The 209,846-nt window shown below is 43.2% G+C and overlaps 1 protein-coding gene, 1 long non-coding RNA gene and 2 pseudogenes across 10 annotated transcripts; 1 reads left to right on the top strand and 3 right to left on the bottom strand.

Moving 5' to 3' along the window:
* The first annotated feature begins 17,350 nt into the window (after positions 1 to 17,350).
* On the top strand, positions 17,351 to 131,898 carry LOC102959166 (ankyrin repeat domain-containing protein 62-like). 5 transcript variants are annotated; one of them, XM_042977118.1, is made up of 25 exons: positions 17,351 to 17,771; positions 22,513 to 22,627; positions 22,775 to 22,948; positions 28,840 to 28,946; positions 32,877 to 32,944; positions 41,218 to 41,254; positions 41,777 to 41,830; positions 46,617 to 46,689; positions 53,424 to 53,553; positions 53,874 to 53,935; positions 59,877 to 60,043; positions 70,893 to 71,063; positions 73,051 to 73,084; positions 73,662 to 73,803; positions 91,839 to 92,052; positions 93,892 to 94,075; positions 96,152 to 97,108; positions 98,881 to 99,027; positions 102,972 to 103,042; positions 103,373 to 103,466; positions 122,030 to 122,320; positions 122,856 to 123,073; positions 124,319 to 124,547; positions 130,233 to 130,278; positions 131,676 to 131,898. In XM_042977118.1, the coding sequence occupies exons 1-25, from the start codon at positions 17,521 to 17,523 to the stop codon at positions 131,807 to 131,809; spliced, it is 4,170 nt and encodes a 1,389-aa protein (XP_042833052.1). In that variant the 5' UTR covers positions 17,351 to 17,520; the 3' UTR covers positions 131,810 to 131,898. The 5 variants fall into 5 exon arrangements, with proteins under 5 accessions (XP_042833052.1, XP_042833051.1, XP_042833053.1 ...); XM_042977117.1 differs by having other exon boundaries at positions 32,874 to 32,944; positions 41,780 to 41,830; XM_042977119.1 differs by having other exon boundaries at positions 32,874 to 32,944; positions 59,895 to 60,043.
* On the bottom strand, positions 74,914 to 75,295 carry LOC122236231 (annotated as a pseudogene).
* On the bottom strand, positions 85,480 to 88,166 carry LOC122236228 (annotated as a pseudogene).
* Positions 125,975 to 144,949, bottom strand: LOC122236232. Of its 5 annotated transcripts, none has more exons than XR_006214324.1 (3): positions 144,620 to 144,949; positions 126,585 to 126,714; positions 125,975 to 126,387 (listed from the first exon to the last, which is right to left on the bottom strand). It is a non-coding gene; the product is annotated as an uncharacterized LOC122236232 (long non-coding RNA). The 5 variants fall into 5 exon arrangements; XR_006214325.1 differs by lacking the exon at positions 144,620 to 144,949 and adding an exon at positions 136,840 to 136,982; XR_006214328.1 differs by lacking the exon at positions 144,620 to 144,949 and adding an exon at positions 132,857 to 133,102.
* Between the last annotated feature and the right edge of the window lie 64,897 nt (positions 144,950 to 209,846).

Here is a 209,846-nt window from a genome sequence, read left to right as displayed (position 1 = left end):
ACCTAAAGACACCTTCAGATTGAAAATAAGGGGATGGAGAACCATCTATCATGCTAATGGTCAACAAAAGAAAGCTAGAGTAGCCATACTTATATCAGACAATCTAGATTTTAAAATGAAGACTGTAGCAAGAGATGCAGAAGGGCATGATGTCATAATCAAGGGGTCTATCCACCAAGAAGACCTAACAATTGTAAACATTTATGCGCCACATGTGACAGCACCCAAATATGTAAATCCATTAATCACAAACATAAAGAAACTCATCGATAGTAATACCATAATAGTAGGAGACTTCAACACCCCACTCACAGCAATGGACAGATCATCTAATCAAAACAATCAACAAGGAAACAATGGCTTTGAATGACACACTGGACCCGATGGACTTAACAGATATATTCAGAACATTTCATCCTAAACCAGCAGAATATACATCCTTCTCCAGTGCACACGGATGTTCTCCAGAATAGACCATATACTGGGACATAAATCAGCCCTAAGTAAGTACAAAAAGATCGAGATCATACCGTGCATATTTTCAGACCACAACACTATGAAACTCGAAATCAACCACAAGAAACAATTGGGAAAGGTAACACATACTTGGAGACTGAAGAACATCCTACTAAAGAATGAATGGGCCAACCAAGCAGTGAAAGAGGAAATTGAAAAGTATATGGAAGTCAATGAAAGGGATCACACCACAACCCAAAACCTCTGGGACGCAGCAAAGGTGGTCATAAGAGGAAAATAGATAGCAATCCAGGCCTTCCTAAAGAAGGAAGAGAGATCTCAGATACACAACCTAACCTTATGCCTTAAGGAGCTGGAAAAAGAACAGCAAATAAAACCCCAAACCAGCAGAAGACAGGAAATAATAAGGATTACAGCAGAAATCAATGCTATCGAAAGAAACAAACAAACAAACAAACAACCCCACAAAAATACCAGTTGAACAGATCAATCAAGCCAGAATCTGGTGCCTTGAAAGAATTAACAAAATTGATAAACCACTAGCCAGTCTGGTCAAAAAAGAAAAAAAGGAAAGGACCGAAATAAATAAAATCAAGAATGAAAGAGGAGACATCACAACCAACACAGCAGAAATAAAAACAATAATAAGAGAATAGTATGAGCAATTATATGCCAATAAAATGGGTAATCTGAAAGAAATGGACAAATTCCTAGAAACATATACACTACCAACACTGAAACAGGAAGAAATAGAACATTTGAACAGACCCATAACCAGTCAGGAAATCGAATTAGTAATCAAAACTCTGCCAAAAAACAAGAGTCCAGGGCCAGATGGCTTTCCAGGGGGAATTCTCCCAAACATTTAAGGAAGAGTTAGCACCTATTCTCTTGAAAGTGTTCCAAAACATAGAAATGGAAGGAAAACTTGCAAACTCTTTCTATGAAGCCAGCATTACCTTGATTCCAAAAGCAGACAGAGACCCCACTAAAAAGGATAACTATACACCACTTTCCCTGAGGAACATGGATGCAAAAATTCTCAACAAGATATTAGCCAACCGGATCCAACAATACATGAAAAGTATTACTCACCACGACCAAGCGGGATTTATACCTGGGATGCGGGGCTGGTTCAATATCCGCAAAACAATTAACGTGATTCATCACGTCAAGAAAAGAAAGGGCAAGAACCATAGGACCCTCTCAATAGACGCAGAGAAAGCATTTGACACAACACAGCATCCTTTCTTGATAAAAACCCTCAAGAAAGTAGGGAGAGAAGGAGCATACCTCGACATCCTAAAAGCCATATATGAACAACCCGACGCTAATATTATCCTCAGTGGGGAAAAATGGGAGAGTCTCCCCCTAAGGTCAGGAACAAGACAGGGATGTCCACTCTCGCCACTGTTACTCAACATAGCATTGGAAGTCTTAGCCTCTGCAATCAGACAACCCAAAGAAATAAACGGCATCCACATCGGCCAGGAGGAGGTCAAACTTTCCCTCTTCGCAGATGACACGATAATCTATACGGAAAACCTCAAAGATGCCACCACAGAAAGGCTCGAATGGATTCATGAATTCGGCAAAGTTGCAGGATATAAAATCAGTGCGCAGAAATCGGTTGCATTCCTATACACCAACAATGAAGCAACAGAAAGAGAAATCAAGGAATCGATCCCATTTACAGTTGCACAAAAAGCCACAAAATACGTGGGAATAAATCTAACCAAAGAGGTGGAAAACGTATGCACTGGAAACTATAGAAAGCTTATGAAAGAAATGGAAGAAGACACAAAAAAATGGAAAAAGTGTCCATGCTCCTGGATAGGAAGAACAAATATTGTTAAAAGGTCGATACTACCCAAAGCAATCTACATGTTCAATGCAATCCCTATCAAAGTAACACCAGCATTCTTTACAGAGCTAGAACATATAATCCTAAAATGTGTATGGAACCAGAAAAGGGCCCGAAGAGCCAAAGCAATCTTGAGAAAGAAAACCAAAGCAGGAGGCATCACAATCCCAGACTTCAAGCTATACTACAAAGCTGTAATCATCAAGACAGTATGGTACTGGCACTAGAACAGACACTCAGATCAATGGAACAGAATACAGAACCCAGACATGGACCCACCAACGTATGGCCAACTGATCTTTCACAGAGCAGGAAAGAATATCCAACGGCGTAAAGACAGTCTCTCCAGCAAGCGGTGCTGGGAAAACTGGACAGCGACATGCAGAAGAATGAACCTGGACCACTTGCTTACGCCATACACAAAAATAAACTCAAAATGGATGGAAGACCTCAATGCAAGACAGGAAGCCATCAAAATCCTCGAGTTGAAAGCAGGCAAAAACCTCTTTGATCTTGGCCGCAGCAACTTCTTATTCAACACGTCTCCGGAGGCAAGGGAAACAAAAGCAAAAATGAACTACTGGGACCTCATCAGACTAAAAGGCTTCTGCACAGCGAAGGAAACAATCAGCAAAACGAAAAGGCAACTGACAGAAGGGGAGAAGGTATTTGCAAATGACATATCAGATAAAGGGTTAGTATCCAAAATCTACCAAGAACGTCTCAAACTCAATACCCAAACAACAAATAATCCCGTGAAGAAATGGGCAAAAGACATGAGTAGACACTTCTCCAAAGAAGACATCCAGATGGCCAACCGACACATGAAAAAATGCTCCACATCACTCATCATCAGGGAACTACAAATCAAAACCACACTGAGCTACCACCTTACGCCTGTCAGAATGGCTCACATTAACAACTCAGGCAACAACAGATGTTGGCGACGATGTGGAGAAGGAGGATCTCTTTTGCATTGTTGGTGGCACTGCAAGCTGGTGCAGCCACTCTGGAAAACGGTATGGAGTTTCCTCAAAACACGAAAAATAGAACTACCCAACGACCCAGCAATTGCACTACTAGGCATTTATCCACGAGATACAGGTGTGCTGTTTCGAAGGGACACATGCACCCCATGTCTATAGCAGCACTATCAACAATAGCCAAAGTATGCAAAGGAGCCCAAATGTCCATCGATGGATGAAAGGATACAGAAGATGTGGTATCTAGATACAACAGAGTATTCCTTGGCAATCAAAAAGAATGAAATCTTGCCATTTGCACCTACGTGGATGGAACTGGAGGGTATTATGCTACGTGAAATTAGTCAGTCAGAGAAAGACAAAAATCATATGACTTCACTCGTATGAGGACTGTAAGAGACAAAACAGATGAACATAAGGGAAGGGAAACAAACATAATATGAAAACAGGGAGGGGGACAAAACAGAAGAGACTCACCAATATGGAGAACAAACTGAGGGTTGCTGGAGGGGTAGTGGGAGGGGGGATGGGCTAAATGGGCAGGGGCACTAAGGAATCTACTCCTGAAATCATTGTTTCACTCTATGCTAACTAATTTGCATGTAAATGCTAAAAAATAAAAAATTAAGCTAAAAAAGTAAAAATAAAAAAATAAAATAAAGTATTTGTTACTGTGGGGAATTACATTATTTGCTCATGTTAAACCAACTTTGCATTTCTCAGATTAACTGAATATAGTTGTCATTTCATTCGTTTTTTTTTCATTATTTTATTTTATTTTTTTATGTTTATTTCTGAGAGAGAGAGAGCCTGAGCGTGGGCAGGGGAGGGGCAGAGAGAGAGGGAAACGCGGAATCTGAAGCAGGCTCCAGGCTCTGAGCTGTCAGCACAGAGCCCGACGCAGAGCTCAAACTCACGAACTTCGGTATCATGACCTGAGCAGAAGTGGTCACCCAAGTGAGCCACCCAGGTGCCCCTATTTTATTTTCTTTGGGGGAAAGAGAGAGAGAGAGAGCGAGCACACAACAAGAGTGGGGGAGGGGGGCAGAGGGAGAGAGAGAGATTCTTAAGCAAGCTCCGGGCTCGATGTGGAGCCAGACGCAGGGCTCAATCCCATAACCCTGGACTCCTGACCTGAGCAGAAATCAAGAGTCGCATGCTTAACCCATTGAGACACCCAGGCGCCCCTGGGGGCCTACATTTTCATTTGGCACTGGGCCCCACAAATTCTGTCACTGCAAAGTCCCCACCAGGCCACCTCCCCCCTCCCCTCAATCCCACCCGCACACTAGTCTCCCTCAGAATGAAATGCAAACTCCTCTCTGGGCGCACAGACCCCGCCAAGCTGGTCCTCGAATCTTTGCTGCCCTCCCGACCTCGTCCACAGGGCTCCAGTCACAGTCCCCACCTTTCAGTCGCAGGGTCCTCCCACTGGCTGCTCCTTGGCCTGGAATGTGGCTGCCTGCTCAGAGGGGCCCTCCTGGCCCTCCAGCTACAGCGGCTGTCCCCTGCCTGGGTCTTCTGCTCCCCAGCACTCACAGCGGAAGCTAGCCGGTTCCTTGTTTACCTGTTCATGGTCTGTCTCCCCCACCCACACCCTGGCGCTCAGAATGTCAACAGGAGAGCAGGGTCATCTTAAGCCTATAAGCCTCAGTCACAGGTCACTGGTCTCGGTGGCGCCCCACCCCCAACCTCCTAGGACAAAGCCTGGCCCAGAGCAGCGCTCCCTCAACAACTGTTGCGTGAAGACACACCTTGCCTGAGAAGTGATGACAGACTCTGAGTGCCAAGTACCATCTAGTGTGGGGCGGCAGGCCCGGCCAGTGCGAGCCCAACCCGGCAGGGTGTTCTCCCCTGATCCCAGGCCCAGAGAACCCGCCCCGCCCCCGCACCCCGCACTCCCCACCTGGATCCTCAGTGCCCCTGAGATCAGCACAGGGGGTCGGGCAGTGCCAGCCCCTCCCACCAGACTCCCCCCTCCCCCAGGGGGACAATGTACAAAGGGCCACTTCAGCATGCAGCTTCAGCTCCATCTCTAGCCCACAGGCCTGAGGTGGGGGAGGGGAGGGGAGGGTGTGCCCCAGCCTTCTCCTGTCCTCAAGGAGCCTGCTCTAGCACAGGGCCAGGAGGGTGACAGATTCAAGCTGTAGTGGGGAGAGGCTTTGTTCCAGGAGCTGCGCCTTGAGGCGTGGGGGGGATGCCCTTGCACAAGGAGGGGATGAGACACATCAAAGAACAGGGTTGGCATGCCGGGTCAGAGGGTGGTCCCCGTGGACCCAGGCAGCAGGAGTGGAGTGGCGCTCCCCCATGTGGACAGGGCACAGTTGCGAGGTGCAGCCTTGCACTCAAGAGGCTAAAGTGCCTGTAGGGTTAAGGGAGAGAGAGGAGCAGACCCGGCGGGGTCTGGGCCAAGCTGGAGGGCAGAGGCCTGGGCACAGAGTCGGCTCCCATTCTGCCTGGGACCCTCTGCCGCAAGACCGGCCACAAAGAACTCGCTCAAATAGTGCTTCCTGAAACCTGAGCTGATAACCCAAGATGTGACCATCCACCCAGTCTCCCAGGCCAGGAGCCCGGCAGTCATCCTGAATCTGGCTTCTCGCTGACCTCGTGCTCCCCATCGCTAGGCATGTCACTTCCATGCCCAGGTACTTGTCGTCCCACCCGGCCCCCTGTGCCACTGTCCCACGCTGCCTGCGCCACCATCCACGCTCACCTGGACAACAGCAGCAGCCTTGCCAGGGAAGGGGCTCCTGGCTTGAGCCCCACGAGCCAAGCGAAAGCCACATCTGATGCTGCCCCTCTCAGCTTCGAACACCTGCTCCCAGGATAAAGTCCAAATCCTCTAGGAGGCTCCAAGTTTCTGTGTAATCTTTCACTCCTTGCCCAGGGAGGCTCAGCTGAACTGCACTTCCCCCAGGCTGAGGAAGGACTGAGCTGCCTCACCCTACACTGGGCAGTGCTGCCCAACTCTCCTGGGGCCCCACACAGAGCCTGATGCAAAGGAGGCGCTGACCTTGGCCTGTTGAATGAATAAATGACACCCCCCCATCCGCCCCCAAATTCACACACCTGCACCTGCAGTCAGTGCTGCTGGGCTCTCAGAACTGGTCTGGGGTTCGAAAAAGTCTAGTCCTGCCTGGGCAAGGCACACCCCGATGAGGTGGCTCATGTGCAGGAACTCGACGGGTCCCCCACAATGGGAGGGAAGTGGTGGAGAGCGGAGACACGGGGAAGGACTCCAGCCTTCCAAGCACTCTGAGCAGGATGGCTGATGGTCCGGAGGAGACCCGGCAAGGAAGGAGGGGAAACAGGAAGGGATCTCGGTTCCCACCTGGGTGCTCAGTGCCTGGCACCATGCCCGGCTGCTGCTGCCTCAAAGCATGGGCTGGAACCCTGGCTCCAATGCCCCCCGCCCGCAACTCTGGAATCCTGCTCTCATGGAGGCAGAAAAGCGGGGGCTGGTAGCGCCGCCTCACAGGGATCTGGGGAAGTGACCGGGCTGCTCCTGGCCCAGATCCTACAGCTCCAGCTCTCTGGGAGCCCGAGCAAGGTCGTCCACCTCCTTCAGGAGAGGTGGCCTGGAGCACGTGCCCCTGTGGAGCCTCCGTGGAACTGGAACAATGAGCCCTTTCTCTTTTCCCTTCCCAATCCACCTCTGCCCACCCCTGACTTCGAGGGGCTGCGGCGTCCTCAGCTCAGGACCCGACCGTCTCCACCAGGGGACACTCAAGAAGCCCTCACCAAATGGCACAGGGCACCATGAAGGGCTGTGGGCACCGGGCCCCTGCTCCTTCATATGGAGCCGCCAGTCTGTTCTTGCTCCTCTGATTAGTTAGTCTTTTCCCTCTGCTAGACCCCGAGAGCATTCCGGAAAAGGGCCGCAAGTGCCCAAATGTCCCACTGAGTGTGAGAAAGAAGAGAAAGGAACAGCAGTGACCAGACCATCACCACAAGGGGACAGAGTCATTCAGGAGTCAGGTGGCCAGGGTCCAGGCCTTAGCCGTGCCACTAGCTTGCCGGGAGAGCCTGAGCACCAGGTGAAGTGCTCCATCTTGCCTCACCGTCACGTGACCATTTCACAGAGGGGGAAACTGAGGTTTGGAGAGGGGACGGGACTCACCCGAGGTCTGGCAGCAGCCAGCTGTGGGGAGGTCCTGGCTCAGCAGAGACCACGTGCGTGCCACTGCAGCTCACCAATGCTCAAGGCCTCCCCGTTCCTGCCGGACCTCAGTTTCCCCCACTGACCACCGGGGGCACAGACTGGGTCTTCCAGCTTCCGGCCGACGTGAGTGTTCCAGGTTCTAGAAGGCCCACATTCTAGGTCTGCTGCTCCGTCTTCCTCCTCTAAGTTCCGTGATCCCGCTTCTCTGGTCTGGATCACGGGGTTCTACTTTCCAGGTGCTGTGTTCCGGTGCCTGGTCCCCAAGTTCGCCTCTAGAAAGGTCTGCAGCCCAGGCAGGTTCTCCAGCCAACAGGCTTCATTTTCATTTCCTGTATTCTCTCCCAGCCCCCAGCAGTCGGGGCCCACGGGTCACCACCTGGAGCTCCGGTTCCGTCGGCCCTCGGGGCTGCTTTAGGGCATGAAAATGGCCGGGGAGGCCTGTCCCAGGCCCCAGATCACTGGGCTGAAGGGGATACTGGAGATCATCCTCACAGCTGGGCAGGAACACCCTTCCCCGTGTCTCCAGGACCACGTTTCTGACCACCCCCAGCCCTGCCGGCCTCTGCCCCCACCAGCCCGCACTGAGACAGCCCCCAACACGGCACTTCCCCAGGACAGAGACCTTGGGTCATGTTTCTTTGGGGTCAGAGCCTGGTACTTCCTTAGTGGGTGTCTGTTAAACACTTGCAGAATGAATCAACCACGTGTGCCCAGAGTCCCGGCAGGATTACACACTGTCACAGCCTCAAAGACCAGAGTTCACATATGACAGAGATGCTCACGCTGTGTGTGCGTGCAGGCGATGTGCACAAAACACGTGCTCAAAAACACACACACGTCACACCCTCAAGTCAGCAGATCTGTGCCCCTGGCACGTAGCCTGGGCCCTGGCACTTGGCTGAATAACAGCTGACCGAATGAATGGGTGCTCTGTACTAGGTACATGGGGGAGACGGAGATTGAATCCTCACCCAGGATCAAGGCTCAGCTGTGATTCCAAAGACCATTTCCACGAGGTCGAACTTGACTACATTGTAGGAGGACCCCCTGGAAAGGCACTTTGGGGCCGGAGTCGGTAAGGAAGGCAGTCAACAGTGCTACGCACCCACCTGGGCACCCGGATGGAGGTGAAGCAAATAGCCCTAGGGCCACCTCTGGCTGGGAGGGGCAGAGGGCAGCCTGGGGTGGGGTGGGGTGGGGTGGCTTTCCAGGTGGAGGTGGGAAGGCGAGGGCCCTGAGGCCTAACCAGCACGACAGGAAGGACAGCAGAGGTTTGAATGGAATTCTGGGTGTGCTACATCCCAGTAGCCCCAGGTCTGGACTCTCGCTGACCCAAATTCCGAGAAAGAGAGACACACGGGCTAAGCTGTCTGCCCTAGGCACGCCTGTTCTGGGGGATGGGCCCGGGGCCAGGGTCCCTCTGGAAGCCACTCACACATGGTGACCCCAGAGTCTCATGAATGGGGAGCTGGCTGTTTTCAGGGCACCTTTTCTTAGACCTCTCTCCTTTCCATGGTAACTTCATTTTTCTTGTTATAAAGGTTTCACCTACAACCTAGGAAATGTGAAAATCACAGCAAAAGAAGGCTAATATCGCCCACCATCCCCAGGGCTAACATTTTGGCCTAAGTTCTCACAGGCTTTCCGCCCCCCCCCCCCCCCCGCCCTGCACCTTCTTGCTGGAATGAGCTATCGAGGTACATTTCCTGCCAGCTTTAGGACAGCAAGCATTTTCTCTAAGGAGCTTTGTCCTCCATGTGGGAAGACCGAGTGCAGGCCTGAGCCCTGGGGACTTTGCTCTCCTGGGCTTCTTCCCATCCCCCCCAGACCTGACCTGGATCCTGCAGACAAATGCTCCAGCTGGGGACCGGAGTGGGGCAGGGGTACGGCCACATAGCCCTGGGCTCTCCTCTTACAAGCCACAAAGGGACTACCAACCACTCCCCAGGGTGCTCTAGGTCAGTCCCAAGGACCTCGGGCCTTCAACGTTCCCTCTGTGAAATGGGCATGTTTGGCTAGCTATCTGGCCTCAAGGCTCCCCAGCCTGGTCTCCTCTCTGGGCTGCAGGGACAGTCGCCTGAACTGGGCTGCACCTTACAGCTGCTTTCCCTGTCCACTCCACTGCCATCTCAGACCAGGCCCTCAAGGTTTTCAGCATCCTGTGGAGCAGCCAGATGGAAATCCTGGCAGGGCAGATCAGCCTGGCCCTTGGGGTGGGAGTCAGGCAGAGCTTCCTGGAGGGGTCTTAAAGGATGAGCCAGCACCTTCCAGGAGAGGAGGGGAAGGCCACTGCAGACAGAGGGATAGCATCTGCAAAGGCCCAGCGGCGGGGCGGGGCGGGGCGGGGGTGAGGGAGGTGTGTGTGGGGGAAGCCAGCACCTGGATTTCTAGTCTGGGTGGGGTGCTGGTGCATTTCGCCCTCCCTACATGCCAGTGCCTGGAGGCAGACCACAGAGTCTGTTACATCCCCCACTGGTGGCTACAGGACCACTGCCCCTACTCAGGTATGGCCCCAAACTTCCGTGACAGCAATAACACGCCAGGCCCCACAGCAGTCCTGGACACCCCTGAGAGGGGTTTGCCTGGGGACCCTTTGGGGCCAGGCTCTGTGGTTGATTGGCTCTGACAGAGGTCATCCCGCACAGACAGAATCCCCCTGACCCATTCCCTGGACCTCTCGGCCGTGGTGGAGCAGCCTCACACCCTCTGCTCTAGTCCTTATGGCAGGTATGACCTTGGACCCGTCACTCACACCCTGTGGGCCTTGGCTCAAAGACTGAAGACTGATCTGGGCTGTTCCAAGGTCCAGATGGGACCAGAGCTGGCTCTGCCTGAACTGACCACAGGGGTCCCCAAACACCTACTATGTGCCAGAGCCCCCAACACTGCGTCTTTGTTTCTCTCTCCGGCCAGCGCAGAGGCGGGATCTCTTCCCACCACCGCCCCTTACAGACACAGAAGGCCCCTGGATGCAGGTTTTCTGACGCTGGGATATGTGCATAGGTGAAAACGTAGAGCCAAGCCTCCAAGCCACAGCTGGAACCAACTGAGATAAGGTGTTACTGCTTCATCAACTGTAGAGTACAGACTCATTGATTTTTTTTTGCACAACGGGCAAGGCTCCGTTCTGCAGGACCCCCTCCCAGCTGTGTGACCCTACTAAGTCACCTGTCTAGGGCTCAGTTTCCATTGAACGAAATAAGGATTACATCAGCACCCCCTCCCAGGGCTCCTGAGATACTGAAATGAAATCAAGCAAGAAAGCACCAGCCCCACTCCCATCCGAGCCATAAATGAGTTCGGACCATTAATATTCACGGTCCTCAGAGATGGCCCGGAAGGCACCTTCTCCATCTTTTGCCTAAACCGGCCAATCTGCACTGCTGACGAAAGTGGCTCTCACCTGTCACACGACCCATCACCATTCATTAAGCAGTTAAGAAACAGTCATCAACTGCCTTTTGCATGTTAGGCAAGGTGCCGGCCCCCAGAGAGTGCCTGTGCGCCCAGCCTAGAAGCCCCACCTGTCATGGGAAGCCCTCCCTTGTTCCACCTTCCCCGACCACCATCGCTCACCCACCACGATTCCCCCAGGCTGTGTGCCGGGCCCGGGCTAGCAAGAGCGGGGCTGCGATCGACCAGTCCAGAGTATTACACAAGCTCTGTGGGGTCCTTGGCCAGCTGGGACCTGTTTCCAGAAGGAAACAGGGGCAGCAGGTGCCTGGATAAAGGCAAATTGGGGCGTGGGGGGTCAGTGTGGTGTGGTGTGTGCAGAGCTGGGTTAGGGTAGCAGGGGGCAGAGGCTGAGAACACAAGTGGGGGCAGGGTCATAGGGATCTGGGTTAAGGGCAAGGGAGTCTCTTAAAGCAGCCTGAACACCACTGGGCCGGGCAGTGATTCTGGGAGTCCACAGGCCTCTGTATCCCCAGGACAACATTTTAAAATCTGGGTTTCCAGCCCCCTCTCCTGCAGTGGGATTCTGACTCAGCAGGGTGTGGCAGGGCCTGGGAAATCTGTATTTTCCCCAAGCCGCCCAGGTGAGGCTACACGGGGCTTCCAGAGGCAGAGCCCCAGGACTATGGGGAAGAAGGGAGTGGCAATCAGGGCCACAAGGAGGGTGGCCTGGAGGCCAGGACACCAGTGACGTGGTTGTCTCGGGCATCCAGGCTTCAGAGACTGTTCCCTTTTGAGTGACTGAGGGGCCTATCCGAGGGGCCCCTTCAGGCTCTGGGGGTCCTACAGGCTGGATACAATCCCAGCCCCGCCACTTCCCGGCCCCCAGGCACCCTCAAACTGCCAAATGGGGAGAATAATAGTACCTGCTTCAAGGGAAGTTAGCAGGCATAGCTGGGATGATGCAGACAAAGTGCTTGGCCCAGCGCCCAGCACATAGTAAGTGCTCGATATAGCAGCAAATTATCATGACTCAGAGGTCGAGGTGGGGTAGAACAGCCTGGGAAGTCATCCATTATGGGTCTCAGTCAACCAGAATCCTACAGACTGCCTCTGGCCACCCTCCCTCGCTCAGACCCCCATCTGGGCTGCTGCTTCTGGGAAGTTCCCAGCCTGCTAGGAGAGGGCAACTGCAGGGCAGACCCTGAGGAGGCCCCAGTGTCAGCGCAGACTCTGGCCTCCTGCCTTGGCCCTCACCCTGCCCCTCCCAGGGGATTCCTCCTTCAGCAGGAGCCAAAGTCTAGAGCCAAACCGGCTCTAAATTCAGAAAGCAACGGAGTAATTAGGGTGTGTGAATGATTATTTCCAACTTTATTTTTCTAGATAAAACGAAAATAAGTGGGGCCAACAGGGGAATTTCCACTTGGGGCGGTGCAAGAAAAAGTATTTGGGGACCCCGTTAACTTCCTGGGTTACAGGCAGGGCTGTGGGCCCATGTCAGCCCCACTCTAGACCACAGGAGGGTGGTCCACTACCCTTCTACCATGCCTGCTTTCGGCCCCGCCCGAAGCCTCATTTCCCTTCCCTCTGGCAGGTGTGGCTAAGCAGGGTCCCTGTGACCATCCCTCCATGGTGTGAGGCTGTCCTCTGGAGGGTCCGTCTCCTCCCACAGGGATGAAGAGGGAGGAGGAATGGGTAAAAGAACAGGGATGCTCCCTGGGGCTGAAAGTCATTCACTCACTCATTCATTTTCATTCATTCACTCATTCATTCACTCATTCATTCATTCATTCATTCATTCGAGCTCCTATAGGATAGGGAACTCACGGCCAAGTGGAACACGCCACAGCAAACACACTGAAGAAAGAGAAGTGGTGCTCTGCCCAGCCCACAGCAAGGAGCCTCCCTGCACAACGAACGGATGCTCAAGCCGAGAGGCAAAGGATGGGTGATCGTTAACAAGACAGAGCCTTCATTCCCCCATCTACAAAAGGGATTATCACGGTACCTCTATCACACGTTGCTGTACAGATGCAATGTTAGCTACTAATATTTTTGTGGGCAGGCAGGGTGCACACGAGAGGGGCTGTAAGGCCAGAGGAACAGCAGAAGGGGAGAAGGGTCTGTGGGATTTGGGGTGGAGGAGGCTTTTGAAGGGTGACAGAGTTTCAGGGCACATAGGAAGAGGTGGGTGGAACAGACATTCAGGCAGAGGGAACAGCATAAGCAAGGGAATAGAATCTGACGTTTGAGACCCGTCTGGACCATTTCTCAGAGCTCTGTCAGGTTAATGCTTGGGATCCAGCTAGGTCCTTCTGTGCAGACAGCCCAAACCAGGCCAAGGTCAAGAGGATCCAGAGCAGAAGTGACGCAGGGTCAGAGGTACAGAGGTTCCCAGGAAGGGAGGACATCAGTCCTCCTTCCCCTCTGCCCTCCATCTCACCACGGGTTACTTGTTCAGAGTGGTCTCTTGTCCTGGCCTCAGCCTGTCTGATGCCTCCCTCTCTCAGCTACAGTATGGCCTGGCAGCTCTCCAAGTCTTCGGAGCCTTCTGTCCTTATTCAACCATCATTTATTAAGCACCTACTGAATGCCTGGGTGCTAAAGCTGGCATGGACCAGCTCCCACTGCCAGATGGTGAAGCTGTTGGTAGCCTCAAATGGGCCTTGCTGGAAGATTTGCACCATGGAAACCTGCCAACGCTGTTGATCAGGTACCTTTTTCTCCCAGAGGGCCTGTTGCCAGCACACCATTGCCCCCTGCCCAAGCAACGGACACAGAAAGGCAGGCCCCCGCCTATAGGGACTCACACACAAAAGGAAGACGATAGCCTACTGGAGCAGGCTGTGTAGTCTTCCAGGAGGCAGGGGTGAACTGGGAGACCCATTCTGGAAAAGGGGGTGTAAATGCCCACTAGAAACTGAACCAAGCTGTTCAAATAGCACTAGTGTGCCTCGTTCCCATTTCAGAAGCAAGGAAACAGAGGCACGGAGAGGCAGAGTCACCAGTCCACGTTCACACAGTAAGAAGTGGCAGAGTTGAGATTTGAACCTGGGCCACTGGATCTGGAGTCCTTGCTTTTCACTTCTGCCCTTGACTGTCCCATGGTGCAATTATTGCATCTCCCAACCCCCCACCCCCCCACCACCGCCCTCCGCCACACACACCCCTAAGCAGCCAGCACAGGGCTACGCAAGACCATGGAGACCCGACTGGTCTTGCTGCCCAACTACATTCCATTCTCCTGGGGCTAAGGTCTGTGTCCTCTCCACCCGGCTGCCCATGACAGTGCCCCTCACAGTGAGATATTGTGTTTGTTGGTCTCAGTGTCTGAAGACCCTTCTGGAAGGGAGCCCTGGTCCCCCATGTGCAGGGTTAGGGCTGACTAGGAGGAAGGGGTGCATCGTGCAGCATGGAGAACAAAGAGGCTTTGGCCTTGGGGAACACATCAGGGTCCGTTGAATGCCATGGCTAAGGTGCCCATGGGGGCACAAGGAGGACCACCCCGCCCCGGCCACCGCCCGCTGCTTCTCTCTTCTTCCAAGAATAGCATGAGCACACGGACTTGCAGTGCCCCCAGCCCCTGGCTTCCCCGGGTCACATCCAGCCCTCACAGGATCCTCATCGCCACCAGGTAAAGTGAGCCTGGCCCACCAGCTGACATCAAGGCCCCCGTTTTCCAGGTACGCAAACTGGCACAGCGGCCAAGGATTTCCCGAGGCTTTCTCAGGTGCTGGGCTCCCTACACTCATCACCTCATGCAGACCTCCCCACAACCCTGTGGAGGAGTCTCCCCGTTTGACAGACGTGGACACTGAGACTCAGAAAGCAGACTTGCTTGGGGTAGTCCAGCCACCGGCAGATGTGGGCCAAGCAGCCCTGACCACAGCAGGGACCCTGGGCAGACTCCCAGAGGGCCTGCTGTGCCAGATGCCAGCACTGCCCGCCCCATCCGCGCCTCGCTGTCCTTGGGAGCTTGCTTGTGCCAGCTCGCTGGGATGGCCTGACACCTCACCTCCACCTGGCCCTCCTTCCCTTCGTTCACGAGGGTCATTCCCGTGCCTGACCAGCGCCCCACTTCCACAACTCTTCACCCCGACCAGGCGCTCACATCTCACTGCTTCTGCTCCAGCCATTCCCTCTACCTAGAGTGCCCTTCCCTTCAGTGCTGAGCAAGCCAACTCTTCCAGCAACTTCTCTCTCCTCCCTGGGCTGCCAGAACCTCTTCCAAACTTTCCCAAGACCCTGTGCCTATCTCCTCAGCACCCGGAGGCCTGGATCTTCAGTACCTGCCCTGCCTGGGGAGGTGACCTGCCAGTATCCACAGCTCCCATCAAGGCAGGTCAGGACTGGTGTCCCAGGAGTGCCAAGGAGTGCTATGGGGATGGGGCAGTGCCAGTTCTGGGGGGCCATGGAGGGGGTCTCTCTGGGCTAGTATTCCTGCCCACAGGCCTTCTAGGGAGTCTTCCAGAGACAGGAGAGTCACCTGACCTCCCACTACTAGGGCTGGCTGAGACCCACCTCTGCTTCTCTTGGCACCCCACCCAGCTCAGGCGCCACCGTTCCCACTTACACACAAGCTCTCCTCCCCACCCCAGCTTCTAGAACTCACTATCTGCAGATACTCATAGCGCCCTCCCCCAGCCAGGTTCCCTTCCCCACCCTGGGCAGTGCAGTGAAAAGCGCCTGAGCCTCGCCGCGCCCCGCCCCCGCCCCAACCCCAAGGAAAGGACTAGGGGTGCTCTCCCCACGCCCCTCCGCCTGGACCCCACAAGCAGCCCCATTCCCAGCCTCCGCACCCGCCCTGTTCCGGAACCGCTCCGGAGGCTTGGGTGGTGGGGGGCACAGCGCACAAAGCGCCTTTTGAGTCCCGCGCCTCGGGGACGCCCCCCGCCCAGGCCTAGGGAGGGTATCTAAGGCATGAGGCTTTGCCCTCTGGGGCCTGGGAAAGTTCCTGGGGCCAGCCAGGCTGGGGGAGGGGGCGTCAGAGCCCAGTAGTCTCCCTGGAATCCCGTCCCCACTTCCCTGTCTCGACGCCCACAACCCCCGGTCCCGGGGCTCCCACTCCCACCCCTAGAGTCACGCTCAGGAGGGAGGGGGCTGTGGGAGCCCTGACGGCTTGGCGGGGTGGGTGTTGGGCCCGGAGCGCTGAGATGGAAGCAGAGGGCCATGAGTGCCTGGATGGAAGGGCTGCAGTGCGGGTCCCCCGGGACGCCAGGGTCAACTCACCCATCTCTAGTCTGGTCTCAGCAGCCGAGGCAGAAGCGGTGGGGGCGGCGGCGACTCCGCAGCCCCCAGGGCCCCCGGCAGAGAGATGCTGGCATCTGCCACCGCCTCTTGCCCCATCTCAGTCTCTGGTGGCGGCTGCGTCTGGCGCCCTGCATCGCGGGCGTCGCGGACCCGGGCTGGCCCTTATCCCCGTCACACGCCCCCACCTCCACCCCTTCCCGCGGTCCAGGCACGGCCGCCTGGCTGCGCCCCGGGACGCGGCGTGGGGAAGGGGCCCCCTGGGAGGCGAGCGTGGGGCGAGAAGGGTGCCCAGGCAAGACCCGAGCACGGCGAGCAGAGGTGCTGGCTCTCGCTGGGTTCCGCCGCTTGCCCCCCCCCCTCACTGGAGCCCCCTCCCCTCCGTTCGCTGCACTGCGCTGGGCCTGGGTGGGGGCGCGTCGGAGCTGAGTAGTCTCCCTGGCATCCCGCCCCCACCTCCCTGTCTCGAAGCGCCCAACCCTAGGGCCTGGGACTCCCGCTCCCGCTGCCGTACCTGGGGTCACTCTCAGGGAGGGAGGGGGCTGTGGGAGCCCTGACGGCGTGGGGTGGGGGTTGTGCCGGGAGCACGGAGATGGAGGCGGAGGGCCAGGAGTGCGTGGATGGAGGGGCTGCAGCGCGGGTCCCCCGGGACGCCAGGGTCAACTCACCCATCTCCAGCCTGGTCTCAGCAGTGGAGGCGGCGGCGGCGGCGGCGGCGGCGGCGGCGGCGGCATCGTTGGCTCCGCGGCCCCGGAGCCCCAGGCTGGGAGATGCTGGCTTCCGCCGCAGCCTCTCGCCCCATCCCGGGATCCGGTGGCGGCTGCAGCGGGCTCCAGGCTTCGCGGGCATCGCCGGGCCCGGTCCCTATCCCCGCCTCACGCCCCCACCTCCACCCCTTCCCGCGGTCCGGGCACGGCCGCCTGGCTGCACCCCGGGCTGCGGCGCGGGGGAGGGGCCCCCCGGAGGCGCGCGTGGGGCGAGAAGTGTGCCGAGGTGACACCGGAGTGTAGCGAGCAAGCTGCTGGCTCCCGCTTGGGTTCCGCGGCCTGGGCCCCCGCCCCACCCCCTACTCCCCACCGGAGCCCCCTCCCCTCCGTTCGCTGCGCCGCGCTGGGCGTGGGGGGGTGGGCGTCGGGGCTGTGGGTACCGTTGACAGTTAGGCCTCTGTGCGCACGCGCCGTGACTGCCTCTTCTGAAGTGCGCAAGCGCGCTTGTGTTTGGCGGTATTGCTTGCGGCGGGTTTCTGAGAAGTGGCAGCTACCCAAACGCGGCTCCTCACTGCTGGGGTGTTGTGGCCAGGCGGGTTTGGCCTATCTCCGGCGCTAGTGTTGGGCTCGGGAGGTAGTGGAAAGGGAGGGCGGGGTGAAGTCTCTGGGGAGCCCGCAGGCTTCGCAATGAAGAGGGTTTCGGGGTTCGGGAGGGAGAAAGGCCCGTCGCCCTTGGGCTCCGCTTCTGGCTTGCCGAGGCAGGGCGGGGGCGTTGGGCAGAAGAATAATAGAATTGACAACTCGCTGCTGGGTTACCACGTCCGAGACAGAGATCTCAGAAAGATCCACAAGGCTGCCTGCGTGGGCAACGTAGCGCAAGTGCAGCAGATTCTGTTCTTGGGGGAAAATGGCGTGGATGATAGAGACAAGATGAACAGGTAATAGGGGCTTGGAGGCTGGCAGGGAGGAGGCGGGACGGACCTGGGAGAAGAGCACACCTGGCCTAGCTCTGCCTGTGCGTCCGAGCCCTCCCTCGGGGATCTGGGTTCTCTTCCCTCCTGAGGTCCTGCTGCCCCTCGGTCGTGGGAACCCTACGTGGTCTAGCACCCAGGCCGACAGCGTGAGCGGCAAAAACAAAATCTTCAGCTGCCCTGGCACGTACACGTTAATTCCTGAATAGACCACTTGACTCTCAAGTTTGACGTGATTTACCCAAATTTCAATAGTAATACACACGAAATTAAGTGTCGGCAACATGTTGTTTTTAATGGACTCATTTTCATACCATAATGTCATACATAGAAAAGTGCGTAATGGGAGAAATAATTCCTGTAATCAACTTCTGGGCTAGAAATTCTTGGGACAGAATCCAGTATCCAGTTTATGTCTGTGTACACTTAGGTATGTGTGCTGTTTACTGAGGGGCCTTGGAAGGACCTTTTGAAGTGGAAGATGGCTCTGAATAGGAGGACTCCTTTTTCTCAAAATGTGTACCCTTCCTGTATTTGTCAGTTTTAGGTAAAGCAAATGAAAGCATCCTGGTTTTAAGAATTTTGAGCTACACAGGCTCTTGTTGTGATGTCATTAAGGAAATTTTTGGACTCACTGTCTTGTACATCTGAAACTGATAGAACACTGTATGTTAACGAACTGGAATTAACCTAAGAACTTATGTTTTTATATAGGAGGTAGATTTGCCCTTCCAGATATCCAAATGTACCTGAAATTTCCACAAATTATTCATTTACAAACAGCTGAAAAGACAGATAAAGGAGTGGTGCAGAGTAGAACATGACCAACGCTCAAATATACATAAGACTTTAGAATTTGATACTGGTGACCTTTCATATTAGTAGGAAAAGGTGAATTATTCGTAAGTAGTGGAAAAACAGCCGATTTGGAGAAAACTTGTTAGAATTTTATCTCCCTAAAATAGGTTCCAGATGGGATATAAATTTAAAAATTGTAATATGCAAAATAAGAAAAGTAACAGAAAAAACACCCACAAATGCCTCTTTACCCATCCTAAAAATGACTTGAAAAGCAAGACTTTCGGGGGGTGCCTGGGTGGCTCAGTCAGTTAAGCCTCTGACTCTTGATTTCGGCTCAGGTCATCATCTCAGGGGTTCGTGGGTTCAAGCCCTTCACCGAGCTCCCTGCTGTCAATGTGGAGCATGCTTGGGATTCTGTTTGGCCTCTCTCTCTCTCTTTCCTTCTCTCTCTCTCTCTCTCCCTCCCGCTCTCTCTCTCTCTCTATTTCTCTCTCTCAAAAAAAAAAAAAAAAAATCGGGGCCCCTGGGTGGCTCAGTCGGTTGAGCGGTCTGACTTTGGCCCAGGTCATGATCCCGTGCTTTGTGGGTTCGAGCCCCGCTTCAGGCTCTGTGCTGACAGCTCAGATTCTGTGTCTCCCTCTCCCTCTGCCCCTCCCTTGCTTGCACGCTGTGTCTCTGTCTCCCAAAAATAAATAAATATTAAAAAAAATTTAAATCAAGAATTCTGGAGATTGGTTTAGCAACATAAAAACCTAAAAGCCTCTATCAGAAAATAATATTATTAAAATAAAAGACAATGCACTTGCAAATATTTACAACATATTTGTATCAGACAACAGGATATATCTTCGTTTTACAGGGAAGTCTTTGAAATCAAAACGAACAAAAAATCTGTAATTTGAAATCGTGCAAAGTACTTCTTTGCATATCTACAAGGGGCCAGTGGACATAGGGAAATATAGTGTCCCTGGGAAAAAAGAAATTTAAGTTAAAAAGGGACTGAAATACCGTTTTCCATCTACAACCTTTGTGAAAATAGAGTGATGGTGCTTATACTGCCGCTTAAAGTTTAAGTTGTTTTCGGCTTTCCAATAGACAATTTGGTGTAAGTACCACATTTAAAAAATATGTATTCCTTTTACCCATCAATTTTATTTCTACTAAAATATCTTTAAGAAATCACTAGGGATAAATGACATACACTTTGCTTTTCTCAGCACTATTTAAAGCAGCAATGTATTAAGAAGAACTCGTCTAATGGCTTTTATAAGTAAATGGCATTACATCCATAAGATGGATATGTGATCATTGAAGGTGGCATAGATAATAGATATACACAGAGACGCAGAGCTGTGCTTTAGTTGATCATCAAGTGAGAACAAAAATCAGTGTGATCATAGGTACACACAAGCAGACTATGGTTTTATGTTAAGCCCAAAAATGCACAAAATGTGATGACATTTGTGATTTCTGAACCTTTGTATTTACATGCATTTGTCTTTTCCTTCAAAGAAACTCTGTGCTTTCTACAGGAAAAGGTGTATAAAGGTCCTATTAAAAGTTTATTATCAACAGAAAGGGTTTATTATCGTTGAAGTAGTCCTGGAGAAGAGCAAGAATATGAATCTTATATACATAAAAATAATTTCTCACTTTGTGTTACAAAATGTTTTTGGATGTAAAATAAGAAAAATGAGTTAATTAAAATGTCTTTTGAGGATTGGCATATCTGGACAACTTTTGGCCTCTTCAGAAGTAAAGGGAGTATTTTTATTTGCACTTGCAGATTTTATTATGCATATATTAAGCATATACATATGTTTTCTGTTATAGGTAGCTTTATTACATGTAATAGGTAAATGATTTATATTAATCATGAAAATAAAATATATTAGTTGTGTGCTTATGAAAAAAAATAAGCCCTAGCAAATATAAGTGATTATTTACTGTTTCAGAAGTATGCTTTCCTTTATATACCTTTTCTTTAAAACTATTGAACTCTCCAACTGTATTTATCCACTCTTTCCATCCATTTATTTATCAACTAGAACCTGCACATATATTATATAGCGGACATGCTCTACCCGAGATCCTTTTGTTCTCAAAGACTTCATTTTGCACAGTATGAGCAGGATGAGAAATTTTATTGATTTATTTTCTAAAGATTTTATTTTTGTAAGTTTATTTATTTATTTATTTTTTGAGAGGGGTGGGGTGGGGGTGGGGGGTGGGGGGAATGGAGGGACAGAGAGAGAATGCCAAGCAGACCCCGTGCTGAAAGCAGGAACTTTTCCAATACACTTTTCAAAGAGTCCCAGCACGGGGCTTGAGCCAGTGAACATGAGCTCGTGACTTGAGCCCAAATCAAGAGCTGCACGCTTAACAGACTGAGCCACCCAGCAGGTGCCCCAGCTTTTATCTTGTTTACTTTATGTTTTAAGTGTTGTTTATTGTTGAGGGTGAAAGCATGAGCAGGGGGAGGGGGACAGGGAGAGGAGGGACAGAGCATCGAAAGCAGGCTCTGCACCAGATTTTATTTTTAAGTAATGTCTATACCCATCGTGGGGCGAATTTACAACCCTGAGATCAAGGTCCTATGCTCTACTGACTGAACCGGCAAGGCACCCCTAAGATGAGAAATTTTACATTGAAGTATTAGGACTTAATCTCAATGGAAGTTTTCCTCCTTCCTTTCAAAGTTTCTGAAGCTAGGAAATTGTAAAAGATAACCTTTACCTGCCCTTTTGAAATTTATGAGAGGAGTAAGTACTAATATTGATCATTGGAAATACTTGATTTTCGTACAATCTGTAGACCTCAATATTTAATAAAATGAGCTCTTCCTGGTCATTGGAATCCTGAGTTTCCTTTGGCTTAAACTTTCTTGAGAGGCAAAGTAAGAAGTCCTTAAAAATGTTTTCCTTTTGTTAATTTAGTCCTCTTTTCCTATAATGCTTTTCAGAACTAAAATTTATTTAAATGCCAATCATATGACTAGAACTGCAATAGACCTATTGTATATACCATCATTTCACATAATGGAAGGCACCAAGATTCTATGGTGTCCCACTATTCTATGTACCAATAAATTTTTTTTAAAGTCCTGCCAGTTACAGTTGTAAGACATTGTGAGTTATAAATTGCATTCCAATGTCAGAGATATTAAAATGTGACAAAATGAGCATCTTAGAATCATTGGAATGCAGTATTCTTGCTAATCCTTAAAACATGTCTGCAAAGTAGGTGTAATTGTATCAAGGTACCTAATTGAAGTGTTGTCTATGTAAAGCAGTAGTAATGGTAAAAATTATATTATCCAACAACTATTGAGATGTTATTTGTGCTAGGAAGTGTTCTAAATACTTGCATAGATCCTCACTTAAGCATCACAACGAGGTCTTGTGAGATAACTACTATGTATTTTATTTTATTTTATTTCATTTCATTTTATTTTATTTTATTTTGTTATTTTTTTTTATTTTTATTTTTTTAGTAATCTCTACACCTACCGTGGGGCTTCAAACTCACGACCCTGAGATCAAGAGTTACATGCTCTTCAGACTGAGCTAGCCAGGTGACCCGAGACAACGACTGTTTTTATCCCCTTTTGTTGAGGCCATTGAGGATAAGTCTAAGCAATAACTAGTGAGTGGCAGAGTTAAACTAGGACTGAAACCCTAGTGGAGCTGAATCCCGAGGTCATGCTCTTTCTCTTCAAACAGGCTGCTCTTTTATTAGTGTGAGGAGTCATCACTACCAAATATTGTACTTTCTCCAGAGGAAAACTGAATCTTTGTTTTGGAGGCATAGGAATAACATGCTACCTAATGTTTACAATTTCCTGAATTAACTGCATGTTTTGAGAGAGTGCACTATCATTTCCTAAAAAGTCCTCTCACTTTTTTAGGACTGCTCTCCATTTGGCCTGTGCCAATGGCCATCCAGAAGTGGTGACCCTCCTAGTAGAGAGGAAATGCCATCTTAACCTCTGTGATCATGAAAACAGGACAGCTCTCATGAAGGTGTGTAGTAGCAGCTGTGTCTGCCTGAGATGGATTTGATGTCATTACTTGGAATGAAATGAACTTATTGCCTTGAAACAAAACGAATCGGTGAAACCTGTGGCATGCTTACTTTAAATTCTCTGTTTCTTGGCATATCACTGACAGGCCGTACAGTGCCAGGAAGAGAAATGTGTAAACATACTATTGGAAAATGGTGCCGATCCAAATATTAGGGATGTGAGTGGCAACACTGCTCTCCACTATGCGGCCTTTGGTGATAATATATCCATAATAGAGACGCTGCTGCTATACAATGCGAATACTGAAGCAAGAAATAAGGTAAAGAACTAATTTATACGTTATTTGAAATTTTATATATATATATATATATATATACATGAATATTTTACCCTCAAAATGTTTTATTTCACACACACACACACACACACACACACACACACATACACACTCACTCACTGAATTCTATCCATCAGGCCCTGTCATCATAGAAATAACTCCAATGCCAAGTCAGGGAGGGCTAGAAAAAGGTAGTGCCCACAGAAAGGGCAAAGTTGTATCTCCCAGCCACCGTTCCACCCCTGAAAGAAAATGTTTCCATTAGTGCCTATAAGTGGATGGTAGTCTCAGAGCCCATAAAGGACTAAAGGTCTAGTGAGGGGAGTGAGGTGATGATGGAGGCTGGGTGCTATGCAGGGGCTTAGGCAAGGGGTGCTGCTGGGGATAGGTGGGAGGAGGAATGGAGACCCAGACCCAGCAGGGAGAGCTTGGATGTGTGCAAGCGGGAGGAGAAAGCAACAGGTTGTAGGTGCTGGGCACTGCAGGCCCCGGTGCTCTGAAGATGAGGGCATTGGGGTCAGGTCATGTCTTGACATCCAGCAAGGCATCTACTTGTGTTGGGAGCCACTCGGCCAGCCATGTACCATGTTGGGGTGTCCCACTTCAGAGAGTAGCTCCCGCTCAACCTTGTGTAGCTCCTCAGCAGGGTTGTAGCTGTACATGGGGAGTAGATGATGGCCATACTTGCTGGCCCACCTGCCTTTTCTTTGACATGCATTACCTCTCACTGCTGAAGCCCCTGAAGGAACACCCTTGGTTGACACGGGTAGAGTCAATTTTACGTATTTGGAAGTTCAAGTATTCCCTGAATGAAACTATTTGGAAACAACTTATTTATCTAAGATTTCTTCTTTCTTTCTTTCTTTCTTTCTTTCGTTCTTTCGTTCTTTCGTTCTTTCTTTCGTTCTTTGTTTCGTTCTTTCTTCCTTCTTATTATTTTTTATTTGTTTTTGAGAGAGAGAGACAGAGACAGAACAAGAGTGGGAGAGGGGCAGAGAGAGAGAGGGAGACACAGAATCGGAAGCAGGCTCCAGGCTCCCAGCTGTCAGCACAGAGCCCAATGCAGGTCATGAACTCATGAGCCGTGAGATCAAGACCTGAGTCGAAGTTGGATGCTCTACCAACTGAGCCACCTAGGCACCCCTAAGATTTCATTTTAAATAAGGATACTTCTAAAGAAACATTAGAGAATACTGCTTTGTTTTATGTATTTATGGCAAATATTTATGAAAACAATATATTTGCTAAAGGTAAAACTTATTTTGTTTTCAAATATTTTTTCCCATCCAATTTTTTTTATTAGTGAAAAACAACACAGGAAAGCAAAATTTGCCCTAGGCTTTGTCTTAAAACTCAAAGAAAACAAATGCATTTTACAATAAAAAATATTGCTGCTGTTGACAAGTTCACATTTGATAAAAAAGTGATTTATAAAAATGGGATTTATCTTTTATTGGCCAAGGCTTAAGAGGAAAAAGGGGAAAGGAGGGAGCAGTAAGAACTAAGTGGGCCAATTTGGAAATTTGGCAAGTGAGAGAAAATAACAAGAAGAGGCTGTTTGTTTTATTATTTTTTTTCCCTTCAGTTTATATGTTTAGTCAAGGAGTCTTCAATTTTCGAGGGGAATAATTGTTACTTAGGGAAAGAGTGAGTTGTAAACCTGCCTAGAGACCAAGTGTAAGAGGACTCAGAGGAAATCAGATTGGCACTGAGCAGGTGGTTGATGAAGTGGGCAAGGAGAGGAAAGAACAAATAATTAACTGTCATATAATCCTATTCTGGCAGAAACAGCCACTTAGATAAGAGTCTAAACTCTGTTCTGAAATCTAGAATATCTTGGTGGGAAGTAAGAAGTTTAAAAGTAATGAAATCAAGTTGCATTTTGTCTTTACATTTAGTCCCTGTTCTACCTCTGCTCAGGGAAATTAAAGGCAGTTTTGATAAGTCATTCTTTTGGCTAAATCTTCAAATGATAGAGGGAGTTGGCCACATAGATGAGACTGATGTGATTGGCTGCTGCACCAGCTCTCACCTAGAATCGTGGTGGTGAATCCCAGTGCCCTGGGGAAGTTGCAATTTTTTTTTTTACAAGCCTAAACTCTCCCCTGAAGAGTTTGAGTAAATCTCGTAACATGTATACATAGACATGGATATTTAGAAATATTTTTTTTTGAGACTGTGCTACAACTCTTGGTTAAGAACTACTGGAGTGTGTGGGTGGCTCAGTCGGTTAAGCGTCTGACTTCAGGCTCAGGTCATCATCTCACGGTTCACAAGTTCTAGCCCCGTGTTGGGCTCTGTGCTGACAGCTTAGAGCCTGGAACCTGCTTCATATTCTGTAGTCTCCCTCTCTTTTTGCCCCTCCCCTGCTCGTGCTCTTTCTCTCTCTTTCACAAATAAGTGGACATTTAAAAAAGAAAAAAAAAAGCTAACTACTGAAGGGAGGGGTACCCGGGTTGTTCGGTTGATTAAACATCCGACTTCCACTCAGGTTGTGATCTCATGGTTTGTGAGTTTGAGCCCCACATTGGGCTCTGCACTGATGGTGCAGAGACACATGAGTCTCTCTCCCTGCCCCTCCCCCACTCACTCACACTTGCTCTCTCTCTCTCTCTCTCTCTCTCTCATATTCATAGCCATTTGGTTATTACAAGCAGTGTTTTCATGACTGCAATAGGAGAAAATCTTGAATCTTTTTTATTAGTTGAAGTTATGTGACAGACTGTCTTATGATGTCTGTTAAGTTCATATAGCCGTGGCATAATCCAAATGGTAGTTTTAAACATGGAAATGTAGTTAGTGACAATAGAGTTGGGAATTGTTTTAATAATTTAGTTTCAGCATAGTTGTGAACTAATTTGTCTATTTAACAGTCTGGGAGAATTAAACACAGATAGATTGCAGTTTTAATAAGCGTTGGAAAAAATCTTAAAGTGGGTGTTACGAGTCTTTTTGTTGTGATTCTTTTAGACAGAGAGAGTGTGAGTGGGGGAGAGGGGCAGAGGGAGAGAGGGAGAACCTCAAGCAGGCTCCAAGCTCAGTGCCAAGCCTGATGCAGGACTCAGGCCCACAATCCTGGGATCATGACCTGACCTGAAGTCAAGCGTCAGATGCTCAATTGACTAAGCCACCCAGGCTCCCCTCTTATGAGTCTGAATAGCAATTTTTATTACATGTTGGGGCCTAAGTGTTTGGTAAAACGTGATACTGATACTTCAGGAAACATTTACAGACAAATATTTACTTTATGCATAACCAAAATACCCGTGGGCTATTGACTAAATTTGGCCCCTGGATGTGTTTAGTTTCCTCCATAAATTGAGTCAACGTTACAAATTATGGCACTCATGCAGAAATCTGGATTTCAGACTTTTCTTATAGAATTATACCTGGTACTTTGAGCCCATACTACTGTTTGGTATGCATTCCAGTGGCTGCCTTTTTATATGAGGCGTGTGTGTCTCCAGTTTGCTACTGTCCCCACTTAGGTTCTTCACTTACTCGAGTCACCTACTTTGCCTCCATAAGCATTGCGTTTGCAATTACTGTTTTATGATCTATCTATCTATATACATATACATATACATATACACACACATATACATATATATACGTATATACATATATACATATATATGTACATATATACATATACATGTACATATACATACATATACATGTATATGTATATATCTAAGCTACCAGGCGCCTGAGCTACCCAGGCGCCTCTGTTTTATGGTCTATTTTGATAAAGATTTCAAGGTTTTCAAGGCAATCCATTTTGATTTCTAATATATATTTTGTATTTTATGTTAATGTCTTCGGAATAGGATTGAATTTTCCAAGTTAGACTTTCTAAGTTGTTTTTGTATTGTATTTATTTTTTTAATGTTTATTGATTTTTGAAGGAGAGAGAGCACGTGCATGAGTGGGGGAGGGGCAGAGAGAAAGGGAGACACAGAATCCCAAGCAGGCTCCAGGCTGAGCTGTCAGCATAGAGCCCAATGCAGGTCTTGAACTCACAAACCATGACATCATGACCTGAGCCAAAGTCGGCCTTTTAACTGACTGAGCCACCCAGGTGCCCCATAAGTCAGTTTGAAAACAAGACACTTTTTCCTTCTGTGTACTGTAAATCATCGTATTCCTGGGGCGCCTGGGTGGCTCAGTCGGTTGAGCGTCCGACTTCGGCTCAGGTCATGATCTCGTGGTCTGTGAGTTCGAGCCCCGTGTGGGGCTCTGTGCTGACAGCTCAGAGCCTGTAGCCTGCTTTGGATTCTGTGTCTCCCTCTCTCTCTGCCCCTTGCCCGCTCATGCTCTGTCTCTCTCTCTCTCTGTCAAAAATAAATAAACATTAACAGAAACAAAATTTGAATAATCGTATTCCTATTGGAATATTTGCAAACCGTATTACATTAATCATGGTTACGGTTGAATAGGTTATGCCTATTGCAGGCAATATTCTCTTTCTCCTCATCATTGTTCCCTAAAAATGCAAATAATGTAGTCACTTTCATTATGCTAAAAATGATCTGTAGAAACCAGTGTTTGAATTTTTATTGATAAGCCATTATATTTTTATTTCCGATTTATATGTTGCCTAAAATATAAAGTAAGTAGCTATTCCAGTGGAAACTGGAATACCGCTAGGATACAAACAGTTTTTTTTTAGAAGTAGATATGCGTTAGGGTCCCAGGATTATTATAATTGAGAATAAAATTTCATATTGAGCTTCCTAACAGTTAAGATAAAACTTTAGCATTTTATAATAGGAGAAAGCCCAGGGGCTATTTAATGTTAAGGAATCAAAGTTCATTTGAAGCTTATCTCTTGGAGTTCTGAGCCCATCTCCTTAGTGACCCATTTGGAGCAGGAATGCCTTACGTTGACATCTCGGATGTCAGTGGATCCTGATACCGCTGACAGAAGACAAGCAAGTTTGTATAACTTGGGGAAAAGCTTCACCTTTATCGGAAAGCTCTCCAAACTATATCCCTGAAACTCTGATTCCTCAAATGTGAATGTTTGCCACAAAAAGGATTGTCAAATGGGGATTGGGCAGATTTAAATGGATTTCTGTAATGCCAGACATATAATGCAGTTTTATAATATTTCTCAAACATAGGTGATCATGAAATCTTTCCATTGGGACATAGTACTTACCTTCTGGCAAAGTATGTATTCTTTGGAAGATAATTTAAGAAACACAACTCCAAAGATCATCATTTAGGTTATTAGTTCAGTACAAGTACTTAAAGCATTTACCGCTGTGTTTTGGAGTTTGGAGATATAGAGATAAGAAATAGCCCCTGCTCTCAAGAAGCTCTTGGTTTAGACAGGGAACAATAACTACAGTATACCATCATAAGTACTGTGATAGAAGCAACGATCTTGGAACCAGTCAGTGTTTGAAGTGAGTTTGGGAGAATGACTGCATATAATCTGTTGAAGAAGGTGGAGGAGGGCTATTTTATTAAAAACAATTTTTAATGTGTATTTCTTTTTGAGAGAGAGAGAGAGAGAGAGAGAGAGAGAGGGCGGGGGGGGGGAGACACAGAATCTGGAACATGCTACAGGCTGTGCGTGGTCAGCATAGAGCACAATGCAGGGATCAAACTCACAAACCCTGAGATCATGACCTGAGCTGCAGTTGGTCACCTAACCAACTGAGCCACCCAGGTGCCCCAGTGGAGGAGGGCTATTTTAAAGAGGAGCAGCAGCAGGTGAAAGCACAGGGGTGGGAAGGAAGAGGCCATTTTTTATTTACTTTTTGTATTATATGTTTAAGTTTAGAGGATCTTTTGTATGTTTTAAAATTCCGTATGGAAAGGTGTAATTTTGTAAATTCTAAATTGTTTTTGCTCTTTTACAGGATAACTTCACACCACTTCTAGTTGCTGTAAATGAAAACAAACAGCAAATAGTGGAAGTTTTAGTAGAAAAGGCAGCAAATATACATGCAGAGGATAAATCAAAAAGGTGCAGTAGTTTTCTTTTAAACCTTAGGATGGTTCTAGAGTGGTAATAATTACTCAAGTCAGGAAGATTAACTTCAGAAGAAGAAGATTAATTTATAATTATATAGTGAAAACTGTCAACACATCACCAGTTAGACAGAAAGCAATTATTCTGACTGGGCCACATGAAGAACAGGGTATAGCAGAATTCATATTCCTTGATGATGTTGACTCGTGTCATTTGCAGTGTTTATTTTTAAGCAGGTTCCATGCTCGGCCTGGAGTCCAACGCTGGGCCTGAACTCATGACTCTGAGATCAAGACCCGAGCTGAGGTCAGGAGTCTGATGCTCAACCAACTGAGTCCCCCAGTTGCTCCTGCAGTGGGTTTTTCTGTTTGTGTGTTTGTTTTTTCTGCCACATGATTTTGTGTTAACTAAAGGGATTTCATATTAGTTTTATAAAGGGTGGACTCTCAGCTCTTAACTTACTTTATGACACAATATTGGCCTTCTTAACCCTTTTATGGTATTGTTTTAAACTTCTACTTCATAGAGGCACCTGGGTGGCTCAGTTAGGTAAACATCCAACTTTGGCTCAGGTGATCATCTCATGGTTCGTGGGTTGAACCCCACATCAGGCTCTGTGCTGACAGTGCAGAGCCTGCTTCAGATTCTCAATCTCTCTCTCTGTCTCTCTGTCTCTCTATCTCTCTCTCTGTCTCTGCCCCTTGCCCACATTCTCGCGTGCACTCTCTCTCTTTCTCAAAATAAAGCGTAAATAAACTTAAAACAAAAAGAACTTCTACTTCATATAGATTTTTCCTTCAAAGATGTATATTGGGGTGCCTGGGTGGCTCAGTTGGTTAAGTCTATGACTTTGGCTGTGGTCATGGTGTCATGGTTCGTGGGTTCGAGCCCCACGTCGGGCTCTGAGCTGACGGCTCGGAGCCTGGAGCTGCTTTGGATTCTGTGTATCCCTCTCTCTCTCTCCCTCTCCCTTGCTTGAGCTCTGTCTCTCAAAAGCAAATAAATGTTTGAAAAAAGATGCGTATTAAATATAAATAGGAGTTGTTTTGTCTTTTGGATGACGCTTTTCTTTAAATTGCTTTTTTTTTCTTTTTTGAGGAATACTGATGTCGTTAGGTGATCTCTAAGTGATGATTAATTGCTATTACCAGGTCTCATCAGGTTTTACCCTTTTTCATGTCCAGTATATGTATTTTTGATTTTATTTTTAATTGGTAGGAGTAGAAAGATGAAAGATAACTTTAACTGAATAGACTTTTCCTTTAATGAGGATAAGTTATAGGTGGGTGATAAAGAAGGAAGAGATGTGCTTTAGATTCACACAAGACTAGGTTGATTCATAGCTTTCCTACTGGCTAGGTGTTGTGACCTTGGGAGAGTTACGTATCATCACTAGATATGTTTCCTGATATGAAAAGGATGATGATAATATATCCTTCAAGGGTGGTTGTGCGTAAATAACATTTTATATACATAGCATTTAACTTAGTGCCTACCATACGCTTATCAGCATTGTTAACTATAATTATGCCTATTTTGTTAGCATTCGCATTAAAATATTATCATTTTAAGCCTGCAGATAGTTTCTATACTTACGTGACCTCTAGATGGCTTTGAAGTGCACTGTATCAGATTAAGGAAGACATGGGGAATTCGTTTTTAAAATCTTTACCTGTTCGGATAAGTGACCTCAGCATAGTTTCTTGTTTATCAAAGGACTTTAAATTAGCAGCTCTATAATACATCACCCAAGTGGGACAAGAAGCTTCCTTTTTGTCCCTTCATTTTAGCCTTGGAGATCATTTACAAAGATGAACACTGAAACATGTAAGTGGTCGATTCTGAACAGAGAGGCAAGATATTAACCTGATAAAGTGTATCAAATTAGCTGTTTAAACAACTCTAGATTCCTAAGAGTGGAGTTATCTCTGTTATTTTAGAACAGCCTTCATGCTTGCTGTAAATTATGACTCAACAAATGTAGTCAGGCTTCTTCTTCAGCAAGGTATTGACCCTTTTCCTCAGGATGTATATGGATGGGCTGCAGATGAATATGCTTATGTTAAGGGTTTTAATCTGTAAGTGTTTGTATTAAAATGCTAGTTATTACTAAACTGAGGTTTAAAATAATTTAACTGTTATCTTCGTATGTAACAGATGGGATTTCGTAGTTTGGTCAGGCAGTTTTGGAATGGCAGTCGGCTAGTCCACAACATGAGCCAGAAATCAAGCAAAGCACTAGACTAGTTGGAAGTAGGAATGTGTGCAGGATTCTTTATCTCAGGACTTTTGAGACCTTTAGCCTCCAGGATTATGCATTTCATTTCAAGTATAACCCCTCTGCATGGGGCACAAATAATGTTACATCTCTGTGTTTTCTAACTAGTAACCTGGGTCTTGAAATGTTCAGTTTTGTAGAAGACCCTATACTTTCCTTTGAGGGCTATCTCCTGTACTCTGTCCCTTGAATTTTCCAAGAACCTAAGGAGCACCCTAAGACCAAAGAGACAGTCCTCTTTCACAAGTCATTTGGAGGGGACAAAAGGGCATCTGATCATTCTACAGTTTTGTTTGATTCTGTTTCTGCGGCATTGCTGTTGAAACTGGTGCTGCAGTCTGGTCGTGATTGACCTTTGCTCCCAGGATTCCCTGGCTGATCCAGATTTTTCAGTCTTCATGGTGATCCACACTTAGATTTCAAAGTTACAAAGTTTCTTTTGTTCACTGCACATGCACATATGCTCAGCAGCTATCCCAAAGCACCAGCACCCTGTTGGGGCAGCTGGGCCTCCTGGCTTTTGCCATACACCCCTGTCCCTCCACGCTCAAAGACCTTATGTGGAACCCATACCTTAGCCTAGACTTTCCTTATGAGTTACCCTTTGAGGATCTTGTTTGTCTTTTTTTGTCCAGAAGATGTTGGGAACATTCTAAGCTGTCAGAGAGGTTCAAATGATGCTGCAGGAAGAGATCGGACTTCCCTTTCTCCTTTGTTAGTAGATCTGTACACCTGCCTTTTTTTTTTAAGTAGGCTCCATGCCCAGCGTGGAGTCCACCATGGGGCTCGAACTCACGAGCCTGAGATCAAGACCCAAGCTGAGATCAAGAGTTGGATGCCCAACGGACTGAGCCACCGGGGTCCCCCTGGACCACCGCTTTAAATCCTGTGGAGCATCTTTTCTGAGGTCATGGAAGGTCTCATCTTTCCCTTCCCAGAGTAAAGAGCATCACCTAAGAGGCCATGGCCTGACAGGCCATGTTTTGGGTATAATATCTCATTAAACCTTCTTATCAACCTTGTAAACTAAGGCAGTAATTTCCCTTGTTTTATAGAGGGAGATTTTGAGCCAAAGAGAAGTGGCTTCTCTAAGAACAAATAGCTATAGGTTATAGAGCTAGGACTTCTGAGTTCCAAACACTTTCCATTCTGGCAAGCGAATTCTAATTATTCTCATTACTATTTGATGTGTATTTACTTTTGATAGAGGGAGATGGAGTACGAGCTGGGGTGGGGGGTGGTTGCAGAGAGAGAGGGAGACACAGAATCCAAAGCTGGCTCCAGGCTCTGCGCTATCAGCACAGAGCCCGACGTGGGGCTCAAAGGCATAAACCGTGAGATCGTGACCTGAGCTAAAGTTGGGCGCTTACCTACCCAGGTGCCCCGGGCAAGCTAGTTCTAATTTACTAAGCTAGAATGCCCTCAATTCATGACTGGCTCATCTTCCTGTTTTTTTCTTCTTTAAGTACAGACTTAATGAAAAGCTTCTAGAATGTACAAATTTGAAGTATATGGGGTAATTCAAGTTTTGGTATTTGCTCTGATATTATTTGAAATACTCTAAGAATTTGATGTATTTGGTAAATGTTTTTCATGTCAGCATTAAAATAGTAATATTATTTATCACCCTTTTTTATACATAGCAGTTACGAAATAATTTGCCACCATAAAGAAGAAATCATGCTTAAAAATTCTTTGCAAAATAGCAACCCAGGTAAGACTTTACATAGTGAATTGCTCTTGGTGGTCCTAACATAGGTAAAGTCAGAGTAAGGGTGTTTTGATAATGAAAGAACAATGAAGAAAAGAACACCAATGTGTAAATTGCATGTGTATTTATTTTCTTTCTTAATTTCTTTCTTTAGAGTCTAATGTTCAGAATGATTTAAGAAGTTAACTGTAGGTAATTGAAAATATGAGGCAGTATTATCTGAGAAGAAATTCATTATTTTAGTCATGACCCCTAAAATACCATGTGACATCTTTGTGTAATAAATACGAAAATGCTTTGTTAACTGTGTATTTAATTTTGAGAGAGAGAGAGAGAGAGAGAGAGAGAGACAGAGAGAGACAGAGAGAGAGCAGGAGTGGGGCAGAGGGAGGTAGACAGAGGATCCAAAGCAGGCTCCACCACTGACAGCAGAGAGACCAATGTGCGGCTCGAACTCGTGAGCTGCGAGATCACGACCTGAGCCAAGGTCAGATGCTTCACCAACTGAGCCATCCAGGTGCCCAGAGGAAAAAAGATTTTTAAGTTAGTATGTTTTATGTTTCCTCCATAAACATATTATAACAAATTGCACTTGCTATAAAAATGGATCTTTTATAAAATGTTTACAAATGGATTATATTTAGTAAATATTGTTACCTAGTGATTTGTCTCATTAAAAAATGAACCAGCCCTAAAACTGGGAATTCTACAGTACTTTCCTGGTACCATAAACACATGGCAAATCATAAGAACTGCAAAACTTAGCTAGTGTGCAGCAATGCCAACGAGATTGTTTTTTACAGATAGCTGCCAGTAGTGCCGAAGAAAAGCAATGCCCTGTGGAGAGGCATAGGTTATTTCACATACTGTATCAACAAGGTCTCACCATTATCAACTTCACTCCTCATAAATCAAAACAGAAAGAGAGGGGTGCTTGGGTGGCTGCGCCGGTTAGGTGTCCAACTCTTGATTTCAGCTCAGGTCATCATCATCTCACAGTTGGTGAGTTGGAGTCCTGTGTCAGACTTCTCTGTCGGGCTCTTTGCTGACAGCTCAGAGCCTGTGTGGCATTTTCCCTTTTCCTTCTCTCTCTGCCCCTCCCCTGTACATGCATGCTCTGTCTCTCTCAAAATAAATAAACATTTAAAAACAACAACAACAACAAATCCAGAATGAGATATGTTGACTTCATTAGAACAATGTTTTCTTCTGTTTCTTGGAGAATTGTCATGACACTGTAATTTTGTTAGAATCAGATACTCCGTTGCCATTAGTCAAAATTTTATCTTCATAAGTATTCAAGTAGGGCAACTTGGGCTCCAGGAATTATAATAAAAGCACAAAGATGTTTCACAATCACACACACACACACACACACACACACACACACACACAAATGCTACTGTTGCTCCCTAGTTGTGGCACCTAGTGCACTGTACAATCTGAAAAGTAGGAAGAAAGCTTTAACTTGGTAGACTGTTACCAAAGACCTTCTGTAAGTCAGTTTTGGAAGTTACAGGAAAGGCAAAGATCGAGCAGACAGCGTTTGGACCACGAAGGTGCTCATAACAGAATAGAGCTGTCCCTGCGGTTTTTGAAACAGAAAAGTTTCTGTGGTTTTTAAAAATAATTTTCAAAGGAATCATTTTTATTCACGTCCATTTGTTAACTTCACAAGTCACTCTTAAGTGCCTTTTAGCTACTAAGTGTTATCCCGTTGTGGAATACAAACATTCAAAAACCAGTCTCTGCACCCGAGGAGTTTGTTGTTATCCCTGTCATTTGTATTATTTACTCTCTTTAGTGCTTACTAGGTGCCAGAGTCTCGTGGAGCTTATAATTACCATTGTTACTTTGTATTGGCATTTGTTCCAGTTACCGTAAGTTCATGGTGAGGAATCAGAGTTTTCAAAGACTGGGTAGAATCTACGGTAAGCATGCAGGGTGAGTAGTTCAGTTTGCCAGGTAGAGAGGCAGAATGACAATGTTTGGCAGGACCAACATTTGTATGTTTGACAATGTTTGTAAAGTGTCACGATTACGTGTTTGGCGGAGTACACAGCAGTGCAGAGGCGAAGGTGTACGAGTGAACTTAGCAGGATTTATGAGCAGTTGGGTTTTGCTGGTAGAAAACGTGTGCTATGGGAATGGTTGGGAATGAGGTGAAGACCTAGGTAAGACAAGCTTATGGAAGTTTGTTAGTGCTATAGAAAGGAGTAGATCTTACCCGATGGGCCTTGGGAAGTTTCTTCGGTAGAATGCTTTTAGCGGCAAATAATAGGTGACTTCTAACAGTGACGAAAACAGTAGGAACCAGAAATGTTTTGATGGTTCGGTGATGTCATCAGGATCCCCGTCGTCTCTTGTTCAGTTTTGGAGTTGGTGGTGTTTTTATTTCTCCTTTCCGGGGTGGCTAATTAGCAACTGCTCCAGGTATCATATTCTCACATGGCAACATCCAGTGGGTGGGAAGGACTGCTTTTCTTTAGGTGTTTCTTTTCACTAGGAAGAGTCTTGCAGTAGACTTCCTCTAGCATTTTAAAGACTAGGTTACATCACACACTCACTCCTAAACTGGTCCCTGGGAAATCAGGTACTGTGATTAGCTTAGAATAATCCTTTCTCTTTTTGAAGCCAGGGTGAGGCCACCTTCTTTGTGTATGGAGACAGTAATGTCCAAATAAAGTTGTGATTCTCTAGCAAGAATGAAGAATATGGAATGGCTCTTAGGGAGGGAGGCAGCAGTATTTGATGCAGGGATTTTGGAGAATTTGAAGCAGAAGACTAAGAAGATTAGATTTGAGTTAGGACACTCTGGTTATGGCATAAAATACAGATCACCAAGCCTTTTTCCTAAAGAGCCAGTGAATATTTTAGGTGATGTGGTCTCTCAGCTCTGCCCTTGTAGTGTGAAAGCAGCCGTAGCAATATGTAAGTGAAGACATGGGACTAGGCCCCAATAAAACATCATTTACAGAACCAGATGGCAGGTTGGATTTGGCCTGTGGCTGCAGTTTGCTGAACCCTCATATGGAGGATAGGTTATAGGAAACCACATAAAGAGACTGGGAGGCAAAGGAAGCTCTTGTTTTCTTAGCCTGGTATTAGTCCATTGTGAAACTTTCAGCTGTGTAGATTGAAAACGTCAGGGGGTTCAGTTTATTCCATTAATTTTTTTTTTCTGGGCCTTGTGTCTTTCTCATTTGTTTTGCTGAAAATTTTTTATTCGTTTAAGAAATAACAATAATATTTGGTGGCTTTTTTTTCCCTGTGAAAATCATCAGTTAAGAACTCATGTTTGACTAGGGCAGTAGCAGGGGAAACATAAAGCAGAGACAGAAACAGTACAGTTAATATGAGTTTGTGATTCCTGAATATAAAAAGTTAGGGGGTGAGAGAGAACTCTCAGAAGATTCAGAGGTTTCCAGGTTGTGCGCCAGCATTTAAATTGGACATGAAGAATGAGTAGGACTTTATCAGATGAACAGAGGAGAGCAGCAGGAATGAGGAAGACCAGTAGTTTTCTGTATATGTTGACTTTGATGGAATATCCATGTAGGATATTCTCAGTCATTGGATAATTGAATAATAGGAGTTTCCAGCTGGAGATAGACCTTCAAGATTGGAGGTGCAGATTTGAAATAATCTGCTGAGAATTATTAGGCAGAGTCATAGCTTGGATAAAGATTGAGCTTGTCCATGATGGAGAACATGGAGAATGCGAAGGCCAGTGAACAAACCCTGGGAATACCAATTTAGAGAGAATGGATGGAAGAATGGCAGTTAGTAAAGAAGACTGAGGAGTGCTAGGGAAAAAGTAGGCGAGGAATTAGAGGAAGTGATGTTGAGAAAATTTTTAAAAATTTCAAGCAGGAGTATTTCATCAAATTACTACCAAGAAAGTTGGATTTAACTTTTAAAAGTTCTCTGGTGGTAACCTTTTCAAAAGAACAATTTGTGAGTTGTAAGGCCTTTTATTTACGTGGTTGGTGCTTTCGGTGTCCAAATGTGGAAAAATAACATATCCACCAAGGTCCTATCTAACTTTTTGTAAATGCAACACCTACCCAGGTAGGGTCAAGGGAAAATGGTCTAGCCTGGTGAGTATACTTGCCCAGCGTTTTTCCATAATCGTCAAAACCTAGGAGTCAAGTGTGAGGAAAAGTGTTGTCGTTCTTACATGCTTCTTGTGGGAGTACTTGAGGTTTTCCTCAAGTCTTTGAATGACTCTTCTGGATGAATACTGAGACAAAAATCTGGCAGCAACAGCTGGAAGCCACTGTCAGGCCCTGTCTCTGGAATGGAATCCCGAGACAGCTGTATTTTTAATAGTTTGAAGTTTTGATCAGAAATAGTTTCCAGAGCAGCAGATTGGAGAAACTGACCTCGTGTCAATATGTTATTGCAGAAAACTAATGTCATAACAAGGAGAAAATGTCAGGTGATGCGCTGAACCTACTAGTTCTCAGTAGTTTGGGAATTCTAGTGATGTCAGTAAAAAAGTCAATACGGGATTATTTTTGCTTGTGTCTTTTTTGTTATGTTGGAATACCTGACTGTATTTTGTTAGTGCTGTCTCTCTTTATTTTCTTTTGATTGGCCTTCTTCTGATATCTCTCCTTTTAGTCTGCCTTTCTGAATCTCATCCCTAAAGAAAGCTCTAAGGAAAATTGTCTTGGAATCTACTACTATTAGAATACATTTCCACCATATGCATGTTGAACGTATATGTATGTTTCCTTCTAAGGCATTGGTCTACCTAATCTCAAGGTTGTGTCATCTTTATGAGTTTCTTAGGCAAAACGACTTTCTACCTGTACACACAGTGATAGTGATAGTGTCAGTGATGATGTTCTGTCAGGAGTGAAAGCATTTTCTGGATCGTCAGGTAGAAATTTTTGTAGGGTACAGTTTTAAAGTGAACTGCTTTAATATTTTTTTCAGAAATTGGTAAGCTGTGACTTAACAAGAATACATGCCCAATTGGAATACCAAGTTTTGAACCAATTATATATAAGATAACTCACTTTGCCTTCCCCCAAAAGGGTCCTATTGATCTTTAATTCTCAAATCTGCTGTTTTCAGGGTGGAGTGGATAATTCCCCTGACAATTTGGACACAGTAATTATGACTTTTTGATTATTTTGGCAATAACTGCCTTTAATAGGTGAACTATATTTTTAATTTTCTAAGACATTAAGGAAAAGAAACAAAAAAAATATAATCGGTAGTATGTTTTTATACTGGGTCTGATAGTTCTGTTTTTTCTAGAACGATCCCTGTTACTTCTTTGATTCCTATCTGCCAGAAAAATGAACTAAGTCCTAGTGAGTTGGAGAAAATGAACAGATTTTTCATATTTGAGAGGAACTTGTATATGGTAGAACATAGTGGCAACCACCAGGATTCTCTCTCTTTTGTTTTTCTGAGTAAAATAGGATTGTTGCTTGTTTCACACTTTCTGACATCATGATTTCACCTATTCCTTTGAAACCTTTCTTCAAATGGATATATAGGAATGTAGGAATTTTCTAGGCAAATACCAAGAAAAAGAGATTCCAGGACAGGTATTCTGTGACATAACCTTCTGACTGTAACCACGTGTAAGACATCAACCCAAATAATAAAAATGTCATATAACACAGTTGTGTTAGAGGCACCCCAACGACACCCAGATTTGATTATTCACTAGAAGAGCTCACAGGACTCAGCATATAGTTGTACTCATGCCTGTGGTTTGGTATGGGGACAGGCTAGAAAGGCCAATCAGCACAGAGAAAAGGTGCATGGGGTGAAGTCCAGAGGAGACCAAGCGCAGGCTTCCAGGAATCCTTTCTCTATGGAGTTAGCAGGATGTGCTTAACTCCTCCAGCATGAAATTAGGACAGCACAAGTGAAATGTTGTCTGCCAGTACGAGGCTTACGGATACTCAGTGCCCAAGGTTTTCATCAAACGCTAATCACATAGGCATCTTCTCCTTAGCATGTGCCAAAATTCCAGGTTTCCAGAAGGAAATCAAGTGTACGGCCTTAAGCACATTGATTGTACCAGCACTTAGGCACAGTGAGCCACTCTTGACCAGCTAGGAAATGGTGGGAACCCTCCTTAAGTCCAAGATCCCAGGGAACAACCAAGGGCCAGTCATTCAAGTAGGATGTTCTGAGGGTATCCATCTTTGGCCTGCTGGATGAAACCTGTTCTGCATAGGAATTATAGCCCTGACTTAATATTTGGTGGTGTCTTAAAATTTTATTTTACTAGCAAGTAATATGATGGTTACCATGGTACTGGTTTCAGTTTTATCATCCATATGAAGTAGGTATTTGTACAAAAAAGACTAGGGCCATATTAGGTCATTATAATCTTTTTTGATGGGATTAAGCTTTCCTTATGATTCTTAGATACGATCAACATAATGATTTTTTATTTAAAATTAGAATAAAATCTCTTAATTATATGCAAAACCCAGGTTTGATTCATATAGTACTGAATTCCTGTGTATAGTTATAAGATATTTGATCCTATTCACCAATTGTTTTCTTTCCTAAGTATACAAATAACTTTTGTATTTTTGTATGTTGCCTTATGTATTTTCATATAATTCCATATGGGAGACAGCACCCCTACTGTGTTACTTTCATATCTATCTTAATTTTCAAGGTGACTGTATCATGCGTTAATATATGGTAAGAGTAGCTTCAATGGATACCGTGTTTTGTTGTTGTTGTTGTTGTTGTTGTTGTTGTTGTTGTTTACATTTAATGAGCCTTATTGTTACAGCAGTTTTAAGTTCACAGCAAAATATAATAGAAAGTACAGAGAGTCTCCATATGCCATACCATGCTCCCGTACACGCCTAGCCTCCCCTGTTGTCAACATCTTGCATGACAGTGGTCCATTTTGAGTAGTATCTTTTTCTCAGTTCCTTTGTTTAGTTTTGAGTGAGAGAGCATGCATGCGTGTGAGCAGCAAAGGGGCAGAGGGAGAGAGGAGAAAGAATCCTGTGCTGTCAGCAAAGAGCCTGATGCAGGACTTGATCCCATGAACTGTGAGGTCATGACCTGAGCTCAGATCCAGACTTGGACGCTGAACCAACTGAGCCACCCAGGCACCCTGACAACAGTGGTGCATTTTATACGGACACTAACTCATCATTTTCAGGCAAAGTCTCTAATTTGCATTAGTGTTCAGCCTTGGTGTTATATATTCTATGAGTTTTAACAAATGTGTAATGATGTGAATCCACCTTTGCGGTATCGTGTGAAAGAGCTTCACTGCCTTCAAGGTCCTCTGTGCTGTGCCCCTTTATCCCTACATTCACCCCAACCCTTACCTCCATAGTCTTGCTCTTTCCAGAGTGTCATATAGTAAGAATCATGCAGTGGGCATCTTGAATGTTTAGAAAATTAAAATTCCCCCGTACTTGAATGTAGGCATTCCAGATATTCTTTGCCCTTGGTTTTGTTTTGTTGCTCATCAGGAGAGGATCTGATAATATATGCCTTCCATGAAAAAAAAGCATGATTTCTCTAGATGTGTGTGACCTAATGGGGAGGGTTGAGAAAAAGGACATCATGAACCACTACATAGCATTGGGATCATTGGGATCATCCTCCTCTGCGATGTGCGGTGGGACTAGACAGACTCTCTAGCAATGGAAGGAGACAGTCTCAAGAGGTTAGAACTTTATCAAACTGGAATGCCAAATCCTTCTTCCTTAACTTCCCATTGGAAATAAGGCCAGGGAGAGTCTGTTTGCTATGGTTTGGCCATGCTGCAAAGTACAATAGCTATAGAGCACACTTTGTGAGGGGGTGTTTCATCCTAAAACTGAACAGTCTCTACTGAAGGGCTGGGGAAGTTCTGCCGTGTTAGAGCAAAATAAAGATACTCTCTTTTAACTCCTCTAGTAGTGGAAGTCCAGAAAAACCATGCTAGTTTCAGTTTGACATTGTCAGCTTAGGATAATCATTCTCCTAATGATACCATTTTCCTTCAGTGTCATAGAGTCGGTCAGTGATGGTCATTGTAAACATCAGTCCACCTGTAAGTGCCAAATTCCGATAAAACCCATTCTTGCTTTTGGTCAATATAGAGGAGAAAGTCAGATTTCTTAGTGCTTTAAGCCTACCAATGGTATAATTACCATTCAGTGTAGTGTGGTTTCCAGGTGTGGTCCCAAAGGAAGACTTTTGAACAAATCATTAGCCATACACTTGTAATTTCCTATATTTTTCGATTGTTGATTAAACATGTATTTTGCTTTTTTCTTTAGGAGCAGATAAGAATGCTGAGGAAGACTCTATCACCAGGTAGGATTTTTATGGATTTGTAATCATGGCATTTATTGGGGCACCTGGGTGGCTCAGTCAGTTAAGGGTGTGACTCTTGATTTCAACTCAGGTTTGTGAGTTCAAGCCCCACATCGGGATTTGCGCTGACAGCCTCCTCGTGGTATCTTTCCCTCTTTCTGTGTGCACTCACTCTCAAAGTATAAAGGAATGAAATGAAAGGAAACGGAAAATGAAAGGAAAGGAAAGGAAATGAATGAACTGAAAATTATGTGTTTCCTAAGGGAACGCAGACAACAAAAGCAGTTTTGAGTCTTCTACCCTTGACTGGACATTATATCATATGCATAACATCTGTTAAGTTATATAGTCATTGCATAGCTTTGCAAAGTAGCTGTGTTATTGTAGCCTACTTTTAATTACTCTGGCAACTGTGGTTCAGGGAGGTTGATTACTCGCCCCATGATTCCATAGTTAATGAGTAGCTGAGGGGGTTTGGCCATCAGCCTGTGTAGCTTCCACATCCATTCTCTGGTTCCTCAGCAGCACTGAGATGAAGACACAGATCGCAGGACAGATCAACTCAGAATGTCAAAGGTAATGATGTCGGAACTCTAATTTGGGGTTTTCTTAAGAAACCAGGTTAGTCCAAGCATTTGCCCTTATATGTTTGACCACTAGTTCTCACAAAAGTAATTAGTGCAGTGGTAACTAGTCCCTTGTTTTTGCCATCAGAGATTTTAGGGTGGATGTCAGCTATGGCCATGGTGTCACGCTTTATACATAATAAGCAAGATCGAGTCAGGCAGGTCCTTAGATGTGGTGATATCCCATCTTCTTGAGACAAATGAGTTTTCTGTAAGGGAAGGATACCTAGTTGTAGACCATGTTACGTTAATTAAATTCAGCCTCTATCTCGAAGATATTGCTGTAAGATTCTCTGTTGCCTAAGTTCCCAGTCTGGTTTCCTTTTGGGCTAGTACCCTTGACTAGTTCTAGGAAACTTTTTCTTTTTTTCGAGATTTCTTTCCCCATGACTTTTCCGTACTGTGGTTTTACCTTTTTACTTTCTTCTCTGGTTTTCTTGGTATTTCTTTTTTTTTCCATTAACTTTTCCACTTCTGCCAGCTAAGGACTCTCCATTTTTCCAGAGGCCAAATCAAAAGCACTTAGAATCTCAAGATGTAGGGAACCTCAGAGATTAACTCATCAAAATACCCTCTGGTACTTCAACCTATGTTTAACCTCCTTGCCCAATGGTTGTTTCCATGGAGAATTTGAAACTCAAAAGAGATTGAAGTGACCTATTGGATATGATAACTGACAGAAATGAGATTTAAATTCGGGTTTTCTTTGTTTCTTTCTTTCTTTCTTTCTTTCTTTCTTTCTTTCTTTCTTTCCTTTCTTTGGTTTTGTCTTCATCTTGCAGGCAAATGTCTTAATAAGAGAAAGCTGGGGAGTGGGTCTAATGAATACAATGAAGGAGGGTAAGAATTGAATTAGCAGAGGAGACCAGGTTTCAAGAAGGACAACACTGAGTTGGATAGGAATAAGAGTTTTAGAAAAGATGTCAGAATATGGGGTTTATGCCAAGTGAGATAAAGGTGAATGACAGGAATGAAGGACCCAGGATCAGGGGAGTTGTTTAGAAAGGCATATTCAAATAGAGAGTTCAAGAGGATCCTGACCAGGTTTCTGCTTTTGTGTGTGTTGGTTTCATTGAAGGTGCGAGCATACCTCAGATTTTCTGAGGAGAGAGATGAAAAATCATTTGAGCTGCTGGGAAGAGTCTGTTTACAGCAAATAGAAATATGATATCCTCTCCTTCCACCCCCACTAAGGGAGGAAGGCTTAGATCGTCTCAAGGAATTGGGGGTGGGGGGGTGGAGATTCTGAACTACAGAGATGTATGGCCCAAGGCAAGCTGTCTCCTCACTCCACCTCTGTTCCTAAATCTGTGATGCCCTTCCCATGTACCTGTAGGGCTGGGCAGGGGTAGGACTGACTTGTCAAATCAGTAGGGGAGCTTCATCTGGATAGGTGATAACATGCCTAAGTTGAGGTGACTGTGTGGATGACTGAGACTCTCAATTAGCTTGTTCCCCAGGAGCAGGACATGGCTCCTACCCTCGGTCATTTGAGCCCATCCTTGTTGTAGGAGTCTGTGCCTTCCTAGGCTAAAGATTGAAAGGTTGGAGAATGTCACTGAACCATGCCGAAGAGTGATGGAGGAGTGGGAGCTCACAGGGAAGAAAATATTCAGGCAGCATAGAGAGAAATGGAGGCACAACTACCAGGACCATTTTGATCGCAGTCTCTCTCCTTGGGTAGCTGAATGCCCCTGAAGGCTTGGAAGGTCTTGCTAGTTATTATGGACCTCAATAAGGCAAGACCAGTGTAGGAACAAAGTTGGCCTTGGGAACTTTTAATCTTTTAATCTCTAGTTAGTACTTCCACTCATAACATAGAAACCTTCACTTTGGCATATTTACTTAAACGGAGGTCTACCGGACACACAATGTAATAGGTGATGCAACAACTCTGGATGTTCCACCATGCTCGCCATAAGTGTCGCTCCCATCTGTTAATGTATAATGCTATTACGATATCACTGACTAGATTCTCTATGGTGTACCTTTGAGCCTTGTGATTTATTTACTCTGTAACTGGAACCCTGATCTTCCCTTTCCCCTTCACCCATTTTGTCCATCCCCCCTCCCTCCTGGCAACAGTCAATTCTCTGCATTTATGGGTCTGTTTCTGCTTTTTCTCTGTTTGTTCATTTGTTCCCCTTTGTAGATTCTACATAGAAGTGAAATCATATAGGATTTGTCTTTCTCTGTCTGACTTATTTCACTTAGCCTCATACCGTCTGGGTATGTCCATGATGTTGCAGATGGCAAGATCTCATTCTGTTTTATAGCTGCGTAATATTCCAGTGTGTGTGTGTGTGTGTGTGTGTGTGTGTGTGTGTGTATGGGTGTGTGTGTACGTGGTCTGTTCATGTATTGATGGACACTTGGGTTGCTTCCATATCTTGTCTATTGTCAATAATGCTATAATAAATATATGGGTGCATATATCTTTTCAAATTAGTATTTCCATTTCCCTTGGGTAAATAAATACCCAGTAGTGGAATTACTGGATCCTATGGTATTTGAGTTTTTAATTTGCTGAGGCCCCCCCATACTGGCTTTCGCTGTGGCGATACCAATTTACATCCCATGACCAGTGCACAAGGGTTTTTTTTCTCCACACCCTGAGCAACCCTTGTTGTTTCCTGTGTGTTGAAACTGAGCCGTTCTGACAGATGTGAGGTGAGAAGTCATTGTGGTAACTTTTATACATTTAATTCTCAACCATTTCAGAAAATTCCCTGCCTGTCACACTTGGTTATGGAAACTCAGACTGGGTCTTTCCTGGAGATTTCACAGGTTAGGAGAGGTGGAGGCAAAATAGCGAACTGAAAGCTTTTTTAACACAGGGTCCAAAGTATGAAAGACCTGTACCCTGGAAATCGTAAAACACTGACGAAAGAAATTGAAGATGACGGAAAGAAAGAGAAAGACATCCGATGCTCACAGATGGGAAGAATACATATTTTTAAAGTGTCGACACTACCCAAAGCGATCTACCGATGTAATGCAGTCCCGGTCAACATACCAACAGCATTTGCCACAGAGCTAGACAAACAATCCTAAACGTTGTATAGAACCACAAAACCTTGAATGGCCAAAGCAATATTGCAAAAGAGGAAAACTGGAGGTATCGCAATCTCAGATTTCAAGTTTTATTCCAAAGCTGTAGTAATCCAAACAGTATGGTGGGTCCTGGTGTAAAAAATAGCCACACAGCTCAATGGAATAGAACCGAAAACCCAGAAAGAAATCCACAACTGTATGGGCAGTTAACCCTCCACACACAGGAAAGACTATCGAGTGGGGAAAAGGCAGTCTCTTCACCAAATGGTGCTGGGAAAACTGGACAAGCCACATGCCAAAGAATGAACCTGGACCAATTTCTTTACCATAGACAGAAATAAACTCAAAATGAATTAAAGACCTAAGTGTGAGACCTGAAACCATAAAAAATCCTTGAAGAGGGCACAGGCCGTCATTTCTCTGACATTTGGCTGTAGCAACATTTTACTAGTTATGTCTCCTGAGCCAAGGGAAATAAAGCAAGAATAAACTATGGGGACTACATCAAACTACAAAGCTTTCGCACAGTGAAGGAAACTGTCAAAACTAAAAGGCAACCTCTGGGATGGGAGAACACATTTGCAAATGTTTTGCAAATCCTGTAAAGGGTTAGTATCCACAATGTATAAAAAATTGATACAAGGCAACATACCCCCCTCCAAAAAAGCCCAGTTTAAAAATGAGCAGAAGACATAGCCAGACATTTTTCCAAAGACAACATGCAGATGGTCAACAGACACATGAAAAGATGTTCCCCAAAACTACAACGAGATACGCCGTTCACACCTGTCAGAATGGCTAAACTCCAAGACACGAGAAGCAAGTGTTTGCGAGGATGTGGAGACAAAGGAAACCTCTGGCACTGTTGGTGGAAATGCAAATGGGTGAGGCCCCTGTGGAAAACAGTATAGAGGTTCCTCAAAAAATTGAAAACAGAACTATCCTATGATCCAGTAATTGCACTACTGGATACTACCCAAAAGAATACAAAAACTCGAATTCCATGAGACACATGCACCCCTGTGTTTATTGCAGCATTATTTCCAATAGGCAGCACAAGTGTCCATGGACAAACGAGTGAACGAAGAAGTCCTATATTTATGTATGTGTGTGTATAAGTATATCCGTACACACACACACACACACACACACACACACACACACACTGGAATATTACTCAACCATAAAACAATGAAATCTTGTCATTTGCAATGGCCTGGTTGAAGCCCAAGAGTAGTATGGTAAGCAAAGTCAGGGAAAGAAAAATACCATATGATTTTACTCATGTAGCACTTAAGAAACAACAAATGAGCAAAGGGAGAAAAAAAAGGGAGAGACAAACCAAGAAATAGGCTCTTAACTGCAGAGAACAAACAGATGGTTCCCAGAGGAGGTGAGTGGTGGGAGGGGTGGAAGAGGTGATGGAGATGAAGGAGTGCCCTTGTCATGATGAGCACAGGGTGAGTATGGAGTTGGTGAATCACTATATTCATAAACTAATATAACACTGGATGTTACTATTACTGGAATTAAAGTAAAACTTAATGAAGAAAACAGAGGCCAACGTTTAATTATACCAAGAAACTTGGTTGAAGAAACAGGTAGCCGACCTTTCCCTTAATTTTTGAAATTTTGTTTTTCAATAAATGAACATGTTTTTGTTGTATATTTTTGCTCTAAAGGCTTTCCGAGAAACCTGGTCCTGATGATTCATGGCCTACATCAGCTAGCCAAGACTTCGATTTTGGTACCGAGGTAAAGTACCCTCCTGTGAAACTCACTTTCCTGCTCTGAATTTAGTTTTCTCTCTTACTTACTCTGAAAATTTAACAGTAGCCTGTGTATCATCATTTTACGTGTGTAACGGAAAGTTAGCAAGAACAAACCACTTTACAGATACATGACGCGTTGAATGTTTTGTTTTGTTTGGTTTTCCTTTGGTAAATCCTAGAGGTGGAGGCTGATCAAAGAATGGGCTGGAAAATATATAATGACCGTGCAATTATATTGGGAAAAGCTTTCCCATAATGGAGGAAATATGACATTTGGTTAAGGATAAGGATTCTTACTGTGATACTAACATGACTGATAATACTCATGACTAAATGAAATCTTATTGGATCCAAGTATCTATTGTAGGTTGCGCTCCGCCCCAGGCAATTTTTATTTTGGTGAGATACAGGATCTTCCCTTGTCTCTATCCTTTGTTCTACATTTAGACTAAAATAATATTAGAAAATGTAGAAATTTAGGTGTTTACCTTATTTCTCAACATTTACCTTACAAAAGTGTTCCCCTGTATTTTTGAGATAACTCCACGAAGAGTAAGTTACAATTGTGCATCTCCCTGAAGAATACGTATTTTGCTGAAGAGAGTAGCTCTATGAGCAGAGGCTCTTCATAGCCAAGTTGTCAAATTTCTAATTTCAGAAATCTTTCCTATTCTAGCTTTTAAAACTATCTCCTCCTAGTCCTTGTGTCAGATTCTAAAATTTAAAGTTTCAGACATCTGATATTTATTTAAATATTCATTCCAAAGCCCCGAAATCATTAGAAGCTACTGCAGGTTAGGAAACATACTTGTTTGACTCGTGGAGCTCCTAGAATAAAGTCTTGCTTGGAAGAAGCAATGTCATAGTTTTTGAATGTGAATAAATGAGTAGGGAAATGGAATTCCGTAGAATGGAATTTGAAAAGTAACGAAATACACATGATATATCACAATTAAATATGTGAATTTAAAAAGTAAGGCTTCAGTTTATATTCCGTTTTGGTGTTTTATATGTAAAAACGCAAATGAATTCTATTGAGGAAATCAGCAGTTACATAAGAAAGAAGGTTACAGTATATTTTTAGTATCCTCCCATTGTGAGCTTAGAATTGCAGAGAAAAACTCCTCAGCCTTTGTTTTGTTAACCCCATCTGTGTCCCATTACATACATCCTTTGAAGGTTCACATTTCTTCCTAGAATTCTCATTCCCAATTCTTTCTCCATAGTGAAAGTTGATGTGTTAGGAACCTTTCTTGTTCTGTTCTTTTGTTAGTGTAGTAATAATTTATAGCTCTTAGGAAGTGATAGATGCCAGTAATTGAACAATTTCTTTTAGAGTGAAAAAAATTAAATTCTTTATTACAGTATTTATAACCAGATAACTGTAGAGTGATAAAAGTCAGTATTATCAGGGGTATTCTGTGAATCAAAGACTCTGTTTTATGTATACACTATATATATATATATATGGGGCTCAAACCCACAATCCGTGAGATCATGACTCATGAGCTGAAGGTGGACGTTGAACTGACTGAGCCACCTATGTGTTTCCCCCACCATGCTCTTTTTTAATCGTTTACCCGTAGCCTAATGTTTCCTTGCAGAAACCATTTCTTTAGTGTCTGTTCTTTTAGTACATCACTTTCTGTCAACTCCCTTGTCAACATATTGGTTATGGAATTCTACGGTCTGTGTGTGGTTTTCGTCCATGACTCATTGCCCCACAAGGTTTATTATTCTTTTTTCCTCTTCGTTGGAAGGAGCTGAGCTAAATGTTTTTGTAATGTTTGTATTTCTCTTGGAAAGGGAGGGAGAGAGGGAAAGAATGAGCAAGTGCTCGTTGTTGTGATCTGAAAATATGCAAGGTATGATCTCAGTCCTTTTGTATTTATGGAGGGCTGTTTTGTGACCCAGGATGTCATTGGTATTGGAGAATGTTCTATGTACACTTAAGAAGAATGTGCATTCTACTGCTGTTAAATGAAAAGATCTCACTACATCTGTATTGATATCCATGTATCTAAATGCATATGTTAAGTCCAATATATATCTATGTATATCTGAATACATCTGGTCCAATGACACATTGGATCTGTGTTTCCTTACTGATTTTCTACCTTGATGATCCGCCTGTTGCCATGCGTGGAGTCTTAAAGTCGGCTACAACCATGGTATTTGTATGTATACATTTATTCATGTTTGTGATTAATGGATTCATCTGTGTGGGCCTTTCACTTTGGGGACATAAACATTTGCAATTGTTAGCTCCTCTTGATGGATAGACCCCTTAATTATGATTAAATGCCCTTCTGAATCTGTTACTACAGTCTTTGGTTTAAAATCTAGTCTGTCTGGTGGAAGTATGGCGACTCCAGCTTTCTTTTGACTTCTAGTAGTATGATAGGTGGCTCCCATTACCTTCACTTTGAATCTGGAGGTGTCCTGGGGTCAAAAATCAGTGTCTTGTTGACAGCATGTAGATGGATCTTGTTCTTTGGTTTTGTTTTGTGTTTTATCCATTCTGATTCCCTGTGTCTTTTGATTGGGGCATTGAGTGCATTCACATGCAGAGTGATTAGTGAAAGATACGGATTTAGTGTCATTGTGTTATCTGAAGGCTTCATGCTTTAGGTGAGGCCTCTGGTCCTTCTTAGTCTCTGCTGCTTTCCACTCACAGAGTCGCCCCTTAGGATCTCCTGCAGGGCTGGTTTAGTGGTCATGAACTCCATTAGGTTTTGTCTGTCTGGGAGAGCCTTTCTCTCTCTTTCGATTCTGAATGACAGCCTCGCTGGGGAAAGGATTCTTCGCTGCATATGTTCCCATTCAGCACATTGACCGTTTCCTACCCCTCCCTTCTGCCCTGCCAAGTTTCATGGGACAGGTCTCCTGCTACCCTTATGTGTCTTCCCTTGTAGATTAAGTAAGACCCGTTTGTCCCTAGCTGCTTTCAGAATTCGCTCTTTATCTTTGTAGTTTTCCGGTTTCGCTATGACATGTCGTGGTGTTGACCTGGTTTTGTTGATTTGGAAGGGAATTCTCTGTGCCGCCAGGACTTGGATGCCTGTTTCCTTCCCCAGATGAGGGAAGGTCTCAGCTATAAGTTGTTCAAATAAACCTTCTGCCCCTTTCTCTCACTCTTCTTCTTCTGGGGCTCCTGTGATGTGGCTATTATTTCATCTCACCGAATCACTTAGGTCTCTGGTACCTGCCTCGTAGTCTAGTAATTTCCTTTCTTTCCTTTCTCTGCTTCATCTTTGTCCATAATTGTATCTTCTATTTCACCTATTCTGTCTGCTGCTTCTCCCATCCTTGCTGTCACTGCATCTAGTTTATTTTGTATCTCCTTTACAACATTTCATTTTCAGCATTCATCGTGATGATTCGTTAGGTCCTTGATCTCTGAAGCAGCTTGGTTTCAAGCCCAGCTATGAGTCTTCTGAGTGTTATTCCAAAACCTTGATGAGATATATTGTTTCTGTCTCTTTCGAGCACTTCTCTGGCTGTCTTTCTTCCTGGAATTTTTTTTTTTTTTGAGGAGAATTCTTCTGATTTGTCGTTTTGGCTAGTTTCCTGTCCTTTATGTGTTTTACTAGCTTGTTCTGTGTCCCACACCTGCGAGTACTATTATATTACAAAGGGGTCCTACACTCTCCAGGGCCTGACAGTTGAACACGTGTTTTTGGAGTGTGTCGTGTGCACTCTGTTGGTGCGTCTTTGGCTGCTTTTCTCGCTACTTGGAGTGGTGGTTTGGGCCTTCCACCCAGTGTGCTTTGATTTGTTTGTTGAAGTAATCTTGGAAAAAAGGAGAAGAGGGTGGTGAAGAATCCTTAGCCCAAACAAGAGAGAAATGACAGGAGTGGAAAAAGAGACCAGGCAGTGACTCAAAGGAGCTATAGGGCTTAATCCAGAAACAGAGGGAGGAAAATGAAGAAGGAGATCTGGAAAAGTATAGAGAACGTCCCCGATGAAACCAACAAACAAAGAACCAGAACAGAAGAACAGAGGGGAAATATAAATACATATAAATAGCTTTGACCCAAAGTCAACCCGAGACTACTGGGCTGATTCCCAAGGGAGAAGAGGAAAGAGGAGAGTAGAAAGAGAAAAAAGGGAAAAGAGAAGAAAGGGAAAGAAAAGGAGAGAAAAGATGGGCTCCTGGGTGGCTCAGTTGGTGAAGCGTCTGACTCTTGAATTTGGCTCAGGTCATGTTGTCGCTGTAGGTGGGTTAGAAACCCCCATCGGGCTCTGCAGTGAGAGCATGGATCCTGCTCGGATTCTCTCTCTCTCCCTCTGTCGGCACCTCTCCTGCTTGATCACTGTCTCTCTCTCTCTCCAAATAAAGAAATAAACATTCAAAACGAAAAGAAAAAAGAATAATAATTCAAATGAAAACAAACAAACAAACAAACAAACAAACAAACTAACTAAGATAGAAAACCAGAGGAGCGTTGTCTGTTGGTGCCTGGGACTGGTGGCTGTGCTGGTCTAGGGGAGGGGCTGTCTGGTCCCATCAGTGTCAGTCTCACTCCCATAGAGAAGCAGTTACCAGGCACAGAGAGGCAAGGTTTGGTGTAATGGGCCTGCCTCCACTGAGGCTCACTGTCCATCCCCTGAAGCCCCACGATGTTGGTCATGGGGAGAGAAATGGCGACACCCCAGTCTCTCCTGCCCACACGAGGTGTCTCAAAACTCACTGTTTAGGCCGTCCTCACAGAATAGCCTGGGGGGCCAGCTTGCCTTGCTGCACAGTCTCCTGTGCTCCCTGAGCGCTGAGCTGGAATTCAAAACCCTGTAGGATCCCGCTTTGCTCAGACCTGGTTCTGGAATAGCGCCACTCTGCGCAGTGGACAAAGGGCCTCTGGGTCGTGCCTGCAGGTTCTTTTTCCCTTGGGGAGGGCAATACCTCCTCTTTCCACCATACTCAAGGTGTTCTCTCCCAGTGTTGCCCTGAGAGCCTACGGGCGACTCCCTCCCCACCAGGCATGGGAGGTGGCAGCTCTGGTCCAGAGAAAGTCTGGCAGCCTTGAAAATTTTTTTTTTTTAGCTTCTAAGGCTGTTTTGCAAAGTAGAAACTGGCTCTCTGGACATCTCCTTGGTCTGTGGCCCGGACAGGTTTTCTCATATCCAAATACACTTCCCACAGCCTCTCTCTCTCTTCCTTTCGTTGTTCCACCAAAGGACTTCCCCCACTCCATGCCTGAGCTGTCCATTTTATTTCTGCCAATTCGCATACACACCCTTCTGTCCTGCCACGCTGTCTCTTTGCACCTGTGGAGATTTTCCTGTCCCTCTGCAGCCTGTATTGCTGGTATTCCAAGTGTTGTGACCTCAATACTGCTGTGTTTGAGGGACAAGGGAAATTCTGATCCCCCTCCTCTGCCATCCTAACACCTCCCGCCTCCTTTTACTTTCCGTTTCACAATTTCACAGTTCTGTGTAGGATTGCATTATTATATCAGTTTAATATGTTTTATAGATATTTCAGATGGCCTTTTCTTACTTGAAATTCATTGATCTGAACTTTCTTTTTGTTTTTTTAAAGTTTATTCATTTATTAATTGGAGAGAGAGACAGAGAGAGCACACGTGGGGAGGGGTAGAGAGACAGAGGGTGAGAGAGAAAATCGCAAGCAGACCCTGCACTGTCAGCGCAGAACCAGACGGGGGCCTTGAACCCTTGAACTGTGAGATCATGACTGGAGCCAAAATCAAGAGTCAGGTGCTAACTGAATGAGGCATTCAGGCGGCCCTAACATTTTCTTTGGAAGTCCCCTGGGCACTTTAAATTTAATATGCCCTAGTTTCAAGACATTGTTTCTGACCCTTTCCCTTTCCTCTTTCCTGACTGTAATCTGCTCTGTCCTTTGTGTTCCCTAGCCTAAAAAATAACAGCCCTGAAACAGGAAAAGTCCTGGACTCTGAACTGCCCTGAAATGACCGCATCCAGTCACTCACCACATTCGATATTTTGTACCTGCTTACCATTTTTCATATGTTATTCCTGTAATTCACTCGCTCACCTATAATTTTGCAGTACTCTTCTGGTTTTGCTTCCTTTACGTTCATCCTACATTGCTGCCAGGGTGACCTTTCTAAAATATACTTGTGACGATGTCACTCCTCTGCTTATTCAATGCATCCCCATTACCTGAAGGAGAAAATTCATGTTCTAGCATAACACTGCTCTTTGTTTTTTTTTTTTTTTTTGGTTTCGTCCTGATGTTCCAGTAATATCTCTCTATCTATCCCATTCCCAATAACTCTGTTCCAGTTTTGCCATATTGCATAGGTGTTGTCACTTACTATATTATTTCATAGTTGATCCTTTTGCTCATTCTAGAATGCCCTTCACACCCTCCCCGTGTACTTTGTCTGTCTTTTAAGATACAGCCCTATCTTCCCAGCTGAGCTGGGAAGTTTGCTGAGCTTCCCAAATGTAAGTGTTTTCTCCTTTGTGCGTTCACTGTACGTGATTCACTTCCCTTGCAGAACTAGTGGATGGTATTGTTCTGTCCTTACCTGTTTTCATGCATCTCTACCGCTACTAGCATATAGAACAGACTCTGTCTTTTATTTATATTTCCAGCTCGTCCCCGGATCGTGGCTATGACTTGACAGATACAGTGTGTGCTTGTCTTTCTGAGTGGGTGAGTGCGTGAAAAAGAATTAATGTGATGTTTTTCTGAAGTTGGGTTTTTGTTTTGTGCTGTTTTTCTAGGAAGGAACAGCAAAGTCAGCAATGGAAGCAAAGGAAGATGGTGTTGGTATTATTGAAAATGTGCCACCAGAGCAAACAGTTAATGACAGTTTGACTTCTGCTGGTGGAGTGCATGAAAATTACACAAGTGGTAAGCTAGTGAATCTCTGTGAGCTGTTTTCCTATGATTAAATGCCAGTATGAGAAAAATCTGAAAGTATGTAGATCCAAATATATTATCCTTTTTTTCTTGAAGATATTTTTCTGTTGCTATCTTTCTTTATAAGTATCCCAGGTACTGCCCCCTTTTGCTTCCGGAAAATCTTGAACCCCCTGAACATCTTTTCTGCTATTGCTTTTATTTTATTGAAATAGTCATGAACGGAGATAGACATGTGTCTGTGTTTAAAATTCATAGTAACACATATTTTTCCTGTAACACATTAATTTATCTGTGACCGTATCCTATAGATATGATGTCAGCATTAGAATTGGGAGAAGAGGAAGATGTAGAATCACCTTCTCTTCCTGAGGTACTGTCTTCTTCTTATTTTTAAGTATAAGCATGGAGGAGTGATGGTAAAACGTCCACGAGGTGCTTTGACTTTGACTTTTGGATAATTAAAATAACATCGCAGTCATACTTGTAGTAATATAAGTAAAGTAATGATGACCTATTCTAAGGTGACAACTAGGGAAGGAGGTAAAAAGGTCCTGATCTCTTAGGCCCAGGCAGCTGCTGCATAATGCTGCAAGCACTGTATTTGAAATCAAAAGACATGCTAGCATCTTGGTTCCGTCACTTCCTAGCTGTGGGACCTTGGAAAAACTTGCTTGAATGTCAATGACCTCGTTCCTAAAAATGGCACTAATACCCACCTCTTGGTTGTGTGTAATGAACAAATGTGGCAACGTTTTGTAACCTGTAAAGGGTGCTATAGAAATAGAAGACAAAATGATCACAGTGGCATATATTGACTTAGTAAATATTGAGGATACTTTTTTTTGGTGAATGTTTGTTTAGTGTTGAGAGGGGGTGGGGGGACAGAAGATCCGAAGCAGGCTCTGCACTGAGAGCAAGGAGCCCAATGCAGGACTTGAACTCATGAACTGTGAGAACACGAGCTGAGCCAAAGTTGGGCGCCTAAGTGACTAAGTCACCCAGGCCCGCCAAGAATACTTGTCTTAAATGTGAAGATGTCTGAAGGCCAATAAAATGGCAGTAGTGTCCAGAAAAGAATGGGAAAGTAGGAATGGGTGTTTGATTTTCTAATCTGGGGCTATGTGAAGTTCCTGTAGTCTCTTAGTGGAGACATCATATAGGTATACAGTTGACCCTTGAACCAGATGGGTTTGGACTGTGGGAGTCCACTTACACACAGATATTTTTCAGTAAATAGAGTGCCATCCTGTAAATGTATTTTCTGTGCCTTATGATTTCTTTTTCTTTTCATTATTTCTTTTGAGAGAGAGAGTGAGGACAGAGCACGTGGGTAGGTGAGGGCAGGGTGAGAGAGAGAATCTTAAGCCGATTCACACTGCCAGCGCATTTCTTTCTCTTTGATATTAATTGATTTGGCTGCTAATAATTTAAAGTTATCCAATTCTCTCGTTATTAATCTTTAAAAAGTACTCAAATGCACTTTAGTGCTTGTTATAAGGGATGGTAAGCTAAATAGTTTTTAAGGTTTGTAACATTAAAAACCATCTAACTTAATTTTTTGGTCGATTTAACATGTAATGAATTGTTCAATTCCAAAAACTGACAAGCTTAAGTTTATGAGTTCATATTTTTCTTCTGTCTTAGGCTGAGGCAAGTTAGTTTTCACTTCTTACAGGAAGTTACAATCCAGTGACTTGGGAACAACTGAACATAGATTAAGAAAGTTAACAGTAAAATTGTAATTATTTTCTCATTTTTCTTTGTCCGTACTTGATTACTTAAGGATAAGGTGTTTTTACAAACATGTATCCTGGCAGAAAATTCATGTGAAAGTCAAAACAAGGAAGTTAACCATCCATTTTTGCAACTGCAAAAAGTGACTCAAGGACCAGCAATGGATAAGGAATGTGATAGGGAGAATGATATATCTGTATATTTAAGACATGCTTCTATGCAAAACTTTGAGGAAATGTGGATCAAATAAGGCAAATTAGACTGGAAAAAGAGCTTAAAACTCATCGCCAGTGAGTGAAAGCAGAAGTTTGGTGAAATTTGTTAACAATACAGCATTCCTACTCATCTTGAAGAACCACCACCACAGGGTCACTCTAACAAGGAACCAACTGAAAGGAAATCCCTTCGAATTGGACAAATACGGAAGAAGATGCATTTGGAGTGTCTGCCTCGGTAGTATTTCAGGCATTTCCTGAACAAAAAGAGCCTAGTCTTGAAAATGTCATTCTCTCTCATTCATACTCTGGGTCCCCAGAATATGCTTGCCAGTCATCTTCTAAGCTTTCTTTAAATGAAAGCAAATCATCAGGGACATATAAATCAAACCCACACTGAGCTATCACCTCACACCGGTCAAGAGTGGCTAAATGAACAAATCGGGAGACTATGGATGCTGGCGAGGATTGTGGAGAAACAAGAACCCTCTTGCACTGTTGGTGGGAATGCAAACTGGTGCAGCCACTCTGGAAAACAGTGTGGAGGTTCCTCAAAAAATGAAAAATAGATCTACCCTATGACCCAGCAATAGCACTGCTAGGAATTTGCCCAGGGGATACAGGAGTGCTGATGCGTAGGGGCACTTGTAACCCCATGTTTATAGCAGCACTTTCTTTTTCTTTTCTTTTCTTTTTTTAACGTTTTTATTTATTTTTGAGACAGAGAGAGACAGAGCATGAGCAGGGGAGAGGCAGAGAGAGAGGGAGACACAGAATGCGAAGCAGGCTCCAGGCTCTGAGCTGTCAGCACAGAGCCTGACGTGGGGCTCGAACCCACAGACTGTGAGATCATGACCTGAGCTGAAGTCGGACGTTTAACCGACTGAGCCACCCAGGTGCCCCTATAGCAGCACTTTCAACAATCGCCAAATTATGGAAGGAGTCTAAATGTCCATCACCCGATGAATGGATAAAGAAATTGTGGTTTATATACACAATGGAATACTACTTGGCCATGAGAAAGAATGAAATATGGTCTTTTGTAGCAACGTGGATGGAACTGGAGAGTGTGATGCTAAGTGAAATAAGCCATACAGAGAAAGACAGATACCGTATGTTTTCACTCTTTTGTGGTTCCTGAGAAACTTAACAGAAGACCATGAGGGAGGGGAAGTGAAAACAAAAACAAAAAAACAACAAAAACAACCTTAGAGAGGGAGAGAGCCAAACCATAAGAGACTCTTACAAACTGAGAATAAACTGAGGATTGATGGGGGATGGGAGGGAGGGAAGGGTGGGTGATGGGCACTGAGGAGGGCACCTGTTGGGATGAACCCTGGGTGTTGTATGGAAACCAATTTGACAATACATTTCATATTAAAAAAAGAGAAAGAAAGAAAGTAATCAGACTATGAAAATGAGAACAAACCAGACATTGAGCATCTTTTTAACAACAATGAGGATTTTTAAAATGATATAGAAAATAAAAAAAGCAAGGAACCCACTAGTTACATTTAAAGTGAAGGAAGGCCAAGAGTTTGACATGCAAATGGCAAAAAATATGGACCCAAACACCACCGATTGTAAATTAGACCTCAGTCTAGTGATTCAGAGAGCCTTTTTGATTTGTGGCTTGCCTGCTGCGATGTGATGAAACGCACGGTTCAAACAAAAAGGGATGATATTTCTGCTGTCACAAACACTTACGAGAAAACAAACCAGTACAAGACTTTTTTCCAGAAGCCATTATATACAGATAATGCCAGTACTCATAACTATAAAAGTATTGATTCTGAATTAGAAATTGTGAGTTCTTCTTCAGCATCTCGTTTTCCAGCATCTGAAGTATATCTAAGTGAAGAATTACATCAAGATATGCAAAGGTTTAAGAATGAGATAGGCATGTCACAAGTAGAGTTCCTGTCTTTGGAAAGAGAGAAAGTTCAACCTCCAAAAGAGATAGAGGTCCGCCTTGCTGTTACTCTTGTTTTTTCTCTTTAGCAATTATCTGATCCATTCTGATTTTCCACTCAAGAGAACAAGAGTGTGCATACAATGGAATTGTCTAAATAAGTAATTGTGTCTGGAAATAGATTATTTCTGCTATCTAACAAATAGGAGTTCAGGAAAACATTCTTATGATTTGTTTTCCTTAAAGTTTCTGTGTCAGTCTTCCAAGTAGTATATGAACTGGGAAACCAACTTAGCTATGTAAGTACCATGTGACCTCATGAACCAGAATAACCAATAAAGAAACTGCTTAAAAAACATAATAATCTCCAGGTTTTTTACAAAACATATTGGCTTAAATATAAATTGCATTTCCATAAACAATAAAATGGGAAAGAAGCAATAACTAAGAGAAGGAATATACACAAATGTTCCCAGCTAAAGCAGTCTATTTATTGCTTCAGTATGTGTCTGTAGACTCTGGGTCTAGGGTTCTTGCTTGTCTAGCAAGACAGCAGCGGGATGGAGGGTTACAATGGGAGAGACAGCTAATGTCCCCGAGAACACAGGAGCCCGGATTAAGGGTCCTTGCTCTGTTTTTATTAGGATCAGAAGGCTTCCAAACATGGTGATGGACGTGCACAAAGAGACAACCAATCTGTGAACATGAACTCATGGGCATGAGGGAAAGGGGGTTTGAAGATACAGGGTGTTGGGGGTTTGGGTCAATATAAAACAAAATCCTGGCGCCTGGCAGATGGTTGTTAACAGCAGACCTGAGGCAGCTTCTCTGTTTATCTTAGCTAGTCTAGGGGAGAAGAGGGATGCTACCTCAGGATCCACAAGGCACCTTTCTTTTGCTAATTAGCTCCCCTCTGGGCATCTTCACCCTGCAGCCTACAGCCTATAGCCCTATTTACCTGTCTACCTAATTTGGTCCTTCCTTCCTGTGAAAGCAGCTTTCTGCCATAGTACTAAATTGGGGAGTGTGTCCTCCTGCATATCTAATCTGGTTTCCCTCACACACCTTTGTCTTGGAGCCTTTGCCCCGCCCTCTCTCTACTTAGTTACCTAATCTTGTTTACCCAAACTTGGGTGTGAGCATCCTATGGCTTTGTAATATTTTATGCCTGGTTCACCCATCAGTGCTGGCTCAGGGAATTCCTAAGCTTATTGCCCACAAATATATGCAGTCTTGTCTGCTTTACTCACAATCTTGGAACTTAGAATTTCAACATGACCCCTTTGAGATAGGCTCAATAACAGCTATTTGTATTATCACTGCTTTTTTCCCCACATTTTTAAAATCATCATTCTCAGATGTTTCTGTTGAGTCAACCCTTCACTTTATGTTCAATAAAGTATGATACCTTTTGGCCTGTATGATTTTTACCATGTAGGTAGCACAAACCTTCGGCAAAGCTTCAGTATTGAACTCCAAGGGAGAAAACTGAGTTTTGAGATGTGTGGAGTTTAGAAATAGACAAAACCTAGAGATACCCTCCTTTAGAAGAATAAGTAGCTAATCCCCTCGTGCCCTATCAAGGTATTAATTTACTGTGCCAAAGGCACACTTTTCATGCGTCTGATTAATTTAATGAATTTGTGGTCATTTCTCTGAGTCAGCATTCAAGAATTGTATCATCTCTTTTGGCGCCATAGAATGCTAGGTAATGCCACTTTAGGAACTTGGGACAAATCATTTAACCTTTTCGAGTTTTACTCGCGTTATCAGTAGCAAATGGAATTACAGGTGATCATTACGTTTATACCCTCTCCCTATAAAATGTTATGGTTATTGAATGTGAGATTCGGAGAGCATTACTAATGTCCCAGAATTCCACCCTAACGTCCGTTTCACTTTGTTCCTTTTGTGTTGTGGCAAACTTTGGTTCATAAATTTTAGGGGACACTGTCACTGTTTTTGAGAACCTTAGGATCCGAAAGAAAAAGAATTGTAAAAGGCAGTCAGGGAAAGAATAGCTCCGTGCAGAAAGAGGAAAGCTCCCTGTTTTTGTTACTGGAGCACCTCCATGTCCCATGTTTTAAATCTGGCTGTTGTGTAAAACCCAGGTGGTAAGGATAGAAAAGGACAAATTTTGTCTTTTGTCTTTTTATTTCTTTGTATCTCTTGGTCAGATGGGGTGGGGGTGGGTGGGGAATTCTCGGTAGCAAAGTGTGGATATGAATAAGAGTACAAAATTAAGAAAGCCCTTTTAGAAATATTGGTAACTTTTGCTTTTTTTAAATTTCAACAGAAATGAAGCAGAGTTTATAAAAATTACAGTTACTTGTAATGATAAAGTAAACACAAAATATTTTCCTCCATTGAATTTATGACAAACTAAGTGTCAACTGATGAAACTAATGAAAAAACTTCTTTTTATTGACTAAAGTAACAATTACCTTTAGTATCAAGTTCCATTAAAGGTTGAAGAAAAAAAGAAGCACAGAGGAAGTGACATGGAAGTATCAGAAAACATACATGATGCTGCGGCTGCTGGATTAATTCCACAAAGACAGAATGGAAAAACTGATAACCATCAATTGCCTATTGGAGAAAAAAAAGATTCCGATAGGTAAGCCTATAGCAATATTTAAATAGTAGGTCATTGTTATTTTCCTATGCAACAAACTTTTCTAGTTTGAGCTAATGTTCACGATGAACAAATTTCGTATTTTTCGTGGAGATATTTCATCCTACGTGCTAATGAGAAAAATGTAAATACCAACGAGATACCATTTTTTGCAGTCATAGTGATAAATATTTTATTAAAAAAATAACCAAAGTTACGAAATGTGAGGAAAATGACATTCTTAGACACTGTGGCTGGATGAAATTGGTAACTCCTTTTGGAAAGGTGATTTAACGGTGTATTTCAAAATTTCAAATATGTCGGGGCACCTGGGTGGCTCAGTTGGTTAAGCGTCCAACTTCGGCTCAGGTCATGATCTTGCACTTCACGAGCTTGAGCCTTGCGTCAGGCTCTGTGCTAACAGCTCAGAGCCTGGAGCCTGCTTCAGATTCTGTGTCTCCCTCTCTCTCTGCCCCTCCCCTGCTTGTGCTCTGTCTCTGTCACTGTCAAAAATAAATAATATAACATGAGAAAAATATTTCAGGTAGGTCATCCCTTTATTCCAATGGTTTCGTTGCCAGGACTGGGTCCTTCTGAAATACGTGACTTCTACAAGCAAGGGCGTGCACCTGTGCGTGCAAACACACACACACGCGCACACACACACACTGTAAGGGCATTTATTATATATTATTACATATACAAAATAGGACAGATATATTAAGGTTACTTATATAAATATGTTACGTGTATATGTGAAGGATATTTATTATAGCATTCCCATGTCAAACATTTGGAGACAGTCTAAATGTTTATTTTCTTCTTTTGAGAGACAGACAGAGAATGTGCACACTCAGAAGCCCAAGCATCGAGGGGGGGCAGAGACTGAGAGGGAGAGAGAGAGAATCCCAAGGAGACTCCACGTTAACAGTGCAGAGGCCAACACAGGGCTCGATCTCACGACCACAAGATCATGACCTGAGCCAACATCAACAGTCGGATGCTCACCAGACTGAGCCACCTAGGTGCCCCAGAGATAGGCGAAATATCCATTCATTAATAAGGAAGTTAAGTTTCACTTCTCTAAAGTAATGGAATAGGTGACCATTTTAAAAAATGAATTTAGGTCTATGTGTCCTGCTGGTTTAACAAAGTATATTTAAAGCATTTGGTTTGGTTTGATGTCATGTCTTATGCACATTTTGTTAGAATACTTTTAATATCTACTGAATTGCAAAAGGAAGTTCCCTGCTACACTGGCAGTCTACTTCATTACCAACAAAATTGCTAGCTATTAGATTTTTGGTTTTGTTTCCCAGTGCATGAGTGCTCCAATGTTGGACCCTCAGCTTAATCTGAATATTGCCAAGAGGTTTCACGTGGCAACATGTCTCATATTCTATATAAACATTTCATGACCCCTGTGCTATAAACCAAGATGCTGATAATGCAATGAATCGTTTTCATAAAGGTACCTTGCTTGCATTCCATTATCCTGCCTTTTTAGAGAATATATTTCAACATGCACCACACCAATTTTTCAACAGTGCCTTCATGTTATACAATTGATGACAATTCAGTTCCCAAAGTAGGACTATTTTCTGCATTCCCACCCCCTTTTACTTCTGTGTATAAAATTTTAATGGGACTAATTACTTTGGATAGTATGTAATAGCCTGGAGTTAGGTGACTTTTTTAAAAGTGTTTGTTTATTTTGAGAGAGAGAGTGAGCGAGCATGCACACATGAGTGGGGGAGGGGCAAAGAGAGAGGGAGAGAGAGAATCCCAAGGAGGCTCCGTGCTGTCAGTGCAGAGCTCGATGCTAGAGATCCTAGAGATCATGACCTGAGCCGAAATCAAGAGCTGGATGCTTCATGGACTGGGCCACCCAGGTGCCCTTAGAGTTCCATAATTTTTATCAAGCACAAAATACTGCCCTTGAAACTTAGTTTTTCCGTGGTCTTTCTAAGCATGAGAAAAATGGTAATCAGCTTATATAATATTATATATCTAGAAAAATTTTAAGGATTCTTCTCATTGTATAATTTTGTGAGTTATTTAGTACCTTGGTGTGGCATTTAAAAAAAGCAAAACACACACAAAAAAAACTAGTGTCACATATATGCAATTTTAAGACTTCCAAATATTGCAAATTACTACCTAATCATTATGTAACAATTGAAAACTACAGCAATAATAGAAAATTAGATCAACCATGACCATTCCACTTAGCTATGAAATCCTTCAAGAGCCTTCTTCACTCTTTGATCCTGATTTCCCTCCCTCCCATCCACTCTTGAATTCATTGTAGCAATTTTCCCTCTCACTCCTCCAGAATTGTTTTTTCAAGGTTACCACCGATTTTCACTTTACTAAATCTAAACCTAATTTCATACATCTCATTTGACTTAACCTTTCAGAAATATTACACCCAATGGAAAACTCTCTCCTCCCAAGTTCTGTCTCCATGTTGCTTGTAGGATATCACTCACTCACCTGATTTTGCCGCTGCCTTTCTAGTCTGTACACCTCAGCCTGATTTGCTTGTTTCTCCTCGTCCCCCACCTTTTAACCCATTGATGTCTTCCAGGAATTGGCCTTTGATTTTCCTTCTCTTGACTTTTACTATCTTGTATATTCTAATGATCCTCAAGTTTATATCTCCAGCCCGGTTCTCTCTCCATAATTCCAGGCCCGCATATCAAACTGCCTACTTGATACCTCTTTCTGGATAGCTATTGCAAACTTAACATGTCCCAAATTGAACTCCTGATATTCTTTCTTAATATTTGCCTTTCATGTCTTTCCTAATTGGGTTAATAACAGTTCTATGAGTTGCTCTGCTAAAAAACTTGGTATTATCTTTGAGTCCTGTCTTTCTTTTTCTTTCTATTTTTCTTTCTATTTTTCTTTCTCTTTTTCATACACATCACATCTCATCTGTCAGCGAATCTTGTCCGGTCTTCCTTCAAATATATCCAGAATCCAAACACATCTTCCATGGCCAAGAGACTATCATCTGTTGTTTATATTGGAGTACTAGGTAACTAACTGGTCTTCTTGTTTGTTTCTTCTTTTGTTTTTCCTCTGTTTCCGTTAATTCTAAACACATTGGATCTAGTAAAATGTAAGTCAGATTGTGTCCTTCCTCTGCTCAAGCCTAATTGCCTTCCATTTCACTCAGAGTACATGCCAAAACTCTTCCTAATGCCGACAAGGCCTATATATGATCAGGTGTCTCCTCCTCTCTCTCTCTCTCTCTCTGATTTGAACTTTTTTCTACCCCTTTCATTCTGTCCAGCCATACTGAATTTCTCACTACTCTTTCAGTACTTTGGACATATGTCTGTACTTGCTGTTGACTCTATCTGGAATGCTTTCCCTCAGATACCTCATGGCTTGCTTTTTCCTTTTTTGTTTGTTTTTTCTTTCAGGTTTTTGCTTAAAAGTCACTTTCTCAGCAAGGCCTTTCTTGGCCATCCTGACTAGTACTTCAACTCCCCTTTTCCCTATAACACCTCAAAATGTGATTTCTCTGCTTTAGTTTTTCTCCTCTAATACTGCATGTTTGGCCTGTGTAGCTTATTGTTATTGTAGGTTTACTTCACTCATGAGTAGGATTGTTATCTGTTCATTGCCATGTCCTCAGTGCCTAGAAAATGTTCTAGTCTATATAGTACTTATTCGGTAATGTTTATTGAGTGAACAGAGTTTAACCTGTGTGTATTGTTTCTAACATAATACTAGTCCTCACTTTTACAAAGTTTGGCATGGGTTCATTCTGACAACTAAACCTGCCAGTTATATACATCTTTGGGGGGGGTTTGGGCGGCCCAATATTGTGTTTACTTGCGACTTATTCTTTTAGTTGTATTTATGTTAGTTTTAATTATGGTGAAATGTATCAAAGGAATAGCAAACTTCCTTTATATTTATTAAGGAAACTAAAATATGGTGGCAAATTATTATACGACTTTAAAGATTCTTGCCAAAGGATTCTGAGCCCTCAAGATCCGAAATAAAAAGATGAAGTTGGAATTTATCGCTTACAAATAAGAGCGAGCTATGCTGGTTAGGTATAGTCTTTTCTAACAGAGGAGTCTGCTATTCTTATACAGGGTTTGGGGAAGAGTGGAGTTTAAGGATTGGGGGACTTTCAGAAAATTAAATGGTTTGTCATCATTGGAAGCACCATGCTTATTCAGGTGCTTGGAGACTGTTGTGGATTGGTTGGCAGCACACGCTGAAGCATGTGTATTGGAGTGGTTTTTGTCCTTTATTGGCTGTCTTTCAGAAGGAAGGAGCTGAAATGGATTGGTTGGTGAGTAGGGCTGGTGGGCATTGATTAACACATTTAAAACTGATTCTGGTGGCTTCTTGTTACCATGGCTACGTGTTAGGGGGGGTTTGTTTTGTTTTGTTTTGTTTTGTTTTTTTCTAAGTTTGCGGTGGCTTTCACCAGATGTTTTCTACTTAAAAGTTGCTTGTATTGACTGGGTTCAAAATGAAAGCCATTTTAAATTCTATAATTACAGATTCATTTTTGATGTTTGGGTCGAGAGGAATTGTTTGATAATTGCTTTCAGAAAGATTCTTCTTTTCTTGGATGTTATTTCAACAAGAAAAGTTATCTGTATAACAGTTTTTTGAAAAAAACACAATTGCTAGTTTTGTTTCTGTTTTTGGTGCTCTTCGGGGCTCATGTTTAAGTCCTAAATAATCTGTGGGAAATTTCATTCTTTTTGGAAATGTACGTAGCTGTATGGTAATAATATTCTGTTGCATGCATTTAGCCCATGAAAAAAGAATTATAATTTTCTTTTTGGTGAATCTCCCAGTATTTTCTATCAGGACTAGATATTAGGCTAAAAGTATACAAAAGTTACCAAATCATTTTTTTTAAATTTTTTTAAACGTTTATTCATTTGGAGAGAGACAAAGTGAGAGTGGGGGAGGGGCAGAGGGAGGGTTCCGAAGCAGGCTCCAGGCTCTGGGCTGTCAGCACACAGCCCGATGTGGGGCTCGAAGCCACAAACCCTTAGATCACAAACTGAGCCAAAGTCATACACTTAATGGACTCAGCCAATATGAGTACTTTTGAATTTTTGAAGTTTTTCCAGATTTATGAGATATAAGTAACATACATCTGTGTAACTGTAAGGTATACCTGTATTAATTTGATACACTTTTATATTGTCAAATGATTACCACAATAGTGTTAATACTTCCATCACCTCACATAATTATCCTTTCTTGTTTGTGATGATCTACTCTTGTAGCAACTTTCAAATGATATGATACAGTATTGTCCACTGTAATCACCATCCTGCACATTAAATCCCCAGAATTTATTAATCTTGTAACAGGTAGTTTGTACCCTTTGACCAATATCTACCCATTTCTCACAGCCTCCTAACCCTGGCAACACCAGTCTGTTCTGTTTTCCGTGCATTTTTTTTTTAATTCCACATATAAGTCAGATCATACAGTATTTGTCTTCCTGTGTCTGACTTCTTTTCACTAAGCATAAAGCCCTCAAGTTTCACTCATGTTGTCACAAATGGCAGGATTTCCTTCTTGCTTGTGGCTGAAAGTATTCCATTGTAAATATATACCATATTTTTTAATGCATGGATCCATTGATGGATGCTTAGGTTGTTTCTTGACTATTGTAAATAATGCTGCAATAAACAGAGGGCTGCAGCTATCTCTCCAAGGTAAGGATGTCATGTCTTTAAGATATATACCCAGAAATGGGATTATTGGCTCATATGGAGGTTCTATTTTTAGTGTGTTGAGGAGCCACCATACTGTTTTACATAGTGGCTGTCCCAATTTACAGTCCTGCAGCAGTACAAGGAATTCCTTTCCTGTACATCCTTGCCAACGATATCTCTTGTCTTTTTGGCAATAGCCATTTTAATAGGGCAAAGTGATATCTATATACTGCAGTTTTGATTTGCATTGCCCTGATGAATAGTGATATCGAGCACCTTCTTGTGTACCCTTGGCCATCTGAATATGTTCTGAGGAGAGACGTCTATGAAGGTGCCTTGCCCAGTTTTTAATTATATTTGTTTTTAGCTGTTGAGTTGTACGAATTCGTTACACATTTTAGATATTGACGTTTTTCATATTTGTAGCTTGCGAATGTTTTCATCCTTTCCATAGGTTGCCTTTCCGTCATGTTGCTTGTTTCTTTTGCTGTGCGGAAACATTGTTGATTGCGTCGGTTGTTTTTGCTTTTATTGCTTGTACTTTGGATGTCCTATCCTAAATCATTCGTAAGATCTGTGCCAAGGAGCTTTTATCCTGTGTTTTCTTCTAGGAGTTTTATGATTTAAGATTTTATATGGAAGTCGTTATTTGAGTTTGGGTTAACTTTTGTGAGTGGTGTAAGGTAGAGGCACAGTTTTATTCTGTTGCATGTTAATGTCCACTTTTCTCAGCATCATGTATTGAAGAGATTACCTTTTCTCTTGTGAGTATTCTCGGGTCTCTTAACAAAGAGACTTTATGCATGGGTTTTTAGTTGACTTCATGCATGGGTTTATTTCTGGGTTCTTGATTCTGTTTCATTCATGTTTGTGTTTGTTTTTGTGCAACTTCATACGGTTTTTATTACCATAACTTTGTAATAGTTTGACACCAGCAAGTGTGATGCTTCCAGCTTTGTTCTTCTTTCTTAGGATTGCTTTGGCTATTTGGGGTCTTTTTTGTTCCTTACACATTTGAGGAATGCTTTTCCTATTTCTGTGAAAAAGGTCATTGGAATTTTGACAAGGATTGCATTGACTCTGTAGGTGGTTTCAGGTAATGTGGATATTTAATGATACTAATTTTTCTAATCCATAAACAACGGGGTATCTTCCCATTTGTTTGTGTCTCTGCTGTTTCTTTTCCAATGTCTTGTAGTCTTTACTGTACCTATCTTTCAGAAAGTCCTTGATTAAATTTATTCCAAAGTATTTTGTTCTTTTTGATGTTTGGGGGAAGGGGATTTTTTCCTTATATTTCTTTTTCAGCTATTTCATTGTTAGTGTGTAGAAATGCAACTGATTTCTTGATGTTGATTTCGTAATTTTTTTTACTAAATATAATCTATTGTCAAATTGGTTTCCATACAACACCCACTGCTCGTCCCAACAGGTGCCCTTCTCAATGCCCATCACCCACTTTCCCCTCTCCCCCATCTCCTATCAACCCTTAGTTGCTTCTCAGTGTTTACGAGTCTCTTATTGTTTGCCTCCCTCCCTCTCTGTAACATTTTCCCCCTGCCCCACCCCCCCATGGTCTCCTGTTAAGTTTCTCAGGATCCAGATATAAGTGAAAACATATGGTATCTGTCTTTCTCTGCCTGACTTATTTCACTTCGCATAATACCCTCCAGTTCCATCCACGTTGTTGCAAATGGTCAGATTTCACTGTTTCTCATTGCCAAGTAGTATTCCACTGTATATATAAACCACATCTTCTTTCTCCATTCGTCGGGTGATGGACATTTAGGCTCTTCCCATAATTTGGCGATTGTTGAAAGTGCTGCTGTAAACATTGGGGTACATGTGCCCCTATGCATCAGCACTCCTTATCCGTTGGGTAAATTCCCAGCAGTGCTATTGCTGGGTCATAGGGTAGTTCTATTTGTAATCATTTGAGGAACCTCCACATTGTTTTCCAGAGTGGCTGCACCAGTTTGCATTGCCACCAACAGTGCAAGAGGGTTCCTGTTTCTCCACATCTTCGCCAGCATCTATAGTCTCCTGATTTGTTCATTTTAGCCGCTCTGACCAGCGTGAGGTGGTATCTCAGTGTGGTTTTGATTTGTATTTCCCTGATGAGGAGTGACATTGAGCATCTTTCCATGTGTCTGTTGTCCATCTGGATGTCTTCTTTGGAAAAGTGTCTATTCATGTCTTCTGCCCATTTCTTCCCTGGATTATTTGTTTTGTGGGTGTGGAGTTTGGTGAGTTCTTTACAGATTCTGGACATTAGCCCTTCCTTTATCCGATATGTCATTTGCAAATATCTTCTCCCATTCTGTCGGTTACTTTTTGGTTTTGTTGATTGATTCCTTTGCAGTGCAGAAGCTTTTTATCTTGACGAGGTCCCAATAGTTCATTTTTGCTTTTAATTCCCTTGCCTTTTGAGATGTGTTGAGTAAGAAATTGCTGCAGCGGAGGTCAAAGAGGTTTTTCCAGCTTTCTCCTCTAGGGTTTTGATGGTTTCCTGTCTCACATTCAGGTCCTTCATCCATTTTGAGTTTATTTGTGTGTATGGTGTAAGAAAGTGGTCTAGTTCCATTCTTCTGCATATTGCTGTCCAGTTCTCCCAGAAGAAAGAGACTGTCTTTTTTTTTTTCCGTTGGATACTCTTTCCTGCTTTGTCAGTGCTTAGTTGGCCATACATTTGTGACCCCAGAATAGAGACTTCTGGGGTCTCTATTCTATTCCATTGGTCTGTGTGTCTGTTTTTGTGCCAATACCATACTGTCTTGATGATCACAGCTTTGTAGTAGAGGCTAAAGAGACAGAGTGTGGACAGGGGAGGGGCAGAGAGAGAGAGAGAGAGAGAGAGAGAGAGAGAGAATCCAAAGCAGGCTCCAGGCTCTGAGCTGTCAGCACAGAGCCCAATAGAGGGCTTGAACCACAAACCACGAGATCATGACCTTAGCCGACGTCAGAAGCTTAACTGACTGAGCCACCCAGGCACCCCTGCATCTTTATGTTAATTTTGTATGCTTCATCCTTTGAAAAGAAAAGCTTTTTGGTGGTATCTTCAGGATTTTCTATATATAAGAACATATAATCTGCAAACAAAGATGGTTTTATGTCTTCTTTTCTGATTTGGATGCCTTTCATTTCCTTTTCTTGCCTGACTGCTTTGGCTAGGACTTCCCGTATCCTGTTGAATAGGAGTGGTCAAGTGGGCAACTTTGCCTTGTTCTTGAACTTAGAGTAAAAGCTTTCAGTTTTTTACCACTGCATATGATGTTGGCCATGGGCTTATCATATTGGACTTCACTATGTCCAGGTGTGATAATTCAGTACCCACTTTATTGAGAGTTTTTATCCTGAAAAGATGTTGAATTTTGTCAAATGCTTTTTCCTCACATGCTGGGATGATCATATGATTTTTTTTATCCTGTTAATGCAGTGTATCAAATGTATTTATTTGACTTGATTTCCGAAGGGTAATTTTGCTGAGTAAAGTATTCTTGATTGGTAGTCTTTTTTCTCTTAGCACTTTGAATATGTATAATCCCACTGCCTCCTGGTATGTAAGGTTTCTGCTGAGAAATTGCTAGTAGCCTTATGAGGGTTCACTTGTAGTCACATAGTCTTCCCTCACTCTTTTTCATTCTTTTCACTTTGTTTTCTGCTGACTGGATAATTTGATAGTTCCTGTCTTTAAATTCACATTTTTTTTTTGCTTGATCCATTTCCTGTCAGTGATCACTCTTGCTTTATTCATCTCCTTCATTATACACTTCAGCTCCAGGATTTTTGTTTAGTCAGTTTTTACTATTTCCAGCTCTTTGTTAAGCTTCTCATTTTATTCATAGAGTGTTTTTCTGATTTTAATGAGTTGGCTTTTTGTGTTTTTCTTGTAGCTCACTGAGTTTCCTGAAAACTGCTGTTTTTGAATTCTCTTTTGAATAAATTACAGATCTCCATGTGTTTCCGATTGATTCCTGGAAGATTATTGTGATCCTTTGATGGTATCATATTTCCTTGATATTTTATATTCTTTGCAATTTTGCATTGCTGTCTTTGCATTTGAAGTAGCAGTCACCTCCTCCAGTCTTTAATGACTACCTCTTCAGTGTGTCCAACCCTGATTTTTTTGCTCCAGTGGTATGCTGGAAATTCTCTGCAGGACACCTGGTTTTCCAAAAAAGGCTCTCTCATCCGCGGCTGATTATCCTAGACAGTGTTTTCTAGGGAGGGACTCCCAGATGTGGCTGAGAGGGAGGGACTGGAGGCACTTTATGGGCTATTGCTAGGTCCACAGTTTAGACTGTAGTATGTATGCCTGTTACCTGATGCACGGGTAGGCAAGACTTTTCCTCGGTCCCTCGGAATATGGTGCTAGATTCCCACAGCTCCTGCAAAGGTAGTTTTGCCCTTGGGTGGATAAGATGCCAGTTTGTTGCAGGTGGGGAGACGCAACAAGGTACATCTTACTCAGCTATGATACTGATATCACTCTGACATATTGGGTATTTTAAAAGTAGTTTTGCCCCTAAGATATTTCCCTGATTTCTTCTTTCATGTTATATGGACCTCATGCTATTTCAAAACTTTGTTGAAATGAAGCATTTTTATATTTAAAACAAAAGCCGAAAATATAGCACAAATCTAGTTATTACTCCCATGTCTGAGTCAGAATTTCTTTCCTGACTCTTACTACTTGGTTCCATGTATCTTATGCTTTTTTTCCAGGTTCCTAAAAGTATACTTTTCCTTTCAAGGCACCTAGATGACATCTATGTAATCTTTGTGCTTACATTCTAATCTCTAAGAAAATGGTTTTCTCCCGTTTCTTTTCCTGGTGACCTCTCCTGTTTCCTTTCCCTCTTCAATAAAGCCTTTCTTGTTCTCACTTACAGCTTTTCACATGTCAATTCTTACAAATCACATTGTATTATAATTGTATATTTATCTGTGTTTGAAGCAACAGATGAGTATTTCCTTGTATGTGGTTGGTATTTCAGCACTGTCCTCTGAATTAATAAATTAAGTCAGAATGGTAAAATTCAGAACTTGATGAAAATTGTCTTTTTATTCTTTATCAGCAAAATTATTAGAAAACTTTGGCTTTTTTATGGCTTTTTAATGGCTTTTTTTTTAAGGAGTGAAACTGGTTTACATATGAAGAAGTTAAAGGAAGGTGAAAATGAAAAAGGGACATCAAAAGGATCTGTGATCACACCAGTGTTGAAGAAGGCCGATTCCCTAACTGGTGGTCCACTACAAAAGAATGATGGCAGCCATTTCAGTGAAAAGGATCAGCATGAAAGCAGGTAAAATCTATAAATTCTTTATGTGCCTGTGAAGGAATTTTAGCAGTGATTACCTTTTGTGGAAATAAGATGCTGTAGTGTAGGTAGGTCCAAGCTAAAGCAAGAAATAACTCAACATATCAAACACACTGCTTGAAAAGTTGTGATGAGGGTAAGTGACTTTGTCAAGGAGCAGTTTCAGTAGTCACCATGGAAGCGTGGAAGATGAGTAAGTGTAAACAACTCCTTAGAGCATTTTAATTGGGAAAGGTAATAGAGAAATGGATGATAACTGAAAAAGAATGTGAGTTGCAAAGGCATTTTCTTGCTCTTTTTATTTTAAGATGGGAGCTTTTAGAGTATGTATGCTGTTGGAAATGATCAATAGAGATAGACATGGTTAGTTAATTTAATTTTGTTTGCGTTTCCAAACATTAGGAAGTTTGTTGAGTGTATTACAGTATCTTTTAAAGATTATAGTAACTGTCTTTAGTACTCCTATTCATGTAATTTTGTGGAAGAAGTTGGTTTATTCAGAATTGGTTCCACAATGGGGTATTCTCCTATAATTGAATGTGCAGATTTAAAAATATATATATGTATGTATGCAAGTATATATATATATATATGTATGTATATATATATATATATATATATATATATATATATAATGTATACCTGTGTATAAATTCTATATGTATATTTAAGTATTTGTGTGTGTGTATGTGTATATATATATATATATATATATACACACACACACACACTCACACTTATAATAAATGTATGCAAACACTGAGGCCATTCTGAACAGAACTAATCCTTCCTTGATGATTTTAGATATTCAGTGCCTTTGATAGCGTCATGAATAGCTATGATTTTGTTAGGGACTTGAAAGTATCTGGTTATATCAAGTTAATATTTATTTACTTTCTGGGGAAAGGGGAAGATTTTGTTTCTTTACAATTGGAAAATAAACTAGTAACCCATGACAGATTATTCCTTTTGGACTGGAAAGCTCTAAATTACAAAAGCCATGCTTCCTGTACCAACAGTGTCATTGACACAGATTATATGTTCAAGAAGTATGTGTTGAATGTGGGAATAAACAGTTGAATGAACAAATGAATGCCTGTTGATGAACTTCTGTAGAAGAAGCAAATCTGCAGTTTATTGAAAGTAGATTTCCAATATTGCCTAGGCATAAAGTCTCTTAAAAGAATGTGTAAGATTCAGAAATTGTTATGTACAGCTATAGCTAGAAATAGAATAATAATGTAGATTCATTTGCTATTATATTAGTTAGAAACACTTAAGTATTACTTTAACCACATGTTATCAAACACATGCTTTGAAGGCACATTCCTGGGTTTGAATTCAGGGTGTGTTCTTGGCCAGCGATTAGGGCTTCTTGGGCAAGTCACTTCGACTTTCTGTGCCTCATTTTCTTCCTGTGTACAATACCGACTATAATATCCTACTTCATAAGATTGTTGTGGGGCTTCAAATACCTTGAAGACATGTAAAGTGCTCATAGTAATGCCTAGAGAGTAGTTGCACAGTGAGTCTTCAACACGTTAATATCACGATTGTTAAAAAGGGGTCCTTTCATATAGGGACTTAACTTGCACTTTCCAAATAGGTTTAGTGCTTGTAAAAGCTTATTTTTAGTAAAAATGGCCACAACAAAAACAATGGTATCATGCCTATCAAATAATGCAAGTAGCCTTAGGATTTTCCTTTGCTTTTGTTAGTTTTTATCTAAATTTAGTACTTTGTTGTTCTCGCTTCAGCAGCACATATATTACAACTGGATACGTCTAATCCTTTGTTAATATTAGTAGTAGTATATTTTCTATGCTGTTTAATGTTACTCTATTGTTTAATCCCCTTTGTAGAAAATTAGTTTCAAATGCAGAGATTTTATATCAGAAACAATAGGTTTAAGTATTCTTTGTATTTTAAGTATTTAATATTTGCCTGAAAAGAATTGTTGGGTTTTTTTCAGACCTGCAAAGAAAATTTCTAAGAAAAAGAACAAGGTAAGAAAAATAGACAATGTAATTTTATTTTATTTATTTATTTTATTATTATTTTATTATATTATTTTGATAAATATTTATTAGAGATATTGTTCGGTGGTAAAAAAAATACTTTATGAAAGATGTAGTGAAAAAACAGAAAATCTTCCTTTGTTGTAGAGACATTTGCTGTGAAAAAGTTACTTAGAAATACTAGCTATTGATAACGGTGTCTGTTTGATAAAAATCCGTTCTTTTAAAAAGTCTCTGTGATTTCGCTTTTAAATGTTTATTCACTTATTTTTAAAATGTATTTTGAGAGAGAGCATGCACAAGGGGGGGAGGGGCAGGGGGAGAGGGGGAGAGAGAATCCCAAGCAGGCTCCATGCTGACATTGTGGAGGTCAACGTGGGACTCAAACTCAGGAACCCTGAGGTCATGACCTGAGCCACAATGGAGTCGGATGCTCAACCGACTGAGCCACTCAGGTGCCCCTGTGTTTGCTTTTATAAAAAGATGGGTATTTATCGCTTCTCTACACCCTGTATATTTTATAAATATTTGGGGGACATTTTGAAATGGTATTCTTTATTTGTAGGTCAAAAAGCAAATTACTTCTATGGATGACCTTGTCGACTTCATTCAGTCATCTGAATCTGAAACAGCCTCAGAGGATTGTGAGTTGCCTTACTCTAAGAATTTCATGTTGCTGATTGAACAACTTGGCATGGATTGTAAAGGTAGGAAGGCTTTTTACGTATATGGCTGTAGTGATAGGTGCACACCTTGCCTAGTACTGCACCATAGAACACTGCTGTATTGTAGAGCTGCTCATCTCAGAAATATGTTTTATATTAAAATAAAAGGAGAACTATTGTATCCTCTCAGCCAAAGAGTCATCATTTCTACTGTACCTTTCTTAGTGGAAATGGCACATCTAACGTGTTTGTTAACTCTGCTTCTCTTCTGTGCCTTCACCCAGGTCAGGTCATTATTTTTCTCCTAGATGACTGAGATAACCTCAGGACCGTTCTCCCTGCCGTTCAACCTCCCAGGACCTTGGTCTGCACTGCAACCATAATTATTATATATTTTTTAAAAAATGTGTATTTCTTCATGTTACCTCCTTGCTTAAAGCTTAGCTGTTACTTCTCATTGCTATTAGGTTAAAAGGCCACAGTCCTCTGGCTTCATCTTGCATTGTTTGACATCCTTCTTTCCGTCTGTGTCTTATCCACTGTTTTAGACGTTTCTTCCTGTGAAAGAGCTTTTCGTTTCCAACAGCTTTAGTTAGGTAAACTGCACATATATGAAGTGTGTCATTTGATAGTTTTGACATATGTTTACACGTATGAAACGATAACCGCAATCCAGACAATTAACATATTCATCACCCTTAAAAATCTCATGTCCCTTTATATTCCCTTATTATGAAGCTGCCAAATCGTTTTCTAAAGGAGTTGTACCGTTTTCCATTCCCACCAGCAGTCTGTGAGAGCACCAATTCCTACATACATATTCATGAACACTTAATATTGTCAGCTTTTTAAATCCTAGCCATTCGGATGGATATTTTATATATCATTATGGTTTGAATATACATTTTCCTAATAACTGACGATGTTGACCATATTTTCACATGCTTGCTTGCCATCTGTATATCTTCTTTGAATTGTCCAAATCGTTTTTTATTTTAAAAATTTGTTTGTTTTCTTACTTGTTGAGTTTTCAGAATTCTTTGTATATTCTAGACACAGTTCCTTCTTATTTTGTTTTCTTTTTTTTTTTTGTGGTTGTTTTTGTTTTTGTTTTCCATTGAGGCATTTTATTTGCACATACGTATTACATCCCTAGAAAAAGAATCCCAGGATTTCTCCTTCTGTGTGTTTTCATCTTGCTTCTTCATGGTCCATGACTGTAGCTGAGGTGGTCAGTATAATGAAATCAAACTGAGCAGATTATTCTGCCATTTTTCTAGATCTTTGCATTGTCCATCAGTTCTGGGGCCAGTCACTCGATGCTTGCTTAACCTGCCTGTGAGGTTCACAACAATTTTCCCAACTCTGTGATCATCAATGATTTTAAATTCACCAGTGTAACCATGCTTCATCATCACAGTTAGAAAGTGGACAATGTCTTTGGAGCACGGCCTAGTAAGAACCTGGCGTTTGCTTCTCTTTTCAGTATTGTTATGCTTTGGGGAGCATCTGCCATGACATTCACATGCATCATGATGGTGGCACAGAAAGATGGTGGAAAGAGCTAGATACAGTTCCTTTATCACCTCTCTTTTTTTTTTTTGCAAGGTTTTTCTTGTCCCAGTCTGTGACTTTTCCTTCTCTCAACAGTGTTTTTGAAGAGCAGTTTTTCTTTTTGGTGAAGTCCAGTGTACGCATTCATTTGTTCTTGTATGATTGTAGGTTTTGGTTTCCATATCTAAGAAATCTTTGCCTAGCACAAGGTCACAAAGTTTTTCTCTCATGCTTTCTTTTAGAAGTGTTATAGTTTGAGGTCTCACATTTAGATCTATGACCCATTTTATATTCTTTTTTTATGATATAAAGTATGGATACAAGTTCATTCTTTTGCATATGGATATCCAGTTGTTCCAGCACCGTTTATTGAAAAGGCTGTGTTTTCTCCACTTTATGCCATTGCTCCTTTGTCATAATCAGTTGGCCATATATGTGTGGGTTTATTTATGGGCTCTATTCTGTCTCATTGATCTCTTTGGCCATCTTTGGACCAATATTATGCTGTTTTAATCACTGCCAGCTTATAAGAATTTTTGAAATCAGGTAGTGTTAGTCGTCCTGCTTGGTTCTTTTCAGTGTTCTTTTGCTACACTGGATCCTTTGCATTTCCATGTGAATTTTAGAATAGTTTGTCAGTTTCTTAAAAAAACAAACAAACAAAAAAACCCCCAACTCTGGTGGTCTCCGGGAAATGAAGTTTAGATTATGTTGAATCTACAGATTTATTTGGGGAGAATTGACTTCTTGACAATATTGAATTTTTTAACCCCTGAACAGAGGATGTATCTCTCCCTTGATATAGGTCTTTTAAAATTTTCTCAGTAATATTTTGTAGTTTTTAATGTATAGGTCTTTCTGTCTTTTATGATATTAACTGTGATTATTTTTTATTTTCAGTGCAGTTGTAAATAATATATCTTAAATTTAAATTTTTTTGTACTGTTTACCCTTGAGAGAGAGACAGAGCATGAGTTGGGGAGGGGCAGAGAGAGAGGGAGACAGAATCTGAAGCAGGCTCCAGGCTCCAAGCTGTCAGTACAGAGCCGACGTGGGGCTTGAACTCACCAACGTTGAGCTCATGACCTTAGCCAGAGCCCAGCGCTTAACCAACTGAGGCACACGGGCGCCGTGAAATTTTAATTTTTGATTCTTTATAGCTAGTATATAGAAATACAGTTGATTTTTGTGTAATGATTCTGTATCTTCCAACCTTGATAAATTTATATGTATACATATATTTAATTTAATTTTTTTTTTCAACGTTTTTTATTTATTTTTGGGACAGAGAGAGACAGAGCATGAACGGGGGAGGGGCAGAGAGAGAGGGAGACACAGAATCGGAAACAGGCTCCAGGCTCTGAGCCATCAGCCCAGAGCCCGACGCGGGGCTCGAACTCACGGACCGCGAGATCGTGACCTGGCTGAAGTCGGACGCTTAACCGACTGCACCACCCAGGCGCCCCAATATATATTTAATTTTAGAGAGAGTACATGAGCAGGGGAGAGGGGCAGAGAGAGAGAGACAGAGAGAGAGAGAGAGACAGAGAGAGAGAGAGAGACAGGGAGAATCTTAAGCAGTCTCCATGCTCAGTGCGAGCCTGTCATAGGGCTCCATCCCATGACTCTGGGATCATAGCCTGAGCTGAAATCAAGAGACACTCAACCGACTGAGTCATCCATGTACCGCTATAAATTCATTAATTCTAGTAGCATTTTTCTTAATTCTGTCAGATTTTCTACATAAGCAAAGTTCATTAAAATTCATTTTTAATTACTATTTTACTAACAATGGTAAATATTGTAGACTTGTAGCTAATACATTCTCTGTCGCAACTAAACAGCTTTGCCATTGTACTATAAGGTTAGTCAATAGATACTGCATACATTAATGGACATGGCTGTATTGTGATAAAATTTAATTTACCAAAACAAGTAACGTGGCCCACAGGTGGGAGTTTGCCAACTTCTATTTTGTGACCATGGCATTGCTATAGAGACAGTTTCACTTCATTTTCTATTTGGATGTCCTTTGTTGCTTCCTCTTGTTTGATTGCGTTGGCTAGAACTGCTAGTATAGTGCTGAAGAGAAGAAGTCATTCAGTGAATGTCCTACTTGTCTTCTTCCTGATCTTCTAAATGCATTCAGTTTTTTACCATTACATGTAACGTTAGCTGTAGAGTTATCATGAGTTGTTTTGTTTTGTTTTAAATCATATTGAAGTTCCCTTGTATTCCAGGACTGCTGAAAGTTTTTATCTGGAATGCGATGTTGAATTTTGACAAGGGACTTATTTAACCTACGGAGATGATCATATAATTTTCCTTTTTTAAAAGTTTGTTAATATGGTGAATAACACTAATTGGTTTTTGAATCTTAAACCAACTCTGCATTTCTTGGATAAAAACCATTTGGTCATAACAAATTTTCCCTTAGTGTATTGTTAGATTCCACCCCCCCCCCACACACACACACATGGCTATAGTTTAATTAATTAATTAATTAAATATAATTTATTGTCAAGTTAGCTAACATACAGTGTATACATTGTGCTCTTGGCTTTGGGAGTATATTCCCATGATTCATTACTTACATACAACACCCAGTGCTCATCCCAACAAGTGCCCTCCTCAATGCTCATCACCCATTCTCCCCTTTACCCAACCCTCCATGAACCTTCAGTTTGTTCTCTGCATTTAAGTGTTTCTCATGGTTTGCCTCCCTGTCTGAAATGATTTTTCCCTCTTCTGTTCCCCCATGTTCTTCTGTTACGTTTCTCAAAATCCACATATGAGTGAAAACATGGTATCTGTTTTTCTCTGACTGCCTTATTTCACTTCACATACTACCCTCCAATTCCATCCATGTTGTTGCAAATGGCACGATTTCATTCTTTCTCACTGCCAAGTAATATCCATCGTATATATGAACCATGTCTTCTTTACCCATTCATCAGTGGATGGACATTTGGGCTCTTTCCATAATATGGCAATTGTTGATAGTGCTGCTATACACGTTGGGGTACATGTGCCCCTTTGAATCAGCACTCCCGTATCCCTTGGATAAATGCCTAGTAGTGCAATTCCTGGGTTGTAGGGTAATTCTATTTTTATTTTTTTGAGGAACCTCCACACTGTTTTCCAGAGCAGCTGCACCAACTGTGCATTCCCATCGACAGTACAAGAGAGTTCCCATTTCTGCACATCCTCACCAACATCTGTTGTTTCCTGAGCTGTTAATTTTATCGACTCTGACCGGTGTGAGGTGGTATCTCAATGTGGTTTTGATTTGTATTTCCCTGATGATGAGCGACGTTGAACATCCTTTCATGTGCCTGTTGGCCATCTGGATGTCTTCTTTGGAAAAGTGTCTATTCATGTCTTCTGCCCATTCTTTCCCTGGATTATTTGTTTTTCAGGTGTTGAGTTTGGTAAATTCTTTATAGAGTATGGATACTAATCCTTTATGTCATTTGCAAATATCTTCTCCCGTCCCATTGGTGCCTTTTAATTTTGTGGATTGTTTCCTTTGCAGTGCAGAAGCTTTTTACCTCGATGAGGTCCCAATAGTCCAATTTTGCTTTTATGTCCCTTGCCTTCAGAGATGTGTTGAGTAGAAGTTGCTGTGGCCAAGGTCAAAGAGGTTGTGGCCTGTGTTCTCCTCTAGGGTTTTGATGGTTTCCTCTCTCACATTGAGGTCTTTCATCCATTATGAGTTTATGTATGGCGTAAGAAACTGGTCCAGTTTCATTCTTCCGCATGGTGCTGTCCAGCTCTCCCAGCACCATTTGCTAAAGAACCTATCTTTTTTCCATTGGATACTCTTTCCTGCTTTGCCAAGGTTTAGTTGGCCATACATTTGTGGGTCCATTTCTGGATTCTCTATTCGGTTCCATTCGCCTTTGTGTCTCTTTTTGTGCCGATAGTATACTCTCTTGATGATTGCAGCTTTGTAGTAGAGGCTAAAGTCTGCAATTGTGACGCCTCCAGCTTTGGTTTTCTTTTTCAACATTACTTTGGCTATCTGGGATCTTTTGTGGTTCCATACAAATTTTAGGATTGTTTGTTCTAGCTCTGAGAAGAGTGCCAGTGCAGTGTTGATTGGGATTGCATGGAATGTGTAGATTGCTTTGGGTCGTATCGACATTTTCATAATATTTCTTCTTCTAGTCCATGAGCATGGAATGTTTTTCCATTTCTTTGTGTCTTCTTCAATTTCTTTGATATTTTTCTATAGTTTTCAGGATACAAATCTCTTATATCTTTGGTTAGGTTGATTCCTAGGTATTTTATGGTTCTTGGTGTAATTGTAAATGAGCTCAGTTTCTTGATTTCTCTTTCTGTGGCTTCATTATTGGTATATAGAAGTGCAATCAATTTCTGTGTGTTGATTTTTGTATCCTGTGACTTTGCTGAATTCATGTATCAGTTCGAGCAGCTTTTTGGTGGAGTCTTTCAGGTTTTCCATGTAGAGTATCATGTCATCTGCGAAAAGTGAAAGTTTAACTTCTTCTTTGCCAATTTGGATGAGTTTTATTTCATTTTGTTGGGATTGCTGAGGCTAGGACTTCCAACACTATGGTAAACAACACTGGTGAGAGTGGACATCCCTTTCATGTTCCTTATCTCCGGTGGGGGTGGGGCAGGAAGTTCTCTGTTTCTCCCCATTGAGGATGCTATTAGCAGCGAGCTTCTCATATATGGCTTTTATGATGTTAAGGTATGTTCCTTCTATCCCAACTTTCTTGAAGGTTTTTCTTAACAAAGGATGCCGTAGTTTGTCAAATGTTTTTTTCTGCATTTATTGACAGGATCATATGGATGATCGTATCCTTTCTTCTATTAATGTGATGTATCATTTTGATTGATTTGCGAATATTGAACCAGCCCTGTAGCCCAGGAATGAATCCCACTTGATCATGGTGAAGAGTTCTTTCATGCACTGCCGAATTGGATTTGCTAGTGTCTTGTTAAGAATTTTGGCATCCATGTTCATCAGGAACATTGGCCTGTCATTCTCCTTTTTAGTGGGGTCTCTATCTGTTGGGGAATCAAGGGAATGCTAGTTTCACAGAGTGAGTCCGGAAGCTTTTCTTCCATTTCTTTGTTCAACAGATTGAAAAGTATAGGTATTAACTCTGCTTTCAATGTCTTGTAGAATTCCCCTGGGAAGACTTCTGGCCCAGGACTCCTATTTATTGGGAGATTTTTGATAACTGATTGGATTTCTTTGCTGGTTATGGGTCTGTTCAAATTTTCTATTTCTTCCCATTTGAGTTTGGGTAGTGTGTGGTTGTCTAGGTATTTGTCCATTTCTTCCAGGTTGTCCAGTTTGTTGGCATATAAATTTTCGTAGTATTCTCTAATAATTGAATTTCTGTGGTGTTGATTGTGATCTCTCCTCTTTCATTCATGATTTCATCTCTTTGGATTCTCTTTTCTTTCTGAGAAAGCTGGCTAGGGGGTTATCAAGTTTATTTCTTCGTTAAAAAAAAAGCAGCTCTTAGATTCACTGATCTGTTCTACCCTTTTGTGTTTTGTGTTTTGTTTTTTGGGGGTTTTTTTTGGATTCTATAGTGTTTATTTCTGCTCTAATCTTTATTATTTCTTCTAATGGCTGTAGGGTTTCTTTGCTCTTCTTCTTCTAGTTTCTTTAGGTGTGAGGTTCGATTTTGTATTTTGGATTGTTCTTATTTCTTGAGAAATGCCTGGATTGCAATGTGTTTTCCTTTTAGGGATGCCTTTGCTGCATCCCAAAGGGTTTGGACTGTCATGTTTTCATTTTCATTTGCCTCCATATTTTTTAAATTTCTCTTTTCATCGTCTGGTCGACCCATTCTTTCTCCAATAGGATGTTCTTTAACCTCCATGCGTTCAGAGGCTTTCCAAACTTTTTCTTTTGTTTGATTTCAAGTTTCATAGTGTTGTGATCTGAAAATATGCATGGTATGATCTCAGTTCTTTTATATTTATTGAGGGCTGTTTTGTGACCCGCTGTGTGACCTGTTTTGTAGAATGTTCCACGTGTACTCGAGAAGAATGTGTATTCTGCTGCTGTTGGATGAAAAATTCTGAATAGATCTGTCAAATCCATCTGGTCCAGTGTATCCTTCAAAGCCTTTGTTTCTTTCTTGATTTTCTGCCTAGATGATCTGTCCATTGTTGTAAGGGAGTATTAAAGTCACCTACAATTTCCATATGATTATCAATAAGATTGCTTATGTTTGTGATTAATCGATTTATATATTTGTGGGGTCTCAAGTTGGGGCCACCAACATTTACAATTGTTAGCTCTTCTTGATGGATAGATCCCTCAACTATGACATATTGCCCTTCTTCATCTCTTGTTAGAGTCTGTAGTTTGAAATCTCATTTGTCTCATCTAAGTATGGCTACTCCAGCTTTCTTTTGACTTCCAGTAGCATAATACATGGTACTCCATTCCCTAACCTTCAATCTAATGGTGTCCTCATGTCTAAAATAAGTCTCTTGGGGCGCCTGGGTGGCTCAGTCGGTTAAGCGTCCGACTTCAGCTCAGGTCACGATCTCGCGGTCCGTGAGTTCGAGCCCCGCGTCGGGCTCTGGGCTGATGGCTCAGAGCCTGGAGCCTGTTTCCGGTTCTGTGTCTCCCTCTCTCTCTGCCCCTCGCCCGTTCATGCTCTGTCTCTCTCTGTCTCAAAAATAAACATTTTTAAAAAATTAAAAAAAATAAATAAAATAAAATAAAATAAGTCTCTTGTAGACAGCATATAGATGGATTTTGTTGCTGTTGTTGTTGTTGTTGTTTTAATCCATTCTGATACCCTGTGTGTTTTGATAGGGGCATTTAGTCCATTCACATTCAGAGTGATTATTTAAAGATATGGATTTAGTGTCATTGTGTTGTCTGTAGGTTTCATGCTTGTGGTGATGTTTCTGGTCCTTTGTAGACTTGGCAACATTCCATTCACGTAGTCTTCCTGCGGATCTCCTGCAGGGCTGGTTTAGTGGTCATGAGCCCTTTTAGTGTTTTTCTGGGAAAGCTCATCTCTCCTATTCTGAATGACAGCCTTGCTGGAGAAAGGATTCTTAGCTGCATATTTTCCTATTCAGCACATGGACTTTCTCCTACCATCCCCTCCTGGCCTGCCAAGTTTCAGTGGACAGGTCTGCTACTACCCATATGTGTCTACCCTTGTATGTTAAGGCCCGTTTGTCCCTTGCTGCTTTCAGAATTCTCTCTTTCTCTTTGTAACTTGCCAGTTTCACTATGATATGCTGTGGAGAAGACCTATTCCTGTTGAATCTGAAGGGAGTTGTCTGTGCCTGCTGGATTTGGATGTCTGCTTCCTTCTCCAGATTAAGGAAGTTGTCACCTATAGTTTGTTCAAGTAAACCTTCTGCCCTTTTCTCTCTCTCTTATGCTGGAACTTTGATGATATGGATATTATTACATTTCATTGAATCACTTAGTTTTCTAATACTCCCCTCATGGTCTAATATTTTCTTATCACCCTTTTTCTTGGCTTCATCATTTTCCATAATTTCATCCTCTATGTCACTTATTCTCCCCTCTGTTTCCTCCATCCTTGCCATTACTGCATCTAGTTTATTTTGCATCTTATTTCCAATATTTCTTAATTGTTGTGACTATTTCTTAGTTCCTTGATCCCTGCAGCAATAGATTCTCTGCTGTCTTCTATGCTTTTTTGTAAACTCAGCTGTTAATCTTACAACTATTATTCTAAATTCTTGAACCAATATATTTATTGTCTATATCTGTTTTGAGCAGTTCTCTAGCTGTCATTTCTTCCTGGAGTTTCTTTTGATGAGAATTCTTCCATTTCATCAGTGTTCAGTACTTTATGTGTTTTCCTACTTGTCATGTGTCCTGCACCTGAAAGCACTACTATTTTAAAAAGGGGTCATACACTGTCCAGGGCCTGGCCCTTCAACAGGTATTTTTGGAGTGTGTTTCATACTCTCTGTTGTTGTGACTCTGGTTGCTTTATTTCCCTACTCCTATTGGTGGGTTGGCCATTCCACTAGGTGTGCTTAGATTTCTTCATAATGTAACCTTGGAAAAGAATTTAAAGAGGGGGGGGGCGGTGGTGATGGAAGATGTCTTATCCCATACAAAGGGAGAAATGACAGGGGCAAGGGAAAAGAGAAGAAGACAAAAAATTGACCAGGCAGAGAATCAGAGAAACTATACAACTTAATCCAAGGAGGGAAGAGAGAGACACACAAACACACACACACAGAGAGAGAGAGAGAGAGAGAGAGAGAGAGAGAGAGAGAAAGAGAGAGAAAAGTAAAGAAGAAGGAGATACAGAAGAGGTGCAGAAAATATAGATTAAAAATCTCCATGACCTGGCAAGTTGTCCCCCTGGGCCCCTGGAGATGTTTATGTCACTCTGTAGCCCGGATTCCTATATTTCCACATCTTCTTGCCTCACTGCTGTGTTTGAGGGATGCGGTAATTTCACGTCCCCCTACTTCTCTGTCATGCTGACTCACCCCCTCTTTAATGTAGTGTTAGATTTGATTTGTGGATGGTTTCTTCAGAAATTTTACTCCCATGTTTATGACAGAATTTTCTTTCTTATAGTATCTTTGTCTAGTTTTGGTTTCAGGTAATGCTAGCATTATAGAATGAGGGGAGAAATATTTCTCCCCTCCATTTTTGGGGGAGACTTTGTGTAGAATAGATGACATCTGTTCCTAAAATGTTGGTTGAATTTACCAGAGTAGCCACGTGGCCCTGGAATTGTTTTGTGTGGAAAGATCTTTAACTAAGACTTTAGTTTCTTTTATAGTTATAGAGTTAGTTAGCTAATCTATTCTTTTTTTTCCTTTATTCTATTTTTTATTTCATTTCATTTCATTTCATTTTACTTTATTTTATTTTTAAGCAATCTTTATACCCAACATGGGGCTTGAACTCACAATCCAGAGATCAAGAGTCACATGCTCTACCAACTGAGCCAGCCAGGTACCCCTTATTCTTGATTGAGCTTTGCTAATTTCTGTCTTCCACGGGATTTACCCACTGCATCTGAGTTGTCGAATTAATTATATAAAGTTCATAATATTACTTTGTTATTTTTTTAGTATCTGTGAATCTCTAGTAATGGTACATTACTAATTTCTCATATATTGTTAATATTTCCTTTGTTTCTCTTCATTTCAGGATCAGTCTTGGTAGAAATTTATCCCTTTTTTCACCTCCTGAAAGCATTTAGTTTCATCGGTTATTCTCTATCATTTTTCTGCTTTCTTTCATGTGATTTTGTCTTTGAGTTTTATTAGTTCCTTTTGTCTGCTTGGTTGGCTTTAATTTGTTTTCTTTTTCTAGTTTCTAAAGGTGGAACCAACAGACCTCTCTTCTTCCTCATCCTCTTCTTCTTCTTCCTCTTCTTCCTCTCCTTCTTCCTCCCTCCCCTCCTTCTTCGTCCCCCTCCCATTCTTCTTCTTCTTCTTCTTCTTCTTCTTCTTCTTCTTCTTTCTTCTCCTTCTTCTTGCAGATGCTGTAGAAATCTATTGGAGTTATGTTACCAAAATTTTTCTCAATTGTGAAAAATTAAATTCAGTTCTTCAACCTTTAGAAAGAAAGAAGAAGAAAATCTCTTCACTAAAATACAGCATGAAAATCAGGTATCTGCTGGCCACATGGTGGCCATTTCACACAATTTTTAAGACAGGTAACTAAATACCAAGTTATTTCCTTTCAGGCCAGCCACAAAACTTTAAGGAATAGACCCTAGACGTATATGTACATGACAGAGCAGGCTCCTGTTTGAGCCAGGCAGTTTTAGTATCATTTCCAGGGCTTAGCAATCTATGGCCCATGGAATGAATGTGGCTTGGCCTGTTTGTGTATGGCCCTGAGCCAAGAAAAGTTTTCAGACTTTTTAAAGGGTTGTAAACAAAGCAAAAACAAAGGACTATGTGACAAATGTACATGGTCTACAAAGCCTAAAATATTTACAGTTTGGCCTTTCACAGAAAAAGCTTGCAGACCCTTCATTTATACCAATGTTGTACAGAATTCAGATGGTGCGATTCCACTTCTGAGATAATGTTCCTTTATTCCGACCCAGAATGTAGCAACATCCTACAAAGTTGATCCTCTGATGTCATGTGTTAGAATTCCTTTTCTCTTTTTTCTTCATCTTCACATCATTAAAGTTCATCCTTATCTCTCTTTCCATGAGTGTGGAGATTTTTCAGTTTTTCATATATTAAGGCAGCGATCGCTTTTGCATCTCTGGCATCTATTTGCTCTCCCCAAATGTTTCTCTTTGCTTTTGCGTAGGGATAACATTTAACAGTCGGATAGGCTCTGATGCCAGCTTTCTGGCATGTTTGAGCGTAAGCCTGACAGTCAACTTTTCTAGCTTTCACTTTTCCTTTCATCATCCTAGCCAAGAGCTCAAACTCGGGAGCAAAATTTTGGCAAGGTCCACACCAAGGAGCATAGAATTCAATCCCCCGGTGATTTTTCCCTTGCATAACTTTTTCATCGAAATTCTGAGGCATTAGATCTGTGGATGCTTGAGGTAGAAATCCTAGACGCCAAGTCTCTCTTCTAACCATTGTAACTGTGATACTTAAAAGCTTTATTTGGTTTGGGGGGAAAAATCTTATCTCAGGGTATCCCTGAACATTTTCTTGGGCACAAAAAGAACGATACTGTTGGCAGTCTATACTGCCCACAGTAACTGTCCAGTTAGTGTCCGGGCCATTCTTTTCCATTGTGGCATTAGGCCTTGACATGGATGACACCATGGGGAGTAGAAGTCAACCATCCAGACTTCATCATGTTTTCTTTGTTTAACTAGTTCATTGGAAGTGGTGGGCGTCAGGGAGATCACTGAAGGAGTCCTAAGATCCTCTATGAATTCCAAGATCTGTTGTTCAGCAGAGTGATGTCTTTCATATTCATGAACCTTGGATTGGTTCAATACCACTGTTGTTGGATCCGCCTGAATGCTTTATGTGTTACAGGGTCCCTCGTGAACCGTACAATCTAGTGTACCAAACGTAAGCTGACCACACAGATGCTTTGAGGCTTTTTGTAACTCTGGCAATAAAGCTCGACATGGTGGACAACATGGCACAAACAAATCAACAAGCCACGGTTCCTTGTCATCGGCAGGAAAAATTTGAGGTCCAGGCGTGGCAACATGAGAATTACCACTTTCTTTGGCAAAGGCCAGTATATCATATAGAATCTTCTTTCCGTGATGAATTTCATATTCTTTGCTTCCTTGTCCTTTAAATACTGCTAGACATGGCTGAAATACAGAGAGATTACTACAGATGTCTGGTGCAGAGGCACAGTCAGCCTTGCCAACTTGAATATGTTCACTTTGGAGTAGAGTTTTGAGTTTCTTCAACTCAGGATCACTTGAATTTTCATGTTTTCCAAAACTAAACAATAAGAGCCACCAATGACGAGCCAATCGACCCGTTAGTGTATTTGCCGAAAGCAGTTCAAAATCTGGAAGACGATGCACGATTTCCAAATATATTTCTCTAGCATCCAATGAATTAAGGAACAAAACGCTGCTTTTCTCTCTGTTATTTAATGTGGCGCCAGGAGGAAAATAGGCAGTAATACTTGTCATAATACCAAACTTTTACACAGTTTGTCCTGGGTGGCACAGTCCATCCGTCCTACATTAACAACACTATCCAACATGCCCCTGAGCCTGAGTCGTGTCTATGAAGTTAAACAATCTCCTCCTTTGCAACAAAAAATGATCAGCCGACCAATGCCAGCAGCAAAAGCAGTTTCTATGGAGTGAACAAAATTTCCTGTCCATAATTCCGTCACTGTGCTTCTAACACGCTGCATGGCTAAACTCACCAAACTTTCCTTTGATCTGTCACCGTGATATTTCACTGTGGCCATTCCAGACCTGAAAGGGAAGAGGCTGGGAGATCCGTTGACTCCTTTCATTCGGCAAAGCAGTCTATCATCACCACAGTTAACAGCACCAATTCGAAGTAATCCATCTACTTCTGTAGCACAGTCTCTCCATGTGGGAGCTAATTCATGGCAGTGTGAACATCCTGGGGAGTAAAAGTTCACAAACCACAGTTCTCCAGAATTAACAGCAGCCTCCACTTCTCTTCTATCCAATGTTCTGCTTTCAGGATCATCGTCATAAATACCAAAGTCATAACAACCATAATCCCAGCTTTCATACGGGCCATTTTCTGGATTATCTGTAAGTCCCTTTTCTCCATATTTGTCATACTTTTCCCACAGATCTTCATCTTTGAGTACCTCATATGCTCTATTTATTTTTGAAAAATCACTCCGTACTTTAGGGTTATTCATTTGTTTGTTTGGTTGATTTATTTATTTATTTATTATTTTTTTAATGTTTATTTACTTTTGAGAGAGGCAGAGACGGAATGCAAGTGGGTTGGGGCAGAGAGAGACGGAGACACAGAATCCAAAGCAGGCCCCTGGCTCCAAGGCATCAGCACAGAGCAGGACGCGGGGCTCCAACCCACGACCTGTGAGATCATGACCCGAGTGAGCAGGAGGTGGACGCTCTGATTGAGCCACCCAGGCGCCCCCGGTTATTTGTGGTTTTTTTTTTCTTTTTTTAATCAGGATGTAGCTTCAATGCCAATTTCATGAAAGCTTGTCTTATTTCTCTACTGCTTGCAGTGCTGGATACTCCAAGTAAACTGTAAAAATCCCAATCTGTGCCCACTAAAATGTCCATATACACTATTAGGAACCAGAATGACCCTTTTCAGGTCCCGGACGTAGTCATTTTTGTTGAACCAGACTCCCATTCTTTCTCTTATACAAGTTCTGATGGAAGTGAACATTCAGATATACAGCTGGTTCCAGCTGAGAGAATATGCAGGTTTGAGAACTTGTGTTTACGTTACTCCAAGAGCGAATCAAGCATCATGAAATTTTCTCCCAAAGTGTCAATCTGTGTAGGGTCAGTAATCTGCACTTCCTCAGATCACAAAAGATATCAAAATACTTTGAGAAATCTAACCTTCTTAACATTCTGTTTCTCCTTTCTTCCTTTAATCCTAAATGTCGAAGTCTTCTCCTTGCCTGCAAATGGTCTCTGGCTCATTTCTAACTCCTTGTCATGCAACCAGAACATACCTTTGTAAAGTATAGCGGTGGAGAGTAACAAGTATTCAGACTAAAATAAACAACCCCAGGAAAACAGAGAACATCTTGTCCAATACCACCATGGGACAAGTGGTTCTCCTAGGGGTCCTTCGCGGCGTGGGCGTGGGCGTGGTGGACTTGATCTGCGCCAAGCCTCAGGGCCAGGTGGAAACTGCCGGTAAACGCAATAGGAAGGGTTCCTGGCTGCCATCAGCCCCGAATAGGATGTGGGGAGAGGGGAAGGACGGGGACATCCCATGAAAGAGACTATTAAGTGCTGCTGGTTGTGCGAAGTCTCTGGCAGGACTAGGGTAAAAAGAGCCTGAGTAACTGAGGCTTAAGTGAGAGAAACTGTGGCAAGAAGCTGGGAAACGAGGCCGGCTGGAAGAAGGGTGATGATGTAGGTAATCAGAAAAAGATGGGAGCTAGAACACAAAACCCATGGCAGGGGTGGAGAGGAAGGGAGGGGAGACAGGTGCACAGACATTGGGCTCTCCCTTCCAGAAGGGCCCATGCCTCTGCCACTGTCGCCGCCTGGGCTCCAGCAGAAGCGGGGAGGGTGGCGGGGGCGGGCGTTGGCGCTGGCGGGGTGGTGGGGGTGGGGAGTGGTGGGGGGGTGGCGGGGCCTGGTGGAGTGGGGGGCGGGGGGGTCCGTCCCCTGCCCACCTCAGGGTAGGGTGGTCGCCTCCTGCAGCTACTCCCCCACCTTCAATTCCGGGCAGGTGGCGCACCCCGCCCCCACCAGGCTGAAAGCCAGCTCTGTGGGCAGGTGAACAAAGTTCTAGCTCTCCAGCTGCCACAGGGGCAGGGTGGGGAGGGGCGCCTGGGAAGCAGCGGAGGAGCCACAAAGGCAGCAAGGAGCATCGCACTTCCCTCTTCTTTTTTAATGTATACATTCAGTGCCATCAGTCTTCATGTGAGTGCTACTAAAGCAGGACTCTACAAATTCTACTGTGGTTTCATTCTCATTCAGTTCAGAATCCTTTCTAATTTTGTTCTCTTTTCATTACTTCTTTGACCCAGGGGATATTTCGATGTGTTGTGTAGTTCGCAAATAGTTGAGTATTTTCCAGAGATATTTTTGTTCTTGATTTCTGATTTGATTGCTTTGTGGTCAGGGGACACACTTTTATGACTTCAGGCCTCTTCTTCCTTTTATTAAGATTTATTTTATGACCCAGAGTATAGTCTCTTTTGGAAAGTGTTCCATGGATCCTTGGGAAGAATTGTGGTGGTCAAGTCTACTGTGTCCTTGCTGATGTTGTGCCTATTGAAATATCAGACTATAATTGTGAATTGGCCTATTTCGCTTTTCAGTTCTATCAATTTTTGCTCCAGGTACTTTGAAGCTATTAACAGAGCCATGAACATTTAAGATTGCTATTCATTGACCCTTTTATGATTATACAATGACCTGTTGTTTATTGCTGGTAATAATTTTTTGTTTTGAAACTGTTTTGTCTGGTATTCATATAGCCACTCTAGCTCAGCCTTCTTTGGTCAAGTGTTAGTGTGCTATATCATATTTCTGCCTTTTGAACAAATTTCCGTCTTGACATTTTAAGTGCATTTTGTATAGGTAGCATATAGCTGAGTCTTCCTTTTTTATCCATTCTGACACTCTGCGTCTTAGTTGAGGCTTTTAGACCGTTTTCATTTGCTGTGGTTATTGATATAGTTGATTTGAATCTGTCATCATGCTGTTTGATTTGCATTTGTTTGATTTGAATCTGTCATCATGCTGTTTGAATGCATTTGCATTTGTCCTATCTGCTCCTTGTTCCTGTTCTCTTCTTTTTCCGCTTTCTTTTAATCGAGTCATTCTTATGATTCAGTTTTATCCATTTCTTATTTATTTATTTATTTATTTATTCACTTATTCACTTATTTATTTAGGTTTCCTAGCTAGAACTTTTCAGTTTTGCTATTGTGGTGGTTGGTTTAGGTTTTATAGTCTGTGGGTTAAACAACACAGTCTAGCTTCCATTAATGTTATACCACATCGTATATAGTTTAGGAAAATTACAAGAGTTGACTTCCATTTCTTCTTTCCTAGACAGATCCTTCCTGGGTTGGTGGGATTATCGTTTTCATGAGGTTTAGGAATATTTGGGCCATTTTTTTCCCTGTCCCTTTCCCCTGCCTCTTTGGGCAATTGTGTATTTCCCCCTTGAAGTTTTCTTCCAGGTTTCCAATGTTAAACTTCAGTCTTTTGTTTTGTGATGTCTAACATGTGTTTATTCCTGTCCATCGTATTGTTCATGTCTAACATAATTCACATCTCTGTAAGTGCTATTTGGTTTTTAAAACAGTAGCTTCTATGCCTCTAGTTATCTTTTCATGCTTTGTTTGGAGATATAGTTAGGTTACTTACAAACAGATGGATCCTTTAGTGTTGCTATTACGAATTATTGGATGAATCCAAAGAGGTGATCAGCCTAAAGCAAATTATGAGTTTTTCTATCCTAGCTAATGTGAATAGATACTGTCTCTAGTGCTGTGGGAGCACCAGGCAGTGTTTCCTCTATCTTTTCAGATTTTTTTCCCTTGATGACTTCCTTCCATGTATGCATTGGTTGTTACTCTGCTGAGTAGCCAAAGGGGACCCTCTGCAGATGTCCAGGGTTCTTTCTGTGTTCTGCTTTCTCCTCTCCTGGATGCTGACCTGTCATCTCTATGTGCCTTGAATTCACGAGACTCTCAGTTTCGTCACCTCGACTCAAGGAGTCTGGTGGAGTCTATTTAAATCATTTATGTCTCCTGGGTCGTAGCCTGAAAACTCTCTCAAGGCAGTGAGCTTGGGCATGTGTTAGGCTAACGTGTTTTGTTTTCAGGGATCATTGTCCTTCATTGTCTGAAGTTCTGTGTCTTGAAAATCATGTTAAGATTCTAATTTGTCTGTTTTGGTTTTGCCTGCTTCAGGTAGGAAGATCAATCAGTACGTGTTACTCCATGTCGGCCAGAAGCAGGTTACAGTGGAACTTCGGCACATGCTCTAGACTGTCGAGAGTGCTTGTCTTCCTCCTTTGCTTAATTGCCTCCTGCTCATCCTTCATTCCTCAGTATAGTTACCTCTTCTTCAGGGAAATCTATCTTTCTTGGGCCCAATCTGGATCAAGTTATGATCACAAAACTCTGTTTTCTAATAGGAACTATCTGAATTTAGACTTATCATTTGAGTTGTCTTTCTCCTTCACTAAACTTTAAGCTAATCGAGAACCAGGGGTCTTCTCTAGTGTATCTGTAGAGCTGACTATAATGTCTTCCATTGAAGGTATATATTTATTCAATGTGTGGATGAGTGAATTGAAGATGCACCGTCCTGTATATGCAAGAAGTACTCATATATTTTATTTCTGTTTCTGTTTCTCCTCTGATGCAGATTCTGCTGGCTTCTTAAATATCCAAAATATACTTGTTTCCTATGAAAGATTAAAGAAACGTAACAAAAATCACTGTAAACTACTTACCGGAAAAATTAAAAAAATGGAAAAAACGGTTAGTGCACTACAAAACGAGCTACGAGAAGCCAAAGACGTGATATCACGGTTAGAGCATCAAAAAGTGGAATGGGAACATGAAGTATGCAGTTTGAGGTATAGCATCTCGGTTTTAAAGAAATATTTGAACTCTTTACTTTTGTACGACAGATGTGTAGGGGCAGTTTTGTAACTGCAAACTTAACCTTATAGGATTTTCCAGGAAAGAAACCTTCTTTAGTGTTGTGAAGTGTGAGATTCTTGGAAATAACACAGCACGTTCTTAACAGTGAATACTTCTAATAATTTAATGTCTATTCCAAATCACAATTTTAATGGCCATGGAAAAGTCCACCATAGTCCAAGAAACATCATTATTTAACCGATTGAATTGTGCTTGTTTTTCATCTTTCTGTATTTTAATTAGTGCTGTCAAGAATGTCTTTTATATAAATCTGTTTCTGCATTTCTGGTTACTTGGAATAAATTCTTCAATGTAATATAATTTGGTTAAAGTATAAAAATTTTAAAAAAGGTCTTTGATCCATATTTTTAAATTGTTCTCAGGAAACCTTATATTAATTTCTGTACCTACCAACAGAGTATAAAATGGTCATTTTTCTCAAGACAGTAAAATTCCCGAAAATTGATTCCATTAGATTCTTAACATGCAGGGGTTAAAAGGTAAAGTGGAGGTGCCTGGGTGGCTCAGTTGGTTAAGCATCTGGCTTCGGCTCAGGTGATGATCTCGTGAGTTTGAGCCCAGCTTTGGGTGGGCTCAAGCCCTGCTTGGGGTGAGCACGAGCCCCACTTCGGGGGAGCCCCTCTTCTCTCTCTCTCTCTCTCTGTCTCTCCTTCGCTCTCTGCCCCTCGTGGGATTCTGTCTCTCTTTCTCTCTCTCTGCCCTCGTTCACTTGTGTCATCTCTCCCTCAAGAAAAAATTTAAACAAAGGAAAATGGGGGTGCCTGGGTGGCTCAGTCATTCAAGCGTCTGACTTTGGCTGAGGTCATGATCTCAGGGTTCGTGAGTTCGAGCCCCGCATTGAGCTCTCTGCTGTCAGTGCAGAGCCCACTTTGGATTTTCTGTCTCCCTCTCTCTCTCTCTCTCTCTGCCCCTCCTGTGTTTGCATGGGCTCTCCCTTTCTCTCTCAAAAATGAATAAACATTTTTAAAAAAAGTAATACGGAAAGTGATTACTGATAAGTTTTTCCAACATCTCTGTCATAAGTAGATAAAATTAATTCAAAAGTGTATGCTGAAAGCTCATATTACTCTCTATTGTTTACTTAATTGATATGTATCCTGTGTTGTTCTAGAAGGGATTTTTAAGTGATTCATAAAGTAGGTAATCATCAACAAGGTAAGTTGCAAGTGTTGGGAAGAAGAAACAAAATGTATAGGGCAACAGATATTAGACTTGCTAGCCTAGACTTGGATGACAGTAATCTGCATGGGTATGTTGTGTAAACAACATCTGCAGATGCTCTCTTACACTGCACATCGTTTTTGGAGGTACCTGTAATGTTTCGTCAAGTGGAAATTGTATTTCCAGTGAATTGATAAACTTGTTTATAAACAGCAACTTCTCTTTTTAATGAGTAACTGAATTATCTGTCCTGTGGAGGAATAATTATACCTGTGGGAAAAGGGGTAATTTTCAACTCTCACTTTCTTGAATAATTTCAAACTTCTTTCCTACAACATCTACCAGAGTTATTACTGACTAAAAGTAACTAAGTTGCATAATGCTTTGTCCTTGCTTCTTTCCAATGGTATATATGTTTTGGAAGAGATTGAAGTGACAAATTAAATCATGAGCCCTAGAAAGGAAAAAAAAAAACTTGAGAACATAGAAATTTCATTTGGACAGTAAGCCAACATATGTGGAACCAGATCATAAGAGGAAATTTTTATTTCTATCAAAACAAATTTTAAAATAAGCACATTTAATTGCAGATTTACTTTAAAACAAGAGGAAGAAAAAAGAAGAAATGCTGATATGTTGTATGAAAAAATTAGGGAGAAGTTAAGAAGAATAGAAGACCAATATAAGGAAGAAGTTGAAGCAAAACAAGAATTTGAACTCACTCTTAGAACACTAAACATGGAATTGAAGGCCGCAAAAGATAATTTGAATCAGGTAAATTAGTTTTTGATAAAAAATTGTATATTTCCATCAATATTATATAGTGTATTATACGTATATTTTATGGTATCCCTTTGATTCAATATATATTATTTAGGTTTAAAATAAATTAAAACATGGGATCATGTTCCTTGGAACATTTGTTTAAAGCTTTCCTCTTCAGCTTTTGACTTTTTTTTTAACGGTATGAGACCAAAATCGTGATGAAATGTATCTCCAGGTTGTAGAAAAGCGCAGTGACAGTGGCAACTCTCTCCAGTGGCCAGAGTATTACAAGATGGAAGGCTAAACAATCACTTTTACAAGCAAAAGGTGCTAGAAATGGCTCATAAGAAAACGAATTCTGAAATATCTTCTTTAGTCATTTTGAAGTACATGTGTGTATGTATTTGTATACATTCTATTTTTTAATTATTATTACTTTTTCTCCATGTATGTATATATAAATTTTAAAAACCCAACACTGTACATCATGGAAACTACAGAGGGTTTTAAGAGCACATATATTTTTGGGGAGGGGCATGGGGGACGGTGGCATTTTTGTTTCATCGGATAAAATAATATTCTTGATTAAATGCATTTGTCTGCAACAACTAGTGACATTCATAATGTCCTCACCCAAAGGAGAGGCTTTTATTACTTTCTGTAGGAATCGATGAGCTTTCCCTAATCTCAAAACTATTGCTACTAGCAACATGTGTTTTGGTTTTGAACAGTTACTTCACTGCCTTGATATATTAATAGATCAGTTGAACACTTCCGCTAATGGACAGGAGGATGAATATAGCCAGTTCCCAGATCATATTTTCGGTATCAAGTCTCCTACTTTTGAGAAAAGTAACAGTTTGCTTCAAGTAGCATCCTCTTTCATTACAAGGAACTTTTGAAAACAATGGTATGCTACAGTATACACTTGATGACAATTTATTGATAGGTATTTTATTCCTAATAAAATAGTGGAGTGTCTCTCCCCTCTTTTATATTTATTACTATTTTCAACATGAAGAGGAAATACAAGGTATTGCAGCAGTAAATAATTTCATGATTTTCTAAGAGATGTATAAATTTCACCTTATTTCCTGTCAGCAGTTTGAAATCCAAGACTTCTTTCATATTTGTGTATTTACACTAGAGAAGTAGCAGTGGTTGGTGCAAGAGCACTAGTTGTGGAGTGAGAAGACCTGGGGAGAGTCCTGCAGCTCACCGTTTTAATCTCTCCATTCTAGAATTGTGATAACCAAATGAGTTCTTTGATATATGGAGAAGTGTTTATATTATAATACATTGCCTAGATTTGTCAGTTATCAATAGATCTCTTCTTATAACTGACTATAGAAATGTTAGCAAAGTAGATATCTATGAAATATTCTCAGGAAGAAAAGAATTTTAGGAAATGTAATCTGTCCAAGTAGATGCAGAGCTAACGATTTTACTGTGGGGTAGCTGTGTTTTTGATATCTACTGTAAACTCAATTTTTAAGTGTAGTCAGAGTTATTAATCTTTTATTTCAGGCCTTCTGGTTTGTTGTAAATCAGAGAAAGGCTTTTCCAATTCTGAGATTCTGAAAACTTGTCACGAATTCTTTTTTACTTTTATGCCTTCATTATCTTCAGTTAAAGTTCTGAACTTTTGGGAACTTATGCTTGTATAAAATTTGAGATTTGGAGCCAACTTCATTTTTTTCCAGTTGGATATTCACTTACTGTAATCTTTCTTTCTTCCTTCCTTCCTTCCTTCCTTCCTTCCTTCCTTCCTTCCTTCCTATGAGTCTTTTTTCATTAGAGAGAGAGAGAGAACGCAAGCAGAGGAGGGGCAGGGAGAGGGAGAGCGAGAATCCTGAGCAGGCTCCTGACTGTCAGCACAGAGCCTGACGTGGGGCTTGAACCCACAGAATGTGAGATCATTCCCTGAGCCAAAATCAAGAGTCAGACACTTAACCAACTGAGCCACCCTGGCACCTCCTGTAACCTTTTCATTGTTTAAACATAGATTATGCTTTAATTTCAAAGAAAAGCATGATAATGTCATTTTATTGAATGTGATCTGAAAATGTCCTTTGTTTTACCTAGCTTTCTGATAGTCGTGAGAAAATACAAGATCTGTTGCATGAAAACTACATGTTGCAGGATGAAATCGCCATGCTAAGACTGGAAAGAGACACCATAAAAAATCAGAACCAGAGAAAGGAAATGAAATATTGTGAAGACATTGAAAGTGTAAAGGAAAAGAATGACAACCTTCAAAAGACCATAAAACAGAATGAGGAAACATTATCAAAAACAATATTCCGATATAGTGGACAGCTTAATGTTCTGACTGCTGAGATTACGATGCTAAAGTCTAAACTGGAGAATGAAAAACAAAACAAAGAGAGCCTGGAAGCAGAAGTTGAATCATACCGTGCTAGACTGGCTACTGCTGTACACGATCATGATCAGAGTCAGACATCAAGAAGAGACCTAGAACTTGCTTTCCAGAGAGCAAGAGATGAATGGTTTCACTTACAGGACAAGATGAATTTTGATGTGTCTAAACTACAAGATAACAATGAAGTTCTTTCTCGGCAACTTTCTCAAGATGAAAGTAAATTCAATGCCCTGGAAATTGAGCTCCGTCACATAAAAGATGCTCTCCGAGAAAAGACTTTACTTTTAGAATGTGTACAAAGGGACCTAAGCCAAACACAATGCCAGAAGATGGAAATTGAACACATGTATCAGAAGGAACAAAGTAAAGTGGATAACTACATTGCAAAGCAGGAATCCTTCGAGGAAAGGTTATCTCAACTACAAAGTGAAAATATGTTGCTTAGACAGCAACTAGATGATGCTCACAACGAAGCTGACAGTAAAGAAAAGCTAGGGATTAATATCCAAGACCCGTTTCAGAATATCCAAAAAAACCTTAAAGCTAAACGTGGAGAACAAGGTCTTATGCTGGGAGAAAGAAATAAAGAGTTAATTGATGAATGTAAACACTTAAAAGAAAGAATATATAAGTATAAAAATGAGAAAGCAAAATTAAAAGTAAGTATCCAGAAAGATAAAAATTTTTCAGATTTCCAGAAAGAAAACTCAGGTAATATTTGATGATGGCTGACTTGTGAATCTAGTTGAATATTAAAAAAAAGACTATAAATCAACAAAAAGCATAACTCGTATGCAGCAAATAAAAATTAGACCTGAGAGGTGTTTTGATTTGAGTACAGATACTATGTCACCTATGAAACTTTAAGAGGTTAAGTTATACACTGTTACTAGTCTTATACTGCTATAAAAATATTTTTTTTAAGTTTCTTTTGAGAGAGAGTCGGAGAGAGAACATGAGCTGGGGAGGGGCAGAGAGAGAGAATGCCAAGGAGGCTCTGCACTGCCAGCGTGGAGCCCGACACAGGACTCTCAAAGTCAGGAGCTGTGAGATTCATGACCTGAGCCGAAATCAAGAGTTGCTTGCTTAATCGAGAAAGCCACCCAGGCACCCCTACAATAATAATTGTAATCTTTGCCACCGCATTTTATTACTGTGGTGAGCTGGTAACTGAAAATGCTGAAAGGTAAAATGAGTATTTTGAAACTTAGATTCAATTAATTGAGTTAACTGGACAGTCACTTCAGATTTCCCAGATGAAATGAAGTGTAGGTGCTCTTTCTGGTAGTACTTTTCCTTTGGTAGCTTTTTATACATTTTAAGTTGGTATGATTTTATTTTTATTCACATAAATTTCAATTTTCAGTCTCAAATCATGTGTTCCTACAACCTCCTAATTCTTTAAAGGTATCTACTTTTCACTAAATCATAATTTGGGACAACTGTGGTGAGTGTCAGGAAAGCCATGTTTGAGTAATCTTCCCACTGCTGTTTATAACTTATTTTAAATATTTTTACAAATAATTTGCTCATTTCGAAGCTCAGTTACTGTCATGTGGGCATAAGTTTGTCCAGTACAAAGAGAATTGTATCTCTCTGTGATTTATTAATTTGGCATTGGATCTCCATTTTCAGACCAAGGAGGGGTTGCAGGATTCTTGCTTAGCAGGAATGGAGTGAGTAGGGGAGAGAGCTGTAGGAGCTGAGGTCAGGGGAGGGGGGTGGAAGCAGGGGCCATTGGAATGACTTTACTTTGGTTCCGAGATAGGAGTCTATTAGAAGGATAAGAGCAGAGGATTGGATATGTGAGGAACTCTGACGGTAACTTAAGCCTGCCATAAAAAAAAGAGAGAAAACCTTTCATAATAAAGAATTTACGACTGCTGTGCCCACTATGTCCCCATTTCTTTTTGAGACTTCCATAGGTTATGAAGCTTTGCAAATTCACCAGTGGAGAATGGATAGTGAGGCTGAATTCATTATCTAAGTGACATCATCCTGACTAGGCAGGGAGATAACACTTTTTGTTCTTTAACTGAATTCAGTGACCAGGAAAGTGTATGTGTTGCTAAAAGAAGGTGAATTGGGGCGCCTGGGTGGCTTGGTCGGCTAGGCGTCCGACTTCGGCTCAGGTCATGATTTCACGGTCCGTGATTTCGAGCCCCGCGTCGGGCTCTGTGCTGACGGCTCAGAGCCTGGAGCCTGTTTCAGATTCTGTGTCTCCCTCTCTCTCTGCCCCTCTCCTGTTCATGCTCTGTCTCTCTCTGTCTCAAGAATGAATAAACGTTAAAAAAATTAAAAAAAAAATAAAAGAAGGTGAATTGATGTATGTGGTGATATTTCTCAAAGTACGCATGTTAGAGTTGTCTATTATTAACATAATTTAATAATAAGATGATTTAGAAAATCAGTAACAGAAATGTCTTCTTAGGTAGTTGTGAGACAACTTCAACAAGGACTGGCTGATACTCTGAAGAAACAGTCTATGTCAGAGGCTTCCCCCGAGGTTACGTCACATCTTCGTCTGGAAGATGAGACACGGGATCTCAAGAAGAAATTAGGTCGAATCAGAAGTCAGGTATGTAGTAAATGTAACCTGTCAACAGTTAACTTATAGCTGGTTAAATAATATAAGGTGTTTTAGAATACTAATTTCCATGGACCGCTTTCTTTTGTATTTTCATTATAATTAATTTATTATGCTTTTAGTATCTTTCCAATACATTTATTTCGTAAACTCTGACTTTCATTCTACTATTTGCGTTATACGTTTTTTTCTTATCATACTTAGAAAGTTGAGGCTTTTGTATCCTTCCTCACAGAAATTGAGAGACTTTTTTCTTTCTTTCCTTAATGTAAAACTTTTTTTACAGTTGATTTATTTATTTTGAGAGAGAAAGAGCGAGAGAGAGTGTGTGCGTGCATGTTAACAGGGGAGGGGCAGAGAGAGGAGAGGGAGAGAGAATCCCAAGCAGGCTCCATGCTGTCAGTGTAGAGCCAAGGTGGGGCTCAGTCTCATGAACCGTGAGATCATGACCTGAGCTGAAAGCAAGAATTGGACGCTTAACTGACGTAGCCACCCAGATGCCCCAAGAGATTTTTGTCCCCTGCTAAACAATGTTTTTTAATGATATCTCTATTACCATGATGAGGCAAGCTGGATAAAATCAGAAGAAAATGTTTAATGGAATGTTTCAGATAATTGTCTTAGTTCTCATCTTCACTTTCGGGAAGACTCTGTATTGATTTCAGGATGACTTGTACAGAAAGATCACTTAACAAACCACTTGAACTTAGGCATTTCCTTCATTTTCTTTGCCTTTTAGACATGTTGTCAAAGCACGGAAATATTCAGATCATGTATAGTATGTACGCCCAAAAGCGAGAATTAAGGACATTATCTGTGTCCTGCCATTGGGTTTTTTTAAAGCCTTTTTGAGGTCCAATACACATCCCATAAAAGTCACCCATTTGACACGCACAGTTCACTGTCTCTGTGTACGCTCGTGCAACCATCACTGCCATCAAGTAGAATGCTTTCCTCACCCTGAAAGGAAACCCTTACCCGTTGCCCCCAGCCTCAGGCAACCACCAGTCTACTACTTGGCCTCTCACTGGAGTTGCCTCTTGTGAATATTTCATATAAATGGAGTCACACAACGTGTGGTCCCTTGGGACTAGCTAGCTTCACTTAATGTTTTCCGGGTTCATCTGTGTTGGTTACAGCTTATATCAGTGCTTCATTTCTTTTTATTGTCAAACAGTACTCCATTGTGGGCTAAGGCCCTTGTCCATTCATCAGTTGATGGACCTTTGGGTTGTGTCCACTTTTTGCCTGTTAATACTGCTGCTTATGAACATTCACGTAGTTCTTGTGTGGACACCTGTTTTTAATGTCTCTGTCATCAGATTTTATCCTCCGAGTTAACTGAGTTGATTTCACCATCTCTCTGCCGTTTACTCATGCTGTCTTTTTAGTTTCTGTTCCTCTTGCCTAAACCTATGTTATTCAGACTTGTCTCACAGTCTCCTTTCCTATGAACTTTCTCTGACTGTTCTAACTCCCATTAGCCTTAACTCTCTTGACACTTGTCATCTAGCCTGCGCAGAACAATTTAGTCCTTTATTCGATGTTGTTTTTATTTTTTTATGACAGGTAATTTCGTCTTCCTAAGTATAAATTTAAGGGATAATAATATTTGATACGTGTGGTACTTATCCTTGTATAAATTGAAAATATTTTAACTTAACAGTTTTTCCGATAAAATTAAGTACTTTATACCGTATCAATAAATTCTTCTTGGAAACATTGGTATAACAAAGCTTTTATTCTAAATGTATGCTAAGAAATGAAATACAAAATTGAGGGGTGCCTGGCTGTCTCCAGTCCTATCAGAGTCTGCCTTTGGCTCAGGTCATGATCTCCACGTTCTTGAGACTGAGCCCTGCATCGGACTCTCTGCTGTCAGCAGAGCCTGCGTTGGATCCATTGTGTCCCTCACGTTCTGCGTCACTCAGACTCGTGCTCTCTATCAAAAAATAAATGTTAAAAAAATGTGTGTATATCTACACACACACACACACACACACACACACACTTATATAAGTAAAATTATTAATAAAAGCACTTAATCAAATAGAGGAGAAATGTTCAATCAAATGTTTGGGTTTTTTTTCCCTCTCACTATGAGAAAGCTCTCTAAATTTGTCTTTCTTCCTTACACAGCCAGAACTGGGATTTACAGATTTATAACACTTTACCAACTGCAAAGATCTGGGTACAGCTTTTCTGATATGCTTTTACCACAAAGCCTTAATGTCTTCATCAGAGTACATGTTAAAGCAGCCTAACGTAAACAGTATATACGGACATGAAATGATTGAGGAACTTTAGTTTAGCAAGACTCGATTATTTCCATGTCAGTGGCTTTCCCTTGCCTCTGATGGTCATGTAAAGGATCTACTACTCAGTCAAGGAGGTGCTATTTGTACCTTGGTCTGTGAACATTGTCCACTGAGTGGTATAGAGAGGAATAAGTTAAAAGGATTATAAATGGAAAAAGTACTGTTGGCTAGTGGCATTGGCGAAAGTTGTGTGAAGTACTGAGGAGAGATTCTGGGCCTCATGCTCCCCATTTGCTGCCACTTGCGGTGGAATGAAGAATAACTTCAGTATAATTTGTATAGGGGAACACTTGTGTTGGCAGGCCACCTGCCTAAACTATCACATTGTATTGGAACGCAAAATACAGCATCAGTAATCATGCTAAATGCAGACACTTAGAGCTGACTATGTGCCACGTACCCTTCTAAGTTGTTCATCTGTTATTTCCTAATTTAATCTTCCCAACATCCCAGTGGGGTAGATACTATTAGTATTTATTTTGAGATCACTTTTTTAAGGGCCTTTGTTTTGAGAGAGAGAAAGACAGAGAGATTGTGGGGAAGGGCATGTGGGGAGAGAGAGAAAAAGGGAGAGAGAGAAAGAGAGAGAGGGAGAGAGAGGGAGAGAGAATCCCAAGCAGGCTCCTCGCTGTCCATGCAGAGCTCAATGTGGGGCTCAATTACATGACCCTGAGATCATGTCCTGAGCTGACATCAAAAGCCAGACACTGAACCGACTGAGCCACTCAGGTGTCCCAGTAGGTGCTATTACTACCTTCTATTTACAGATGCAGAGACTGAGACATGGAAGTTTTAGGTAGTGTGCTCAAGGTCATACAGCTCATAACGAGCAGAACTGGGAATTCAGACCCAGGCATTCTGGCCCCTACTAGGATATTGCTTCTCAAATTCTTCCATGAAATATCTTGTTGTCACTGAAGGCAGCATGTTCAGTTTTATAATCATGAGAATAGCGACGTCAACACCTATGTGAATATATAAAATCATAGTTGATGTGGTGCTTGGGATATGAAAATAGAAATGTTTACCATAAGGTAAATTCCTATATTTCCTCCATTTGACCAATAGATACATTTGTACATTTATCTGATCATATATAATTTAAAAACATTAACAATGTTATGTTTTGTAGGAGAGTAAGGTTAGTAAACTATTCTGTAAGAGTATTGAAACATTTCGTTTTGTCGGCCATAGTCTCTGTGTAGCAGTTCAACTCTCCTGTTATGACCTCAGAGTAGCCATCAATCAGCATGTAGAGGAGAGTGTGGCTGGCTCCAAAAAGATTTTAGTTACAGGGACACTTGGGCGGCTTAGTTGTTTGAGCGTCCTCTTAATTTCCACTCGGGTCATGATCCCAAACCCCACATCATGAGACCGGTCATGAGACCGGTCATGAGACCGAGCCCCATATCAGGCTTCACCCTGAGCTTGCAGCCTGCTTACCATTTTCTCTGTCTCTCCCTCTGCCTCTCTTCCCCACTTCTGCATGCTCTCTCTCTGTCTCTCTCTCAAGTCAAGTCAAGTCAAAAAAAAAAAAAAAACGTTTAGTTACAGAAACAGGTGATGGTGTTCTACGAGATTTTCAGAAGTTAAAATTATTTTTTTTCTTTATTTTAGTTGCAAGAAGCACAGGAACGACATGCAGAGGCCGTAAGATATGCTGAGGAGATGAAAGATCATATGCAAAAGTATAATTTAAACCTCACAGAAAATAACTTGTTTACTTATAAAGCAGATAAGCAGTGTAGTATGGGAAATGTATTACTTATGCCAGTATATCATTGTTCAGCTGGATACAAATTCCAGCTTTGAGCTATTTTGAAATGCAGAATTGTGGCATCTCATCTCTCAATGTTGCACCTTGTCCACAAAACACAATGAGAAAAATGGCACAATTCCCAAATCTTCCTCTTGACACCATTTTAAGAATTTATGTAATACCCTCATTTGTTCAGAAATTATACGGTGTTGTTTTAAATTTATGTGTGAGCATAATTATCTTAAGATCTGCATTTTAGGCTACAGGTGAAAAATGCCAGGCAAGAAGAAACCATCAAACATCAAGCGGCCCAAATTCAAGATCTTGAGAGCAACGTGATAAAGACAAGTTTGGTAAGTCGATCTCTTAATGTCTATCCTACTGAAAAGGAATCCTTATTTCACTAGTGGTACATAAGAATGTTTTGGATCATATGAAAAATCTCACAGATCAAAACAGTAGGTTCATATTGTTCCTACTTGCTACTAGTGATGTAATTCTTCTATATAGATGAAGTTGATTGAATTCATAAAGTAATGATGTTTATAGTGAGATTTTCATAAAAAAACATTGTGAGAGTCTAAAAAAACCAACATTTTGTATATACCATAGTGAGCATTTGGTTTAGTCCACCTTTGGCTACTGTTAATAATGCTGCTGTGAACGTTGGCATACAGGTGTGCGAGTCCCTGGTAATATTTCTCTGCGTGTTTCAAACGTCCCCAATCTTTGAGTGATCATTTCATCTTGAATTCTGACTTCCTCTTGTAATCTCATCCCTTCAGTGAGAGTTTGAGTTGGGTTATTTTAATGATGATTTGTTGTAATTTGTAATTACAAATCTGCAATTTATTCTCTTCATCAACAATGACTAGAGGTCATTACGCAAACGTCCTTCTCAAAGGAATGGACTTTTCTCCTTGTTGGATTTTGTAAAGGAAAAGAAATGCCAGTGAAAAAGTAGAAATGGCTGCTCGGTCAGGGCCTTACCTAGAAACATAGGGCTCCTACCATTGCAAGTTCAGAAGCTCTTTTTCTTTTTTTTTCCGTTCACTTGAGTTGATCAGCCTTTCAGAGATTTCACAATTCGATCTCAAAAAAGACTAATGTGCCATTCAGGATTCTAATTTATCGATATGTAGTGAAACCCCAAATGTTTTCCAAGCAGAACAGTTAATGTCATCCCACTCTCACCCTCCTTTGTAGGACTCACATTGTAAATCCTAAGTGGGAGCAATGAGGTAGATACACTGACCAACTCGTTTCTGTCAGTCACAAAAGCTATATAATATACATGCAAGTTTCATTGGACAGCTATACCCGTCAGGGGAACTAGAACATTCTGTTGACTGGTCCTTTTTGTGGCTGAAGAGACATTGAAAATTATTTTCTTTTCTAGACCTCTTATCAATGAGTCACATTGTATTAGGGAACTTCTCATGCGAGTAACATGACACTCTGTTGATCAGTCTTCTATGAATGAGAGTGCCAGGCGTTGTCCTGCTGCTGTGTCCTAAAGAAATCTTTAAGGTCTCTAAAACTAAAATTTGTAAGAATATCCGATACTGATGAAGCTTAGTAAAGAATAATGAGGGATTTTCTGTAGATGCCTATAGAAAGGAATTAGGGTTATGGCATGAAATTATCCGCCACTTTAAAGTCTTCCCTGTGAAACAAAAACTTAGATAGCTTTCAGCCAACTCATTCCATAGCTCTGACTTCTCTAGAAGGTCCTTATCTCCTGAATCCCCAAACCAGAGGCTTCCTGGGTTAGAAAGTTTTGGTGGGCGGGGGGCGTTATTCTTTTTGTTGTATCTTAGTTTCTATTTTTTTTAAATTTGCATCCAAATTAGTTAGCATTTAGTGAAGCAATGATTTCCGGAGTAGATTCCTTAGTGCCCCTTACCCGTTTAGCACATCCCCTCTCCCACACCCCTCCAGCAACCCTCAGTTTGTTCTCCATATTTATGAGTCTCCTCTGTTTGTCCTCCTCCCTGTTTTTATATTATTTTTGTTTCCCTTCCCTTTTGTTCATCTGTTTTGACTCTGAAAGTCCTCATACGAGGCAAGTCCTATGAATTTTGTCTTTCTCCGACTGAGTAATTTCACTTAGCGTAATCCCTCCAGTTCCATCCACGTAGTTGCAAATGGCAAGATTTCATTCTTTTTGATTGCCGAGTAATAATCCATGGAATCTATATACCGCATCTTCTTTTTTTTTTAATTTTTTTAATGTTTTATTCATTTTTGAGACAGGGAGAGACAGCATGAACAGGGGAGGGTCAGAGAGAGGGAGACACAGAATCTGGAAAAGGCTCCAGGCTCTGAGCTGTCAGCACAGAGCCCGACGCCGGGCTTGAGCTCACGGACCGCGAGATCATGACCTGAGCCGAAGTTGGCCGCTTAACCGACTGAGCCACCCAGGCGCCCCATACCACATCTTCTTTATCCATTCATCCATCAGTGGACAGTTGGGCTCTTTGCATACTGTGGCTATTGTTGAGAGTGCTGCTATAAACATGGCGGTGCATGTGTCCCTTTGAAACAGCACACCTGTATCCCTTGCATAAATGCCTAGTAGTGCAATTGCTGGGTGGTAGGGTAGGTCTCATTTTGGTTTTTGGAGGAAACTCCATACTGTTTTCCAGAGTGGCTGCACCAGCTTGCATTGCCACCAACAATGGAAAAGAGATCCTCTTCTCTGCATCCTCGCCAACATCTGTTGTTGCCTGAGTTGTTAATGTGAGCCATTCTGACAGACGCAAGGTGGTATCTCAGTGTGGTTTTGATTTGTATGACCATCTGGATGTCTTCTTTCGAGCAGTGTCTATTCATGTCTTTTGCCCGTTACTTCACTGGATTACTTGTGTTTCGGGTGTTGAGTTTGAGAAATTCTTTGTAGATTTTGGATACTAACCCTTTATCTGATATGTCATTTGCAAATACCTTCTCCCATTCTGTCGGTTGCCTTTTCGTTTTGGTGATTGTTTCCTTCGCCGTGCAGAAGCTTTTTATTTTGATGAGGTCCCCCTAGTTCATTTGTGCCTTTGTTTCCCTTGCCTCCGGAGACGTTTTGAATAAGAAGCTGCTGCAGGCAAGATCTAAGAGGGTTTTGCCTGCTTTCTCCTCGAGGATTTTGATGGCTTCCTGTCTTCCATTGAGGTCTTTCATCCATTTTGAGGTTATTTTCTGTGTAATGAACAACTTTTTATGTGAACATGTTTTGATTTCTCTTGGGTATATACCTATAAATACAGTTGCTGGTTCATATGGTAACTCTGTTAAATAAACCTTTTTTGTTTGTTTGTTTTTGTTTTGTTTTTTCAACCTTTTGAGGAGGGGCAGGCACCTGGGTGGCTCAGCCGGTTGAGTGGCCAGCTCTTGATTTCAGCTCATGTCATGATCTCAGGGTTGTGGAATCGAGCCCTACATTGGGCTCTGCCCTGAGCCTGGCGCCTGCTTGGGGTTCTCTCCCTCCCTCTCCTCTGTCCCTCTACCCCACTTGTGCACTCTCTCTCAAATATGTTTAGAAAAATTGTTTTTCTAGTTTAACCTTTTGAGGAACTGCCAGACTGTTTCCAAAGTGGCAGCAACATTACATTTTCATCAGCAGTTTTTGAGAGTTCCCGTTTTCCTGGTTCTTGCCAATGTTTGTCATTATCTGTTGCTTTTATGATAGCAATTCTAGTGGGTATGAAATGGCATCTTGTGGTTTTTGGTTTGCATTTTCTTATAACTAATGATGTTGAACATGTCTCTTTTATTTTTGAGAGAGACAGTGTGAGCAGGGGAGGGACAGAGAGAGAGGGAGACACAGAATCTGAAACAGGCTCCAGGCTGCGAGCTGTCAGCACAGAGCCCGATGCGGGGCTCGAACCCACGAACAGTGAGATCATGACCTGAGCCCAAGTCAGAAGCTTAACTGACTGAGCCACCCAGGCACCCCGAACATCTCCCTTTGAACGTGATTATTATCCATTTCTATATCATCTTGAAAGAACTAATCCATTCTTTTGCCCGTTTTTATATTGGATTGTCTTTTCATTATTGGAAGAGTTATTTAAATAGCCTACATACCAATCCCTTAGCAGATATGGGATTGTCAGGTATTTTCTCCTATTTAGTCACTTGCCTTTTCACTTTCTTGATGGTGATATTTGAAGCATAGAAGTTTTTAATTTTGATGAAGTAAACTTAATCCGCTTTTGTCTTTTGGTGTCATGTCTAAGAAATCATTGCCAAATCCAGTCACAAACATATACACGTCAGCTTTTGTCTAAGAATTTTATCATTTTAGCTCTTAGATTTTAAGTTAATTTTGTATATATGCTATGGGGTAGAGGTCTGATTTTATTACTTTGCATGTGGATATCCATTTGTCCCAGTACCATTTGTTACAATTGTTACAATACTGTAACTATTCTCATTCCATTTAATTGTCTGGCACCCTTGTGGTAAATCAGTTCACTGTAACGTGAGAGTTTATTTTTAGATTCTCAATGTTAATACATTGGTCTATATGTCTGTCCTTATGCCAGTACCGTATCAAATTTTATGAAAACTTTTTCCTAGTTATCTTGCAAATTACCAGTCACTTATGTAATAATAAAAAGTCAATGTAGTAGAACTTAACTTTGCACCTATAGAGATTTTTGCTTCCTGAAGGACCCTTTCGCCAGCCTATGCCTTGCTGACCCCATGACTCGATGTGAAGTCAGGCTCAAAAAGTTAAAATGCTCTTTCTTTAGTGTGTTCAGACTTTATTTATTTATTTATTTATTTACTTATTTACTTATTTATTTTTATATTTTTATTTTATTTATTTTATTGTTTTTTAGAGCATACACAAGCAGGATGTGGGTGTGTGTGTGGGAGAGAGAGAGAGAGAGAGAGAAGAGAGAAGAGAGATAATTTTTTATCAGGTTTCACACTTAGTGTGAAGGCTGACAGGAGTCTTGATCCCATGACCCTGGGATCATGACCTGAGAGGTTGAGGCTCAACTGACTGAGCCACCCATGTTCCCTGCCTGTGCCAACTTTTAGTCTCTCAGTCAGTGCTGTCAACTTTCATTTCCATCAAATCTTGGCCATAGGATGTCTTGACTCAGTCTACCACTTACTTCATTATATTTTATATTCTCTCATTATAATGCATAGACTCACCCATACTTTTCACCATCTAGGAAGGAAAAGATTAACTCTGGGCTATTCCTCTTTTCCTGTTAAGCAATCTTGCTAATCCATCATCTTGCAATTCACAATGAGATCCTCTTCTGACCTGGTTCTTGTGTGTAAACACTGGTGTTAATCCTATTCTTGCTCATCCTCTTATCTTGCACAGATCCAACATTCTTGGAAATCACAGTAGCCTGTATGGCTTTCTTTCACTTAAAATAGAAAGATATGCATAGCTATGCGTTATAGCTCAGCATATAATTAATGGAATATACATTACATATCATTCAAATAATTCAGCTGTACAAAGTGAGGTAGTATTATGTTGATTTATCAAGACATATGGAGATTGTAATTAAAAGACAAAAAATTTTTGAAGCAGCTTGTTCTATGGAGAGCATTGTGGGACAACCAAGATGTCTCCTAAACTTGAAATTTGAGTAGTGTGTGTTTTTGCTTTCTGTATGGGTTTTTGTTAATTAGGATTAATCTTTTCTTAAATTTATTTAGTGGTATTTAATTTTTTATTAATTATTCTTGGGTACAAGCACCAAAGGATTTTGAAGGAGAGTCAGACATGTGAGATTTTTAGTACGTTTTTATTAGTCTTAAAAGTCGGTAGTTAGTAATTGATAGAGTGCTTAAACCCACGAGTCATTTGTTAAAACATACCCAGTTGCTATTGGAAAGACCTATTTCTCTAGAAAGAAAAGATCAATCAAAGAAGATAAACAATGATTTCAAAATACAAATTAAAGAAAATCTGTGTACAACACACATAGAGACCTTATCCAAAATTTCAGAAATCCCTGAAAGCCAACCTAGTCAAAAGCAATGAGACACTTTATCTAATAGCTAGTGTTATGCATTACATTAACAATTTATTATATCTTAAATAATGCACAATGTACATGGATCTGAACAGTATAAAAAAAAGAGAAAAAATAAAAAGAATAGGCTCAGTATACAAAATATCTCCTCCCCACAACAATTGGATTAAATGACCTGTGGTTGCTCAAGGATCAGTGGTTTGGATGCAAGGAATGTCTTGAAGATTTCTCTTCTTATTAATAGAGTCTAAGATTGACTTTACAGTACATTAATACAATATCCAATATTCAATTGAACAGATCAAACTTTAAAGATTAGACTCTTTCTGTTTCAATTGCTGAACTTCATCATAATGTCTGAAGTTCTTGTCACTTGAGAAATTGCCTTGTAGAAAGAACAATTTTTGGAAACCAACAGTTGAGCACAGGAGATCATTTTCCCTCATCCCCACATAACATACAAAATAGTTCACCAGAACCATATCAGAAATAATATTTCCTTTGCAGACTACCAAATTGTCCACAACACCAAGCAGGAGCAGAAGCACCCCAAGGACAGAGGAGTTCTCAGATGCGTGATAAAGAAACCGATCTGCTTTTCTGGTCCCTGACAAGAGGTGCAAAAGTTGAGGAGAATTTAGCTCAGGATAACATCTTAATGGGGATGTCCCACAGAGTAAATTTAGAAAGATATTTAAAAGGAGCCATAGAAATCCCCCCTGCCTTCTCATGACAAAACAAATAGAAATTTACTCTCAATTACCCTAAGACAATCAGGAAAATTCAGCTCTGTGGAAAGCCCCCTCAAGACATACCAGCTAATTATCAACCCACAAAAAGACACATCTTCAAAAGGGTCCTCACCAACAATCACATTCCCGGGACGGTGGTTAAACTGGATCTTTCCTCAGGATAGAAAAAAGTCACAGGAGAGGCAGACCCCCAGCGGACAAATACACCCATACCGAACAAACCTCCACAAGCCTCACAAGTGAGTTGTGGCCACTTCTTGTTTTCTGGTCTTTTAAATGCTAGAGCCCCCATACCAAGGTGCATATGGAAAGAACAGCCCCCAGATAAAGTAGAGATCAGAGTAAGAGAGAATACAAGGCAGTCTGTGCACAAAAACAGAGGGCTGAATACTTGACATGTGAGTTCTTGCAAGTAGTGCTTAAACGTCTGAGTTTCTTTAAGGTCCGGTGTCAGTGGGATTGAGCCCTGAGGTATGCACTGCTCTTGGGCAAGAGGCAGGCAAACAACGTGGGAGTTAACAGCAGGGATAAGTGATCTGAAGAGTGCCTGGGGCACACAGTGGGGAGATTATTTGCTCTTCTCAGAGCACGTCCCTCAGAGGCAAAGTTCAGAGAGACCTGTCTGTAGGAACAAAGCCGCTGGCTGGCACCATCTCCTTCTCCTGCCCCTCACCACAAACATAAAGCCACCTGCAGGAAGCAGTGCATTGCTAACACTGGCTACCTAACTTGCTTACACCAAGCACCACCCCCTTGCCCTCTGGTGGAACTACCCTTCTCAATCACTCTTGCTTGAGTTGCAGCACAGCAGACCCCTCCCCCAAAAGACCAGGACAAACACCTGCCCACACTACATCTCCCAACCAGAGGGTTTCCCTTGGCCTCAGTTCCAGTAGAGGTGGTGACAGATCTCATTTCCTAAGCAGACCAGAGCACACCTAGTTAAAACTCACTACATTCAGGTCAGGGACCAAACACTCACCAGACCAGGCAAGGAGAGCCTCTGCAGACGACTGGCCTGAAGGATAGCATAGCCAGAACACAACAGCAGGACACATGCAGCACAACACTGGTGACACTCCCTGAAGTGCTAGACCCTAGGCAATTACATGTCGACGTCTTTTTCCTCAGTCCATTACTTTCGGGAGCAGGTGTACATAAACTGGCTTCTTTAAGACACAGAAGCTGTCAGATACTTAGACAAAATGAAAAAGACAGAGGCATTTATCCAAATGAAAGAACAGGATAAGGCCATGGCCAGACACCGAAATGGGACAGATGTAAATAGCACGCCTAATGGAGAATTTAAAACCATGATCATAAGGATATTCAGTGGACTTGAGAAAAGAATGGAAGACATCAGTGAGACCCTTACACCAGACATAAAAGAGTTCAAGGATCAGAGATGAAAGAGTGCAGTAAAATGAACAGCAAGCTGGAAGAAGCAGAGGAGCAAATTAATGACCTAGAAGACAAAGTAATGGAAAAACAATGAAGCTGAAGAAGACAAAGAAGAATTATCCAATGAAGAATAGACTTAAGGAACTCGGTGTCTCCGTCAAATGTAAAAACATTCATATGATAGGAGTCCCAGAAGAAGAAGACAGAGAGAAGGGGACAGATAATTGACCTTGAAGACAAAATAACTGAAAAATTCCCTAATGTGGAGAAGAAAACAGAGACATTGAGATCTAGGAGACACAGAGAACTTCCATCAAAATCAACACCCAAGACATGTTGTAATTAAATTTGCAAAATATACTGCTAACATCTTTTTTTTTAGTGTTTTGTTATTTGTTTTGTTTTGTTTTTGCTTTTGATTATTCTGTGACAGAACGCAGACACAAGCAGGGAGGGGCAGAGAGAGAGAGAGAGAGAGAGAGAGAGAGAGGATCCCAAGCACTCTCTCTGTGCTGTCAGTGCAGAGCCCACTGGAGGCTTGAACCCAGGAACTGCGTGGTCACGACTTGAGCTAAGATCAAGTCATGCTTAACCGACTGAGCCACGCAGGCGCCCCACTGCTACAAATCTTAAAAGCAGCAAAACAAGTCATTAACTTCCAAGGAGAAACCCACAAGGCTAGCAGGAGATTTTTCAATAGAAACTTTGCAAGGCATAAGGAAAAGGCATGATATATTCAAAGTGCTGAATGAGAAAAATCTGCAGCCAAATATACTCTATCCAGTAAGGCTATCATTCATGATAGAAGGAGAGGTAAAGAACTTCTCAGACAAACAAAAATGGAAGGAGTTTGTGACCACTAAATCAGCCTGTAAGAAATATTATCGGGAACTCTGAGTGGAAAGGAGAGATCAAAAGTGACAGTATAAAGGCAGAAAATGTAAAAGCAGTAAAAATGTATATTTCTGTAAACAAATCAGTCAAGGAATGCCCCCAAAAAGGATGTACAATATAATAGCTTATCTAAACCATGGGGAGGAGAAAAAAAATGAGTTCTAACTTCATTGACCATCAACTTAATATAGACTGCTACATGCAGAGGAGGTGATATACAAATTAATGCTTATCATATACCAACACCCACTAATAAACATGCAAAGAATAAAGAGAAAGAAATCCAAATATATCATTAAAGCAAATTAGAAAGACATCAAAGAGAGAAAAACAATAAAGGATTTGAGAAAATCTCCAGAAACAACCACAAAACAAGTAGTAAAATGACAATAAATAGATACCTGTCAATAATTATTTTATATATAAATGCAATAAACACTCCAACCAAAAGACCTAGGGTGACAGGATGGATTAAAAAACACGACCCATCTGTATGCTGCCTATAAAAACCTCATTTTAGACATAAAGACACCTGCAGATTAAAAGTGAGGGGATGCTTGCACTGTTGGTGGTAATGCAAACTGGTGCAGCCGCTCTGGAAAACAGTGCGGAGGTTCCTCAAAAACAATTGAAAATAGAACTACCCTATGACCCCTCAAGAGCACTACTGGGAATTTATGCAAAGGATACAGGAGTGGTGATTCATAGGGGCACATGTACTCCAATGTCTAAAGCAGTGCTTTCAACAACAGCCAGATTGTGGAAAGAGCCTAAATGCCCATCAACTGGTGAGTGGGTAAAGAGATGTGGTTTATATATACACTGGAATACTACCTGGCAAGGAGAAAGGGTGAAATCGTGCTATCTGTTGCAATGTGGATGGAACTGGAAGGTATTATGCTACATGAAATAAGTCACAGAATGACAGATATCATAAGTTTCCGCTCATATGTGGAACTTGAGAAACTTAACAGAAGACCGTGGGGGAAGGGAAGGGGAAAAGTAGTTACAAACAGAGAAGGAGAGGGGCAAACCATAGGAGACTCTTGAATGCAGAGAACAAATAGAGGGTTGATGGGGGAGCGGTGGGTGAGAAAGGAAAGGGGTGGTGGGCATTGAGGAGGGCACTTGTTGGGATGAGCCCTGGGTGTTGTCTATAAGTGATGAACCACAGGAATCTACCCCCAAAACCAAGAGCACACTGTACACCCTGTATGTTAGCCAAGTTGACAATAAATTCTATTCAAAACAAATGGAAACGAGGGGATGGAGAAAAATTTATCACGTTAAAAGAAAAAGTAGCGATACTTTTGTTAGACAAAAGAGTCCTTAAAACAAACATTGTGGGGCACCTGGGTGCCTCAGTCATTTGAGCGACCGACTAGGTCTTGGCTCAGATCATGATCTTATGGCTGGTGGCTTTGAGCCCCATGTTGGGCTCCAGGCTGACAGCATGGAGGCTGCTTGAAATTTTCTCCCCCCCCTTTCTATGTCCCTCCCCAACTCTGTCTCTCTCAAAATAAATAAACTTAACCAAAAACAAAGACTGTAGCAAGAGCCAAAGAATGCTACTATATCATAATAATTCCAATAGGAAGATCTAACAATTGTAAATATTTATGCACCCACCATGAGAGCACTCAAGTACATAAAACAATAACCAACATAAAAGAACTAATTGATAATAATACAGTACTAGGGTAATTTAACACCCCATTTACATCAATAGATCTTAGTTAAAAAAATCACCAAAAAATACATCTTAACAGAAAATCACCAAAGAAAGAGTGGCTTTGAGCCATACAGAGAAAGACAGATACCATATGTGTTCACTCTTTTGTGGATCCTGAGAAGCTTAACAGGAACCCATGGGGGAGGGGAAGGAAAAAAAAAGAGGTTAGAGTGGGAGAGAGCCAAAGCATAAGACACTCTTAAAAACTGAGAACAAACTGAGGGCTGATGGGGGGTGGGAGGGAGCAGAGGGTGGGTGATGGGTATTGAGGAGGGCACCTGTTGGGATGGGCACTGGGTGTTGTATGGAAGCAAATGTGACAATAAATTTCATATATTAAAAAAAAAAAAAAAAAGAAAGAAAGAAAGAATGGCTTTGAATGGCAGACAGGACCAGATTGGATTTAAGAGATTTTTTCAGAACGTTCCATCCTAAAACAGAATACACGTTGTTTTCAAGTGTACATGGAATATTCTCAAGAATGGATCACAAACAAAAAACAGGCCTTAATTATTAAAAAACAATACATGCAGGTTAAATAACGTGCTACTACACTGGAATGGGTTAAGCAGGAAATACAAGAAGAAATTTTAAAAAATACATGTATACAAATGGAAATGAGAAAACAATGGTCTGAAACCTTTGAGATGCTGCAAAAGTAGTCCTAAGAGGGAAGTACAAAGCAATATAAGCCTACTTCAAGAAGCAAGAAAAATTTCAAACAACATAACCTTACACCTAAAGGAGCTAGAAAAAGAACGACAAATGAAGCCTGAAGCCAGCAGAAGAAAGCAAGTAATAATGATCAGAGCAGGGGGCCCTTGGGTGGCTTCACTGGTTAAGTGTCTGACTCTCGATTTTGGCTCAGGTCATGATCCCACAGTAGTGAGATCGAGCCCCGTGTTAGGCTCTCTGCTGGCAGCATGGAACCTGTCTGGGATTCTCTCTCTCTCTCTCTCTCTCTGCCCATCCCCCACTCATGTGTGGTCTCTCTCAAAATAAAATTAAAAAAGAGATTAAAGCAGAAATGAATGATAGACAAACAAAAAACAGATAAAACTAGAACAGATCAATGAAACCTAGAGCTGGTTCTTTGTGAAAATTAATAAAACTGATAAGGCGTTAGCCAGAGTAATCAACAAGAAAATAGAAAAGACCGAAATAAATAAAACCACAAATGTGAGAGTAGAAATAAGAACCAACACCACAGAGATACAAACATTTATGAGAGAATATTGTGAAAAACTGTATGCCAACAAATTGGACAACTTAGAAGAAATGAATAAATTCCTAGAAACATATAACTTACCAAACTAAAACAAGAAGAAATAGAAATTTGAAAAAAAAACATCAATAACCAGCAAGGAAACTGAATCAGGAATCAAAAAACTCTCAACAAACACAAGTCTAGGACCAGATGACTTCAGATGTAAATTTTAACATGTAAAGAAGAGCTAGTACCAAAAAAGAAAAAGAAAGAAAGAAAGAAAGAAAGAAAGAAAGAAAGAAAGAAAGAAAGAAAGAAAAAAGAAAAAGTTTAACCTGTCCTTTTCAAATTGTTCCAGAAAAACATAAAAGGAAGGGAAATTTCCAAATTCATTCTATGCCAGCTTTACCCTGATACCAAAACCAGATAAAGACACCGCAAAGAGAATTACAGGCCAGCATCTCTGATGAACATGCAAAAATCTTCAAGAAAATAAGCAAACTGAATCCAACAATACATTAAAAAATCATTCACCAGGGGCAGGGGCAGCTGGGTGGCTTAGTCAGGTAAGCATCCAACTTCAGCTCAGGTTACGATCTCATGGTCCGTCGGTTTGAGCCCAGTTTCAGGCTCTGTTGACAGCTTGGACCCTGGAGCCTATTTCAGATTCTGTGTTTCCATCTCTCTCTGTCCCTCCCCTGCTTGTGCTTTTTCTCAAAAATAAATAAACATTAAAAAAAATCATTCAGTGTAACCAAATGGGATTTATCCCTGGTTTGCAGGGGTGGTTCAATATTTGCAAATCAATGAATGTGATACCTCATATTAATTTTCAAAAAAAGCATAAAATCATATCATTGCAATAGATGCAGAAAAATAATTTGACAAACTATAACAAACTATAACATCCATTCATGATGGATGTTTTCTTTTTCATTTTATTTATTTATTTTTATTTTATTTTTTTTCAATATATGAAATTTATTGTCAAAATGGTTTCCATACAACACCCAGTGCTCATGCCAAAAGGTGCCCTCCCCAATACCCATCACCCACCCTCCCCTCCCTCCCACCCCCCCTCAACCCTCAGTTTGTTCTCAGTTTTGAAGAGTCTCTCATGCTTTGGCTCTCTCCCGCTCTAACCTCTTTTTTTTTTCCCTTCCCCTCCCCCATGGGTTTCTGTCAAGTTTCTCAGGATCCACATAAGAGTGAAAACATATGGGATCTGTCTTTCTCTGTATGGCTTATTTCACTTAACATCACACTCTCCAGTTCCATCCACATTGCCACGAAGGGCCATATTTCGTTCTTTCTCATTGCCCTGTAGTACTCCATTGTGTATATAAACCACAATTTCTTTATCCATTCATCAGTTGATGGACATTTAGGCTCTTTCCATAATTTGGCTATTGTTGAGAGTGCTGCTATAAACATCGGGGTACAAGTGCCCCTATGCATCAGTACTCCTGTATCCCTTGGGGAAATTCCTAGCAGTGCTATTGCTGGGTCATAGGGTAGGTCTATTTTTAATTTTCTGAGGAACCTCCACAGTGTTTTCCAGAGTGGCTGCACCAATTTGCCTTCCCACCAACAGTGCAAGAGGGTTCCCGTTTCTCCACATCCTCGCCAGCATCTATAGTCTCCTGATTTGTTCATTTTGGCCACTCTGGCTGGTGTGAGGTGATATCTGAGTGTGGTTTTGATTTGTATTTCCCTGATAAGGAGTGACGTTGAGCATCTTTTCATGTGCCTGTTGGCCATCCGGATGTCTTCTTTAGAGAAGTGTCTATTCATGTTTTCTGCCCATTTCTTCACTGGGTTATTTGTTTTTCGGGTGTGGAGTTTGGTGACCTCTTTATAGATTTTGGATACTAGCCCTTTGTCCGATATTTCATTTGCAAACATCTTTTCCCATTCCGTTGGTTGCCTTTTAGTTTTGTTGGTTGTTTCGTTTGCTGTACAGAAGCTTTTTATCTTCATAAGGTCCCAGTAATTCATTTTTGCTTTTAATTCCCTTGCCTTTGGGGATGTGTCGAGTAAGAGATTGCTACGGCTGAGTTCAGAGAGGTCTTTTCCTGCTTTCTCCTCTAGGGTTTGGATGCTTTCCTGTCTCACATTCAGGTCCTTTATCCATTTTGAGTTTATTTTTGTGAATGGTGTGAGAAAGTGGTCTAGTTTCAACCTTCTGCATGTTGCTGTCCAGTTCTCCCAGCACCATTTGTTAAAGAGACTGTCTTTTTTCCATTGGATATTCTTTCCTGCTTTGTCAAAGATTAGTTGGCCATACGTTTGTGGGTCTAGTTCTGGGGTTTCTATTCTATTCCATTGGTCTATGTGTCTGTTTTTGTGCCAATACCATGCTGTCTTGATGATGACAGCTTTGTAGTAGAGGCTAAAGTCTGGGATTGTGATGCCTCCTGCTTTGGTCCTCTTCTTCAAAATTACTTTGGCTATTCGGGGCCTTTTGTGGTTCCATATGAATTTTAGGATTGCTTGTTCTAGTTTCGAGAAGAAGGCTGGTGCAATTTTGATTGGGATTGCATTGAATGTGTAGATAGCTTTGGGTAGTATTGACATTTTGACAATATTTATTCTTCCAATCCATGAGCAGGAATGTCTTTCCATTTCTTTATATCTTCTTCAATTACCTTCATAAGGTTTCTATAGTTTTCAGCATACAGATCTTTTACATCTTTGGTTAGGTTTATTCCTAGATATTTTATGCTTCTTGGTGCAATTGTGAATGGGATCAGTTTCTTTATTTGTCTTTCTGTTGCTTCATTGTTAGTGTATAAGAATGCAACTGATTTATGTACATTGATTTTGTATCCTGCAACTCTGCTAAATTCATGTATCAGTTCTAGCAGACTTTTGGTGGAGTCCATCGGATTTTCCATGTATAATATCATGTCATCTGCAAAAAGTGAAAGCTTGACTTCATCTTTGCCAATTTTGATGCCTTCGATTTCCTTTTGTTGTCTGATTGCTGATGCTAGAACTTCCAACACTATGTTAAACAACAGCGGTGAGAGTGGGCATCCCTGTCGTGTTCCTGATCTCAGGGAAAAAGCTCTCAGTTTTTCCCCATTCAGGATGATGTTAGCTGTGGGCTTTTCATAAACGGCTTTTATGATCTTTAAGTATGTTCCCACTATCCCGACTTTCTCAAGGGTTTTTATTGAGAAAGGGTGCTGAATTTTGTCAAAGGCCTTTTCTGCATCGATTGACAGGACCATATGATCATGATGGATGTTTTGAATAGCAGCACACCTCAACAAAGTAGGCTTAGAGGAACCATACCTCGACATAATAAAGGCCATATATGGAAAATGAACAGCTAATATGATCCTAACTGGGGAAAAACTGAGAGAAAAACTTCTTAGATCTTGCTTCTAGTTATCTGCTTCTTCTCATTAGCACGGTTGGTTGTTAATAAATTAATCTTAACATTTATTGCATCCTACTTTAATGGAGACCAACTTCTCCTATACAAGTTTATGTGTCTTATCTCTTTTTTTTCATCCACTGTTCCATTTATCATTTTTGTTTCTTCTTAACAAACTCCCCAAAGGTTAGATTTCTTTTGTTCACAAATCTGTTAGGAAAAGTGTGCCAGGACAGCTAGTGTCTGCCCCGCTCAGCTTCAGGTGGGGCAACTGAAAGATTTGGGGCTGGATCCATTTGAAGACTTGTTCACTAACGTCTGGTTGTTGATGCTGGCTGTTGCCTGGGACTGCAGTTCAGGAGGCAGCAGAAACACTTAAACTGACACACCTAGACCCTCTTTGTGGCCTAGACTTCCTCACTAGATGGGGAGCTAGATTCCAAGTAAGCAGCCTGAGATACAGAGCAAGGCAGAAGCTGTATCGCCTTTTGTCACCTAGGCTTGGAATACACACAGCATCATAGTCACATATTCTGTTCATTAGGAGCAAATCACTAAGGTTGTACCATGGTCTTTTTTTTTATGGAATTAATATTTGAAACCTATGGACACCTTTAAAAAGCAATATAATTTACCCACTGGCCACAAATGTTTGTATTCCTCCCACCTGAAAAATACATTCACTCCCCTCCCCCTCCAATACCTCCTGCAAGTTTCAGTTATCATGGCATCAGGTTCAAGGCTTGAGTCCAAGATCTTACCATCTTAATCAGGTGCAGTGGGGATAAGCTGCCTGGGTTATGGTATCTAAAGTATAGCCCCTTGAGTGCAAGTGTTCTCAATATGAGGACTTGAGAACAAAAGAGACAGTTATTTGCCACTCACAAATGCAACATTCTGGTCAACTGCTGAAGACTCTCCCATTCAGAAAAAGAAGATGGGAAGCACCCTAGTCCATAAGAGTTTTGAAATATAGCCTGATGCATGCTGTCAGTTCTTAAGCTAGGACTTAGTCCTAACCACGGGAATACTTTCTCCATGTCTCTTCCCTTTCTTTACTCTTTGAGCTCTTGGTTCCTTCCTTTTCATAAGGAATGACCTGTATTTGCAGCTGTTTTTTCATCCTGCTTCCTCCCTGTGGGACTTCTAAGACCCAAAGGCCTCTTTTCATTTTGCACGATTTGGTCTCTTTTAGTCCAAGCTAGCAAATAGTATGTTTGCTACTATAAATCTCTTACCTTTTTTTAGTTTTCTGTAATTATTACTGGATTTCATGCCGTGTTTTAGCAAAGCGACCCTCCCAAGTCCTTTTGAGATCAGCTTTTCGCTTCAGGTTTCCTGTGAAGCTCTTATATGACGATGCCTTTAAAATTCGTCTACTCTTGGGGCTCCTGGCTGGCTCAGTTGGTAGAGCATGTGACACTTGATCTCTGGGTGCTGAGTTTAAGCCCCATGTCGGGTGTGGAACCTACTTTAAAAAAAAAAAATCTTATACTCTTAAGATCCCTAAAGATTTGGAGGCATACCTTAAATCTTTCTGTTTTCCTGGTAGCACCCTGGATTTTCTCGTAACCCAAAAGCCATTTCTTCATGTCAGCATTATTTGATAGTTCCACACGTAGAGAGGCTGTAAATGAGAAACAGATACTTGAACCCACTAAGTCCTGGTTCCTTTCAGTTGCATAGTCTTTCTTTAGTTTCTCTTTCCTATCTGTTTACTCTCAGGTATTTTGTAGCATGACTTCCCTTTCCTCCAGTGTCATTTTCTTCACTTGCTTAGAAACCCTTGCTGTCAGCCTCTTCACAGGCCATCAGGCTTCCACTAAGTGTCTCGTGGAGGCCCTTTTTGGGTCTCATTCTTATGCTTTTCTACATCTTTCCAGGTTCCACCTACCTCCTGGTTCAAAGGAAGTTTAGTTTTAGGTTTTTTGAATAGCAGCACACCATTTTTAGTATCAGTATCTGTGGTAGTAATTTACTGCTGCATAATAAGCCACCTCAAAGCCTAGTAGTTCAAAACAGCATTTATCTTGTTCACCAATCTTTAGTTTAGGCAAAGCATAGTAGGGCAACTCATTTCTTCTTCGTTTGGCATCAGCTGGCATAACTGGAAGCTGGAGACTAGAATCATCTAAAGGCTTGTTCATGCACGTGTTTGGCTGTTGAAGCTGGCCTTTGGCTAGGACGTTGGCTAGTCTCAGCTGGAGTATCTACATGAAGACTCACTAGGTAGCCTGGGATTCCTCAAAACGTGGTGGCTGGGTTCTAAGGGTGAGCTTCCCTAGAGAAAGAAAGTGAGATGGAAGCTGTATCACATTTTCCAAGCTGGCCTTAAAAATCACAGCAGTGGGGCGCCTGGGTGGCTCAGTCGGTTAAGCGGCCGACTTCGGCTCAGGTCACGATCTCGCGGTCCATGAGTTCGAGCCCCGCGTCGGGCTCTGGGCTGATGGCTCAGAGCCTGGAGCCTGCTTCCGATTCTGTGTCTCCCTCTCTCTCTGCCCCTCCCCCGTTCATGCTCTGTCTCTCTCTGTCTCAAAAATAAATAAAACGTTAAAAATCACAGCAGTTCTGCATATTCTGCTCACTAGAAACCAGTTACTGAAGCCAGCATATATTTAAGGGGCAGGATTTTCACAGAAGTATCAACAAATTTATAAAACGACCACATCCACTCACCTTGTCTTACCAATCATATATAATGGATGGAAGACCTTCCCAACTCAGCATCACTGAAACTCCAGCCAGTTTTGTTGTTGTTGTGGTTGTTGTTGTTGTTGTTGTTGTTTAGTATGATCTCTTATTTCCTAGAAAGTAACAAAGGATTACAAGATAACAGTATTGAATTAATTTTGTTTTTGTCTCAAAAAAATATGTGGATTATCCAATTAAAGTTTTATACTGGGAGATGTGATTTCTTAACCTGGAGAATTATTTCTCCCGGGAACGCAGTTCAAATTAGCATGAAAACATTTGCAGCTCCGAAAAAGGCCGTGGCATTAGAAACATTACTTGTAGATTCATGAATTAGAGTCTTATTTTCAGAGTCTTATCTTGGGACGTATTTTTGAACTCGGGCATACATAAGTCAATATGATATTGCTAAAACTTCTTTAAAAATTATGGAGTGTTAAGATCGGGGAAGGGCTAAGAGACTTTCTCCTAAGAGGGGACTTATTTTATGAAAGAAAGATATGAAAGAATGATAGAAAAATAAAAGTATAGAATCAAGTGCAAATGTTGTGTAGTAAAGACAATGATAGCAAAGATCTATTTCAGTAACACCTGATGGCTTTAACTTTGCTCTTGATTTTCTGAGTTGTTTAAGGGTCCACATTCTAAGACAGGGAACATTTTATTGCAAATGAGTTTATCTAACATTTTGAGTGCCTGGTTGGTTCAGTCACCCTTGATGTTGAGATTGTGAGTTCAAGCCTCACACTGGGCTTAGAGGTTACTTAAAATCTGAAAAAAAATTTGATAGTAGTTTTGGGTTAGACTCTTTTCACTCCACTTCCAAACTATAGTGTTTTATTCATGCAGGCTGATGTCCTTACAACACAACTGGAAACTACATCTTCAAAATGTCTACACCTGGATGCAAAAAATCAAATTCTTCAACAAGAGTTATTATCAATGAAAGCTTTCGAAGAAGAACGTGAAAAACTAGAGAGCGATAACAAGAAGTTACAACAAGAAGTAGTAAAATTGAAACAATTTATGGAAATGAATATGGTAGAGCGCAGTCAAGTGGAACAGTATAAACGGGAGATTGAAGAAAGAGCACGACTGGACATAGTAGAAAAATTACACGAAGTCACCCTGTTTTTACAGGTTAATTGATTCATCTGTAATGTGCTTTCATTCATTTCACTGCAAATTCCATTTTGGATAGATGTGTTGTATGGGTTTCCTCTACTTGCTTTATGGTAATTTGTAGACTTCTGGAGGCATTTGTTCGTCCCTTGAACGAGTTCAGTTTTCATCATTGTTCCTACTAAATCGAGAGGATAAGAAAAAATGATGATTTAAACAACTAGTCTCACTATTAAGAGGAAAAGAAAAATTATGATTTAAAAATTGCACTGTACTTGGATTATTCTTAAGGTTATTGTCGACTTTAAAAATTTTGTCATTGATTCTATTATTTGAATTATCAGATTGCGTGAATACTAATACAAGAATGATTGAACTTTAATTTTATAAATCATATTTAATTCAGTTGACATTGATGATAAATATTTTACACTTGAGCTTTTTTTTCATTTAAAATTGCTCTCTGAATCATTGACTCAGAACTAAAGGAAACAGGTATAATTAATTATTCAGATTATAGCTATTTTAAAACTGTCCCGTTAATTTGCTTTAGGCACAAGCAGCAGCTCAAGAAAACTTGGACCAGTTAAGAGAAAATGCTCATGCTTCAACGAGAAGTCAAATGGAACTTAGAATTAAAGATCTGGAATCTCAGGTCTCTACAATGAAGACGTCTCAAGAAGAATCTACTAAAACAGAGTTGGAAACCTACAGGCAACTCTACCTAGAAGAATTAAAAGTTAGAAAGTCCTTGAGAAATAAGCTGAACAGGTAAGCCAAAACAGAATCATAGACAAGAAATTTAGCTTATTAATTTGCCTCTAAAGCATAATTTCTGTGGAGCCAAGATCATGAGATGAGTAGGAAGTGAAAGCCAACTAGATCGTGTAATTTTGGAAAATGATGTTTCTAAGTGAACTTACCTTTGAAATGTTAGTCCAGGACAGTTTGCATCCCTCCTCTTCTTTTTGGTTCTTTTTGGTTTTACAGGACCTCTTCCCCCACCCACCGCCCCCCCCCGCACCCCCCGCCCTGTATATTTTCCATTGATCGGATCTGCTAGTCTTTAAGTGCATTGTTTGAAGCTTTCTCATTTAGAAGTATATTATTATAAAATTGCTTGCCAGAAGTACCCTAAATAGAAATGTCGATGAGTTCATTTTTGGAAGATGACATCTTTAACCTAAAAGCTCAAGTACTACTACTACTACTCATCCTGGCAGCTTGGTACATTTATTCTCTTGATTGTGAACTTTGGTATTATTACTAGAGTGGGCCTTGAGACAAAGTATCCTTTATGTTTTTTCTACTTTACATAATGGCATATATGTGAAATACAGAAAGACTCACACAGGGCTGAAGGGGAGTATAATTCCCAAAGTGGCTAAAACGAGCACCATGGTGGGAGGGAGACAGAAAGGGCAGATTCTGCCTCCAGTGCCTTGGTAACTGTTATAAGCTAATTGCCTCTGTAGCTGTTTTAGTTCTTTCTGATCACACCTCTGCCATCTACTATCTCCCCTAGAGCTTGTTGGTCTCACTGATTCCTCGGTGTCAAATGCTCAGTTTCTTTGAGATAGTAAGTGAAATGTACAAGAGTGGTGAAAGCAAATGCTTGAAAATGACTTTGAGGGATGGTTTATTTTTATATCTGTAAACAGGTTTACGAAATATAAGTATGTATATATAATGGCATCCTGAAGGATCCTGCCGGTACAGCCATTCCAGAAGACAGCAAGTATTATTCATTAAGCCGTGTACATCACTGATAGCCACTTCTCTCCCTTCCCTCACTTGAATTGTTCGTTAGGGGTCCCGCTGGAAACATAAGTATTTCTTTAGAACAATTTTAAAAGTATAATTTTAGATAGTAGGTGTGCTCTGTCACATGTTCAGTGTTAAAACACTGTTCAATGGCAAATGCTATTTACTATTATGGAAACTTAAAAAGATGTGAGTCATTTAGGAATGATTTAGGGAAAAAGAAAATGTATTTGTGTTTTTTAATCTTCACAGGACTAATGAGAGGCTGTCAGAGAACAATACAAAACTTCTTGCGGAGAGACAGCAGCATCAAACTTTACTCAGGACTCTTACTATGAGCCCAGGCCTGGAAACACCTTATTGTGGACATTTTGAAAATAATTCAGTGCTCAATGGAAACCTTACTCCAAGAGGAAACTTGGTGATTCCTACCTTAAAACCACGGCCGTCATATGACTACTGGGAGACTTCCTTGTGGAAGGTTAGTTATATTATCTGTTTTACTTTGGGTTTCAGATATCTGATATAATTGTTGCTTTTAATTTGGTGAAATTCTGAGTTGTTTAAGTAACTAATACATACGAAGTAAAAGTCATAATTATATGTGCTAAGAAAGAATTGAGGTAAATTATATATATATATATATATGTGAATATATATATATATATATATATATATATATATATATATATATTTTAGTCCCTTGTTGTCTCATTTCCAAGAGATACTTATTTTTATTTTATTTTAGCGAGAGAATGAGTGAGTGCATGCAGGGGAGGGGCAAAAGGAGAGGGAGAAAGAGAATCCCAAGCAGGTTTCATGCTCAGCACAGAGCCCAATGTGGGGCTCAGTCTCAAAACCATGAGATCATGACCTGAATCAAAATCAAGATTTGGACACTGAAAACAACTGAGCCACCCAGGTGTACCACAAGAGACACCTAGTATTAACTGTATTCAATAAATATAACTAAACTGACCCATGTTAAATTTCTTGAAAAGCTTTCATTTAAATTTGATTTTAGAAAGTAAATGTTATTGCCTGCTGACCACAGGTACACTTAGATGCTTGGACTTATTTTCAGTTGGCAGTGGTTCATAAACATTTGAAGGTTTTGCTATCATCCAGTTTTTGCACCCCTGTATGTCAGTGAATGATCGTCCTCCAAACACTTAACGACATATGAATGTTTACTATTTAAAAGAATCCAAGGGGGTGCCTGGGTGGGTCAGTCATTTCAGCATCTAACTCTTGATCTCAGCTCAGTTTTGATCTCAGGGTCATGAGTTCAAGTCCTGCATTGGGCTCTACACTAAGCATGGAGGCTACTTTAAAAAAAAAAAAAGAATCCACGGTAAGTCCTTTTTATGAATTAAATCAACTTGTAACACTAAAATGGTTAATTTCTCTTTTAAGTTAAATTTTTGCTATTTTCTTACATGAGAATACATCTTTAATTGCTTTCTTACTTATGGCACTCTTTTTTCTTTTTCCTTTTTTTTTGACTTATAGCACGTTTGTTTCAATTTTTATTGAATCGCTCTTGATGAACGATTGTAGAGCATTTTATAAATAGCTAAATCAAGAAAATACTTGAATTTTTAAAATGAAGCTTTTATTTCTTCAAATGAGTTCTTTGCCCCTTTCTCTTTTCTTTTTCTGGAACCCCTTGAATGCAAGTATTATTACACTGGATGTTGTCCCACAGGTCCCTTAACCTAGTCTCACTTTTAAAGTTCTTTTTTCTTTTTGTTTTTCATCTTGGATGATTTCTACTACCCTGTCTTGCAAATTGTTGATCTGTTCTTCTGCATCTTTCTACCTGCTGCTGATTCCCTCTAGTGTATTTGTCATTTCTGTTATTGTATCCTTCAGCTCTGATTGGTTCTTTTTTATATTTTCTATCTCTTTGTTGATGTTATCACTGGATCCATTCATTCTCCTCCCAAGTTCACTGAGCATCTTTATGACCTTTACCTTGAACTCTTTATGAGGTACATCACTTATCTCTGTTTTTTTTTTCTTAGTTTTTTTTCTTAGTTTTGTTAGTTTTTTTTTTTTTTCTTAGGTGTTGTCATGTTCTTTCATTTGGAAGGTATTCCTCTGTGGCCTCAGTTTGTCTGACTTTCTATGTTTGTTTCTAAAATGGTTTCTTTCAACTTTTTCTCTCTTTTGAGTGGGCGTTGCTTTTGAACAATGTACATTAGTTATAAAGTCAAGGAAGAAGAGAATGTTTCTGTAAGTGTTGTCTAGTCATTTTTCTTGGTGGAGCTGTGACAGGTGACACTGGGTAGGCGGCAAGTAACACTGCTCTTCTCTTTCTAAATTCAGAACGCAGGAGACAGGGAGATGGAGAGAAACTTAGTAGCTTTATTACTAATACACACTAACAAATTGGAGGATATGATTTAGGTTATGTTAGCCACATTGGGCTTCCTCCCAAATTGGGCACGTCCCCACACAGTTGTAAATTGAGGAAACAAATGCTTGACCCCCACCCCGGGGGCCGGGTGCTTACCACAGAGCTGAGAGCAGACCCAAATTCATGTTACTGTGGGCAGGCACATCTTTTCAAAGAGGAGATTCAGAAACACATAAGCACTGCTTAGCTCCTTCTCCAAATTCACCCGTTAGGTAAGTCTCCCTTCCTGTCAGGAGGGAGAGAGAGATAAGTCCAAATGTGAGAAGTGAAGGTTCACCTATTATTTCTGACCAGATTTAAATTATAAATAAAGTGAATTGTGTCTTTTGTACATACCAACTAATGATGAGAGGTTAGACAGAAGCATGCTAGATGGGAAAGAGAAATCTGTTGGGTTTTAAATTTTGCTGTAAATAACCACACCATGGGTTCCCTCATTTGTTGATTGATTTTGATAAACCAAAATTTCTTGGGAAGAAATAAATCATTCTTTCAGGAAGAATTTCCTCAGATTCAGCTTGCTTGCTTCACCTAAAGCTTCTCTCTCTCAAGTTCTCTGTCCTGTGGTTTAAAAAAGTTGTGCTTAAAAACTGACTGCTACTAAAAGGAGTTAACATAATTTCTGTTCCTTTATTTTTATTCATGACTTTAAAATTTGTAATTTAGTTAGAGAGCTACTATTGTGTGCCTCATACCTAATCATTTTTGAGCCACATGACAAAGTTTTATGTATTCGTTTTTCTGAGTTATACTTAAAATATACGTATTTTTCCTGACTATGAGGAAGTAACTGGCATAGAACTCTAGGCTTGGTAAGACCAGAAGTGTATTCCTGGTCTGCATCTAGTTGTTTTCATGACCTCAGGCAAAGTACACTCTCTCTGAGCCCTTTTTGTCTATTATGCAAAAGTCGGGATTTTGACTAAATTAGTGACTTTTATACCTTCAAAATAATTTTGTTTTCAAAGAATAGAACGTAATTTTTTTTTTTGCATTACACTGTATTGTGTAAAACAGAGAGAAGTAGAGCTGTCTAACTAAAGGAGAGATGGAGACTATGGCTGTGACTTCCTTGTCCCTCAATCCTGCAGTGTCCCCAACCGAACCTTAGATTTCTATGGGCCATATTTGAATGCTAACAGTAATGAGAAAATCCTTCTAATTAAAAATTCTTTAAAAATGTTCTTTGAATTAAAATTTGCTGATATATAGTTTTTCTGTGTATAATTTTCTCACCCTCGTATATCTCTGATAAATGGAATGGTATACATAAAAGTACACATGTGTCCTTATTCATGGACTTGAAAGCTATTTTCACCATCGAAACACAGTTTTCACCTAGAAATAAACATAAAGGTCACAGAGGTAAATATTTAGGAAAAGAGCTTTTGGGGAAAAGATGCAACATTACCTCGACAGTTCCTTAAGTCATGTCATGTAAAAAACGTGGTTTATATTTTATATCGTATTTATTAATGGTAATATAAAGTTGTTTGAATAAAGCCTTCCCCCGTCATCTGGTATTGAGTTATTAATTTTATAAGTCTGGTATAGTAATGTTGTCCCATTCATTTTATAAGCCTGAATATAATGCTATTGTCAAAAAAGTGTTATGGTTCCTCAAAAACTTAAAAATAGATATTCATTAATTCCACTACTGCGTATTTACCCAAAGAAAATGAAAACACTAATTTGAAAAGCTGTGTGCATCCCTATGTTTATTGAGACATTGTTTGCAATAACCAAAATATGGAAGCAACCTAAGTGTCCATCGATAGATGAATGGATAAAGAAGATGTGTAATATGTATACAATGAAATATACCTCAGCCATCAAAAAGAATGAGATCTTGCCATTTGTGACAACATTGATAGACCTAGAGGGTATTATGCTAGGTGAAATAAATCGGAGAAAGACAAATAAATACCATCTGATTTCACTTACATGTGGAATATAAAAAAACTAAACAAGTCAACAAACAGAATCATAACTACAGAGGACACATTGGTGGTTGGTATGGGGGAGGTGGGTAGAGGGTAAGGACAAAATAGGTGAAGAGGAGGAAGAGGTACAAATTCCAGTTATAAAATAGGTAAGTCACAGGAATGAAGAACACAGCATATGAAATATCCTCAATAATATTGTATTAATGTTGTATGGTGACAGAGGGTAACTACACGTACGGTAGTGAGCATAGCATAGTGTCTACAATTGTCCAATCTGAATTTGTATACTGAAATTAGTGTAACAGTGTCTGTCAACTATACTTCAATTAAAAAAAGGTATTAGGGAAAATAGTTTCTGAAAATATTGGGAAACATGTCAGCCAAAACATTTGTCCTCACACCTACATTTGTAAAGACATTGGAATCCTTATCACCAGTGTTGATTCTGTTCAGTACACTATTTTGGAGCCCGTTTGGGGCATTCAGGGAGAGGCTACCTTGCATAAGAAAGATCTAAATAAGAACATTCTCGATAGGAACACTTGTAATATACAGTTGACCCTTGACCAACATGGTTTCGAACTGTGCGGGTCTACTTTACTTACACATGGATTATTTTTGGATACTGTATAGTACTGTAAGTGTATTTCCTCTTCCTTCTGTTTTTCTCAATGTCATTTTTTTGCCCTGGCTTATTCTACTGTACAACACATGTACGAATCGACTGTTTATGTTACCGGTAAGGCTTCCGGTCAACAGTAGGCTATTAGTAATTAAGTTTTGGGGGGATGAAAAATTATATGCAGGTTTTTGACTGCACCGCAACCTCTGTGTTATTCAAGGGTCACCTGTAGTTGGAAATATTCGTACACATTTCATAAGTAAGTAGATGACCATAACTTTAATAAGTCAAGTGTTTCCAAACTGGGTCCTAATTTGGAGAAAGGAAACAAGTTACAATTGAAAATTGTATATTGTTTTCCTTATCTCTAATTGAGAAAGTTATAAATCAGAAGCTAAGCTTGAAAACTGTTGTAACCCTCTATTTTTCCTTTCTTCAAAGAGATTTTCTGAAATCTTTGTGTGCATATGAAAAGAAATAAGTGTTTTAGTCATAATACAGATAGCAAAATATTATTACTCAATTTTTTGCCAATAGAATTTCCACATGACAGTATGACAGTCCCACATTCTTCATTTTATATGTATTTAAGAGTCAGTCCTGAAAAATTAATAGCAAAAGCATTGCTTCAAATTTTGTTTTTCTAAAAGTGAAAGAATGGAAAGCCCATTTAAGGAACAATTCATTAAGGTAAAAAACTGATTGAACTTTCATAAATGGCAGGTTTTCTAATCATTTCCAAGTAATAATTCAGTATACAATATAATTCTTGTTTAAACTTTTTTGTACCAGTAAGATCAAACATCACCTTTCAGAGATTATACACATTCAATAGATCAATATTAATTGTGCTTTTTAGCAGATTCACTTAAATGGCATTATATATACGTATACACACACACACACACACACACACATATATATATATACACACATATATACATGTGTGTGTATGTATGTATGTATGTATGTATCTGTTCTCAATTATCTAAAACTAACATAAAATAGGTAGGAATTTATTTTATTCATGTGATTGTCTTTCTATGTAAGCAATCCCTAACTTCGGTTTAATCTCTACAAGTATTGTTTCAAGACCACATGTCGTAAGCTATATATAATTCCTACAATGTCTTTTGTTTACCTTACACATTCTAAATAATATTTGACTTATTTCAGATGCAGCGGGAGTTGGAGAAAGCAGTAACCAGAGCACCAGAAGAAGGTATGTTGCCAAAAATGTATGAAGTTAGATATCATTGATTTCTGAAATAAACTATAAATAGTAAATGGCATCCCTTTCTATTGTTTGGATAATGGATGCTGCATTCACATTTTTTTTGTACATATCTAATAAAAAATGTAAAAACATGAGCATAATGAAGAACACACTTCTTCCTCATTTAGTCCTCATGTTTCATAGCTCTTTTAAAATCCCCCAAAAGTCTAGGGGCACCCAGGTGGCTCAGTCGGTTGGGCGACTGATTTCAGCTCAGGTGGGTTCAGACCCTACACAGGGCTCTGTGCTGAAAGCTCGGAGCCTGGAGCCTGCTTCATATTCTGTGTCTCCCTCTCTCTGTGCCCCTGCCCGCTTGTGGTTTGTCTCTCTCTCAAAAATAAATAAACGTTAAAGAAGTTTTTTTCAATCTCCCTAAATCTATATATCTGTTATTATTTCTGGCGATAATCTTCCTTCACTGGTGCCATCCCTATGGAACTGTCAACCTGCACAAGTCTCAGAAAAGGTGTGCTTTATCAAATTGTTGTTTCCGCTAGTGATAGAAGACCCAAAAAGCCAAAGTCGTCTTAGTAATGCTTGGTTAAGTAATTAGAGGTCATATAGCTGTCACTTGACAGGTAACGGGTTTCAATCTTCACTCACTGACTTTGTCATTGCTTTTGCCCTTGGGAAAAACTTTAAATTCCTTAGCATGGAATGAAAACACCCAAATCAGTTTGCTTCTTGCCAGATTATTCAGCCTTGTCTCACTATTTCCCTACTCTGCTGCTTTGCTCTAGCACCTTCTCAAACTAAACTACTCATAATTGCACAAGTGTTCTTCCTCACTTCTAGCTCTTTGTATGTGCTTCCTCCCTCTACCTAGCATACTCTTTCCTTGTCCTTCAGGTGTCAGATTACATATCACCTTCACCAAAAAGCAGACAATATTGACGCAAAACTGGGATGTCCCTTCTGTGTGTTCCAGTAGTGCTGTGTTTTATACCTGTCACTTACATCTGTATATCAAGGAAGGTCCTGTTCAGAAATGTTGGGAAATGCCTGTTTGATGTTTCAGTTTATAGTTTATGATTGTTCAGGGTGGACTGTGTCCTCATCTTGTAATTTCACCTTGTAATGAAAAAACCAGAAACTCTGATATTTATCCACAATAGCAATTAATTCAGTGTGCAACCCTGAGCAAAATATATTTAGTACTAATCTTGGGTTTCATATTGCAGTTGTACGTAGTTATTTTTCAATTTTCTTAACACCTGTTCATAAAGGCCCCAACTTTCTTTTGTTCTTTTTCTTTTCTTCTTTTCTTTTCTTTCTTTTTTTTTAAGGACTTGTAGTGAAAAGTATTTTGGAGAAAGAAGATAATTCTTTCTTTTCCTTTTCAGCTGCTACCGAATTTGAACGAGGATCCTGTAGAACTCCTTTAGTATCTACTGATGATTCAATTCTAAATCAAGATCCAGTATGGAAAGCGTCACGAGAATATGTACAGATTTTGAACAAAAAATATATGATTTGAAAAATAAATAGAAAAAATTTACTGGATGCTTACAAAACATTGTCCACTATATGGAAAAATCTTGATTAAAGGAAAATGTTTTTGTGTCACATGTGTGTAATGAAAATCTGTATAATATTTTAAACTATGTTTCTTGGCATCTCATTAAATTTTAAGCACATTTTGTACGTGGAAAGCAGCACTAGAGGGTTTGACATACATCAGACTGTTCCACTCCCTGCTGTTTGCACAGCACACAAACAAACAAGTTGTCATTAATACTTCAGTAGTGTTCATGGATGGCTTTTTTGTATTTTCCAATTTTTTATCACTATATGTGGGCCTAAAGATTTAGACATTAGTTTGATGTATTCCTGCTATGGCTATTGCCAATGTTTGTACATATTACAATTTTTTATAGTGCCATAAAACCTATTTATAATTTTAATTGTCAACACTGATTCATAGCTCTTTCCACATGGAGAAATAAAATTTGCATAAGGCTTTTCACCTTTTCTATTTATTTATTTATTTATTTAGTTAGTTATTTTTTATTTGCTTTTTGGAAACAAAGTTAGAGAAAAGAAAAAATAGAGAAACAAAAGAAAAAAGAACTGCCCCTCCCCCACCCCAGAGCCATTTGCAAGTAAATTGCTAACGGGATGCCTGATTCCTGTAGCATTTAAATCCTACAAGTCAGTACATTCCACATAACTACCATACAACCTTCACAATCAGAACATTAACTCTAATACACTTGTCGCTTGAACAATGGGGTTAAGGGCTCTGACCCCTGCCCCCCACAGTCAAAAAGCCATGAACAACTTTTGACCCCCCAGAGACTTAACCACTGCTACTACCAGTGGTCTTTTGTATATGATATGTATCGTACTATATTCTTAATGTAAGCTACAGAAAAAAAATACCATGAAGAAAATTATAAAAGAAAATACATTTCCAGTACTGAAAAAAAAATGTGTAGTCAGTGCACCCATCAAAACTCTTTTGTTCAAGGGTTCAGTATAATTCTATCATTTATTCCTCATAATTCTTTTTAAGTTTGCTCACTTATCTGTAGTATACGTGATACCAAGGAAGGTCCTGTTCAGAGCCATGTATTGAATGCAGTTGTGTGTCTTTGTCTCTTTCACTCTAGAACAGTTCCTTTGTCTTTCCTTGACTTTCATGACTTTTAACCTTTTGACGAGTAAATTCCAGGAATGTGCAATGTCTTTCAATGTGGATTTTTCTTAGGTTTCCTTACGGTAAAATTCAGATCATACATTTTTAGCAAGAGTATCACTACAACCTACTCTTTTCATTGCATCCTCTCATGTGACCTACAATTTTGATTTGTCCCAATACTGGTGATGTTAATGTTGGCCAGCGGAGGTAGTATCTGCCAGGTTTCTCGCCTGGAATGTTAACTTTCCACTTTCCAATTAGTTAGTATTTTGTGGGGAAGTACTTTGAGACACGTACACATATCCTTTCTCAGACACCCTGTGCCAGGCCACCTCTTCTGCAGATGGTTTGCCCCCCTGCAGGTTCTGAAAACCCACGCTGGGCTATTCTTCCCCTGTGCAGATGCCTCCCCACCCTGTCCAGTCTGTGATACTTCATTATTCTATATCATTCACTTTTCAGGGATGCTCTCACTTGAGCTCCAACACTGTGCAGGGTGACTGTCCCACACGTAATGCCTTCCCCATTCTGTCTAAGCTCCAGCACCTCACTCTGGACCCCCACAACTCCATGCCTCTGTTTCTAGGACTGGAAACTAAACTGTTGGGGATGAGAAAGAAGAAAGGAAGGAAGGGCTCCACAGGTCTTCTTTAATCAACTTGGCAAGCTCTCCAAAGCCGTTTCTCATTGGAATTGCATTGAATCTGCCAATAGTTTGTAAGGAAAGACATTTCTTATACTGATTTTTCCAAACAACTAGTCTTTTAATTGTCTAAGCTTATTCCCCACAATATATTGTTTCTTACTCGAGTGTTTTATCTGCAGATTCCTTTGGATTTGGGGCATGCAGCGACATATAATCTATAAATAGTGGCATTTGGGGTTCTTTCCAATTCCTAGAGCTTTCATTTTTTTTTCTTTCCTACTACAAGAATGACGTTGAGTAAATGTGAGGATAGTGAGTGTTCGTGTCTTCTTGAAATTGCAACATGTAAAAGTAGTTTTCTACAACTATGTAGATAGTGGGGTTTTTTAAAGTGTATATCTTTTATCAGTCTCTTGGGTTTGCTCTTGCCGTTTACAACAGAGCACCATCAACACAGTGTCTTACAGCCACACACATGTATCTCACATTTTTATGGGTCAGAAGCTGAGCAATGGCTTAGCTGGGTCCTTTGTTCAGGTTCTCACAAGGCTGTACCCAAGGTGTCCGCTAGACGGCCCTTCCCCATTTGGGTGCTTCGATGGGGAAGAATCTGCTTCCAAGCCCATTGCGTTTGTTTTTAAGAGAATTTCCTTGTGACTGTATGACTGGACTCATTTCCACAGCTCTTTGCTAGTCGGCTAGTTGGAGGCTTAGGTCCTAAGCGTTCCCAGACACTTGTCTTAGTCCTTTTGGGATGCTCTAACAAAATGCCATAGGCTTACGAAAAAAAGTTTTATTTTTCACAGTTCTGGAGGCTGGGAAGTCCAAAATGAAGGCACTGGCAGATTCAGTGTCCAGCGATGGCCTGCTTCCTGGTTCATGGACGCTGGTCTTGCTCCTTGGCACAGGCCAAGGGAGCTCTCACAGCCCTCCTTTATAAGGGCACTAATCCCATTCATGAGGGCTCCACCTTCATGACTTAATCACTTCCCAAATCCCCCACTTCTAAATACTATCACGTTGAACATGAAGATTTAACACATGAGTTTCGGTGAGTGGGGACACAAATATTCAGCCTAGAGCAAGGCTGTTCCTTGTTCGTGGCCACGTAGACTTCCTCGATATGGCCGCTGAGTTTAGGAGGCCAGCAAGGGGAATGTCACTTCAGAGAAGGCTCAGTCCTCCTCAAAGGGTGTTCACGTGATCAGATCAGGTTTGCCTAGCATAATCCTCCTTTTGGTTGACTTTGAATTAACTGAATTAATTATGTCTGCAACAGTCCTTTACATTTGCCATATTCTAATAGCTAAAGTCAAGTCACAGATCTTAAGAGAAAAGAATTATAAAGAAAAGGTGACAACGCTAAAGGGCAGATATTATGGGGTCACTTAGGGTCTTTCTGCTACAAGTATATTGAGGAAGTTCCCTTATAATACTAGTTTTCTAAGTTTTGTCATGAATGACTATTGAATGCTAACAGATGTTTATTTCACATCTATTGAGATAGGTTTTTTTAACTGTTTATTTTTGAGAGAGACCAAGCAAGCCAGCAGGGGAGGGGCAGAGAGAGAGGGAGACAAGATCTGAAGCAAGCTCTGCACTGACAGTGGCGAGCCCAATGCGAGCTCCACGTGGGGCTGAAACTCACACACTGTCAGATCATGACCTGAGCCTAAGTTGGATACTTAACCGGCTGAGCTACCCAGGCACCCTGTGATAAGTTTTTAAAATATTTGTGAATGGGGGGAGGGGCCAAGATGGCGGAACAGCATGGAAGTTTTGTGCGTGTCTCACACCCATGAAATACAGCCAGGCCAACACGAAACCATCCTACACACCTAGAACACTGATTGGAGGACTAACACAACAATCTGCACAAGCTGAACCACAGAATTCAGCAGGAATTTACCCCAAAAGAATGAGCATGAAGAAACGACAGCCAGGGATTTAACCAACACAGATAGAAGCAAGCTGTCTGACCCAGAATTTAGAATCACGATAATAAGAATATTAGCTGGGGTCCAAAATAGATTAGAACCCCTTTCTGCAGAGATGAAAAAAGTAAAAAATAGCCAGAATGAAATTAAAAATACTACCACTGAGCTGCAATCACGGATGGATGCAGTGGCGGCAAGGAGGGACAAGGCAGAACAGAGAATCCGCGATATAGAGGACAAAGTTATAGGGAATAACGAAGCAGAAAAAAAAAAGAGGGAGATTAAGGCAAAAGAGCACGATTTAAGCATTAGAGAACCAGTGACTCATTAAAAAGGAACAACATCAGAATCATAGGGGTCCCAGAAGCGGACGAGAGAGAGATAGGGGCATTAGGGTAATGTGAGCAAATCATAGCGGAAAACATGTACGAAAGCTGGGGAAAGACACAGACGTCAAAATCCAGGAAGCACAGAGGACCCCCATTAGATTCCACAAAAACTGACCATCAACAAGGCATATCATAGTCAAATTCACAAAATACTCAGGCAAGGAGAGAATCATGAAAGCAGCAAGGGGAAAAAAAAAGTTCCCTAACGTAAAAGGGAAGACAGATCAGGTTTGCAGCAGACCTACCCACAAAAACTTGGCAGGCCAGAAAGCAGTGGCGGGATATATTCAGTGTGCTGAATCAGAAAAATATGCGGGGGCGCCTGGGTGGCTCAGTCGGTTAGGCGTCCGATTTCTGCTCTGGTCATGATCTCACGGTCTGTGAGTTTGAGCCCCCAGTCAGGCTCTGTACTGACAGCTCAGAGCCTGGAGCCTGCTTCGGATTCTGTGTCTCCCTCTCTCTCTGCCCCTCCTCTGCTCATGCTGTCTCTCTCTCTCTCTTGCTCTCTTTCTCTGTCAAAAATTAATAAACATTAAACAAATAAAATAAAAAATAAATGCAGCCAAGAATTCTTTATCCAGCAAGGCTGTCACTCAAGATAGGAGAGAGAGAAAGTTTCCCAGACAAACAAAAATTAAAGGAATTTGTGACCACTAAACCAGCCCTGCAAGAAATTTTAAGGGGGACTTTCTGAGGGAAGAAAAGATGAAAAAAATTACATATACATACATACATATATATACATATACATATATATATATACACAGATACATATATGTATCCGTATATATATACCAAAAGCAACAAAGATTAGAAAGGATCAGAGAACACCACCAGAAACTCCACGTGTACAAGCATCATAATGGCAATAAATTCATATCTTTCAGTACTCACTCTAAATGTCAATGGACTCAATGCTCCAATCAAAAGGCATAGGGTAACAGAACGGATAAGGAAACAAGGTCCATCTATATGCTGTTTCCAGGAGACCCAGTTTAGACCTAAAGACACCTTCAGATTGAAAATAAGGGGATGGAGAACCATCTATCATGCTAATGGTCAACAAAAGAAAGCTAGAGTAGCCATACTTATATCAGACAATCTAGATTTTAAAATGAAGACTGTAGCAAGAGATGCAGAAGGGCATGATGTCATAATCAAGGGGTCTATCCACCAAGAAGACCTAACAATTGTAAACATTTATGCGCCACATGTGACAGCACCCAAATATGTAAATCCATTAATCACAAACATAAAGAAACTCATCGATAGTAATACCATAATAGTAGGAGACTTCAACACCCCACTCACAGCAATGGACAGATCATCTAATCAAAACAATCAACAAGGAAACAATGGCTTTGAATGACACACTGGACCCGATGGACTTAACAGATATATTCAGAACATTTCATCCTAAACCAGCAGAATATACATCCTTCTCCAGTGCACACGGATGTTCTCCAGAATAGACCATATACTGGGACATAAATCAGCCCTAAGTAAGTACAAAAAGATCGAGATCATACCGTGCATATTTTCAGACCACAACACTATGAAACTCGAAATCAACCACAAGAAACAATTGGGAAAGGTAACACATACTTGGAGACTGAAGAACATCCTACTAAAGAATGAATGGGCCAACCAAGCAGTGAAAGAGGAAATTGAAAAGTATATGGAAGTCAATGAAAGGGATCACACCACAACCCAAAACCTCTGGGACGCAGCAAAGGTGGTCATAAGAGGAAAATAGATAGCAATCCAGGCCTTCCTAAAGAAGGAAGAGAGATCTCAGATACACAACCTAACCTTATGCCTTAAGGAGCTGGAAAAAGAACAGCAAATAAAACCCCAAACCAGCAGAAGACAGGAAATAATAAGGATTACAGCAGAAATCAATGCTATCGAAAGAAACAAACAAACAAACAAACAACCCCACAAAAATACCAGTTGAACAGATCAATCAAGCCAGAATCTGGTGCCTTGAAAGAATTAACAAAATTGATAAACCACTAGCCAGTCTGGTCAAAAAAGAAAAAAAGGAAAGGACCGAAATAAATAAAATCAAGAATGAAAGAGGAGACATCACAACCAACACAGCAGAAATAAAAACAATAATAAGAGAATAGTATGAGCAATTATATGCCAATAAAATGGGTAATCTGAAAGAAATGGACAAATTCCTAGAAACATATACACTACCAACACTGAAACAGGAAGAAATAGAACATTTGAACAGACCCATAACCAGTCAGGAAATCGAATTAGTAATCAAAACTCTGCCAAAAAACAAGAGTCCAGGGTCAGATGGCTTTCCAGGGGGAATTCTCCCAAACATTTAAGGAAGAGTTAGCATCTATTCCATTGAAACTGTTCCAAATCATAGAAATGGAAGGAAAACTTGCAAACTCTTTCTATGATGCCAGCATTACCTTGATTCCAAAAGCAGACAGAGACCCCACTAAAAAGGAGAACTATAGACCACTTTCCCTGAGGAACATGGATGCAAAAATTCTCAACAAGATATTAGCCAACCGGATCCAACAATACATGAAAAGTATTACTCACCACGACCAAGCGGGATTTATACCTGGGATGCGGGGCTGGTTCAATATCCGCAAAACAATTAACGTGATTCATCACGTCAAGAAAAGAAAGGGCAAGAACCATAGGACCCTCTCAATAGACGCAGAGAAAGCATTTGACAAAACACAGCATCCTTTCTTGATAAAAACCCTCAAGAAAGTAGGGAGAGAAGGAGCATACCTCGAGATCCTAAAAGCCATATATGAACAACCCGACGCTAATATTATCCTCAGTGGGGAAAAATGGGAGAGTCTCCCCCTAAGGTCAGGAACAAGACAGGGATGTCCACTCTCGCCACTGTTACTCAACATAGCATTGGAAGTCTTAGCCTCTGCAATCAGACAACCCAAAGAAATAAAAGGCATCCACATCGGCCAGGAGGAGGTCAAACTTTCCCTCTTCGCAGATGACACGATACTGTATATGGAAAACCCCAAAGATGCCACCACAAAAAGGCTCGAATGGATTCATGAATTCGGCAAAGTTGCAGGATATAAAATCAATGCGCAGAAATCGGTTGCATTCCTATACACCAACAATGAAGCAACAGAAAGAGAAATCAAGGAATCGATCCCACTTACAGTTGCACAAAAAGCCACAAAATACGTAGGAATAAATCTAACCAAAGAGGTGGAAAACGTATGCACTGGAAACTATAGAAAGCTTATGAAAGAAATGGAAGAAGACACAAAAAGTGGAAAAAGAGTTCATGCTCCTGGATAGGAAGAACAAATATTGTTAAAAGGCCGATACTACCCAAAGCAATCTACATGTTCAATACAATCCCTATCAAAGTAACACCAGCATTCTTCACAGAGCTAGAACACATAATCCTAAAATGTGTATGGAACCAGAAAAGGGCCCAAAGACCCAAAGCAATCTTGAAAAAGAAAACCAAAGCAGGAGGCATCACAATCCCAGACTTCAAGCTATACTACAAAGCTGTAATCATCAAGACAGTATGGTACTGGCACTAGAACAGACACTCAGATCAATGGAACAGAATACAGAACCCAGACATGGACCCACCAACGTATGGCCAACTGATCTTTCACAGAGCAGGAAAGAATATCCAACGGCGTAAAGACAGTCTCTCCAGCAAGCGGTGCTGGGAAAACTGGACAGCGACATGCAGAAGAATGAACCTGGACCACTTGCTTACGCCATACACAAAAATAAACTCAAAATGGATGGAAGACCTCAATGCAAGACAGGAAGCCATCAAAATCCTCGAGTTGAAAGCAGGCAAAAACCTCTTTGATCTTGGCCGCAGCAACTTCTTATTCAACACGTCTCCGGAGGCAAGAGAAACAAAAGCAAAAATGAACTACTGGGACCTCATCAGACTAAAAGCCTTCTGCACAGCGAAGGAAACTATCAGCAAAACGAAAAGGCAACTGACAGAAGGGGAGAAGGTATTTGCAAATGACATATCAGATAAAGGGTTAGTATCCAAAATCTACCAAGAACGTCTCAAACTCAACACCCAAACAACAAATAATCCCGTGAAGAAATGGGCAAAAGACATGAGTAGACACTTCTCCAAAGAAGACATCCAGATGGCCAACCGACACATGAAAAAATGCTCCACATCACTCATCATCAGGGAACTACAAATCAAAACCACACCGAGCTACCACCTTACGCCTGTCAGAATGGCTCACATTAACAACTCAGGCAACAACAGATGTTGGCGACGATGTGGAGAAGGAGGATCTCTTTTGCATTGTTGGAGGCACTGCAAGCTGGTGCAGCCACTCTGGAAAACGGTATGGAGTTTCCTCAAAACACGAAAAATAGAACTACCCAACGACCCAGCAATTGCACTACTAGGCATTTATCCACGAGATACAGGTGTGCTGTTTCAAAGGGACACATGCACCCCATGTCTATAGCAGCACTATCAACAATAGCCAAAGTATGCAAAGGAGCCCAAATGTCCATCGATGGATGAAAGGATACAGAAGATGTGGTATCTAGATACAATGGAGTATTCCTTGGCAATCAAAAAGAATGAAATCGTGCCATTTGCAACTACATGGATGGAACTGGAGGGTATTATGCTACGTGAAATTAGTCAGTCAGAGAAAGACAAAAATCATATGACTTCACTCGTATGAGGACTGTAAGAGACAAAACAGATGAACATAAGGGAAGGGAAACAAACATAATATAAAAACAGGGAGGGGGACAAAACAGAAGAGACTCACCAATATGGAGAACAAACTGAGGGTTGCTGGAGGGGTAGTGGGGGGGGGAATGGGCTAAATGGGCAAGGGGCACTAAGGAATCTACTCCTGAAATCATTGTTTCACTCTATGCTAACAAATTTGCATGTAAATTCTAAAAAAAAAATAGAAAAATTAAATTAAAAAAGTAAAAATAAAAAAAATAAAATATTTGTTACTGTGGGGAATTACATTATTTGCTCATGTTAAAGCAACTTTGCATTTCTCAGATTAACTGAATATAGTTGTGAATTCATTCGTGTTTTTCATTATTTTATTTTATTTTTTTGTTTATTTTTGAGAGAGAGAGCCGGAGCGTGAGCAGGGGAGGGGCAGAGAGGGAAACGCAGAATCTGAAGCAGGCTCCAGGCTCTGAGCTGTCAGCACAGAGCCCGATGCAGAGCTCAAACTCATGAACTTCGATATCATGACCTGAGCAGAAGTGGTCACCCAAGTGAGCCACCCAGGTGCCCCTATTTTATTTTATTTGGGGGAGAGAGAGAGAGAGAGAGTGAGAGAGCGCACAAGAGTGGGGGAGGGGGGCAGAGGGAGAGAGAGAGAAATTCTTTTTTTTTTTTTTTTAATTTTTTTTTCAACGTTTTCTATTTATTTTTGGGACAGAGAGAGACAGAGCATGAACGGGGGAGGGGCAGAGAGAGAGGGAGACACAGAATCGGAAACAGGCTCCAGGCTCCGAGCCATCAGCCCAGAGACCGACCCGGGGCTCGAACTCACGGACCGCGAGATCGTGACCTGGCTGAAGTCGGACGCTTAACCGACTGCGCCACCCAGGCGCCCCAACAGAGAGAAATTCTTAAGCAAGCTCCGGGCTCGATGTGGAGCCAGACGCAGGGCTCAATCCCATAACCCTGGACTCCTGACCTGAGCAGAAATCAAGAGTCGCATGCTTAACCCATTGAGACACCCAGGCGCCCCTCGGGGCCTACATTTTCATTTGGCGTTGGGCCCCACAAATTCTGTCACTGCAAAGTCCCCACCAGGCCACGCCCCCCCTCCCCTCGACCCCACCTGCACACTAGTCTCCCTCAGAATGAAATGCAAACTCCTCTCTGGGCCCACAGACCCCGCCAAGCTGGTCCTCGCATCTTTGCTGCCCTCGCAGCCCTCGTCCACTAGGCCCTAGTCACAGTCCCCACCTTTCAGTCGCAGGGTCCTCCCACTGGCTGCTCCTTGGCCTGGAATGTGGCTGCCTGCTCAGAGGGGCCCTCCTGGCCCTCCAGCTACAGCGACTGTCCCCTGCCCTGGTCTTCTGCTCCCCAGCACTCACAGCGGAAGCTAGCCAGCTCCTTGTTTACCTGTTCATGGTCTGTCTCCCCCACCCACACCCTGGCGCTCAGAATGTCAACAGGAGAGCAGGCTCATCTTAAGCATGTAAGCCTCAGTCACCAGTCACCGGTCGCGGTGGCGCCCCACTCCCAGGACCTAGCCTGGCCGGAGCAGCGCTCCCTAGACAACTGTTCCCTGAGGACAGACCTTGCCTGAGAAGTGATGACAGACTCTGAGTGCCAAGTACCATCTAGTGTGGGGCTGCAGGCCCGGCCAGTGCCAGCCCAACCTGGCAGGGTGTTCTCCCCTGATCCCAGGCCCAGAGAACCCGCTCCGCCCCCGCACCCCGCACTCCCCACCTGGATCCTCAGTGCCCATGAGATCAGCACAGGGTGTCGGGTAGTGCCAGCCCCTCCCAACAGGCTCCCCCCCTCCCCCAGGGGGACAACGTACAAAGGGCCACTTCAGCACGCAGCTTCAGCTCCATCTCTAGCCCACAGGCCTGAGGTGGGGGAGGGGAAGGGAGGGTGTGCCCCAGCCTTCTCCTGTCCTCAGGGAGCCTGCTCTAGCACAGGGCCAGGAGGGTGACAGATTCAAGCTGTAGTGGGGAGAGGCTTTGTTCCAGGAGCTGGCCTTGAGGCGTGGGGGGGATGCCCTTGCACAGCAAGGGGATGAGACACATCAAAGAACAGGGTTGGCATGCCGGGTCAGAGGGTGGTCCCCGTGGACCCAGGCAGCAGGAGTGGAGTGGCGTTCCCCCATGTGGACAGGGCACAGTTGCGAGGTGCAGCCCTGCACTCAAGAGGCTAAAGTGCCTGTAGGGTTAAGGGAGAGAGAGGAGCAGACCCGGCGGGGTCTGGGCCAAGCTGGAGGGCAGAGGCCTGGGCTCAGAGTCCGCTCCCATCCTGCCTGGGACCCTCTGCCACAAGACCGGCCACAAAGAACTCGCTCAAATAGTGCTTCCTGAAACCTGAGCTGATAACCCAAGATATGACCATCCACCCAGTCTCCCAGGCCAGGAGCCCGGCAGTCATCCTGAATCTGGCTTCTCGCTGACCTCGCGCTCCCCATCGCCAGGCATGTCTCTTCCATGCCCAGGTACTTGTCCCACCCGGCCCCCTGTGCCACTGTCCCACGCTGCCTGCGCCACCATCTACGCTCACCTGGACAACAGCAGCAGCCTTGCCAGGGAAGGGGCTCCTGGCTTGAGCCCCACGAGCCAAGCAAAAGCCACATCTGATGCTGCCCCTCTCAGCTTCGAACACCTGCTCCCAGGATAAAGTCCAAATCCTCTAGGAGGCTCCAAGTTTCTGTGTAATCTTTCACTCCTTGCCCAGGGAGGCTCAGCTGAACTGCACTTCCCCCAGGCTGAGGAAGGACTGAGCTGCCTCACCCTACACTGGGCAGTGCTGCCCAACTCTCCTGGGGCCCCACACAGAGCCTGATGCAAAGGAGGCGCTGACCTTGGCCTGTTGAATGAATAAATGACACCCCCCCATCCGCCCCCAAATTCACACACCTGCACCTGCAGTCAGTGCTGCTGGGCTCTCAGAACTGGTCTGGGGTTCGAAAAAGTCTAGTCCTGCCTGGGCAAGGCACACCCCGATGAGGTGGCTCATGTACAGGAACTCGACGGGTCCCCCACAATGGGAGGGAAGTGGTGGAGAGCGGAGACACGGGGAAGGACTCCAGCCTTCCAAGCACTCTGAGCAGGATGGCTGATGGTCCGGAGGAGACCCGGCAAGGAAGGAGGGGAAACAGGAAGGGATCTCGGTTCCTACCTAGGTGCTCAGTGCCTGGCACCATGCCCGGCTGCTGCTGACTCAAAGCATGGGCTGGAACCCTGGCTCCAATGCCCCCCGCCCGCAACTCTGGAATCCTGCTCTCATGGAGGCAGAAAAGCGGGGGCTGGTAACGCCGCCTCACAGGGATCTGGGGAAGTGACCAGGCTGCTCCTGGCCCAGATCCTACAGCTCCAGCTCTCTGGGAGCCCGAGCAAGGTCGTCCACCTCCTTCAGGAGAGGTGGCCTGGAGCACGTGCCCCTGTGGAGCCTCCGTGGAACTGGAACAATGAGCCCTTTCTCTTTTCCCTTCCCAATCCACCTCTGCCCACCCCTGACTTCGAGGGGCTGCGGCGTCCTCAGCTCAGGACCCGACCGTCTCCACCAGGGGACACTCAAGAAGCCCTCACCAAATGGCACAGGGCACCATGAAGGGCTGTGGGCACCGGGCCCCTGCTCCTTCATATGGAGCCGCCAGTCTGTTCTTGCTCCTCTGATTAGTTAGTCTTTTCCCTCTGCTAGACCCCGAGAGCATTCCGGAAAAGGGCCGCAAGTGCCCAAATGTCCCACTGAGTGTGAGAAAGAAGAGAAAGGAACAGCAGTGACCAGACCATCACCACAAGGGGACAGAGTCATTCAGGAGTCAGGTGGCCAGGGTCCAGGCCTTAGCCGTGCCACTAGCTTGCCGGGAGAGCCTGAGCACCAGGTGAAGTGCTCCATCTTGCCTCACCGTCACGTGACCATTTCACAGAGGGGGAAACTGAGGTTTGGAGAGGGGACGGGACTCACCCGAGGTCTGGCAGCAGCCAGCTGTGGGGAGGTCCTGGCTCAGCAGAGACCACGTGCGTGCCACTGCAGCTCACCAATGCTCAAGGCCTCCCCGTTCCTGCCGGACCTCAGTTTCCCCCACTGACCACCGGGGGCACAGACTGGGTCTTCCAGCTTCCGGCCGACGTGAGTGTTCCAGGTTCTAGAAGGCCCACATTCTAGGTCTGCTGCTCCGTCTTCCTCCTCTAAGTTCCGTGATCCCGCTTCTCTGGTCTGGATCACGGGGTTCTACTTTCCAGGTGCTGTGTTCCGGTGCCTGGTCCCCAAGTTCGCCTCTAGAAAGGTCTGCAGCCCAGGCAGGTTCTCCAGCCAACAGGCTTCATTTTCATTCCCTGTATTCTTTCCCAGCCCCCAGCAGTCGGGGCCCACGGGTCACCACCTGGAGCTCCGGTTCCGTCGGCCCTCGGGGCTGCTTTAGGACATGAAAATGGCCGGGGAGGCCTGTCCCAGGCCCCAGGTCACTGGGCTGAAGGGGATACTGGAGATCATCCTCACAGCTGGGCAGGAACACCCTTCCCCGTGTCTCCAGGACCACGTTTCTGACCACCCCCAGCCCTGCCGGCCTCTGCCCCCACCAGCCCGCACTGAGACAGCCCCCAACACGGCACTTCCCCAGGACAGAGACCTTGGGTCATGTTTCTTTGGGGTCAGAGCCTGGTACTTCCTTAGTGGGTGTCTGTTAAACACTTGCAGAATGAATCAACCACGTGTGCCCAGAGTCCCGGCAGGATTACACACTGTCACAGCCTCAAAGACCAGAGTTCACATATGACAGAGATGCTCACGCTGTGTGTGCGTGCAGGCGATGTGCACAAAACACGTGCTCAAAAACACACACACGTCACACCCTCAAGTCAGCAGATCTGTGCCCCTGGCACGTAGCCTGGGCCCTGGCACTTGGCTGAATAACAGCTGACCGAATGAATGGGTGCTCTGTACTAGGTACATGGGGGAGACGGAGATTGAATCCTCACCCAGGATCAAGGCTCAGCTGTGATTCCAAAGACCATTTCCACGAGGTCGAACTTGACTACATTGTAGGAGGACCCCCTGGAAAGGCACTTTGGGGCCGGAGTCGGTAAGGAAGGCAGTCAACAGTGCTACGCACCCACCTGGGCACCCGGATGGAGGTGAAGCAAATAGCCCTAGGGCCACCTCTGGCTGGGAGGGGCAGAGGGCAGCCTGGGGTGGGGTGGGGTGGGGTGGCTTTCCAGGTGGAGGTGGGAAGGCGAGGGCCCTGAGGCCTAACCAGCACGACAGGAAGGACAGCAGAGGTTTGAATGGAATTCTGGGTGTGCTACATCCCAGTAGCCCCAGGTCTGGACTCTCGCTGACCCAAATTCCGAGAAAGAGAGACACACGGGCTAAGCTGTCTGCCCTAGGCACGCCTGTTCTGGGGGATGGGCCCGGGGCCAGGGTCCCTCTGGAAGCCACTCACACATGGTGACCCCAGAGTCTCATGAATGGGGAGCTGGCTGTTTTCAGGGCACCTTTTCTTAGACCTCTCTCCTTTCCATGGTAACTTCATTTTTCTTGTTATAAAGGTTTCACCTACAACCTAGGAAATGTGAAAATCACAGCAAAAGAAGGCTAATATCGCCCACCATCCCCAGGGCTAACATTTTGGCCTAAGTTCTCACAGGCTTTCCGCCCCCCCCCCCCCCCCCCGCCCTGCACCTACTTGCTGGAATGAGCTATCGATGTACATTTCCTGCCAGCCTTAGGACAGCAAGCATTTTCTCTAAGGAGCTTTGTCCTCCATGTGGGAAGACCGAGTGCAGGCCTGAGCCCTGGGGACTTTGCTCTCCTGGGCTTCTTCCCATCCCCCCCAGACCTGACCTGGATCCTGCAGACAAATGCTCCAGCTGGGGACCGGAGTGGGGCAGGGGTACGGCCACATAGCCCTGGGCTCTCCTCTTACAAGCCACAAAGGGACTACCAACCACTCCCCAGGGTGCTCTAGGTCAGTCCCAAGGACCTCGGGCCTTCAACGTTCCCTCTGTGAAATGGGCATGTTTGGCTAGCTATCTGGCCTCAAGGCTCCCCAGCCTGGTCTCCTCTCTGGGCTGCAGGGACAGTCGCCTGAACTGGGCTGCACCTTACAGCTGCTTTCCCTGTCCACTCCACTGGCATCTCAGACCAGGCCCTCAAGGTTTTCAGCATCCTGTGGAGCAGCCAGATGGAAATCCTGGCAGGGCAGATCAGCCTGGCCCTTGGGGTGGGAGTCAGGCAGAGCTTCCTGGAGGGGTCTTAAAGGATGAGCCAGCACCTTCCAGGAGAGGAGGGGAAGGCCACTGCAGACAGAGGGATAGCATCTGCAAAGGCCCAGCGGCGGGGCGGGGCGGGGCGGGGGTGAGGGAGGTGTGTGTGGGGGAAGCCAGCACCTGGATTTCTAGTCTGGGTGGGGTGCTGGTGCATTTCGCCCTCCCTACATGCCAGTGCCTGGAGGCAGACCACAGAGTCTGTTACATCCCCCACTGGTGGCTACAGGACCACTGCCCCTACTCAGGTATGGCCCCGAACTTCCGTGACAGCAATAACACGCCAGGCCCCACAGCAGTCCTGGACACCCCTGAGAGGGGTTTGCCTGGGGACCCTTTGGGGCCAGGCTCTGTGGTTGATTGGCTCTGACAGAGGTCATCCCGCACAGACAGAATCCCCCTGACCCATTCCCTGGACCTCTTGGCCGTGGTGGAGGAGCCTCACACCCTCTGCTCTAGTCCTTATGGCAGGTATGACCTTGGACCCGTCACTCACACCCTGTGGGCCTTGGCTCAAAGACTGAAGACTGATCTGGGCTGTTCCAAGGTCCAGATGGGACCAGAGCTGGCTCTGCCTGAACTGACCACAGGGGTCCCCAAACACCTACTATGTGCCAGAGCCCCCAACACTGCGTCTTTGTTTCTCTCTCCGGCCAGCGCGGAGGCGGGATCTCTTCCCACCACCGCCCCTTACAGACACAGAAGGCCCCTGGATGCAGGTTTTCTGACGCTGGGATATGTGCATAGGTGAAAACGTAGAGCCACACCTCCAAGCCACAGCTGGAACCAACTGAGGTAAGGTGTTACTGCTTCATAAACTGTAGAGTACAGACTCATTGATTTTTTTTCGCACAACGGGCAAGGCTCCGTTCTGTAGGACCCCCTCCCAGCTGTGTGACCCTACTAAGTCACCTGTCTAGGGCTCAGTTTCCATTCAACGAAATAAGGATTACATCAGCACCCCCTCCCAGGGCTCCTGAGATACTGAAATGAAATCAAGCAAGAAAGCACCAGCCCCACTCCCATCCGAGCCATAAATGAGTTCGGACCATTAATATTCACGGTCCTCAGAGATGGCCCGGAAGGCACCTTCTCCATCTTTTGCCTAAACCGGCCAATCTGCACTGCTGCCGAAAGTGGCTCTCACCTGTCACACGACCCATCACCATATATTAAGCAGTTAAGAAACAGTCATCAAATGCCTTTTGCATGCTAGGCAAGGTGCCGGCCCCCAGAGAGTGCCTGTGCGCCCAGCCTAGAAGGCCCACCTGTCATGGGCAGCCCTCCCTTGTTCCGCCTTCCCCGGCCACCATCGCTCACCCACCACGATTCCCCCAGGCTGTGTGCCAGGCCCGGGCTAGCAAGAACGGGGCCGCGATCGACCAGTCCAGAGTATTACACAAGCTCTGTGGGGTCTGTGGCCAGCTGGGACCTGTTTCCAGAAATAAACAGCGGCAGTAGGTACCTGGATAAAGGCAAATTGGGGCGTGGGGGGTCAGTGTGGTGTGGTGTGTGCAGAGCTGGGTTAGGGTAGCAGGGGGCAGAGGCTGAGAACACAAGCGGGGGCAGGGTCATAGGGATCTGGGTTAAGTGCAAGGGAGTCTCTTAAAGCAGCCTGAACACCACTGGGCCGGGTAGTGGTTCTGGGAGTCCGCAGGCCTCTGTATCCCCAGGACAACATTTTAAAATCTGGGTTTCCAGCCCCCTCTCCCGCAGTGGGATTCTGACTCAGCGGGGTGTGGCAGGGCCTGGGAAATCTGTATTTTCCCCAAGCCGCCCAGGTGAGGCTACACGGGGCTTCCAGAGACAGAGCCCCAGGACTTTGGGGAAGAAGGGAGTGGCAATCAGGGCCACAAGGAGGGTGGCCTGGAGGCCAGGACACCAGTGACGTGGTTGTCTCGGGCGTCCAGGCTTCAGAGACCGTTCCCTTTTGAGTGACTGAGGGGCCTATCCGAGGGGCCCCTTCGGGCTCTGGGGGTTCTACAGTCTGGATACAATCCCATCCCCACCACTTCCCGGCCCTGAGCCCCAGCCCCCAGGCACCCTCAAACTGCCAAATAGGGAGAATAATAGTACCTGCTTCAAGGGAAGTTAGCAGGCATAGCTGGGATGATGCAGACAAAGTGCTTGGCCCAGCGCCCAGCACATAGTAAGTGCTCGATATAGCAGCAAATTATCATGACTCAGAGGTCGAGGTGGGGTAGAACAGCCTGGGAAGTCATCCATTATGGGTCTCGGTCAACCAGAATCCTGGAGACTGCCTCTGGCCACCCTCCCTCGCTCAGACCCCCATCTGGGCTGCTGCTTCTGGGAAGTTCCCAGCCTGCTAAGAGAGGGCAACTGCAGGGCAGACCCTGAGGAGGCCCCAGTGTCAGCGCAGACTCTGGCCTCCTGCCTTGGCCCTCACCCTGCCCCTCCCAGGGGATTCCTCCTTCAGCAGGAGCCAAAGTCTAGAGCCAAACCGGCTCTAAATTCAGAAAGCAACGGAGTAATTAGGGTGTGTGAATGATTATTTCCAACTTTATTTTTCTAGATAAAACGAAAATAAGTGGGGCCAACAGGGGAATTTCCACTTGGGGCGGTGCAAGAAAAAGTATTTGGGGACCCCGTTAACTTCCTGGGTTACAGGCAGGGCTGTGGGCCCATGTCAGCCCCACTCTAGACCACAGGAGGGTGGTCCACTACCCTTCTACCATGCCTGCTTTCGGCCCCGCCAAAGCCTCACTTCCCCTTCCCTTCTGGCAGGTGTCGCCAAGCAGGGTCCCTGTGACCAACCTTCCATGGTGTGAGGCTGTCCTCGGGAGGGTCTGTCTCCTCCCACAGGGATGAAAAGGGAGGAAGAACAGGGATGCTCCCTGGGGCTGAAAGTCATTCACTCACTCATTCATTTTCATTCACTCATTCACTCATTCATTCATTCATTCATTCGAGCTCCTATAGGATAGGGAACTCACGGCCAAGTGGAACACGCCACAGCAAACACACTGAAGAAAGAGAAGTGGTGCTCTGCCCAGCCCACAGCAAGGAGCCTCCTTGCACAACGAACGGATGCTCAAGCCGAGAGGCAAAGGATGGGTGATCGTTAACAAGACAGAGCCTCCATTCCCCCATCTACAAAAGGGATTATCACGGTACCTCTATCACAGGTTGCTGTACAGATGCAATGTTAGCTACTAATATTTTTATGGGCAGGCAGGGTGCACACGAGAGGGGCTGTAAGGCCAGAGGAACAGCAGAAGGGGAGAAGGGTCTGTGGGATTTGGGGTGGAGGAGGCTTTTGAAGGGTGACAGAGTTTCAGGGCACATAGGAAGAGGTGGGTGGAACAGACATTCAGGCAGAGGGAACAGCATAAGCAAGGGAATAGAATCTGACGTTTGAGACCCGTCTGGACCATTTCTCAGAGCTCTTTCAGGTTAATGCTTGGGATCCAGCTAGGTCATTCTGTGCAGACAGCCCAAACCAGGCCAAGGTCAAGAGGATCCAGAGCAGAAGTGATGCAGGGTCAGAGGTGCAGAGGTTCCCAGGAAGGGAGGACACCAGTCCTCCTTCCCCTCTGCCCTCCATCTCACCACGGGTTACTTATTCAGAGTGGTCTCTTGTCCTGGCCTCAGCCTGTCTGATGCCTCCCTCTCTCAGCTACAGTATGGCCTGGCAGCTCTCCAAGTCTTTGGAGCCTTCTGTCCTTATTCAACCATCATTTATTAAGCACCTACTGAATGCCTGGGTGCTAAAGCTGGCATGGACCAGCTCCCACTGTGAGATGTTGAAGCTGTTGCTAGCTTCAAATGGGCCTTGCTGGAAGATTTGCACCATGGAAACCTGCCAACGCTGTTGATCAGGTACCTTTTTCTCCCAGAGGGCCTGTTGCCAGCACACCATTGTCCCCTGCCCAAGCAACGGACACAGAAAGGCAGGCCCCCGCCTATAGGGACTCACACACAAAAGGAAGACGATAGCCTACTGGAGCAGGCTGTGTAGTCTTCCAGGAGGCAGGGGTGAACTGGGAGACCCATTCTGGAAAAGGGGGTGTAAATGCCCACTAGAAACTGAACCAAGCTGTTCAAATAGCACTAGTGTGCCTCGTTCCCATTTCAGAAGCAAGGAAACAGAGGCACGGAGAGGCAGAGTCACCAGTCCACGTTCACACAGTAAGAAGTGGCAGAGTTGAGATTTGAACCTGGGCCACTGGATCTGGAGTCCTTGCTTTTCACTTCTGCCCTTGACTGTCCCATGGTGCAATTATTGCATCTCCCAACCCCCCACCCCCCACCACCGCCCTCCGCCACACACACCCCTAAGCAGCCAGCACAGGGCTACGCAAGACCATGGAGACCCGACTGGTCTTGCTGCCCAACTACATTCCATTCTCCTGGGGCTAAGGTCTGTGTCCTCTCCACCCGGCTGCCCATGACAGTGCCCCTCACAGGAAGATATTGTGTTTGTTGGTCTCAGTGTCTGAAGACCCTTCTGGAAGGGAGCCCTGGTCCCCCATGTGCAGGGCTAGGGCTGACTAGGAGGAAGGGGTGCATCGTGCAGCATGGAGAACAAAGAGGCTTTGGCCTTGGGGAACACAGCAGGGTCCGTTGAATGCCATGGCTAAGGTGCCCATGGGGGCACAAGGAGGACCACCCCGCCCCGGCCACCGCCCACTGCTTCTCTCTTCTTCCAGAATAGCATGAGCACACGGACTTGCAGTGCCCCCAGCCCCTGGCTTCCCCGGGTCACATCCAGCCCTCACAGGATCCTCATCGCCACCAGGTAAAGTGAGCCTGGCCCACCAGCTGACATCAAGGCCCCCGTTTTCCAGGTACGCAAACTGGCACAGCGGCCAAGGATTTCCCGAGGCTTTCTCAGGTGCTGGGCTCCCTACACTCATCACCTCATGCAGACCTCCCCACAACCCTGTGGAGGAGTCTCCCCATTTGACAGATGTGGACACTGAGACTCAGAAAGCGGACTTGCTTGGGGTGATCCAGCCACCGGCAGATGTGGGCCAAGCAGCCCTGACGACAGCAGGGACCCTGGGCAGACTCCCAGAGGGCCTGCTGAGCCAGATGCCAGCACTGCCCGCCCCATCAGCGCCTCGCTGTCCTTGGGAGCTTGCTTGTGCCAGCTCGCTGGGATGGCCTGACACCTCACCTCCACCTGGCCCTCCTTCCCTTCGTTCACGTGGGTCACTCCCATGCCTGACCAGCCCCCCCCCCCTTCCACAACTCTCCACCCTGGCCAGGCGCTCACATCTCACAGCTTCTGCTCCAGCCATTCCCTCTACCTAGAGTGCCCTTCCCTTCTGTGCTGAGCAAGCCAACTCTTCCAGCAACTTCTCTCTCCTCCCTGGGCTGCCAGAACCTCTTCCAAACTTTCCCAAGACCCTGTGCCTATCTCCTCAGCACCCGGAGGCCTGGATCTTCAGCACCTGCCCTGCCCGGGGAGGTGACCCGCCAGTATCCACAGCTCCCATCAAGGCAGGTCAGGACTGGTGTCCCAGGAGTGCCAAGGAGTGCTATGGGTATGAGGCAGTGCCACTTCTGGGGCGCCATGGAGGCGGTCTCTCTGGGGTAGTATTCCTGCCCACAGGCCTTCTAGGGAGTCTTCCAGAGCCAGGAGAGTCACCTGACCTCCCGCTACTAGGGCTGGCTGAGACCCACCTCTGCTTCTCATGGCACGCCACCCAGCTCAGACGCCACCGTTCCCATTTACACCCAAGCTCTCCTCCCCACCCCAGCTTCCAGAACTCACTATCTGCAGATACTGATAGAGCCCTCCCCAGCCAGGTTCCCTTCCCCACCCTGGGCAGTGCAGTGAAAAGCGCCTGAGCCTCGCCGCGCTCCGCCCCCGCCCCAACCCCAAGGAAAGAACTAGGGGTGCTCTCCCCACGCCCCTCCGCCTGGTCCCCACAAGCAGCCCCATTCCCAGCCTCCGCACCCGCCCTGTTCTGGAACCGCGCCTGAGGCTTGGGTGGTGGGGGGCACAGCGCACAAAGTGCCTTTTGAGCCCCGCGCCTCGGGGACGCCCCCCGCCCAGGCCTAGGGAGGGCATCTAAGCATGAGGCTTTGCCCTCTGGGGCCTGGGAAACGTCCTGGGGCCAGCCAGGTTGGGGAAGGGGGCGTCAGAGCCCAGTAGTCTCCCTGGAATCCCGTCCCCACCTCCCTGTCTCGACGCCCACAACCCCCGGTCCCGGGGCTCCCACTCCCACCCCTAGAGTCACGCTCAGGAGGGAGGGGACTGTGCGAGCCGTGACGGCGTGGTCGGGGGGCGGTTGGTGCGCTGCGAGCCGGGAGATGGAGGCGGAGGGCCAGGAGTACGGGGATGCAGGGGCTGCGGCGCGGGCTCCCCAGGACGCCAGGGTCAACTCACCCATCTCCCACCGCGTCTCAGCAGCAGGGGCAGCAGCGGCGGCGGCGGGGGCGGCGGCGGCGGCGGTGGCTCCGCCGCCCCCAGCGGAGAGATGCTGGCGTCCGCCGCAGCCTCTCGCCCCATCCCGGGCTCAGGCGGCGGCTGCGGCGGGCGGCAGGCAACGAGGGCCTCGCGGCCCGGGCCCGGCCCCTATCTCCGCCCCACACCCCCACCTCCACCCCGTCCCGCGGTCCAGGCACGGCCGCCTGGCTGCACCCCGGGGCCGCGGCGGGGGGCCGGCGAGCGCACGGGCGCGGGGGAGGGGCCCCCCGGGAGGCGCGCGTCGGGGGAAAGAGGTGTGTTGAGGCGAGGCCCGAGCGCGGCGAGCAGAGGTGCAGGCTCCCGCTGGGCTTGGCGTCTCAGGCCCCTGCCCCACCCCCCTCCGTTCGCTGCGCTGCCCAGGGCCTGGGGGCGCCTCTGGCTGCAGTCTCTGGCCACAGCTTCGCGCCTCCCGCGTGCGCGATCAAGTGTGTGTGTGTGTGTGTGTGTGTGTGTGTGTGTGTGTCTGTCTGGCGTGTGCCAGGGTCCGCGTGTCCGGTTCTGGTGTGTGCGTGGATGTGTGCGCCCGTGTTCTGCTGTGTGCATGGGAATGTGTGACCTACAGCTCCCGGGAGTGCATGGGCGTGTACATCTGTGTTAAGGTGTGTGCCAGGTCCTGGCGGCCCTTCCTGCCTGTACCTGAGCCGGGGTTATGTGCACGTGTCCGTGACCGCGTGGAGAGGCCTCTGGGGCCTGTATGCGTGCGTGGCTCTGGGCAGCTGTGCTTACGTGTACACCCATCCATGATCGTGTGCAGAGGCCTGGGCTTCTATTGTGGCGCGTGCATGGCGCTAGGCCTTTTACCGAGTCTACACAGGTCTGTGTCCGTGCAGGTGGCCAGAGTATACCGCCACTGGAGCACGGGCTTTGTCCACCTGTATCCTTCTGACTCCCTCCATCGCTGTATATGCCCAGAGTCATCGTGGCCCCGTGACTCCTGGCCCTGGAAGTCCAGGGCGTAAACCTCCCCCTCCCTCGCCCCCCTCAGCGGGCACTAAAACTCCCATGGTCGTCACTCTCCCCACCTCTTGAGTCTCCTCTCCTGCCATCTGGCCACCAGCGGTTCTCCAAGCGCCCACCACTTCACACTCTGGCCCCTCACGATCTTGCTTCGGGCTCCCAGGCAGCCCCCACGCGCTTCCCGCCCTTCTGGAAGTTCCTTCCGCCTCATTCGTTGATTTTATACATTGCTACTCTCCATATGCTAATATCTTGGTGAGGATTTTCTTGTCTCTATTTATGGATAATAATAATGCAAGCAATTTTGAACACTTTAACTTCACTTAACATCGCTCTGCACTTATGTGTGTTGTTGCTTTGTGTTTTAATTCTGTCTTGTGTCTTTTAAAAATACTCAACATTTTTGTAACTGATATGACACGTCCAATGTTCATTTCAATTTACCTATATATTTAATTATTTTTTTCCTCTCCTTGCATCTCAGAATTTCTATCTGGGACCATTTTTCTTCTGTTCATTTATGTACATACTTCAGAATTTTCATGAGTGAGAATGGCCTGGTAATGAATCTCTGTTTAAGAAATGTATTTATTTCCTCTTACTGTCTACTCATTTTCACTGAATAGACAGTTCTAGGTGGGTAGTTATTTTCTTTGATCATATAGGAAGTGTCATTCCACTGTCCTTTGTCTTTCCTAGTTGCTATTGAGAAATTAGCTGTCTACCTGTTTCTCCTTTGAACATAATTTATTCCCCACCATGCGCCTTTCCTGCACAATCTTCGGTTACTTTTACGATTTTACTTTTTTTTTTTTTTAGTGTTTACATATTTTTGACAGAGACAGAGAGTGAGAGAGAGAGAGAGAGAGCGCGCTCGCGCGCGCGCGCGCGCATAAGTGGGGGAGGGGCAGAGAGAGAGGGAGACACAGAATCTGAAGCAGGCCCCAGGTCCAAGCTGTCAGCACACAGCCCCTACGTGGGGCTCAAACTCGCGTATCTCAAGCTCATGACCTGAGCCGAAGTCGGATGCTCAACTGACTTAGCCACCTTGGTTTTGGGTTTACTGCAGTTATGTTATTATGTGTCTAGGTTTTGATGTCTTATTATTTCCCTTAATAAACAATGAATATTTTGTAATTTGAATTCATTTGGCTTTTTGATTCTGTGATTTAGTGTCTCAGATTAAATATATTTAGACTTTCTTATCTAGCTTCCCTGTTACTTAACCTCTCTCGTGTATCCATGGTTGTATTTTTTTTTTTTTTGGTCTCTTTCTTATATTCTCAATTATTTCTTCTATTTTCCTTGTTAATTGTCATTTATGCTGTATCCAATCTACTCTCTATAGAAATTTTGGTTGTTGCATCTTTAAAACAGTTTTCTTGGGGTCTTAAACAAGTCTAAAGGGGTGCCTGGGCGGCTCAGTCAGTTAAGCATCCAACTCTTGATTCCAGCTCAGGTCATGATCTCAGAGTGTGTGGGTTTGAGCCCTGGGTGGGACTCTGGGCTGACTGCATGGAGCCTGCTTGGGATTCTTTTTCTCACTCTCTTTCTGCCTCTCCCCTGCTCATGCTCCCTCTCTCAAAATAAATAAGTAAACTTTATTTAAAAATCTATTAAAATAATATAGGTTTTTACTCTGTGAAGAATATAGTTTTTATATCATTTACTGAAAACGTGCTTTTAACAAGATGTAAAGGATAAGGGTAGGGATCACAAGTCAGAAAATGGGAATGACTACACTTTAGTTCCTTTTTTGTTTTTCAGTGTTAAAGTGTGCAATGTGATGAATTGATATATGTATACATTCTGAGAGGATTTCCATGGGCTGAGCAATTAATATATTCAATCCCTATGTGTATATATATATATATATATATATATGAATATATATATTCAATCCCTATATATATATATATATATATATATATATATATATGAAAACACTTAAGTTTTAGTTTGGTAGCAAATTTCAATTATAGGACACAGAATTATCAAGTATAGCCACCATGTCATACATTAGATCTTCAAACCTTGTTCATGTTATAACAAAACCTTATCTGCTTCTATCAACCTCTACCCATTTTCCCCACTCTCTAATCCGTGGCAACCAGGGATGTGCATATATATACATAGTGTGTGTGTGTGTGTGTGTGTGTGTGTGTGTGTGTGTAACATTTACTTTATCCCTCAGTCCATCAATGGAAGCATGTTTTTTTTTCCCATACCTTGGCTATTGCAAACAGTGCTGTTGTGAACATGGGAGTGCAGATATCTCTTTGAAATAATAATTTAATTTCTTTTGGATAAATATACTCAGAAATGGGGCTGATGGGTCATATAGTAGTTCTATATTTTTTTTTATGAGAGAGAGAGTGAGAGAGAGAGTGAGAGAGAGAGAGAGAGAGAGATGGAGGAGGGGCAGAAGGAGCGAAAGAGAATCTTTAAGCAGGCTCAATGCAAGGCTACATCCCAGGACCCTGAGATCATGTCCTGAGCTGAAATCAAGAGTCGGGTGCTCAAATGACTGAGCCACCCAGGCGCCCCAATGTAGTTCTATTTTTAATTTCTTGAGGAACCTCCATAGTGTTTTTAGTGGTAGCAGGACCACTTTACATTCCCACCAAAGGCATATGAGCGTTTCCTTCTCTCCTCTTGTTTTTTGGATAATAGACATCCTAACAAGTATAAAGTTGTGTCTCATTCTCTGTTAATCAGCGATGTTGAACACATTTTCATGTATGTGTTGGCCATTTTTATGTCTTGGAAAAAGGTCTATTCAGGTCTTTTGACCATCTTTCAATTGAGTTTTCTAGCTAGCTATTGCATTGTATGAGTTCCGTATATGTTTTTAGATATGAACCTCTTATTGGTTATGGTTTGGAAATATTTTCTCCCCATTTCATAAGTTGCCTTTTTAAAAACGTTTTTATTTGGGCTCAGTTGGTTGGGCATCCAACTTTGGCTCAGGTCATGGTCTCAAGGGTTCGTGGGTTTGAGCCCTGCACTGGGCTCTGTGCTGACAGCTCAGAGCCTGGAGTCTGCTTCAGATTCTGTCTCCTTCTCTCTCGGCCCCTCTCCTCTCCTTCTTGTGCTCTGCCTCTCTCTCTCTTTCTCTCTCTCTTTCCCTCTCTCTTCAAAAATAAGCATTACAGAATAAAATAAAAAGTTTTTATTTTAATGAGCCGGTGTTCATCATAACAAGTGCCTTCCTTAATCCCCATCACCTATTTCACCAATCCCCTCCACCCACCTCCCTTCGGGTAACCATCAGCTCTCTGTAGTTAAGAGTCTGTTTCTTGGTGTCTCTCTCTGTTTTTCCCTTTGCTTATTTGCTTTGTTTCTTAAATTCCAAATATGAGTAAAATCAGAGTATTTGTCTTTCTCTCTTTTACTTAGCATTATAGTCTCTAGTTTCATCCATGTAATGGCAAGATTTTGTTCTTTTTTGAATGTTTACTTCCCTTGCTCTAGGAGATACATCTCAACAAATGTTGATATGACTGATGTTAGAGAAATTACTGCCTACGTGGTCTTTTAGGATATTGATGGTTTCAGGTCTCACATTTGGATCTTTAATCTACTTTGAGTTCATTTTTGTGTATAGTTTCAGTAAGTGGCTCAGTTTTATTGTTTTACAATTGGCTGTCCTGTTTTCCCATCACCATGTATTGAAGAGACTATCTTTTCCCCCATTTTAGATTCTTGCCTCCTTTGTCATAGATGAGTTGACCTAATAAGTGTATACTTATTTCTGAGCACTTTCTGTTCCATTGATCTGTCTGTCTTTTTTGTGCCAACACCATACTGTTGTGTTTATTTTTTTTTACTTTTTATATTCTCATTGTTATTTCTTTTTCTTCCTTTTAACTTTAGAGTCTGTCTGCTTTTATTTATTTTTCTTTTTTAGGACCATCTTGTTTTGATTACTACAGCTTTGTAGTATATCTTTAATTCTGGAATGGTGACACCTCCAGCTTTGTTTTTCTTTCTCAAGATTGCTTTAGTTATTTCAGATCCATTGTGATCAAGAAAAAAAGAGACAGACCCAAATAAATAAAATCAGAAATCAAATAGGAGAAGTCACAAAAGACATCACAGTAATACAAAGTATAAGAGAATACCATGAACAATGATATGCCAACAAATTGGACAACCTTCAAGAAATGGATAAATCCCTAGAAACATGTAATCTTCCAAAACTGAATCAGGAAGAAATAGAAACTCATTTCTGATTTTGTTTGTTTGAGTCTTCTTTTGTTTTCTTTTCAGTGCAAAGTTTCCTCAACCCTTTCTTTTAAAAACCAGCTTTTAGTTTTGTTCATCTTTTCTATTGCTTTTCTGGCTTCTCTTTTCTTTCTTTCTTTCTTTCTTTCTTTCTTTCTTTCTTTCTTTCTTTCTTCCAGGTTTGTTTGTCTGCTGTTTGTTTATCTATCTAATCTATTGATCTATCTATCTATCTATCTATCTACCTACCTATCTATCTAACTATCTAGGCCGAGAGAGAGGGAGAGAATCCCAAGCAGGCTTCGCACTGTCAGAGCCCGACATGGGGCTCAGTCTCACGAACCACGAGAACATGATCTGAGATGAGATCGAGAGTCAGATGCTTAACCAACTGACCCACCCAGGTGCCCCATCTGCTGTCTTTATCTCTGCTTTGATCTTTATTATTTCCCTTCTTTTCCAATATTTACTCATTGATTTTCTGTCTGGATGACCTATCGTCTGTGGAAAGTAGGGTATTAAAGTCTTCCATTATTGTATTGTTTGTTTTTCTCTTCAGGTCTATTAGTATTTGTTTAATATAGGTAGGTGTTCTTCATGTTGGGTGTGTATATATTTATGAGTGTTATATCTTCTTAATCAATTGACTCCTGTATCACTGTGTAATGCTTTGCCCCTTGTTACCATTTTTGGCTTCAAGTCTATTTTGTCTCATGTAAGTATAGCTACCCCTGCCTGCTTTCTTGCGGTTTCCGCTTGCGTGGAATATCTTTTTCCATCCCTTCCCTTTTAGACTATGGACATTAAAGCTGAAGTAAATCTCCTGTAGGAAGCATACTTTGGGTCTTATGTATATTTATCCATTCAGTCACTCTATGTCTTTTCATGGGAGAAGTTAATGCATTTCTTAAACAAGTTTTATTTGAGATGGGGGGAGAGGGGTAGAGGGAGAAAGAGAGAGACTCTCAAACAGGCTCCATGGCAAGCATGGAGCCCCTGACGTGGGGCTCAATCTCACGACCCTGGGATCGTGAGCTGAGATGAAATCAAGAGTTGGGCACTTAACCAACTGAGCCACCCAGGAATCCTTTCAATACATTTTCACTTAGAGTACTTACTGATACGTAAGGACTTGCTTAAGCCATCGTATTGTTTCCTGGCTGTTTTGTGGTTCCCTTCTACCTTTCTTCCTCTTTTGCTGCCTTCCTTTCTGAACTGATGTTTTTCTTTAGTGGTATGCTTTGATTCTCTTCTGTTTATTGTGAACCTATTGTAGGTTTTTGCTTTCTGGTTACCATGAGACTTGCACGAAGCATCTTACATATATAACAGTCTATTTCATACTGATGACAATTAAATTTCAATCACATACAGAAACGCTACACTTTTGCCTCCTCCTTTTATATTCTTGATGTCAAAGTTTACTTCCTTTTATATTGTATATTCATTAATAAATTATTGTACCTATAGCTATTTTTTTAAACACTTTTGTCCTTTCACCTTTAAACTAGAATTAAGTAGTTAACACACCATCATATTGGAGTAGGAGTATTCTGAATCAGAGTATGCTTGTCTTTACCAGTGTGTTTTATATTTTCATGTGTTTTTTTTTTTAATTTTTTTTTTCAACGTTTTTTATTTATTTTTGGGACAGAGAGAGACAGAGCATGAACGGGGGAGGGGCAGAGAGAGAGGGAGACACAGAATCGGAAACAGGCTCCAGGCTCCGAGCCATCAGCCCAGAGCCTGACGCGGGGCTCGAACTCACGGACCGCGAGATCGTGACCTGGCTGAAGTCGGACGCTTAACCGACTGCGCCACCCAGGCGCCCCTATTTTCATGTGTTTTAATGTTAGTAATAAGCATCCTTTCATTCCAGCGTGAAGGACTCCTCTCAGCATTTCTTACGAGACAGGTCTAGCGGTGGTGAGCTCCCTCAGCTTTTCTTTGTGAGGGAAAGTCTTTATTCTGCCTTCATTTCTGAAGACAACTCTGCCAGTTAAGTCTTCCTGGTTGGCAGTTTCTTTCCTGTAGTACTTTGACTATATCACTGCATTCTCTCCTGGCCTGCAAGCTCTCTGCTCAGAAATCTGCTTTAGCTTTATGGGGTTTACCTGGTATGGGAGTTTTGTTTTGTTTTGTTTTGTTTTCTCTCCCATTGCTTTTTAACTTATTTCTTTGACTTCGATTTATTCAGTTTTAGTATAATGTGTCTTGGAGATGATTATTGTGGATTGAAACTTCGTGGTGATTCATTAGCTTCATAAACTTGGACGTCCAAATCTCTCCCCAGGTTTGGGAAGTTCTTAGCCACTATTTCTCTGAATAAGCTTTTTTACCCCTTTTTCTCGCCTCCTCCTGGGACTCCAGTGATACTTACATTGTTTGTTTGTTTGTTTGTTTGTTTGTTTTGGTTTTTTTGGTGGGGCCCTTAAGTTTCATAGGTTTTCTTTGTTCTTTGCCATTCTTTTCTCCTTTTACTCTCCTATTTGGATAATTTCTCAAAAAAAATTTAATGTTTATTTGTTACAGAGTGAGACAGAGCACGAGCAGGAGAGGGGCAGGGACAGAGGGAGGCACAGAATCCAAAGCAGGCTCCAGGCTCTGAGTCGTCAGCACAGAGCCCAATGGGGGATCTCGCAAACTGCGAGATCATGACCTGAGTCGAAGTCGGACATTTAACTGACTGAGCCACCCAGACGCCTCCTTATTTGGATAATTTCAAATGATCTGTGTTTCAGCTCACTGATTCTTTATTCTGCTTTGTCAAGTCTGAGAGTGAAGCTCTCTACTGAACTATTCAGTTACTGCATTCTACCAGGTCCCACCGTTCTTATTGCTATATTTAAAAATAGTGTCTAACTCTTTGTTGACCTTCTCAGTTTCTTCTTGTGTTGTCTTCCTGATATTGTTAAATTGTTTATATGTCTTTTCTTATAGCTCCATGAACATCTTTAGAACAACTGCTTTGAATGATTTGTTGAACAATGCTTGGATCTCCATGTCTTTGGGGCCAGTTACTGGAAGTTTACTCTATTCCTTTGGCGGAGTCATGTTTCCCTAATTCTTTGTGATTCCTATTGCATTTTGTACATCTGTGCATTTGAAGAAGTAGTCACCTCTTCTGGACTTTATGGCCTGACTTTGATAAGGTAAGACTTTCACCTCAGAGTGGGGGCATGTTGATGCAGGACCCCAAGTGTAGGGTGTGGATGACACTGGGTCTTTGGCTCAGGCCACTGGGATCCACAGCATCTACAACCCTGTGGTCCTTGGCAAGCGTTCGAGGGGTCCATAGTGGCTTAAAGGGCACTTGGGGTTCTCAGTGGCACCTCCACATATCGTGGTTAGGGAGCAGGCAGGTAGTGGTGGTGGCCAGAGCTTGTGGTGACATACTTGGCTTCAGGGCCCAGCTGTAGGTGCCTGTGTAGTGTCATGTGCCACTCGGACATGCAATGTAGTGGTGGGGTCAGGGTAGGCATGAAAGGACGGACCTCACTACAGGTCACTGGCATGCGCTACTGTGGCTGCTGGGTATCGCCATGGGTGCACAACAGTCTAGACTGTTGACAGAAATCAAGCCTGCGGTGTGTGGGTGCACAGCTGGAGAGACTAGCTGCAGGTGATGATAGTGGCACAGGCCAGTGACAGAAGACAGGGCCTAATTCAGGCCCACAAGCAGTTGCAGAAGCCCTGGCTGTTGGTGTCCTCTCCTGTGCCTCCACAGCCTTCCTCCAAGGCATGCACACTACAGTGGAGGACGGTGACAGTTGGCAGGCTGGCTGTGTGCAAGTGCACAGCAGAGTGGGCTAACCCCAAGTACACACCTGGTGGTGGGTCAGCCTCAAGGGCCTAGGCTGGCTGGCATCTTACACTTGTGCAACCACAGAGACCTGGGATGGCTGCCGCTGCAGTTGCCAGGCCCTTATGGGAACAGGAGAGGGGAGGTAGTGGCAAGAGACTCAGGAAACTGGTAGCAGCGAATGCCAGCACCTGTGGGGTGAAAGCTGATGAAAACTGCAGGGGTTCCATGGAGGCTAAGTTGGTCATTGATTTCTTCAGTGGCAAAAGCTGCTGGGTTTTTCTGGAGAGTAGGTCCTGCTGAGTGGCTTCTATGAGTAGTTCCTGCACGCCTTTCTTGTTCCTCTGTACATGTCAGCTCTATCGGTCTCTGGGTGGGGTGAAACTGAAGTGGGACCTTCCAAAAGGCAAGGGAAACTGGTCACTCACCCTGCTCTTCTTTTTCTGGTAAGTGGGACTCTTGTTAGCTGGGAACTTCCCTCTTGGCACTGAGCAGTGCCAACTTGAAGGATGAGATGATGCAGGCAAGATGAAGTGTTCTTTTCTTTTTGTGTAGTTATTCTCAATTTGTTTTTGTTTTTGTTTTTGTTTTGTTTTGCCCCACTGTGTCGCTGAAGTTTCTTAGGAGGACTCTTGGGCTCTTCCAGAGCCATTTTTTTTTGTTTTTTCATGGATAGCTGTCTGTTGATCGTTGTGATGGGATGGAGGTCTCCTACGTTGTTATTTTGGCGACATCACTCCCAAGTTTCCCAGATCTTAAATTCACTCCAAAATTTGTGAATGATTATGCTAGATAGGAAGGAAGGGAGAAGGTAAGAACCATGTTTTGTTGATCCTGAGTTAGCATAATTCACCATATTGACACTCATTACAAACTGTTACATTATTTAGTTATCATCACTGTCACCGTTACAAATTAATTTTGAAAATGAAAGCTGAAATGCTTTTTATTATTTCCTTTATGAAGCACCAGAAGGCCAAACCACAGTCTGGGGAATCATCAAGATGATTGTCAGTCAAGATGGATGATCAGCTCCTCTCATCACCAGACCATCTCAGAGGCAGCAGGGAAGGCTCCTATAGAGCATCTGTTTGACTCCTGTTGAGCCATTAAGAGTGCAGCACATCGAGGCTCACAGCATTGGAATGTCTGCTGGAGACCTCACTGAACCGGACACCCTGCTTGGCAAACACCACTGGAAGAAACAAGCCATAGGGGGCTCCTGGTCTGAAGCTTGGATCAGTGAAAGGCAACAGTGGCCACACTGAAATCTTCAGTGGGAATAGCAGGCCTCATTAAGTTACTTCTGATGATGTCCATCAAAAGATTCTTCCATCTTTGCACTATTGACACAGCGTAAACAGCATAAGTGGTTGGATCTGCCCATTCTAGGAAGCCTGGAGACTTGGGAAGAATCCCAAGAATTTGGCAGAGGAGCTTGGGTTTGCAGTTTTGGATCTGGGGTAGCCAACATGCATGTTGTCATCAGGCAGTTGAAACAGCAATCTCACAATCTTAGGAGGCTGTATGAAACATTTTCATAGTCTGCAGCTTTAAGGAAATCCCTCCAGCTCCCAGTGGAAGACATGGCTCATCATCTGGGCCCAAATCACTGCAAAATCTGGCCTATACAGCATCCAGTAGAAGGAGCCACACAAGCTACCTGTACCGGAAAGCATTTGTAATAGCTTCCTCAGAACATCTAAGGCAACAGCTAGAATCAGCAGCCACAGAGGGAACAGTTAAAAGTTGTGGTCCCCCCCAACTAATATTCATATTCTGTGGAAATGGACTCCACCGTTTGAAAACCTGTTGACATAAGTGACTATTTCATTTCACCTTTCACAATGTAATATATTGAAGAAGATAATATTACGAAGCCAAAAGTGAAGCTTGGACTTATGTCCATGTTGTGTTTAAAGCAGGCAACCCAAACCCTAAAGCTCTTAATGCAGTGGCTGGCACACAGTCGGTCCTAAATATATGGTTCTAAGATAATGGGGGGGGGGGTTGGCTACCAAGCAACCATTTCACAACTCTGGGGTCCCCGGGGACTCTCACTGGAGATAGTGGGGCGGTGGGTTGTGCTTGAGACTCCCCTTGCCCAGCAAGAAGCAGGCATAAGTCTCAGGACAGGCCAATAGGATGCTCCCTCCTTGGAACACGAACCTCCAACAGCTGGAGCTCCTTCCACCTGAGTGGTGGCACCCTAACCACTCTGTCCTTGCCAGGCGACTATTCCCAAGGGTCTCTCTTTCTGGAGCTACCTTGCTTTCAACCCAGTCCTCCAGGCCCCCCTTGGACTCTGGGAATGCCCATTATCGTTCCAGCTTATTTTTTTTCCCTAAGCTAGTCAAAATCATCTTCTCTGGCTTATGGCACTGACAAATGGAGAAAAGGGGACTCTAAATCCCCTCAGCAAGAGGGCATTCTCTGTGCTGTGACAGGAGGGCTGAAACCCAGGGGGCGCATGAGGGCAGGATGCAAGTCCTTTAGGTGGACTTCAAGGCCTTAACAGGACCTTGGAAGACTGCCAACCCTTCTTGTTCATGCCACTCCAGCCCCACTGGCCTCCTAGCTATTTGTCATACCCAGTGGCACACTCCTACCTCAGGTCCTTTGCACTTGCTGTTCCCTTTGCCTGGAATGCTCTTCCTCCAGAAATCCCCCAAAATACTCTTCTCTTCTTTGCTCAGATGGCATCTCCTCATGCGGCCTCCCTCAAGCACCCTACTTCAAAAATACAAACCCCACCTGTCTCCTTTGCCTACTTCATTTTTCTCCAGAAACTTCCAACATACCACATCATCTGCTTACTTATTTTTCTGTCTACGTCCTATGCCCTGTGAGGGCAGGCTTTTGCCCATCTTGCTCACTTCCGTATCCTCAGTACAGTAACCTGGCATGTAGTAGGTGCTCAATAAACGTTTGTAAACCCGTGTTGCAGTCTGGGTGGACGTGGTCAGGAACTTGGTGGAATAAGCGTTGGTCCCAAAGAGTGTTGGAGATCCTGGCTGACAAGTGCCCTATTGGGGTCCTGGAAGGATCCCACTCTGCCACTCTCCCAGTGACCTGCGTGTGGGGAAGGGAGTAACATAAGGCCAGGCCAATCTGGGTGGAGAGCCACTGTATCATGGAAGACTCAATAATAATAATAATAATAATAATAAAAATGGCAGCTTTTATGGTTGCTCGTCTTTTTTCCTATGTCTCTGTTAAGTGCTTTACATTCACTATCTCTTTTTTTTGTCTTTTTTTTTTCAATATATGAAATTTATTGTCAAATTGGTTTCCATACAACACCCAGTGCTCATCCCAAAAGGTGCCCTCCTCAATACCCATCACCCACCCGCCCCTCCCTCCCACCCCCCATCAACCCTCAGTTTGTTCTCAGTTTTTAACAGTCTCTTATGCTTTGGCTCTCTCCCACTCTAACCTTTTTTTTTCCTTCCCCTCCCCCATGGGTTTCTGTTAAGATTCTCAGGATCCACATAAGAGTGAAACCATATGGTATCTGTCTTTTTCTGTATGGCTTATTTCACTTAGCATCCCACTCTCCAGTTCCATCCACGTTGCTACAAAAGGCCATATTTCATTCTTTCTCATTGCCACGTAGTATTCTATTGTGTATATAAACCACAATTTCTTTATCCATTCATCAGTTGATGGACATTTAGGCTCTTTCCATAATTTGGCTATTGTTGAGAGTGCTGCTATAAACATTGGGGTACAAGTGCCCCTATGCATCAGTACTCCTGTATCCCTTGGGGAAATTCTTAGCAGTGGTATTGCTGGGTCATAGGGTAGGTCTATTTTTAATTTTCTGAGGAACCTCCACACTGCTTTCCAGAGCGGCTGCACCAATTTGCATTCCCACCAACAGTGCAAGAGGGTTCCCGTTTCTCCACATCCTCTCCAGCATCTATAGTCTCCTGATTTGTTCATTTTGGCCACTCTGACTGGCGTGAGGTGATATCTGAGTGTGATTTTGATTTGTATTTCCCTGATAAGGAGCGATGTTGACCATCTTTTCATGTGCCTGTTGGCCATCCAGGTGTCTTCTTTAGAGAAGTGTCTATTCATGTTTTCTGCCCATTTCTTCACTGGGTTATTTGTTTTTCGGGTGTGGAGTTTGGTGAGCTCTTTATACATTTTGGATACTAGCCCTTTGTCCGATATGTCATTTGCAAACATCTTTTCCCATTCCGTTGGTTGCCTTTTAGTTTTGTTGGTTGTTTCCTTTGCTGTACAGAAGCTTTTTATCTTCATAAGGTCCCAGTAATTCATTTTTGCTTTTAATTCCCTTGCCTTTGGGGATGTGTCGAGTAAGAGATTGCTACAGCTGAGGTCAGAGAGGTCTTTTCCTGCTTTCTCCTCTAGGGTTTGGATGCTTTCCTGTCTCACATTCAGGTCCTTTATCCATTTTCAGTTTATTTTTGTGAATGGTGTGAGAAAGTGGTCTAGTTTCAACCTTCTGCATGTTGCTGTCCAGTTCTCCCAGCACCATTTGTTAAAGAGACTGTCTTTTTTCCATTGGATGTTCTTTCCTGCTTTGTCAAAGATTAGTTGGCCATACGTTTGTGGGTCTAGTTCTGGGGTTTCTATTCTATACCATTGGTGTATGTGTCTGTTTTTGTGCCAATACCATGCTGTCTTGATGATGACAGCTTTGTAGTAGAGGCTAAAGTCTGGGATTGTGATGCCTCCTGCTTTGGTCTTCTTCTTCAAAATTACTTTGGCTATCGGGGCCTTTTGTGGTTCCATATGAACTTTAGGATTGCTTGTTCTAGTTTCGAGAAGAATACTGGTGCAATTTTGATTGGGATTGCATTGAATGTGTAGATAGCTTTAGGTAGTATTGACATTTTGACAATATTCATTCTTCCAATCCATGAGCAGGGAATGTCTTCCATTTCTTTATATCTTCTTCAATTACCTTCATAAGCTTTCTATAGTTTTCAGCACATGAAAAGATGTTCAACGTCACTCCTTATCAGGGAAATACAAATCAAAACCACACCCAGATATCACCTCACGCCAGTCAGAGTGGCCAAAATGAACAAATCACGAGACTATAGATGCTGGAGAGGATGTGGAGAAATGGGAACCCTCTTGCACTGTTGGTGGGAATGCAAATTGGTGCAGCCGCTCTGGAAAGCAGTGTGGAGGTTCCTCAGAAAATTAAAAATAGACCTACCCTATGACCCAGCAATAGCACTGCTAGGAATTTACCCAAGGGATACAGGAGTACTGATGCATAGGGGCACTTGTACCCCAATGTTTATAGCAGCACTCTCAACAATAGTCAAATTATGGAAAGAGCCTAAGTGTCCATCAACTGATGAATGGATAAAGAAATTGTGGTTTATATACACAATGGAGTACTACAGGGCAATGAGAAAGAACGAAATATGGCCCTTCGTGGCAATGTGGATGGAACTGGAGAGTGTGATGTTAAGTGAAATAAGCCATAAAGAGAAAGACAGATACCATATGGTTTCACTCTTATGTGGATCCTGAGAAACTTAACAGAAACCCATGGGGGAAGGGAAGGAAAAAAAAAAAGAGGTTAGAGTGGGAGAGAGCCAAAACATAAGAGACTGTTAAAAACTGAGAACAAAATGAGGGTTGATGGGGGGTGGGAGGGAGGGGAGGGTGGGTGATGGGTATTGAGGAGGGCACCTTTTGGGATGAGCACTGGGTGTTGTATGGAAACCAATTTGACAATAAATTTCATATGTTAAAAAAAAGAAAAATAAATAAATGAAATAGAATTTAAAAAAAACAAAACACCTGGTTTATTAATTTGAAAATAATCTGGCAGCCCTGTTTTCAGGGAGAGATCTAGCTCCACTAATGTTCAGCAACCAGTTAATATGCAAACATTAGCTTGAGACATTGTTTCCCATGCAGTGTCAACAAGGCTGAGTTGTTAACCCATGTTTACTTCCGTGGTCATAGCGTTACTGTCTGTCTGACACCATCAATGAGAACTTTTCACATGTGGAATAAAAGAGCGTATGGCGTAGCATCTTACACTTTTTCATTATATGGGTACACTGAATAAACTTCCATCAGTATTGAATTTGCTTAATGATTGAATTTCCACAGTACCTTCCATTGGTTTGTTTGCGGGGTGCACCCTGGGGTGCGGCAGGATGCTGTTTTTGTTACCCGCTGCTGGGGGTGAGGTGTGTGTCTTCTTAAATGAGGAACACATTGTCTTTCCATATCCATCTCATACCATTCTGGGGAATGCATTCACACGAGAGCTAGTGGGCACCTGGCCGGCAGAAGATCACAGTGAAAGTAGTAATGACTTATTCACAGTTCAAACTTTTGATCTCCTTTGCACGAGCTGATCCTGCACTCCAGGATCTTGCTGTGTGCACATATCCAGCAGATATGGGTGCCTCGGTGGCTCAGTCGGTTAAGTGTCCTGACTTCAGCTCAGGTCATGATCTCACAATGCCTAGGTTTGAGCCCCGTGTCAGGCTCTGGGCTGACAGCTCAGAGCCTGCAGCCTGCTTCAGAGCAGGGCCCGGGGACTCCTATCTTATAGTTGCCGGCATGGAACCTTAGAGACCTTCAGAGATTCACAACACCGATGAGCGATGGATCTGGGACAGGAATGCAACGGGTTCCCGCGGACAGAGATCCCTGAACCCCCAAGCAAGTCCTTTGGATCATGCCCTTGACTCCTGAACCAAGGGTTTCCCTCCCTTCAATCCTCAACTCCTCCTGCCCCAACGTTCCTCCTGGAGGAGGCGTCTGAGCCAAAAAAGCGGCCTGAATCGCAGCTCAGCCTCTTCTCTGTGTCTACCAATCCCTGACCCAAAACATGACACTGTTTTCCCCAAACCAAGCCCCACTGAAGAAGCAGGGGAAGCCCAGCCGTGCACATCCTGCCTCCACACCTTCACACCATCAGCCGCCTCGTGTGGCGCCTTCCCCAATGGCCAGTTGAGCACCGTCAGTGGCCAGGCGTCTGCTCGGCTCCCAAGCTGACTCAGAAACCAGGACGTCCCAAACCAACCGTCACACGACGGCTCTACCAAGAATTAGGTTCCCTTCAACTGGCCAACCCTGGCTGAGCAGCTAATGTGAACCAACTGGGAACGTGGCCTGTTGGGCTGGTGCTTTGGTGGTTTATTGAATGAAGTCTGGGACTCTCAGTGTTTCACTGACTGTTGGTCTGAGTAACCGTCCAAGCAGTCTGGGCTAAGGCCCGCCTGACAGCAGGGAGGGGTTGTACTGGCTCTGAGAGGGCACCTTCCCTGCTCCTTCCTTTCTCTCCAAAATCCAGGCTGTAGGACTCCTCATCCATCCCTAGACCCTTCAGGGACAGGGGACAGAGTCCCATCTCCTCTTAGACGGTCCACTCCTTTCCCACAGCCTGTGACCCCACTCCAGGATTTTCGGAAGGATCCCCAGAACCTCACGACCTCTGCTACCAAATGTTTATTTCATGAACCTGAAAGCACTGTCCCTTCTCACCACTCTCCCAGGCAGACAAGGCCAGGAGAGAACGCTGCTTTGTTCTGGATTCTTTTGGCAGAAGGCAGAGGGGAAGGGCTGTGGGCAGGGGTGTGAGGGAGGGCAGGGGGGTGGTGGGGAAAGGGGAAGGGACAGCATCCTTGAACATTCCTGCAGAGACCAGCAGAGCCAGAAACCCAAGGAAGGACCTGGTGTCCAGAGGGACGCAGGCCCAGCTGCTGATGGGCGGCCCAGAGCCATGGAGATGCCCAGCTGTGCCCTGCACAGAGCCCTCTCCTGCCCGGGCATCCTGAGCGCTGGGGACTTGGGGGCAGTGGAGGCAGTGCCCTTAGCTGGACACAGTACAGATGGAGCAGAACAGGGCAGATGGGACTCTGAGCCCGCGGACCCAGAGACCCAGCACCTGGGGAGGCCAGGAGGGCGGGAGGCAGGGAGAAGGCTGTTCCGGCACTGGTCCTGAGTCTTGGGTCCTGTTAAGGGGACCTTGTCTAACCTCCTGTGCTGAGGCCACCAGCTCATGCGGGTCACATTCCTGGCTTCTGTGCCAACCTCTGTCCCAGCCTCTGAAACTTTCTCTTCCAAATGTCCTTCCCTTCCACTAGATGCTGCTCTATCGTCCCTTACAACACCCCCATTTCTGATTCCTACGTCCTCGTGTGGACAAGGCATGGAGGTGATCTGGGGAGTCCTCCCCATTCCCTGGAAGGTGAGTGGAGATCCAAGTGTTTACCTGGGCTCCTTGATATTATGGTGACAATATTAACTCCCAGAGCTAGAGCTGGAAAGGCACTCAGCCTGAGTCAGGCTCTTTTCACCTGTCAGCTTCTTAACCACCCCCAGGCCCCTTGAAGTTAGTTCCTGCCCTACATTTCCAGGAAACCGAACCTCAGAGAGGTGACACGACCTGCCCAGTGTCACACGGCACGTGAGTGGATAGGCTGTGATTCGCACCGAGGTTCCTAGGTTCCAAACACCAGAGACTGAACCGCTTTTCTGTCCCATTGTCTAAGGCAGTGGCTAATGATTGAGTGCCTTCTATGTGCTGGACAGCAGCCAAAGCTTAGAGAACGGAGATAAATAAGACAGGTTCACTATGACCCCTCTCCTGGGAACCTAGCCCCCACATGTCCCCAGCATCTAGCACAGAGCTTGGCACAGACTGAGGCCTCAGTCAGTGATGGATAAATGAACAGGTATTGGTTATACAATAAGCACTCAAGTCTGAAGACTTTTTGTGGTCCATCCCAGGGAAAGTGCAGGACAGACGATGTCCTGGGACCTCACGTTTTTCCCATCCAGGCATCTGTCTGGGTCCTCAGGCATCTGTTCGGGTCTGTCGGCTTAGCCCCACTGGACCATCCCAAAGGCTCCTCCCGCTCCTGGAGTGCCGCTCTCTGTAAAACAGAGGTTTAGGATGACTTTTCCAGTGGCACATGCTTCTTCGTTTTTCCCAGTGTTTCTCGATTTCTTGGGGGCCTTAAACAGTATAGAGAATATGGTGAGTTCTGTAGATGCCTCCCCCTGAAAAGCACACGTGAGCCTGTAGTTTACATCCAGTTTCAGGGGCTTCCTAGACCCTAAGTTAAGAATCTCAGTTGTAGAGGATCTTGAAGACCACCGACATTCAAAACCAACAGAACCGCATCTCAAAGGGTGCCATGGATTCAATCAGCAAATTCGTATCAAATTCCCACCATGCGCTGTGTATCATGATGGGTTCCGGGGACCTCAGGGGACAGCTGCAGCATCCAGGGGAGTCAGGAGGCAGCTCCTGGGAAGCAGGAATCCAGTCAGCAGCCTCTGGGCTCCCAGGCCACGCCTACAGAGTGGCCTCCAGTGGCTTCCGTAGATTCCCAAGTCCCTGAGGTGCCTGTGACTTTTCTCCCTCCTGGTCCCTCTCCATTAGAGTCCTCGGGAGCAGGCTTATCCAAAGATGAAGGTGGACGATTCTGAATGTAGGCACTGTCTTTAGTGCTTCTGCTCCAGAGTATATCTCACAGGTGTGCAAGTTCAGCTGCCAACTTAGTGTTACAAGTTCAAAGCCACCCTCATCCTAACTTCCTCAACAAAATGTCAGGAACCTCTTCCTCTCCTTTTTGTTGCTAACAATAATCATGACAACCACCAATAATAACAAAAGATTTAGCCATTCATTGGGCACATGTGTATTGCCCCTTTGGGGGCACCTGGGACTATGGGGTGAATAAGATCCCAGGTGCCCAGGTGGCTGAGGGGTAGGGGTGGGGACAGGATGAGTTGATGCCTGGCTACAGTGCCAATCTACATATCATAGGGTCTGAAACTGCCAGAATTTTGAAGACCGCTTTGAGGAAAAAATTAAAACTGCAAAAACAAATTTCAGTTCAAAAGTGGCAAACTGCGGCGTTAAGAAAAAGTCAAAATATTGGCGGCATTACAAAACCCAGAAAACAATGCTTTCCTGTATTGCCTGCCAAACGTATAACACTTATTCTCGTTTTTTTTTTTTAATTAAAAAAAAATTTACTTTGATGTCATGGTCTTTGATCGCTTCTCCATAGGGCAATGCTGTTTCTAATATGTTCAAAAGAACAAGTAAGCTAGGATTGCAGTCTTTCTTCTAACATAGAAGATACCAACTTGTTCTTTCTTAGTTTAGAAAGCAGTGTCAGTGTTGGGGTGCCTGGGTGGCTCAGTCAGTTAAGCATTCGACTCCTGATTTTGGCTCAGGTCATGATCTCACAGTTTTGTCAGATCGAGCCCCATGTTGGGCTCTGTGCTGACCCTGCGGAGACTGCTTGGGATTCCCTCTCTCTCTCTCTCTCTGCCTCCCCTGCTAGTGCTCTGGCTCTCTGAAAATAAATAAACTGAAAAACAAACAATGTCAGTGTCGCAGATCATCATTTGTAACACCATCTAAAATTTTGAGATTGTTGCCAAATTTGGGAAGGACTTTCCTGAACTTCTATCATTATGTGATAATGTCCATGATCTGAGCATTTTGAGTGTTCCTTGTGAACTGATTAACTGTTAATACTCTTTGAGGTAATCACATTCAGTAACTAATTGGTCATCAATGTAAATTTGTAAAGAGTTTTCTATTATCTTGATTTTGTGTGAAACCAGTCAGTCAGAACTTTTTCTATTCCTTCAATAGGTTAAGATTTACTCCACTTTCTTAAGTTGACTATCAAATAATCCAAGAGCCTAATCTTTGATTCTGTTTGAAATTTATCTCTTCCTCTTCATGAATGGTGACTTTTGATATGAAAACTTTGTGTTAGAATCCTCATTGCTTGGTGCATTTATAACGATATATGCTGCACTATTGAGTTTACTCCAGTAGGAATGGATACCAGCATAATTCTGTTGGCTCAGTATGTCCTAACTGAGCACTCCAACTTGTTCATTAAGGAAAAAGTTCAATCCTGAGTATTTGGGGCCTGAAAACTGTGGCAAAAAGGTATTGGATAGGAAATGTTTTCCCTTGGTGATTAAGGACACACACACACACACACACACACACACACACACTACATATCCATTTTCTCCATCATTTCCTAAAAGGGAGGCTATCCTAATACACAGAGTAAGAAGGACATTACTTTAGAAAAAATGAACCATAGCCCTTTCCAGGCAGGGACAGTTGGTAACTTGTAACACTGGTTTATGGATTTCAGTCTTGTTCCATTACCTCCTAGCTGTGTGACCTTGGGTAAGTAACCTGGCCTCTCTGTGCCTCACTGCCTGCTCCAGGTCCTTGGGAGGATGAAGCAATCTAATCAGCCACAAGCTTAAACTACTGCAGCTGGTAGTTGCCTTTGTTGTCATTTACGGGCCAACAGTGCCAGTGTCCTTTCGTTCAGGCTTCAGACAGGCCGCTCCTGTGCAGCAAAAATGAGTGGGAACCTTGTGCATCCGCCAAGGCTGAGGCCCAAGCAGAGGGAAAGGCCATAAATGTTCACGGAATCCGGAATGAAGTTGGACCTCCTCCTCACACTCAAGGCAGAAGTTACTTCAGGGGCGCCTGGGTGGCTCAGTGGATTAAACATCCAACTCTTGATTTTGGCTCAGGTCATCAGCCCCACACAGCACGGAGCCTGCTTGGGATTCTCTCTCTCTCTCTCTCTCTCTCTCTCTCTCTCTCTCCCCCTCTTTCTCTGTCTCTCTGCCCCGCCCCCCCACTGGCAGCTCCCCCCATCAAAATAAATAAATAAATTTTAAAAAGGATTAAGACGGTAAATTTCATATTATGCGTATTTTAGCACAATTTAAAAAACGAACGCAGCAGTACCACAAAAGACAACACAAAGTTAAAAGTTAAGACACAGACTTTAAGAAAAAACATTTGTGACTCATATGCAAATAAGCCTACAGACTATATAAATAACATTTCTCTATAAATAGGAAATGATTAAAGATCAAGTGACAGAAGAATAAAATACAAATGGCTATTAAATATATGCAAATATACGCAATCTCACTAATAATTTGAGAAAAAGAAGTTAAGAGGAAAAATTATTTCTCAATCACCAAATTGACTAATTATGATTGATCATATTCTCTGCAATCAAGGCTATGGGCAAATAGGAATTTTCATATACTGATGGTGGTACCCTAAATTGGTGATTTCTTTTTGGAACGCCAATCTTTCATTTTTACCAAAATATTAAATATCCACATCTTTTCCTTCGTATTCTAAGATCAATCATTGAAGAAAAAAATATAGCTTATGTAACAACCAATGAATATATAGCTTATGTTCCATTCAGTATTATTGATAATAGTACATAACTGATACCAATGTGTCTCTCAATAATAAACGTTAAAAAATTAAGAATTAAAAAGAAGACATCATTATAGGTACAGCAGAGATAGAAAAGACAACAAATGGATCTTATGAACACATTTATGCCAATACATTTGAAAAATGTGTACCAAATGTACAAAGTCTTTGAAAAACACAAATTTCCCAAATGGGTTCTTTTTTTATAACGTTTATTTTTGACAGAGAGAGAGGGGGGAGGGGCAGAGAGAGAGGGAGACCCAGAATCTGAAGCAGGCTCCAGGTTCTGAGCTGTCAGCACAGAGCCTGACACGGGGCTCGAACTCACAGACTGTGAGATCATGACCTGACCCGAAGTCAGAGGCTTAACCCACTGTGCCACCCAGGCGCCCCCAAAACTGATACTTAGAGAAATGTGACCTCTAAATAGTCTTATAGCCATTGAATAAATGTAATCATAGTTTAAAAGCTTTTTTTTCCTGTCTGTTTCTCTCTCTCTCTCTCTCTCTCTCTCACACACACACACACACACACACACACACTCCCAGACACACACACACACACACACACACACACACACACACCAGTCCTTATTGGTATTAATGGCTAAATACCAAAATTTCATTGGAGATGTCATTCTAATCTTATTCCAATAGTTCCATGAAATAGTGAAAAGGGCTACTTTCCAAACCATTCGATGAGAACACTGTGATCTTAATACCAAAATCAGACAAAAACTAAGTAGAAGAAAGAATAACTATAGGCCAGTCTTTCTGTGGATCACTGATAGACAAAAGGAACAGGAGGAGAAGACATTGACCCAGTCTTCAAGTCAAAGAACCTAACGCAACCCAAACCAAACCAATTTAGTGTATGGTTGAAGAAAACATACCCTGAAGTGCCAAGAACTGTTAATGCCTTTAAAAATATTAGATAAACAAAGACTGGGGTGGGGGACGGCTGCTGGAGAAATTCTCATGAAGGAAGTAGGATAGGAAATAACCATTTCAATTAACAACGCAGGCAACAACGGATGTTGGTGAGGATGCAGAAAAGGAGGATCTCTTTTGCACTGCTGGTGGGAATGTAAACTGGTGCAGCCACTCTACAAAACAGTATGGAGGTGCCTCAAAAAGTTAAAAATAGAACTACCTTACGACCCAGCAATTGCACTACTAGGTATTTATCCAAGGGATACAGGTACGCTGTTTCGAAGGGGCACATGCACCCCGATGTTTGTAGCAGTGCTATCAACAATAGCCAAAGTATGGGAAGAGCCCAAATGTCCATTGATGGATGAATGGATAAAGAAAATGTGGTGTGTGTGTATACACACACACACACACACACACACACACACACACAACGGAGCATTACTCGGCAATCAAAAAGAATGAAATCTTGCCATTTGCAACTATGTGGATGGAACTGGAGGGTATTATGCTAAATGACATTAGTCAGAGAAAGACAAATATCATACGACTTCACTCATACGAGGACTTTACGACACAGAACAATGAACACAAAGGAAGGAATGCAAAAATAATATAAAAACAGGCAGGGGGACAAAACATAAGAGACTCTTAAATATGGAGAACAAACAGAGGGTTACTGGAGGGCTTGTAGGGGGATGGGCTAAATGGGTAAGGGGCATTAAGGAATCTACTCGTCATCATTATTGCACTATATGCTAACTAACTTGGATGTAAGTTAAAAAAATAAAAAAATTAAAATCTGGAAAAAAAAGAAAGAACCGTTTCAGGGGCACCTGGGTGGCTCAGTCAGTTGAGCGTCCGTTGAGCATCTCGCTCTTGATTTTAGCTCAGGTCCTGATCACAGGGTGTGGGATAGAGATCTGTGTCAGGCTCTGTGCTGAGCATGGAAGCTGCTTGAGATTCTCTCTCCCTCTGTCTCTCTCTCTTGCTCTCTAAAAACTGAAAAAAAATAAAAATAAAAAATAAAAGAAATAACTGCTTTAGAAATGTCTTTAAAAAGCAGTCTTTGTTTTCTCTCCACAAGGAAGGAGAAATATGGTATTGCATGTGTGGGGAGCTTGGTATATGTGGGTAAAAGTGAAGAAACCTGCCTGGCTGGAACAGAGGATGTATTAGGGGCATATAGAAATAAGATAGGAGGAGAAGATGGGGTGCCTGGGTGGCTCATGCGGTTAAGCGTCCCACTCTTGATCTTGCCTCAGGTCTTGAACTCAGGGTTGTGAGTTCAAGTCCCATGTTGAGCCTACTTAAAAAAAAAGATAGGAGGACAAGCTATGATTGTTTAATCACAATCAAACAAAAAAATTGATTTGTTGAACACAGTCGGTGGCTATGGAAGGAGTGTTTGGACCTGTCAGCCCAACAGCTGACACACAGATCCATGGGATCGATGATGGATGGACAGACAGACTCATAGACACACAGATGAGGGGATGGATTTCATCTTTGACAACTTGTTGGGAAAGTAAAATTATGAAGGTCACTTAGCCATAAATCTAACAGATTTTGGGAGCACCTGGGTGGCTCAGTAGGTTAAGTTTCAGACTTTGGCTCAGGTCATGATCTCACAGTTTGTGGGTTCAAGCCCCGCATTGAGCTCTGTAGTGACAGCTCGGAGCCTGGAGCCTGCTTCAGATTCTGTGTCTCCCTCTCTCTCTACCCCTACCCCACTCGTGCCCTGTCTCTCTCTCTCTCAAAAATAAACAAACATTAAACAAAATTTAATCGTTTTTCTCAGAGGCTGAATTTGGTGACATTGAAAGACACACCCCAAGCCAGGCACACAGAGTCCCACCATGAAAACCAATTGTGAACCGGATAGTATTTTCTTCAGGACCATCCTCAGCTTCTTCCTGTCTTTTCTCTTCTGCATCTATATCGATTTATTCCTCTGAACTGTTCTGCAGAGCCCATCCGGCATGGGCGATACAGCTGCCCGGAGACCACAGTCAAGTACGTGAGTGATGGGCAAATGTTTACAGTTCTATAATGTGACCTCCTAAAAAGTCATTCTGAAATTTCCTGATCATTACTAGTGAGGTCATATGCATGATGAAAACGCTGCCATTCCTGTCCCCCCCACCCCCACCAAAGAAGATGTCCTAGCCTGCGACCTCACCCTCCTCCTATCCTTATGAAAACTTCCCATTTGGTACAACTCCTTGGAGCATCTCTCTGCTTGCTAGCTGCAATGCTGCCGGATTTGTGGACTGCTTAATATAGTGAATTAGATCTCCAAATGTACTCCAGATTTCGTTTTGTTGTTATTTTTTTTTAATTGAGGTAGAGTCGGCATACAATGTTGTGTTTCAGGTATACGACATAATGATTCAGCAATCCCGTACATCACACAGTGCTCCCCATGAATTTGATTTTGAACATCACCAATCAAGATGCCTACAGATCCGAGGTCTGTGGTCACATGATCTCATGGGAAGGAGGATCCCACTGTGCTGCCTTTCCCAGTGTTTATGTACAGTGCAGCTGGTTTGAGATGAAGGATACCCCCCAGAACACACACTTCCTTCCTCCCAGCATGAGACAGATTCAGAGTCTGAGGCTGTGGGTGAAAGTCATTGCCAGTGAGGAGGGGTGGCCTTGACAAGTACATTACAATCTGGTTGTGTTTCACGAGCCATGGTGTAGCTTCTGGAGCCACGTCATGAAAGTCCTGCCATGTGAGAACTCCCTCAGAGAGCTAAGCCTCTTGCTTTAGTTCAGCGGAGTGGGGGGATACAAAGTCCAGAACATTCGGCTCTACAATGGGGGCAGGTGCTCAGGTTGCCCTACTACCAGTCCTCGAGGCAGAGACTTGATCTGCTTGCATCCTCGCAGAAATACCCCCCACTCTTAGCATATGTCATTTTATGGATGTGTTCTGTCTCACAGATATTTCTAGGATGACCTTTCAATACCACTTGAGACCTAAGAATGTCTTTATGCCTCAGTATAATGTGAGGTCCTTTATGCCAGTAGCATCCATGCTTAAGGGGTTGCCTCCATCCTTGGAATCAGGAAGTATTCTAATCCAAAAATGCAGCTGTCATCTGAGAGAGCTGCATAGAATTCTCTCAGAAACTCCAGCCTGGTGGTGTCTGGGTGGCTCAGTCAGTTAAACTTCTGACTGCAGCTCAGGTCATGATCTCATGGTTTGTGGGTTCGAGCCCCGCATCAGGCTCTGTGATGACAGTTTGGAGAGCTCCCTCTCTCTCTCTAAATAAATAAATAAACTTTAAAAAAAAGAAAGAAACTCGAGCCTGGTGTGGGGGCTTAGTTGCTTACACTAGCATTTGAATCAGAGGGGAGATTTTCCACTGTCCTCTTGGAATACAAAACTCTTTTTTCCTTATATTTAGTTTTGGGAGAGTGCAAGTGGGGGAGGGGCAGAGAGCCATCCTTAGAGGATCTGAGGCAGGCTCCTCGCTAACAGCAGTGAGCTCCATGTGGAGCTTGAACGCAGGAACCATGAGATCATGACCTGAGCTGAAGTCGGACGCTCAACCAACTGAGCCACCCAGGCACCCCCATAACTCTTGAATCTTTACTGCATAGGTGGGCTGAGGCAAAGCAACGGGCTCCCATTTATTATGGGCAAATCAACTGGGCAGAGGATGGTCTTGCCAGTGTTCATCTAAGAGCTGGTGGTCGGATGCTCAACTGACTGAGCCACCCAGGCGCCCCTGACTTATAACTCTTATAGACAACCCCAATTGCCAGAGTTGATCTGATTGTTATTACCTTCCTGATGACATGCAGGAATCTGCCAGGTTCTTTCTGGGCAAAAAAAAAAAAAAAAAAAAAAAAAAAGAGTGGAAGGCAGTGGGAAAGAAGGTGGTATTTAAGTTGGAAAACGGGATACACAGTCAAAAAGCGGTAGACAACTAAATGCAATTTGGATATACAGTTTGTACATATACTGGACCTACACACACATTCTTGCATGAACTTACGTATGTATGTATTTATTTACACACCTGAAATGAGAAGACACAATCACACACCAAAATAAACCTAATGGAAGAGGCTGACAAAATGGAAGGTGAAAAAACTAAGGTGGTTCTTTAAGAAATCAAGATAGCAGCTAAGCGGCTAAACCACCAAGAAGCCTAATGAAGACAAAAAGAAAGCGCCGAGAATCTTTGCAAAGATAATGAAGAAGTGATCACAGAGAGGGAAGGGATGAGAAGAGGAATAATTAACAGGCCTCTGCAAAGTAATGGAGAAACCTGGGTAAAAGGGATGGTTGTCTACACCACCTTGCATAAAATCACATCAATTGCTCCCTCTCTGCTTCCTTCATGTTTCCCTCCCACACCTTGTTCCCACGCCTCTGCTTCCAGGAGATAGATCACATGCTACACGTTCCTACCCAAAGAAATAAATAACCACGAAAGAACACACATCCATTTCTGGAGGTGATGAATATGTTTAGTACCTTCGTTATAGTGATGGTATTACAGGTGAGTGCATAGGAGAAAATTCATCAAGATGTATACAATCAATGTGTGCAATTTGTTGTAAAAAGAGGGAGACAGAGAACATAAAGGTAATGCAGCAAATGTTAACAGTTGATGAATCTCAGTTAACAACTGATGAACTGAGTTGATCAATATATCAAGATGCTTTGTGCTGTGCTTGAATTCCTCCGCCCACCACCCCCACAGGTTTCAAATTGTATCAAAATGAAGAGGCCTAAAAGCTGTGAAGAAAGCATTTGTGCAATCCTACGAAGCGATGCACAATGTAACTCTGTCAACTGAGAGAAGAGGCAGAGCTGAAATAAAAACAAAGTTATTTATTTGGGGTCTCAGAATTGCAGTTTGGGAAAGACACATTTGGGCAGCAACCAAAGTAGTGCCTCTACCCTCCCCACCCCCATCCAGGGAATAAAAGGAAAAGGTTTTTGAAGACAAAAGGGAATGCTTGTATATGTCATTTACCAAGAATTCTGATGACCAAGATTGATGTTGGTGGCAGGAAACAAAACTTGGTGACCGTAACTGGTTTCTAAGGCTATCACTAAGCGGGGTCTCTTACTATAGCAAGCTGCAGGTGTTTGGGCCGAGTCCCGGGAATGGTTGCAGTTTAGCCCGGTTCCAAAATTCGTGGTTCTCCTACCGGTGAGGATGTATATAAGGCCCATCCCCTTAATGGCCTTGGCTCCATTTGAAAACCTGTTGACATAAGTGACTATTTCATTTCACCTTTCACAATGTAATATATCGAATAAGATAATATTAAGAGGCCAAAAGTGAAGCTTGGGCTTATGTCCGTGTTGTGTTGAAAACAGGCAACCCAAACCCTAAAGCCCTTAATGCAGTGGCTGGCACACAGCAGGTCCTCAATATATGGTTCTAATATATGGGGGGGGGTTGGCTACCAAGCAACCATTTCACATTCTCTGGGCTCCCCGGGGACTCTCACTGGAGATAGTGGGGCGGTGGGTTGTGCTTGAGACTCCCCTTGCCCAGCAAGAAAGAGGCATAGGTCTCAGGCCAGGCCAATAGGATGCTCCCTCTTTGGAATGGGAACCTCCAACAGCTGGAGCTCCTTCCACCTGAGTGGTGGCACCCTAACCACTCTGTCCTTGCCAGGCGACTATTCCCATGGGTTCTCTTTCTGGAGCTACCTTGCTTTCAACACAGTCCTCCAGGCCCCCCTTGGACTCTGGGAATGCCCATTATCCTTCCAGCTTATTTTTTTTCCCTAAGCTAGTCAAAATCATTTTCTCTGGCTTATGGCACTGACAAATGGAGAATAGGGTGTTGCATCCACACGACTCCTAAAACAGAATGCTACGGGCACCAGTGACAGTCACAACAAAGTTTATTACAATGAGAGGCAAGGCCGACCGATCTGGACCAACACTCTTGATAAGAGTGCGGCCCCAAACAGCCGGGGTACAGACTTTTTATAAACGATCACATTGTTTTATCACCACCTGGGAACAGAACAAAGAAACAGTCTCCAGATGAGTTAGAAACAGTTGCCTAATGAGGTGTTTACTTTAGACTTTCTGCCTCTGAGTTGCAACCAGTGGATCTCCTTGACCCTGCCTATGATGCTCTTTTCTTTGAACTTTTGTTTCCTCAATTGGTGAAGCCTAATTTACAAGAGTATGAGTCGGCAGAGACAGAGGGAAACAGACAGAATCTGAAACAGGTTCCAGGCTCTGAGCAGTCAGCACAGGGCCCAACGCGGGGCTCGAACCCACGAACCATGAGATCATGACCTGAGCCGAAGTCGGACACTCAACCGACTGAGCCACCCAGGCGCCCCTATTACATCCATTTTAAAGATGAGAACCCTGAGGCTTGCAGCATGTTAGTGACAGGCCCCACCGCCTCAGGCCACTTCCCTGCAGCCTGGCAAGGAGCGGATCTGGGAATGAACGATGCATTTCCGCCCTTCCCAATAGAGGGGGAGTGGGACCTGGGGCGCCGGGCGTGGGAGGTGGGGCTTCCTGTGGAGGCGGGGCTGCTGGTGGTAGGGGCCCAGAGCGTGAGTCGCCCCGAGGACCTTCCCGCAAGGGGCCAGGATGCATAGTGGCCATGGAGATGGCGGCATGCGGCTGTGGCAGCTGGCCGAAGGGGCGGGGTGGGTGTGTGGTGGGGCCTGACGTCACCAGGCGCTCGGCCCGTCCCCCGGCGGCTACAGCTGCAGAGACGGAGAGCAGGCACCAATGCAGTCTGGGCTGAGAACGCAGTGCGCGGCCATGGCCTCCGGCACCTCGGCTAAGCGGGTGTAGGGCCCAGGAGCGGCGGGAGGGCAGCCCTGGGCCCCCGCCCCCAGCGCTTGGCTGACCGGCTGCCCCCTCGTCTCATCCCACAGAGGCGGTCCCACAGAGGCGGACACTCCACAGAGGCTGCTGCACACCATCCAGAAGGAGGTAGGTGCTGGAGGCGGGGGCGGGGTCGCGATCCTGGGGGAGGGGGCTTTCAAGCACCCTGGGAAGGGTCTCCAAAGGAGAGGTGGCCGGTGGCAGCGGCGGGGACGGCCATTTCCGGTTTGGGGCTCACCTGGCTGGGCATTTACCTCCCGCGGAACTGGAGGCAGGTGAGTTTGGGGGTGGGGGTATAGGAGGACTCTGGATGTTTTTATGCTGTGTGCAGGGGCGGGTGCAGCGGGAGGGCCTCCCCGGGTGTGGGGCACCCCTGGATATGTCTGGGTAGGACCTCCTCTTGTGGAGGAGCCGGTGGTTGGATCTCAGGAAGGTGAGGCAAGCGCCTGGGGGTGCTGACTGGGTGTATTGGGTGGTGGAGGGCTGAATGGAGCTGCAGAAGGAAGACCAGACTTCGGAAGGGGGGAAAGGTTCACTGTGGAAAAATTCCCCTCATCCCAGATCTGCCCTTTCCCGCAAATTCTCAGTACTTGGAGCCACCCCCAGGAGCCAAGAGACTCCCCCCGCCCCCCATTCCTGAAAGCCCCTGGCAAGTGGGTTACTCCGTTTGTGGGCTTGTCCCCTGCTGTTTTGGCAGGTGAGTTACACATTCTCTCTCATGATTTCATGGTTCATGGTTTTGAGTCCCACATCAGGCTCTGCCCTGACAGCACAGAGCCTGCTTGGGATTCTGTCTCTCTTCCAATTTCTCTGCCCCTCCTCTGCCTCATACACATTCTCTCTCCCTCTCTCTCTCTCTCTCTCTCTGTCTCTCTCTCTCAATATTAAAATAACTATAAAAATATGTAAAAGGATCTAGTGATTAAAAATTGGGCAATGCATAAATACATGGGCAATATCCACAGAAAGCAGGAAATTATAAGAAACAAATAGAAATATTAGAAATAAAAACATAATAGATATGAGACTCAGCAGACTTGATGAAGCAGAGGAAAAGAAACCAGTGAGCTTGTAGTCAAATCAATTGAAATTATTAAAATTAAACTAAACGGAGGTGAGGAGGGGTGGAAGGGGGTTAAAAACAAGAGAGAATCTGAGTTCTGTGGGGCAATAACAATAATGACTGAATGTTGTGCATGTAACTCAGTCCCAGAGGGAGAAAAGAGAGAGTAGAACATGGAGACAATCTGAAGAAATAATGGTTGAGAAATTTCTTGGATTGATGATACCAACCCACAGATCCAAGAATCTCAGGGGACTCCAAGCAGGATAAACACAAAGAAAATTACTCCTGGACATATCAGAGTCAAACTGTTAAAAAACAAAGACAAGAGCAGATCTTATGAGTGTTCATGGGGGGAGGGGGAAGTTTACTGCTATTATTCGTTGAAGTAAATTTTCTGCCCCCTTTTCTCTCTCTTCTGCTAGGAATCCTATAATATGAATGTTATGACTTTTGATGGAGTCACTGAATTTCCTAAGCCTATTGTTGTGTTGCATATTCGTCTTTCTTCCTTTTGTTCAGCATCATTTTTGCCCATTCTTTTATCTTCTTGGCCACTAATTCATTCTTCTGCTTTTTCCAGTCTGCTGTTCATTACATCAAGCTTGTTCCCAGTCTCATTTACTGCATTCTTCATCTCTGATTGATTCTTTTTTTTCTTAAAGGTTATTTTGAGACAGAGACAGCAAAGTTGAGGAGGGGTAGAGAGAGAGGGAGACAGAGAATCCAAAGCAGGCTCCATGCCATCAGCACAGATGGGGCCTGAAATCATGAAACTGTAAGATCATGGCCTGAGCTGAAACCAAGAGTTGGATGCTTAACTGTCTGAGCCAACCAGGCACCCCAATCTGATTGATTCTTTTTTAAACTCTTTTATCTCTGTTGTAAGGGTCTCACTGATGTCTTCCATTCTTTTCTTAGGTTGGGTGAGTATCTTATGGTTGTTGCTTTACATTCTCCATTAGACATGTTAGTTATATGTTTTCATAGATCTCTGTCCGTGTCCTTTATCTTGTTCTTTCATTTGGGATATATTCCTCTGTCTTGGCGTTTTGGCTAACTCTCTACCTTCTTCTCTGGGCTAGCAGCCTTCCATTTTACTTTCTGATGAGGTAATGGAATCCATACAATCATCACAGTTAATAAAGGTCTGTAGAGAGAAACGTATGAATATCATATACATTCAATACTGTTAGACTGCGGACCGAGGGAAGATGGTGGCGTAGGAGGACTCTGGGCTCACCGCGCGTCCTGCTGATCACTTAGATTCCACCTACACCTGCCTAACTAACCCAGAAAACCACCAGAAGACTAGCAGAACAGAGTCTCTGGAGCCAAGCGTAGACGAGAGGCCCACGGAAGAGGGTAGGAAGGGCGGAGAGGCGGCCCGCCGGCCAAGCAGAGCCCCCGAGTCTGGCTCGAAAAGCGTAGGGGCCGGACGGAGTGTGTTCCGACAGCAAGTGGGACTTAGCATCTGGGAGGTCATAAGTTAACAGCTCTGCTCGGAAAGTGGGAAGGCTGGAGGACAAAGGGAGGGAGAGTTGCTGAGCCCCCGGATGACAGAGCTCAGTTTGTTGGGGAAGGCGCTCGCCAGCGCCATCTAACTCGCCCATCCCCCAGCCAAAATCCCAAAGGGAACCGGCTCCTGCCAGGGAACTTGCTTGCTCCGTGCAAACACCCAACGCTGTGCTTCTGCGGAGCCACCCCTCCAGCAGCGGGTCTGACTCCCTCCCGCTGCCACAGGGCCCCTCCTGAAGTGGATCCCCTAAGGAGAAGTGAGCTAAGCCTGCCCCTCCTGCCCCCGTGCACCTTGCCTACCCACCCCAGCTAATAAGCCAGATCCCCAGCACCACAAGCCTGGCAGTGTGCAAGTAGCCCAGATGGGCCACGCCACCCCACAGTGAATCCTGCCCCTAGGAGAGGGGAAGAGAAGGCACACACCAGTCTGACTGTGGCCCCAGCGGTGGGCTGGGGGCAGACATCAGGTTGGACTGCGGCTCCGCCCACCAACTCCAGTTATACACCACAGCACGGGGGAAGTGCCCTGCAGGTCCTCACCACTCCAGGGACTATCCAAAATGACCAAACGGAAGAATTCCCCTCAGAAGAATCTCCAGGAAATAACAACAGCTAATGAACTGATCAAAAACGATTTAAATAATATAACAGAAAGTGAATTTAGAATAATAGTCATAAAATTAATCGCTGGGCTTGAAAACAGTATAGAGGACAACAGAGAATCTCTTGCTACAGAGATCAAGGGACTAAGGAACAGTCAGGAGGACCTGAAAAACGCTTTAAACGAAATGCAAAACAAAATGGAAACGACGACGGCTCAGATTGAAGAGGCACAGGAGAGAATAGGTGAACTAGAAGGTAAAGTTATGGAAAAAGAGGAAGCTGAGAAAAAGAGAGACAAAAAAACCCAGGAGTATGAGGGGAAAATTAGAGAACTAAGTGATACACTAAAAAGAAATAATATACGCATAATTGGTATCCCAGAGGAGGAAGAGAGAGGGAAAGGTGCTGAAGGGGTAATTGAAGAAATAATAGCTGAGAACTTCCCTGAACTGGGGAAGGAAAAAGGCATTGAAATCCAAGAGACACAGAGAACTCCCTTCAGACGTAACTTGAATCGATCTTCTGCACGACATATCATAGTGAAACTGGCAAAATACAAGGATAAAGAGAAAATTCTGAAAGCAGCGAGGGATAAACGTGCCCTCACATATAAAGGGAGACCTATAACACTCGTGACTGATCTCTCTTTTGAAACATGGCAGGCCAGAAAGGATTGGCACGAGATCTTCAGTGTGCTAAACAGAAAAAATATGCAGCCAAGAATCCTTTATCCAGCAAGTCTGTCATTTAGAATAGAAGGAGAGATAAAGGTCTTCCCAAACAAACAAAAACTGAAGGAATTTGTCACCGCTAAACCAGCCCTACCAGAGATCCTAAGGGGGATCCTGTGAGACAAAGTACCAGAGACATCGCTACAAGCATAAAACATACAGACATCACAATGACTCTAAACCCGTATCTTTCTATAATAACACTGAATGTAAATGGATTCAATGCGCCAACCAAAAGACATAGGGTATCAGAATGGATAAAAAAACAAGACCCATCTATTTGCTGTCTACAAGAGACTCATTTTAGATCTGAGGACACCTTTAGATTGAGAGTGAGGGGATGAAGAACTATTTATCATGCTCCTGGAAGCCAAAAGAAAGCTGGAGTAGCCATATTTATATCAGACAAACTAGACTTCAAATTAAAGGCTGTAACAAGAGATGAAGAAGGGCATTATATAATAATTGCAGGGTCTATCCATCAGGAAGAGCTAACAATTATAAATGTCAATGCGCCGAATACCGGAGCCCCCAAATATATAAAACAATTGCTCATAAACATAAGCAACCTTATTGATAAGAATGTGGTAATTGCAGGGGACTTTAACACTCCACTTACAGAAACGGATAGATCATCTAGACACACGGTCAATAAAGAAACAAGGGCCCTGAATGATACACTGGATCAGATGGACTTGACAGATATATTTAGAACTCTGCATCCCAAAGCAACAGAATATACCTTCTTCTCGAGTGCACATGGAACATTCTCCAAGATAGATCATATACTGCGTCACAAAACAGCCCTTCATAAGTTTACAAGAATTGAAATGATACCATGCATACTTTCAGACCACAATGCTATGAAGCCTGAAATCAACCACAGGAAAAAGTCTGGAAAACCTCCAGAAGCATGGAGGTTAAAGAACACCCTGCTAAAGAATGAGTGGGTCAACCAGGGAGTTAGAGAAGAAATTAAAAAATATATGGAAGCAAACGAAAATGAAAATACAACAATCCAGATGCTTTGGAACGCAGCGAAGGCAGTCCTGAGAGGAAAATACATTGCAATCCAGGCCTATCTCAAGAAACAAGAAAAATCCCAAATACAAAATCTAACAGCACACCTAAAGGAAATAGAAGCAGAACAGCAAAGGCAGCCTAAACCCAGAAGAAGAAGAGAAATAGTAAAGATCAGAGCAGAAATAAACAACATAGAATCTAAAAAAACTGTAGAGCAGATCAATGAAACGAAGAGTTGGTTTTTGGAAAAAATACACAAAATTGACAAACCTCTAGCCAGGCTTCTCAAAAAGAAAAGGGAGATGACTCAAATAGATAAAATCATGAATGAAAATGGAATTATTACAACCAATCCCTCAGAGATACAAACAATTATCAGGGAATACTATGAAAAATTATATGCCAACAAATTGGACAACCTGGAAGAAATGGACAAATTCCTAAACACCCACACTCTTCCAAAACTCAACCAGGAGGAAAGAGAAAGCTTGAACAGACGCATAACCAGCGAAGAAATTGAATCAGTTATCAAAAATCTCCCAACAAATAAGAGTCCAGGACCAGATGGCTTCCCAGGGGAGTTCTACCAGACGTTTAAAGCAGAGATAATACCTATCCTTCTCAAGCTATTCCAAGAAATAGAAAGGGAAGGAAAACTTCCAGACTCATTCTATGAAGCCAGTATTACTTTGATTCGTAAACCAGACAGAGACCCAGTAAAAAAAGAGAACTACAGGCCAATATCCTTGATGAATATGGATGCAAAAATTCTCAATAAGATACTAGCAAATCGAATTCAACAACATATAAAAAGAATTATTCACCATGATCAAGTGGGATTTATTCCTGGGATGCGGGGCTGGTTCAACATTCGCAAATCAATCAACGTGATACATCACATTAATAAAAAAAAAGAAAAGAAAAAAAATCAAAAAAAAAAAAGAGAGAAGAACCATATGATCCTGTCAATCGATGCAGAAAAGGCCTTTGACAAAATCCAGCACCCTTTCTTAATAAAAACCCTTGAGAAATTCGGGATAGAAGGAACATACATATCATAAAAGCCATTTATGAAAAGCCCACAGCTAACATCATCCTCAATGGGGAAAAACTGAGAGCTTTTTCTCTGAGAGCAGGAACACGACAGGGATGCCCACTCTCACCTCTGTTGTTTAACATAGTGTTGGAAGTTCTAGCATCAGCAATCAGACAACAAAAGGAAATTAAAGGCATCAAAATTGGCAAAGATGAAATCAAGCTTTCGCTTTTTGCAGATGACATGATATTATACATGGAAAATCCGATAGACTCCACCAAAAGTCTGCTAGAACTGATACATGAATTCAGCAAAGTTGCAGGATACAAAATCAATGTACAGAAATCAGTTGCATTCTTATACACTAACAATGAAGCAACAGAAAGACAAATAAAGAAACTGATCCCATTCACAATTGCACCAAGAAGCATAAAATACCTACGAGTAAATCTAACCAAAGATGTAAAAGATCTGTATGCTGAAAACTATAGAAAGCTTATGAAGGTAATTGAAGAAGATATAAAGAAATGGAAACACATTCTTCCTCATGGATTGGAAGAATAAATATTGTCAAAATGTCAATACTACCCAAAGCTATCTACACATTCAATGCAATCCCAATCAAAATTGCACGAGCATTCTTCTCGAAACTAGAACAAGCAATCCTAAAATTCATATGGAACCACAAAAGGCCCAGAATAGCCAAAGTAATTTTGAAGAAGAAGACCAAAGCAGGAGGCATCACAATCCCAGACTTTAGCCTCTACTACAAAGCTGTCATCATCAAGACAGCATGGTATTGGCACAAAAACAGATACATACACCAATGGTACAGAATAGAAACCCCAGAACTAGACCCACAAACGTATGGCCAACTAATCTTTGACAAAGCAGGAAAGAACATCCAATGGAAAAAAGACAGTCTCTTTAACAAATGGTGCTGGGAGAACTGGACAGCAACATGCAGAAGGCTGAAACTAGACCACTTTCTCACACCATTCACAAAAATAAACTCAAAATGGATAAAGGACCTGAATGTGAGACAGGAAAGCATCCAAACCCTAGAGGAGAAAGCAGGAAAAGACCTCTCTGACCTCAGCTGTAGCAATCTCTTACTCAACACATCCCCAAAGGCAAGGGAATTAAAAGCAAAAATGAATTACTGGGACCTTATGAAGATAAAAAGCTTCTTCACAGCTTCACAGAGTGGGGGGTATTTCTGCGAGGATGCAAGCAGATCAAGTCTCTGCCTCGAGGACTGGTAGTAGGGCAACCTGAGCACCTGCCCCCATTGTAGAGCCGAATGTTCTGGACTTTGTATCCCCCCACTCCGCTGAACTAAAGCAAGAGGCTTAGCTCTCTGAGGGAGTTCTCACATGGCAGGACTTTCATGACGTGGCTCCAGAAGCTACACCATGGCTCGTGAAACACAACCAGATTGTAATGTACTTGTCAAGGCCACCCCTCCTCACTGGCAATGACTTTCACCCACAGCCTCAGACTCTGAATCTGTCTCATGCTGGGAGGAAGGAAGTGTGTGTTCTGGGGGGTATCCTTCATCTCAAACCAGCTGCACTGTACATAAACACTGGGAAAGGCAGCACAGTGGGATCCTCCTTCCCATGAGATCATGTGACCACAGACCTCGGATCTGTAGGCATCTTGATTGGTGATGTTCAAAATCAAATTCATGGGGAGCACTGTGTGATGTACGGGATTGCTGAATCATTATGTCGTATACCTGAAACACAACATTGTATGCCGACTCTACCTCAATTAAAAAAAAATAACAACAAAACGAAATCTGGAGTACATTTGGAGATCTAATTCACTATATTAAGCAGTCCACAAATCCGGCAGCATTGCAGCTAGCAAGCAGAGAGATGCTCCAAGGAGTTGTACCAAATGGGAAGTTTTCATAAGGATAGGAGGAGGGTGAGGTCGCAGGCTAGGACATCTTCTTTGGTGGGGGTGGGGGGGACAGGAATGGCAGCGTTTTCATCATGCATATGACCTCACTAGTAATGATCAGGAAATTTCAGAATGACTTTTTAGGAGGTCACATTATAGAACTGTAAACATTTGCCCATCACTCACGTACTTGACTGTGGTCTCCGGGCAGCTGTATCGCCCATGCCGGATGGGCTCTGCAGAACAGTTCAGAGGAATAAATCGATATAGACGCAGAAGAGAAAAGACAGGAAGAAGCTGAGGATGGTCCTGAAGAAAATACTATCCGGTTCACAATTGGTTTTCATGGTGGGACTCTGTGTGCCTGGCTTGGGGTGTGTCTTTCAATGTCACCAAATTCAGCCTCTGAGAAAAACGATTAAATTTTGTTTAATGTTTGTTTATTTTTGAGAGAGAGAGAGACAGGGCACGAGTGGGGTAGGGGTAGAGAGAGAGGGAGACACAGAATCTGAAGCAGGCTCCAGGCTCCGAGCTGTCACTACAGAGCTCAATGCGGGGCTTGAACCCACAAACTGTGAGATCATGACCTGAGCCAAAGTCTGAAACTTAACCTACTGAGCCACCCAGGTGCTCCCAAAATCTGTTAGATTTATGGCTAAGTGACCTTCATAATTTTACTTTCCCAACAAGTTGTCAAAGATGAAATCCATCCCCTCATCTGTGTGTCTATGAGTCTGTCTGTCCATCCATCATCGATCCCATGGATCTGTGTGTCAGCTGTTGGGCTGACAGGTCCAAACACTCCTTCCATAGCCACCGACTGTGTTCAACAAATCAATTTTTTTGTTTGATTGTGATTAAACAATCATAGCTTGTCCTCCTATCTTTTTTTTTAAGTAGGCTCAACATGGGACTTGAACTCACAACCCTGAGTTCAAGACCTGAGGCAAGATCAAGAGTGGGACGCTTAACCGCATGAGCCACCCAGGCACCCCATCTTCTCCTCCTATCTTATTTCTATATGCCCCTAATACATCCTCTGTTCCAGCCAGGCAGGTTTCTTCACTTTTACCCACATATACCAAGCTCCCCACACATGCAATACCATATTTCTCCTTCCTTGTGGAGAGAAAACAAAGACTGCTTTTTAAAGACATTTCTAAAGCAGTTATTTCTTTTATTTTTTATTTTTATTTTTTTTCAGTTTTTAGAGAGCAAGAGAGAGAGACAGAGGGAGAGAGAATCTCAAGCAGCTTCCATGCTCAGCACAGAGCCTGACACAGATCTCTATCCCACACCCTGTGATCAGGACCTGAGCTAAAATCAAGAGCGAGATGCTCAACGGACGCTCAACTGACTGAGCCACCCAGGTGCCCCTGAAACGGTTCTTTCTTTTTTTTCCAGATTTTAATTTTTTTATTTTTTTAACTTACATCCAAGTTAGTTAGCATATAGTGCAATAATGATGACGAGTAGATTCCTTAATGCCCCTTACCCATTTAGCCCATCCCCCTACAAGCCCTCCAGTAACCCTCTGTTTGTTCTCCATATTTAAGAGTCTCTTATGTTTTGTCCCCCTGCCTGTTTTTATATTATTTTTGCATTCCTTCCTTTGTGTTCATTGTTCTGTGTCGTAAAGTCCTCGTATGAGTGAAGTCGTATGATATTTGTCTTTCTCTGACTAATGTCATTTAGCATAATACCCTCCAGTTCCATCCACATAGTTGCAAATGGCAAGATTTCATTCTTTTTGATTGCCGAGTAATGCTCCGTTGTGTGTGTGTGTGTGTGTGTGTGTGTGTGTGTGTGTGTATACACACACACCACATTTTCTTTATCCATTCATCCATCAATGGACATTTGGGCTCTTCCCATACTTTGGCTATTGTTGATAGCACTGCTACAAACATCGGGGTGCATGTGCCCCTTCGAAACAGCGTACCTGTATCCCTTGGATAAATACCTAGTAGTGCAATTGCTGGGTCGTAAGGTAGTTCTATTTTTAACTTTTTGAGGCACCTCCATACTGTTTTGTAGAGTGGCTGCACCAGTTTACATTCCCACCAGCAGTGCAAAAGAGATCCTCCTTTTCTGCATCCTCACCAACATCCGTTGTTGCCTGCGTTGTTAATTGAAATGGTTATTTCCTATCCTACTTCCTTCATGAGAATTTCTCCAGCAGCCGTCCCCCACCCCAGTCTTTGTTTATCTAATATTTTTAAAGGCATTAACAGTTCTTGGCACTTCAGGGTATGTTTTCTTCAACCATACACTAAATTGGTTTGGTTTGGGTTGCGTTAGGTTCTTTGACTTGAAGACTGGGTCAATGTCTTCTCCTCCTGTTCCTTTTGTCTATCAGTGATCCACAGAAAGACTGGCCTATAGTTATTCTTTCTTCTACTTAGTTTTTGTCTGATTTTGGTATTAAGATCACAGTGTTCTCATCGAATGGTTTGGAAAGTAGCCCTTTTCACTATTTCATGGAACTATTGGAATAAGATTAGAATGACATCTCCAATGAAATTTTGGTATTTAGCCATTAATACCAATAAGGACTGGTGTGTGTGTGTGTGTGTGTGTGTGTGTGTGTCTGGGAGTGTGTGTGTGTGTGTGTGTGTGTGTGAGAGAGAGAGAGAGAGAGAGAGAGAAACAGACAGGAAAAAAAAGCTTTTAAACTATGATTACATTTATTCAATGGCTATAAGACTATTTAGAGGTCACATTTCTCTAAGTATCAGTTTTGGGGGCGCCTGGGTGGCACAGTGGGTTAAGCCTCTGACTTCGGGTCAGGTCATGATCTCACAGTCTGTGAGTTCGAGCCCCGTGTCAGGCTCTGTGCTGACAGCTCAGAACCTGGAGCCTGCTTCAGATTCTGGGTCTCCCTCTCTCTCTGCCCCTCCCCCCTCTCTCTCTGTCAAAAATAAACGTTATAAAAAAAGAACCCATTTGGGAAATTTGTGTTTTTCAAAGACTTTGTACATTTGGTACACATTTTTCAAATGTATTGGCATAAATGTGTTCATAAGATCCATTTGTTGTCTTTTCTATCTCTGCTGTACCTATAATGATGTCTTCTTTTTAATTCTTAATTTTTTAACGTTTATTATTGAGAGACACATTGGTATCAGTTATGTACTATTATCAATAATACTGAATGGAACATAAGCTATATATTCATTGGTTGTTACATAAGCTATATTTTTTTCTTCAATGATTGATCTTAGAATACGAAGGAAAAGATGTGGATATTTAATATTTTGGTAAAAATGAAAGATTGGCGTTCCAAAAAGAAATCACCAATTTAGGGTACCACCATCAGTATATGAAAATTCCTATTTGCCCATAGCCTTGATTGCAGAGAATATGATCAATCATAATTAGTCAATTTGGTGATTGAGAAATAATTTTTCCTCTTAACTTCTTTTTCTCAAATTATTAGTGAGATTGCGTATATTTGCATATATTTAATAGCCATTTGTATTTTATTCTTCTGTCACTTGATCTTTAATCATTTCCTATTTATAGAGAAATGTTATTTATATAGTCTGTAGGCTTATTTGCATATGAGTCACAAATGTTTTTTCTTAAAGTCTGTGTCTTAACTTTTAACTTTGTGTTGTCTTTTGTGGTACTGCTGCGTTCGTTTTTTAAATTGTGCTAAAATACGCATAATATGAAATTTACCGTCTTAATCCTTTTTAAAATTTATTTATTTATTTTGATGGGGGGAGCTGCCAGTGGGGGGGCGGGGCAGAGAGACAGAGAAAGAGGGGGAGAGAGAGAGAGAGAGAGAGAGAGAGAGAGAGAGAGAGAATCCCAAGCAGGCTCCGTGCTGTGTGGGGCTGATGACCTGAGCCAAAATCAAGAGTTGGATGTTTAATCCACTGAGCCACCCAGGCGCCCCTGAAGTAACTTCTGCCTTGAGTGTGAGGAGGAGGTCCAACTTCATTCCGGATTCCGTGAACATTTATGGCCTTTCCCTCTGCTTGGGCCTCAGCCTTGGCGGATGCACAAGGTTCCCACTCATTTTTGCTGCACAGGAGCGGCCTGTCTGAAGCCTGAACGAAAGGACACTGGCACTGTTGGCCCGTAAATGACAACAAAGGCAACTACCAGCTGCAGTAGTTTAAGCTTGTGGCTGATTAGATTGCTTCATCCTCCCAAGGACCTGGAGCAGGCAGTGAGGCACAGAGAGGCCAGGTTACTTACCCAAGGTCACACAGCTAGGAGGTAATGGAACAAGACTGAAATCCATAAACCAGTGTTACAAGTTACCAACTGTCCCTGCCTGGAAAGGGCTATGGTTCATTTTTTCTAAAGTAATGTCCTTCTTACTCTGTGTATTAGGATAGCCTCCCTTTTAGGAAATGATGGAGAAAATGGATATGTAGTGTGTGTGTGTGTGTGTGTGTTTGTGTGTGTGTGTCCTTAATCACCAAGGGAAAACATTTCCTATCCAATACCTTTTTGCCACAGTTTTCAGGCCCCAAATACTCAGGATTGAACTTTTTCCTTAATGAACAAGTTGGAGTGCTCAGTTAGGACATACTGAGCCAACAGAATTATGCTGGTATCCATTCCTACTGGAGTAAACTCAATAGTGCAGCATATATCGTTATAAATGCACCAAGCAATGAGGATTCTAACACAAAGTTTTCATATCAAAAGTCACCATTCATGAAGAGGAAGAGATAAATTTCAAACAGAATCAAAGATTAGGCTCTTGGATTATTTGATAGTCAACTTAAGAAAGTGGAGTAAATCTTAACCTATTGAAGGAATAGAAAAAGTTCTGACTGACTGGTTTCACACAAAATCAAGATAATAGAAAACTCTTTACAAATTTACATTGATGACCAATTAGTTACTGAATGTGATTACCTCAAAGAGTATTAACAGTTAATCAGTTCACAAGGAACACTCAAAATGCTCAGATCATGGACATTATCACATAATGATAGAAGTTCAGGAAAGTCCTTCCCAAATTTGGCAACAATCTCAAAATTTTAGATGGTGTTACAAATGATGATCTGCGACACTGACATTGTTTGTTTTTCAGTTTATTTATTTTCAGAGAGCCAGAGCACTAGCAGGGGAGGCAGAGAGAGAGAGAGAGAGGGAATCCCAAGCAGTCTCCGCAGGGTCAGCACAGAGCCCAACATGGGGCTCGATCTGACAAAACTGTGAGATCATGACCTGAGCCGAAATCAGGAGTCGAATGCTTAACTGACTGAGCCACCCAGGCACCCCAACACTGACACTGCTTTCTAAACTAAGAAAGAACAAGTTGGTATCTTCTATGTTAGAAGAAAGACTGCAATCCTAGCTTACTTGTTCTTTTGAACATATTAGAAACAGCATTGCCCTATGGAGAAGCGATCAAAGACCATGACATCAAAGTAAATTTTTTTTTAATTAAAAAAAAAAACGAGAATAAGTGTTATACGTTTGGCAGGCAATACAGGAAAGCATTGTTTTCTGGGTTTTGTAATGCCGCCAATATTTTGACTTTTTCTTAACGCCGCAGTTTGCCACTTTTGAACTGAAATTTGTTTTTGCAGTTTTAATTTTTTCCTCAAAGCGGTCTTCAAAATTCTGGCAGTTTCAGACCCTATGATATGTAGATTGGCACTGTAGCCAGGCATCAACTCATCCTGTCCCCACCCCTACCCCTCAGCCACCTGGGCACCTGGGATCTTATTCACCCCATAGTCCCAGGTGCCCCCAAAGGGGCAATACACATGTGCCCAATGAATGGCTAAATCTTTTGTTATTATTGGTGGTTGTCATGATTATTGTTAGCAACAAAAAGGAGAGGAAGAGGTTCCTGACATTTTGTTGAGGAAGTTAGGATGAGGGTGGCTTTGAACTTGTAACACTAAGTTGGCAGCTGAACTTGCACACCTGTGAGATATACTCTGGAGCAGAAGCACTAAAGACAGTGCCTACATTCAGAATCGTCCACCTTCATCTTTGGATAAGCCTGCTCCCGAGGACTCTAATGGAGAGGGACCAGGAGGGAGAAAAGTCACAGGCACCTCAGGGACTTGGGAATCTACGGAAGCCACTGGAGGCCACTCTGTAGGCGTGGCCTGGGAGCCCAGAGGCTGCTGACTGGATTCCTGCTTCCCAGGAGCTGCCTCCTGACTCCCCTGGATGCTGCAGCTGTCCCCTGAGGTCCCCGGAACCCATCATGATACACAGCGCATGGTGGGAATTTGATACGAATTTGCTGATTGAATCCATGGCACCCTTTGAGATGCGGTTCTGTTGGTTTTGAATGTCGGTGGTCTTCAAGATCCTCTACAACTGAGATTCTTAACTTAGGGTCTAGGAAGCCCCTGAAACTGGATGTAAACTACAGGCTCACGTGTGCTTTTCAGGGGGAGGCATCTACAGAACTCACCATATTCTCTATACTGTTTAAGGCCCCCAAGAAATCGAGAAACACTGGGAAAAACGAAGAAGCATGTGCCACTGGAAAAGTCATCCTAAACCTCTGTTTTACAGAGAGCGGCACTCCAGGAGCGGGAGGAGCCTTTGGGATGGTCCAGTGGGGCTAAGCCGACAGACCCGAACAGATGCCTGAGGACCCAGACAGATGCCTGGATGGGAAAAACGTGAGGTCCCAGGACATCGTCTGTCCTGCACTTTCCCTGGGATGGACCACAAAAAGTCTTCAGACTTGAGTGCTTATTGTATAACCAATACCTGTTCATTTATCCATCACTGACTGAGGCCTCAGTCTGTGCCAAGCTCTGTGCTAGATGCTGGGGACATGTGGGGGCTAGGTTCCCAGGAGAGGGGTCATAGTGAACCTGTCTTATTTATCTCCGTTCTCTAAGCTTTGGCTGCTGTCCAGCACATAGAAGGCACTCAATCATTAGCCACTGCCTTAGACAATGGGACAGAAAAGCGGTTCAGTCTCTGGTGTTTGGAACCTAGGAACCTCGGTGCGAATCACAGCCTATCCACTCACGTGCCGTGTGACACTGGGCAGGTCGTGTCACCTCTCTGAGGTTCGGTTTCCTGGAAATGTAGGGCAGGAACTAACTTCAAGGGGCCTGGGGGTGGTTAAGAAGCTGACAGGTGAAAAGAGCCTGACTCAGGCTGAGTGCCTTTCCAGCTCTAGCTCTGGGAGTTAATATTGTCACCATAATATCAAGGAGCCCAGGTAAACACTTGGATCTCCACTCACCTTCCAGGGAATGGGGAGGACTCCCCAGATCACCTCCATGCCTTGTCCACACGAGGACGTAGGAATCAGAAATGGGGGTGTTGTAAGGGACGATAGAGCAGCATCTAGTGGAAGGGAAGGACATTTGGAAGAGAAAGTTTCAGAGGCTGGGACAGAGGTTGGCACAGAAGCCAGGAATGTGACCCGCATGAGCTGGTGGCCTCAGCACAGGAGGTTAGACAAGGTCCCCTTAACAGGACCCAAGACTCAGGACCAGTGCCGGAACAGCCTTCTCCCTGCCTCCCGCCCTCCTGGCCTCCCCAGGTGCTGGGTCTCTGGGTCCGCGGGCTCAGAGTCCCATCTGCCCTGTTCTGCTCCATCTGTACTGTGTCCAGCTAAGGGCACTGCCTCCGCTGCCCCCAAGTCCCCAGCGCTCAGGATGCCCGGGCAGGAGAGGGCTCTGTGCAGGGCACAGCTGGGCATCTCCATGGCTCTGGGCCGCCCATCAGCAGCTGGGCCTGCGTCCCTCTGGACACCAGGTCCTTCCTTGGGTTTCTGGCTCTGCTGGTCTCTGCAGGAATGTTCAAGGATGCTGTCCCTTCCCCTTTCCCCACCACCCCCCTGCCCTCCCTCACACCCCTGCCCACAGCCCTTCCCCTCTGCCTTCTGCCAAAAGAATCCAGAACAAAGCAGCGTTCTCTCCTGGCCTTGTCTGCCTGGGAGAGTGGTGAGAAGGGACAGTGCTTTCAGGTTCATGAAATAAACATTTGGTAGCAGAGGTCGTGAGGTTCTGGGGATCCTTCCGAAAATCCTGGAGTGGGGTCACAGGCTGTGGGAAAGGAGTGGACCGTCTAAGAGGAGATGGGACTCTGTCCCCTGTCCCTGAAGGGTCTAGGGATGGATGAGGAGTCCTACAGCCTGGATTTTGGAGAGAAAGGAAGGAGCAGGGAAGGTGCCCTCTCAGAGCCAGTACAACCCCTCCCTGCTGTCAGGCGGGCCTTAGCCCAGACTGCTTGGACGGTTACTCAGACCAACAGTCAGTGAAACACTGAGAGTCCCAGACTTCATTCAATAAACCACCAAAGCACCAGCCCAACAGGCCACGTTCCCAGTTGGTTCACATTAGCTGCTCAGCCAGGGTTGGCCAGTTGAAGGGAACCTAATTCTTGGTAGAGCCGTCGTGTGACGGTTGGTTTGGGACGTCCTGGCTTCTGAGTCAGCTTGGGAGCCGAGCAGACGCCTGGCCACTGACGGTGCTCAACTGGCCATTGGGGAAGGCGCCACACGAGGCGGCTGATGGTGTGAAGGTGTGGAGGCAGGATGTGCACGGCTGGGCTTCCCCTGCTTCTTCAGTGGGGCTTGGTTTGGGGAAAACAGTGTCATGTTTTGGGTCAGGGATTGGTAGACACAGAGAAGAGGCTGAGCTGCGATTCAGGCCGCTTTTTTGGCTCAGACGCCTCCTCCAGGAGGAACGTTGGGGCAGGAGGAGTTGAGGATTGAAGGGAGGGAAACCCTTGGTTCAGGAGTCAAGGGCATGATCCAAAGGACTTGCTTGGGGGTTCAGGGATCTCTGTCCGCGGGAACCCGTTGCATTCCTGTCCCAGATCCATCGCTCATCGGTGTTGTGAATCTCTGAAGGTCTCTAAGGTTCCATGCCGGCAACTATAAGATAGGAGTCCCCGGGCCCTGCTCTGAAGCAGGCTGCAGGCTCTGAGCTGTCAGCCCAGAGCCTGACACGGGGCTCAAACCTAGGCATTGTGAGATCATGACCTGAGCTGAAGTCAGGACACTTAACCGACTGAGCCACCGAGGCACCCATATCTGCTGGATATGTGCACACAGCAAGATCCTGGAGTGCAGGATCAGCTCGTGCAAAGGAGATCAAAAGTTTGAACTGTGAATAAGTCATTACTACTTTCACTGTGATCTTCTGCCGGCCAGGTGCCCACTAGCTCTCGTGTGAATGCATTCCCCAGAATGGTATGAGATGGATATGGAAAGACAATGTGTTCCTCATTTAAGAAGACACACACCTCACCCCCAGCAGCGGGTAACAAAAACAGCATCCTGCCGCACCCCAGGGTGCACCCCGCAAACAAACCAATGGAAGGTACTGTGGAAATTCAATCATTAAGCAAATTCAATACTGATGGAAGTTTATTCAGTGTACCCATATAATGAAAAAGTGTAAGATGCTACGCCATACGCTCTTTTATTCCACATGTGAAAAGTTCTCATTGATGGTGTCAGACAGACAGTAACGCTATGACCACGGAAGTAAACATGGGTTAACAACTCAGCCTTGTTGACACTGCATGGGAAACAATGTCTCAAGCTAATGTTTGCATATTAACTGGTTGCTGAACATTAGTGGAGCTAGATCTCTCCCTGAAAACAGGGCTGCCAGATTATTTTCAAATTAATAAACCAGGTGTTTTGTTTTTTTTAAATTCTATTTCATTTATTTATTTTTCTTTTTTTTAACATATGAAATTTATTGTCAAATTGGTTTCCATACAACACCCAGTGCTCATCCCAAAAGGTGCCCTCCTCAATACCCATCACCCACCCTCCCCTCCCTCCCACCCCCCATCAACCCTCATTTTGTTCTCAGTTTTTAACAGTCTCTTATGTTTTGGCTCTCTCCCACTCTAACCTCTTTTTTTTTTTCCTTCCCTTCCCCCATGGGTTTCTGTTAAGTTTCTCAGGATCCACATAAGAGTGAAACCATATGGTATCTGTCTTTTTCTGTATGGCTTATTTCACTTAGCATCCCACTCTCCAGTTCCATCCACATTGCCACGAAGGGCCATATTTCGTTCTTTCTCATTGCCCTGTAGTACTCCATTGTGTATATAAACCACAATTTCTTTATCCATTCATCAGTTGATGGACATTTAGGCTCTTTCCATAATTTGGCTATTGTTGAGAGTGCTGCTATAAACATTGGGGTACAAGTGCCCCTATGCATCAGTACTCCTGTATCCCTTGGGGAAATTCTTAGCAGTGCTATTGCTGGGTCATAGGGTAGGTCTATTTTTAATTTTCTGAGGAACCTCCACACTGCTTTCCAGAGCGGCTGCACCAATTTGCATTCCCACCAACAGTGCAAGAGGGTTCCCGTTTCTCCACATCCTCTCCAGCATCTATAGTCTCGTGATTTGTTCATTTTGGCCACTCTGACTGGTGTGAGGTGATATCTGGGTGTGATTTTGATTTGTATTTCCCTGATAAGGAGCGATGTTGACCATCTTTTCATGTGCCTGTTGGCCATCCAGGTGTCTTCTTTAGAGAAGTGTCTATTCATGTTTTCTGCCCATTTCTTCACTGGGTTATTTGTTTTTCGGGTGTGGAGTTTGGTGAGCTCTTTATACATTTTGGATACTAGCCCTTTGTCCGATATGTCATTTGCAAACATCTTTTCCCATTCCGTTGGTTGCCTTTTAGTTTTGTTGGTTGTTTCCTTTGCTGTACAGAAGCTTTTTATCTTCATAAGGTCCCAGTAATTCATTTTTGCTTTTAATTCCCTTGCCTTTGGGGATGTGTCGAGTAAGAGATTGCTACAGCTGAGGTCAGAGAGGTCTTTTCCTGCTTTCTCCTCTAGGGTTTGGATGCTTTCCTGTCTCACATTCAGGTCCTTTATCCATTTTCAGTTTATTTTTGTGAATGGTGTGAGAAAGTGGTCTAGTTTCAACCTTCTGCATGTTGCTGTCCAGTTCTCCCAGCACCATTTGTTAAAGAGACTGTCTTTTTTCCATTGGATGTTCTTTCCTGCTTTGTCAAAGATTAGTTGGCCATACGTTTGTGGGTCTAGTTCTGGGGTTTCTATTCTATACCATTGGTGTATGTGTCTGTTTTTGTGCCAATACCATGCTGTCTTGATGATGACAGCTTTGTAGTAGAGGCTAAAGTCTGGGATTGTGATGCCTCCTGCTTTGGTCTTCTTCTTCAAAATTACTTTGGCTATCGGGGCCTTTTGTGGTTCCATATGAACTTTAGGATTGCTTGTTCTAGTTTCGAGAAGAATACTGGTGCAATTTTGATTGGGATTGCATTGAATGTGTAGATAGCTTTAGGTAGTATTGACATTTTGACAATATTCATTCTTCCAATCCATGAGCAGGGAATGTCTTCCATTTCTTTATATCTTCTTCAATTACCTTCATAAGCTTTCTATAGTTTTCAGCACATGAAAAGATGTTCAACGTCAACTTTGAACTTTTTGAGGGGAAGGAAAAAAAAAGGTTAGAGTGGGAGAGAGCCAAAGCATAAGAGACTGTTAAAAACTGAGAACAAACTGAGGGTTGATGGGGGGTGGGAGGGAGGGGCGGGTGGGTGATGGGTATTGAGGAGGGCACCTTTTGGGATGAGCACTGGGTGTTGTATGGAAACCAATTTGACAATAAATTTCATATATTGAAAAAAAAAAGACAAAAAAAAGAGATAGTGAATGTAAAGCACTTAACAGAGACATAGGAAAAAAGACGAGCAACCATAAAAGCTGCCATTTTTATTATTATTATTATTATTATTATTGAGTCTTCCATGATACAGTGGCTCTCCACCCAGATTGGCCTGGCCTTATGTTACTCCCTTCCCCACACGCAGGTCACTGGGAGAGTGGCAGAGTGGGATCCTTCCAGGACCCCAATAGGGCACTTGTCAGCCAGGATCTCCAACACTCTTTGGGACCAACGCTTATTCCACCAAGTTCCTGACCACGTCCACCCAGACTGCAACACGGGTTTACAAACGTTTATTGAGCACCTACTACATGCCAGGTTACTGTACTGAGGATACGGAAGTGAGCAAGATGGGCAAAAGCCTGCCCTCACAGGGCATAGGACGTAGACAGAAAAATAAGTAAGCAGATGATGTGGTATGTTGGAAGTTTCTGGAGAAAAATGAAGTAGGCAAAGGAGACAGGTGGGGTTTGTATTTTTGAAGTAGGGTGCTTGAGGGAGGCCGCATGAGGAGATGCCATCTGAGCAAAGAAGAGAAGAGTATTTTGGGGGATTTCTGGAGGAAGAGCATTCCAGGCAAAGGGAACAGCAAGTGCAAAGGACCTGAGGTAGGAGTGTGCCACTGGGTATGACAAATAGCTAGGAGGCCAGTGGGGCTGGAGTGGCATGAACAAGAAGGGTTGGCAGTCTTCCAAGGTCCTGTTAAGGCCTTGAAGTCCACCTAAAGGACTTGCATCCTGCCCTCATGCGCCCCCTGGGTTTCAGCCCTCCTGTCACAGCACAGAGAATGCCCTCTTGCTGAGGGGATTTAGAGTCCCCTTTTCTCCATTTGTCAGTGCCATAAGCCAGAGAAGATGATTTTGACTAGCTTAGGGAAAAAAAATAAGCTGGAACGATAATGGGCATTCCCAGAGTCCAAGGGGGGCCTGGAGGACTGGGTTGAAAGCAAGGTAGCTCCAGAAAGAGAGACCCTTGGGAATAGTCGCCTGGCAAGGACAGAGTGGTTAGGGTGCCACCACTCAGGTGGAAGGAGCTCCAGCTGTTGGAGGTTCGTGTTCCAAGGAGGGAGCATCCTATTGGCCTGTCCTGAGACTTATGCCTGCTTCTTGCTGGGCAAGGGGAGTCTCAAGCACAACCCACCGCCCCACTATCTCCAGTGAGAGTCCCCGGGGACCCCAGAGTTGTGAAATGGTTGCTTGGTAGCCAACCCCCCCCCCATTATCTTAGAACCATATATTTAGGACCGACTGTGTGCCAGCCACTGCATTAAGAGCTTTAGGGTTTGGGTTGCCTGCTTTAAACACAACATGGACATAAGTCCAAGCTTCACTTTTGGCTTCGTAATATTATCTTCTTCAATATATTACATTGTGAAAGGTGAAATGAAATAGTCACTTATGTCAACAGGTTTTCAAACGGTGGAGTCCATTTCCACAGAATATGAATATTAGTTGGGGGGGACCACAACTTTTAACTGTTCCCTCTGTGGCTGCTGATTCTAGCTGTTGCCTTAGATGTTCTGAGGAAGCTATTACAAATGCTTTCCGGTACAGGTAGCTTGTGTGGCTCCTTCTACTGGATGCTGTATAGGCCAGATTTTGCAGTGATTTGGGCCCAGATGATGAGCCATGTCTTCCACTGGGAGCTGGAGGGATTTCCTTAAAGCTGCAGACTATGAAAATGTTTCATACAGCCTCCTAAGATTGTGAGATTGCTGTTTCAACTGCCTGATGACAACATGCATGTTGGCTACCCCAGATCCAAAACTGCAAACCCAAGCTCCTCTGCCAAATTCTTGGGATTCTTCCCAAGTCTCCAGGCTTCCTAGAATGGGCAGATCCAACCACTTATGCTGTTTACGCTGTGTCAATAGTGCAAAGATGGAAGAATCTTTTGATGGACATCATCAGAAGTAACTTAATGAGGCCTGCTATTCCCACTGAAGATTTCAGTGTGGCCACTGTTGCCTTTCACTGATCCAAGCTTCAGACCAGGAGCCCCCTATGGCTTGTTTCTTCCAGTGGTGTTTGCCAAGCAGGGTGTCCGGTTCAGTGAGGTCTCCAGCAGACATTCCAATGCTGTGAGCCTCGATGTGCTGCACTCTTAATGGCTCAACAGGAGTCAAACAGATGCTCTATAGGAGCCTTCCCTGCTGCCTCTGAGATGGTCTGGTGATGAGAGGAGCTGATCATCCATCTTGACTGACAATCATCTTGATGATTCCCCAGACTGTGGTTTGGCCTTCTGGTGCTTCATAAAGGAAATAATAAAAAGCATTTCAGCTTTCATTTTCAAAATTAATTTGTAACGGTGACAGTGATGATAACTAAATAACGTAACAGTTTGTAATGAGTGTCAATATGGTGAATTATGCTAACTCAGGATCAACAAAACATGGTTCTTACCTTCTCCCTTCCTTCCTATCTAGCATAATCATTCACAAATTTTGGAGTGAATTTAAGATCTGGGAAACTTGGGAGTGATGTCGCCAAAATAACAACGTAGGAGACCTCCATCCCATCACAACGATCAACAGACAGCTATCCATGAAAAAACAAAAAAAAATGGCTCTGGAAGAGCCCAAGAGTCCTCCTAAGAAACTTCAGCGACACAGTGGGGCAAAACAAAACAAAAACAAAAACAAAAACAAATTGAGAATAACTACACAAAAAGAAAAGAACACTTCATCTTGCCTGCATCATCTCATCCTTCAAGTTGGCACTGCTCAGTGCCAAGAGGGAAGTTCCCAGCTAACAAGAGTCCCACTTACCAGAAAAAGAAGAGCAGGGTGAGTGACCAGTTTCCCTTGCCTTTTGGAAGGTCCCACTTCAGTTTCACCCCACCCAGAGACCGATAGAGCTGACATGTACAGAGGAACAAGAAAGGCGTGCAGGAACTACTCATAGAAGCCACTCAGCAGGACCTACTCTCCAGAAAAACCCAGCAGCTTTTGCCACTGAAGAAATCAATGACCAACTTAGCCTCCATGGAACCCCTGCAGTTTTCATCAGCTTTCACCCCACAGGTGCTGGCATTCGCTGCTACCAGTTTCCTGAGTCTCTTGCCACTACCTCCCCTCTCCTGTTCCCATAAGGGCCTGGCAACTGCAGCGGCAGCCATCCCAGGTCTCTGTGGTTGCACAAGTGTAAGATGCCAGCCAGCCTAGGCCCTTGAGGCTGACCCACCACCAGGTGTGTACTTGGGGTTAGCCCACTCTGCTGTGCACTTGCACACAGCCAGCCTGCCAACTGTCACCGTCCTCCACTGTAGTGTGCATGCCTTGGAGGAAGGCTGTGGAGGCACAGGAGAGGACACCAACAGCCAGGGCTTCTGCAACTGCTTGTGGGCCTGAATTAGGCCCTGTCTTCTGTCACTGGCCTGTGCCACTATCATCACCTGCAGCTAGTCTCTCCAGCTGTGCACCCACACACCGCAGGCTTGATTTCTGTCAACAGTCTAGACTGTTGTGCACCCATGGCGATACCCAGCAGCCACAGTAGCGCATGCCAGTGACCTGTAGTGAGGTCCGTCCTTTCATGCCTACCCTGACCCCACCACTACATTGCATGTCTGAGTGGCACATGACACTACACAGGCACCTACAGCTGGGCCCTGAAGCCAAGTATGTCACCACAAGCTCTGGCCACCACCACTACCTGCCTGCTCCCTAACCACGATATGTGGAGGTGCCACTGAGAACCCCAAGTGCCCTTTAAGCCACTATGGACCCCTCGAACGCTTGCCAAGGACCACAGGGTTGTAGATGCTGTGGATCCCAGTGGCCTGAGCCAAAGACCCAGTGTCATCCACACCCTACACTTGGGGTCCTGCATCAACATGCCCCCACTCTGAGGTGAAAGTCTTACCTTATCAAAGTCAGGCCATAAAGTCCAGAAGAGGTGACTACTTCTTCAAATGCACAGATGTACAAAATGCAATAGGAATCACAAAGAATTAGGGAAACATGACTCCGCCAAAGGAATAGAGTAAACTTCCAGTAACTGGCCCCAAAGACATGGAGATCCAAGCATTGTTCAACAAATCATTCAAAGCAGTTGTTCTAAAGATGTTCATGGAGCTATAAGAAAAGACATATAAACAATTTAACAATATCAGGAAGACAACACAAGAAGAAACTGAGAAGGTCAACAAAGAGTTAGACACTATTTTTAAATATAGCAATAAGAACGGTGGGACCTGGTAGAATGCAGTAACTGAATAGTTCAGTAGAGAGCTTCACTCTCAGACTTGACAAAGCAGAATAAAGAATCAGTGAGCTGAAACACAGATCATTTGAAATTATCCAAATAAGGAGGCGTCTGGGTGGCTCAGTCAGTTAAATGTCCGACTTCGACTCAGGTCATGATCTCGCAGTTTGCGAGATCCCCCATTGGGCTCTGTGCTGACGACTCAGAGCCTGGAGCCTGCTTTGGATTCTGTGCCTCCCTCTGTCCCTGCCCCTCTCCTGCTCGTGCTCTGTCTCACTCTGTAACAAATAAACATTAAATTTTTTTTGAGAAATTATCCAAATAGGAGAGTAAAAGGAGAAAAGAATGGCAAAGAACAAAGAAAACCTATGAAACTTAAGGGCCCCACCAAAAAAACCAAAACAAACAAACAAACAAACAAACAAACAATGTAAGTATCACTGGAGTCCCAGGAGGAGGCGAGAAAAAGGGGTAAAAAAGCTTATTCAGAGAAATAGTGGCTAAGAACTTCCCAAACCTGGGGAGAGATTTGGACGTCCAAGTTTATGAAGCTAATGAATCACCACGAAGTTTCAATCCACAATAATCATCTCCAAGACACATTATACTAAAACTGAATAAATCGAAGTCAAAGAAATAAGTTAAAAAGCAATGGGAGAGAAAACAAAACAAAACAAAACAAAACTCCCATACCAGGTAAACCCCATAAAGCTAAAGCAGATTTCTGAGCAGAGAGCTTGCAGGCCAGGAGAGAATGCAGTGATATAGTCAAAGTACTACAGGAAAGAAACTGCCAACCAGGAAGACTTAACTGGCAGAGTTGTCTTCAGAAATGAAGGCAGAATAAAGACTTTCCCTCACAAAGAAAAGCTGAGGGAGCTCACCACCGCTAGACCTGTCTCGTAAGAAATGCTGAGAGGAGTCCTTCACGCTGGAATGAAAGGATGCTTATTACTAACATTAAAACACATGAAAATAGGGGCGCCTGGGTGGCGCAGTCGGTTAAGCGTCCGACTTCAGCCAGGTCACGATCTCGCGGTCCGTGAGTTCGAGCCCCGCGTCAGGCTCTGGGCTGATGGCTCGGAGCCTGGAGCCTGTTTCCGATTCTGTGTCTCCCTCTCTCTCTGCCCCTCCCCCGTTCATGCTCTGTCTCTCTCTGTCCCAAAAATAAATAAAAAACGTTGAAAAAAAAATTAAAAAAAAAAACACATGAAAATATAAAACACACTGGTAAAGACAAGCATACTCTGATTCAGAATACTCCTACTCCAATATGATGGTGTGTTAACTACTTAATTCTAGTTTAAAGGTGAAAGGACAAAAGTGTTTAAAAAAATAGCTATAGGTACAATAATTTATTAATGAATATACAATATAAAAGGAAGTAAACTTTGACATCAAGAATATAAAAGGAGGAGGCAAAAGTGTAGGGTTTCTGTATGTGATTGAAATTTAATTGTCATCAGTATGAAATAGACTGTTATATATGTAAGATGCTTCGTGCAAGTCTCATGGTAACCAGAAAGCAAAAACCTACAATAGGTTCACAATAAACAGAAGAGAATCAAAGCATACCACTAAAGAAAAACATCAGTTCAGAAAGGAAGGCAGCAAAAGAGGAAGAAAGGTAGAAGGGAACCACAAAACAGCCAGGAAACAATACGATGGCTTAAGCAAGTCCTTACGTATCAGTAAGTACTCTAAGTGAAAATGTATTGAAAGGATTCCTGGGTGGCTCAGTTGGTTAAGTGCCCAACTCTTGATTTCATCTCAGCTCACGATCCCAGGGTCGTGAGATTGAGCCCCACGTCAGGGGCTCCATGCTTGCCATGGAGCCTGTTTGAGAGTCTCTCTCTTTCTCCCTCTACCCCTCTCCCCCCATCTCAAATAAAACTTGTTTAAGAAATGCATTAACTTCTCCCATGAAAAGACATAGAGTGACTGAATGGATAAATATACATAAGACCCAAAGTATGCTTCCTACAGGAGATTTACTTCAGCTTTAATGTCCATAGTCTAAAAGGGAAGGGATGGAAAAAGATATTCCACGCAAGCGGAAACCGCAAGAAAGCAGGCAGGGGTAGCTATACTTACATGAGACAAAATAGACTTGAAGCCAAAAATGGTAACAAGGGGCAAAGAAGGTCATTACACAGTGATACAGGAGTCAATTGATTAAGAAGATATAACACTCATAAATATATACACACCCAACATGAAGAACACCTACCTATATTAAACAAATACTAATAGACCTGAAGAGAAAAACAAACAATACAATAATGGAAGACTTTAATACCCTACTTTCCACAGACGATAGGTCATCCAGACAGAAAATCAATGAGTAAATATTGGAAAAGAAGGGAAATAATAAAGATCAAAGCAGAGATAAAGACAGCAGATGGGGCACCTGGGTGGGTCAGTTGGTTAAGCATCTGACTCTCGATCTCATCTCAGATCATGTTCTCGTGGTTCGTGAGACTGAGCCCCATGTCGGGCTCTGACAGTGCGAAGCCTGCTTGGGATTCTCTCCCTCTCTCTCGGCCTAGATAGTTAGATAGATAGGTAGGTAGATAGATAGATAGATAGATAGATCAATAGATTAGATAGATAAACAAACAGCAGACAAACAAACCTGGAAGAAAGAAGAAAGAAAGAAAGAAAGAAAGAAAGAAAGAAAGAAAGAAAGAAAGAAAAGAGAAGCCAGAAAAGCAATAGAAAAGATGAACAAAACTAAAAGCTGGTTTTTAAAAGAAAGGGTTGAGGAAACTTTGCACTGAAAAGAAAACAAAAGAAGACTCAAACAAACAAAATCAGAAATGAGTTTCTATTTCTTCCTGATTCAGTTTTGGAAGATTACATGTTTCTAGGGATTTATCCATTTCTTGAAGGTTGTCCAATTTGTTGGCATATCATTGTTCATGGTATTCTCTTATACTTTGTATTACTGTGATGTCTTTTGTGACTTCTCCTATTTGATTTCTGATTTTATTTATTTGGGTCTGTCTCTTTTTTTCTTGATCACAATGGATCTGAAATAACTAAAGCAATCTTGAGAAAGAAAAACAAAGCTGGAGGTGTCACCATTCCAGAATTAAAGATATACTACAAAGCTGTAGTAATCAAAACAAGATGGTCCTAAAAAAGAAAAATAAATAAAAGCAGACAGACTCTAAAGTTAAAAGGAAGAAAAAGAAATAACAATGAGAATATAAAAAGTAAAAAAAAATAAACACAACAGTATGGTGTTGGCACAAAAAAGACAGACAGATCAATGGAACAGAAAGTGCTCAGAAATAAGTATACACTTATTAGGTCAACTCATCTATGACAAAGGAGGCAAGAATCTAAAATGGGGGAAAAGATAGTCTCTTCAATACATGGTGATGGGAAAACAGGACAGCCAATTGTAAAACAATAAAACTGAGCCACTTACTGAAACTATACACAAAAATGAACTCAAAGTAGATTAAAGATCCAAATGTGAGACCTGAAACCATCAATATCCTAAAAGACCACGTAGGCAGTAATTTCTCTAACATCAGTCATATCAACATTTGTTGAGATGTATCTCCTAGAGCAAGGGAAGTAAACATTCAAAAAAGAACAAAATCTTGCCATTACATGGATGAAACTAGAGACTATAATGCTAAGTAAAAGAGAGAAAGACAAATACTCTGATTTTACTCATATTTGGAATTTAAGAAACAAAGCAAATAAGCAAAGGGAAA

This window comes from Panthera tigris, assembly GCF_018350195.1.
Source record: "Panthera tigris isolate Pti1 chromosome D3 unlocalized genomic scaffold, P.tigris_Pti1_mat1.1 chrD3_random_Un_scaffold_51, whole genome shotgun sequence".
In the NCBI taxonomy this organism is placed as follows: domain Eukaryota; kingdom Metazoa; phylum Chordata; class Mammalia; order Carnivora; family Felidae; genus Panthera; species Panthera tigris.
This window is presented reverse-complemented; position numbering and strand designations above follow the sequence as displayed.

Excerpts from the sequence above, each read along its gene's own strand:
- LOC102959166 (XM_042977116.1), top strand. The coding sequence starts at position 17,521 with ATGAAGAGGGTTTCGGGGTTCGGGAGGGAGAAAGGCCCGTCGCCCTTG. Across the intron at positions 22,949-28,839 it reads ATACTGAAGCAAGAAATAAG|GATAACTTCACACCACTTCT; the intron begins GTAAAGAACTAA and ends GCTCTTTTACAG. Across the intron at positions 122,321-122,855 it reads AAGTCACCCTGTTTTTACAG|GCACAAGCAGCAGCTCAAGA; the intron begins GTTAATTGATTC and ends AATTTGCTTTAG.